The sequence below is a fragment of the Ursus arctos genome, unplaced genomic scaffold (assembly GCF_023065955.2).
Source record: "Ursus arctos isolate Adak ecotype North America unplaced genomic scaffold, UrsArc2.0 scaffold_14, whole genome shotgun sequence".
In the NCBI taxonomy this organism is placed as follows: domain Eukaryota; kingdom Metazoa; phylum Chordata; class Mammalia; order Carnivora; family Ursidae; genus Ursus; species Ursus arctos.
Window position 1 is genome coordinate 19,258,085 of NW_026622808.1, and position 244,075 is coordinate 19,502,159.

The 244,075-nt window shown below is 53.2% G+C and overlaps 10 protein-coding genes, 1 long non-coding RNA gene and 1 pseudogene across 41 annotated transcripts; 7 read left to right on the forward strand and 5 right to left on the reverse strand.

Annotated features, from left to right (window-relative positions):
* Window positions 1-17,307: 17,307 nt before the first annotated feature.
* On the forward strand, window positions 17,308-23,863 carry ATG4D (autophagy related 4D cysteine peptidase). Of its 2 annotated transcripts, none has more exons than XM_057311521.1 (10): window positions 17,308-17,784; window positions 18,310-18,435; window positions 18,512-18,685; window positions 18,976-19,252; window positions 19,327-19,391; window positions 21,237-21,367; window positions 22,294-22,372; window positions 22,453-22,529; window positions 22,612-22,731; window positions 23,283-23,863. In XM_057311521.1, the coding sequence occupies exons 1-10, from the start codon at window positions 17,553-17,555 to the stop codon at window positions 23,463-23,465; spliced, it is 1,464 nt and encodes a 487-aa protein (XP_057167504.1). In that variant the 5' UTR covers window positions 17,308-17,552; the 3' UTR covers window positions 23,466-23,863. The 2 variants fall into 2 exon arrangements, with proteins under 2 accessions (XP_057167504.1, XP_026337175.1); XM_026481390.4 differs by having other exon boundaries at window positions 17,327-17,784; window positions 18,352-18,435; window positions 23,283-23,861.
* Window positions 23,492-32,301, reverse strand: KRI1 (KRI1 homolog). Of its 4 annotated transcripts, none has more exons than XM_026481387.4 (19): window positions 32,020-32,301; window positions 31,834-31,907; window positions 30,945-31,050; window positions 30,497-30,614; window positions 30,193-30,247; window positions 30,066-30,115; window positions 29,454-29,550; window positions 29,299-29,376; window positions 28,906-29,039; window positions 28,479-28,605; window positions 28,276-28,371; window positions 28,016-28,186; window positions 26,881-26,956; window positions 26,699-26,787; window positions 26,487-26,613; window positions 26,271-26,401; window positions 25,250-25,314; window positions 25,036-25,134; window positions 23,492-24,417 (listed from the first exon to the last, which is right to left on the reverse strand). In XM_026481387.4, the coding sequence occupies exons 1-19, from the start codon at window positions 32,111-32,113 to the stop codon at window positions 24,075-24,077; spliced, it is 2,130 nt and encodes a 709-aa protein (XP_026337172.1). In that variant the 5' UTR covers window positions 32,114-32,301; the 3' UTR covers window positions 23,492-24,074. The 4 variants fall into 4 exon arrangements, with proteins under 4 accessions (XP_026337172.1, XP_026337173.1, XP_048083026.1 ...); XM_026481388.4 differs by having other exon boundaries at window positions 30,066-30,112; window positions 32,020-32,148; XM_048227069.2 differs by lacking the exon at window positions 25,036-25,134 and having other exon boundaries at window positions 30,066-30,112; window positions 32,020-32,149.
* A 310-nt stretch (window positions 32,302-32,611) lies between these two features.
* Window positions 32,612-35,104, reverse strand: CDKN2D (cyclin dependent kinase inhibitor 2D). Of its 2 annotated transcripts, none has more exons than XM_026481392.4 (3): window positions 35,054-35,104; window positions 34,620-34,775; window positions 32,612-33,578 (listed from the first exon to the last, which is right to left on the reverse strand). In XM_026481392.4, exons 2-3 carry the CDS (start codon window positions 34,758-34,760, stop codon window positions 33,219-33,221), a joined length of 501 nt encoding a protein of 166 aa, XP_026337177.1. In that variant the 5' UTR covers window positions 34,761-34,775; window positions 35,054-35,104; the 3' UTR covers window positions 32,612-33,218. The 2 variants fall into 2 exon arrangements, with proteins under 2 accessions (XP_026337177.1, XP_057168090.1); XM_057312107.1 differs by lacking the exon at window positions 35,054-35,104 and adding an exon at window positions 34,860-35,004.
* Window positions 35,105-35,602: 498 nt separating this feature from the next.
* On the reverse strand, window positions 35,603-45,521 carry AP1M2 (adaptor related protein complex 1 subunit mu 2). 2 transcript variants are annotated; one of them, XM_026481394.3, is made up of 12 exons: window positions 45,429-45,521; window positions 44,152-44,308; window positions 43,888-43,955; window positions 42,649-42,779; window positions 42,379-42,526; window positions 42,160-42,286; window positions 41,516-41,658; window positions 41,363-41,434; window positions 38,481-38,639; window positions 37,782-37,907; window positions 37,369-37,444; window positions 35,603-36,981 (listed from the first exon to the last, which is right to left on the reverse strand). In XM_026481394.3, exons 1-12 carry the CDS (start codon window positions 45,468-45,470, stop codon window positions 36,959-36,961), a joined length of 1,272 nt encoding a protein of 423 aa, XP_026337179.1. In that variant the 5' UTR covers window positions 45,471-45,521; the 3' UTR covers window positions 35,603-36,958. The 2 variants fall into 2 exon arrangements, with proteins under 2 accessions (XP_026337179.1, XP_026337178.1); XM_026481393.3 differs by having other exon boundaries at window positions 41,516-41,664.
* A 7,034-nt stretch (window positions 45,522-52,555) lies between these two features.
* On the forward strand, window positions 52,556-78,380 carry SLC44A2 (solute carrier family 44 member 2). Of its 5 annotated transcripts, none has more exons than XM_026481402.4 (22): window positions 52,556-52,683; window positions 65,949-65,997; window positions 67,482-67,555; window positions 67,678-67,762; window positions 68,319-68,403; window positions 68,593-68,703; window positions 68,778-68,838; window positions 68,927-69,050; window positions 69,147-69,230; window positions 69,311-69,423; window positions 71,762-71,893; window positions 71,988-72,087; window positions 72,173-72,265; window positions 72,440-72,524; window positions 73,109-73,371; window positions 73,464-73,558; window positions 74,259-74,362; window positions 74,464-74,537; window positions 74,626-74,696; window positions 74,872-74,960; window positions 76,115-76,199; window positions 76,645-78,380. In XM_026481402.4, exons 1-22 carry the CDS (start codon window positions 52,653-52,655, stop codon window positions 76,764-76,766), a joined length of 2,130 nt encoding a protein of 709 aa, XP_026337187.1. In that variant the 5' UTR covers window positions 52,556-52,652; the 3' UTR covers window positions 76,767-78,380. The 5 variants fall into 5 exon arrangements, with proteins under 5 accessions (XP_026337187.1, XP_048082810.1, XP_057167505.1 ...); XM_048226853.2 differs by having other exon boundaries at window positions 77,042-78,380; XM_026481401.4 differs by lacking the exon at window positions 52,556-52,683 and adding an exon at window positions 65,173-65,390.
* Window positions 78,381-78,908: 528 nt separating this feature from the next.
* LOC130543590 (uncharacterized) lies at window positions 78,909-87,472 on the reverse strand. The gene is made up of 2 exons (XR_008959056.1): window positions 86,495-87,472; window positions 78,909-80,081 (listed from the first exon to the last, which is right to left on the reverse strand). It is a non-coding gene; the product is annotated as an uncharacterized LOC130543590 (long non-coding RNA).
* Window positions 87,473-87,825: 353 nt separating this feature from the next.
* On the forward strand, window positions 87,826-114,681 carry ILF3 (interleukin enhancer binding factor 3). 4 transcript variants are annotated; one of them, XM_026481396.4, is made up of 20 exons: window positions 87,826-88,033; window positions 98,696-98,794; window positions 99,165-99,394; window positions 99,551-99,728; window positions 101,734-101,881; window positions 103,356-103,447; window positions 103,839-103,934; window positions 104,653-104,764; window positions 105,185-105,282; window positions 105,851-105,962; window positions 106,071-106,181; window positions 106,503-106,702; window positions 107,108-107,275; window positions 107,708-107,845; window positions 107,928-108,104; window positions 108,201-108,354; window positions 108,497-108,550; window positions 111,995-112,360; window positions 113,250-113,378; window positions 114,005-114,681. In XM_026481396.4, the coding sequence occupies exons 2-20, from the start codon at window positions 98,792-98,794 to the stop codon at window positions 114,139-114,141; spliced, it is 2,703 nt and encodes a 900-aa protein (XP_026337181.1). In that variant the 5' UTR covers window positions 87,826-88,033; window positions 98,696-98,791; the 3' UTR covers window positions 114,142-114,681. The 4 variants fall into 4 exon arrangements, with proteins under 4 accessions (XP_026337181.1, XP_026337182.1, XP_026337184.1 ...); XM_026481397.4 differs by having other exon boundaries at window positions 107,720-107,845; XM_026481399.4 differs by lacking the exons at window positions 111,995-112,360; window positions 113,250-113,378; window positions 114,005-114,681 and adding an exon at window positions 108,998-110,393.
* A 6,578-nt stretch (window positions 114,682-121,259) lies between these two features.
* On the forward strand, window positions 121,260-121,698 carry LOC113242654 (60S ribosomal protein L35-like; annotated as a pseudogene).
* Window positions 121,699-129,706: 8,008 nt separating this feature from the next.
* QTRT1 (queuine tRNA-ribosyltransferase catalytic subunit 1) lies at window positions 129,707-137,660 on the forward strand. Its single transcript, XM_026481404.4, has 10 exons — window positions 129,707-130,002; window positions 130,199-130,267; window positions 130,366-130,504; window positions 133,398-133,476; window positions 133,575-133,690; window positions 135,752-135,890; window positions 136,149-136,224; window positions 136,344-136,453; window positions 136,543-136,630; window positions 136,734-137,660. Exons 1-10 carry the CDS (start codon window positions 129,760-129,762, stop codon window positions 136,884-136,886), a joined length of 1,212 nt encoding a protein of 403 aa, XP_026337189.1. The 5' UTR covers window positions 129,707-129,759; the 3' UTR covers window positions 136,887-137,660.
* Window positions 137,661-139,213: 1,553 nt separating this feature from the next.
* On the forward strand, window positions 139,214-221,730 carry DNM2 (dynamin 2). 17 transcript variants are annotated; one of them, XM_044377937.3, is made up of 22 exons: window positions 139,214-139,508; window positions 168,096-168,169; window positions 179,379-179,528; window positions 180,662-180,865; window positions 183,366-183,464; window positions 187,382-187,542; window positions 190,454-190,596; window positions 192,870-193,005; window positions 194,239-194,306; window positions 196,220-196,358; window positions 197,321-197,407; window positions 199,014-199,084; window positions 200,401-200,430; window positions 202,254-202,305; window positions 203,255-203,266; window positions 207,290-207,403; window positions 212,397-212,506; window positions 215,127-215,238; window positions 215,714-215,878; window positions 218,049-218,281; window positions 219,115-219,366; window positions 219,956-220,873. In XM_044377937.3, the coding sequence occupies exons 1-22, from the start codon at window positions 139,348-139,350 to the stop codon at window positions 220,023-220,025; spliced, it is 2,643 nt and encodes an 880-aa protein (XP_044233872.1). In that variant the 5' UTR covers window positions 139,214-139,347; the 3' UTR covers window positions 220,026-220,873. The 17 variants fall into 17 exon arrangements, with proteins under 17 accessions (XP_044233872.1, XP_048082614.1, XP_026337191.1 ...); XM_044377938.3 differs by lacking the exon at window positions 196,220-196,358 and adding an exon at window positions 194,924-195,062 and having other exon boundaries at window positions 139,220-139,508; window positions 219,959-220,873; XM_044377936.3 differs by lacking the exon at window positions 196,220-196,358 and adding an exon at window positions 194,924-195,062 and having other exon boundaries at window positions 139,221-139,508.
* On the reverse strand, window positions 221,478-224,582 carry TMED1 (transmembrane p24 trafficking protein 1). 2 transcript variants are annotated; one of them, XM_026481413.4, is made up of 4 exons: window positions 224,260-224,582; window positions 223,463-223,560; window positions 223,134-223,317; window positions 221,478-222,532 (listed from the first exon to the last, which is right to left on the reverse strand). In XM_026481413.4, exons 1-4 carry the CDS (start codon window positions 224,440-224,442, stop codon window positions 222,314-222,316), a joined length of 684 nt encoding a protein of 227 aa, XP_026337198.1. In that variant the 5' UTR covers window positions 224,443-224,582; the 3' UTR covers window positions 221,478-222,313. The 2 variants fall into 2 exon arrangements, with proteins under 2 accessions (XP_026337198.1, XP_057167508.1); XM_057311525.1 differs by lacking the exon at window positions 224,260-224,582 and adding an exon at window positions 223,674-223,912.
* Window positions 224,583-230,959: 6,377 nt separating this feature from the next.
* On the forward strand, window positions 230,960-243,023 carry CUNH19orf38 (chromosome unknown C19orf38 homolog). Its single transcript, XM_026481415.4, has 7 exons — window positions 230,960-231,152; window positions 231,989-232,297; window positions 234,337-234,429; window positions 235,443-235,470; window positions 236,229-236,272; window positions 237,564-237,601; window positions 242,399-243,023. The coding sequence occupies exons 1-7, from the start codon at window positions 231,122-231,124 to the stop codon at window positions 242,546-242,548; spliced, it is 693 nt and encodes a 230-aa protein (XP_026337200.1). The 5' UTR covers window positions 230,960-231,121; the 3' UTR covers window positions 242,549-243,023.
* The last annotated feature ends 1,052 nt before the right edge of the window (window positions 243,024-244,075 follow it).

Genomic DNA, 244,075 nt, shown 5'->3' on the forward strand with positions numbered 1-244,075 from the left:
CCCTCCTCCCCAATCTCACATGGCCTTTGGCACCATCTGAAATTACCTTGATTATTTATTTATTCATGTGGCCTATTGTGTCTTTGCCCTAGACCCCCAGATCCAGGAAGGCAGAGACCCTGTCTTTTCCTCTGCCCCAATGTAATTTAAATATAAAGGGTTCAGAGTCTGTTGCCAGGCTCAGCTACTCTGTAGTCTAGGACCATGGGCAAATGATGCCCCCCTCTGAGCCTCAGTGGCCTCATCTGTGAAATGGAGTTATTAACAGTGTCCGGTCTGAGGGATATTGTTGAGGATGAAAGGTATGATTGGAACAGAACCAGAACCAAAAAGAAAAAAAGAAAAAGAACAGAGCCAGGACATACAGTGAGAGCTCAATAAATGTTGGGTAGTATTGGTCACCACTGTATCCCTGAGGAGGAATTAGGAGGGAACTCAGCTCAAGCCCCATGGGCTTCAAGCACCCCCCAACCCGTCCCCCTGCCCCCTCCCCGCCCCCCACCGTCCCCCAGTCAAGCCTGGTCTCTTCCCCAGGGAAGGGCAGCTCCTGCCACAGCCCGCCCACCCGATGCATGCCTGGGCGGGCGCACCCACCAAGCAGGTTCTGCTCCCAGGGCCCTCACACAGGGGCTGCCCCGCCCAGTCTGCACCCGCTCTCAGAGCAGAGTCAGCGCCTGCGAGAGGACTAAACGCCTAACATGGTGTCCTCAGACCCCCCCCCCCAACCACCTAGAGGGTTGAAGGACCACAGCAGGTGTGGGGATGCGGGGGTTCCATTCCACTCTCTCCACCCCCTTTGGACCAACCATGAGGCATGAATGCGGCTGGCAGGGAGGTGCAAACTGACCCCCTTCCCCCTGGCCAGAGACCAGAGCAGTCACGGTTTGGGGGATCTCAAAGTAGAGGCCCAAGGGCCAAGGGTACCCCACAACCCCAGGCCTGTTTGCTTAGCTCAGAGGCCTCCCATTCAAACAACCGGCTGACCTGGCCAGAAACACTGTACTTTAGTTGGTAAATTTGTTGCTCTCAGGGGTACAGGTTAACAACTCTGGGACTATTTATACGCTAGTGTTGAACCAATAAGTACATATGGTAGATATGACAGCCAAGTTTCACGCCCTTGCAGAAGGAAGTTGCAAATGACCAAGGTGGGAGTGCCTGGCTGGCTCAGGCGGTGGAGCGGTGGGGCGTCCCAACCTTTGATCTCTGGGCTGTAGGTTTGAGCCCCACATTGGGTGTAGACATTACTCAAAATAAAATCTTTTTTTTAAAAAAAAGCAATGTGGTGCCGGACTGTGGTTAGCAGTATGATGTCTATTTTAGTAGATATAAGGGATTGCCTGGGTGGCTCAGTTGGTTAAGGGTCTACCCTCGGCTCAGGTCATGATCCTGGGGTCCTGGGATTGAGCCCCACATTGGGCTCCTTGTCAGGAGACGAGCCTGCTTCTCCCACTGCCTGTTGCTCCCCCTGCTTGTACACTCTTTCTCTCTCTCTGACAAATAAATAAAGAAAATCTTTTTTTTTTTTTAAGATTTTATTTAGTTTTTTGACAGAGAGAGAGAGAGACGGCCAGCGAGAGAGGGAACACAAGCAGGGGGAGTGGGAGAGGAAGAAGCAGGCTCATAGCGGAGGAGCCTGACATGGGGCTCAATCCCAGAACGCCGGGATCACGCCCTGAGCCTAAGGCAGATGCTTAACAACTGAGCCACCCAGGCGCCCCAAGAAAATCTTATTTAAAAAGACAGATATGAAAATACCATTTTCCTACACAGGGACCCAGGGCTGGAGAAATGGCTGATTCTAGGGCTATCGCAGAGAAAATACTAAACCAACCTGGAGACTTTTCCAGTGCCAAAAAGTACTTAAAACAAGCCGAAAGGACACAGGAGCCAACCTGAAAGAACTTCCCTTGGCCAAAGCTGAAACAATCTGAGAACAAAGTGAATAACCGTAATATTGGATTATAACCCAAATGATGAAATAAATGTCCACAAGTCCATACTGATTAAAAATACACGATTAAACCCATTTAAAAATGGAGGAGAAGGGACAAATCTCCCTGACAGAAGACTTTCAATTAATAAATGTAGAATGTGGGATGCCCGGGTGGCTCAGTCCGTTAAGCGTCTGACTCTTGGTTTTGGCTCAGGTCGTGATCTCAGGGTCATAAGATGGAGCCCCGCATGGGCTCCATGCTCAGAGTCTGCTGGAGAGTCTCTCTCCCTCTCCTTCCCCCTCTAACCCTCCCCCACTGGGCCCACACTCTCTCTCTCTCTCAAATAAATAAATACTATCTTTAAAAAAATAAATGTAGAACGAACGATAAAAATAGAAACTAGCCATTAGAATACCACGGTAATGACTGCTGCAGGCAGAATCCACTGATGGATGAGAAATTTAATGGATAAAACTTTAAGGAGAAACAGGACATTTGCATAGCCTCAAATTTCTACCCCTAAATATTCTTTAATCACCTTGATGTCTTATGAGGTGCCTGGCTGGCTCAGTCGGTAGAGCATGTGACTCTTGATCTCGGGGTTTCGACGAGCCCCACATTGGTGGCCTTAATCTTTCTCTACAAATTCTTGATACTCCTTTCCATAAAGAGTGGAGCTAAGTTGCCCCCTCCTTGAGGGGGAACGGACTTGGTACCTTGCTTCTCAGGACTAGAGTACAGCAAAAATCTGCACACAGGGGTTCATAGCAGCTTTAGTCATAAATGCTAAAAGTTGGAAGCAACCAAGGTGCCCTTCAGTAGGGGAACGGATAAACCGTGGGACATCCACACCCGGGAATCTTATTCAGCACTAAAAACAAAGGAGCTAGCAAGCCATGAAAAGGCAGGAGGAACCTTAAATGCATATCACTAAGTAAAAGAAGCCAGTCAGACAAGGCTACTTGTGGGGCGCCTGGGTGGCTCCGTCAGTTGAGCACTCGACTCTTGGATTCCGCTCAGGCCATGATCTTAGGGTCGTGGGATCGAGCCCCACATCAGGGCTCTGCGCTCAGTGCAGAGTCTGCTGGAGATTCTCTCTCTCTCCTTCTCCCTCTGCTCCTCCCCCTGCTCTCTCTTTCTCACTCTCTCTCTCTCTCTCTCAAATAAATAAATAAAATCTTTTTTCGTGAGTAAAGTGACAGAAGTTTATGAATCAGGGGCACCTGGGTGGCGCAGTCGTTAAGCGTCTGCCTTCGGCTCAGGGCGTGATCGCAGCGTTCTGGGATCGAGCCCCACATCAGGCTTCTCCGCGGGAAGCCTGCTTCTTCCTCTCCCACTCCCCCTGCTTGTGTTCCCTCTCTCGCTGGCTGTCTCTATCTCTGTCAAGTAAATAAATAAAATCTTTAAAAAAAAAAAGAAGTTTATGAATCAAGAATACAGAAAAAGCTCTCAGGAGTGAGAGGGGTCCCTACAGGGTTGCCCTAAATAAATAAAATCTTTAAAAAAAAAATGGCTACATGCTGTTTGATTGCAGCTCTATGATATTCTGGAAGAGCCCAAAGTGTGGAGACAGTAGAAAGCTCAGGGGTTGTCAGGGGTTAAGGGGTGGAGAAGGACGACTAGGTGGGGCGCACAGGATTTTTATGTCAGTGATGGTGGATACGTGTCATTATACGTTGGTCCAAACCCATAGAATGTACAACCCCAAGAGTGAAGCCTAATGTCAACTGTGGACCCTGGGTGATAATGACGTGTCGTGTCGGTTCACTGGCACTACCCAGTGTGGCACTGTGATGTGGGGTGTTCACGGTGGGGGAAGTTGTGGGGGCAGCAGGGTGTATATGGGGACTCAGTACTTTCCACTTAATTTCAGAGCAATACAACCGCTCTGCAAAATAAGTTTATTAAGTTTTCAAAACACATATGCCATTTTAAGCAGACAGATGCTCCCAGGCCACGCTATCTGGTGACTTTGGACATACAGATGGCCAGCCTGGCCTCTGAAGGTGTTTGAGATTGGGACTCTTGGCTGAGTTGCCAGGGACGTGGACTTGGGGGCAGACCGATGGCAGGGCAATTTCCAGTTTCCTAAACCTCTCTGCACTTTAGTTCCTCACCTGAAAAGAGGGACACACAGTGCCCTCTCCCCGTGAGGGCCTCAGCTTTTGGTGGGGGGACCAAAAAACCCATATACAAGTCAATAAGGGAATTTCACATAGTGATGTGTGCTATTAACCAATAAAACTTCATGGTGTGACAGGAGAGTGACTGGGGACCACTTCAGATCCAGAGAGCCGGGCATCCCTCCTTGAGGAGGTAAAGGGAGCTGAGGTCAACGGAAAGGGGGTTCCTGGCAGAGGAATCATCATGAGCAAAGGCCTAGCATACTCTTTTTATTTTTTAAAACTGAGGGAATATTCACATAACATAAAATTAGCCATTTTAAAGGAAAAATTCAGTGCCTTCGGGTACATTCACAATGGTATGCAACAGCCACCTCTGTCTAGTTTTAAGACAGCTCAAAAAGAAGAGGAAAAAAAAAGACATTTCATCACCGCAGAAGGAAACCACACCCATGAAGCAGCCACTCCTCATTGCCCCCTCCCCGGACACTTCATGTAAATGGCATCAGACAATCCACGACCTGTTGTATCTGACTTCTTTCACTTGGCATCATGTTTTCGGGGTTCATCCAGCTGTTGAAGGCATGGGGGGGTCCATTTCTTTTTATGACTAAATAGTATTTTATTGGACTCCTGGACTTCTTAAAGGTTCTAAAAGTCTCTGAGAAGAGACTTTCGGTTGGCGGGGAAAGGGAGGAGAAGGCAGCCTGGTTGTGGGGCATCACGCTGTCCCAAGGTGATGGGCAGGACTTGGGCGGAGCCACACACCCTCTCCTCACCTGCTCACCCCAGGCCTGGCCACCTGCCCAGGGGGAAAAGCTGACCTCATCCTCCCTGGCCTGTGTCCCCAGTTACAGCTCGGGTTAAACTCAGGCCAAGGACTTTAAAATCTGTTCATGTGGGTGTGGGCCAAGTCCTCAGGGAGACAGGAGGAGGCAGGCCTTGATCTTTTCCCCAGGCTGTCCCTCTAGGTACCCTCCTCCCTACACCTCTCATTTCCCAAGCCCTAGGCTTGGAAACTCAGAGTCAGTACCTCCTCTCTCTCGCCCCCTCACACTTAGACATTCATTTTACAGACTAGGCAGAAGGGAAGAGGAAAGAACAGCTGGGCAGAGGCAGTCGATCAGCACAGGCAAAGAATGTGTGTGCAAAAGAAAAGGAAGTGAGGGGCGCCTGGGTAGCGCAGTCCTTAAAGCGTCTGCCTTCGGCTCAGGGCGTGGTCCTGGCATTCCGGGATCGAGTCCCACATCGGGCTCCTCCGCTGGGAGCCTGCTTAGTTCTCTCCCACTCCACCTGCTGTGTTCCCTCTCTCGCTGGCTGTCTCTCTGTCACATAAATAAATAAAATCTTAAAAAAAAAAAAAGAAAGAAAAGGAAGTGAGGTCAGTTGGGCAGGAGCTTGACTTAGGGGGAGGAAAGAACGGGGGATGGGGGTGGGTTGGGGGTGGGGGAAGGGTCAGATCTGGAGGGGCCTGAAATGCCAAGCCTCTGCTCTCTGACCATCACTTCGCTACAGGACTTGCCAAAACTCTCTGATCTCAGTCTCCCCCTCGGTAAGCTGGGGTCTTTCACGCACTGATCTCGCGAATACGGGTGCAGTCATTGGCGCCGTGTGCTAACACCTCTCCTGACAGAGCAAACCACTCTATAAATGTCAGATACTGTTTTAACCGCCTTATTGAGGCACGATTCGCCTACCATACAATTCACCCACTTAAAGTGTGGATTTTAGATTTCGATGGTTCTTGGTGGATTCACAGACTGTGTCGCCGATCACCATGTCTACTTTTAGAACACTGCATCACTCAGAAGGGAAACTCCATACACTGGCCATCACCCTCATTTCTCCCCTCCTTCCAGCCCCTGGAAACCACTCATCTACTTTCCGTCTCTATGGCTTTGTCTTTTCTTGACGTTTCATAGGCATGGAAGCACGCAGTCCGGCTTCTTTTACTCAGCCAAGCGTTTTCAAGACCCGGCCGTGTCGTAGCATGAATCTTACGTCATTCCTCTTTACGGCGGAATAAGATGTCATGGTGTGGATATGCCACGTTGCGCTTTTCCATCCGTCAGCTCGTGGGCACTTGGGTTGTTTCTCCTTTTTTGGCTAGCTAGCCAAACGCGGCTATGAGCCTTCGTGTGTAGGCTTTTTGTGCGGATATATCTTTTTATTTCTCCTGGGTATATGCCCACGAGTGGAATTGCTGGGTCATACGGTAACTCTTTGTTTAACATTTTGAGGAACTGCCAGACTGTTTTCCAAACCCATTGTGCCATTTTGCGTTCCTAGCTGCAATGTATAAGGGTTCTGATTTCCCCGCGTCCTCGTAGCGCTTGTTATTATCCTTTATTCTGATAGCCGTCCGGATGAGGGTGAAGTGGCATCCGATCGTGGTTTTGATAGTTATTAGTTTTTGTTACTGTTTTTATTGATCCACTCTTTCCACCACAGTCCACCCTTCTGTTCACAGCCCTCCATTACTCCTTGGTGCCCTTTGAAGAAAGTTCAAAGAGTCTTGGCCATTGGCATTGGCTCTCCCCCCGGTCCCCCCTTCACCCCATAACACAGTTCCTGCCTCTGAATCTCCAAATCCGGCAACTGCTCCTCGTGGTCAAAGAGAGGCAGGCTTTGGGGGCAGGCAAATAGGGGTTGGAATCCTGGCTCTGATGATCTTGGGTGGATGGATTCACCTCTGTGAGCCTCAGTTTGCCTCTCAGTTAAATGGGAATCAGATTATTCCCCCCTCATAGGGTTCAATGAGCCAGTTCATGTCAACTCTTTTTTTTTTTTTTTTAAGATTTTATTTTTTTAAGTACTCTACACCCAACATCGAGCTGGGGTCAAGAGTCGCACACTCTACCGCCTGAGCCAGCCAGATGTCCCTCATGTCAACTCTTCAGTGCAATGTCTAGCATTGAGTAGGGGCTGTATCGATCAGGATTTGCTTAGTTGGAAGTTCCAGAAAAACAAAACAAAACTAAGTTCAGCTGAAAAACAATTCAAACTCATGAGAGGAAAAAGGAGAAATGAATTGGCTCCTGTACCCGAAAACCTAGGGGTCTAAGAGTTGCACTGACTTCAGGCATAGCTGGCTCAAGAAACTGTAACAGAGCCACTAGGAATCTAACTTGCTGTCTCCGGGTTCAGCTGGGCTTTCATCTCATCAGGCTCCCCTTCGGGTGGCAGAGATCCTATCTGGCAGTTATAGATCCATGGTTTCCACTCAGCAGCTACTTGGAGAGAGATATTCAACTGGGCCCAAGGTTTCCACGGATGTCCTAGTACTACATTATCATCGGTCCACTAGGATCACATGACACAACCAAACCAATCACAGGGACTAGGGGATGGACTGCTCTGATTGGCCGGGTCGGAGAGGCGGTCATCCCAAATTTGTCTGCCCACCTCCATCTGAGCCAATAGGAGTCCTCAAGCCTTGGTCGGTTGTGTTTCAGGCGTCTGAGATGGGAAGGCATGGAGCGTTGGAAAGGTCAGGAGGTACATTTGTGGAGTTCAGTTTGGGCCAGTTGAGTTTGAGATGCCTCCCAGACATCACATGGGGCCCCTGAGTCATCAACTGGGTAGGAGACACCATCCACGGGGTGTCCTGGTGGCTCACATTCCTTTTATTGCTTTTATGGAAAGGTAATTTCATTTCCCTTTGTGGGATACAATTGGAAAGTGTAATTGTCATGACGTATAATTTTTCCACCTGGAGATATTGCCTCTTTCTTTCTTCCTTCCTTTCTTTCTTTCTTTCTTTCTTTCTTTCTTTCTTTCTTTCTTTCTTTCCTTCTTAGAAGTTCTGGCAGCCCATCTCAATTCAGCTTTCCAAATGATCACATGATCCAGATAATGTATTGGGAGCATTCTGTTTTCTTCCTGCTGGGCAGTTTATCCTGCCACCATCCTGGGAATTATCTTCAATTCCCATATTGGGACACCTGTTTCCTCTATCTCATGTCTTCCTTGTTGTTGTTGTTGTTGTTGTTGTTGTTGTTGTTGTAGGTTCATCCCCTTGTTTTGGTGGGGTGCATCCTGCAATAGCTTTCCAAGAACAGAAGAGCATGGGAGATAACATTTTTGAGCCCCTGCATGTTTTGAAATGTCTTTGCCTGTTCCTCACACTTGATCACTATTTGGCTGAAAATAGCGGTCTGGGTTAAAAGTCCTTTTCTGTCAGAATTTTGAGCCACAGATCCATTGTCTCTTTATTTCCAGTGTCATTGAATTTGCTGTTTGTGCTGCCAGGAATGCACTCCCTTCCTCCTCATCCTTTCAATCCCATGATGGACATTTCGAGGGTAAACCAATAGCTCTTGACTGAAAAACTCATCCAATTCCGTGACTGCCTTGACTAATTCTGGTCGTCGGAATGCAAGTAGAAGTGGAATCACTTCTGTATATACGTCAGTCACTTCTGAGCAGAGGCATTGAAAAGCCCACATGCGCTTCTCCAGTCTCCTTCCTGTCGCTCTGAGGCAGCTGAGGCACTGAGTCCAACATGGCGGCTGCCTCATCACCCTGGGCCTCTGCCTGACTATGTGGAGCTGAGCACCTGCCAGCCCATATAGGGTGAGTAACTCGAGGGAGAAATAAACTTTGGTTGTGTTAAACTACTGTGCTTCGGACTTTTTTGTTCCTGCAGCGAAACTTGACTTACACTAATACAGAGTCCAACTTGAGTGTGGCTTCCTCAGAGACGTCCTCCTGGGTCACAGCCGCTAAACTAAGATTACTTCCCCCTATATCAGCTTGTATTGTCCGAGGTGACCCTTACTGCTATCATAACTGTGAAATTGATTGTGTAATGAGTTCAGCTTCAATCTCCCGCAGCCCGCCTCCAAGACCCCAAGAGGAGAGAGTGGTATTTGGGTCACTTACCCAGTGCTGCAGCCTTGAACCCAGGACAGAGCCTGGCCCACAGCAGATGTTCAGGATACATTTGTCAAATGAAAGAAGAGTTTTACATCCTTTCAGCCGGACAGGCAGCAACGAACAGAGTTTATTTCTGCCATGTTTTCTCACACAACTCTTCATGTAGTAGAGGCGTGAGAGGCGGCACAGGACGGCCTCAAGGAGGCCAGGAAGTTTGACAAGGAGCGTGATTGATGGTGAGAAAGCATCTGTCTGCGAATTCAGTTTTCTTCAAGAGTGTGTCATTTATTCTAAGCAACCGCTCAGCCTGGGAGGGACTTCCAGGCCATGATGTATTTCAGTAAGGGGCATGGGAACAGGGTGGAGGGTCACAGAGGCATTCTTGGAATGCTGAGAGACCCCGGAGGAAATTCATGCAGCGACGGCAAGATGCAGTCACCAGCAGACAATCCTACCTTATCGGATTCCACTCAAGTGCGGTTTTGAGTCTGCGCCCTCACGCTGACATGTTCCTTCACCTTTGCTGAGTTGTCACTGATACACAACAAACCGCTCGTGTAGCCAGTGTTCCCATTCCTCCGCGTCTTCTCCAGCACTCGGTTTGGGCAGTCTCTTTCATTATAGCTGCTCCGGCGGGTTTGCAGTGGGATCTGGTTGTCCCCGCTTCGCATTTCCCGGATGCCTGCTGATGTTGAGAATCTTTCCTGTGCTTATTTGGCACCCGTGTATCTTCTTTCGTGAGGAGTCTGTTCAAAGCTTTTGACAGTCTTTTTATTGGGTTGCTTTCTACGTTTTAAATGCAATGGAGGGGCGCCTGGGTGGCTCAGTAGGTTAAGCATCTGGCTTCGGCTCTGGTCATGATCCCAGGGTCCTAAGATCGAGCCCCGCATTGGGCTCCCTGCTCATGGTGACTCTGAAGATTATCCCTGGGGATAGTAGGAGCGCCCCTGCTGTAAGACCTCTATATCTGAGCCTCTCTTTCCTCATCTGTAAAAGGGGGATAATAAGTGTACCTACCTTATAGGGTAGTGCTGGGTGTTAAGTGCTTAAGACAGGTCAAGTCATGGGGCACCTGGGTGGCTCCATTAGTTAAGTGTCCAACTCTTGATTTTGGCTCAGATTGTGATCTCAGGGTCATGAGATTGAGCCCCAAGGTGGCTCCGTGCTCAGCAGGGAGTCGGCTTTAGATTCTCTCTCTCTCTCCCTCTGCCCACCCTACTCCCACCTCTTGCTTGCTCTCTAAAATAAATAAATAAATAAATCTTAAAAAAAAAAAAAGACAGGTAAAGTCAGTAGGAAACTGATCTGGAGCCCTGGAGAAGCCAACTGTGGAGACTCAGAAACAACTGGGAGGAGTTTTGAGGATGGCTAAATTCTATGATCAGTTAGTCATTCAACAAACAGTTATTGTGCATCAGTCGTGTTCCAACACAAGAGACACAGGGAGTGGGGGTTTTCTCTTGCCATCGCTAGCTCTAGGTGCAGGTGTGTTGCAAGGGATGATGGATGTTTTTGAGAGAATAATGGAGTCAGGAGAGTTGGAGCTCCTGTCTTTGTGGGTTTTGCTCTCACAGGGGCACCAGGATTCACAAGCAATGACACAGTTGATGAGGAATTATTACAGCTGTGGTCAGGGGGAGGCTGAGAACAGATAAAGGGCTTAGCCTGGGGTGCCTGGGTGGCTCAGTGGGTTAAGCATCTGCCTTCAGCTCAGGTCATGATCTCAGGGTCCTGGGATTGAGCCCCGTGTGTGTGTGTGGGGGGGGGGGTCCCTGCTCAGTGGGGAGTCTGCTTGTTCCTTTCCCTCTTTCCTTCCCCACTCCCAGCTCCTGTGCTCACTCTCTCTCTCTCTCTCTCCCTCTCAAATAAATAAATAAAATCTTTAAAAAAATGGGGAGGTCCTAGCCCCGTGGAGGTCAGGACAGGCCTCAGGGCAGATGATGGGCAAGCCGAGGCCTGAAGGGGAGGAGGCGATATGAGTTTCCCACAGCTGCCGGAATAAATTACAACAAAGGGGTGGCTTGAAACGGAAAGGGGTTCTCTTACAGTTCTGGGAGCCAGAAGTCCAAAGTCAAGGTGTCAGCAGGGCCACGCTCTCTCCGAAGGTGTCAGGGGAGAGGAGAGACTCCTTCCTTGCCTCTTTCTAGCATCTGGTGGTAACTGACATCTTTGTTTCGTAGGTGAATAACTCCAGTCTTTGCCTCAGTGGTCACTTGGCTTTCTTCCCGGTCTCTGTGTCTCTCTGCCTTCTTTTCTTACAGGGACACTGGTCACTCGTCGTCTTGGATTCAGGGCCCACCCTAATCCAGTATGACCTCAACTTATTTCATCTGCATAGACCCTTTTTCCAAATAAAGTCACAGCCGCCGGTACCTGGGGTTAGGACGTCAACATATCTTTCTGGGAGAAACAATACAGTCCAAAGGCAGGCTGGCCCGGGACAATACGGGGAGTTGGGACCTAAGGTGGTGGCCACAATCGGCACCAGACAAGTCTGGGGTGCCCAGTGGGGGGTTCCTTGGGGTGGGGGTGCCTGGCCACTGAGACCTTGCAGGAGGAGGAGGGGGAGAGGAAGGGAAGAAGTTGGAAGAGCAGGGTCGGCACAGATGGAGACAGAGCAGGCGCTGAACAGCTCCAAGGGTCAACCCTGATTCAGCCAGAGGTTGTCCAGGGAGGGAAGGACCCAGGGGACCAACTGTATCTGGGATGTCACGTGTCTGTGCGTGTGCCATGGTCATATTTCCTGCACTGTCCAGTACAGTAGCCACGGGCCACGTGGGGCTGGCGAGCACCCGAAATGGGCCAGTCCGAATTGAGACGTGCTATGGGTATGAAGTACCCGTCGGCTTTTGAGGACGGCACCCAAAAACGTAAAACAGCTCAATAATCATTTTTTATACTTAGTACATGCTGAAATGATAATATTTTGTGTATAGTGAGTTAAATAAAAAGTATTATTAATCGTAATTTTACCTGGGGTACCTGGCTGGCTCCGTCAGTGGAGCACATGACTCTCCACCTTGGGGTTGTGAGTTTGAGCCCCACGTTGGGTGTAGAGTTTACTTAAAAATAAAATTTTTAAAAATTAATTTTACCTGTTTTTTAAATTTATTTTTTATTGAGCTATGATTGACATGTAACACTGTATTAGTTTCAAGTGTACAACATGATCTGCTATCTGTATATATTGCAAAATAATTGCCCCACTAAGTTTACTTAATGTCCTCTCACATAGTTACAAACTGCTTTTCTTATGATGAGAACTTTTTAAAAAAAATACTTTATTTGAGAGCGAGTGAGAGAGAGAGCACGAGCAGGAGCAGAGGCGGAGGGAGAAACAGACTCCCTGGTGAGCAGGGAGCCCGATGTGGGACTCGATCCTGGGACCCTGGGATCAAGACCTGAGCCAAAGGCAGACACACAACTGCCTGAGCCACCCAGGGGCCCTGATGAGAACGCTTGAGATCTATTCTCTTAGCAACTTTGAAATACATAACATGGTGTTGTTAAGTATAGTCACCATGCTGTACACTACACCCCCAGGACCTAGTTATCTTTTTTTTTTTTTAAGATTTTTATTTATTTACTTGAGAGAAGAGAGAGCATGAGAATGAGCACGAGGCGGGGACGGGGTGGCAGAGGGAGAGGCAGAAGCAGGCTCCCCGCTGAGCAGGGAGCCTGATTCGGGACTGGATCCCAGGACCCTGGGATCATGACCTGAGTTGAAGGCAGATGCTTCCCCAACCGGCCATGCAGGCTCTCCAATAAAGATTATTTATTATTTTTTTAAGATTTTATTAATTTTTTAAAGTAAACTCTACACCCAACATGGGGCTCAAACTCACGACCCCAAGATCAGGGGCTGTACTTTCTACCAAGTGAGCCAGACACCCCTAAGATCTTTTTATTTTATTTATTTATGTATTTTAAAGTTCTATTTATTTAAGTCATCTCTACACCCCGTGTGGGGCTCGAACTCATGACCATGAGATCAAGAGGCTCGAGCTCCCCCGACTGAGCCAGCCAAGTGCCCTATGTTTGGCCTTTTTCTTAGATTCCACATATAAGCGAGCTCATACACGGTATTTGTGTTTCTCTGTCTGACTTATTTCACTGAGCATAACGCCCTCCAGATCCATCCATGCTGTTGTGAATGGCAGGATTTTCTTCTTTGTTAAGGCTGAGTAATATTCCACTGTATGCATAGACACCACGTTTTCTTTATCCATCCACTAATGGACAGTTAGGTTGTTTCCAGGTGTTGACCACTGTACGTAATGCTGCGGTGAACATGGGAGCGCGTGTATCTACGAGATCCTGTCTTCGTTTCCTTTGGATAAACACTGTTTCCCACAGCGGCTGCACCAACATACACTCCCGCTACCAGTGCACCAGGAATCCCTTCTCTCTACAATCTCACGAACACTGGTCATCTTTTTGATACTAGCCATTCTAACAGGTGTGAGGTGATACCTCATTGTGGTTTTGATTTGCCTTCCTCCTGATGATTAATGACGTTACCCACCTTTTCATATACCTGTTGGCCATTCGTGCGTCTTCTTCGGAAAACTGTCTGTTGAGATCCTCTGCCCATTTTTAATTACATTGCATTTTTCTTTTTTTTTTTTTTTAAAGATTTTATTTATTTATTTGACAGAGATAGAGACAGCCAGTGAGAGAGGGAACACGAGCAGGGGGAGTGGGAGAGGAAGAAGCAGGCTCATAGCAGAGGAGCCTGACGTGGGGCTCGATCCCATAACGCCAGGATCACGCCCTGAGCCGAAGGCAGACGCTCAACCGCTGTGCCACCCAGGCGCCCCTACATTGCATTTTTCTGACACGGCTACTAGAATTTTGAATATTATATCGCATGTTCTGTATCTACTGAGCGGTGCTGCTGCAGATTTGTTTGGTGTGTCGGAACTGTTCATAAGAATAACTTGACAGGGGCGCTTGGGTGGGTCAGTCGGTTAAGTATCTGACTCTTGATTTCGGCTCAGGTCATGATCTCAGGGCCGTGAGATCAAGCCCCGCCTCAGGCTCCGAGCTGGATGTGGAGCCTGCCTGGGATTGTCTCTCTCCCTTGCCCCTCCCCCTTCCTCTCTAAAAATATAAAAATAAATAACTTGGTAAATAGGTTCTTCCAGCCGTTGGGCGGATTAGAGGTATCGGAGTCGGCAGCTGGCCGCTAGTGATGGGGGCCGGGCTGGGAGGGCAGTGCTGAATAAGAATGTCAATAGCAGGGGCACCTGTTAAGCGTCTGCCTTCGACTCAGGTCATGATCTCAGGGTCCTAGGATTGAGCCCTGCATGGGGCTCCTTGCTCAGTGGGGAATCTGCTTGTCTCCCTCTCCCTCTACCCCTCCTACCCCCTGGTTGTGCACTCTCTCTCTCTTTCTCTCTCTCTCATAAATAAAATCTTAAAAAAAAAAAAAAGAATGTCACTTCACGCTGAAGTAGTGGCTGGTGTGAGCCAGGCCCTGTTCTTAGCCTTCTGTGTATTCCTTTCATCCTTCTCCCAAACCCTAGGAATTAGGCACTGTTACTAAGCCCGTTTGGCAGATGAGGAAACTGAGGTGTAGGGAGGCAGGGTCACCTGTCCAAGAGGCCTGACTGCCGCGTCTGCCTAAGTGGCCATGACTATTGTGCTGTTTCAGGAGTATGAGGACAACTGGGGACAGACAGACTCTGGTCAGGGGGGCAAGGGAGGCTGGGGGGTGGGGGTGGGGCAAGGGGGTGGGAGGAAAAGCCGGTGGGGGTGAAATGCAGGATCAGTTAGGGGTACACCGAACCTGGGGAGCCTGGGGGACATTCCAAGGGGGACACATATGGAGGCTGGACCCCGGGCTGGAACCAGAGACCCAGGTGGGGAGATGAGGTGGTTTTACTCCTTGAAAAGGAGGAATGAAGGGCAAGGAATCCAGGGCCCCAACATATCCCCCGAGGAAACAGCTTGACCATGGAAGGGGTGGTCAGCCACTAGATCAAACAGAAGGGGTTACCTGTGGCCCCCACAAACCATCTGCCCCTTGCAACAAGTTCTCCTTTCCATTCCATATGTTATTTGTTGCACTTATTGTATGTTTTTTTTAAGATTTTATTTATTTGTGAGAGAGAGAGAGCACGCACAAGGGGGAACAGCAGGTAGAGCAAGAAGCAGGGTCCCCGCTGAGCAGGGAGCCCAATGCTGGGCTCAATCCCAGGACCCTGGGATCATGACCTGAGCCGAAGGCAGATGCTTCACTGACTGAGCCACCCAGGCGTCACTACTGTGTTGTTGAGCACCTACTGTGTACATGCAGGCCACATGCTGAGTGTTGAGGAGGCAGCAGTGACCAAGATGGACAGAGTCCCCTGGCCTGGTGGTGTGGTGGGGACAGAGGTAATAAACATACTATATATTTATCATATATATATATATGTATATATATATATATATATATATACACACACACACACTCTGGTCTGAATGTTTGTGTCCGCCCCAAAATGCATATACTGAAACCCTAACCCCCAGTGTGACGGTATGGGAGGCAGGGCCTTTGGGAGATGATCAGGGGTTAGGAGATCAGGGAGACCATCATGAGGGTGAAGACTCCATGATGGGTTAACGCCAAGAGGAAGAGACAGGAGATCTTTCTCTCTCTCCCTGTCTCTCTCTCTCTGCCTGCACACACCAGAGAAAGGCTATGTGAGGACATAACCAGGAACAGGGCCCTCACCGAGATCTCGGCTGTCCTGGCACCCTGATCTCACGCTTCCACCCTCCAGGATCATGAGAAAGAAATGTTTGTTGTTTCAGCCACCCAGTCTGCAGTATTTTTACAGCAGCCTGAGCTGACTCAATCAGGTTGTGATAACTGCTCTGGAAAAAAAAAATAGCAGGGAACAGGAAAGGAGTCCAAAGGTGGGGGAGGGGTGGATTTTGAGCATGGTCAGCCGGTGGGGATGACATTTGAATAAATTCCTGACAGAGGTTCAGGAGGAGCCAGCCTTGCAGGTATCTCAAGGATGGGAGGGCCAGGCGGGCAGGGGGAACTGTACGAGCAAAGGTCCTGGGGTGGGCCTGCACATGTTGGGTTTGAGAAAGGAGGTTGGGTTTGAAGGGAGGTGCAGTGAGGGGAGAGCAGAGGGAAAGTCAGCGAAGTGACTCTTTTTTTTTTTTTTAAGATTTTACTTATTTGACAGAGAGAGAGGCAGTGAGAGAAGGAACACAAGCAGGGGGAGTGGGAGAGGGAGAAGCAGGCTTCCCGCCCAACAGGGAGCCCGATGTGGGGCTCGATCCCAGAACGCTGGGATCATGACCTGAGCCGAAGGCAGACGCTTAACGACTGAGCCACCCAGGTGCCCTCGAAGTGACTCTTTTTGCACCCTGTTCACGTCCCACATCCCACACTCTCATCCAAATCCTCATCCTATTTTCTTCAGCTGGCTGAGGACAGTGCCCTCGGGCTGGCCACTAGAGGCCACTCTCTGCCATTCACAGGGTCACAACCACTGTCATCCACCTTTGAGATTGAGTCTTGTTTTTTCTGCCCTGACTCCCTGAAATGCCATGCTAAAGCGCTTTACTCCAATGAGCTCAGCTCCTCCTCCTAACATTCCTGAGTCCAAACGCACTGAAAATTTTTTTACAGCTTTACTGAGTATAACTAACATGCAACAAACCACACACATTTCAAGTGTACAATCTGATGAGTTCTCACATCCTGTAGCCCAGCATCACGATCAAGATACTAAACATCTCCACCATCTCAAGAAGTATATTCTAGCCCTTTTTTGTCCCTCCTTCTAGCCTCTCCCCACCCCATTCCCAGACACTCCGAAATTGATCTGCTTTCTGTTACTAGAGATGAGGCCGCATTTTCTGGAGTTTTAGGCACCTGGGACCGGGGAGTATATACTCCTCTTTTTTATCTGGCTTCTATTCCTCCGCAGAATTATCACGAAGATTCGTCTATGTTGCTGCAGTTGAGCCCCTTTTGCTCATGAGGGAACTGAGGCGCAGAGAGGTGTGGCTTGGGGGCGCGAGGAGGAGGCGGTGTCACACAGGTTTGGCCCCAGAGCGTCGCGCGTCCGGGTGCGCAGGCCACCGAGGGGCGCTCTGGCGGGTGGGACGCGGGCAGGTGCACACACGCGCGGGGCCGCCCCCTGGCCGGCCTTCCCCAGAACGCCGCCGGGGGCGGGGCCGGGGCGGGCCCGGGGCGGGGCTTCCCGGCTCTGGGGCCTCCGATAAGGGCCTGGCGGGGGGGGGGGGACCTCGGGCGCGCCTGGGCGCTGCGATAGGGTGGCCGGGCGTGCTCGTGGGCCGCCGCGGGGAGGCGCCGCGGCCGAAGGTCCCGGCGCGGCCACCCGGAACCGGGGCCGGCGACCCAGGCTGGGGCCGGGCGGGGCGGGGCGTCCGGCCGTGTCGCGCCCGCCTGGCTCCCGGGGCCAGGGCCGCTAAAATGGCGGCGGCGGCGGTGACAGCGTCCCGCGCCGGGCCCGGGGGCCTGGCCGCCGCGTCCGGGGCCGACTAGCGCCTTCCCGGGCGCCGCGGCCCGGCCCCCCTGGGCGCTCGCGCGCGGCCCTCACCCGGTCCCTCGGTCCGTCCCCCCACCCCCTCCGGCGCGCCCATGAACTCCGTGTCGCCGGCCGCCGCGCAGTACCGGAGCGGGAGCCCAGAGGACGCGCGCCGCCCCGAGGGCCGCAGGCCGCGGGGCCCCCGAGTCCCGGACCCCAACGGCCTGAGGCCCTCTGGAGCCAGCGGCCCCGCTCTTGGCTCGCCCGCGGCCGCCCCTGGGGAGCCGGACGAAGTGGACAAGTTTAAGGCGAAGTTCCTGACGGCCTGGAACAACGTCAAGTACGGTGAGGAGGGGGCGGGCCCGGGGCTTGTGTTCTGAGATAGGAGCTAGCCGAGGGTTCGGCGGGGCAGGGGTTCAGAGGCCGGTGGGAGTCGAGGGGAGCCAGCACCCGGCCCTGCCAAGTATTCCACCATTTACTCTCCTCTTGTGAGTCACCTGTGGGTCCCCCGCCCTGCTCTGCCCTGGGCGGACCTGCAGCAGGTCCAAAAAGAAATGTGTTTTCAAGTCTCGGCCATTTCCGTGTGACCTTGGGCAAGGTTTTTTGCTTTTCTGTGCCTTCGTTTCCCCCCTCTGTAAAACGGATACAATAATCATAACTGCTTTATTCATCCTGAAGTGATGGCAAACACTCACGTGGCTGTTACTAGGGTCCCTGCCTCCGAGAGGAATGTGGCATGGATTGCCCAGTGCCAGCCCTGAGATAGAACCTGGGAGGGATGGTCTCCGTTTCACAGAGTGGGGGCGGGGGGCGGGGGAGGGGGTGGAAGCGCTGCTGCTGTCATAACTGTTATGTTACCTATCTGTCAAGCAAGTGCTTCATCTGGCTGGGTGCTGCCCCACGTCTCCCCAGGTTGGGCAGTCAAAAGCCGGACCAGCTTTAGCAAGATCTCCAGCGTCCACCTCTGTGGCCGCCGCTACCGCTTCGAGGGCGAGGGTGAGCTGATGGCCCCAGGCCAGGGTTGAGGGAGGCCTGGTGTTCCTGGTGGCAGCTGACAAGCCTGATTTTGTAGGTGACATCCAGCGTTTCCAGCGGGACTTTGTGTCCCGCCTGTGGCTCACATACCGCCGGGACTTCCCGCCCCTCGCTGGAGGCTGTCTGACCTCGGACTGTGGCTGGGGATGCATGCTGCGCAGTGGGCAGATGATGCTGGCCCAGGGCCTGCTGCTGCATTTCCTGCCCAGAGGTGAGCAGCGCAAGGCCAGGGCAAGGCCAGGGCGCCCTAGGAGTGTCCCGCCAAGCACAGGGCCGCAGGGTCAGAATTGTTTGTAAACTAAGCTTAAAGGTATGTGAGATTGTGTGCAAAGTGCGTTTTTGGGGGGGTGAGAGTTGATAAAATAAGTTGCAGGAATGTGAAAATTGTTGGTAAACCTGGGGTCACAGGAGCATTAGAATTGTACAGGAAGCATGAGCACATGGGAACTGTGCCCCCTTGCCCCACCGGCACCCTTTGACTCTGTACTCCATCCCCACCAGACTGGACATGGGCCGAGGGCTCAGCCCCGGGCCCCTCTGAGCCATCAGGGTTGGCCTCTCCCAACCGATACCATGGGCCTGCACGCTGGATGCCCCCGCGCTGGGCCCAGGGCACCCCTGAGCTGGAGCAGGAACGTCGGCACCGGCAGATAGTGTCCTGGTTCGCCGACCACCCCCAGGCCCCCTTTGGCCTACACCGGCTGGTGGAGCTTGGGCAGAGCTCAGGCAAGAAGGCGGGGGACTGGTATGGGCCATCTCTGGTGGCACACATACTCAGGTGAGGGCCGCTGCAGGGGACACGGGAGCCACTGGGTTCCCCCAGGCGCTCAGGCCTTCCCTGTCATCCCCCAGGAAAGCTGTGGAGAGCTGCTCAGAGGTCACCCGCCTGGTGGTGTATGTGTCTCAGGACTGCACAGGTAAGAGGCTGGAAACCAAGGTCCCAGAGTTCTCGCCCTGAGCCAGTCGCTCCCTCAGCTGCCTCTGAGGACCTGCCTTCCTCGGAGGCTGAAACGAGTTCTGGGGCAGAGGAAGCCTTGGAAAGGATTCGAGGCCCACACAGTGGCCTCTGGAGCCAGTAGAGGAAACTTCAGGGGCTTCTCTGCAAGTGAGAGAATAGAGGACGTAAGGACTTCCCTCTCTTAGGTCCAATTTACTCTTACTCTGTAAACGATTCTGACATGTACAAAAGTCTGCTCTCTGCCTCACAGGATTGTCGTAAGGATTGAGTCAGCAATACAAGTTAAACCCTTAGAGTAGTGCTTGTCACAGTGAGTGTTCACTAAATATTAGCTATTATTATTATTGTGCCCCACTATCCTCCAATTCAGTTTCTTTCTTTTTTTAAATATTTTATTTATTTATTTGACACAGAGAGAGAGAGAGAGAGAGCTCACACAAGCAGGCGGAGCAGCAGGCAGAGGGAGAGGGAGAAGCAGGCTCCCCACTGAGCAGGGAGCCCGATGCAGGACTCGATCCCAGAACCCTGGGATCATGACCTACGTGAGCCGAAGGCAGACACTTAACCAACTGAGCCACCCAGGCGCCCCTCCTCCAAATCAGTTTAAAGGGTCCTCGTTCATAAGAGTCTCAATGGTTTGGTGTCAGAGAATCTACAAAACCTACACATTTTTATATAAAATTGTAGTTGTTTGAGACAATATGTGATTTTCGCAGGTGGCCACTGTCTTAGTCCATTGGGGCTGCTGTACCAAAAACTCCACAGACGGGATGGCCTATAAATAACAGGAACTTGTTTCTCATAGTTCTGGGGGCTGGGAAGTCCAAGGTCAAGGCACCAGCAGATTCGGTGTCTGGCGGGGACCCACTTCCTGGTTCAGTTTGTCGTGTTCTCACATGGTGGAAGGGGCAGGCGAGCTGTCTGGTACTAATTTTTATATAGGTACTAATCCCACTCATGAGGGTTCCACCTTCATGACCTAGTCCCCTCCCAAAGGCCCCACCTTTTAATACCGTCACTTGGGGGATTAGAATTTCAGCATCTGAATGTTGGGGGGACACATGAATTCAGACCATAGCAGCTGTGTTTCCAGAGGGTTGAATACACTTTTTTTTTTTTTTTAAAGATTTTTAATTTATTTATTCGACAGAGATAGAGACAGCCAGCGAGAGAGGGAACACAAGCAGGGGGAGTGGGAGAGGAAGAAGCAGGCTCATAGAGGAGGAGCCTGACGTGGGGCTCGAACCCGGAACGCCGGGATCACGCCCTGAGCCGAAGGCAGACGCTTTAACCGCTGTGCCACCCAGGCGCCCCTGAATACACTTTTCTGGGAGCCAGGAAGGGGCTTACCTAGCAGTAAGGGAGGAGGTGGGGGAATGGAGACCCGCAGATTGGATTTGAGGAGGAGGGACACACAGGGACATTCAGCTAAGGGGCAAACTGCTCGGCGCCCCCGTTTCCATATTGGCAAACTCATGCGCTGAGTAAGTAAAGACTAATCAGGCCTGGAACTGGGGAGGTGCTCTGGGCTACGGGGAAGGCTCTCTGCCTCCTCCTGGTTTTATGTTCTTCATCTAAATCTCAAGGCCTCAGTCACCATCTCTGTAAAGTGGGGATGTCTACACCTGCCTGGAGGCCCTGGAATCATTGGGGGGAGAGTTTGGGGTGAGTGGGGCACCAGAAAGACCACCTTTTCCACTGATGACAGGAGTGGGGCCCTACGAGGTTGCAAAGGCACGTGGAGGGCCACAGTCCGAGGCTGGGAGGGTGGGTAAGAATGTGACCTGCTGTGTTGTCCTTGCAGTGTACAAGGCAGATGTGGCACAGCTGGTGGCCAGGCCGGACCCCACGGCTGAGTGGAAGTCCGTGGTCATCTTGGTGCCAGTGCGGCTGGGTGGCGAGACTCTCAACCCTGTGTACGTGCCCTGTGTGAAGGTAGGTTCGGCCAGGCGCCACCAAGCCTCCCCGGGGACCGCGCAGGCGGCTTGGCTTGGGTCAGGTGTTTCTGCTTCCTTCATCTGTCCGTCTGTCATTCAGTAGTGAGGGAGTACCTCGTATGTGCCAAGCACCGTCCCAGCTGCTGGGTTTCAAAGGCACCGACGTAAATGTTCGTGCCCTCTGGGAGTGGACATTCTGCTGGGGGAAGGACAGACAGTGGATCCGAAACCAAACTGACACCAAACTGACAGCTGCGGCATTACACCTTCAATTCTAGAGGAAGGAAAACTAACACTTTGAAGGGCAGGGGGAGGGGGCGGCTGCAGCCTAGGAAAGCCCCCTCTCCAGCCAGGGCGGATGGGCCAGAGTGCTCCAGGCAAAAGGAATGGCAAGGCTGGAAAAAACCCTGGGGTGTTTTCACTCAGAATAAAGGCCAAAGTTCTCCCTACAGCCTGCAAGGCTTTGTACCACGTCCCTGCCCGTGCCTTGACCTCATCTGTCCCCCCCCCCCCCCCACTTCTCTCTGCCCCGGCCACATGAACCTCCTCACTGTTCTCAGAACACACCGGCCTCAGGGCCTTTGTACTTGCGTTGCAGCTGCTTGGAGTGCTCTTTCCCCAAAGATGCACTTCTGACTCCCTCTCCGACCTCTTCCGGGTCTTCGCTGAAATGTCACCTCTCAGTGAGGCCTGACTCCCCCACTTAAAATTGCAAAGCCCTTTTCCCTTCTTTATTCTTCTCCCAGTGTTACTGCCTACTAACCCGTGGCAGAACTTACTCGTCTTGTTCCCTGTTCATCTCCTACATTGGAATGTCAGCTCCATGAGAAGGGCTGGGTTTACACACATTGGGGGTTTGCTGAGTGCTTCTCAAGGGACTGACAGCACCTGGAATACGCTCCCCACCCACTTTTCTCCCTGCAGGAGCTCCTGCGTTCAGAGCTGTGCCTGGGCATCATGGGGGGCAAGCCGCGGCATTCACTGTACTTCATCGGCTACCAGGGTAGGCCCACCCCATCCCGCTCCATCCCGCTCCCCCCACCCCGCCATTCCTTAGCCCCCCTCATGCCTCCATCCCTGCAGATGACTTCCTGCTATACCTGGACCCCCACTACTGCCAGCCCACTGTGGATGTCAGTCAGGCTGACTTCCCCCTGGAGGTGAGCCGGATGGGACCCCTGGGGTGGGGCTGGAAGGTGGAGGCGGCCAGGGCCCTGAGCTTCCCTCATTCGTATTCCCCAGTCCTTCCATTGCACCTCACCCCGAAAGATGGCCTTCGCTAAGATGGACCCAAGCTGTACGGTGGGGTTCTACGCTGGAAACCAGAAGGAGTTTGAGACACTCTGCTCAGAGCTGACCAGGGTGAGCCAGGAGTGGTGGAGGGTGGAGGGCAAGGGGCAGTGAGGGGGTAGAAGGGGAACAGAGAAACCTCGAGTCCAGCAGACCCTGGGGAATCAAGATTATCCTGCCCACAAGCTATAAAAGCCCAGGTATGACTGATTGGACCAAAAGGGCAGAAAAGGAAAAGTTAGGGACATCATTGCTTGAAGGACAGCTGCATCCGTGAGCTCAATGGTGGAGCCTCTCTCCATCTCATGGCTCTACTGTCCCATCAGGCTTCACCCTTATAGTGGGAAGGGGTACCCACCTCCCTGTTCAGTGGAAAGGGAGCCCTACTTTCCCAGCAAATAAAGCAAAAATCCTAGGGTTGCTGTCCATTGGTCACACTGGGTCACGTGTCCATCACTGGGCCCGGGAATGGGAGGTGCTGATTGGCTGGCCTGGGTCATTGCCCTGGAGGGATGAAAGTTGAACTCAGGAAGTACCTGATAAATATACCTATTAGGATAATTATACCTGTAGGACAATAAATATGGTTTGGAGCTCAGCCACTCTCTCCCTCCTCCCGCCAGGTCCTCAGCTCCTCCTCGGCCACCGAGCGATACCCCATGTTCACCCTGGCTGAGGGCCATGCTCAGGACCACAGCCTGGACGACCTCTGCTCCCAGCTCTCCCAGCCAACACTGCGGCTCCCTCGCACGGGCCGGCTCCTCAAAGCCAAACGCCCAAGCTCTGAGGACTTTGTGTTTTTATAACGGGTGGGATTGGGGGAGAAGATGCGCACTATTTATTTTTTTATTTATGTCATGCTGGGTGTGGGAGCTTGAAATCTGGAGGTGATGGGTCTTCCCCTTCTCACCCCTTTGACAAGTGCAGCTGAGACCAGTCCAGGAAACCTCGAACTGGGGGCCATCCAGTCAGGGGCAGAGCCAGTACGCCTGCCTCCAGCCAGCTGGGCCCTCCGCACAGGGCAGGGAGGGAGGGCTCCCGGACACCCACTCAGGGCCTGACTCAAGTACTGTAGTTTGCACTGGACCACCCGTGCCCCTCACTGGTCCCAAAGCCCCTATCCTGCCGAGGTCTAGGGGTGGTGGGGAGAACTGTGGCCACTGGGGGCTAATAAAGCCGTTTAACTTGACTGTGGCGATGGCTGGCCCAGCATTTGAGGGATGGGGTCCAAGGAGTGTCTCCAGGTGAGACGGTGGGGGAAGCCGGTTAGGTAGGCCTCAGCTTCCACATCTGTGAGACGGAAGACTTCTTTGCCCACGGGCAGATACAGGGTCCACACAGTCCATGAGGGAGATGTATCCAGGAGCTCAACTGGACGGGAGGAAGCCCAGGGGCCCCTGCCTGCTCCCTGGAGCTTAGGGGCCGCTCTTGGGACCCTGGGGCTTCCTCCGCTGCCGGCCCAGCTGGCGGAAGTGCAGCCGTTTGGGGTTGAGGCCAAAGGCCTGCAGTCTCTGGCGGCTAAACTCACGCCCACCGAGTGTCACGGTGGGGCCCAGGAGACGTGCCTTCTTGCCCCTCCTCCGCCTCTGGGGGACCGGCTTCTGGGTGTGTGACATGGGGCCTGCTTCTTCCTGTGCTGGGGGGCGGCTCCCAGGCGGGGGCTGCTTCCCGTCGGCCCCATCGGGTGCCAGCAGCTGCCCCTGCGGGCCATCTTTGTCTCTCTGTGGCTTCCCTGTGGCTTCCTTAAGTGTCTCTGTCCTGAGGAGAAAAGTGGGGGCTCAGCCCAAGCTGGTCACGATTAGGCCTGTTCCTGAGCACACATCCCCCAGTTTATGGAGGAGGAAAGGAGAGGCTCAGAGAGGCAAGGCAACAAATCAGGGGCCTGCCTGGGATTCAAACCCAAGTCTGACACCAAAACTGGGCCTTTTCTACTGAACCTGGGATTTGACTGTATTGCTAATCACTGGCATTTCGAGCCTGGGCCTATATAAGCTGTTCGTGGAAATTGACTTACTGCAGCTTTCAATCAGCTCTGTGGTTCTATCACCCCTGCTTTGTAGATCAGGAAGTAATGGGCATAATAATAATACTAATACCTGTATGGTATTTCCTATGTTTTAGGCACTTTACATGAGTTAATTCACTTAATCCTCAAAAACCCAACAAGAACCAGCCATCTTAACCCCCTACCCCCATTTAAAAAATGAGAAAGCAGGCCCAGAAAGGGCAAGGGCCTTGCCCCAGGCCACACAGCTGTGGCCCAGCCAGAATTTGAACCCAGGGATTGAGAAAGGAAGCCCCATTCCCCGGGGCCACGCAACAAATGGCTGGCGGGACGTGCCTCAAGCCCACCCTCGTCCAGCCAGTGACACTCACTCGTCTGGGCAAAGTGACTTGAAGATCTGCCTCTTTTTCCAGGAGTTCTGGGCCTTCTGGCTGTACGCCCTCTTGTCCTGCAGCTCCTCCTGCTCTGACCTGCGGGGGCCCGGCAGACACGCCTAGTGCCGGGCGCTTTGGGAGGTGTCCACGCTGCTGCCGGCCCGCTCCCCCCCACCCCCCACCCCCAGCACACCTGGCCCTGCCCAGTCACCTGTACATGCAGGTTTTCTTCAGGGAGCACCACCGGTTCAGCTCTTTGTCATCGGCAGCCAGGATCTGCACGGGAAGGGGGGGGTCCAGCCGTGTGAGCTCGGGGTTGGGGGTGCGGGGGCCTGGCTCTCTCAGCTTTAGCCGCCTCACTGGTCAAAGGCGGGTCATGCTACTGCCACTCGGCAGGGATGTCACCATAGCAGGAGAGGACTGATTTCTGTGGGGCCACTGGATGTTTTTGGCAGTGGGCATCAGATGGGGAAACTGAGGCTTGGCAAGGCAATCCTTGCCCTAGGTCACATGATCGGGAAGTGGCTGATTTCAGATTCCAGTTTGGGCGCAGGGGTCCTAGAGCCTCACTCGGATGGTCCCAGCAGCCTCAGGACAGGCAAGGGGCTGTGCGCCCATGGCCAGGTCTGCCAATTACAGATGAGGCCAAGGATCCAAACTGCAGGCCTCAGTTTCCTCATCTAGCAGGTGGGCAAGCCCCTTAGAAACTACTGAAAGGTTGCTGGGAAGACTGAACGCAGAAGGTATAAGCTCCATTAACGTCGGCTTTGCTGGCCACGAACGTGAGGCTCCCACAGCCACCACGGCTAAGGGGTGAGCGCCGCTGCAGGAGCACACCCGCTCACCTCAGCTCCCCAGCCACAACGTGGGGGCTGTTACTAGGCCCATTTTATAGATGGGGAAACGGAGGCACAGCATGCTAGATCACAGTTGAGGAGTGGCCACAGCAGGATTTGAATCCGGGCCATCTGTTTCCAGAGCCCACCCAGTCTTAACGGCCACCCAACTGCGGATATTCGGTAATAGATTAAAAAGTAGTACATAAGGCGTGTTCTACGGGCAAAGCGCTGTGTGAAGCCCCGGCCTCTGAGGCCGTCTGAGGCAGGGAACGTTAGCAGTACGGCTGTTTTCCAGATGAACAAATGGGGGTTGCAGCATCTGCTGGCTGCACACTCCCTCTTGCCCACGGGGCACCCCACACCCCCGGGCTGGGCACCATTCTGGGGCCCCACCTCCTCAGTGCTCAGCCCGAAGTCGCAGGGAACCACGGTGCGGTACTTAAAGCGACAGGGCAGGTCATCAACGATGTCCTCGTAGTCCAGCCGGTAATACTCGTCCAGGTACTCCTCGAACGTCTTGTCTCCTGCGCAGGGCGGGAGCCAGGCTGCCAGGGTGTGCCAGGCCCATCGGAGCCCCTGCCCGCCCCCCGCCACCAGCCCGGGCCTCACCAGGGTCGAACACGGGCTTTTCCTGCCCCACGGCCGCAGCGAAGGGTGACTTGCGCTTCTTCTTGCCCGTTAGGGGGGCCTCACGCAGCTTTTTCCGCGGCTGGCTGGGGTCGTAGTCAGCATCCATCTGCCGAGACGCAAAGGTCAGACCAGCCCCCGGGAGGGGGGCCCCACTTACCCCCCGGGGTCCCCCCTCTGCCTATGGCACCTACATTGAAGTCGGGGTCCTCACAGTGCAGCTCCTGCAGGTTCCAAGCTCCCCCCTGCTCCGGCCCAGCCCATGTGTCCCAGTTCCAGTCATCTGTTTCCAGAGGACACAGAGGTAGGGGGTCAGGGCAGAACTCCAGCCTTCAGACCCAGCAGCTCCCCCAGGCTGGTGGCCCGGTGACCTCACCTTCAAGCCCTTCTTCTTCTTCAAACTGCGGCTTCTCCTCCTCCATGGTACCATAGTACTCGTCCCCAAAACATCTCTGCAGGGTCAGGGCCAGGAGGGTCAGCAAGGCCCACTCCCCCCAGACGGTGTTACTCCTACACCTTACATGGCTCCCAGCACCCTCCAGACCTAGCTGCTGACTGGGGTACACGCCCCAGTACCCACCTGCTGCACTGGTTACCATCCTGTTCCACAGAGCTGTAGTTCTTTCCCACCCCACAGGCCTCTGCCCCCGCGGGACCCCCCACCTGGTACACTCCCTCCCCCCCCTCTGCCCAACTCCTGCTCAGGCCTCAGCTGCCCGCCCTGACCCGCTCACCACCACGCCCGACAAAGTCGATCGAGGACTCCTCTAAGACCCCACCTCCCCCTGCACGTCGCCATCACCACTCGGACCGCTGGGGGCCGTAACTGGACAGTTAAGGGCCTGCCATTAGACCGGGAGCTCTAGGAGGGCACGGACTGCTCTGTGCCCACCAGGCTGGTTCTTGCCATTCCATGAGCTCCAAGACGGCTGAAACGGTTGAGCCCTTGATGGAACCCCAGCACCCAGGGCGCGTCTGGCAAAGGCAGATATTGCAAACTGTCATTTATGAAGCACCTACTATGTGCCCACTGCTGGGCTGTGTCTCACTGCATTCTCGCAAGCACCCCAAGACACAGAAACTACCTCCATTTTACTGAGAAACTGAAGCCTACACAACCTGTCTCCTCCCCTGATCTCGCAGACTTGGTCAGGGGTCTCTTTGGGGTTCCCGGGGTCCCCGCTTTCCCCATACAGCCCTACTGCCTGTTTCCATGGCCCGATGCTATGCCCCCTCAAACCCAACAATAAACATTAATGGCAACAAGTTTCAAGGAAGCACAGCTACCCCCTGTTCCTTGAGCCTTACCAATCTTATGCGTATTTCTCTCAGGCTATCCTTACAACAGCCCTGAGGTAGACAGTATGGCTGAACCCACTTTACAGACAGGGACACATGCCCAGAGACGTCAAGTCACTTCTCTGAGGCCACACAGCTAGGAAACAGCCGCGGATTCCAGAGCCTTGTCCCAAGCAGCACCGGCTGGCTGGGGTGGGGCGCAGGGGCCGCACCTGCATGAGCTGGTCATGCCGGCTGGGGTCGAAGTCGTCCTCGAGGTCCCGCTCCTCAAAGCCCAGCGTCTCATTGCCTGTGACCTGCCGCAGCCTCTCCAGCTTGGCCAGAATCTCCTTCCTTTTCAGGTTCTTCAGCTGCTTGAGCTCTTCCCGCTTCTTCGCCTTCTCCTGCGGGTGGCAGGCCAGGGGGAGAGGGAGGGCATGGGCTCTCCCTGCAGGGTGGGCAGCCCTCCCCAGCCTGGCACCCTCACACTCACCCTCTTCTTTCGCTCCCGAGTCTCCTCTCTCCTCTCCTTCCTGCGCTCATCCTTGCGGCGCACAGAGGACACGATGCTTCGAGGGTAGGTCTTGACCTATGGGCAGCAGGGGAGCCCACAAGGGCCACAGAGATGATTCTGGGCTCTCCCGGCCTGGGCCCCAAGGCCTGGGTCCCCCCCCAGCCCCCGCCCCAGTCCCACACCAAGGCTGAGTCTGGCTCCTCGAAGCGGAAGTTGTACTTGTGCTCAAAGTCCTCCTGCTTCTTCAGAAACAGCTCCCCCTCATCTGAGGAATCGTCCACAGCTAGCTGGACCGGGAGGCTGGGGCCCCTGAGGGACAAAACGGGACAGGGCTGGGGGTCAGCCAAGGCCCTGCCCTCCTGTGTACCAGCTGTGTTAACGCACTGAATCCTCACAAAAGCCCTACTTTGGGGCACCCCCATTTTACAGATAGGGAAATTGAGGCACAAAGTCCAGTGACAGGGCCACCTAGCTCCAGAGCCCACATGCCGCAGGTCTTCCTCACAGAACAGTAACTCTGCTATCATCTGTGTGAAAAAGTAAACGCCTGGTGCCCTTTGCCCTCTGGCTAGCACTCACTCCAGGCCCCTGGGGCACACGGTTGCTCACCCTTCCTCCTCCTCTTCCTCCTCTTCCTCTTCCTCGCCTTCCTCCTCCTCATAGCGTTTGTTGAGGATATAATCCCGCAGGAACCGCTCTCCTTCATCCAGCTCTGGGTCATTCCAATATTCCTTGAGGTGGGTCTGGGGGTGAAGGGGGTACAGGACCCCGGTCAGGGACTTGTGGGCAGGGAAGGAGGGTGGGCTTGGGCTCCATGTGGACTTAAGCAACTGAAACTTCGCAGCCAGACTGTAAAGTAGGGGGATAACCTCCGTCTTACAAAAGTAGAAAACGGCGCCCACAGAGGGGCACACCCCATCTTCAGATTATGGGCTCATGGCTACTCCCTCAAGGACTGGTTTCCAGAAAAAGCCTGGAGATGAACCAGACGTAAGAACTCACCAGTTCTTTCAGCATGTCAGGGTTGTGAATCTCCTTCTGCCCCTTCAGCCACTCCACATAGTCCGCGTCCTCCTGGGCCTGAGGGCGGGCCAGCACTGAGGGTCTGGGGACCCCTTCCTGCCATCAACCCCCAGCCAACCAGCCCTAGCACCCACCTTCTCCTCCCTGGTTTTAGCACGTTTCTGCAGCAACCCAGAGCCACCTTCCCCGGCACTGTCCTCATCGTCGCTGTCCTCCACGAATGCCCGGAAGCTGTCCGTGGGAGAGAATACGGCTCAGGAGACGCAACCTGGTCTCTGCCCCCAGTTCCAAGATGAACCCTGTTTTATTTTTATTTTTTTTAAAGATTTTATTTATTTATTTGACAGAGATAGAGACAGCCAGCAAGAGAGGGAACACAAGCAGGGGGAGTGGGAGAGGAAGAAGCAGGCTCATAACGGAGGAGCCTGATGTGGGGCTCGATCCCGGAACGCCGGGATCACGCCCTGAGCCGAAGGCAGACGCTTAACGACTGTACCACCCAGGCGCCCCAAGATGAACCCTGTTTTAAGTCCTGAGCTCGCCTCAACAAGCTCAGAGCAGTGCTGTGACATAGAGGGCATCATCAACCCCGTTTAACAGATGGGGAAACTAAGGCACAGAAACACTAAGTGACGTGCCCAAGGGCACACAGCCGTGAAGTAACAGAGGTGGACTTGAACTCAGGCCTGTCCAATCCCAGAGCCTCAAAACCGACCCATCTGGCCATTCAGCCGGCCCAGGCTTACCTTTCCTTGAGCTGTTTCTGTTCTTCTACGTAACTTTGCGACGAGATCTGCTGCAGAGAGAGTGACGTGGGCCTCGGACCCAGCCCCAGGCCCCTCAGCCCCCAACCGGGGCCTCCACCCCACCTACCTGGAATCTCTGATCAGAGGTCTCTGCGTCTGAGTTTTCCTCATCGACGTATTTGCTGTGCAAGGATGAATGGGGGCTTCAGAAGAGACTCCCCACGGCTCATCTGTCCCCACAGGGCGGGGAGCTGTTACGAGCAGCAGTCAGGGGGCGGGGCGGTGCTGGTGGATCACGGGCTCCCTCAATCCCGGGACTCACCGGGAGTCACCACCAGCTTTTTCCCACCTCTTCTAAGACCCCCATGCGTCCACCTGCCCTGGGAAGGCTTGGGGGAGGGATGGGGCGGGGAGGCAGGATCTCTCCTCACCCCTCTTTCTCCAAGATAACCTTCCTTTCATAGTCCTTCAGGTACATAGGCTGCATTTTCTTTGGTTTCTCTTTGGCCGCGGGCACTTCCTCAGCTTCCTCGCTCTCCGAGGACGATACTGTCAGGTTACCAGAAGACACCTGCCATCACCCACAACCCCCTTCCTTCCCCAGGCAGAGAATCCCACAGGGCGGGGCCAGGGTCAGACCACGATTTCACATAGCACACTTGTGCTACATGGTGGTAGCTGGCTGTGCTCACTCGGTAACTCACGCTTTGCCCAGTGCCAAGCACACAGTCATTATTAACAAGTAATAACCTAAAACGCTCTGCTAAGCACTTTCCGCATAGAACACAGAACATATATGGTATAAGGGTTCATTAAGTAGTCACAAAAACCAGTAAGGCAATGAGGAAACCCAGGCCTTAGGGAAGAGCAGCCCCAGACCTGTTTTCTGATAGAAGGTGGCATCCTTCTCATAAATGCGGGGGTCCTTCTTCTTCAACAAGGAGAGAGTCCTGTAAAAGTCACGCTCTTGCTGGGGGTCAAATTCCTAAGACATGAAAAGGATGAGGGATTGACTTCAGAAGGGAGATGGTGCGAGCCCTGGTGGAGGCTGGGGGGCACTAAGTAACAAGGGCAGGTGGGCTGCGAGGGTGCGGAAATTAGGGTGGAGGGAGGGGCATACATTAGGAAGAAAGAGAAGGGATCCAGGTGGACAGAGGCAGGTTGGGGGCTGGAGGGTGGGTAAGAGGGGCGATGGGAAGATGTGAAACAGGTGGCGGAGGAAGAGGGGCCCTCATGGGGTGGGCTGGGGCGGGCCACACAGAGGTACTGGAGCTGAGACAGAGGAAGGTAATGGGCAAGGGGACTTCCTGGGGACAAAGGATTGACATGGGGGCTGGTGAGCAGAGACGACATATGTGGGACAGCAGGCAGGGGCTGGGCTGCACAGTGAGGCCCCCAAGAAGAACAGGGCTGATGTGAGAAGGTGAGTGCCCCATGTGGCAGAGGGATGTTCCACTTCAGGGACTGAGTCGCGCCCTGATAAGTAGTTAAGCTCTTGAGGATGAAAGAGTGGACACCGCGGTCGCACCTCAACATCAGGATGGGGAGATGGATGGTGGTGGGAGACGGGAAGTAGGGGGGCACTTGGTCACCCCCTGGGTATGGAGAGGGCGCTATGTGTCCTTCATGGGATTAGGAAGAGGAGGATGAAAACTCCCGCAGGGTGAAATAGGGTTTGGGGCTAGCCGCCGTCTGTATATCGGGGTTGGGAAGCGGTGTGGGGCTTAGATGCTTCCCGAATGTACGGCACCGGGGTGAGAAAGCTCACCACGCGCTCGTCGCTAGAGTCGGACTCAGTGCTGGAGTCGCCGCCGCTGTCCCGGTCCCCGTAGCGATCTTTAACTGCGAAGCACAGATGGGAGCCCCCTAGATCAGCGTGGTGGACCAGATGAACCCCCACTTCCCGACGACCCAGCACGCGCCGCCGCTCCGCGCTCATGCGCCCCGCACTCACGCCGCTGCAGCTCCTCGCGCTCCCGGTAGCGGCCGTACCGCGCAGCAAACGCCGCGTTTACACGAAGGGGCGACGACCCGCGCGGTTCCGGCATGGCGGCTCTGCGGCCCACTGCGCACGCGTGTGGCGAGTGTCCCAAAAGAGGCGGAGCTACTCTCGGCCCCGGCCCCCGCGAGCCTCAGAGGAGGCGGAGCCTCGCAGGCCGCGCCTCATCCCGTCCCCAGGCTTTCCGGGATCCCTTACGCCGTGCGACCACAATCCCCGCCCGCAAGTCACGCCTCTGCGGGTCAGACTGCAGCCACCGCCCACTCCCTCCTTCCCCGCCCCCGCCCGGGGCTCCCGGCACCCAGCTGACATCTGGGGGCCCTTTCTCCACTCGTGGTTTCCTGCCTCCCTTCCGTTCCGACAGCGTAAACCGCTGCCCCACCCAGCTCACTCACCTCTGGCACCCTGGGAATTACCACTCTCTCCCCTCCCCCAAAGCATCCACGATCTGCGATCCCCCCAACCCCGCGACCTCCCCACTCCCCACAAACATACTGAACGCGCGGCTCTCCATCGCAGACTCAAAAATCAGAAGCCACCAGCTCTGTGATCATTCACAAGTCTTAATTTAATGGGTAAAAACATTAAGTTATCACACAACAATTTTTTTCCCACAAAGCTTAATAAATAGAATCTCTTTTTTTAAACGCTGTACAAGAGACTGGAAACCAAGCTTCCAACAAAATATGAATGAACTCATACTACCCTTTTATTGATTTGAAACACTCCCCCCTCCCCCTCCCCGTGCCTGAAAGCAGTGTGCACACTTGAGGTCTCTCTGTGGGTACAGCCAGCCAAGGTCACCAGGTTCCAGGAGCGCTGGAAGCGATGACCTCACTCTGGGGCTGGGGCTTTAAACACTCTGCCCTTGGGCGTCTGCAGCCCCAGCAATCTGAGGTGCAGAGAAAACTGAACCGTTTTGATGGCTGTTGTCTGCAGGAGCCCTTCTCTGCCCAACACATCAAAAGGGGTGAGAAAAACAAATGAGAAATGTCCCTCAAACACACACACCCGGCAAATGAACACCAACAAGCCACAAACTGGTGCCCCTCCCCTTACGACAGTGGGCAGAAGTGAGGGGAGAAAGTGTTTCTTCTCTCCTCTTTTGACACAGAACCCCGCTGGGTCCTGTTGCTGGAGTGGGCGGCCCCAGGTCACAGCAGTACCACCGTGTGCCCCTGCAGTATGTCCATGAGATCCTGAGCCCCTATCCCCTGGGCCAGCTCCAGGGGTGTGAGTCCCCTGGCGTCCCTGTGATGGAGATCAGACTCGGTAGCCAGGAAGCTGACCACAGCCGTGTGGCCCTCTCGCACTGCCAGATGGATGGGGAGCGCCCCAGTGCCATCAGGCACGTTGACATCAGCACCGTGCTCTACCAAAACCTTCAGGGTGTCCAGGAATCCAGTGCGCGCTGCATCATGGGCTGGAGTAGTGCCGGTGGTGTCCTGGACATTGGGGCTGGCACCTTGCTTGAGGAGCTCCAAGGCAATGGTGGGGCTGCCAAACATCATGACCTGTGTGGGGGCCGAAGGTAAGGGGTCCTGAAGGAGAGGTTCCAGGAAAAGGGGGTCACTGAAGAGAGGAGTCATTCAAGAATAGGGAAGATGAGAGGTCTTCTAAAGAATGGGGAAACCCCAGGGAACACAAGCTCTCAGACAGCTGTTTGATACCCCAGAGAAAGACATCTCCTGGGAATAGGGACCCCCAAAAAGTTGGTCACCCCCTAAGGATAAGACAATCGTCTAGGGAATAGCCTGCATGGAAACTTTCAAGGAACCTAAGACCCTCGCCAGGGAAGCAGAGACACACCCCATCCCATAGGGGAAATCATTAGGAAATATGGAACCCCCCCAGGAAATAGGGCTCATAGAATGAAAACTGTCCCCAAAGAACTTGACAGCCGACTGAAGGGAAAAGAGAGGCCCAGGGAATTTGAAACCCCTTCTCCAATTAATAGCTCCTCCTATATAGTGGGGATGCTCTCCAGGGTACTTGACTCCCTTAAGAAACGGGGTTCTCCTGTGAAATGCCCCCCAAGGGAATAAGGACGCCCATGCAATGTGTAACTGTGCCCCCATTAGGACTTCCCTTAATAAACCAGGAATCTGGGGGAACAAATAGACCCAGGAATGGAGATCTCCCCCAAGTAACTGGATACCTCTCAGAGAACCCTCCAGAAATGGGGATTCCCTGGACACATGAATCCTTTCCTCCAGTGATTGGATCCCCCCACAGAAGCTCCAGGAAACAAGAGCCATTCCTATGAAACCAGGATCCAAAGAAACTGAACTCACACCACGGAATAAGAACCTCCCCAGGGAAGCTGAATCCTCTGCACCCAGAGAATAAGAAATTCTCCAGAGAAGATGGAAAGTCCTCCCCTCCCCCAATCTAACCCCATCCACCACCCACCCACGAAAAGGGACATCAGGAAGCAACATCGGCCCAGAGAAAAAGGATGGGATCCGCAGTCAGCCACCACCGCGACCAGGAAACGTAAGGGAAAGGGTCTGGGGTCCCAGCCCCGCACTCGCGCCGCGCCGGCCGGGCCTCACCTGCAGCGCCGTCTTGCCGAAGCGGTTCAGGGCGTCGGGGTGCACCAGCTCGCGGTGCAGAAGGCGGCGCACCTCCTGCACGTCGCCTCGGGCCGCGGCCCCGCTCAGCCGGTCGCCGGCGCGGACCTCCTCCAGCAGCATGTCGACACTGGCAGCCTGCAAAGCCCCCCGCCCCACCCCGGCGCCGTCAGTGCGGGGAAAGCCACCGAAGCCGGCCCGAAGACCCCTTCCGCGGCGCACCTGGCCTGTGCGAGGCTCCCAGCCCGGCTCAGCGGTTGGCTCTCCGGCGCGACCCCCGCCCTCCCAGCGGGCTCCTCCCCCTGTCGGCCAGTGGGTCGCCAGGGGCTGGGAGCCCGGCCCAACCCTCCGCCGCCCGCCCGGCCTGGCCGGGCCCGGCGCCCGCCCCTTGGGGGCCGGGTCACCCCCCAACTCACCCTCCCTCCTCCTAGACGCCTGTTCTGAGGCGGCGTCGGCGCCGCTGCCAAGCTGGCCGTCAGGGGGCGGTGCCAGCGCGCTTGAGGCCCCGCCCCGAACGCCGCGGATTTGTTTTCTTACGAACTCGCTACACTGTAGCCCAGGCGCATTGCCCGGCGCGCGACCCGGCGGCGTCCCGCCCACGCGGCCAGCGCAGCCAATGGCCACGCGTCGCTGGGGGAGTTTTACGCTCCGGCAGGGGCGGTGCCGCCCCTGATTGGCCGAGCCGCGGCGACCGGTGGACCGCCGGCAATGGCGGGGTTTTCGGTTTTCAAACTCGCCAGGCGGGCGGGAAAGGGAGCCGGTTTAACTGACCCGCGGGAGAAAGGTCAGGGGCATGGAAGCGCGGGCTGCCCCGGGACCTCAGCACCTCTGAGAGGAAGGGAGGCAGGGCTGGGGCAGTCCAGTCCGGAGTTTCACCATTCAGTCACGCGATAAGCATTTATTAGCCCTTACTATGTGCAGAGCGCTTTATTTCATTCACTCGCCCACTGTGTGTTGGAACCTGTCCCGGCGCTGGGGAGCGCACATTCAGGCAACTACATAATTTTAGATAGCGTTAAGCACCGTCAAGAAAATAAAACGGGAAAATGGGGTGGGTGAGAAGGAATCACATTCTGGCTCAGATTGAACCAAACCTGGTACAGCAAATGCCACGGTGAGGACAAAACTTCACGCTGCAAGCTGCAGCCGCCACGTGGACGAGCCTGGGAGGCGGGAGTCGAGGTCGGAGGCGGCTGCTACAGATGCCTGTATTCAAACATTTACTGGGCACCCTCTGTGTACTAGGCGTGCAACTGGAAAGCGAGCCAGCCAGGGGTTCCCGCTGCAGGACCCCCACCCTTTAGGTGGGGAGAAGACAGTAATTAAATCTTTTCAGAGTGGTGAACGCTACAGAGGTAATTAAGCAGGTGATAGTTTCTTGGGAAAGGAAGGCCGTTGAAATAGAGAGGTCAGGGAGGGCCACTCCGAGGAGGTGACGTTTGTGACCTGAAAGTGAGGGAAGGAGCCTTGTGAATATCTGGAGGGAAAGCATGCCAGGTGAAGGGCATTACAGATGAGATGGCCGAGGTGGGAGCACCTGTTGTGCACAGGAAGCGTGAGGACTAGAGGGGGAGACGGGAGGAGGTGAGGACAGGTTAAGTGGAGGGAGGAGTAGCGCAGATCAGGCTTGTGGACTGCAGTAAGCACTTGACTTTTTACTTTTCACAAGGGAACCGTGGGACGGTTCTGAGAATCATGATCAGGCTTAGAAGTTAAGAGGCGCCCCCTGGCTGCTACAAGGGAAACTGATGCTGGTGGAACACAGCTGGAGCCAGGGCCCAAGGAGCGAGGGGGGAAACGGCACCGCCCCAGATGTGCCATGCCTAGGTCTGAGAAAAACGGATATTCGTTGCCCATTCCCATCCCAGCACTTCAGGGGTGTTCCTGGCATCCCCAGTCCCCAGCCACGAATATACACAGCAGCTAGATTCATTCTTTTTAATACCATCCTAAAACTCAGGGTGGGCCAGCATGGCCTCTGGGCTCAGTAGCTGTGAAGGAGGGGCCCCAACACCCCTAAGGCAGGTCACTGCAAGAAGGCACTCATGAGGGGGGGGCTTCAAGACCCTCCTCTGTTTCTTCATATAAAATTGGAGGAGGGAGGACCCCAGAGGCAGAAGGAGGTAGGGAGACTGTTCCTTCCAGCCTATGGGTGGAGGGAAAGGCAGGGAGGAAGCCAGGTGCTGGATGCTGGGAGCAAGAAACTGCTAAGTCAGGGGCCTTCCCTGACACATGACCCCCATCTTCCTCCCTCTAAAGTTTACAGTCCCAGCCTGGGGAGAGGGAAGGCCCCATGTCCAAGTCCCCACCTCTTCTCTCTCCTAGCTGGTACGAAGTTGATAATCTGCAGGAAAACAATGAGCAGAGACCATCTCAGAATTTGGGGAAAGGGAACAGAGGGAAAGCCCCCCTCCCTCATTTATCCCCCACCCCAGTGCTCATAATCAACCCCATGGGTATGTAATAAGGCTAAGAAGGGGGTTCAACACAGGGAAGGTAACCATAGCAACAAGCTTGTTTCCAGGTACAGATGGGGGTGCTGTGTGTTCAGTCTCTTGTCCAAACCCTATCAGCACCCTAGAGAGGGCATCTGCCCCCATTTTAAAGATGGGCAAACTGAGGCCAGGCCTGTTGCATTTTGGTGCCCTCTGGGCCAGAGTGTGGTCAAAGCCCCAAGACCATCCTTTGGATCTCCTTGATCCCAGTGTCCCAGGGAGCCGGGCTGCCTTACCGCCACTTTGGGTGATGTAGCGAACCCATGGCAGGGCCTGGTAACCGCTTTTCTCAATGATCTTCATGTATCGGACCTGAAAGGGAATGAATCAAGGTGGAGCAGGTGGTGCAGAGAGCCTGGCTGTGGGGAGAGGACTATATGTAACACAACTCGGGGGGAATGTGGTGACACGGTCTCTGAGTGATGAGGTGACATGGGTTGGGGCAAAGGTGTGGCACCGGCAGTGGGGGGAGAGGAGTGGGCAGACAGTCCAGAACACTGGGAAAGAGATGACAGAGTGTAAGGGAATAGACACAGGGTGGTTTTGGGGGGACGAGATGGCATAGGCCAGGGAACAGATGTGACTTAAGCCAAGGGAATGGAGAGCCCACTGAGGCCAAGGAACGAAGACACCTCCTCACTACACTCACCTGGATCCCGGAGACGGTGAAATAGGGGATCTCAAACTTGACCCCAATGGGGGGCCGGCCCTCTACCTCCTCCTTCTCCACACTGGGGAGGCCAAAGTGGGCACGCATCAGGTACTCCTTGCCCCCCTGAGGGCACATGGGGGTATCAGACACACCAAGAGGCCTCTCTCTGCCCCAGACCATCCTCACGACAGCCCCCAAAGCAGGCTCTGTTCTTTGTCCATTTTAGAGTAGAAAGTGAAGGCTCCTGGCCAAGATATAGCTGAAGCTTCTAACTATGAAGTCTGATCAGAGGGCTTCTAATGACCAGCCCCCATTTTCCAGGCCCTGATGGATTCCCCCCCCCACCCCCCCCACCCCCCCGTTTGCAGGGACCGACCATATCCTCCAACAGCCCAAGGATGAAGGTAACATGATCCTGTCTATGTCACAGATGGGCAAACAGAGGCTCCCTGAGGGGAAGGGGGTTTCCCAAGGCTATGCAGCCCAGAGAGGCAAGAGTGGAGAACTTGAACCCCAGGCTGGTTTCCTCAAGACCTGGGAGGTGGGGAGTTTAACCACCACGCTGGCCTGGTTTCCAGCTTTATTACCCCTAAAGGATAGCCATGTGCATACACACATGGGTTTCTGATTTATTCTGTCTTGCTTGCAAGCCGCAGGGGCAGGTCCCTCAGATCCCACACCCACCCCAGTACTCACCGGGAAAGACTTAATACTCCAAATAACAACATTCTTTTCTGGCACGTACTTGGCGCTGCCTACACTCGTCTTGAAGCGTGGGGAGTCGGCATCACTGGGCACGGGCACGGATATCTCCACGCCGTTGGCCACCGACTGCTTCTTAAACTGCCCCTTGGCCTGTCAGGGGAGAGGGTATGGGGGGTGAAGAATTCACTCCTGAATTCTGCAAATATTCAGCAAGCCCTTTTCCCGCATGACCTCGTAGAGAGCCTCCGCAGTCCTCAAGTGGGAATGACCATCCTGCCCATTTCACAGATGAGAACATGGAGACGCGGAGAAGCTAAGGCATTTGCTTGGAGATGCACAGCCCGCAAGTGGCAGAGCTGGGGGGTCACACCTGCGGGAGACTCCAGAGGTTCTGTTCTTAGTGCCTTCCTTTTGGAAAGTGTCCTGCATCTGTGCCTGGTCCAAAAGGCTAATGATGCCCATCACAGAGGAGTTTTCACTTGAAAACTGATGAGCCCCTAGCATGTGCTGGGCCCCAGCCAACCACTTGGTCCTCTCCCTAACTCCCTAAAGTAGGATCCATCCCTGAGGTCCATTTTACAGATGAGGAGAATGAGGTACTTTGTCCAAGTCAATTAGCTGGTACCTGGCACAGCAGGGACTTGAATGGAGCTTGTGCTGTCAACCATCGCGTGCCTTCCTTACAAATAATGAATCAGTTACATGTGTAGTCGCTAGCATTATGATTACTACCACTGTTGATGAATTCGGGGGAGGGAGGTTTGAGAGATGGGATCAAGGGCAGAGGACCTTGAAGTAAACCAGAGGGGATATTCTTTCCAGGAAGCACCGGCATTAATGGCCCCTTCCCCTTTCCCCGCCTACCGGGATGGGGATATTGAGGGGCGTCAAGACCCTTCCTGGTGACCGTTCATTCACCTTGCAATCCAGCTTCTCTGGCTCCCCGGGACCAGGGAACAAAGTCAAATCTAAAATCACAGACTCTTGAGACAGGCAGACGCAAGTTCAAACTTCTTCCTAGATGGGGGACATCTGCACCCCTCTGAACCTCCGCTTCCCTGTCTGTAAAAGAGGGCTCACTCTAAGCTGTGGAGAAGCTCCCATTGGGACCATGGGAGACATGCACAGAGCTGTTCATGGCAACGAGAACTAGAGTAGCCAAGAATTGGAACAACCCTTGCAAGAGAAGGAACAGATACAAAAGATCCCCATGGTGGAATATTCTACAGCTATAGAAAGAGCCGTACTAAGCTTCAGCTCCTGGGACTCGTGTTCAGATCAGTCTTACACAACCAAAGCAAATCAGTCCACTGATAGGATCAGAAACCTGCAGAACAAAATACTTATGGTTAAAACTGTGGGCGGCAGGGCGCCTGGCGGGCTCAGCCGGTGGAGCGTGCAACTCTTCATCTTGGGACTGTGAGTTTGAGCCCCAGGATGGGTGTGGAGATTACTTAAAAATAAATCTTAAAATAAAAAATTTTAAAAACCTTTTAAAAAATGTGAGTGGCAAAACTATAAAGTGAATATGCTGAGGACTTTCTTTAAACCATGTATATATTACATGTATGGATATATATTGGTTATGAAAGTAAGTAAGTAAAACATGTCAGTTGGTGTTAAGTCATAGGGGAAAAATAGAGCAAAGAGGGAGGTGGGGAAGGATAGGGGGTTGCAAATTTTTTTTTATTTATGTATTTCGTTTTTTAAAGATTTTATTTATTTATTTGAGAGAGAGTGAGAGAGAGCACTTGCTGGGGGAGGGAGGAAGGGCAGTGGGAGAGGGAGAAGCAGACTTCCCACTGAGCAGGGAGTCAGATGTGGGGCTCGATCCCAATACCCTGGGATCATGACCTGAGCCAAAGGCAGACGCTTCACTGACTGAGACACCCAGGCACCCCAGGGGGTTTACAATTTTAAATAGGGAAATCAGGAAAGGCCTCTGAGGAGGTGACATTAAGCAAAAAACTGAAGGAGATGAGGGAAGGAGCCATGTGAATATCTGGGGCAGGGAGGGGGTATGAGCCAAAGGGAACGGCCAGTGCAAAGGCCCTGAGGTATGACCTTATTTGGTGTGAATAAAGAGGAAGCTGATATACCTGGAATGGAGGGAGGGAGGGAGACAGTGGAGGGAGGTAAAGAAGGAAGGTGACAGGGCAGACTGCGGCAGAGCCTTGTGGGCTGCCAGGACTTTGCCTTTTACTCTCGGTGAAGTAGGAGCTTGTCCTGTCTTCTCGCTGTCCAGACACAGCGAGACTGGAGTGCTCCCAGGTGCCCTCTAAGGGAACAGATGGTGGGGGGCGAGGGCAGGAGCTGGGAGACCAGGGCAGATGCAGTGGAGGGACTGTGAAGTGGGCAGATTAGGGATCTATTTTGCCCAGGATTTGCTGATGGTTTGTCTATCTCCCCAGCTGGCCTGCAAGCTCCTTGAGGACAGCGTATCTTTTATTTCTTCTCTCTTGTCCCTTAGTTCCCGCACAAAGTAGAGGCTCAGTTAAAATAATAATATGAACAGCTAATACTTTGTCCATCATTTAGACATTATTGAGAACCTACTACATGCCTGACACTGGGGAAAAGAAATCCACACAGGGGAGAAGTAGATGTGATGGTCAGCAGAGAGGAGACCAGAGGGGGTGGGAGAGGGTGGGAACCGAAACTGTGGGCATGGCTGCTGGAACAGCAGCCTAGGTAGAAGGAACAGCCAATGCAAAGCCCCAGGGAACTGTGCCTGACACGTTTGAGAAGCAGCCAGGAGACCAGTGGGGCTGGAGGGGAGTGAGGAGCCAGGGAGGATGGGAGAGACGGGGTTAGGCCAGTGATTGCAGGGAGGGGCAGATCAAGCACTGTAAGCAATTGCTCCCTGGGCCTACCTTGACCATGATCTCCACTCGGCTGTGGGAGAACTTCTCAATGACGGACTCAATCCAGATCAATGGCTTGACCTGCAGACAGCAGAGGAGGGAGTTCTTGGAGGCTCTGGGGGCAACTCTCACCCCCTGCAGTGAGGCTTTACCCTGCTTCACCTGGGTGCTGAGGCGGTAGGACATGAGCTCAAAGTCGCCGTCGGGTGGGATGAAGGAGATGGTGCGATCATTGTCAAAGCGAGAGAGCCGCACGCACTGGTGGAACTTCACGTCCTCCAGCTCCACGGACTTGTTCTTGCTCCCTGAAACTCGGAGCCGAGCAGGTGGGCAGGTGACCCTGGAGGCCTGGGCTAGAGACCCTATCCCAGGTCTCTAGCCCTGCCTTCCCCACCTACCATTTGCCATTACCTGCCATTTTACAGGTAAGGAAACTGAGGCCCAGAGAAGATGAGTAACTTGCCCGGGGTCACCGAGGTGGCCAGGGGGCAGAGCTAGGATCTGAATCCAGAGAATCTGGGTCTTGCTGTCAGGTTTTTAAATAGGATGCTATTCCGTCCTCCTACTCCCACTGGAATGTCAGCTCCACAGTGATTTGTCTTTTTCACCCTTGTACTTGTGCCCGGCACCCAATAATGAAGCCCTGTTTGCGCCAATGAGCCAGCAGCCGCAGCACCGGCTGTGACCAGCAGAGGGCACTCGAGTGCTTATTTCAGAACTGGCTGCAATTCTCTGGGTGTCCGGATGGGGTAGGGTGGGCTCCCTCCCGGGTGGGCTCCCTCCCGTGCCCCCCTCCAGATGCTTACGGCCAGTGAGCTCAAAGAGCACACGGTCGTTGAGGCCAAGCCGCAGCTCTGGCATTCCCGACAGAAACACCTTGAGCTTGATGGTGCCCACGATCTCGCTCAGCAGGACGCTGCCGTTGGCATTGACCTGAGGATACACATACAGGGGTCAACAAGCATAGGGCCTCCTCTGCTGCCCCCAGCCCGGGGAAGGAGTGGGGGAGAGGGATGGGGGCTCACCAGCAGGTTGACAGACTCTATGACATCGATGAAGACCTCATTCTTCTTGTACTTGATGCCTTCGGAGCGCCAGGACACAGCGTTGGTGACAGTGGGCGGCACCCGTGATTTGCCAGTCTCCAGCTTGTTGCCCTGCTGCGTGATGTACCTGTCGGGAGGGCAGCAGCGACGAGGAGCTGGACCTAGGGCCACTTCCCGGACCCTCCCTGCCTTCCGTCCATGAGTCACTCCCCCCCCCCCCCCCCGTGGCTGCCCCGGTGGCCCACTCACTCCTGCAGGATCTTGCTGTCCGTGGTCTGGGGGAAGCCGAAGTCCATGAGCTCGTCCAGCAGCTCATAGACGATGACAAAGTTGTCTCGGATGCTCTCCTCCTCCAGCTCCTTGAAGTACTCGGAGAACACCTGGGGGCGCGGGAAACAGACGTCAGCAGAGGCGTCGCTGGGACCTCACTCTACCAGCCAGCAACCCAAGAGGCAACTGTCGAGTGCCTACTGTATACTAGCGCTGGGACATTAAGAATTCAGGCAGTCCACAAGCTTGAGGGGTTTGGGACCCCACATTCAGAGCCTCTGGGAAGTTGTAGGCATAACCACAGCAGAGAACCTGTCAGTCATCTGACATTCGAAAAACCCTCCATCCCTCATTCCGCTCCAGCCCCACTGGCCTCCTCTCTGTTCTCACCTCGGAGTCTTTGCATATGCTGTCCCCTCTGCCTGGGATGCTCTTCTCACAGTGGCCTTCTTGTCATTCAGGCCTCAGCTCAAATGTCACCTCCTCAGTGAAGCCACTACCATCCCTCCTCCCCCTTGAGTGTCAAGGTGAGACTAGCACCCCAGTCATGGGTTCTCATAATGGCCTGCTGCACCTTCTTCGTGCCCTTTGGCTCCTCGGGACAGGCAGGGACTGTGCCTGCCTTGTGAACAGCTGTGTCCCCTCTTTGCCTGGCAGGGGACAGATCAATACACGTTCCTTGTTTGTTGAAAAGTATTTACTGAGCACTTTCTCAGTCATCGAGAATGGCATCTAGCAAGCACTCAAATTATTATGTGATTCTATAAACAGTGCTAATGCTCACCATAATACCAAACCGTTATTGAGCACTTACTGTATACTAAGCACTGTCTTAAGCATTCATAAATATGAATTTGACTAAATTGTATAACAACCCCAAAGTAGGACTTGTTGTAACTCCCAGTTTAGAGACACTGAGAGAAGGGACTTGCTCAAGGTCACACAGCCAGGGCGGGGGTGGGGGAGGTGGGCAGGGGGATTTAGATCTGGGATTGGAACCCAGTTTTCTCTGGCTCAGATTTGAGCAGTGCACTGTCTTGGAAACCTCCGTGGTCCTTGCCCCACAGGGAGAGATGATCCCATAGCAGCTAATGAGAACACAGAGATGGGGCTTCAATGGAGGTCAGGGAAAGCTTCCTAGCAGACATGGATCCTGAAAGGGAAGGGCAAACTGAGTGGACAGAGAGACCAGCCGGCCAATGGGAAGCCAGAACCTACCTCCACCGTCTTGTAGAGGAAGGAGTACACGAGGGAGGCGTTGGCATTCTTCAGTGTGGTGGCCACCACTATGGGCAGCAAAGTTAAGGAAAAGGTGCCATTTTGGAGGTCTCAAATGGAGCACAGATCCTAAAACCTCACCCTGCCCACTCCCCCCAACCTGAGCCACTGACGTGCTGTGCAACTTCTGCCCTCGGTCCACCCTCTCTGGGCCCAAGTTGCCACCACCCCAGGCCTCCAGGAACCCCACCAGGGACTGGATACAGTACAGGTTGCTGTGTTTGATCCATAGGAAGTGGACCCGGCCGTGGCTCAGCAGCGGGGCCAGGGCGCCCTCCTCCTCCCGCTGCATGAGCAGAGGCATGAAGTGCTCAATCTCACTCATGGCCACATCACCCTTGTAGTTGCGGCTGATCAGAGGCTAAGGATGAGCAGAGAAGGCCTGGTCACCGCTGGGGTCTGGGCCCCTTCATCCGGGGGCCTCAGAGCGCCTGGTTCTGCCTCTACTTCCTGGGTGCCGAGCAGGGGCAGGACTCTGCCGCTCTGTGCCTCAGTTTCCTCCTCTGTAAAATGGGTGCATGATAACAGCAAACGTGTCCAGAGTCCTCAGTGAGGACCAGGGTGTGTCCTACTTAAGACTGGACGTGTGCTAACTGATTTGGATCTCACTACAGTCTGTGGGGTAGGCAGCGGCATCTTCATTGGAAGAATGGGGACGCTGAGGTGTGAACCGTGTGTCTAACAGGAGGGGAAACCAGGAATTGAACCAAGACACCCGGATCCAGAATCCCTGCTCCTGCCCAGGGCTTCACAGGCACCAAACTAGTGAGGTGGGGATGACAAAAGGGAAGGGAAGGGAAGGGTGGGGAGGAAGGAAGGAAGCGAAGAAGAAAGTAAGTATAGAAAGAGAGACGGATACCCACATAGCGGCTGTCCAGCAGCAGTAAGCACTCAATACGAACGTACCTACTTCCCAAGCTCCTTTAGTCCAGGACAGAGAATCACGACGGCCCAGAGCTGGTCCTCAAACACCCTTAGCTTTCACCACCACCGTTTTTATTGATTTGAAATGACAGGGCGAATGACAGAGGGCTTCAGAAAGGGGCAAAGCAGCCCCAAACGGCAATGAGGGTCTCCTGCCCATGCTGTCTTCTCCAAATATGAATCGTGTGGATGATGAAATAGATGGTGATAGAAATAACTTCAACCGACTGAACGCCTCAAGTCTGCAGCAGGGCTACTGTGCTAAGTAGTTTACACTCATCGAGTTGTAGTCATTCTTCTTGGGTGGGGACCTCTGTTATTCCCATTTTTACGGAAAGGGAGACTGAGGCTCAGAGAGGCCGAGTCCCTGGCCCGCATGCGGTTGGTAAACAGTGGAGGTGGGATTCGACCCGGGACTTCTAGGGATTGGGGGAGGGGTGTTCCCACGCTCCCAGAGCTTTCTGGAGCCTCCACGCCCGCGCGGAGGGGCTGCCCCTGGATCCAGGGGAGCGCAGCCTCACCTGTCCTCCCCCCCTATCCTCCCGCGCCCGGCCCACCTTGCCCTTGACGTCGAGGATGAAGACAGCGGAGGCGGACATGGTGGCGGCCGGCGGACTCGGGAAGCGGGGAGGGAGCGCCGGGAGGCGACGGCGGCGCGGCTTCCTTCTTCCTGCGGAAGCGCCCGCGCGCAGGTGAGCGCCCAGGTGAGAGCGTCTTAAAGGGGAGGCCTCCAGGTGCGCGGCGCTGTTGGCCGACACTAAGACTGCTGCGGGGCGGGGCTTCGGAGGGGACGGCTGCCCCGCCTCACTATCCCTTTGCACTCAGGAGAGCTGATGGGAGGAGTCTCCAGGCCAACCAACCATCCCTCTGTCCACCCAGCCAGCCCGCCAGACGGCCAGCCACCCACTCACCCCCCCACCCATTCACCACCCACCCATCATCCATCCACCCAACCATCCATTCGTCCAACCAGCCGGCCAGCCACCCACCCATCCACCCACCCAACCATCCATTCATCCATCCAGCCAGCCAGGCACCCACTCACCCCCCCCACCCATTCAGCCACCCACTCACCCCCCACCCATTCAGCCACCCACCCCTCCATCCACCCACCATCCATCCATCCATCTCCATCCATCCACCCGTTCATCCATTCATCATGTTTCTCTTCTCTCTCTCCCACATGCACATCAGCCCCAATAGAGCAGAGATTTTGTTCTGTTCGTGTCTGTGTCCCCAGTGCCCCACACTGGGTACTCAATAATATTTGTCCAGGTCCGTGGGGAGGGGAGGAAAAAAAATATTTGTGCAAATCATTCATTCATTCATTCATTCATCCATTCATTCATACAATAACTATTTACTAATTAATTTATTCTTTCACTCAGGTATTTACTGACTAGTAAATTCTTTCACCGTGGAGCTGTGGGTAGCTCTCGGGGCAGGACAAGTGTAACTGCTTTTATTGTTATTCCTTTTTTTTTTTTTAAGATTTTATTTATTTATTTGACAGAGAGAGATAGCCAGCGAGAGAGGGAACACAAGCAGGGGGAGTGGGAGAGGAATAAGCAGGCTTCCAGCAGAGCAGGGAGCCGGATGCGGGGCTTGATCCCAGGACCCTGGGATTGCGCCCTGAGCCGAAGGCAGACGCTTAACAACTGAGCCATAGGCGCCCCTTATTGTTATTCCTAATGTTACTCTTAATCGTTCCAAAAGTATTTATAAGCTCCTGTGATGTGACACTAAGATGCTGATAGAATGTTGAAAAGATCAATGGTCATTATTATTGTGACTATATTATAAAGTTATTCACTCAACAACATTTATTGAGCACCTTCTGTGTGCTGGATGGAACACATGGAAGCCGCTTTCATTATGGTAATGCTGCTGCTGGTGATTCGTGCAGAGAATGAATGTTTGTCAAGCACCCCCTGTGCCACTATGGATGGCAAAGAGACCAAGCCACTCCACTGCTCTCTTCAAGGGAGGGTGACAGGCACACAACATAAAAACCAAAAAACCACGATGACCTCTGATCATGACGGAGATCCTCTTGATCATCTTGACCGAGATCATCTCTGATCAAGAAGGTGAGTGAGCTGGTGCCAAGGTTTTGGGGGGGATGTGAGACGGGGAGATCAGGGAAGGGGCTGCCGTTTGGAAACTTCCTGCCATGACCTTACGAGCAGGGAGAAGACAGAGGAAAGAGACCTCAGGCAGAACCTGGCATAAAGCGGGTACTAATATTGTTTTTGTCGTTGTTGTTTATATGTGCTGGCACAGCACGAGGCCTCAGGAGCCAGCTGCTTGGACTCACGTCCTGGCTCTGCCACCAGCCAGCTGGGTGGCCTCGAGCACCTGCCCTCCCCTCCTGGGACTCCTGTCTGCACATCTGCGAAATAGGGTTAACTGCTCTTTCCTCCTTAGGTTATTCTGCGGGTGCATGAGTTATTACCCCCACCATTACCCATGGAACAGACCTGGGATGTAGCCAACACTCAAGAATGTTATCATCATTATTCGCTATTATTGCTATGATTATTTACTGCGTAGCAGCTAAGAACACAGGTGGCGGCGGGACGCCTGGGTGGCTCAGTCAGTTAAGCGTCTGCCCTCGGCTCGCTCATGATCCCAGGGTCCTGGGATCGAGCCCCAAGTCCAGCTCCCTGCTCAGTGGGCAGTCTGCTTCTCCCTCTCCCTCTGCCCCCTCCCTGCTCATGCTCTCTCTCTCAAATAAATAATTAAAAAAAAAAAAAAAAAAGGACACAGGTGGCCACTTTGAATCCGGACTCCACGATTGGCTCTGAGGCATTCGGCGAGGGATTGCACCTCTTGTGCCTCAGTCTCCCCTTCTGTTAAACAGGCATAAGAGTCTTGGCGCCACCTCCTCAGACTTCGCTAATTGCCTGGCACAGCACCTGAGCTCCCAGCACATCAGCTATTACAGACCTGCCAACCGTCTGCCCGCCTAGTGGGATGAGCGGGAGGAAAGGGAAACTCACTTTCAGCCTGGCTGGAACCGACCTGCTCAATAGAGGGAGGGTCCCGAAGAGCCTGGGGGTGGGGGGGCTGGACACCTAGCTGGCCCAGGCCTCATCCTTCCTTCCTTCCTTCTGCAAACCCAGCCCCACACCTTTATCAGCCTCTGGGGGTGGGGTGAGTGTCCCCACAGGGGACTTGGGGGAGGGAGGCAAGGACAGCAGCTGCTGCTATCAGACTACCCACTCCCCTCCCTGCGGGCCTCTAACGTGGATAATATCACAGCAACGGCAGTCCGGTCGAAGAGCGTGCATTTCTCCTGGTACTTCTGTCTTCTTCGATTTGTTTTTTCAAGTCTGTTTTTGTTTGTTTGTGTGTTTGTTTGTTTGTTTTCTGTTTGGCTCTGGTCTTCCCATCTTTGCTTTCCTTGATAATTCAGGACCCGAGAGGAAGACCTTTCCTGTCTTCTTACATTGCAAGAAGCAGAGGCCCAGAGAGCTCAAGCCACTTGCCCAGGGCTACACAGCTGTGAAGCAGTTGGGTGAGAATTTGAACTTGAGTCGTGGAGATCAAGAGCTCAATCCCAACCCACTCCCAACTGCTCTGCCACATTGCCGGATACAAGTATTCCTATTACTAACAACAGCTCACGCAGGTGGGGTGCTCACCATACCCAGGCCCTGCCCTAAATGTCTCCCCTGTGGGAATCCTTCTAGAAACAATGCCTTGAGTGAGGGAGGCCTATTATCTCCAACTGACAGACAGCATTGCCGAGGGGAGGAGAGCAACGGACTGACTTGGACAAAGTCACCCGGTCAGCAGTGGCAGAGCTGGAATTCCAGCCCCGCAAAGCCCAAGGTTTTATGCTGTCTTTGCTCAAAAGAGAAGGATTGCTGCCGCCCTCCTTTCAATCTACCCTCTGCTCAGAAGGTGACCCAGGAGGATTGCAGATGCTGTCAGACCCTTGCCCCAGCCCATCATTACTGAACCTCTCAAGGGCCCTTCTCCTGGGTCCCTGAGATGTTTTTCAGGCAGTAAATAGAACCCAAAAGCCAGGGCCGAGAGCCCTGGAATCTGAAACTCAAGGTCTGTTTGGCTGAAAAATGCATGAACCCAAAAGCTCCAGTGGGGTCAGAGAACAGAGCAGCTCTGTGTGCCCAACAGCCCGCCTCAGCTGCAACGTCCCCTGTCCCCAGGGGCTGTGGCCTTGCCCCAGTTCCTCCTAGATGCCTGGAGCCTGCCCCAGTCTCGCCTCTGGGACTCCGCCTCTAGGCACCCTCTGCAGTCCCTTCTCCACATTACTAAAGGGAGCGGTCTGAAACTCCAAGCTCCCTCACTCTCATATTCCCCATGGCTCCCACTGCCCTGGAGCTGCTGGGGCCAATACAGTGAGAAACAACCTGAGCTGATCTCTCTCACGACCCACCGCTTGAACCCCTGCCCCAGACACACTGACTTCCTTAATTTCAGTTCCTCTCTCTCTTTCTCTCTTTCCTCCAGCACCTAACGGCACAGCGCTCAACGCCTGCTCCTTTCTGCTTTCTTAGCCCTTTTTCTCAAGCAGCAATAAGGTCTCTTCAGGAACCCTTCTCTGATCTCTCAATCCATGCCTAGGTCACGTTCCTCCTCTGGGCTCTCCCAACTGTCCCATGCTCCCCTGTCCCCGCTGTGTTGCGCCCTGTTTTTAAAAATCTATTTTTTTAAAAAAACTTTATCTAACATAAACTTTGCCATTTTATCCACTTCAAGTGTACAGTCCAGGGCCATGAAGCACGTTCACGGCATTGTGCAACCGTCACCACCATCCCTCTCCAGAACTTCTTTCATCTCGCAAAACTGAAACTCTGGGCCATTAACCCCCCCCCCCCCAGCCCCTGGTGCCCACCATCTATTTTCTGTCTCCATGAATTTGACTCCTCTAGGGAGTTCATATGAGTGGAATTGGACAGCATTTAGCATTTATCCTTTTGTGACTGGCCTGATTAAATAGATTTTTAAAATATATTTTAATTTCATTATTTTTTAAATTGAGGTATCGTTGACAATGTTGTATTGGCATGTCTCTCTCTCTCTCTCTCTCTCTAATAGGAGAAAATACTCATGTAGGTAATTAAAACTCTACTGGAAAAAAAAAAAAGATTTAAGGGCACCTGGGTGGCTCTGTGGGTTGAGTCTTGCTTTCTGCTCAGATCATGATCCCAGGGTCCTGGAATCGAGTCCTGCCTCCAGCTCCCTGCTCAGCGGGGAGCCTGCTTCTCCCTCTGCCTGCCGCTCCCCCTGCTTGTGCTTTCTCTCTCCAAATAAATAAAATATTAAAAAAATAAAATAAAATATTTTAAAAAGAGAGAGAAGGAAAGAGAGAACATTGTAGATCAGAAAACAGGCCCCTTTGCCCCCCACCCCCTCCATCCTGGTCTTTCTGACAACAATTGGCATGTTCAGATCTTTTTCTTCTATTAAGTTACACGCAGATGTGTGTGTGTGCATGTGTGATGTCGGATTTCTCTCTTTTCCTCATACCATACACAACTAACCAACTAAATACAACTTGCTATTTTTCAACTTGCTATTTTTACTCACCACTGGGACCTGGAAATCTACCCGGGCTACTCTGGCAGGGTTATGGAGTTTCTGTGGGTTGTGAAGTCAGGCTCCAAGAGTTCAAATCCATGTATAGCCCCACACTCACTACCTGGGTGACTGTAGGGAAATTACTTACCTTCTCTGTGTCATTTTCTCCAACTGGAAAATGGTTGCAAGAATTTAATAGGAAGCACTTAAGAAATGGCTTAACCTCTTTGTATCACTTTCCCCAACTGGAAGATGATTATAAAGATTGAATGCAAAGCACGTAATCCTTCGTCTGATGTTGAGTAAGCTCCCTATAAACATTCACTCTTGTTATAACCTGCAGGGCCACCCCCTTCTTTCCTATTTACAATTTTTCCATTTTTAAAATGAAGCATGTTAAGAAAGGGCTGAAGTCAAGTGATTGCCACAAACTCAACCCACCTGTGTAACCACAGTCTTGCTTCCTGTCCCTCCCGGAAGCTGCCCCAGAGGCCCTACCACAAAGGCAACCACTGATCCACGTTCAGTTCCCAGTTCCCGTGGGTTGATTAGCTATGCCTGTCCGAAAAACTTCATTCAAAAGTGCCTGGCCTCTGTCCCTCAGTATAATAATTTTTTTTGAGACTCATCAGTGTTATTACACTTAATAGTTGATGTCTTTTTATTGCCGAGGACTATTTTATGGTATGGATGGACCATGGTGTGCTGAGACAGTCACCCATTTCCGGACATCTGGGTTGCTTCCAATTTTTGGCCTTTATGAATAAAGCTGTGATAAAGTGTTTGTTTTGTTTAAAGATTTTATTTATTTATTTAGGAGAGAGAGAGCGGGCACACAGAAGAGAGTAAGAGAGAGAAGCAGGCTCCCCACTGGGCAAGGAGCCCGATGCGGGGCTCTATCCCAGGACCCTGAGATCACGGCCCCAGCGGAAGGCAGACGCTTGACTGACTGAGCCACCCAGATGCCCCAAAGCTGTGATAAAGTTGCTATGAACATTTGTATAGAAGATTTTGCCTTTCTTTCTTTCTTTCTTTCTTTCTTTCTTTCTCTCTCTCTCTCTCTCTCTTTCTTTCCTTCGTTTGTTTTATGGTTTTGTTTTTCTTGGGTAAATACCTAGGAGTAGAATGGTTGGGTCACATGGTAGGCATTTGTCTAACTTTATAAGAAACTAAGAGACCATTTTCCCTTTTTTAAAAAAAATGTTTTGTTTATTTATTTGTCAGAGAGAGAACACAAGCAAGGGGAGCTGCAGGCAGAGGGAGAAGCAGGCTCCCTGTTGAACAGGGAACCCCATGTGAACTTGATCCCAGGACCCTGGGATCATGACCTGAGCTGAAGGCAGATGCTTAACCAACTGAGCCACCCAGGCATCCCTAAGAGACCTTTTCCTAAGTGGTGGTGTCATTTTGCATTCCCACCAGCAGTGTGGGAGAGTCCCATTTACTCCAGATCCTCACCTAATACTTGGTACCATTTAGTTTTAGCTCCTCTGATGAGTGTGGGGTGGTATATCATTGAATTTTAATTTGCATTTCCTTGATGACCTCATTCTTTTTATTCGCTGCATGGTATTCCCTCCCTCTCATCATGTTGCTTGCACTCCTTTGTTGGTGGACATGGAAGCCTCCCCCATTTTTTTTTTTTTTTTACAGTAACTATCAAGGCAGCAGGTAGTAACCTTTGACGGGTAGTTCTCAGGCACAGACACCTACGATGGCTTCTCCAGGGTCAAGGGCAGAGATGAATCGCACAGGCCAAACACGGTCGGATTTAATCTTTTCTGCCAGATAACATTTTGACCCACAGCATGTGCTCACCCCGCTGGTTGTTATCGGACTCTAAAATTCTTGCCGATCTGATGAATGAAAAATGGCATTTTTGGGTCTGTTCACTGGCGCACAGCCAGCGCTCAATATCTATTTGATGAGTGAACGGGTGGGTAGATAAATGAACGGGTGACAACTGCTCCTAGCCCACCAAACACACCGGGAGAGTCTCCCTTGAGCCCAGACGGGAAACAAAGGTTGGGGCCCCACCCTCTCCCGAGTCCGGCCCCGCCCCGCGTCCCGCCCCCGCCTGCTGCGGGCTCCCATTGGAGGCAGCGTGCGGGGCTGGCCAGGCGGGCGGGGCGGGGCCGGGCCCGGGGCGGGGCGCTGCAGCCCGCGGAGCCTCCCGCCCGCGCGGGCTGGGGTCGCTCCGGCTCGGACTCCCCTCCCCGCCCGACGCGGCCATGGAGGACGAGCGGAAGGACGGAGCCTACGGTAGGAGCCGCCTCTGGCCCGCTGTCGCCTCTCTGGGTTGGGGGGCCTTGGGGGAAGGGTACGTCCGAGATCATAAACACCCGAGCTGCAGCTGGGGGCCTTCTCCTGCTGCCCGGCCCAGCATTCCGCTCTGCGCCGAGCTCACGCCCCCCTGCTCCCGCCGGGTCGTCTCGTGTCGCCTCTCCCGGGAGCCCCCGCACCCCCTCCGGCTGATGGGCCGGGAGGCACGGCGCATGCTCCGCCCGGGGAGGTCCCGTTATCTGGGCGGCTCAGATGCCAGGCGGGGGAGGGGAGGCTTGTCGACCGGGGCTCGGAAAAGGGATAGGGCCCGACTTCCCCCAATCCCCCTCCAGTTCTGGTTGCCTTAGTCCACTTCTTTCTCCTGCCCACATCCCCCGAGAAGTAGCCGTCCCGGGCTTCTGGCGAGATGGGGAAACTAAGGCAAGCCTGGGCAGACCGAATGCTGAGGGGGTTGGAAGCCCATCAGTTCTTGCCAGCGGCCTGGAAGGACGGAAAGAAGGGCGCCCTCGCTGAGGGGGCAGTAAAGAAGCAGGAAACCATTGAGCAACTTTCCTGGCCGTGTGCAAGGGAATGGGGGTGCCCGCTACCGTTTCACGAGGTCCCTGCGACGCGGACCCCCCTCCCCGCCAACCTCTGCGGGTGGCCTTCGCCTCCGGGCCCAGGGGTTGGGGCTAAGATGAGGCTCCTCCCTACCCACGCCCTCCAGTGACTTCCTTCCCTGGGTTCCCACGGAGGGGAGTGGCATCATCCTCAGTTTCTCCTTTCTCTTCTCCATTTTGGGTCCCAGGGCTGAGCTGGGCACATGTCCCACGTAGCACTCCCCTGGGGCAAAGGGGCGCCGCTGCCCCTCCTTGTGTGATAGGAACTTCCTGGAAACTGTGAGACAGAAAGCTTTGGGGAGGGCGCAGGAAACCACTCAAAAATAATCAAGAAAAACAAGCTGACTAGAGATGTGCCTCCCTCCCGGCTGCCTCCACCAGGGACTGTCTCCTCCGCAGGTTGCAGAGAGACAGATGGGGGAGGCTGGGACCCTCCCTGCCCAGCCCAGCCCAGAGGGAAACACTGGGACCTGGCCCCCGCCCAGCCACTCCTGTCCCTGCTTGGAGCTGCCGGCCCAGCCTCTGAGGGGCATTTTGCCTTTGGTTTGGTTCAAGCCTCAGATCCCGCACGTGTGGGTGCTGCATCCCTTGGGCGTGGCTGGCTGTCTCTGATCTGGGAATCTCAACCTGGAGTCCTGGCCTGGCCCTGCAGGCAGCACCTGAGGGATCTTGGGTCTCTGTAAGGCAGGGCGGCGGGGGGCAGGGGGGGGGGCAGGAATGGCAGGCAGAGTGCACAATGATGTGATTCACCAAGCCTTGAATTTGGCCAAAGGGAGCCAGCCATGGATGGGCCTGAGCAAACCCTCCCAGGCCCTGCCAGACCCACACTCCTCAGGGGACCTCAGTGCCCAGCAGAGGTTGCGCTGGGTGCCGGAAGCCCATCCCATCAACAAGTGTTTATTGAGCGTCTCACAGGCGGGGTCTGGACACTGAGAACACAGCAGTGAACGAAGCTGAAAAACCCTTGAATAAACGGATGATTTTAGGTGGTTGTAAGTGTTGTGGAGCAGAAAACAGGACAGCATGTGTGTGGGAGAATCATCTGGGTTTATTTTAGGTGACCATGGGCTGGAGTTGGAGCCAGTGGCCACTGGAAGATCTGGGAGAAGTGTGTTCTGGGCAGAAGGAACAGCAAACAAACCACACGGCTACTTAATTATGGTTCTCTAAGGCACAAGGAAGCCTGAGGTGGAGACTTCGGCTAGGTCTTACCACCAGGCCATCACCTCCTCTAGAGGGGCCACCTGGCTTGACTCCTTGAAGTGTGTGTGGGGGGGGGCAGGTTTCACTTAGTTTGTAAATAGTCTGTTCTCATCAGAACCAAAATCCTGAGGCCTTCAGGCTGCGCCCCTAAGTCCCTGCCAGATAATGAGGAGCTTTCCTTTGGGAATGGTGTTGCAAGAGTCGCTCACATATCCCTTGTGTCCCAATGCCTTTCCATCTATCAGTTGCCATGAATTTAGGGGGTGACCTCAGACAGACCGAGGCTCAATCAAAAGTTCTGACACTTACGAGCTGTGTGGCCATGGGAGAGTTGGTGACCTCTCTGAGACTCTGGATCCTTGTCTGCAGGGCTGGGCAGACCACACTTACTGTGGGCAGCATTTTGCACAGTGGCTGGTAGGCTGTACCTGCTCAAGAGGCCTCTGGGGCCCCCTCATACTGGGGACGTGAATTTTCCATGCGCTGATGGAAAAGCAGCACTCCCTGTCTAGGCATAGACTTGGGGCCTGGGCAGGGCAGGAAGCTCCCTCCTCAGCACACAGCATATCTAGAGCAGGTGGCAGCACTGAGCAAAGCAGAGAAATGGCTCCTGGCCCCTATGGGTGACAGCAATGGGTACTGCCATCCTTCCCACCCACCCTAGGCATGATCATGGAAAAAGATTCTAGAACCCAACACAATAGACTCGATGGGGGGGGGAGGTGCTTGTTTACAAAGCAGATTCCCTGGCCCCATTTGCTAGAGAGTCCAATTCAGGTGGCCATGGGGATCTGGCATCTGATTTTTAAAAAAATATTGTTGGGAGGGGATATTTACTTATTAATTGGAAGTTGGGTTTCTGTTGCTGTTGTTGTTTGCTTGCTTGTTTTTCCAAAAGTTGGTGCTTCAAAAGCATTCACGTGCTTCAAAATACAAAGGATACAAAGACAGTGTAGCTTTATCATGAAAAGTCTCCCTCTTGCTCCCTCTCCCAGCATGACACACCCTTCTTGGCACGTATCACTGTTCCAGCATCTTGTGCTTGCTTCCAAATGGAGTCCAGGCCTTAGAACTTCACAGGAAATTATATACATTTTCTTTACCTAGTGGTTGCTTTTTTTTTCCTTTTACAAAAATATCAGCAAATCTCTAGCGTGCTAATTCCAGGCAGGATTGTATGTCTGTGTGTCTGAAGGTATATCTGCGGTGCCTGGCACCTCGCAGGTATTCAACAAACACTTATGAATGAAAAGCTGTTTCACATCTTGCTCTGTTTTTCTGTTTTGTTTTTTCGTTGCTTTCTTTGTTTAATATGTCTTGGAGATATTACTCATGTCAGTGCCTGGAAAGCTTCCTCACTGTTTTCTCACAGTTACATAAAATAGTGCACTTATGGATGGACTGTCTTACGTTGAATCGATCTTACATGTAACCAATCAAGGGGAATATTTTCAACTTTTTATTGAAGCAGACAAGTCATACGTAAAAGGAAACATCCTAAATGTATGAGGCTCCAGAAGTTTTCACAAGGTGAATACACGCATGGAATCAGCACCCAGATCAGGGGGAACAAAAATATTACCAGCACCCCAGAAACCCCTCATGCCCAGGGAGGGGCTAATCTAGTATTATTATTTTAGTTTATTTTTATTTATTTTTTTTGTGGTAAAAAACATCACATAAAATATACCATCTTAATCATTTTTCCTTGTACGTTTCAATAGTGTTTTATTTTTATTTATTTATTTATTTATTTATTTATTTATTTTTTAAAGATTTTATTTATTTATTCGACAGAGATAGAGACAGCCAGCGAGAGAGGGAACACAAGCAGGGGGAGTGGGAGAGGAAGAAGCAGGCTCACAGCGGAGGAGCCTGATGTGGGGCTCGATCCCATAACGCCGGGATCACGCCCTGAACCGAAGGCAGACGCTTAACCGCTGTGCCACCCAGGCGCCCCTCAATAGTGTTTTAAGTATAGGGGCGCCTGGGTGGCTCAGTGGGTTAAGCATCTGACTCTTGACTGCAGCTCAGATCCTGATCTCAGGGTTACCTGAGTTCAAGCCCTGTGCGGGGTTCCATGCTGGGCGGAGCCTACTTAAAAAAAATAGTGTTAAGTATATTCACATTGTTGTGCTGTGGCCTGTTTTTGTAAAGCCAATAGACGAAGAATGGCTCCATTGTTTATAAATTGTTGTTAAAAAAAATTAGAAGGAATATGTGACTGAGATGATATGTGAACCACAAAGCTTAAAATCTTACATATGTGGCCTTTAGCAGAATAACATTTGCAGAGCTTAAGTAAGGACCTTCCCATTACCCCCAGAAAGTTCTCTGTTCCTCCCCAGTCAATCCCCAGAGGGAGAGTTGTTTTTATTTATTAATTTTAATTTTTAAAAAGATTTTATTTATTTGATAGAGAGCAAGCGAGCACAAGCAGAGGCAGAGGGGAAGGGAGAAGCAGACTCCCCACTGAGCAGGGAGCCCGATGTGGGGTTTGAGCCCAGGACCCTGGGATCGTGACCTGAGCCGAAGGCAGGGGCTTCACCGACTGAGCCACCCAGGTGCCCTGGGAGAGTTGTTTTACATAGGATTTTAATCTCTTATGTAATAAAATTAGTATATTCTCTCTATGGGGGCAGGGGGTGCTGAAAATTAAAAAATAAGCCCTTAACCACACGGAATATTTTAGCCTTCCAAGTAAAGGAGCCCTTTACATACCTTTGGCCAGCTGTCCTCATCCCAGAGGTAACACGACCACGAAGTCTCTTGAACGAGCTCAGCCTCTTCATTTCTGTGTGTGTGTGTGTGGCATCCAGACAGTATTTTTAAAAGTTCCTTAGGCTGGTTTAATGGAAAAAAAGGTACTGTTCCCAGAGTAGGATACTATGTTGCCTTGTAAAAAAGTTGAAGTAGGTCTACGGAACCTCCTCGATGGGAAACAAGGACCCATTATGCTAGTATGTGAAATAGCAAAGTTGGGAACAGTGTGTGTAACAAAACAGGGTGTGGGGCCATAAACAGCTACAAGTTTGCTTATGAAGGTATGCTTAGACTAGGTCTGGAAGGAGGAAAGGGAAACCAGGGAGAGGAAGTTGGGCTCTGGGCCAAGGGTGAGAGGGAGAGTGATTTTTTCTTAGTTTGCAGGCTTTTTCTGGTTGAAGTTTTTTTAACCCTAATAAGCATAGAGTTTACCTAATATAAAGGAGTCCGTTCATAACTCCCTTCACACAGTTATTGTGCGGGCACCGTGGGCCAGGTTGTTTCTAGACCCCGGAGATATTCTGGAGAGGGAAACAGACAAGGTATGAAGATAAATGAGGGACATTCTTAGAATGGCAGAGAAGGGCTCAGGAAAAAAAAAATAATAATGCAGGAAAGAGGGGTGGGAGTCATCTGTAGGGCCTGGAGGCAGAGTTGAAAATTTTAACACCATCCTAAGGTGACCAGAGGCAGGAGGGAGGGAGCCATGTAGAATGTTTCAGGCAGAGGGCACGGCCTGTGGACTTGGGTGTTCGCTGGGAGAGAGATGGGAGCCATTGAGAGTTCTGAGCAGAGGAGGGAACTGGCCTGACTCAGGTGCTCACAGGCGCCCTCTGGCCTCTATGAAGTGCAATGGCAGAAGCCAGGAGACCAGGCCAGAGGTGATAGCACTTATCCAGAGGCATGAATCACCTGGTATCAAGGTGCTAAGTAAATAAGCACATCTACAGAAAAGCTTACCGCGGAGTTCTGACTCTCAGCCAGGTTCTAGAACCCAGCATCGCCTCTCCTCCAGTCCAGCTGCATTCTTCCTCGCCCTGTACCACCTGTACCTTTTGTGTCCCTGAACCTTTCATATACCCGAGCCTCGGTTCCTCCATCCATAAAATGGGGTTAACAACAGTATTGGCTCTTTCTGGGGGCCGCCTCCTGGGTTCGGTGAACTGATGCAGGTACAGCACTAAGCCAAGAGCTTGGTCCATGGTAAATGCCTAATGAATGGGGGTTCGTCATGGAGCATAGAGTTCAAGGGCATGGTTGTCAGGAGTGGAGTTCAAATCCCAGCTCCTACTGGCTATGTGATTTGGGGCAAGTCTTGAAGCATCCCTGTGCCGTGGTTTCTGTATTGTGCCCTCTACTCTCAGAGCCTCGTGAGGATGACATGAGCTTCTAGAAATAAATGTCTGGTTTGGTCCCCAGCACATAGTAGGTGCTCTGTCTTTTGCTCTTAGGATTGTGACCAGGAAAGTCACTCTCGGCTTTCCTACCCGGAAGCTATTTCCCACCCCCAAACTCTTCGTCGAAGGACTCATGCGGGTGGCTGGGATCCCCATTCCTGAGGCACAGACTTCCGGGAAGCAGGGGTGAGCCAGCCTGGCTGCATGGGTGAGGCCCTGGGCTGCTGTGGGCCTTGGGCACTTGGCCAATATCTGGAGGCAGTGGGGGCTGGGTGGCACTTGACGCCCTGGCCCCAGCATTGTGACTGAGCGGCCTGGATCGGTTTCCTTATCTTCTACACCCACTGCACCAGCTGGGACGGCCTTTGTGGCCAGCAAGGCCAGGACCCAAGTCTGCCTCCCCCACCCAGCCTCATCTATTGGCCTGGCTTTCCTGCACCTTCTCCCCTCACTGTTCCATCTTGAGTTCTGCCTCCCTCAGTATCTGCCAAAGAAGAGGCCTGGGTTGGAGTCAGAGGGGCCTTGGTTTGATTCACAGAGCTCCATCCCTCACCATCTCTGCGGTCTGAGCACGTGGCCTCATTTTGCCCTCTCTGTCAAATGGGACCACGCCCCTGGTTAGTGTTTATTGAACCCCAGACCTGTGCTAAGTGCTTTTTGAGCATTGAGTCCTGACAACACCCACGAAGCAAATGAAAGTATTAATTCCACCCTCCAGACAGGAAAATGGCAGCTTGGAGAGGGAAAGGGCGTGTCCACCTCCCCAGCCCTTTTGCAGGCAATAATACCACTCCTGGCTGTTACAGAGAGAGTGTGTGGGGGCGCCTGGGTGGCTTGGTGGGTTAAGCGTCTGCCTGCAGCTCAGGTCATGATTTCAGGGTCCTGGGATCGAGCCCCACGTTGGGCTCCTTGCTCAGCGGGGAGCCTGCTTCTCCCTCTGCCTGCCTTTCGCCCTGCTTGTGCGCTCGCTCTCTTGCTCTCTGACAAATAAATAAATAAAATCTTAAACACACACACACACAAAACAAAGAGAGCATGTGAAACCTGTTGGCACAGAATCGGGCTCAACACTTGGTTCATGGGCTCGAGACCAGGGGGCGGCAAGCTGTTTCTGCAGAGGGCCAGAGAGTAAACATTTTCCGCTCTGCAGGCCATGTACGGGCTCTCTGGCTACCCAGCTCTGCTGCTGTGGCCACAAACAATGTGAAAAGGAACCAGCATGGCTGTGTACCAAGAAAAATTGACTTATGGCCGCTGACATTTGAATTTCATGTAATTTTCACATGACAAACAAGTCTTTCTCTTTTGATGCTTTTCCAGCCCTTTAAAAATGTAAAGACCATTCTTAGTTCTGGGTCATCTGAAAAGAGACCGTGGGTGGATTCCTTCTACCTCCCCCGCCCCCATGACCATTTGTCAACCCCTGGTCTACATGGTTACCCAGGGTGATAGGCAGAATAAGGTCCCCTTCCCCCAAAGATGTCCACGTCCTAACTCCTGGAACCTGTGACTGTGTTACCTTACAGGGTAAAAGGCAATTTGCAGATGAGATTAAATGTAGGATCTTATGATGGGGAGATTATCCTGGATTACCCAGGCAGATCCAAGGGCCCGTATAAAGGGAAGAGGGAGGCAATAGGGAGTGAGAGAAGGAGACGTGGCAGGGTCCGTGGACGTGGGCTGGATGGGCGTGCTGGCTTTGAGGGGGGAGGAAGGGGCCACAAGCCAAGGAATACGGGTGTGCAGGCAGCCTCTAGAAGCCAGAACAGGTAAGGAAGCTTTCTCTCCAAAAACCCATAGAAGAAACACAGTCCTGCCAGCGCCTTGATTTTAGCCTAGCGAGATGCACTTTGGATGTCTGACCTCTAGAACCATAAGATAATAAGTTTGTGTGGTTTTTTTAAAAACATTTATTTATTTGAGAGAGAGAGAGAGAGAGAGAGAGAGCATGAGTGGAAGGGGGGAGAATCTCAAGCAGACTCCCCGCTGAGCACAGAGCCTGACGTGGGACTCCATCTCAGGACCCTGAGACCATGATCGGAGCCGAAACCAAGAGTCGGACCTTAACCGACTGAGCGATCCAGGCACCCCAAGATAGTGTTGTTTGAAGCCGCCAAGTGGGTGGGCATTTGTTACGGCAGCCCCGGGCAGCTCATGCCCAGGCTAACTCATGAACTGGGTAGCCCCAGCTCTGCTGCTCACCACGGGCACACGACTCGCTGGGGGCCCCCGTGTCTGTGTCCTTCCAATGGAGGTAGGGACAGGACCCATCTCTCTTAAGCTGCTGTAAGGAGGAAACCATGTGATGTTCTGGAAAGGTGCCTGGCACGTGGTAAAGGGCAGTGCCACGGAGGCGTCGGGGCATCTGTACTGTTACTAGCTTGCGGTGTTCCTGCAGAGACTGGGCAAGTTCTCATCCTGCGGGTCTGGATCGGGCTCAAGGATCAGAATCCAGGAGTATTCAATCTGTGCCGCCCCACCCCCAATCCCCCCCAATCCCGCCCCCCCCCCCCGCCCCCGCCCCGCCGCGCTGCTGCCAAAGTTAACGCGAGCGGTATTTCTTGAGAGATACCAATACCAGTACCAAGCCTCCGGCAGGCGCTACTCTGTACCTTTAGTTCCACCTTACAGAGGGACAGCTCAGGTTCACACAGTGAGGTCATGGCCCCACTGTCCCATCCACAGCCACCGATTTCCCTGAGAGCTGAAACCTCTCTATGCGTCTTCCCCTCCCCATGCTCCTGCTCAAAGACTCTCAGTGGCTCCCACTCACCCATCAGACCCTCTACTTGTTGCTAGGTGGCTGGGCAAGCCACTTCTCCTCCCTGAGCCTTGGTTTCCTCCACTGTAAAATGGGTTGATGATAGGACCTCCAGTATAATGAGGACAGAGGTAGACCCTGAAAAATACTCCTCCGTCAGCAACAGCCACTTTTTCTTTTTTTAAAGATTTTGTTTATTTAAGAGTGAGAGAGAGAGCGCAAGAGAAGGAGCTTGGGCATGAGTCGAGGGGAGGAGCAGAGGGAGAGGGAGAAGCAGACTCCCTGCTGAGGCAGAGCTGGACAGGGGGCTTGATCCCGGGACCCTGGGATCATGACCTGAGCCAAAGGCAGACGCTTAACCGACTGACCTACCCAGGCGCCCCGGGCACCAGCCATTCTTATAGGGTTGCTTCCCCTCTGCCAGTCTGGCTGCCGTTCAGGGGACACAAGAAACTAACCCGTGCTCCCTTATCTCTTCTCCACCCTCACCGGTTTCACCTCCTATCGCATGGTGGAAATATGTTCCTGAGTTTTCCCTTCATACCTGTAATAGTTTTGAGTTTTTATCTATTTTGCATGATTAATGCATGTGGAATTTATTTTGCTCTGTGTTGGGGTGAAGTTAGCTTTTTCCCTTCTTAATGGAATCAAGGCTACTGATGGATTGATGTATCCTTTCCCCACCCGCTGAAAATTCCACATTTATCATGTATTAAGTTCTTTATATATAAAATTCACAAATTAATTTTTTAAATACATGCACCTGGAAAACTCTAAGCTATGTTTTTACTTTCAGTCTTAGCTATCTTTTTTTTTTTTTAAGATATTATGTATTTATGTGAGAGAGAGAGAGAGCGTGCACACACACTCAAGCTGGGCACAAGGGCTGGGGGAAGGGGGGAGCAGAGGGAGAGAGAATCCCAAGCAGACTCCAAGCTGTGCAGAGCCCACAGGGGCCCGATCTCAGGACTCTGAGATCATAGCCTGAGTTGAAATCAAGAGTTGGACACTTAACTGACTGAGCCACCCAGGTGCCCCCAGTCTTAGCTCTCTATAAATGGTTTATGTACTGTGGTTATTCATTCAACAAACACTGAGTGCCAGGTGCTATTTTGGGCCCTGGAAACAGTTGAGAAGAGAACATACATAAACCCCTGCCCTTGTGCTGCAAACAGGCAAGGGGGCAGATGATAAACAAGCAGTACATAAATGTGTGATGTGTCAGGTGCTGATAAAAAAACAAAATAAAATAGTGCGATGGGGTGAGGGGAAAGGGATGCTGTTTTGGATAGGATGGTCAGAGAAAGCCTCTCTGAGGAGGGGATGATTGAACAGAGCCCTGAATGAAGTGGAGCGACATGGACATCTCTGGGAAGAGATTTCTGGGTAGAGGGAACAGCCAGTGCAAAGGTCCTGAGGTAAGACCATGCCTGGTGAGTTTGTGGTTTAGTTAATGATGCCAGTGAAGCTGAAACAAGCAAGTGAAGGGGAGTGAGGGAGGGGACCTGGCAGAGCGAATGGGGCCCTATAGGTCATGGTGAGGAGTTGGGTTTTTCCTCTGAGGGAGGCGGGAACCATGGAAGTTTCTGGGCCGAGGTGTTCACAGACTTCTCTGGCTGCTACGGAAGGAAAGGACAGTGAGGGGAGTGGGAGGGTGGGAGCTGGGAGAGCAGGGTGGAGCTGCCTGCACTGGTCCAGGCAGGAAACCACAGCTGTGTGACAAGGGTGGGGGTGAGAAGTGCTTGGATTCTTGATAGATTCCGAAGGCGGAGCTGGTGTGAAGTAAAGCTAGGCACCCCAGGTTTCTGGTCTGAGCGCTTGGGAAGACAAAGCTGCCTTTCCTGAGTCAGGGCAGTTTGGGGACCATCAGGGGCTTGCATGTGGCTGTGCTGAGTGTGAGACGCCCATGAGACCTCCAGGTGTCACAGGGGTGTACAGCCCAGGGGACCAATGTTTTGGGGGATTGTCGGGGGGAGCTGGTGGCTGAAGTCCTGAGTCTGCAGGAGTGTCCCCAAGGGACCTAGTGTAGCTGGGAAGAGGCCGCAGCCTGTGCCGCTTTTTTTGTCCACTGCTTGGACTGGGTGGGTGGGACCAGCCAGCCTTTGGGTTGGCAGAGACCACGGGAACCACAGGGTTTCTTTGGCAGAACTGGTCACCCAAGGGCATGGCTTGGAGCCTTGAACCTCCCCTGTTTGCTAAAGCCTGTGGGCCACGGGGTCAGGCGGGGCTCCCACAGCTGGAGGCCCCTCGGGGGAGGCGCATTCCTCTAGCAACAAGCTGAGTTAGTGACCAGAGCCCTGTCAGGGAATGCTTGACTTTGAGGTAGCAGCTACACTTATTGAGCACCAACTGTATGTGCCCATACTATAGAACCCCATTGCTGACTATATGCCTCACACTGAATATATATTCCTGCTGACTATGCCACGGCACCAACTGTGTAATCAACTGCACTGTGAAGTATACAGCTGGCCTCAAAGAGTTTTGGGGGGGGGGGTGCAGTGAGAACAGGCGCATGATTGAGGGAGCGTACAGTTGGCTTGGGGAGTGGATGGTTGGTGTGGGGGAACACAGTAAGGGGGTATAACCAGCTGACCGTGTACCCCATGCTGATTGTATACCCTCACACTGGCTATATAACTCTTTGCTGACTGTATACCTTGCACCAGCTATATACCCCCCCCCCCCCCCGCTGTGTACTGATTAAACACCTCCATGGCAACTGTATACCTCTTTGTTGGCTGTATGCCTCCACACCAGCTGTGCCCCATACTGGTGGTCCCTCCATACCTATACCCCCACATCAGTTAAACACCCCTGCACTGACTACAGTATATCCATGCCAGGCATAAATTGCCATGCCAACTGTATACCTCCTGTTATCCTGTGATTGGTCTTTGACCAGTTTTGGTTTGACACTTCAGCCCCATTTCACAGTTGAGGGGGCTCAGGGCAGGCAAGACAGTAGCTGAATTGTCCTCTGGCTTGGATAGGGCCGAAGGAGCATTTGAATCTAGGGCCATGCAGTTAGGGTGTCAGGTTCACAAGAACAGACCCACAACATTGGGTCTCTCATTTGCCACCGTACTTAGTGCGCGGCCCTGGGCCAGCACCCAGTAGGTGCTCAATAAATACTTGCTCTACAAAACAGTGGCTCCAGGATTCACAACTAGGATGTGTGAAGGGATGGTGAGCTCAGGTGTCTAGCCTTGGGGGTCATGAAGGGCAGTGCCAGGCAAGGATGGGGCATGTGGGCTGCCAGGCCCACTTTGCCAGCCTTCAAGAGACTAGCGATGTGGGTTTTTGTAGGGAGTCTCCCAATGTTTCTCTGTTGGCATTTCATTAAAAAAAAAAAAAAAATGCAGACTGAAATAAAACGCGTCCACTGGCCTGAAAGTTTTCAGCGCAGATACTCTATATTCGGGAGTTGGGGTTCAGCCATCTGCCTGTTTTGCGGCGCCTCTATCTAGAGTTACCCGTCTGCGCCTCAGTTTCCATACCTGGAGAATGGGGCAACGTGAGGCGCCCTTCACGGGCTGAGACGTGCGGTAGGCGGCGTCGCCTGGTTGGGACGTAGGGGGAGCGCCGGGGCCGCGGGGTGAAGCCAGAGTTCCCCGGGTGGGGGCTGGGCAGGAGGGGGGGCGGAGAGGGCTAAATCGGGCGCCGGGTGAGTGGCGGGAGCAGCTGCCGCCCCGCCCGGCCCCCTCCGTCCCTCCCTCCCTCCGTCCGTCGGCCAGTCCGTCCCGAGGCTGCAGCGCAGCTAGGTCCGGTCAGACCGGTTTGGGCCGCCCCGCCTGGCTCCGGGCTGGGAGGAGCCGCCGCCCGTCGGTCCGTCCGTCCCTCCCACGGGACGCCCGCGCTTGCAGACCCGGGACCGAGGGGGCTTGGAGCAGGCGGACGGCCGCCGGGGCAGGGCGCCCGCGGGGATGGGGGGCGAACGGCAGCACTACTACGGGAAGCACGGTAGGCAGCGCCCCCCTCCCGCACCCGGGCCTGGCCACTCGGAGGGCGCAGCGGGAAGACCCGGCCGGGAGCAAGAGTGGGGAGCAGAAGTGAGGGTCTCTGCGGGTAGCCCCTCACCCGAGTCCTCTTCCGGAGCTGCCTCTCAGAGCTCCTTCCAGACCCCGTCCACTGAAGGGCCTGTCTTCGTAAGCCCCCTCCCCTGTACTCCTGCAGGAACCTTCTCCAGATCCCACCTTGGACACTCCCCTCCCTCCCCGGCTCTCCGTCCCCAGTCCAGCCCCTTCCTCAGTGGGTGGCCCCCAGTCCTGCCCCCTCCCCAGTGGGTGGCCGTCAGGTGATAACTCGGGGCTGTTCTCCATCAGCGCCTGCTCCCCCTGCTTGGCCTGCCCGCACTGGGGGCTGGGGTGTGGCCGCCTGGAGGTGGGGTGAAGCAGGAAATCCGCTGGGTCTCTGGACTTCACTCTTCTCTGGGCCAGAGATACCCCTAGGGGCTTCTGGGGGGGGGGGGGATCTCGCAGCCCCTTCTTGGTCACCCTGCTCAATCTTGCTGATTTTCAGGAACACCACAGAAGTATGACCCTACCTTCAAAGGACCCATTTACCACAGGTAAGGGCTCTGGGTTCCGGGGGGGGGGGGGGGGGTGTGTCTCTGCTAGCACTACCTCCACCCATTTCTTTACCCCCCCCAACCACCACGTCTGCCCTGCAACAAACTGGTGATCAATATTTGCTACTTGACAATTGAAAAACTAATTTCCTTAATATACAAAGAGTCTTTTTTAAAAAGATATTGATTGATTGACTGATTTGAGATAGAGTGAGAGAGCAGGAGTGGAGGGCAGAGGGAGAGGGAGAAGCAGGTTCTCTGCTGAGCAAGGAGCTGAGCCAGGACTGGGGGCTTGAACCCAGGACCCGGAGATCATGACCTGAGCCAAAGGCAGACGCTTAACCATCTGAGCCACCCAGGCGCCCCCAAAGAGTCTTTACAAACGAATTTTTAAACTCAGGCAAAAGACTGGAAGAGATAATTTCTAGAACAAGAAATACTGTAGACAGTGAAGCTATGGGGAAGTGTGCAAATTGACCGACTGGTGAAGGAATGAGATTTAAAACAATAACCAAATAGAATTTCCCCATCACAGAATAGCAAAGATTAGAAAGATTGGCACATATGCTGCTCTGAATCTAAGTGGCTCAGTGTATTTTGGAGGGAATTTGGAAATACGAAATTTTTAAAAAAGATTTTACTTATTTATTTGAGAGAGAGAACACTCACGCCGGTGAGCATGCCTGTGGGCAGAGGGCAAGGGAGACAGAGTGTCCCAAGCAAACTCTGTGCTGAGCCTGTAGCCAACTTGGGGCTCAATCCCATGATCCTGAGACCGTGACCTGAGCTGAAACCAAGAGCCCAATACTTAACCAACAGAGCCACCCAGGTGCCCCAAAATATGAATTTTTTTAAAACAGATTTTATTTACTTAATTGACAGAGAGAGCACAAGTAGACAGAGCAGTAGACAGAGGGAGAGGGAGAAGCAGACTCCCCACTGAGCAGAGAGCCCAATTCGGGGCTCCATTCCAGGACCCTCGGATCATGACCCGAGCTGAAGCCTACTTCTCTCTCTCCCTCTGCCTCTCCCCCAGCTTGTGCTCTCTCTCTCACTCTCTCTCAAGTAAATAAATAAAATCTCTAAAAAAATAGTTTAAAATTTAAAAACCATTGATCCCCTATTGCTATTAAAGGTGGGGGGAAGTGGGCTCTCTCAGTCAACGGAGAGCTGAACATTGTGGCCAACTGCTTCAAGAATAGTGTAGTGGTAGGTGACAAAATGTAAGGGGCGCCTAGCTGGCTCAGCCCGTAGAGCATGTGACCCCTGATCTCAGGGTTGTGAGTTCCAGCCCGGTGCTGGGCATGGCGCTTGCTTTTTAAGAAAAAAACTAAAATGTATGTGCTCTTTGGTACAGCATTCACACCACTAAGGAACATGTGTCCAAGTAACACATGAATGTGGGTGTGTGTGCAGGGCAGGATGGGGTCCGTGATAAACTGGGCCCCAAGGCTCCCACCCTGATGCTGTTCTCTGTTCCCCAGGGGCTGCACAGACATCATTTGCTGTGTGTTCCTCCTCCTGGCCATTGTGGGCTACGTGGCTGTAGGCATCATAGGTGAGTGGAGGAGGGCACAGGATTGGGGATCCAAGGTGGGAGGATAAGCCACAGCCCTAGGGCCGAAATGGGGTTGGTGCTGAGGAATGGCCGTACCTCAGTATCCCTGGATCCCTCCACAGCCTGGACCCATGGGGACCCTCGAAAGGTGATCTACCCCACTGATAGCCGAGGCGAGTTCTGCGGGCAGAAGGGCACAAAAAATGCGTGAGTCTGGCTCTTTGGGGCCTGGTGGGACTGGAGAGGTGTGGGCAGGACGGCTTCATGAGCACTGGGGAGAAGGTTCTAGGCTTCCCTCACCTCCATCCCTCCGTTATTTAGTCAACAAGTATTTGTAAAGCTCCCGGCCATCCCCAGCCGCTGTTCTAGGCCTTGAGGACACTGCACTGAAGGAGACATTAAGAGTCTTGTCCTCTGGTAGCTCACAGTTTAGGGGAGGGACAGAGAGGAGACAGTCCTGGATCTGATGTCAGGCGGGGTGAGCTAAACAGGTGAGCTAAAAGCGAGTTCAGTCCAGGCTGTGCCACTCCCTGGCTGTGTGAGCTAGGACAAGTGTCCCAACCTCTCTGGGCCGTATTTTCCTCATCTCTGAAATGGGGCTCAGCACAGTCCCACCCTCATGAGGCTGTTGGGATGGTTAGATGAGCCACCAGGCAGAGCTGGAATCGCTCGGGGTTGCTGCTACCGTCGTTGCTTGCATAGATGCCACACGTAGGGACGTTGAGAAATCTTGACAGTTTTCATCTCCCTTCCCCAACCCCAGGAACAAACCCTACCTGTTCTATTTCAACATTGTGAAGTGTGCCAGCCCTCTGGTCCTGCTGGAATTCCAGTGTCCCACCCCCCAGGTAATTCGGCCGCTCTCCTATCTCCTTTGCTACCCCTGCTTTCCATCACCGGGTCCTTTTCTCCCTCTAGGGACAGGTCCTCTCTCAGCCCTTTCTTTTCCCTGGTGCATGGGAGATGGGGCCTCTGTCCTGTGTGGGGACTGGGTGTCTGTCTTGATCCCACCCAACCCCTGCCTCCTGCCCCCCAAGATCTGCGTGGAGAAATGCCCCGACCGTTACCTCACCTACCTGAACGCTCACAGATCACAGGACTTTGAGTACTACAAGCAGTTCTGTGTGCCTGGCTTCCAGACCAACAAGGTGAGGGGAGCCTAGGGAGGGGGCAGGTGGAGGGTGCTGGGCTGGGGCGTGAAACCCTCTCCTTCTCTTGCTAGGGTGTGGCTGAAGTGCTTCGGGATGGCGACTGCCCTGCTGTCCTCATCCCCAGCAAACCCCGTGAGTCTGGGGTTCCGGAAACGGGGGGTGGGGGGTGGAGAGGTTTTAGGGGCTCAGCCTGACTGGTCTCATTCCCTGCTCCCCGCAGTGGCCCGGCGATGCTTTCCAGCCATCCACGCCCACAAGGGGGTCCTCATGGTGGGCAACGAGACGACCTATGAGGATGGGCACGGCTCTCGAAAGAACATCACAGAGCTGGTGGAGGGCGCCAAGTGAGGACCCCGGCCCGCCCCATCGGGGGTCCTACTTTCCGGGGCGGGCCCGGTCAGGGAGGGGCTCAGACACGAGCCTTGTGTGCCTGTCCCCAGGAAGGCCAATGGGGTCCTGGAGGCGCGGCAGCTGGCCATGCGGATTTTTGAAGATTACACGGTCTCCTGGTACTGGATAGTCATGTAAGTGGGGAGCCCCCAGTCTGTGTAGCCCAGGGCTGGCGACAGGATGCCGTCTGCTCATGCCCCCGTTTTGTCCCCAGTGGCCTGGTCATCGCCATGCTGTTGAGCCTTCTCTTCATTGTCCTGCTGCGCTTCCTGGCCGGCGTCATGGTCTGGGTGATGGTCACCATGCTGATTCTGGTGCTGGGCTATGGTACGCCCCCCCCCCCCCAAGTCTGCAAAACGCCTCTGCTCTCTGACCTGACAGTAGCCATCAGGAATCTTGTCCTAAGCCATCTCTCTTTCATCTGGCCTATTTGCGAAGATGTTCATCTCAGCATTGTTTATGGGAGTAGCACTTGGAAACGACTCTGGTGTTTATCGATGGGGTGTGAGTTAAATCACAGCCTTCCAGGTGGGACCTGGATCTGGATTTTATCTACATCAGACAGCATTCTCAAGTAGACTGCCTAGCGCAGGGGTTAAAGATGTCTGCTCTGGCACCGGACAGCTGGGGGTTAAATGCCGACTCTGCCAGTTCCTTCCTCTGTGACCTTGGGCAAGTGACTCAACGTCCCCGTGCCTCAATTTCTTCCTCTATAAAGTGGGGATAATAAGTATTTACTGGTTAGGAGGCTTAATGAGAAAAACTGTATAGACGAGATGGGGGGAGGGCCCTGTAGCTCTCAGGCCTGGGAAACCCAGAGGCAATGCACAAAACCCAGTGCTTCGCGTTCTGATTCTTCAGATAAACATTCCAGGGGGAGAGATGTCTTACAGGCAGCCTGGTGTGAGGACATAGATATTAAAATATTCATGCTAGTGGCGGTTTCTAGCTGGGTGCTGGCATTTTAGGCAAATGGTTTTGTTTGTTTTTAAGATTTTATTTTATTTTTTAAGATTTTATTTGAGAGAGAGTGAGAGAGAAAGAGAGAACATGAGCTGAGGTAGGGGGCGCAGAGGGAGGGAGAAGCAGATTCCATACTGAGCAGGGAGCCCGACGTGGGTCTCAATCCCAGGACCCCAGGGACCTGAGCCGAAGGCAGACACTTAACTGACTGAACAACCCAGGCGGTCCTAAGATTCTATTTTTAAGTCCTCTCTACACCCAGCGTGGGGCTCGAACTCACGACCCTCAGATCAAGAGTCGCATGCTGTACCGACTGAGCCTGCCAGGTGCCCCTGTTTTTTTTACTTAAATTTTTACTTAAAATTACAATTTTATTCTACAAAGAGCTAAGAGGAATATTGAAAATCCCTAATGCCACCCCACTGAATGTTAATACCCACATCCTCCGTCCCCAGCCACAGATCATTGTTACTGGGTGGCAGGGAAAACCTCAGGTCACATAGCATCCTGGCAGCCCATTCAGCCGCTCATTTATGCATGTGTGCATCAAGCCTGGATCGGCGCCTGTGTGCCCAAGCAGTTTTCTAGGTCCCAGGGGTGTGGGGAAGATGGACAAGAAATAATAAACCAGGGGGCGCCTGGCCGGCTAAGTCAGGGGAGCCTGCGACTCTTGATCTCTGGGTCGTGAGTTCAAGCCCCATGTTGGGTGTACGGATTACTTAAAATCTTAAGAAATAGAAATAATAGGGGGCGCCTGGGTGGCGCAGTCGTTAAGTGTCTGCCTTCGGCTCGGGGCATGATCCCGGCGATCTGGGATCGAGCCCCACATCAGGCTCCTCTGCTATGAGCCTGCTTCTTCCTCTCCCACTCCCCCTGCTTGTGTTCCCTCTCTCGCTGGCTGTCTCTGTCCTGTCGAATAAATAAATAAAATCTTTTAAAAAAAAAAAAAAAGAAATAGAAATAATAAACCAGAAAACCCTCTAGAAGTTCCAAGCAGAGAGAAGGGATAAGAGGTTGAGTGTGAGGGGCGGTGATTCCAAACGGGAGAAGTGAATTGGGAAGGTCTCATTAGAAGGTGACCTTTGAGGGATACCTGGTTGGCTCAGTCAGGTAAGCGTTTACCTTCAGCTCGGTTTGTGATGCCTGGGGTCCTGGGATTGAGGCTCGTACGGGGCTCCCTGCTCAGTGGGGAGCCTGCTTCTCTCTCTGCCTCTGCCTGCCGCTCCTCCCTGCTTGTGCTCTTTCTCTGACAAATAAATAAATAAAATCTTAAAAAAAAAAAAAAAAAGAATGTGACATTTGAGTAGAGACAGGAAGGTGTGAGAAATCCAGTACTAAGCAGCCGGGACAGCAAGTACAAAGGCTCAGAGGTGGGGCACCTGGGTGGCTCATTTGGTTAAGCATCTGACTCTTGATTTTCTCTCAGGTCATGATCTCAGGGTCCTGGGATCAAGCCCCGAATCGGGCTCTGTGCTCAGTGGGAAGTCTGTTTGGGATTCTCTCTCTCCCTCTTTCTCTCCCCCTGCTCTCTCTCTCTGTCACACAAATAATAAATAAATCAATCTCTACAAAGCCTCGGAGGCAGGAGCAAGCGACGGCAGCCGTTATCAGCTCTGTTCTTGCTTCTGCTACACGGGGTGCTCCCACCTGCTTTGCAGCGTTGGGGGGGCGTCCGCTGGGCTGAGGTTGGCCCCCTCTGCAGGCATATTTCACTGCTACATGGAGTACATGCGGCTGCGGGGCGAGGCGGGCTCCGACATCTCCCTGGTGGACCTTGGCTTCCAGACAGACCTCCGCGTGTATCTGCACTTGCGGCAGACATGGATGGCCTTCAGTGAGTCCCAGCCCCCCCCATCTTGCCCCCGGTGAGGCCTGGGAGGGAGTGGGGACGGGCGGCTGGCAGACTCGGCCCGCTCTGCCGCCCACAGTGATCATTCTGAGCATCCTCGAGGCCGTTATCATCCTGCTGCTCATCTTTCTGCGGAAGAGAATTCTCATCGCCATTGCGCTCATCAAAGAAGCCAGCAGGTGGGTGCCAGGGTGGCCCGGGGCTGGCCCGGGGCGGTCCCAGGGCTGCTCAGGCCCTGATGCCTGTGTCTCTGCTCTTCCCCAGGGCTGTGGGATACGTGATGTGCTCCCTGCTGTACCCACTGGTCACCTTCTTCCTGCTGTGCCTTTGCATTGCCTACTGGGCTAGCACTGCTGTGTATCCAGCCTCAGACCCGGATCCCTGGCCCCGGGGGTGGACAAGGGCCAGACTGCCCTGGGAGTGACCTGCAACATGGGGGGCAGGGCCAGAACCCGGTGGGGGAATGGATCCTTTCTCACCAGCCACCGGGGTCCCTAATCCCAAACCTCAGCTTCCTTAACGGACCTCCAGCTTCCTGTCCACTTCCAACGAAGCCGTCTATAAGATCTTTGACGATGGCACCTGCCAGTTTGCTGGGAAAACCTGCAACCCTGAGGTGGGGGTCAGCTGTTTCCCTGGCAGTCCACAGACTATCTGAAATCTCTCATCCCCACTTGAGGATCATTCAGCAAACATTCGGTGCCTGCTGTGTGCCTGGTGCTGTATGTGGGAAGCACCGAGGGGAAGAGATCCCATTTGGCAGCCCGCAGCCCACCCTGAATACTGAACCACCCACCTTTCTCCCCTTGACTTCATTTCCTGCCCCATACCCCTCTCTTAACCCAGTGATGGCCAGGTCTTACTTCTAGAACCCCTTTCTGGCCTTTCACAGGCCCCTCTCCTAACCCCTGTGGTCCTCGTACTGATCTATCTCTGCCACTCTTTTCCTGTCCACGTGGCCACTCTCCTGACGCATGACCCCACCCTGATCCCCAGGATAGCTTATTCTGTCTCACCCCCATGGAGTCAACGGTCCTGTCTTTAGGAGCCCCTATACAGAACCCCCAGTCCCTCGACTTACCTCTGATTCCCATGACTCCTGTCCCACCCCATGGTCTGTCTGACCCAGACCTGATGCCCAGAGCCCACTCTGAACCCTCGGCCCCTATGTCGTGACCTGGCTCTGCACCCCTCCCACAGACCTTCGCCTCCTCCAATGAATCCCGCCTGTGTCCTGGTGCCCACTGCCAGTTCGCCTTCTACGGGGGTGAGTCGGGCTACCACCGGGCCCTGCTAGGCCTGCAGATCTTCAACGCCTTCATGTTCTTCTGGCTGGCCAACTTTGTGCTGGCCCTGGGCCAGGTCACGCTAGCTGGGGCCTTCGCCTCCTACTACTGGGCCCTGCACAAGCCAGATGACCTGCCTGCTTTCCCACTCTTCTCTGCCTTCGGTCGGGCGCTCAGGTGGGCCTCCGGGTGGGCTGGGGGTGGGGGGTGGGGGCGAGATGGGGTGGAGGAGCCTTGGTGCGGCCACTGACCCCCCTCTTGGCCCTCAGGTACCACACAGGCTCCCTGGCGTTTGGCGCCCTCATTCTGGCCATTGTGCAGATCATCCGAGTGATGCTCGAGTACTTGGATCAGCGCCTGAAAGGTGCGGCCCGCCGGTGGCTGGCTTTGGCTGGTGGGGTCCGGGCTGAGGGCAGATCTGGAATTGGTTTATTGGCGGGTGAGGGGGGTGTTAAGGCCATGGGACTGTGGTTTCTACTTGGGGTGAGGAGGGCGGAGGTGGGGAGTTTGAGCGATTAGTTCCTGAGGTGGAGGAATGGCTGAGGGAGCCCACTGGGTGGAGTTCTTACTTTTGGGGGGTGGGGGGGGTGGGAACCAAGAGGCCGGGGCCACCGGGGCCCCCGTTGGTTCCTGAAGAGGCTAAGATCTGTCTGTGCAGATAAGGGCGGGGCTGAGGCGTGTTTCATTTTGGCAGCGGTGGGGCTGGGATTGGTTGTTATTTGGGGTGGAGCCAAGGAGGCGGCGAGGATTGGCTTCTGCTTGGGAGGCGGGGCCAGGGCAGTAGTGTGGGCTGTGATTGGTTCCTGCCTGGAGGCTGGGTTGAAAGGCTTCATGATAGGGCCCTTCCTGGGGGTCTGGGCTGAGAGTCCTGGGCCCGGTTGGTTCCTACTTGGGTGAGGGGCAGGACCCCGGGGGTTCTGGATCAAGTTCCTCCCCCTGTCTCTTTGGGTAGGCGGGTTCGGGGAATGCTGGACTGTGTGCGTGTAATGAAGAGGGTGGGGTGGGGTGGGGTGTCCCTACCGGGGAGTCTCCCCTCACCTCTGCATCCCTCCTTTCTCTCTTAGCTGCCGAGAACAAGTTTGCCAAGTTCCTCATGACCTGTCTCAAATGCTGCTTCTGGTGCCTGGAGAAGTTCATCAGATTCCTCAACAGGAATGCCTACATCATGGTGAGGAGGCCTGGGACCCAGAACCAGCCCACCATCTCCTGCTGGGTACGAGGAACCGTCATTCCCAGCCAGTGGGCCTGACCCCCCCTTCCTCCCTCCAGATTGCCATCTATGGCACCAACTTCTGCACCTCAGCCAGGAATGCCTTCTTCCTGCTCATGAGAAACATCATCAGGTCAGGGAAAGCACGGCCCTCGGGCTGCCTCCCTCCTCCCCCAGTCCCTGAGCCCGTCTTCATGCCTGCTCCTCACTGTCCCCTGCAGAGTGGCCGTCCTAGACAAAGTTACCGACTTCCTTTTCCTGTTGGGCAAGCTTCTGATCGTGGGTAGCGTGGGTGAGTGCCGCTGGCCAGCCCGTGGGGCTGTGGGAGCCACTGGGGTGACTTGTGAAGTGCTGTTGGGCCCCCACATCTTCTTCGTGACGGGTGCCATGTTCTCTGAGGTCTTATTGGGGGGGGCACTTCCTTTAGCCAGAACCCTCATCCATCTTGGTTTCCTCCTTCTCCTTAGGGATCCTGGCTTTCTTTTTCTTCACCCACCGGATCAGGATTGTGCAGGACACAGCACCACCCCTCAATTATTACTGGGTCCCTATACTGGTATGGACCTTTGGGGATGGGGTGGGGGTCCAGGGAGAAGGAGGTACTGGGGTCTCCTGGTCTCTTTTTACTAGACAGATGTGGATGGAGGTCAGAGGTGGGGGATTGATGATTTATTCAGTTAGCAAACATGTAGTAAGCATTTACTGTGTAGCAGGCCCCCGGGGGGGTTGGGGCGGTAGAGGAAGGGCTTCCCTCCAGAGGACCTTACCTTTCAGAGGCAAATAGATCTCGAATAATGATGCAGATGGATGTGTGATTACAAACTGATCCCTGATCTGTGCCACAGGGGAGCGTTACAGGGAACCGTCAGAGCCTGTGGGGGAGGATTTGGGCAGGCCTGGAAGGCCAGGTGTCTTCACTGTGGAAGTGATGTCGGATCTAAAATCTGAAGGAGATACAGGGAACCTCCAGGCACAGGGATCAACAAATACGGAGGCCCTGAGGTGGGCCTATGCCAGGAATAGTGAGGAGATTGGTGGCGGGGCCGGGGGGGAGCTGGGGATAAGGGCAGGGACGGAGGTGGTGGGGCCGTGAAGGGGTAATGTCATCACTCTGAGAGCAGTGCAGGCCTTGGAGCCCAATGACCTAGATTTTTATCTGAGTTCTCTATTTGCTCTCTCTGAGATGAGTCAGTTTGGGCAAGTTATTTAATCTCTCTATGGTCCACTTGCTTCAATCATAAATGTTTATCAGATACCTGCCAAGGCCCTGTGAGTCTCCGATTGTTGGGGGTGTGGCCATAAGTGGGACAGATACAGTCTAGTGGGGATGAGGGCATTATGCCTTAATTCCCTAAACATGCATAAAATGGCAGCCAGACGAAGGTTTCAGAGGACAGGCATGCAGGGCTAGGAGAGCGTAAAACTGGTCTAGATGTCAGAAACAGCTTCTTGGAGGAGGTGGTATCTCAGGACTTGATGTCTGAACTGAAAGCAGAAGTATAAGAGGACACAAACTAGACTTAAGTCAGGACAACAGCATGTGCAAAGGCCCTGGGGTTGAAGAAAACAAGGAGTGAATGGTAGGATTTAGGATGTTATTTTAGGAGGGCTTATCAGCAGGGGAATGACAGGATCCGAGCCTGGGAGGGTGTGGTGAGTGGGAGTTGCTGTAAGAGCTGGGATGGAAACAGCTTGGGTCCCCTTGCCTAGACGGTGATCGTCGGCTCCTACCTGATTGCCCATGGCTTCTTCAGTGTCTACGGCATGTGTGTGGACACGTTGTTCCTCTGCTTCTGTGAGTGACCCCTCAACCCAACCCTTGCCGGGCTCTGACTGCCTTCTCCCCTCTGGGCATAACATCTGATGGGGCTATGTATTCAGCGGCCAGGTGCCCCCAGCTTCCCTGGGGACTGGCTGTTCTGCGTCAGAGGGCCCTGGCATGCTGTCTCGGCCTCCTCCCTACGCTTGGAGCTGCTCCATCCTGTTGTCCCCTGGTCCAGGCTGCAGCTAGAAGGCTGTGCCCCTGGGCCCTCGGCTTTGGAGTCTCTGGCTTTGTTGGGGGGGGGGATCTGTGGCTGCTACTAACTCTGGTCTCTCCATCTGTCTTTTTGTTTTTTGTTTTTTTCTTTTCTCTTCCTCTACTCCATGCCTGCTGGCTTCCCTGTTCTTCCCTGCCTCCCTCTTTCCCTCCCTTCCTGACCACCCCATTTTCCCCCTGCCGGTTCCTGGGGGGAGCCCAGGTGAGGACCTGGAAAGGAATGACGGCTCTCAGGAGCGACCCTACTTCATGTCGCCCGAGCTGAGAGACATCCTGTTGAAGGGGAGTGCGGAGGAGGGGAAGCGGGCAGAAGTCGAGGAGTAGAGAGGGAGGGAGGCGTGGGGGCCAGGCAGGCCTCCTCGTTTCCTCCCTGTAGACCGGGGGTGCATGCGGGCCTGGGGCTACCCTGCCTGGGAGTGTGGGGAGTGTGTGCGTGTCCCGTTCCGAGCCCACCACAGCCTGCCCCTCTCTGGTCCCAGTGTGTCTTGCTTCCTAACCCTCTGAGGCTTCTCTGTGGCCCTCGTCCTCCTGCCCTGTCCCCAGAGGCCCCTGCCCATGGGCTCCCCTCATGCCACCGTCTCTGGGGCCTCTCTCCGCAGTGGAGGACCTGGAGAGGAATGATGGCTCAGCCGAGAGGCCTTACTTCATGTCTCCCAACCTCAAGAGGCTCTTGAACAAGACCAACAAGAAGCTGGCCGAGTCCTAAAGGCCCCCGCTCTCCCCCCACCTCTCCAAAAGTCTCACACTGGGTGCTCGGCAGCTGGGTCAGAACCCCTGGCCCCCTGGGCTCACCTGAAGTCCTATCACTGCCGCCTCCCCTCCACCCCCCAACCATCCAGTTACCACTGGATTCCAGGGACCTGGAGGATTTGGGGCCTCTCCTCCCTATGCCAGGGGGCAGTTGGGAGTTTTCATGGCGGCGCCCCAAGACTGCACAGGCCACTCCAGCCCTCACTGGCCCGGATGGAGAGAAGTCCGGTGAGGTATCTTGATGGCTGGCATGCAGGGGGGGCCCGACCTCTGTGGGCCGCCTCGTGCTTCCTGTTCCCCTCTTGCGATGGGGCAGCGTTTGTGTCTGCGAGAGTGATGGCTAAAGTGAGCTCCGGCTCCTGAGGCCCCCCGTTCACTCATGTCTGCTCTGGCCGGGACCCAGCCCCTTCTCCACGCCTGAACAGCTGCCTCGCAGGCTGCCACACGCGTTTCTTTCTTATTTTTTTTTAACCTGGACATGCATTAAAGGGTCTGTTAGCTTTTTTCTGTCTGTCTCCACGGCTGAGATGGGGCCAAGCTGAGGAGTGCCTTCTGTCGTCCCCTCCCTGCCCAGCGTGGCTGGGGTGGGAGTGGTGTGACCAGGTGGGGGTGGCTGCTGGCATGGGAGGCCACAGCAGGGGTGTCATGGAAGGAGAGGGAGTGGGTCTGTCGGGGGAGGGCCGCTGAGAGCACCGGTGTGGACAGACCAGAGCAGGAGGGAGGAGTCCGCTAATAGCTGCTTAATGGAAACCTGCTGGCCTGCTGGAGGAGTTGGGCCCAGTTTCCCCCTTCTTCTGCCAGTTACTGACACAGCTCTCTTTGTAAGAGACAAAGCAGCTGAATCCACGCAAGCGACAATGTCAGGGAAGGGGTGGGGGCAGATGCTGTGGGCGGACCAGGCCATCCTGCCCCCTCACCTCACCTTGAGGATCCTTTTGCCAAATTTGTTAAACTCTGGGGACCTGGTTTCCCAGTTCCCCCTTCGCCATACCCGCCCCCCCCCCCCCCCCGCCCCTGACTTCATGTCTTTGCTCATCAGCACCACGGCAGCATCCGAGAGAGGGAGAAACCCAGCCTGGGGTCCCAGTCTCCCATGCCTGCCCGCCAGCCCTCAGGCCCCCCGTTCTGTCTGCACACTCTTGCGTGTTAACTGCATTCCAACCACTAATAAAGTGCCTATTGTACAGAGCCCGGGCCTGGAGTGTTTGTGGAGGGAGTAGGAAGCTGGTAGGAGGAACCCCAGCTTTGACTGCCCTGGGATTGAGTCTCTGAGCTGGGGTGAGTCTCCCGGAGGAAGGAGGGAGGGCAGGAAGCCCCCTGTCTGCCAGCCCCATCTCTGCCTGAATCCCACCATGCAGGCAGCTCGGGTTTCTCCTGAACAAATGCCCCTTATTAGGTTCTGATCCCTAGGCTCCAGGAGGTGGCGACGGCCTGTCCCCCTCCTGCCCACCTCCTCAGTACCGCGGCCTAGACACATGCCCCCAGGCCTGCTTTGTCCCCAGGCCCCAGCACCTGAGGCACCTGCAGTCTGGTCCAGCCTCTTTGAACCTGCAAAGCTGCCAAGATCTGAGCCCTGCCCTGCTGCCTGGGGGCTCCCTGCTGCCCCCTGCTGCCAGCTATCTGTCACTGTCAGATAGCTGGGCCACTCCCTTTCTCTGTACCCCCACCGTCGGAATTTTTTCTTAAATAGCCACCGTTTCTTGAGTACTTCCTATCTGCATACCATATATATGACTTTTATTACTCTCCTCGATAATTAATTGAGGCCGGGAGGCTGGGTTACATTTCTAAAGGTTGCCCAGTGGCAAAGTGGCTTAGAAGGCATTTGAACCCTGGTGTCCTTGACCCCAAGCCCTATCCTGTACTGACCCCAGAAAGTGTCACCTCGATTCTCTGGATTGTCTGAGTTTGTTCTTTTCCTTATCCTCAGTTCCTGTTAGCCCACCTCCAAAATACCTCCCAAACCTACTCACCTCCCCCCATATCTGTGCCAGCCCCCATTATCATTCACCTGAACCAACGCTGTCCCTTGCCTAGGTCCCTGGCTCCTGCGATCACCTCCCCTTCATGGTTTCCCACACAGGTGCAAAAGGGTGCTTGAGAACACTCTAGTGAGTTCACACCCCTTCTCTGCCCAAGAACCATTCATGGCTCCCACCTTATTCAGCGTTAACAGCCAAAGTCTTCACTGCAGCCCATGAGGCCCTGCCCCATCTGCCTCATCGGCTCCCCCTTATGGACGCGGCCAGCCACCCTGGTGGCAGGACTTGTGCCTGAAATGCTCCCCACCTGGCTCTTGTGTGTGGCTGGCTCCTCACCCTTTGGCTTTCAGCTCAGGGATGACCTCCTCCAGGAAGCCTTCTGCACTCATCAAAGGTTGGCCTCTCTTGTGACCACACACCACCCTCTTTTTTTTTTTTTTTCAGGGCATGTGTCACAATCTGCAAGTATTTATTTCTATTTTCACTTCATAATTCTTAGCCTCCCCACCCAGCATGTCAGCTCAAAGGGGATACAGATCTGGCCTCTCTTTTTACCACCTTATCCCAGAGCAGGGCAGAGTGCGTGGTACAGAGCAGGCACTCCGTATACAGGCACAGAACAGCTGAACGACCATAGAGGGCTTAGCACAGGGTCCGGCCTGGGCGCAGTGCAGTGTGAACCCCTGGTACTAGTATATTAGTATACGCCAGCATTTAAGTTCCCAGTCTTTCATGCGCACCCAAAACTCTCTGGCTGCTGTGTGCAGAGACGGTACCACACAAAAGTAGAAGCAGGAAGACCAACGAGGAGGTTACTGCAGGGGCACCTGGCTGGCTGAGTCAGTAGAGCCTGGGACGCTTGGTTTCAGGGTCATGAGTCCGAGCCCCACGTCGGGTGAGGAGCCTACTTTAAAAAAAGAAAAAAAATTTTTTAAAAGGTTGTGGGGCACCTGGGTGGCTCAGTTAGGCATTTGCCTTCGACTCAGGTCATGGTCTCGGGGTCCTGGGATCAAGCCCCATGTTGCCTCCCTGCTTAGTGGGGAGTTTGCTTCTCCCTCTCCCTCTGCCCCTCCCCCCTGCTTATGCGCGCTCACGTATGCGCTAATGAATAAATGGAATCTTTAAAAAAATTTAAATTACAAAAAAGGAGACTGTGCGAATCTGGGCACATAGCGCTGGCAGACTGGACGCAGGTGGTCTCGGTGAAGATGATGAAAAGCATTCAGACTTTGCATGTATTCTGAAGGTGGAGCTCACCGGATTGTTTGCACGTGCAAGAGAGAGGACTCAAAGCAGCAGGAGGAAACCGGGCTGAGGGGGGCAAGCTCAGGCAGAGTCCTACGGAGAGCACCTGTTGCCTGAGTCCGCAGGGAGCTCGGGAGGGTAAGTGACATCTTAGAGCTGGTCTGAAGGGTAGGTCACGGACTAAAGGTGGCCCAGGAGCTGACGATCACAGGCACATCTGATTCTCCTGGGTGTGGAGGCAGAGTGTCCGGTGTGATCCAGTCTGATCCTCATGAGGGTGTTGGCAATGTGGTCCTGAGCCCAGGGTCATTCTCTGAGGAAGAGCTGGTGGGCAGGCAGTTGTGGCAAAGCCCGCAAAGCCCGGGCAGAGAGACCACACAGCAGAGCGTAAGGGATCCGGGCAGGTCGGTGTATTTTGGACTTGCTTTATACACACTCTCCAAGGGAAGCGGTCACATAGATGGTTGGATGTGTCGGGACTTCACAGGAGAATTCTAGGCTGGAGGCATTTAATCGGGAGTGTCAGTGTTTTGATGGTCTTTGAGGTAGTGGGGCTGGCTGAGATCACCTGGGGAGTTAAGCGTCCAGAGAGGCGAGGTCTGAGTTGCGGAGAGAAGGAAAAAAAGCAGACTCGGGGGAGAGCCAGAGAGTGGTGGCGTCTGGAGCTGAGTGGAAGCAGGAAGTGTGGGCACAAGTGCTCCTGGCTTTACTGTGGGAGCGAATGAATGGAGTGACTATTTTCTAGTGCATTAAGAAAGAAGGATGTCCGCGGAGGGCAGAGCATGTGGAGATGTTGGAAGCCAGCAAGGTGTGAAAAATTGGGACAACACTGCATGAATGAACAATGTCAGGACTGTGGGGTTTTTTTCCTCCCCCAAATTCACCAAGGGGGGAGGTGCAGCCAGAAGGTGAATTTAGTTTGTTTGGGGTTGACAAAGAGGGGCAGGGGCTTGAGGATATGTGCAAGGGGAGATGCAGGAGGGATGCCAGCTTTCCACTGTCCAAAACCCGCCCGTAGCTTTCAAAGCCTAAGTTTCCACGCGGGTCTCTGGGGCCCTGCAGGACCTATCCACCCTTTCTTGGATGGTCCTCCCTCCCGCCTCCCACCCTGGCCCCCTTTCCAGCCCCTCAGGCCTCTTTGCTGCTCCTGCCACAAGCACGGTCAACCTCTGGGACTTTGTACTGGCTGTTCTCACCTGGAATGCTCCTCTCCCAGCAATCTGCTTGGCCTCAGTCCCTGGCTCCTGGTAAGGACTTTTCTGTGCACTGCCCGGCTCAAAACTGCACCTGCCCCAGCCCCGCATCACCGCGTGCTTTTTTCATCCATTGCACTTGCCACTGCTTTGCTTATTGTCTATCACCTGCCTCCCCAGCTAGCTCAGCTCCATGACGGCAGGGCCATGGGATGGTTTGTTCACTGCATCCCCAGCAGCAGCTCCGGGCCGAACGGCGCTATATGCAAACAAGCTCTTTTCTGCTTGGGTTGGCCAGCGTTCATTTCGGTGGTTTGCAACTCTGAGAGGTACCAATCCAGAATACTTTAAGTGGTGTGGCCAGGCCAAGGGGCGGGAGCCCACTGCCCTATTGGAAGGGAGGCCCGCAGGCACAGGTGTGGGGGCCAGTTACCAGCTGGCGGAAAACAAAGTGGCTTGGGCAACTAACAGACACAAAGAGGTCTTCCAATTCTCTAAAATTCTAGGACAGGTAAAGCTAATCCTGGTGATGTAATAGGGCCAGGGATTGGCTAGGGACAGCAGGGAGATTCCTAGGGGCAGTGCCAATGTTCCTTATCTTGATTCGGGTGGTGCTTACACAGATGTATACGTAAACATTTACTAAGATGTACACTTAAATGATTGTATTATACCTTCACTGGAAAACAAAAAAGTGGCTTAAGGGAAATGGGGAGTTCCTCTTTGTCTCCCGTCCATGAGGTTGGACTGACTTGGGCACAGCTGAGGCCAGGTGTGGTGGGTGACCCACTCATGCATTTACTCGTGGTATCGAGTGCTCCAAGCCAGGGTAAACGAGAACCACGTCCTCTGGTCTCAGAGTTTACTCTCTGGCAAGGGAGACAGATAATAACTAAATAAGTAACAAGTGATGATACACACTTCAAAGAAAAATAAAGCAGGATAATCTGACAGTGCTGTTTGAGAAATGGTGGTTAGGGCAGCTGGAGCAGAGAGTTCAGAGAAGGGAGGGAGGGAGCTCTGAATACCTGAGAGAAGAGAGTATTTCAGGTAGAGGGTATGGCCAGTACAAAGGCCCTGAGGTGACAGGATGCTTGAATGAACAGAGGAAGGTGTGAAAGGACACACCAAACTGTATATCCCAGGCTCACACCCTCACAGTCCAGCTGCCCGGGCAGAAAGACCTCTTTCTCAGATGACCGGAGGCAAGTCCCAGAGCGGCCTATTCTTCGGCCAGTTCTGGTGAAACCCGTCTCTGCACCGGTCATTGGACCAGGAAAGAAGTGGGGTTCTGATCAGCCAGATCCAAGGCAGAGGCTGGTGGTGGGAACACAGTGGGGGAGAAGTGGTTCCCCAAGGGAAACCCTGGTTCTCAGAACAAAGGGGGAATGGAGACCCAGCAGGCCAAAGCTACAGGTAGCCAGCTGCTCTGTGGGATGAGAGCAAGAACAAGAGCAAAAACTAGAACAGCAGGAACTTCAGGATGGCCAAGAGGGCCCTGGCAGGTGAAGATGATGAACTCCAGGTGGTTGGGGTCCTACGTATACTTGGCCCACACGTTGGCATCGCTGTGTGGCATGCCAATTATTTCTCCCCATGCCTCAACGTCCTGGAGCTCAAATTGATGTGGCCCTGACATGGCTCCACTTTCACTCCATCTTGTTCTTTTAATGTAAAACATTGCTGGGGTGCCTGGGTGGCTCAGTTGGTTGAGTGTCCGACTCTTGGTTTTGGCTCAGATCATGATCTTGGGGTCATGAGATCGAGCCCCACACTGGGCTCTGCGCTTTGCGTGGGAAGTCTGCTTGGGATTCTCTTTCTTTCCCTCTCTGCCCACACCCCCTGCTCACACATGCATGTGCATGCTCTCTCTCACAAAAGAAATACATTTATGTATAAAATTAAATTTATTTTGAGAGGGACGCTTGAATGGCTTAGTCGGTTGGGCATCTGCCTTCGGCTTGGGTCATGATCCCCGGGTCCTGGGATCGAGTCCCGCATCAGGCTCCTGGCTCTGCAGGGAGCCTGCTTCTCCCTCTGCCTGCTGCTCCCCCTCCTTGTGCGCTCTCTCTGATAAACAAAATCTTTAAAAAAGTTTTTTAAAAATTTGAGAGACGGCACTAGCATGAACGGGGGTGGGGAGCAGAGGGACAGGGAGAAGCAGACTCCCCGCTAAGCAAGGAATCCCAGGACCCCGAGATCAAGACCCAAGCCGAAGGCAGACACTTAACCGTCTGAGCCACCCAGGCGCCCCATAAATAAAATCTTTAAAAAATTTATATATTGCTGTAAAATACACATAAAAATTACCGCCCAAACCATTTTTAAGCGTACAGCTCAGTGACATTAAGTACATTCATGCTTTTGTGCAACCATAACCGCCCTCCACATCCAGAACATTTTGTTCTTCCCAAATGAAAACTCTGTCCCCATTAAACAAACTCGCCCTCCCACAGGCACCCACCATTCTACTTCCTGCCTCTATGAATCTAACTCTTCCAGAGACCTCGTTATGAGTGGAGTCATACGGTACGTAGCCTCTTGTGTCTGGCTACTTTCACTCAACGTAACATCCTCTGGGCTCATCCATGTTGTAGCCTATGTCAGAATTTCCTTCTCTTTTAAGGCTGAATAATTCCCTTGTCTGCATACCTCATAATTTATGCATTCCTCCACTGACAGACACTTGGGTTATTCCTATCTTGTGGCTACTGTGAATCGTGCTGCTATGAACAAGGGTGTGCAAATATCTTGAGTCCCTGCTTTCATTTCTGGTGGGCATATACTCAGAAGCGGAATAGCTGGATGTTAATTGTGCTTAATCTGGGGAGAAAACACCATGTTGTTTTCTTGCTCCCATCTTTTAGCTGAGCTTTCTTCTTGGTTGGTTTCATTCTGTCAAGTTCTTTCACCAAGATCTACTCCCTCCCCCCCCCCCCGATATTTCCCTGGCTTCAAGATTAGAACAAGGGCTTCTCTTGCCCCAGAGTCCCTGGCCTGGGGCTCACTGGCTCTGACTGGCCGGATTTGGGTCCTTTACTCATAAACCAATCACTGTGGCCAAGCCATGGGCCTAGTTTTAGAGTATGACAGCAGGAACTCCATCAACTAAACTCCAGATTGAGCAAGAGGGGAAGTTCCCCAAAGCAGCGTGGTCCACCCATGTCCTCTCCACTGAAAGGGGAGGAAGGCAACAGGCATGGGTCAAAAAGGATTCAGAAGGAAAAGCTCCTCAGTGTGACTGGGGGTGGGGGCTGAAGTGCGAAAAATCTCTGAAGAGGAGGAAGGCAAGCAATGGAGAGCATGTTCATAACACTGAAGTCCCTGATGAAGACAGAACCTGGCTAGACAGAGGGAATGCAAAAGGAGGGGACAGACCTTACTCTTCAACTGTTGAGGGAGAGGCTGCAATGGCAAGAGGGGTTGCATAGCCAGATGACAGGGCATGTCAGGGCAGGGAAGTCAGAGAATGGTTGTGCATACAGAGCTTGTTAACCATGTAGTGGTGGAAACGCAAGGGCAGTAGTGGAAGGCTCGGTCAGTGTGGAAATGAACGGACAAGAGAGGGCAGGTGGCACCCTGGGGCTTCAATCTCGCATGGTGACCAAGGAGAGAACACAGACAAGAAGCAGGATGCACATAGCTTGTCAGAAGATTGGGCTGAAAACCTCTTATCCTGCGACTCCTGGTGGGGCTGGGATGGCTCCAACAGAACACACTTTTTTTTTTTAACTTATTTGAGTGAGAGAGAGAGAGAGAGAGCGCACACACACACATGCATGTGTGAGTTGGGGGAGGCACAGAGGGAGGGAATTTTCAAGCAGACTCCCCATGGAGTGTGGAGCCTGACTCGGGGCTTGATCTCAGGACCCATGAGATCATGACCTGAGCCGAAACCAAAAGTTGGACACCTAACTGACTGCATCATCCAGGCACCCACAGAACATACTTTTTAAGGGAATGTGGTTTCCTTGACACTTTAACTGCTGCCCAGCAGCTCTTACTACAAAATACAGGTTGGACGAGACACCAGTCCAATAGGTAACAATCAGAACCAAACCAGCTTCCCCCGCACTCATTCCATGCATTCTTAGCAAACCCCTGAGATTGAAAAACACTTCAAATCTGTCCTGGGCTCCTCTAGTGAAGACTGCAGTTTGATCTAAAGACTTTGCTTATAACCATGATCCTATCTACCCCTTTCTGTGTTTGGAGCTGCCTTGACCGGGCTGCCTTGAGAGCCTCAAAAGCAAGTTCTTCAGAAATCTAATGTTTGGTCCCTCCTAAGGACCACCTATGGACTCGGGGAGTCAGAAAACTAGAAACCTTCCTTGCTCTGCCACTTGGTAGCGCTGTTAGCTTAGTCAAATCACACCCCGCTGAGCCTGTTCCTTGAAGTGTCTGTAATTGCGGGTCTCTAACTTGTCAAAGCCAGTTATCACCTTGCTTGTCATGATAACCTTAAACAATCTAAATTTACTTCAACCAATTTTACTTGAATACACGGGTCGTTAAATTTGCCAAAACTTTCTTCAGTCTCAAGTTCTATTTAGGAAAGATCTCCAAATAAAAGAAAAAAAAAAAAAAGCAAGACACAGAATGTCTACCATTTGTGTGAAAAACAGCAAAAATAAATAAATAAAAAATAAAGCTAGGCATCTCTATGAATAAAACACCGTTGCAGAGATACACACAAAACTTAACACTGGCTGCTAAGGAGGGGAAGCCCATTGACTTAGTCCTCTCACTCTCTTGAATTATTTGACATTTTGTATCAGATGAATAGATTAGCCGTTCAAAACCCTAAATAAAATGTAAATAGAAAAGAAAAGCAGTAGGTATAGTATTCACTCATTTCTGTAACCACATTTTTACATCTTACCTTTTTAATAATAGTTATCATTTTGAGGCATTTATTCCGCACACAGAATTGTGCCAAATGCTTTAAAGAAAAATCGTCACCATTTTGTAGATAAGGAAACAGAGGCTCAAGAGAAGTGGGCTGTTTTTGGTCACACCGTGGGACTCAAACCTAGAGCAGACACTGGATCTTGCATCCTTAACAACGGAGCTTACATCCCTACAGTTTTGCTAGGAAAATCCGTTACTATGCCGTTAAGTCTTGAACGACTGACTTCTCCTCACTTTCAGGAAGGAAACCTTTTCAATAATTCCTTGTTTCGAGTCTCGGCAGTTTCAGAACAACAGCCTCGCACACGACAACATGCCTAGTAACAACGCCTGTCTAGCGCCAGCTTGATTCCGACACTGGAGGGGAGCGGGGCTTTAGGCACAGACTGTATGTACATCGGGGATCTCACGAAACGCCGGGAGGATGCAACAACAATGGGCTTGAAAAGAGAAGGCGCTCGGTCCCCGGTGTCTTTACTTAACAACCTTGAGCTGTGGTTGGTCGAGCGTGTGACTCGCAGACCCGGCTCTACCACAAGCAGGATGTGAATCCTCCAGCTGGGGCCTCAGTTTCTCCACCTGTGAAAGGGAGACTAGAATATCCCGAGCAGCGCGGCTCTGCCCTTTGGGAGTCGGGCCCGGCAGGGCGGCCGGACGCTACGCGGAGGGGTTTGCAGGACGTCAGAACTGGAGCGCTCACCGGCGCAGGTCTCGGGACAGCAACAAGGAGATCTGTCCGGCCGTTACTGACACCCGCACCTCGGGTCTTCTTGGCTTCTAGCGAGAGATGCAGGGAGAGAGGAGGAAGCTCCGCCAGATAACCTCAGATGGAGATCAAACCTCCCCAACCAAAATCGGGGGGCTAAGAAGACACTCACGTGCCAGACTCTCGGACCCGTTTCCGCCAACGTACACATGAGCAACGGGCGTAAGATGGCAGCCGCGCAGGCGCATAGACGCGCAGCAGAGGAGACTCCGCCCCTCTACCTGCATCACGTGGTAATGCCGCTTAAAACCGCCATTGAAAAAAAAGAGCGGCGACCACATCACATGACGCAGACCTACCAATACAGCAAAGGGAAGCGCCAAAGTCCTTGTCACGTGGCCAAGGAGGCCTCTGCATTGGCCACTGTCACATGATCAAGGTCTCGAAAAGAGGTAAGCGGTTCCATACCACGTGACCAGGAACGCAACGGCTGCACTCCTGCCACGTGACTGAAGCCCACCTTATCTCTTTTCTTCGCTCCCTCCCTCCCCGGCTTGGCCTGCGTCAAGCGGCTACGCGGCGGCAGGGGGCGGGGCTCCAACCGATCACGTGGCCCGCACCTCCCCGGCGCGCGCCCGCCCGCCCGCTCGCCCCCGGCCCCGGCTCCTCCTCCTCCTCTTCTCGCCATTGCAGTTGGACTCAGCAGCCCGGTGCGCACCGCGTGGCTTTTGGGGGGAGACCCCGGTGGGCTGTGGCAGGAGGGCGGCGGCGGCGGTTGCGGTCGGGGAAGGGAACGCCGACAAGGTAAGCGTCAATGTGGCGGCGGCCGGGCCCGCTCCCGCCTCTGCCCCTCCCCCCGCCAGTCCTCCCACTCAGCGCGGGCCGGGCTGAGGGGTCGCGGTGACAAGGCCTCAGGCGCCCCGCGCTCCGCGCCTACGCCCGGTTCTCTCGCCCCAGCGCCTGGCTTATTCCTCCCTCGCCAGTCTCGCTCCCGCGCTCGGCCGTTACTCTCCCCCATTGTGCCGAGGAAACAAAATGGCGGCGGCGGCGGCGGCGAGGGCCCGGTGCGCGCGCATCCGCCCCCCCTCGCGGCCCCTCGGCCGGCGGCGGCGCCTCGCGCGGGGGGTGCGCGCGCACCGGGCCCCCGACCGCCTAGTCCCCCGGGCCCGGCTTTGTCTGTTGCGGCGTCCCGCGCGCACGCGCGCACGTGCCGGGAGCACACACCCCCCTTGGCCGGTAGCATCCTGGCCGGCGCGGCAGGGCGACCCCCCTCCTCGTCCCTTTCTCGTCTTTGTCCCAGCCCCGTCCCGGGTTCCAGGAGAGTCCCAGGTTCCCGAGGCGGGAAATGTCGCCGCCTTTGTCCTTACATGGCGTGGAGACGCGGACCTCTTCCCTGAACCCACGTTCCCACGCTGATTGCACAGGAGGCCTTCGTCGGTGCATGGGGTCCTCAAATCTGTAGTCAGCCAGGCCTCTCCCACATTAGGACCCATGTTTGGCGGAGGGTTTAAGCTTTTCCTTTCTTTAGTTCAGGTGTTTCATTGATGATGAATTTTCTTCAGATTGTTCAGGATTTGCATCCTTCGTCAAAATGGTGATCTGATGCGATTTTGGGGTACGCTGAAACTTGGCAAGATTGTGACACAAGCGAGAGCTTAAAACGGTTTTCTACCTTATTTTCTCAAGTAGTTGAGTGACTGAGTTGAAGTTGGTCCCCAGTTAATTCTGCGCCTGGATGAATTATCTGGGTTGTACAGTAATCAGCATGCTCTCCCCCAGTTCAGAACTTGGGGAGATAAGCCATCTCTTTCCAAAACTGATCCCATTGCTTGAGATTCTGCTCACGGGACATGATGGATCAGTAAGGCAGTGCCAGTTTTCCTGAGAAGCCTTCCTTTTCTGGACTTAGGTATTTCAGTGATTCTGAATCTTCTTCTGATTGTTTAGGATTCTCTCCTCTTTACTGTGAGTGGCCTGTTGGCATATTTGGGTTTCACAGGAAATCCCAAGGTGCCACCCGGAGTTGGGACTCAAATTTAGGGCTTCAAGACTCTTTTTTTTCTCAGGTAGTTGTGGTTGGGAGTCTCTGGGGATTGCTCACACTGCTGCCACTATGCTTTGTGTGTGATGCTTTGTGTGTGGTCTCGTGGGATGTAGGTAACAGCAGCCAGTCAGGCTGTGAATGAAGTGTGGGAACCAGAAACTCATTAACAGCTGGAAAAGGGAAAAACAGGCCCCTGGGCACTGGTAGGTGCCACTGTCCCTAGGCCTGGGGTCTTCACCCCTGAGCTCTCTGTCTGTTGCCCGTTTGAGCAGATCCTGGACCCTGGGATTTGTGAATGGAATCTCTGCAGGCCCTAGTATTCGGAGTTGATTGGAGGCTGGCAGTAACTGCCAGGCTTGGCCTTGCCAGCACTGGGTGCGGGTGTATCAGAGTTTCCCTACTCTCCTAGAGCTTGGGCAAGCCTGGGAATCACACACTTTTCTGGAGCGGAGTGGTACCTAATCGCTTGCAGTTTTTGTTTGTTTTTTTCCTGATTGAACTTGTCTAGTGCCTGTAGGCAAAAATTCCTTTCTTTAGCTTCTTCTAGTGTATTTCAGAGGTTTTTTGTTTTTTGTTTTTTGAGGTCCATATTACGGAGAGTGAGGAACCTAAGGCTGTTTCTTAGTTTTCTTAATTTTTTCTTGTCAAAAAACTACATTGTCAGGAGCGGCTGCTAATATTTTGCTATCACTTACTTGGTGCTCATTTTCATGCTCCCCTGCTTACCTTCTTCGGGTAGGAAAAAGTGGAGTCAGTGATGAGGAAAGGGCTTTCTGTAAGTCTATAAGCCTCTTCTCTTTGAGTAAGCAGTAGGCTTGTCTATAGCAAGATGTGGGGCTTGGAAATGTTATTCTGAAAAAGGCTTTAGAAGTTTTCTTTGTGGGGGATTTGCCTGGGTGGCTCAGTCAGTTGGGTGCCTGGCTTCAGCTCAGGTCATGATCCTGGGACCGTGGGATGGTGGGACCATGCCCCGGTGTCCGGCTCCCTGCTGCGCAGGAAGCCTGCTTCTCCCTCTGCCGCTCTCCCTGCTTGTGCTCTCTCACTCGTGCTCGCTCTCAAATAAATAAAATCTTTAAAAAAGAAAAAAAAATTTTTCTTTGGGCTGAATCAGCTCCCTCTTTATTTACTGCTCTCATTCTCCTCCCCATTTCCTCCTGATTTCACCTTTTATGACTCAGGACTAATTCCTTTCCCCACGAAGCTTGGGTTTATAGCTCCTTTGATTTGTCCTCCTGTTATATTTTGTCAGTAAGTTGATTAACCTTGTGCAGTTTTGAACTGTAAATGTCACTATCTAGAATTAAATGCATGTATGTCTCACGCAGAGGGATGACATTTTATCTGAATATTGCTTTGACTGAAACTTCATGGGAATTAGGATTTTCTAGGCTATGTATATTGGATGCTTTTTATCTTAGCCAAGTCCTGGGAGAAAAAGATTTGATTTCTGTTTCCAGCGAAGGGGTTTGAAATTAAAGGCAGATAGTGGTTTGACAAGAGTTTACACACAGTGAAGCAGGTTGGGGGCCCTGAAGGGATGAGATTCCTTCAGTTCCTGCTGTAGCACTGGACAGTTTTGTTTGAAACAACTAGCTTCCCTCTCTGCTCTGTTATTTAGGGTAAGTCGGTGCTGACTTTTTGTGGTGCTAGCAGCATTACAGAAATAATACCAAAAGCAGGGTGGACGGGTGTTTGTGAGGGAGCCTTGTCAGCGTACTGACTTTTAAAAATTGTTTCTTGCCATTTTATGCTCTATTAAATCCCCGTGATATTTCCCCAAGGTTGCACTTTATAGGTGATCCCATTTAAATTGTGATTGGAAATTTAGAAGTGACTTTTAACACCTATTTTCACATGTCTCGAGAAATCGATGTCCAGTTGAAATTTAAGTTTTTTTCTTACTGAATGTTCATGGGATGAAGAAATTGAAAATGTAGTCACTAATTTTAACAAGGAAATGAGTTTATTGTCCACAGGCCATTTTCTTATGTGCCGTATATGATCACTAAGGATCATTTAGTTAACAAAACTGAGCATGCATCCTTTTATGATAGTAAGTTTGCTCCAAATTATTTTTATAATCTTAGGTGATAAGTGAGACGTGATGGTGTTGGCAGTTTGAGATCTATTGTAATTTTCCTTGAACGTTTCAAACAGCCATTCTTTTCATTAGGATTGTGGTTCAGGTTCAGTCTTACTGGGATAATCTTTTAGGCTACTTGCTTTGCTGCTGCTTCCTTTGGACTGCTTTTCCTATCTGACTGAGTCTGTGTGTTTAAAGAATAAAATGTTGCAAGTTAGGTTTGCTTCTCTGCGTACATTTTTTTGCAGGTTAATAATCCTTGCTATGTACTCATAATTCAGAAAAGCAGTCCAAATGTCAACAGTGTGGAAATAACCAGCCCAGCCCCATGGCTCATAGCAGCCCTTAATAAACATTTGTCCTGTGGGTGACCTGTGCAGAATCCCTGCAGAAAGGAAGAATGGCTGCCCAGTGAGGGCTCGCTAATTACCGCAGCATCACAGGGCAGATGGGCGAGCTGACAGGAGTGGAGAGAAGGTGAACTGAGTTGATTTGGTGAAGTTAACTTGGGCTTGTGTTTTAAAATCTCGGCTCTGGAAAAACACTTCGGCGGTTTCTTAGAAAACTAAATAGGCAACCACCATATGACCCAGCAGTTTCACTCTTGGGCATTTATCCCAAAGAAATGAATGTTTATGTTCATATAAAAATCTATACACAAATGTTCAGAGTAGCTTTATTCCTGATAGCCAGGAACCCGAAGCCATGCAGGTGTCCTTCAGCGGGTGAATGGTTAAACAATGGTGCCTCCATACTGTGGAATACTACTTAGCAACCAAAAGGAGCAAGCTGTTGATACAAAACTGGGATGAATCTTGAGACAGTTATGTTGCATGAAACAAGCCAATACTGAAAGGTTGCATACACCACAATTCCATTTATATAACATTCTTGGAGTGCCAAAATTATAGGAATGGTGAATGGATTAGTGGTTTTTAGGGTTAGGCATATGGGGAGTGGTGGAAGGGGAGTGTGGCTAATTACGTGCAACAGGAGGGATCCTTGTGGTGCTGGCAGTGGTCTGTGTCTGACTGTATCCATGTCTGTGTTGTGGTTATGATATTGTACTATGCAGTTTGCAAGATGTTACCATTGGGGGAAACTGGTTAAAGAGTACGTGATCTCTGTTATTTCTTACAACTGCATATGAGGCTACAGTTACTTGAAAATAAAAAGTTTTATTTAAAAGAGGGCCACATGTGGGTGTTGGGCATTTATGAGGGTACATGATGTACTGAACACTGGGTATTCCATGCAACTGATGAATTACTGAACTCTGTCTCTGAAACTAGTAATACACTATATGTTAGTTGACTTTAAATAAAATACAATTTTAAAAAACCTAAGACTGTCACCCTTACCCACTAAAATAATTCATGTTTGTGAATTTGCATACATATTTCACATCTTTTTTTTTTTTAAGATTTTATTTATCTATTTGACAGAGAGATAGATAGCACAAGTAGGTAGAGTGGCAGGCAGAGGGTGAGGGAGAAGCAGGCTCTCCGCTGAGCAGAGAGCCCAACACAGGGCTCGATCCCAGGACTCTGGGATCATGACCCAAGCCGAAGGCGGACGCTTAACCGGCTGAGTCACCCAGGTGCCCCCATACTTTGAGAGGTGGTCTTTTTTTTTTGTAACTGGCAGTGGGGGGGTGCTTTTGGGAGAAGTAAACAAATTTCGTGGCAGGTTAAAAAAAAAAAAAATCTGGGGCACCTGGGTGGCTCAGGTGATTAAGCATCTGACTCTTGATTTCTGCTCAGGTTTTGATCTCCGGGTCGTGAGTTCAAGTCCCACATTGGACTCCACGCTGGGTGTGGAGCCTACTTAAAAAAAAGAAAAAAGAAATCCAACATGGGGGGCGCCTGGGTAGCGCAGTCGTTAAAGCGTCTGCCTTCGGCTCAGGGCGTGATCCCGGCGTTCCGGGATCGAGTCCCACATCGGGCTCCTCCTCTGGGAGCCTGCTTCTTCCTCTCACTCGCCTGCTGTGTTCCCTCTCTCGCTGGCTGTCTCTCTGTTACATAAATAAATAAAATCTTTAAAAAAAAAAAAAAAAAGAAATCCAACATGGGAGGGTTGCCTCGGGGGGTCCTCTCTCCCCAGCCAGGTGTGGAAGATTTCCTAAACTTACTTCCTTTGCCCCCTTGGTGCTTGAAGAGGATGTTGGAAAGGAGATTTGGTAATTCCCTCTTGGAGTCATGGTACACACTTTGCTGTCAGGTCTTCTCACAGGCAGACTCGAACAAGCTTTCTGTTGGTTCATCCAAGAGTTGTTGAAATTTCTCCTTTAATATATTGCATTTGCAGTTTTACGGTTGATGAAGCATCTTCCCACAAAGTCACCTTTATCCTTTCTATTTGCAACTCATAGGCATAGCTAAGCTAGTGTTTTCCATCTCATGTTTGACCCAGCTCTGAACAGGTAGATAATTGCTGGAAGGTCCCACAGCTGCTAGGTTGGAGAGCCCTGGTGGGTGCAAACCTGGGGCTTCTGTCTCCCTAGACCTGTGAATGCGCTACAATAGCAGTGGGCCTAGAGTCCTGGGTATCACAGACCAGTGGAGTTCCAGAAACATTGTGGGGGGGAAAACCTGTATTTGTCAACTTTTTTATTTAGTCAAGAAAAATATTTTTAATTACTGTACCCGGTCTCCATCTTTTCATGAGAAGAAAAGACATGTTTTTTAAAATGGAAAGTATTTGTGAAAATCTTTATTCCTAACTTTATCCATCCCTGTGGACCAGTAAAAATACTGTTGCAGACAGAATTGGGAACCACTGCACTAGACTTCAGATCTGTGCTGGATATTTAAATTTCTCAGAGTGGCATCCATAACCGGATTTTAGATTGGCATCTTCCGACTGGATTGCTTTGGTAGAACTATTTTTCATTTGTCCTTGATGACATCAATCTGTGAAAGTTGGTAGAGTCACTGAAGAGTAGCACGTGTCTATCACTTCACACTTCAAGATAGGATAGCTCCAGAGATGGGGAAATCAGGAGTGGGGTTTGGATCCTTGTACGTTTCAAAGCCTAATTCCTTCAGTCTCTTAGATGAGCACCTGCTTCAGGACAGTTCTCCAGAGTTGCTGGAAGAGCGGTAGGATTATGTGAAATATCTTGGAAAGGGCAGTGTCTACTCTGCAAGATAGGCGGGGCCATACCTGTCAGGATATTGCCACTACACCTGTTCATTCATTCTGTAGACGGTTGTTGATCCACCCGTTAACTTGGGCATGTTTCTTTTCCAACAGCAAGTGCCACATATGTTATATTGTAATTAGCAAGAGGTCAGAAAGGTCGTTATCACACTGCAAGGAAAGGGTTTTGTGTTTTAAACTTCTGCAACTCTGCGTGCTGTGAGTGGGCTGGATTCGAGAAGAAAGAAACCTGATCCCTGTTAGAACATCCCCTGCCACACAAAGTTCATGTTTAAAATCCTGATTCTTCATTCTGCAGCCGTTCCTTGCTTTGGTTTCTTTTCAGAGAAGCTGGGCTGGTAAAAATCAGGCTTCCTTGTGCCCCATTTTTGAATCATAAAGGTGTTTGCAGGAACAGCTTCTGTTTAAAGTTTGTTTGGCGGGGTCCAGTGGAGTGTTGCCTATAGGTAGGTGGGTGTTGTGGGCTTCTGACCAACAGTGTTCTTTGCTAAAAATCTTGAAAAGGAAGCTTTCTGCTTGCCCAGAAGACTCCTGTGTCTGTTAATGAGATGGATTCCCTGGTATTCAAAACCAGAGCAGCTGGCTTCTGAAAAGCTGGCTTGGATGACAGATCTGGGTTCACATAGAGACAACGAGGCCAGATTTGTTGGCCTGCAAAGGAGCATTGTCCCCAGTTTTTCAGCATTTGTTTTAGCTCAGATGATTCGTGCTCATACTCATTTTGTGCCCCTGAATCAGGAGGCATCACCGCCAAGACCTGGTCTAAAGGAGGAAGGCTCCGGGGGTGAATGTTCCACAGATGGGGTCAGGTGTGGTGTTCAGGGCCAGCCACAGTCCAGTGAGTCTCTTCAGGGGTTCCTTCTGGGGCCTGCCTCTTGGAGCAGAAGAGGACAGGTGCTGCAGCTGGCCGCAGCAAAGGCACACCCACGGTCGGAGTTTTAATGGTGAAGGCAGCAGATGGAAGCCTACACGCAGGACAGTTGCTGAAAGCAGGTGCATTTGGGGGTGTGTGCATGTCCTTGATGTACTTTTGATGGGCTCATTTCTTTTGACGCAATATCTTTTTACCCATTGGTAGAAGAGTGAGTTTCTACTCCCAGTTTCTCTTTGTCAGACGGCATTTGTTCTTAGTTAAGATGCCCCGCCTCAACTGTGGGCGGACTTCAGTCCCTCTTCACCGTTTTCAGAGTAGGAAGTTGGGATATAGACCCCTCCAGTAGTGGCAAATTAGGATTTGGGGTTTTTAAGTGTCATTATGGACTCAAGCTTTTATGTACATTTAATGTGCTGGATCAGTTTTGGTTATATATTTATAACATTTTATTATGAAATTTTTTAAACATACACGGAAGGTGACACAATTTTACAGTGAACAGCTGCCTATAGACATAGCCTAGCTTCTGCCATTGACATTTGACTATGGTTTTGCCTCAAACATCTCTCCTTCTATTCTGGTCATCCTTCAGTCCACATTTATTTATTTATGCATTTACTGGGTATCTTTGACATATAATCCACTTTATTCTTACGATGCATTTCAAAGTAGAAAATTGCTGTCTTCTATCTAAATATCAACTAGAGTCCAGTATTTATTTACAGTTTTGTTTTTTTTTTTTAAGTAATGCACACATCTTGAGTATACCATTCAGTTAGTTTTGACCACTGCATACATTCAGCCCCTACCAAGATGTAGACCGTGGCCATCACCCTGAAAACATCCTTCCCAGGTGTCCAAGGCAACTGCTGAGCAGTTTTGGCTGTCTACAACTTCAGACATACAGCAGCATTTTATGTTTGTTTTGGTTTTTTTGTATTCTGTTGCTTCAAATGTAGCTGGCGGGAGCCTTTACGAGTCACCTCCTTGTCCTCTGGACTTGCATTAGTGTCCGAGCGCTTCCTTGCTTTCGGATCTGCAAATGGCCAGGCTCACACAGTTCCAGGGTGAGGTGGCGACTCGCCATTTCTCTGGGGCTCTCCTTTTAGTTAGACAATATTAGGTCTATAAAACCCGGAATGAAAAGGTCTTAGCCTTCTGAAACCTTGATTTAAGCTCTGTTGTCTTTAAAGTCTCTACCTTTGACGTTTGGGGGGGGGGGGTGTAGCATGAACAGCTGGTGAGCGTAAGGTGAAACACCGCTCCCACACCTTGTTGGAAGGAGGGAGTTTTCTTCTTCCCGTGCTAGCCAGCCAGGTCCGCGGGGGCCAGGCCCTTGTCCAACATGTCTGTCACCGTCCCAGCAGCCAGCCTTGGGGCCTCACGTGGAGGAGGTACATGCTGAATATGTGTTGAGTCAGTAAATACGGGTTTAAACATCAGCCTTCGTTATCAGACTGATGCGGTTCCGGCACAGATGTGGCCAGGAACGGGGGCTGTTTAACGTGGCCATCTCACCAGTAGGCCGGGATTTCTCATAGTCTGCTTCTCGGTTTAGAACTGGGTATCTGAGCATTGGTTGAATTTTTAGATGACCTGCCGTGACTGCACTTTTGTCAGGAGTACGTAAGTCCGTTCTGAAGTTGAAGAAAAAAACTGGAATGGCAGTTTTCAGATATCCCAGGTGAATCCCAGCATACCCGTCTCCCAGCTTCAACAGCCAGCAGCACTTCATCCTGTTTTATCTTCATCCGCATCTCCACTGCCTGCCTCCCTGGAGTGTTTTAGAGCAAACACCAGGCGTGTACTTTCAGCTGTAAATTTTTCTTAAATATGTACCTAACAGGCAAAGCATGCTTTTTGAACACAACTTTGATGTCTTGTGTTCCTGACTGAGCGAATGGGAACTTCTTCATAGAGGATTCACTTTGTCTGTATGTCACTCATCGCTTAGTCCCCAGGGCAGCCTGGCAGTTGGAGATCTTGTTGGTAGAAGTTGGTGCCATTGTGAAGGGTTCACGGGGTTTGTTGCTGCCTGCTTTCCGTAGGTTAACTTGTTTAATTTCCACTCCTCCTGCAAAGGTAGAGGGGCTGCGTCCATGTCACAGGTGTAGAAGGAAGCGGCAAGGAAACTTCAGGGCCATGTGGCTAATGGCTGGGCAGGCAGGGTTTCAAGCCCAGGTCTGTGTGGAAGCTCCCACTTGGTGGGGACCGAGTGGTCCATCGAGGGTATAGTGAACACTGAGCCCAGAGATTGACCTCCGCTCCTCTCCCCACTGCCCCACAGCATAGCCTTTGACCCCTGCTTGTGTGTAGCTCTGCAAGAATATCACCTCTCATTCCACCTTTCAGTTTCATAGTTCTACTTTGAAACCTACAAACTTGCAGTTAGACTGTTCGGTAGTCCTGAAGCATTGTGGGAAATTCTTGTTTTGGCCCGTCATGTCCAAGTCTGTCCTTGAAGCATATGCCTTTCCAGATGGGGCCTGCTGCCCTGGCTGGTAACTAACCAGGATCGAAGGGGCTGGCTGTTGTGTGGTTGGATGGGATGGGTGGATTCATGTGTTGTGTATTACTGTGATGGAGTTTTTTGTTGTTGTTTACTCATTTGGGAGATTTCAGTGTGGACCAGACTGTTTGTACAGAGTGGGAATTGAGTAGGTTGTAGTCAGCATGTTATTTAGAGCCTAAGATGGTAATTACAGCTATGCTTGTCCTGAAGACTTCTGTTGCACACTTGAGTTCGCTCGGCTATCCAAAATGGAACCCACCAGTGTGGCCACGTGCTGCCGTGGTCACACCCACCTGATGTTTCAGAACATTTTTGCCTTTAAGGTTTACAGAAGCCTTTTAGGGCTGTCTCCTGCTTTCCTTCCATTTTGTTCATTACCTTCAAAGACCAGAGCTCCTTCGCTCTCTTTTGCTTCTCTAAATTCCAAGAGTTTGTTGAACATTTGTATTGTTACCTTTTATTGGAGGTTCACTGATTTTTAGTTTTTTTTTAATATTTGTAAAAACTGGCGTACCTTACATTAAAAAGATGAAGCAGAAATCTGGCGAATGTGGGTTGGAAGTCAGAGTTGGCTTCTGAAACCAGCTGTTTTGATTTTTAGGGGATTTTATAATTAGTTGTTTGTACCTCAGCTTAGCAGTGGTTACTTGGAAATAAAGATGTGTCCTGCTGTGTTAACAGGGCCCCTTCATGTGGCTGCACCACTGTCTTTCGTCTTATTCAGTATCTGGCTGCTAAAATTCATCCATCTATGAAATATTTGAAACTAAAAAGATTTTCTGATCTTATAGATAGTTGAAGTATTGATAACACCAAGGAAATCTGTCACAATTTGAAAAGATAAGCAAACATTTGATTTCCAGACACTACAGAAAAAAGAAGTAAAAATGGTAAGTTTTTTAAATCGTACTTCTTTATTCATATTCGAAGATATAGCATTTCCCCGAGGCATTTGATTCTTCTGTTTTTTTATTAGACTTCTTGAATTATTAAATACTACTAGATAGTGTGAGAGTTCACATATGTGTGTGTGTGTATAGGCGTATGAAGTTGAGCATGCCCCCTTTCTCTCAACTGCCTCGAGAATGGACAGCTGTTCCATCTGGTTGTCCTGCCTCTCAGACCTTCAGTAGTGGTCATGTAGGTGGCCTACTTTGTCACAAATGATAAGGCATAATTCTGAGTTGGGCAGCTTGAGAGATAAGTGGAGGGTTGCTCAGTGTCTCTGAAAGGTTTTTAACCGAGTGTTCACATTTCCAGCGTCCGATGCGAATTTTTGTGAATGACGATCGCCACGTGATGGCAAAGCATTCTTCTGTTTATCCGACCCAAGAGGAACTGGAGGCGGTCCAGAACATGGTGTCCCACACAGAGAGGGCTCTCAAAGCTGTGTCTGACTGGATAGATGAACAGGAGAAAGGCAGCGGTGAGCACGCGGAGTCTGAGAACGTGGATGTGCCCCCGGAGGATGAGACCAAAGAAGGGGCTGGGTACGTTTGACGTTTTGCGGGTGGGGATCCTTCCTAGAGAGCCTGGCCAGCATAGGCGTGAGCATCTCCTTTTCTGAGAAACTCCAGCCTTTCCAGGGCCTCTGGGTTCTGGCTGCACTGAATCTCTCACTGAGCGTACTTTGGTGTGTCCCTCAGGGAGCAGAAGACGGAGCACATGACCAGAACCCTGCGGGGCGTAATGCGCGTTGGCCTCGTGGCAAAGGGCCTGCTGCTCAAGGGGGACTTGGATTTAGAGCTGGTGCTGCTGTGTAAGGAGAAGCCCACGACCGCCCTCCTGGACAAGGTGGCTGACAACCTGGCCATCCAGCTCGCTGTGAGTGTGACTGCCTCCTCTGGGTGGGGCCAGGTCATGCTTGTTGAGGATGGTGGGACAGAGGAAGAGAGGCCCATTTGTGCTGTGCACCAGGAGGCACGCCACAGACCCCCCTCGCACGTGCTTGCTCATGCCTTACCCATAGGTGATGGGCAGGATGCCGCAGAGCTGCTAAGGTTCTGAGATGGTGCCTGACCAGCCGGCAAAGACTCGGTGCCTACCGTGTGCCAGGCTGCACTGTTCTGGGGCCACGCTGGGCTAGAGCTGTAAATCCACGCTCAATTAGGTGGATAGGTGGGTGTGTGGATGCTTGGATAGAAGGTACAATGATTAATTCTTCCTCCCTGATCCAAAACTGAATATAAGGAGTTTTTAAAAACCAGCTTATTTGTTTCATTACAAGAAAGTGTTTCATAAATAACAGCCTCTGACATTTCTCAAGAATTTACTACATCAGACCCTAGGCCAGGTATGCTGTTCATATGTTTATCATTTCCTCCTCCTAACGACCCTTTGAGATAGGATTTTATCGTCCAAGTATTTTAGGAGATGTGACTAGGGTGCAAGGAGCTGAGTAGTTGATCCCAGGACCCCTGGTTGTGAGTCCGGGGTTTTAGGACCTCTGTGTGTTGCCACTATATGCTGCCTCCTTGGGACACATTCACCCTCCATTCAGCAACAGGATTAGCAGAAGAATAAAGTAACAAAACAAAACTAAGAAATTACATTCCTTAGGGAAACAGGCTGTTCATTTTCATATGTAAACATGGATTTTTGTTTTCACATGTGACTGATAATTTGGGATTTAAGATAGAGGTCAGAATTAAAAATGTGGAGCTAATACAGTGTGGTAGATACTTTTGGAGAGCTGTCTTTCAGGTGAATGAAGCCCTAAAACTTTTCTGTTTTGGTGGTAATTTTTATGTTAATTTTAATTCCTGTCTATAAAAAGTATATTCGTTGATGAAAGTTATGTTGTTGTAAATGTTTCTAAAGGAAACACCTCTTTTGTAAAAAGTCTTTAAAGAAAGATACAAATAAAGTGTATTTTTACCGATTCAGATTAGTGGTTTTTGCCTGGGGCGATTTTTGCCCCCCATAGAGGACATTTGGTGAGTTGGGAGACAGTTTTGGTGTCACAGCAGGAGGAGTGGGGTGCTGCCGATCTCCGCCCAGCGGGGGCCGGAGATGGCTGCTCAGTGCCCTGCAGGGCAGAGGCTGGCCCCCCAGCCCAGAAGGTCCCTAGTGCTGAGGCGGAGAAAAATTCCATTTTAGATTTTTCACTGTGCCTTTGTCCTTCTCTCAACGTGATATTTCCTTTATGTTTTCCCTAACAAAAAGCATAAGAGCTTGAATTTTCTTTATCGGGACACGTTTAAACTGGTATAAAGGAGAGAGTGGAAGTCAGGTGAACATCCTTTTCTAGACACGTGCGTTTGCAGCAAGTACATGCTTCTCTGTGTGTGCGTCATGTGACACAAATTAGCTTACTGCACTGTTTTCTTTCCTTGTCGATGGCTGCTCAGCCCAGTGTGGAAACACCCGTGGTGATGCCCGCTCTCCTGGGTGTCGTATTTGCACGTGGTTTCCGTGTAAGCCTCCTGCAATCTGATGTAGGTCTTGTCACGAAGTCCATTTTACACATTAGAAACCAGCATCTGAATGAGATGAAGTGGCTTGCCCAAAGTTACGCAACTACCACGCGACAGAATGAAGATTCACACCCTCGTCTCCTTCTAGACCCTGAAGTCTTACCCATTGCATTGTAAAGCCCCCCACGAAAAAATGACTTCTCTGTGTAGTTAGAGACCTCCGCTCTGGAGTTACCCAGAAAATGGCCAAAGACCTGGTGGGCAAGAGGGAGGTCCTGATCCACTAGGTGATGGTGCTGCTGTCCTATCGCAGCCCCAGAAGTTGACATGTGTGCTGTGGTAACCAGCGAGACAGAGCTGTTGATTGTCCGCCTTAAGGAGGAAGTGTTTGAAAGTTGCGTTTTCTTTTGTAGGCTGTCACAGAAGACAAGTACGAAATACTCCAGTCTGTTGATGATGCTGCGATTGTGATAAAAAACACAAAAGAGCCTCCATTGTCCCTGACCATCCACCTGACATCCCCCGTTGTCAGAGAAGAAATGGAGAAAGTATTAGCCGGAGGTAGGGAGGCTGAGAAGGGCCAGCAGGACTCTGAAAACTTGGTGTTCCCTCGCCAGGCAAATGTGCTATTCAGTTTTAGACTGCTTGGTAAAAGGCTGTCGGTGTAGCTTTGACCACCTGTACTCTGAGATCGCATCTCCCGTTCAGTTTCAGTACTTGGGAGTTTGACAAAACGGTTGCACTAAAAGTGAGTAGCACTTTTCATAGAGGACTGCACCATTTTTTGTTTATCTGAATCCTTGAATGTTCTCGTCAGTGTTAAACTTGGTTTTTCTGTTGAGCGTTCTCTGGCCTTGGAAAAGTGTGTCCCTGGTGATTTTATGGCTTTTAAATTCTGGAAGACAACCAGATGGTTTCTGCATGAACATCACGTTGGAGTCGTGCAAACAGCTTGTGTTGCAGCAGAACCGAGGGCTGCTTCGCTCGTCCTCTTCCAGGGGCCGCTTTTCTCAGCTGGCATGATTGACATGCAAAGAGCTGGTACAGAGTTTTGGATAAAGTTGTAAACAGTTTTGTGATTTGCAAACCAAAACCTCAGAGGCTCATAATGCTTTCGTAATTCAGAGGCCACCAAAGGCCCCTCATGTGTCTCTTCTGCGCGGACGGTTTTTAATCCGAGCTCTCACGCCGCAGAGCGGAGGTCGCAGGCCTTATCCAAACCCCTGACACGCAGGTGGTGGCGGTGACAGCGCCCCAGTTCTGCTGCAGCAGAGGCTCACACTTGCGCCCTTGTTGCTATTCTTTGATTACCTTTGGTTCTGATACCTGATTCCAATGATCGATTTAGGGACGCTGGACCTTTGACCAACAGGACTCTCTCTGTCAAGGGCTGGGGCTAGGGCAGTCCCGCCTGGTGGGCGGAAGTGGTCCCCTTTGCTGCAGATGCCTCAGGGGATGGCCGTTGTGGGAAGCAGAGAGGGAGTTCATTTCCACTCCCCCCACCTATTTTGGTGTTTTTGTTTTTTTGGGGGGGGTTGTTTTGTTTTGTTTTTATTTTTTTTATTTTTGGGTTTTTTTTTTTTATTTTTTCAGGTTTTTTTTGGTTTTTTTCTTTGTTTTTTTCTTTGGGTTTTTTGGGGGGTTTTTTGTGGTTTTTTTTGTTTTTGTTTTTTTGCTATTGAAATTTTTAGCATAGATTATTTATTGGGAGATCATGGGGAGGAAGCAAGGTAATTGTCTATTAGAAGATAGGATCCACCTATCTGTCCCCCTCCCCCCCCATGGGATTATTCCTTTTAGAGTAACTTCCCACTTTTGTTTTTGATTGTTTTTTTTGGAGGGGCCTCCAATTTTTACGATGATCTCAGGGCAGAGTTAAACGCACTCTAGCTTCTCCTTCCCTGGTCTAGGGTGGAGATGACTTGAGATTCTGGGAGCCTCAGCTGCCCTTTAGGAAGCTGCCACATCCCCTTTCCACCTGACAGAAACCCCTTGGTCAAACTGTACCTTGTCTTCTTATTCCATCCATGAATAGAAACGCTATCAGTCAACGATCCCCCGGACGTTCTGGACAGGCAGAAATGCCTTGCTGCCTTGGCGTCCCTCCGACACGCCAAGTGGTTCCAGGTTTGCATTTTGTTCTTCTATTTGTCTTTTGGTAGAGAATTCCTAAGTTTTAACTTGGCTAACTTTCACCATAAAGTTTCGGTAACATTGAAGATCGCCGTGCCGTACTTAGCATCTGCAGGCGTGCAGTTGCTAACGGAGCGCACATAGACAAATTTGACGTCCCCAAAGGAGGCTTGTGACTGAGTAGGTGGGCTGCTGCTGCTTTGTGCCAAGAGTAACATTGTTCTCGTCCACACGGTGAAACCGCTGCTGACCACACACTTGATGGTCTTGAACGTTCACCATTTACCCTTGACAAAGTAGCACCCTGAGACTTGTGTTTTTCATGTTTTTGCCTTGTGTTTAAGGGAGATTCCCTGGTGTAAAGAGCCTGTGCTTTGTTCTCTAGGCCAGAGCCAACGGGCTGAAGTCGTGTGTCATTGTCATCCGGGTCCTGAGGGACCTGTGTACTCGCGTGCCCACCTGGGGTCCCCTCAGAGGATGGGTAAGGCACCTTGTAGCTGTGGCCACTTGGGGGTCATGTGTGCAGAGACTTGTTCCCATATCCCAGGCATATATTAGATAAGTGGGCTGGAGTGGCCCTGTGGGGTGTGGCCGATGCACCCCCGTACTAGCCGTTTATTGAGCAACTACTTTGTGCCGCACCCTGGGATGGGGGGTGAGAACTAGACCAGGACGTCCATCGCCCCCCCCCACCCTCCCATGGTGGACACAGAGCTCAGCCAAGGGAGGGGGCTGGCCAGGTAGCACATTTACTGTGACACTCACTGTTCTCCGTGAAGAAGCATTTTTGTAGCTGTTCTCGGACAGGGGTCAGCAAAGTGGGACCGATAGGCCAATTCTGGCCAGCTGCCTGTCTGTCTATAGCTCATAGTTAAGAATAGTTTTTATATTTTTTAGTGGCTATATAATAATTTTAAGTACCTAGGTAATAGCCTCAGCTTTGCCTCTTGGCTCACACAGTCTGACAGATTTAATATTTATCCTTTTAAGGAAAAGTCACCAAGCCGGGCTCTAGTTGGCCTGACTTCGGTTTAGTCTCAACTTGGGAACTTGGAGGGCTTTAACACCCCCACCAACTTGTGAAATTGGAGGGCTTTGACACCCCTCCCCCCCCAAAACACACACACACAGTGACAGCTCCTCAGTGTCGGCTCACCACCTCCTAGATAGTGGAGCTAACTGTCCCTCTTGCCTTTCAGCCCCTTGAGCTTCTCTGTGAGAAGTCCATCGGCACAGCCAACAGACCAATGGGTGCCGGCGAGGCCCTGCGGAGAGTGCTGGAGTGTTTGGCGTCGGGGATCGTGATGCCAGGTTGGGGCCTTGCGCTTTGCAAGTTGCAGGGAAAGGACAGGGATTGAGGCCCTGAGGCCACTTCCTGGCGGGTCCCCTGACCGGGTTAGGGCAGCAGCAGCCCCGTGTCCCCCTAGGCCTGAAGCATGTGACTACCCTCTTGCACCATCATATCCAGCCCTGTGCCGGCTCCGCAGCTGTGACTCAGGGCGGATCCGGGGCAGTGGTGACCCACTCCCACGCGAGCTCCTTGCTCTGAGACACGTGGATTATTTCTCTCACGGGCTGGACGCCGAGTGGGTCACCGAGCTCAGCGTGTTTTCCAGAGCTGGGTGTGGATGGGGCGTGGGGGGTAACGCACCTGGTTCCCTCAGCCAGCACAACTCTTCCGAGATGCTAAAAGATAATCCTCTGCATATCTTCCTTGTTTCCTGCCTTCAGATGGTTCTGGCATTTATGACCCTTGTGAAAAAGAAGCCACTGATGCTATTGGGCATCTAGACAGACAGCAACGGGAAGATATCACACAGAGTGCGCAGGTATAGTCATCGCCATTGCCAACGTGAGCCCTTACCCAGTCTGTAATCACTGGCTTCCAGTTCCATTACTGGGTATTCTCAGGGTAGCCACTGGACTCGTAGGCTCAGGTTGGGGACCGAAGGTGAAGGGATTGTGCCTGATACAGGGCGCCCCAATCTGGGCTGCTTCTTTCCCTTGGCGCCACGCGTGGTTGTCGCCTGTCCCCTCAGCCTGCTCGAGTGCTATTTTTGGACACCGAGTTCAGTGGGGAGATGTATTTGCTGTGTGCACTGCTCCAGGGTCCTTCCCTTGCAGTCCCACCACGTGGCTCCGTGTGGCAACCAGTCCCCAGGTTGGGGTCTCCTGTATTCCTCTCGAGGGGGGTGGTCACAGGCTGGCCTTCCCCCACAGCAGGGTTGGGCCCTGGCAGTCAGGCCCTTCCCTGGCTGTTGGGGGACCCCTTGCTGTTGTAGGGGAGACCGTTAGCAACCCCCTCAGCTCCCACCCCTTCCAGAAGGCATTAGCAAGCGCACACACCTTGGCGGGGAGCACAGGGCGGCTGAGTCAGGTCCTCTTCCCCTTCTCCAGCATGCTCTGCGACTTGCTGCGTTTGGCCAGCTCCATAAAGTTCTGGGTATGGACCCTCTGCCTTCTAAGATGCCCAAGAAACCAAAGAATGAAAACCCAGTGGACTACACAGGTAAGCGTGCCACGGGGGCCTGGCCCCGGGCTGGTGCTGTCAGCGTGGACTCCTAGCAAGAGTGCAGGAGGGATTCTCAGCCTTTTCTGTTGTGATCTCTTCCTTCAGTTCAAATCCCCCCCAGCACCACCTATGCCATTACGCCCATGAAACGCCCGATGGAGGAAGATGGGGAGGAAAAATCTCCTAGCAAAAAGAAGAAGAAGATTCAGAAGAAAGGTACTAGTATTTTGTTTTAGTCTTTAGTGTGTCTTTTTTCTGGCTCAGTTAAGAGACATCCCAAAGTGGTGTGAGATGCTTGCTTTTGCCTTAATTTTCTCAGACAGGATGTTGCAGCCCATTTTTAAATGACTGGTTATGGCGTGGGTCTGGAATACAAATGGGGTGGATGTGCCCGGGAGCAGCATGGATGAGGCCTTGGCCAGCTGGGGCTTCCACGCCACCGTGCCGCGCGGCAGGAGGCCGTCCGGGGAGACTCTGCCCCACCCTGTTGAGCACTGACTGACAGTCTAGAATGGTGTTGGTGTTCTCTCTCTGTAGAGGAGAAGGCAGAGCCTCCTCAAGCCATGAACGCCCTCATGAGACTAAACCAGTTGAAGCCGGGGCTGCAGTATAAGCTGGTTTCCCAGACGGGCCCGGTCCACGCCCCCATCTTTACCATGTCTGTGGAGGTGGATGGCAACTCCTTCGAGGCCTCTGGACCATCTAAAAAGACAGCCAAGCTGCACGTGGCTGTCAAGGTAAATGTGGTCAGTGTCAGGTACCGTGTGCTTGTTCTCTGAGCAACAGAAGTGCCTCTGCGTCCTGGGCTCCCAGAGAGCCGTCCTAGGCTATCGAAACCCTCAGCATGGACACCACGAGGCTTAGGGAGGGCGTGTGAACACTGAGATGAGTAGATTTCTAAATGTCTGCCAAGTCACACATGGAAGAATGGCTTCATCGTTGTGGTTGACAGAGAGTCCCCAAACGTAGCTGGGCATCAGGGTTTCTGGAGAGCGGTGGCGGGGGGGCAGCCTCTGATTGCTAGCTGCCACCCTAGGAACCTCTGATTCAGGATCCTGGGGATGGGGGCAGATCTGTGTAGATGACCCTTGTGCTAAGACCCCCTCCCTAACTGGGGAGCCTTGTGGGTGTCCATCCCGCAGGTGTTACAGGACATGGGCCTGCCTACTGGCGCTGAAGGCAGAGACTCCAGCAAGGGGGAGGATTCCGCTGAGGAAACGGAAGCAAAGCCAGCCGTGGTGGCCCCTCCGCCTGTGGTGGAAGCTGCTTCAACCCCCAGTGCTACCTTCCCCTCTGATCCCACCGCCGAGGTGAGCACATGGTGGGGGCCAGCGTGCCCGATTGGGTGCCGCAGGCAGCTCTGTGTCCTGTGAGCCAGCATGGTTACTGGTTCTCGTTATTTCCCTGGCTCCCAAAAGAGTAGCTTCCAGTCTAGGGGTCTGCACAGGGAGCTGGGTGTGAGCCTTTGAGCCACCACCAAGAGGGCCCTGCTGTTGTGGACCCAGCGTGGGATGGCCCCAGGTGGAAGTCAGGCCATTCCCCAGAGACAGGGTGCAGGTTGGAGGCAGTCCTGTTGCTGGGAGGCCCTCAGATGACTTCCGGAGGCAGGGAGACGAGGGTGGTGAGGGACAGCAGGGAAAGTGGAGTGGAGGGCCTCTGTCATGTTTGGGGGTGCAGCTGCCCTCCACATGCTGGAAAGCCCTTAGCTGAGTTTTTTGGTTTTCTTTTCTGTTTTCCCTGAGAACGTAAAACAGCAGGGGCCGATCCTGACCAAGCATGGCAAGAACCCTGTTATGGAACTTAATGAAAAGAGGCGTGGCCTCAAATACGAGCTCATTTCTGAGACCGGGGGCAGCCACGACAAGCGTTTCGTCATGGAGGTGAGCAGTCAGCTCCCCAGGAGAATACTCCTGCCCCGGAGGGAGGCTCCAGGCCACCCTGACACACACCTGTTCTTCCCAGGTCGAGGTGGATGGACAGAAATTTCAGGGTGCTGGCTCAAACAAAAAGGTGGCCAAAGCCTATGCTGCTCTTGCCGCACTAGAAAAGCTGTTCCCTGATGCTCCTCTCGCCCTGGAAGCCAACAAGAAGAAGAGAGCCCCCGTGCCCGTCAGAGGTGGACCGAAATTTGCTGCTAAGGTAAGCAGTTGCCTCTGCTGTCTCTGGCCTTAGCACGAGTTCTCCTGTGTCGGAGCGTGAGGTGAACGCCACTTGTCTCTGTTCTCTCCCCTGCAGCCACATAACCCTGGGTTTGGCATGGGAGGCCCCATGCACAATGAAGTGCCCCCGCCCCCGAACCTTCGAGGGCGGGGAAGAGGAGGGAACATCCGAGGGAGAGGGAGAGGGAGAGGATTTGGTGGCGCCAACCATGGAGGCTACATGAACGCTGGTGAGGACCCTTGTCCCCGTGGACCCTGCTTGCTCCCTGGAGCGGGTGGGGCCCCCAGAGTCTGGCTGAGACGGCGGGAGAGGCAGGGGCAGGGCAGGTAGATGCGCCTTACATGCCCGTGACCCTGTGTGTTCCTTTCTAGGCGCTGGATATGGCAGCTATGGGTATGGAGGCAACTCGGCAACAGCAGGCTACAGTAAGTGCGCGTTTCTCTTTGTCTGAGGTTGGGGAGAAGCTACAGCTTAGCTCCCACGCCTGAGTTAGAACAGGGCGGCCCACCAGCAGCAGCCTCCCTGAGATTAAGGGTGGCACGCACCTTTTCTCAGTGATGAGGGCAGACAATCCTCCAGCCCCATCCTGCAAAAGTGTAATTTGTTCTTTAAATGTTAACACACATGTTTGTGTGATTTGAAATTTTCTTAAGAGTCAGAATTTTAAATTTCTCTGCTTTAAGCCATGCGAAGCACCAGTCCTGTGATGATGCTTTTCCTGACAGTGCACAGCTCTTGTCTTGAGAAGGAGCCTTCATTGGGGGGTTACAGGAGCAGAGAAATCTAAAACATGAATTTCAAATGTGGCGCTCTGTGCCATTTTTCAAAAGAATTCTAATTTTTTTTCTCTGCTCTGTCTCCCCCTTTTGTAGGTGACTTTTTCACAGACTGCTACGGCTATCATGATTTTGGGTCTTCCTAGAGCATCTAAAAGTATTGCACACAAAATCAACTTTTTACTCCAATTTTCTCGAACTCCAAAACCCAAAGTGTCCGTGCTGTGCCCCTGTGCTTCACTGGGTTTCTCAACCGTGGCTTGTCACCGCAGCTTGTCTGAAACTCTTAGCCTGCAGAATTTAAGACAATGGCAGTTTTTATCGTGATTTGCCTTTGAACTTGGTCATATTGAAGTTCACAATAAGTGGAAAACAATTTTCAGAGAATGCATTTTTGTGCAGAATTGCACAGAATTCTAGAGCCAGCGTTGGTCAGCATCAAGGCAAAAGCCCACCTTTGCTTTTTATGGAAAGCATTACTTTATTTAAGAGACAGATAATGATGCATTTTAATCTACCTTTGTCTTAATTTACAGCAGGTTTTGTATGAATTTTTAACCTTTTAACAAATTCCCACATCTGGTTGATGCCTTTGACAGTAATGAAAACGATTTTATCACATCTGAATCCAGAGCAACTGGCTTTTTCTTCTTCTTCTTCTTTTTTTTTTTAAATAAGCTTGTAAAACATTGGGAACATTGGGAATTGTACATTGTGCTAAGTTAACCTCTCCCGCCTTTTGTAAATGCTCTGGTGGGTTCTTGTTTGGGGGTGTGGTATTTTGTGGCTGGTTTAGTTAGAGGTGAACTCTCAAAGGTATCAAAACTGTGCTTCCATTATTAGTGCAGGAAACAGACAGGCTTTAAGGGAGAGAGAACGTGGAATTTTGCAAGTCCTAATCATAGCTGCAAATGCATGGGATTCTAGAGTGAGTTTGTTTTAGTGGGGCTTTAATATAATTAAGTAGAAAGTCTTAATATGTAGCCCAATTCTCCAGCAAGGAGCCAGCCTCACAGGGCCTGTACTGCTGGGTATGCGCCATGATGGATTCCAGAAGGCCTGGAATCTTCTGCCCTCTCACCTTAACGGTGCAGGCTGGAGTTTCTGACTTCTCCTTGTGCTCAGAGGCACATAGAGGCAATAGGGTTTTTTACTGAGACCCCCGTTTCCCAGTGGCAGTCCCTTTTGGAAAGAGTACAGTTGGGCTCGGGTCAGCAGTCCTTTGTGGCAAAGCCTGCCTTTGCGTTGACTTGCAAGATTTTGCGTTTCTTCAGGCAAAAAGTGGTCAAAACGGTTACTATATAATTTGTTCCCAGAGGTTTGAAACATTCAGTGAAACTTTTTAAAACTTTGCATGATGTATTTTTTTTTTTAGAAAGTTATTGTTTGAGAATAATGTCTTTTTATACCAGGAAATAGTTATCCTGAAATGACGTTGAAAACTTCTCCTTCCCTTTATTTTTTTTTTAATCAATACATGTTAAAGTAACAAGTCCTCGGTACTTGGCGTCTTCATTCATTCCTGTGCTTTGAGGAGGGGCGCTGAGGTGCTCAGTGCAGGCCGTGGGGCTGCTGAGGCGGCGGGGTTCTGAGGGGGGGTTCTGAAGAGGACCTCCCGTCCTCCAGCCTCTTTGCCAGGCCCTCGCATGTGTGCTCTCTCGCATTGTGGACCGTGTCCTTCTCCTTGGTGTTTTGGCTTTGTGATGGGGGTGGGTGGAGGGATGGAGGAGGCCACCTGAAGAAAATAAACTGATGTCACAGATCAGTTTTATCCAAATTATTGTTCCAACAACCCAAGACTTAGCAGTGTGGGGTGCACATCTCCAGTGGGTGGGAGGCCTGTGATGACTCCCAAATTAATTCTACCCAAAAGGCGGGGGAACCCGTGGTGCTAAATATGGGAAGGAAGGATAGGCTGTGTGGGAGTGTCCCCTCCCCCTCGTACACCCCACACACACACACCCCGCCCCGGGCACAATCAGGGTAGCTCCAGGCTGTCTGTAGACAGAGGCAGCGCCAACCAGCAAAGGCATGCCCACAGGCCCACCTACCTGCCCCGGGAGCCAGGAGCTCCACTGCCACCCTGTGAGCGCTGGGGATTGCTCTGCTGGGCTTGAGAGCCACACACACAGCCTGGCCTCCCCTTCCTCCCACCTCACCTTAGCGCACCTATCCTCCATCGGCCCACCTGAGTGTCTGGTGGGGGGGGCAGGGCGTGGACATACCTGTCTTGTGGGATGGGATCTACGTGTAGGACCAGAGGAGGGTCTTACTGTGACATTCTCAGCCTCAGGGTCTGAGAATGTGGCGGCCTCCCTGCACGCTTGTCAATCCACACTCGGTCTGCCTGCCCCTGGCAGCTGTGCTGGGAACAAAGATGGCCCTCTGGGGGGCCATCTGAGGCTGTAACTGGAGGCCTGGCCTGGATGTTAGGATCCCAACTTTTTACCCAACCTCCTTTCCCCCATGAGAATCACTCCTTAAGTCCTACGTTTGCACAAGTCACACCTGGGCGACGTCCCAGGTCATTTGACTAACTCTCCGTTTACCCTTCCAAGAGCCATGTCGGACCAGTTGTTCATCCAGGAATGACACCAGTTTTGGGGGCCTTGTTAAAGAGCATCTCTTGGGGTCCCCCAGGCCTATGACTGCAGAGCCTCTTCCCAGCACAGCAGGGGGAAGGTGGGGGTGGCCGGCTGCTTCTCTGGGGCTTTGCTTTCCCTGTCACCGTTGGGGACATCTGGGTAACAGTCAGCTAGTCATGAATGTCATCTCGCGCTCGGAGCTCATCTCATTGTAATGTTGACATCCGCTGCAAAAGCTGCTGTTGGCGCGCTGTCCTGCCGCTGCTTGGCAAAGATCCATTGTTGTCATCAGCTGATGGGTGAGTGGCGCTGAAGGCTGGACCAGTCCAAACCAGGCTGCTTTAAGGACCGGAGCCACTGCTCCTCGCTCTACTGCCTCTGTCCCTCTGCCCTGGCCCAGGCCGCGGGCTTGTGGGTCAGCCTTCAGGACCCACAGCTGCGACCTTCCCTGTCTTTCCCCTCCCCCGTCTCCCCCATCCTCCGCCTGACCCGCTGCCTTCCTGTTTAGGTCAGTTCTACAGCAACGGAGGGCATTCTGGGAATGCCGGTGGTGGCGGCGGCGGGGGCGGTGGTGGCTCCTCCGGCTACGGCTCCTACTACCAAGGCGACAACTACAACTCACCAGTGCCCCCGAAACACGCTGGAAAGAAGCAGCCACACGGGGGCCAGCAGAAGCCCTCCTACGGCTCTGGCTACCAGTCCCACCAAGGCCAGCAGCAGTCCTACAACCAGGGCCAGTACAGCAACTATGGCCCCCCGCAGGGCAAGCAGAAGGGCTATAATCATGGACAAGGCAACTACTCCTCCTACTCAAACTCCTACAGCTCCCCCGGGGGCGGGGGCGGATCAGACTACAGCTACGAGAGCAAATTCAGTGAGTTGGCTTCCAGGGCCCCGAGGCCTGGCCGGGGTCCAGGCCAGCGGCGCATCCCATGGAGTGGCGGAAGCTCGGCCTTGCCCTGACCTCTTGCTGAGGGACTGGAAGGAAGCCGGGCGGGCTTTAGGAAAATCCTGGAGGCAGAGTTCCCCTGGCCCAGGTCCTTGCCGTTCCCTTCCTGTCGCTTTCTCCAAAGGCGGGTCGAGTGGAGACCTCTGTGCCAAGGAAGCCTGTAGGTTGAGGCTGGGGCACAAGGGTGGGGTCCGTGAGTCTGGGCCAGCTGCTGTGAGGTGATCTCCAGGGATGGGCTCTGGAGACAGCGTTGCATCCAGCCCCCAAAGAGCCCGAGTCACTTTTCTGCTCCGCGCTCCCTCCACCTCATGCACACACACGGCAGGCTGCAGCTGAGCTGGTGGCCGAGCTAGGAAAGCGTAGGCGTGCGCTTGTTCTCTGCGATGGGGTGCTGGCCTGCAGGCGGGCCAGGGACTTTAAAAGAAGTCATGCTCTCTGTGTGTGGGCCAGGGGATGCTGGGTGCCTGGTGACAGCTTGCGGGGGGAGGAGAGGAAAAGCTGCCGTGTGGTTCCTGAATTGCTGGGAAGCTTGGGTTGGAGGAGTAGATGGGAAGGCAGGATGCAGCTGGGCCTCTGAGCTTGGTGAGCAGGCTGACCCAGGGCACGGTGCCCTTGCAGGGCTGCAGCCGGCTCCTGGCAGTTCTCGCTCGAACGGATGTGTGCCAGATTTAAGCAGATGGGACAGGGAGATGTGCAAAGGCCCGTGGTCTCAACCTGGGGCCTGCCACTTCCAGGGCCATAGCATGAGGATCCTGGACCACCCCAGCTGTGTCTTTGCCAAGGCCCCTTAACCACGCTATCTTTTCTCCCCCAGACTACAGTGGTAGTGGAGGCCGGAGCGGCGGGAACAGCTACGGCTCAGGCGGGTCGTCCTACAACCCAGGGTCACACGGGGGCTACGGCGGCGGTTCTGGGGGCGGCTCCTCATACCAAGGCAAACAAGGTGGGCCTGGATCGGCAGGTGGCACAGTACGGGGGAGGGGGGTGTCCGGTGGTGACGAGGGGCATCGCCTGGTGTGGGCAGGCGGGTAGTGTAGGCAGGGCTGCGGTGGCTCCTGCCATCTGGCTTCCATGTAGGAAGAGAACAGGAAGAGGGAGACACGGGCACAGGCTCAGGCATACCCTCCAGCTTCTCGGCTTTTCAGAAGCCAGATGTCCAGATGTTGCCCTGGTCTTAAATTGTTGGCACCTGTCTTGGAAAAATGCTGACAACACTGAGGCCCAGACAGCCTGCTGTGTGGCCTCTGGTTCGGGGGCTTCAAGCTCAGCCTTGTGCTGGGGCGGCCCCCAGATACAGCCCCCACTGCCACTGTCTGTACTGGACAGATCCCTGTCACTTACAAACCAGGGTCCGGTGGTTCCGCCTCACAGGGTGTTGGTGACCACCAGCCCCGATGACCCAGGAAAGGCACTGAGCGAGAGGCCGTGCCTGTATTGCTCCCCTGCTGTGGTCTCACCAGTGGACACGATGTGAACACAACACAGCTCGGGTGCTGGCCATGGTCCTGAGCTCTGATCACAGGGTGGGCCCTGTGCCCCTCACCTCTAACCCACCCCTCTCTTCCCTAGGAGGCTACTCGTCACAATCAAACTACAACTCCCCGGGGTCCGGCCAGAATTACAGCGGCCCTCCCAGCTCCTACCAGTCCTCACAGGGAGGCTACGGCAGAAACGCAGACCACAGCATGAACTACCAGTATAGATAAAGCCCCCCGGGGGGTGAAGATTTGTACCTTCTGCACTTACCCCTTGTTGTAAGGTTCAGTTTTATGCATCACAGTTAACATGTCAGCTGGCCCCTCCAGGCCCCTTCCGCCCCAACCTGTCCACGTTGCTGTGTTGTGCGGTGCAGCTGGTCACTCCCGTGGCCCTCCTGTGACCCATATTTAGCTGTGTTTGGGACTTCATGTCTTCAGTGGTTTGTTAGTTGCCATCACAACTTTGTCCAAGTAGAGTTTTTTGAGTTCTTGCAGTTACGTATCCCTCTGTCTATTTACAATTGGTGTTAGTGTTAACTCAGTTTGTCTTTAAATAGCTACAGAAGGGATACATCATCTGTTAATGCTTTTGTGAAGTGAGTTAAACGAGCTTTCTGTATTTTAATGCTTTAGTGTTTCAGTTTTATAAGTGAAGATTTTATTTTAAAAACCAGTGGGAAAGAGTGGGGTTTTTTTTGTATGTCTGGATCATTCAGGCAGTACATCTGAATTAAGCTGAATGTAGACAAATAAAGAAAAAGAAAACTCTGCCTGTCGTAGGCCTGGGTGTCTGACCCACCAGCAGTGTGATGGGCAGGTTCCTCCACTGTTCCAGCACCTGATGCAGGGTGGGGGGTGGCAGGACAGTCCCCTGTCACCAAGGGTCCAGCTCCAGGCCTGTAGATGCCTATACTCCAAGGTTGGCTAAGGCCAGCAAGCCGGTTACGTGGGACCTCATATTCTTGGTGTCCCGGGGGCTCCTGGTGGTGTGCAGAGTGGCTTACAAGCGGCCCACACTGCTGTTCGGGGATTTGCTCACACTGTTCTGCATGCTTGCTTTTCTGCTCCGTGAATTTTGGTGTCGTTTTAAGTGCAGTTTCACGTCACCATGGAGTAAAGTGTTCTAGGTTTGGTACATGTAACCTGACTTGAAAAAGGCTGATTGAATTTGGCTAAAGCACCCCGAGCAGAATCTGGGAAACCGAGTCACAGAGCCTTCTGTGTTGCAATGGTGTGGTTTTGTGTCTCCAGCAGCACAGCCTTCCTCCCTGGTGCCGCCCTCGTCCAGACGGAGTGCCCAGTTGGTTGGGGTTCTTTGTCGCGGCCCAGCCCCGTTCTAGGAGGTTTCCCTGGAGCGGTGCTTCTCAGTCCCAGGCAGTTTTGCATTGTTTGGAGGACACTGGGGGACTAGGTAGTGGGCAGAGGCCAAGGATGCTGTTGACTGTTTCTCGTGTTCAAGTGTCAGCTGTGTGGAGGTGGAGGAACCTGCCCTGAGAGCAGTGCTTTCCAGCTCTGGCCCTGCCCCGGGGGGGAGGGGGCACCAGGGGCGCCCCTGACGGCCTTTGCCCGGGCTTCACCTCTGTCTCGGAAGAGCCTCTTGGGTGAGGCCTGGGGCTGCACCTCTGCAGGGACCCTTCTCTTGGCGTCTCTCTGCCGTCTCTCTGACCAGGCACCGTTTGAATTCTGACCCCCGGGAAGTCCCTGGCCTCCTTTGCTTGGTTAACCATAGCCTTTGGAAGATCAAACTATTCTTGACTCAGAACTCTTCAGCTGAGGGAGAAAATCCAGTGTGCCTTCAAAGGAGGGAGCTTTGCTTTGGAGAGGTGAAAGAAAGGTGTTCTGCGCTAGATAAAAAAGTTTTTTTTAATTTTGCCTTTTGCCGGAGCAGAGGAGGAGCCAAGTGGTCCAACTCGGGGAGAGGGAGGGGTGGTGTGATGTCCACCTGAGAGGCGGTCCACGGTGTGAGCATTGAGGTCGGCCTGCCGTGCGCTGGGATCCCTTGAGTGTATGTGCGCGCTAGTGGAGACAAGACAGACCTGAGTGCTGGCTCCCAATGTGACACGTCCATGACCCATCGTCTCTCTTAGACACGTCCAGGGGGCTGGGACAAAGAACCCCTCGAGATCATTAGGACCTTGTGTTAAAATGAGAAGACACGGGCTGTGGATGGATTCTGTGCCACTCAGAAGCCCATGGGGAAGAAGGCCCCGCCTGCCAGATTTCAAACTGTGGGCCTGCGGTCTCGGCACAGGTCTCCGCGCCACCAGTTTCCAAAGCAGTGACCACCACCACGTTGAAGTTTCTAAATGCAGGCCCTTCACAAGGGCAGGAATCTTGAAGAAGATTCTGGAAGAAACTCCTAGGCCATCTTGAGGCGGAGGCCTCAGGGAGCTGTGACTTGGTGCCACATTCCAATTCTTGTGAAAAAGGGCAGATCCCTGGATGGTTTCTGTCAGATGGACGCCTGTCTCTGCCCCTGGGCCTGGCCTGAGTGCTCCCAAAGCCAGGGCAAGTTGTATTGAGCTGCGAGACCTTCATTGCCAAGAACAGAGCAATATCAGAGATGTAGGCTCTTTCCTTGTTTCTTCCAGCTTCTGGTGACTTCAGGCATTCCTTGGCTCCTGAAAGCATCACTCCAGGCTCCACCTCCTTCACAGGACCTCCCCGTGATCCTCTGTGTCTCAGATCTTCTCTTTTCTTACGAGGTCACCGGTTTCTGGATTTCAGCTCCACCCTAGTCCGGGGTGAGCCCATCCTGAGATCCTTCACATTCACGGGTATCAGCAGTTAGGACTTGGATGTACGTTTTGGGGGGAACACTATTCAACCCACTAAAGGGTTGGGTGAAGGCTTTATCCCATGCTGCTGGCACAGCCCTGGGAGGTTGTTGACCACTGCCAGGATCACGTGGTCAGCATGGTGGGGATCTGTCCCAAGGCAACAGCTCACGAGCACACATCCCTTGGCACCCTAACTGCTCGGGGACATCGTTGGTGCCAGTGGCACTGTGATGCAGCTGGCCAGCAACAGTATCATACGCAGCCTGCAGGACCTGCCATCCCAGGAAGCTGGGTTCGGGAAGAGGTGGCCAACCCCGTGAGCATGGAGAAGACCTGGTGCTGGCGTGTCTCTCATTCAGAGCTCACCGCGGCCTTTCCAGGCATGTTGCTTTCCAAGCGCAGGAAGCCAGCCTGGAGGAGGTTCTCACTGAGATGCTTCTCCAGGTCTTCCTCAGCCAGGGACACAGTGGGCAATGGAGAGATGCCTCAGCCCACGTGCTGCCAGAGGAGTGTGTCCTGCGTCTTTCAGTCACCAGCAGAGATGACCAGGAGCATCAGCGGGAAGAGCCAGTGGCCCACATGCCTCCTCCGCAAGTTGATCAGGGCCGGGTACTTACGTGGGGTATAGACCGCGAGGGTCAGTGACCCAGGACTGGACACCACCCCAGAGGGCTCAGGATGCCTTTGGAGGGAGGAAGGGAGAAAGACCTCCTGACTGACGGAACAGCTGGACACGTGTGTGTGGTGGGCTGAGATGATGTCAGAGGGACAGAGCCTGCCGGGGAATGTCAGCTGATCCCATGGGGGAGAGGTGGGATGGTTGAGACCTAGGACCGAAGGGGGCCTCTAAGCAGTAATGGGACACAAATGCAGGATTTCCACCTTCCTACGTTGAGCAGAGTCACCAGGGTCCTGGTTATCCCTGTAGACGGGGTCCGGTCTGACCTGGAAGTCGACACCCAGGTGCTTCCACTCTGGCAGGGAAATGTACACTGTCCCTCCGACCGCTGACCATTCTTGTGTGGTCAGCAAGGCCTGGCCCACGCGGAGGGACTGACCTGGTCCCCCAGGCCTGGCCTTCTGCAGCTGGGCTCCGCCTCAGGATTCAGTCTGCAGGGGTGAGCCCCACACTGTCTGTGCCCTTTGCACGCCTATCCTGAGACTTCTGGACGCAGTTACGGGCCACACACCAGCAGGCCTTCTTGGCCTGGATGCTCATCCTAACCCATCCAAGAATAAATGGAGACTTAATGTGTTCATTGTTTCATTCACTCCACATGTATTTATCGGGTGTTGCTTCCGTATCAGTCCTGAACAGGGTGCTGGGAGTACGAACCTGGGTCCTGCTCTCATGGAGCAGGAGGGCCCTGTTCCAGCTGGTGCAGGGAGTGTCTGGGAAGGCTTTCTGTGTTTCAAGACAGACAGGAAAGTTAAATTGGAACCAGAAAATGTGTCAGGGAGGGTGAGCACAGGTTACTCCATGCAGAGGAACAGCATGCACAGAAGTTCAGCCGTGTTGGGAATGGACTTCAGGGAGCTCAAGTCAGGTGGGTGAAGCTTTCTGGTTGCAAGATGGGAAGTGTGGCTGGATGTCAGTGGGCGCCAACCACTACAGGACCTTGACAGCCAAGCAGTGGAGTTCTAACCTTTATCCTGAGGGCGGTGGAGAGCCATGGGAGGATTCTGAGCTTTGGAGAACCCAGGCTCAGTTGTGCCTCAGAACAGTCTTTTTGGCCGTTGGGCAGAGAATGGGTGTGTGGGAGAGGATAGATGTATGCAGGCCAGGTGATCAGCAAAGAGACTCGAGTTCTGGAGTTTGAACTGAGGTTCAGGGTGATTTAGGCCATAGAGTCCATTGGGCTGGGTGAGGAAACCGCTCCCAGACCTAAGAGGGGTAACACCTACATGCCCCAGATAGGGCAGATAGGCCCAGAGAGGGGCACTGCATTGCCTCAGGCCACAAGAAGTAGAGGGCCCCTGCTTGCAGGCACTGTGCTCTGTGGTTGGTGTACAAGCAGAAAAGTCTAAAACGCCATGGAAGTCATTTTCCCTGAGATCGCAAGTCCTGGTCCCACGCCCTTCCCAACGTTTCCCAAGAAGCTGACAGCTAAGCTCAGCCTACTTGGCACTGGGCTTTGGGGGGTGAGAATATCATGGAATGATAACCTTCATCCCTGGCGGGATAAACTGGAGAAAACATACTCTCCAGCCTCCCGGGACACCCGCCATCACGGGGCTCCAAGTACTCTATTTCAACGTCAGAGGTATTCGAAACCCCCATCTCCTCTTCCAGAGGTTCTGGATTCCCAATCCGTGCCCAGAAATCCGACTCCTGCTCTTCTGGGTCCCGAGACCTCAGTACCAGCTTCTTCGGGCCAATCACCTAGTCCCCGGGTTTGGGGGCTTCCCTGGGCGACTGTGGCATTGCCAGTGAAGGGGAGGTTGGGAGATGTGGTTGGAACCCCCTCCAGCCGCGTCTCGAACCTGTGTGCGGGCCTCCACACGGGGGGCGCAGAAACCGGCCCAGGCCCCTCTGCCAAAACCTCCCTTAGCAATCCACGTCCTATTCGCCCTTAGGTCGGCCGGTGCACACAGCCCGCCCCTTTTAAGCCCAATCGACAGACCCCGAATGCTACAGGCGCCGCTCCCACCAGTCCCCGCCTCGAGACGCCACGCCCTTGTGCCGTCAGCACACCTCCAATTGGGCGCTCTTGCAGGCTCCGCCCACAGCCGGGCTCCCATAGGTGTCTCCCGCCTGGTGCTCACAGCCAATCGCTTGGGAAAGGACGCTTTCCCAAGGCTCCGCCCTCAGAGCCGCCGCTTCCCTGGTCTCCGGGCAACGTGCGCGGCGCTGTCCAGCGTTCTGAAGACGCGCTCCCAGCGTCTCTCGAATAGTGGCGGCCTTCTGGCGCCCCCAGCCCTCCCTGCTGAGCAGCGCCGAAACCCCTAAAGCAGACGTCAGTGAATATCAGCTGCACCCCACCTCCACACCCCAGTTTACCTCTTGGTAATAAAAAGAGCGTGCCCAGAAACCCCCACCCTCCCATCTGGCTCAGGGGAAAGCTGAAGTCCTTGTTGCAAACCAGAGGCCCTGCAGAACCTCACGCTGTGACCCTCTCACCCTCATCTTCCGGTTCCTTCCCTCACTCCTTTCAGCCACACTGACCTCCCCGAAGCACTGCAAACAATCCAGACACATTCCACCTCAGGACCTTTGCTCTCACTGTTCCCACTGCCTGAAATGCTCTCTCTGAGAGGGTTTTTTTTTTTTTTTTCAGATTTTATTTTTAAGTAATTACACCCAGTGTGGGGCTCGAACTCACAACCCAGAGATCAAGAGTCACAATCTCCACCAACTGAGCCATCCAGGCGTCCCTCTCTCTAAGATCTTATATGATCTCCTTCAGGTCTTAACGCACATCTCACCTTCTGGGTGATTCTGGTCCTGACCAGCCTACTTAAAATAGTCACCTCCCAGGGGCGCCTGGCTGGTTCAGCTGGTAGAGCATACGACTTTTGATGTTGGGGTCGTGAGTTCGAGCCACACATTGGGTGTAGAAATGACTTAAAAAATAATAGTAATTTTCCAACTCTTTCTCCCCTCCCCTGCCCTCTGTATTCCCCAGCACTCATCACTACCTGAGATATGGTATGTTTTACTTATTTTTCTTGTTTGCTCATCCAGGGCATGGATTTTTGTTCCCTTGTTCACTGCTGCACTGGCAGCAGTGAGAACAGAGCCTGACACAGAGTGGACGCTTTTATGTTTATTACATGTATATTCATGTGCATATGTGAGCACTTAAAGTGCGCTAGACCCTGTATACCATCATGATGACCCTCTGCCCCAATTTAAAGATGAAGAAAGTGACACTCAGAGAGTGACATTACCTGACCAAAATCCCCTGGCTTCTGAGTGGTGTTCCCTGAGTGCCCCCCATTCCTCTGTTGGTAACCTTTTCACCCCTATTCTATGCCGCAATCCCTAATACTGCCTTCTACTTCAGGAAAAGAAACTGTATGAGAGGGTGGCTTCACAGAGCTCAGACAGGACTAAATTTCAATTTCTGTTCCTTGATTAGGAGCAGGTGAATATCTCTGCCTTAGTTTCTTCATTCATAAAATGGGAATGATAGTAGTACCCATCTCAGTATCCTGTGAGAAGTGATGACACTGTAGGGCTTCCCAGACAACTAGCACATCTGGGCACCTGCTCCAATAGTGTTGGCTCTTAATCATCATATTATTGTTATTTGAATGAACTAAACAAACAAACAAAACCAAAACACATTTAAAAACATCAGGAGAAACAAACTGAGGGCCTCAGAGGGGAGGGGGGTGGGGGAATGGGATAGACCGATGATGGGTAGTAAGGAGGGCATGTATTGCATGGTGCACTGGGTGTTATACACAACTAATGAATCATCGAGCCTTACATCGGAAACCGGGGATGTACTGTATGGTGACTAACATAATATAATAAAAAATCATTTAAAAAAATAAAATAAAATAAAAACTTCAGGAGGATGGCTCTCTCCCTCTGCGGTGGCGGCGGATTGTGCAGACATGGCCAAGATTAAGGCTTGCAACCTTCCTGGCAAGAAGGAAGAGCTGCTTAAACCGCTGGAAGACCTGATGGTGCAGCTGTCCCAGCTGCGTCACCGAAGTGACAGGTGGCGCGGCTTCCCAGCTCTCCAAGATCTGAATTGTTCGAATCTCCATTGCCTGTGTTCTCACCCTTGTCAACCGCACTCAGAAAGAGAACCTCAGGAAATTCTACAGGGGTAAGAAGTACAAGCCCTTGGATCTGTGGCCTAAGAAGACGCGTGCCAGGTGCCACTGACTGAAGAAGCATGAGGAAAACCTGAAGACCAAGAATCAGCAGTGGAAGGCCCGGCTGCACCTGGTGCGGGAGTTCACGGTCAAGGCCCTAGGACTCGCATCTATAAAACACAAACTGACAATAACAACAACAATAATAATACTAAATCAGGAGGATGACTAGACTAGTATTCTGTGTTGCAAAACACATAGAGGGGCACCTGGCGGGCTCAGTTGGTAAAGCATGTAACTCTTCATGTTGGGGTAGTGAGTTCGAGCCCCACATTGGGGGTAAAGTTTACTTAAGAAAAAGCATATATCTATTATATAAATATAGACATATAAATATACATTCAAAACACTAAATTTTATTTATTATTATTATTTTTAAAGATTTTATTTATTTATTTATTTGACAAAGAGAGAGACAGCCAGCAAGAGAGGGAACACAGGCACGGGGAGTGGGAGAGGAAGAAGCAGGCTCCTAGCGGAAGAGCCTGATGCGGGCCTCGATCCCGGCTTGAGCGGAAGGCAGACACTTAACGACTGAGCCACCCAGGCGCCCCTCAAAACACTAAATTTTAAAAAGAAAATGCTCAGCAGCTCAACCATGTTGAATTCTGCTGCCAAATTACTGAAACTGAATAATGAATGATGTCGGCAAATGGCTCCAACATCTGAAAAAATGTCCAACCTCAGTAAGAATAACAGACATGCCAACTAAAACCCCAATGAGACGCTGTTTCACACATACCTGATTGTCAGAATTGAAGAGTTCTGAAAATGGAAGAGTAGACAAAGATTCCTTATTTATTTATTTATTTATTTGTTTGTTTGTTTGTTTATTTATTTATTTAAAGTAATCTTGGGAGCCTTGGGTGGCTCAGTCGGTTAAGCGCCTGCCTTTGGCTCAGGTCATGATCCCAGGGTCCTGGAATCGAGTTCCGCATCAGGCTCCTTGCTCAGTGGGGAGCCTGCTTCTCCCTCTTCCCCTCACTCCTGCTTGTGCCCTCTCTCTCTCTGACAAATAAATGGATAAAGTCTTTTTAAAAATTAAAAATAATCTCTACACTCACATGGGGCTCAAACTCAGGACCCTGAGATCAAGAGTTGCACGCCAGGGCTCCTGGGTGGCACAGCTGGTTAAGCGTCTGACACAAGGACGCTTTCTTACACTGCTATTGTAGGGGTCAATTTCTGTAATCGCCTGGAAAAAAGTTGGTGCTGCCTAGTAAAGTTGAATATCCATCCGGTCTAGGGTCTTGCGAGTCCATTCCTAGGATTCTTGCACAGGTGTACAAGGAGATGTGTACACAGATGGTCAAGCAGAGCTGTTTATAACAGCAAAAATGAACAAAAACACTGAAACGTTCACAGGTTCATTGGCTAGAGAATGAATAAGTATCCTGTGATATATTTATACCAATACCTGACGATACGCTGATTTACAGAAGAAAAGAATGGATCACAACTAAATACGACACAAATAAATCTTAGGCACATAATCGTATGAAACATAAAGTAAACCACAGGGACTAGGTGTGGTATAATGATTTTTAAAAAGATTTTGTGTATTTATTTGGCAGAGAGCCCAAGCAGGGGGAGCAGGAGGCAGAGAGAGAGGAAGAAGCAGACTTCCCGCTGAGCAGTGAGCCCCACTTGGGGCTCTACCCCAGGACCCCAGGATCGTGACCTGAGCTGAAGGCAGATGCTTAACGGACTGAGCCACCCAGGCGCCCCTATAATGATTTTATTAGAATAGATGGGATAGGCACTGAGGGCCAACAGGCAGTTTCTCTCATGCCTCCTTTTTGCTATTGAATTATTTTTTTTCAAAGATTTTATTTATTTATTTGACAGAGATAGAGACAGCCAGCGAGAGAGGGAACACAAGCAGGGGGAGTGGGAGAGGAAGAAGCAGGCTCCTAGCGGAGGAGCCTGATGTGGGGCTCGATCCCACAACGCCGGGATCACGCCCTGAGCCGAAGGCAGACGCTTAACTGCTGTGCCACCCAGGCGCCCCTGCTATTGAATTATAAAATAACTATTATGAAACTTACATTTGGAGTAAATCATAATGTTGGGAATGTTGCTGAGACAATTCCATGAGAGAATGATCTATGACTAGTGGAAAATGGCAGTTCAAAGACTCCATTTATAAAAAGTATTAAAGTATGAAATCTTGTAGAAAATGAAAAAACCCATAGTATATCTAAATGAATCAATCAAAAACAACAACAGCAACAGGAAGAAAATACATATTTGCTAATATATGCTGACAAATGTCTGTGAGTATAGACAAGAATGAATACTAACCATTATTTAATATTAAGGGCTGAGAACTGTTTTGACAGGGGACACGAGTGGGAAAGATAATTCACAGCATACATTCTATCCACATTTTAAAAAGCATATGGTTCTATATTATCAATATTAGTTATTATTTTTTAAAGTAATTTCTACATCCAATGTGAGGCTCGAACCCATGACCCTGAGATGAAGAGTCGTATGCTCTTGTGACTGAGACAGCCAGGTTCCCCATATATTATCTATTTTAAAACCATAAATAAGATTATTTAATGAAAACTGAATCCTCAGTAAAGCTTATTACACTCCTCTGTTTTCAAAATTTTCATTGTATTTGATGTATTTTTTCATGTGTACATGTTTTCATTTCTTTATATAAATTTTTACTGTGATAAAAAATTTTACTGTGGAAAAATGTATAAAATATAAAGTTTACCATTTTAACCTTTTTTCATATGTGCTAAGAGATTCCCCCCAGTTTTATTGAGACATAATTGATATATAACATTGTATAAGTTTTATTTGCTTGGTTATTTGTTTGTTTATTTAAAGTAAAATCTATGTCAACGTGGGGCTCGAATTCTCAACCCTGAGATCAAGAGTTGCACACTGAGGCTCCTGGATGGCGCAGTTGGTTAAGTGTCTGACTCTTGGTTTCGCCTCTGGTCCTGATCTCAGGGTCATGGGACCCAGCCCCACTTGGGCTCTGCACTCAGCAAAGAATCTTCTTTTTTTTTTTTTTTTAAGATTTTATTTATTTCTGTGACAGAGAGAGAGGGAACACAGCAGGGGGAGTGGGAGAGGAAGAAACAGACTCCCAGCGGAGGAGCCCGATGTGGGACTCGATCCCGGAACACTGGGATCACGCCCTGAGCCAAAGGCAGCCGCTTAACGACTGCGCCACCCGGGCGCCCCCAGCAAAGAATCTTCTTGAGATTCTCCCCCCCCCCCTCTGCCCCTCCTGCTCGTGCTCTGTGCCTCTCTTTCTCTGAAATAAATTTAAAAATCTTAAAAAAAAGAGTTGAACGCTCTACCAAGAGAGCCAGCCAAGCACCCCTGTATTAGTTTTACGTATACAACATAATGATTTGATATATGTATATATTTCAAATGTATTTAAGATTTGTCATCACTAGGGGTGCCTGAGTGGCTCAGTCGTTGAGCGTCTGCCTTTGGCTCAGGGTGTGATCCCGGGGTCCTGGGATCGAGCCCCACATCGGGCTCCATGCTGCTCATTGGGAGCCTGCTTCTTCCTCTCCCAGTCCCCCTGCTTGTGTTCCCTCTCTCGCTGGCTGTCTCTCTCTCTCAAATAAATAAATAAAATCTTAAAAAAAAAAAAAAAAGATTTGTCATCACTACACCCAATGTGGGACTTGAACTCACGACTCAGAGATCAAGAGTTGCGTGTTCTACTGACTGCGCCGGCCAGGAGCCCCTCACATGTATTTGATGTTTGAATGGGAAACACAAACATCAAAAAATATTAAAGGGAATCATTTTCCTGCATGCTAGCATGAGGGTCCTCGCATATCCCCTCCCCAGAGACACTGGTGAAAAGTGGTAAAATAACAGCCATTAACTGTCCCTGGAAGTGGTCCTAAGGGCACACAGTAAATGAGGAAACAACTATTCTAGAAAATCTGTGAGAAAATTCAGTTAGAATAGTGAGTGTTTCTGGTATTTGATATCTTTTACCTCCCTTCCTTCCACCCGTTGGGTGCGGTGGAAACTCCACTCCAGACCGGGGCAAGCAGAGGTGTAAGGTTTGCCCGCCCTTCGTCCGCAGTTGGGCGATCGTCCTCTCAGGAGGGCCAGCAGCTCAGCATTTCTTGCCCTGCTCTCAGCCACCTGTGCTGAGGCTGTTTGAGGCAAGGGCAACTCTTCAAAGAGAGAATAACAGAATTTCCAGAATTATGGAAAGGCTCCAATCACCAGATCCAAGAATTTGAGGGAATCTCAAATAGGATAAAAGAAATCCACACTGAGACACATCATATAAAATTGCAAAATGGCAAATAAAAAAGAATGATTTTTTAAGGGCGCCTGGGTGGCTCAGTTGTTAGGCATCTGCCTTCGGCTCGGGGCGTGATCCCGGTGTTCTGGGATCGAGCCCCGCATCAGGCTCCTCCACTGGGAGCCTGCTTCTTCCTCTCCCACTCCCCCTGCTTGTGTTCCCTCTCTCGCTGGCTGTCTCTCTCTCTCTCTGTCGAATAAATAAATAAAATCTCTAAAAAAAAAAAAAAGATTTAAAAAAAAGATTTTATTTATTTATTTATTTGAGAGAGAGAGAGATGGAGCACAGACATGGGGAGGGTCTGAGGGAGAAGCAAACTGCTCCTGAGCAGGGAGTCCGATGTGGGGCTCAATTTGGGGCTTGGTCCCAGGACACTGGGATCATGACTTGAGCCGAAGACATACTCAACCGATTGAGCCACCCGGGTGCCCCCAAAAGAATGATTTTTTTAAAGAAACCAGAAAGACCACATCACAAGAAATAGCGTTTTGATTGAGATCCTACTTCTGTTTTTGTTTTCCTTTTCCTTCCTTTTTTCCCCTCCTAGAATTTTAAACATACCTTTTAATTTGCTGCTGGGGCTAAGAGGCACGAAGGGTGCTAGAGCCGAGTCTGGGATTAGAAGAAGAAATGGAAGTGGGGTTAAGTCAGGCGGTTGGCGCGGGGAGGCAGCCACCTCCTAGGGAGGGTCAGCCTCAGAGTATCCGTCCAGTGTGACCTCCACCTGTCCCTCTTCATAGTCTGACGCCTGGAACCTCGAGCCGTCCGCCGCTCCCGGGATCATGACTGGAAGCCCTCAGCCAGACCGCGGATGGAATAGACACAGGATTCGCTTATGTGCTCCGTCCGGCCCAGCTCATAGCCTACACCCAACGATGGCTGGGTCACTTCTGCCACCACCACGTGTGTCTGCTGCAGCCGGGCCAGGTCCCCGCTCGTGGATGAGCCTGCGTCACCCTCAGCCTCAGCAGCCTCTTCCTGACCCGCGCCCAGCTCTGGGGCCGCCACGTGCTCCGTGAGCACCGCCCTGCAGCCCCGCAGCCGGGACACAATCCCCCTGCTCGGCTCCTGGCGGATGTTCCCGCGGAAGAAGAGGGCAAGGTGGCCCGGTTTGCCCGGCTGGCCACATTCCCGCCGCCGCCCAAGACCCTACTTCTTAATAGTAATAATGGATAACAGAAGCCACAGCAGAATATGTTTGGTGGGCTAAGAGAAAATAATTGTCAACTTATTAAGTATATACCCAGTGAAACTTCTTCTTCTTCTTCTTTTTTTTTTAAGTGGGCTGGACGCTGGGCGTGGAGCCCAACACCGGGCTGGAACTCACTACCCCGAGATCAAAGAGGGGAGCTGAGTGAGATCAAGAGTCCGACGCTTAACCCAGTGAACCACCCAGGTGCCCTGAGACTATCAAGAATCAGGGTAGGGCACCTGGCTGGCTCAGTCGGTAGAGCACGCGACTCTTGATCACTCTTAGGGTCCTGAGTTGGAGGCCCATGTTGCGCATAGAGTGTTTTTAAACCAACAAACAAATAAAAACCTTAGCTCAGTAGCTACAAATAATTCTTCAAGGAAAACAACATAACCAGACGGATATACAAGTGAGGCCAATAAAATATTCCAGAAAGAGATAATTCCAATCTCGCATAATTTCTTCCATCAAATAGATATTTGAACACCAAACTCAGGCAAAGACAGTACAAGAAAGGAAAACTATAGACCAATATAATTTATAACAGATGGGGTGCAAAAATTTTACACAAAAAATTAATTAAAATTAATGTAAAATGCCATAGTGTATAAAAGATACCATGACCAAGGTGAGCTTATACAGAAACGGAAATAAATGTGTTAATAATAAGAAAATAAATTCATGTCCTTGGGCATTTTAAATTAAATGAGCCAAATAATATGGCTACTTCAGATACTGGAAAAGCATACAATAAATATTTATTTATGACAAAAATCTGTTCGTGAACTATGAATTGAAAGGACCTTTCTTTACTTGATACGGTGCATCTTCCAAAAACTTACAGTAGGTATCATACATAATGGGGAAATGTTGAAAGCATTTCCTTTAAAATATCTTCAGGTATATTGTATGGCGAGTAGAGAACAGAAGCCACAAGACCAGTGAGGTATCTACTGTAATAATCCAGGCAGGAGATGCTGGTGGCTACAGAGGGGGTGTAAACTAGTCGATTCTGTATAGATTTTGAAAGCAGAGTGGCTAGAATTTGCTGATAAATCAGATGTAGGGAGTAAGACAGTGAGAGGCCAAGAACCACCCGTAAGTTTCTGGTCTGAGTTCCTGGAAGGATTGAGCTGCTATTACTGAGAAGGGGAAGATGGAAGGATGTAGGCCAGCTTGGGGAGACAATCAGGAGCTCTGCTTTAGACATCTAGAGTTTCAGTGCCTATAGACACCCGGTGGAGATGTGAAGGAGGCGTCTGCAAAGAGAAGATGGGAGTTCAATGAGAGAGGACTACACTGGAAATAAAAATTTGGGCATTGTCAATGTATAGAGGTCTTTTTTTTTTTTTTTAAAGAAAGATTTTATTTATTTATTTGACAGAGAGAGAGACAGCCAGCAAGAGAGGGAACACAAGCAGGGGGAGGGGGAGAGGAAGAAGCAGGCTCATAGCGGAGGAGCCTGACGTGGGGCTTAATCCCAGAACGCCAGGATCATGCCCTGAGCCGAAGGCAGACGCTTAACGACTGAGCCACCCAGGCACCCCAATGTATAGAGGTTTTAAAAGCACAATATGAGTTATAAGGGACATGATACAGAGTGATAGGGGTGGAGCATTAAGATTGGGGGAGCCAGGAACAACTGATAAAATATGAGCCAGCCATGGGAAAATCAGAAGGGAAGAGTATTGCAGATAAAGGCAAGAGCAAGTGCAAAGGCCCTGAGGTGGACCTCATGGTTGGGCGTTTTCCTGACTTGGCCTCAGTGAAGACTCTCCACCACCCCAAAAAGCTGGCATTATTAGTCCCCAAGGCTCCTTGAAGGTCAGAGTCTTGCTCAAATCAGCACAATTTAGGCCAGTGGGCCACTGAGAGGAAGGATTCTGGGGCAATGCTGCCCTCTGCTGACCGGGACAGATATCAGCTCCATTTTCAATAATAACAGTTATTATATATTATATAATATTTTGTTATTAGTGAACACAGTGCTCAATAAATCCATGACCCAGCCTCTCTCATTCCTGTGCGGCATGAAGGCTGGCACTCGTAGGTATGTATGTAGGTCTACACTGAATAAATGAACGAATAAATGTGGCTAGGTTCTGAGTCTCAGTCTTCTCTTCCGTAAATCTGGGATTCTTTCTCTCATTGTATAAACCAATGTATATTGAGCACGTACTGTGTGCTAAGGTGCTGTTCTACGTTTTTGGGACAAATCAATGGGCAAGATAGACAAAAGCCTGTGCAAGGCAGCTTATTAAGATCTCTATATATCCATACCTCTCAGTCTTTACAAAGTTTATTTTATTTGTTAAAAGATTTTTAAGTACCCTCTACACCCAATGTGGGGCTTGAACCTAAAACCGAGAGATCAAGAGTGGCACGTTCTACCGACTGAGCCAGCCAGGCGCCCCTTTTACAACGTTTTTAATGCCGAAAGACACTTATTCGCCCCATTTTACAGAGGAGAAAATTAACGCTTACGGGCTTTGACTGTAAAGCAGGTAATTCACTGGGGTGGGATTCGAACCCATAACACTATTTGTTTTTCCCGACCACATGCCGGGAGTGGGAACAAACTGGGCGCTCCGCGGGAACGAGCAAGCCGGCGTCCGTTGCCATGGTTCCCGCACGCACTTCCAGAGCGACAGCCCGAGTCCCGCCTCACGTGACCTCGGTCAACATGGCGCCGCCCAAGGTTTTGCAGTGTCCACGTGGTTCCGTTAGCTAAGATGGCGGCAGCAGTCAGCCCGACGTCTCTTGAGTCGGCCCCGCGGATCATGCGGCTGGTGGCCGAGTGCAGCCGATCCAGGGCCCGGGCAGGGGAGCTGCGGCTGCCGCACGGGCCGGTAGCCACTCCCGTGTTCATGCCCGTGGGCACGCAGGCCACTATGAAGGGTATCACGGCCGAGCAGCTGGACGCCCTGGGCTGCCGCATCTGCCTGGGCAACACCTACCATCTGGGTCTGAGGCCGGTGGGTGGGTTCTGCCTTGGTGGGGCGGCGGCCGAGAGTGGGGAGTACGGGCACCTCCGAGGCAGGGGCATACTCAAAGTCAGTCGACAAACGTGTATTGAGCTCCCCCGGTGGCCTGGGCCTTGTGCTGGGCGTGAGGGATGAGCCCTCAGGGTAGCGCTCACCCCTAACCTGATCCTTTCTTCCTCTAACCCAGGGCCCCGAGCTGATCCAGAAAGCCCACGGTCTCCACGGCTTCATGAACTGGCCCCACAATCTGCTGACGGTGAGGTGGAGTCGGGGCCGGGATCTCAGGGCACTTCTCAGAAAAGGAGATTCTCCAATCCCACCCCCCTGACAGGCCTGCGGTGCGATTTCCCCCAGGACAGCGGCGGCTTCCAGATGGTGTCTCTCGTGTCCCTGTCCGAGGTGACGGAGGAGGGCGTCCGCTTCCGCTCCCCCTACGATGGCGACGAGACCCTTCTGAGCCCAGAGAAGTCCGTGGAGATCCAGAACGCTTTAGGTGAGCGAATCCCGGGCCCCCTGCTCTTGCCTCGCCTCTAGAGGGTGGAGGTGAGGCCGGCCCGTTCCTTAAGCGCTGCTCGGCGTTGGGTAAGTCACTCCCGCTGCCTGAGCTTCAGACGAGCCAACTCAAGTGAGGATAGTTCGCAGAAGTAATGACGTAATGTTTGTAAATCTCTTAACACAGTGCCTGACATGTAGGAGCTTTTATTATTATCTTTAATGCTATTCTTTCTCTTAAATGGCAAATTGGCGGGGCAAAGATAATATTGAAATAATGAGAGCAAAAGAGGGGGATGGGGGAAGCTTTCGATCCCTCCTATTTCCATCACTATCCCTCATTCCTTGATAAAAACAATGAACGTTTCTTTTTTAATATATATTATATATAGTGCACATTATGTAGTTTCTAGCTCTACCTCCTTCCTTTCTTCCTTTTTAAAATGATTTTATTTATTTATTTATTTATTTATTTATTTATTTATTTATCTGAGGGGGGAGGGGCAAAGGGAGAGGTAAACAATCCCTAGTTGACTCCCTACTGAGGCAGGAGCTGAAGGTGGGATTCAAGGTGGGGCTAGATCTCACCACCTAGGAGATGATGACCTGAGCCAAAGTCAGGAGTCAGAGGCTTTACTGACTGAGCCACACAGGCACCTCTTTTTTCTTTTTTCTTTCTTTCTTTCTTTCCTTCTTTCCTTCTTTCCTTCTTTCCCTCCTCTCTCCCCACACCCTCCCCTCTCCCTCCCTCCCTTCCTTCCTTCCTCTCTCTTTCTCTCCCTTCCTCCCTCTCTCTTTCTTTCTCTCTCTCCCTTTCCTCCCTCCCTTTCCTCCCTTTCCTTCCTTCCCCCCCCCTCGTTGAAGAAGCGAGTTCCTTTCTCCCATGGTGCGTCACAGGATCTGAATTTTGCTGATCACACCCCCATAGCTCTGTGTAACAGTTTTCTCTTGCCTTCTGGATTTACCGTAGGTGGTAGTCAGATCTTGAGGTTTGCGCCAGAGTCAGGTTCAGGTTTCCTTTGGCAAGAGGGCTTCACAGTGTGTATCTTTCCATCAGGGAGCGCCTAGTGTCTGCTGGGGTCTCCCAGGGCACCATCAGTGCTCTTTGCCTGGGACTCTCAGGCCATTAGGAGTTCCAAAGTGGTAATATTCTTTCTTCATTTATCAGCCAGATTATTTCTGTAAAGAGAAACATCCCTCACCTACTCCTGGGAGACCAAGTAGTTCAATTCATACAGGAAAAGTGGGATTCATTCTTTCCCTTATTTACTAGTTTTCATGGATTGATTACTTAGCATCCTCGAGCAGTGATTAAGCTTTAGTGTTTTTAGGGTCACCATGAAATCATGGGCTTATTGATTTATTTATTAAATCCTGGGTTTAAATGTATTTGCTGTGTCTCAGTCTTTTCCAGTTGAATCGATCCCTGTTGATTCTCAGCTTGCCCCATCTTTGGTTTGTGTGCTGTGCTGTGCTTTTTTCCTGTAATGATGTATCTTGGCAATATTCCGCTGAGCTTTTTTTTTTTTTTTAAGATTGTTTTTATTCATTTGAGAGAGAGAGAGACAGAGAGAGCACAAGCAGGGGGAGAGGCAGAGGGAGAGTGATAAGCAGAGTCCCCCACTGAGTTGGGAGCCTGACGTGAGGCTCGATCCCAGGACCTGGAGATCATGACCTGAGCCGAAGGCAGATGCCGACTGAGCCACCCGGGTGCCCCTCCCCTGAGCTTTTCTAACATGTATAAATCCACAGCCCCTCATCTGAAATTCTTCGGGTCAATTCAGAAGTGTACTATTTTATAAAGATAATTCAGTATACATAGCATCCTGGTAGGTCTGGGGCAGCACCCTGTTGAACTTTCCTTTTTCCTTTTTCCACTTAAAAAAAACTGTGGCAAAATATGTATAACATAAAATTTACCATTAAAAAAATTTGCCACTCTAACCCTTTTTATTTATTTATTTTTAAAATTTACTTATTTTTTTAAGTAGGCTCCATGCCCAACGTGGGGCTTGAATGCATGACCGTGAGACCGAGAGCGGCGCGCTCTACTGACCGAGCCAGCCAGCCAGGCGCCCCCGCTATAACCGTGTTTAAGTGTCTGATTTAGTGGCTCTGAGCACTTTCGCTTTATTGTGCACCCGTCACCAGCATCCGTCTCCAGAACTCTTCGTCTTGCGAAACTGAAACTCCGTTCCCATTAAACACTAACTCTCCCTCCCCCTCCGCCAGTCTCTAGCTCCCACCATCTACTTCCTGTCTCTATGAATTTGACTTCTCTAGGGACCTCATATACATGGAATCCTACAGTATTTGTCATTTTTGTGTCTGGCTTATTTCACTGAGCATAATGGCCACAAAGTTGTAGTATGTGTCAGAATTTTCTTCCTTTTTTTAAGACTGAATAAGTCACCTGCTAAATCGGATTTTATTAAAGATTATAACTGTCTTGGGTTTTGCTGCCAACTTAGTTATGCCATAAGTGTAATATAAAGTCTTTGGTTTTGAGAAGTTTCTAGATTTTGGAATTGTGGGAAAGGAACATTCTGTTAAGGGCTGGACCATGATTTATTTAGTCAGACACCTGTTGATGGTCACTTGGGCTCCCAGTATGCTCTTGCCCGCCGCATCATGGCGGGTCACTTTGTAGCGACAACATTTCGCTCTTGAAGGGTAACTTGGCAGGAGTGGGATTTTATCCTGTGTGCCTGGGCAGGGTTTTAGCTGGGGTGAGGCAAGGTCCAATGGGTATTTTAAAGAGCTCCCTCTGGTTGTTGTATAAACAGACTTGGGGGCTACGTGGGAGTTAGCAAGACCCGAGGGACTTGCAGGGCCCAGCTGGTCCCCAACAGGAAGCGAATTTCCCAATGATGGTGCTTCTGTCTCACCCCCAGGCTCAGACATCATCATGCAACTGGATGACGTGGTCAGCAGCACTGTGACGGGGCCACGCGTGGAGGAGGCCATGTACAGGTGTGTGTGTGTGTGTGTGTGTGTATCAGGGGGAGAGGATCCTAGTCCTGTAGCCTTGTCGCCTTACCCTGGGGCTCATGACTGGGGCCCTCTTACAGGTCAATCCGCTGGCTGGACCGGTGCATTGCAGCCCATCGGCGGCCAGACAAGCAGAACCTCTTTGCCATCATCCAGGGGGGGCTAGACGCGGATCTGCGGGCCACCTGCCTCGAAGGTAGAGCCATGTGCTGGTCCGTCCGGGGCTTGTCCATCACTGAGGGCCCCACAACGGGCCTGGCGTGTGATGGTGCTGATGGTGGTTGTTAATGGGTGGCAGGAGTAGCTGAAGCAAAGGCCCGGAGGCAGAACAGACTAGAATGTTGGCGGGATGATAGTAATTCCGATAGCTAGCAGTTTTGGGGTGTTCACCAGATGCTATGCCATATGCCGGTCACAGATTGACCCACTGAGTTTTCATACCCATCCTGTAAGGTGGAGACTACCAGGTTTCCGAGTTACAGAAGAGGAGCCTGACCCACAGAGCTGTACAGTCACTTACCCAAACCACCCAGCTTGGATGTTGCAGAGCTGGGATTTGGACCCATTTCTTCGGCTCTAGAACCTGTAGCATTGCAGTACAGGTGGTGCCTCCTCCCCCGGGTCAGGAGTGAGGGGTGGGTCCCGGGGCATTGTGCTGACATCCGAGGCCCTGGGATACAACGCTGAGGTACTGGGGAGCCATGGAGGGCTGTTGAGTGGGAGAGTGACAGGGACAAAGGGGCATCATGGAAAAATCCATGTGGGATAGGAAGCAGAAGGCCCATGAAAAGGTTGGGGTATTTGCCCAGGGGAAGAGCGACAGGCCTATATGAAGGCCGTGGCCAAGGAGACAAAGGGAGGCAGAGATGGGGGCTCAAAGGCAATGAAGTGTCATAGGCAAGACTCTGGGTCCTACAGTTTGTCTGGCTGGATCCAGACCTCTGATCTGCCGCCTCATGGCTGTGCACCCTTGGGCTAGTGGCTTGGCCTCTCTGAACCTCCCTTTTTTCCTTTGGGCACATATTCCCAATGTCATGGGGTCGAAGTGAGGATAAACGGGAAAGTCTGTTCCAGGTCTTGTGCCCGTACCTGGCATCAGTGTGTACTGTTGTGCACACTGCCCTTGTTGTAATTCCTTTTGTGATCAAGCTGTGCCAGCTCCCGGCCCAGTAAGCCTTTTTAACGGAGACCCCCAGGCAGAGACACATTTCACGTCACAGCTCAGTATGTGTGGACACAGTTGAAAGCAGTAACCAAGACTTCACAAAATGTTACCCTTACACGTGAAACGTTTTCTGGCATCCTCTGTTCTCTCATTTAAAAAAAAAACCTACCCCACCGGTCTTGCCCTAGCAAATTCAGTTCTCAGCCACGCTGGTCATGCTTCTCAAAGTGTTCCAAGCTTACCTGCACCAGCACCACCTGGGTTCTCCCCCACGACTGGATCAGAGTCCACGGTGAGCAGGGAGGGGGCGAGGGGGCTGGGAGGCCACATTTGAACAACTTGTCCCCAGTGGATTCTGCTGCTCGTTCCAGCTTCGAAACCTGACGCTTGGACCGGGTCCATCTTGTCGATGCTGTGGCCTCCCGTGGTTGAACTAGGCAACGGGGGCCCAAGACACAGCTGGGCTCGGACGCTAGACCTGGGTTCAAATCTAGCCTCTGGCATATGCGGCCTCGGGCTAGTGTCAAGCCCCAAACACCCCAAAAATGTGCAGAGCTGCCGCCCCTTCTCTGCGATTCCGGAGCCTAGTAGCCCACTTCTGAAATGCAGCACACTCAGGAATTTCCAACCAACTTCTTTGCTGGCCAGGCCAGACCTATGGGGTTATTTACCACCGTTGTTGGGCGTCTCTTCATGCGTTGCCGCTGACACGTTTCAGTGTTTGAGGACAGGCTGCTGTCCAGCATGTGGGATGTTTGCTGTTCTAAAATCTGGGAAATGCTCAGTTTTGAAACATACCTGGCATCATCTTTGGTGGCCATTAAGGGAGCACAGGCTGTGGGCCTCGCCTGAGGATGGAGGGAGGGGAGGGAACTCACACGCGGCAGGCACTCAACATATGGTAGCTGAGATCACCAGCAGCCTTTAGACAGACGGATGGAAAGACAGACAGACACCCCCCCTTCCCCCTGTCTCTCTCTCTCTTCCTGAGGGACTGTGGTGGTCTGGGCAGGGTCTTCCCCCCAGGGGCTGCAGAGGAACAGGTATATTTTCTTCTGCCTGGTGGCCCCTCACCTTGCCCTGTCCCCCCAGAGATGACCAAGAGGGATGTGCCGGGCTTCGCCATCGGGGGCCTGAGCGGGGGCGAGAGCAAGGGCCAGTTCTGGAGAATGGTGGCTCTGAGCACCTCAAGGCTGCCTAAGGACAAGCCACGATACCTGATGGGGGTCGGGTATGTGGAGGGGAGGGGAGACAGCCCTACCTGTGGGGAGCGGGTTCCTGGGGACTCCTGCCTGCGCTGGCGCGTTGGTGGAAGGACACAGCCCTGCCTGGGAGGGGACTAAAGGAGGACATGGCTTTCCTCTGGGGGTGGTTCAGAGGGAATGTGGCCCAGTCCCTGGGGAGTCGGAGTGTATGTGTGGGGGGAGACCTGGGTGTGTGACCAGGGCATGAGGTTCTCTGCTCCCTCCCCCCGTGGCCCTCCTCCCAGCTATGCCACTGATCTGGTGGTCTGCGTGGCTCTTGGATGTGACATGTTCGACTGTGTCTTCCCCACGCGGACAGCGGTGAGGCCCTGGGCAAGGGGCAGACGGGGGTTGGGGGTTGGGGAGGCTGAGGTGGGGGCGGGGCCGGTGAGGATGAAGACCTGGTTGACCTCCCTTCCCCTCCTCCACCCCTCCCCCAGCGCTTTGGCTCCGCTTTGGTGCCCACCGGGAACCTGCAGCTGAAGAAGAAGCAGTATGAGAAGGACTTCCTGCCCATAGACTCTGACTGTGCCTGTCCCACTTGCCAGAAGTAGGGGAGGATGGGCCTGGGGGCTGGGGGCGGGTGTGCGGGGGGGGGGCAGGACTCCGCGGGGCTGAGCCCCAACCTCCTGTCCACAGGCACAGCCGGGCCTTCCTGCACGCACTGCTCCACAGTGACAACACGGCCGCCCTGCACCACCTCACTGTCCACAATATCGCCTACCAGGTGGGCCTGCAACAGGGCGGGCCAGGCATGGGGTCAGTGGGGGCGGGGGGGAGGGCCCGAGGGCCCCTTGGCTCACACCTTGGCTGCCCCCTGCCCCCTGCAGCTGCAGCTGATGAGCGCCATGCGTGCCAGCATTGTGGAGAAGCGCTTCCCTGACTTCGTACGGGACTTCATGGGCACCATGTATGGGGACCCCACCCTGTGTCCCACCTGGGCCACTGAAGCCCTGGCCTCGGTGGGGATCACACTGAGTTGATCTGGCTTGGAGGAGGAGGGAATGGGAGGTATCGAAGGATTTTTTTAAATTATTATTCTAATTTAGAGTGTATCTGTGCCTTCTTGGGAAGGTGGCCTGTCTTGGTCTGCTTCTTCCTCTGAGTGTCACTGTGGCCAATGTGTCGTTGCCGTGTTGTGTCTCCCCCCCCCGCCCCCCACCCTCTGTTGATAATAATAAGTAACCGTAGCAGCAGCTGATCCCTGGAAACCACCTGGTGCGGTCCAGCATGGACGATGCACCCCAGCACGGGAGTTGCATCCTGTTTCCTGTGGCTCAGGCCCCCCAGCCACCCTGAGGATCGGCACTTGTTCCCCCACTTTTCACAGGTGAGGAAACAGGTTTAGAGGGAAAGTAGCTTGCCCAGGGTCACCACTGAGAAGTAGCTCCCGCCGGCTCCAGAGCTCATGCTCTGAGCCTTGACTCCTTAATTTTCCTGTCAGTAAACAGCGATGGTGACAGTAGGTGTGACCTAGCAGGTGCTTACACTGTGCCTGGTACTGTTCTAAGTGGTTGTCGTGTGTATTTACTTCTTACAACTTTATGATGCATGTGTAGCTGCATTCCCTGTCTTACAGATGAGGACACAGGTTCAGAGGAATGAAGTGAGCAAATAAATAGGCGCATGATCTAACCTAGATGGGGCCAATTACGGGCTAGTGTTCTTAGAAGATAAGGGTTTTTATATTGAAAAAGTAATCCATGTGTACAATGTGTAGGATCCACTATTCTAATCGCATAAAAATGCAACTATTTGATCAGTTTGTGTATTCTTCCAGAGATTTTCCATGTGTATATGTTTTTCATGAATGTGGGCGCCCTTTATGTGCGGTTTGGTACCTTTTTTTCCCCCTCTTAGTATATTTCAAATTGTTTACACGTCAGAACATGAAGACTTCCTGTCTTACAGCTGTTGCACAATATTTATTTAACCAGCTCAATGAAGGGGGTGTAGGGTGTTTTCCCCACTGTGGTCAGGGCTCCAGTGCCAAGCCTTGTCCGTTGACTTTGCCCACCTCTCTAGAGACTGGGGTTTTAGGTCTTAGAGCAGGGCATGTACCATTGGCCACTCCTCCATTCCCCTGTTACTGCCTCATCAGCCCACTTCTCAACATCCATTGCATCTGACTCCTTATTGGGCTTCTCTCTGGCAATTTATGCCCAGGGGAATCAAATAACTTCTTTTCGTAAAATCCTTCCACCTGTCCCCTGCTTTTTTCCCACGAGGTCAAGATTCCTAGTTCCCAGAACCTCCAACACCGACTGCAGAATAATAATCTTTCCATGGGGAGAGGATCCGTTGACTTTCATTGGGTACTCAAAGAGGTCACGATGCGCTCAAGTTGAACGACAGGGGAACAACGTTGCAGGCGTTAGCCAAATCAAGTCGGGGCGTGAGCAAAGGTATTCCTAGGAAAGGGCACAGCATTTGCAAAAGTGTGGAGGTGAGGCTTTATACGGATGAAAATGAGAGCCAACAATGCAGCGCTAGTCCGCCTCTCCCTAGGAATTATCAACACCAGACTCCTCTTCAAAGCGCTTTGAAACCCCGCGCGAAAAGTTGGTTTGCAAGCCCCGGGCCGAGATGCATTCTGGGACATGTAGTTTTCTCTAGAGGCCGGAAATTCAGAAGCGGCGATCACTACCGGGTCCCACCACGAGGTGTCGCCCTTCGGCGAGTACGATGGGCCTTATCCTTTACTCCAGAAGACTCTATTAGACCTACAGCAATCACAAGAACGGGAGATTCTTTGATTGACAGAAAAGTTCTCAAAGTCAGGATTCGGAGGTCAAAGCCCGTTCTCTTCGGCTTTGTTGGCTGGAGGAACGGAGTGATATTTATATAAACCAATGGGGAATTCTTAGGGAACTAAGTAGTGCCAAGTGACAAACCACAGTCTATGAATCGATCCCTAACGTCATTGGCCAGCACTGTTGACTGGCGGGTCTTCCAGCCAATAAGACTTTGCATTATCTTGCCGCCGGGACCTCCCGCAATAGGCGGAGCCAACATTGCCTTTTCCTGAGGCACCGCCTCCTGGCCTTGACAACTCGCTGCCCCCACGCTATTGGCTCTCGCACAAAAACGACAGTTCTGGAGTCCAATGAGCCCACCGGGAGGTCCTCTGGGGGAAGGTTCACTCAACCATAGGCCTATGCCTCTCTTTCACTGGCTTGTGTGTACGAGTGGCAGAGCGACCGGCCAATCGGGGGCGGCGTGAGGGCTTTGGGCGCAGCCCCGGGGCCCGGGCGGGAGGTCGCTCGGGTCGGGTGTCGTCTGAGAACCGGATGAGGCGGCGACTGTGAGGCCGAGCCGGGAGCGGGCGTCGCGCCGAGGCCCGGGCGGGCGGGGAGCAACGGCCGCGGACGCCGCGGGACCGCGTCGTTAAGGGCCGGGGGCAGGCGGGGAGCGCGGGGCGCTCGGGCCGGGGCCGCCGGCGCCATGGGCAACCGCGGGATGGAAGAGCTGATCCCGCTGGTCAACAAGCTGCAGGACGCTTTCAGCTCCATCGGCCAGAGCTGCCACCTGGACCTGCCGCAGATCGCCGTGGTGGGCGGCCAGAGCGCCGGCAAGAGCTCGGTGCTCGAGAACTTCGTCGGCCGGTGAGCGAGCGCGGCGGCGACTGCGAGCGGGCGGCGGCCTAGGGCGCGGAGGGCGGACCGGGAATGGCGCGCCCTGCGCAGCCGGCGTAACTGCGGCGCTTGCGTGCCCGCGACGGGGACGGGGACAGGGAGGCGGGCTCTGTGGGACGCCCTGGGCGGAGGGCTTCCTGCAGGGGCTGGGGAGCCTGCTCAGGCCCTTGGGGCGCCTCACCGACTGGGGGGCGTGGGCCAGGAAGTGCGGTGGACCGTCGCCGACTCTTCTGGTCCCCAGCTTTCGTGGCCGAATTCTACCATCTGGTTGCTTGTGGATCAGGGTTAGGGCCCTCTTCTCGGTCTGTCCGAAACCTGCCAGTTAGATACCTATTAGTTCGACCCCTGTGGTCTGGCTGGCTGTTCATTTATCTGGAGCAGCCCCTGCCGTCTAGTTGGCTCTCTCTCTGTCCTGGATAGAACTCCTTGCCACCACCATTTGGCTCTCCATCTGTCCAGTCCCTCAGGGCGGCCCCCTGCTGCCTGGCTAGCTGTCTGGGGTGACCTGTGCTGTCTGGCCGCCCGTCCGTGCCCCTCTCAGACTACACTTAGTCGTGCCTCTGACTAGCCTCCGCAGTCTGACGGGCTGGCCAGACCCTAGGGGACTCTGCTGTCTGGTTCTCCTAGGCTGACTCTAAAGCCTGGTCCCAGGCAAATGCTGGCTTCTCTCCCGAATGGATCCTTTTGTCTGTCTGTACAGGTGTCTGGCCTTATCTTAGTCTGCCCATCAGTGCCCTGGCAGGCTGTCTGGCCCCACGTCTGCAGTAGGGAGGGGGTGGAGGGAGCATGCAGAGGACAAGGGAGCTGAAGGATGAAACCTGAATTTCCCTATCAGTTGTAAGTAGGACCCTGGGGAGAGGGGGGATTTTCTGCAGGATTCTTTTCCGGCCCTTGTCAGGGTGCTCTGGGGCCCCAGAACACAGAGGCTGCTTCCAGGCGAAAGCCTGCAGATTGGGGGTCCTCTTTGGAGCCTGATCAGGCTTTTGGGCAGTCCTGAGAAGCCTCAGTTTGCCCATCTGTCCAGTGGACAAACTCCACTCGCTGGGCTGTTTCCAGGATTCAGGAAGCTGATGAATGAGAGCTGGACGTGTGGCCTCCAGGGGTGTTTGGTTCTTTCCTCTCCCTTCCCCCGCCTCTTGCCCTTCTCTGCCTCCCAGATGGGCTGTCACTTCTCCATTCTGGGAAGGACTCCATTTGTGCCTGTGGCTGCCAAGTGATAACATCACAGTTATCGGTATTATTCCTGTGGTTGTTATCGGTGTTGAGGGGTAATGTTCATTGGGCAGGCCCCAGGCTGAGTTTTTTTGTCAGCATCTTGAACCCCACAGCGAGTGAGGTGGAGGTTCTCTTATCCCCACCTTAGACATGAGCAGGGAGGCTCAGAAAAGACTCATCCTTGGCCCAAGGGCACCAGGCTAGGGCTCACTGGAACCCAGCTGGGTGCCCAGCCCCGCCCTGCCTTCCCGGAGGCCTGGAGTTTTGCTCGCAGCGGCATGAATTTCCTCCTTTGCTGCTTTGTCTCTGGCGCCTTGCCTGTTGTCCACTGTGGCGGAAAGGTGTGGACTTGGGGTCAGCTGGGCCTGGGCTGAGCCTTGGGCTGGGCTGTGGGCTCCTTTGCATGGTTATCTTCCTCCCTGCCCAGGCTTTCAGTGGGCGCACAGCAAAGTCCTGTCCATTTCATTTGCCTTGTGACCTAGCACAGGTGGTTTGGCCTCTCTGAGCCTCAGTTTCCCTTCCTAAAAACGGGGTGATGGTCCATCGACAAGACTGTTGCCGTGATGCAGGGACATGATGTGTTGAAAGTACTTGCTTAACACAGTGCCTGGCACACAGTAGGTCGACATGGACAGGCTGTTACTCACCATGCTGCTTCCTTTCGAATCAGCAACAAAAACTAATCAGAGTGAAAGTGCTTTCAGGTTACACACTGGACTGTATTTAAGCCTGACGAGGCTGACACTATGATCCCATTTTACAGAGCAGAAAACTGAGGCTCAGCAGAGCACTCTTGTTCAAGGCCCTTCAGTGAGGAATTGGGGCCTGGGGTATCTCTCCCTGGCCCACCTCCCCTCAGTCTCTCTGCCCCTTGCCTTTCTCTCTTACTCACCCACCCAGGCATCTACAGCTGAGCTGGCTCCTGTGGCAGCCTCCTCCCAGAAGCCTGCAATGTGACCTTGATCGTTAAGAGCATTAGTTCGGGGCCTGAGAACCAGAGTTGTAAAAAAGCTTCTTGGGTATGGGTTGCTCAACAGAGCTAACTTCTTTTTATTTCTGGAGCGTGGGTAAGGTCTCTTAGCTACCAAGCCCTGCCGTAGGGGGACGGCAGGCAGGCCTCATTTTGAATGAGAACCTGTTTGCTTCTTTGCACCATGGACCTTTACCGTGGACATCTTGGCTGGTTTCAAGGCACAAACGAGAGAGTATGTCAAGGGCCTGTGCCTGGGGATCAGCACGGGCTGCTCCGTTTCACTGCCTTCTCCTTGTTGGTTTTCTAAGAATGTGGTCCAAGGGAGAATGGCCCAGGTAGCCTGTCGCAGTGGTGGCAGGTCGGCAGCTGGGGGCTGAGGCCTGCTTGCTGGTCTTCTGTTTCACCTGCATAGTGTTTAAAATCTCTTTGTTTTTAATTAGCTGCCAATATTTAAAATTTGCATCCAAATTTGGGTGGTTTCAGTGCTTAGCAAACACCCACAGATCTTAAGAGTTTACTGGTGCTATACAGGGGCTCGGGGCCTTTGGCCTGGCTCCAGTGTGTTTGGGTGTGTGACTTTGGCCATGTGGACTCTGGTTTCTTTTCTGTAAAATGGGGTGATAACTAGACCCTCCCCAGGGGGACTGTATGAGTTAATGGGTGTGGAATGCATTGACCCTATGCCCACGGCAGCTGTTGTTATAATCACCATATTCTGGCCTCCCTACACCCAAGTGTTGCTTGGCATCAGGTGCCTGGGTCAGACTAGGCGTGGTCACATGAGCTGCCACACTCCTTACTGCTCCCTAATACTCACCCAGGCTTATTTTACGTTTGCCTGGAGACTCTTGGCCGAGTTTAAGACCCTTGGCTTTTCTGCCCTGACAAGCCTTGGCTTGTCAGCATGTGGCCCTAAGGAGGGGGAAGGATGTGGCTTTCCAGTGACCCTGGTCTTTTAGCCTCAGCAGCCAAATGGAGGGAGGAGCTTGGGAAAGTTTTTCCTTGGGAGAAGAGGAAGAAGCTGAGGTTGAGGCCTCTAGCTCAGAATCTCCCAGTGCTGGCCTTGATCCCATGAGCCTTTCCCCTCTGAGCCTCGGTATCCCCAGCTAGAAAATTGGGCTGTTAACAGTATCCACTCATGGGCCCCTTTCAGGTGACCAGATGGGTGTGTTTCACCGCTTGGGGAAGATAAAGTCACCTGGTGCCTGTCATTGAGGGTGGAGCGAGGACTAAATGCTCGCCAGAGTGTCTAGCACAGGAAAAGTACTTAAAACGCTGTGCAGTTTTCATTTGTTCAGTGAAAAATGTTTTCTGAGCATGTGTATTCTGTGTCCGGCCCTGTTCTGGGGTTGCAGACACAGCCCTGAGCAAGATACCAAACCCCCTGCCCTGGGGGCAGATAAGGACGGGGGCAGATAAGGAAGAAACAGGGTGGAAATTGATAACTGTTAAGGAGAAGAAGAGCGGGCTCCTGGAGAGGGCAGGGGAAAGTTAGGGTTTTAAATAGGAGATGGGGGGGTGTCAGGGAAGGCCTCCTTGGGAAAGTGACATTTGAGCCAAGACTTAAGCAGGTGTGGGAGGAGCCACCAGTGGAGATTTGCTGGGGGAGCATCCCAGGCTGTGGGAACCGCCAGTGCAAAGGCCCTGAGGTGGGCCTGCCTGCAGGCCAGTATAGCAGGAAAGTGGGGGGAGATGAGGTTAGCAGGTGCTGGGGTCGGGTGGGGGCCCAGGAGGGCTCTGAGCAGAGGGAAGGCTGTGGTGGTGCCATTCCAGTCCTTCCGGACCTGGTTCTGGGCAAGCTGAGGGCTCTCACCTTCGATTTTCAGCTTTACCTTGATTTTCTCAGTGAGTGGTACTCGCCAAGTCACAGAGGAGCCCAGTGCCATTTTTCTTTTGACAAGAATCAGCTGCCCATGGGTCTCTATCATCTCCAGCTCCATTTCCATTTGGTCTTCGGTGCTGTGTCCCTCCAGGAGACATGGCCACACCAGGCTGCTGCCTGGCACACAGTGGGTGCTGGATGGATACCTGTCAGATGACTGGTGGCCGCTCCCGTCCCTGCCAGACTGAGGGGCAGGCACATGGCTTGCCACTTGGGCTGGTTTGTACCTTCGTGGAGCATAGGTGTTCAGAGCTGCTTGGAGATGACAGCTGTTTCCATTGTTTTTCCTTTTGGTGCAAAACTGAAGTTCCTTTGCCTGTGTGGTCGGTAGTACCCGGGCCAGCCTGAATGGGGAGCGTCCAGGGGCACCTGTGGGAATGTGGCTGTCCCTGTCACATGTCGGCTGAATGACCTCCCTTCTCTGGGCCTCACTTCATGGGTCTGGAAAATGGGGATCAGGATGTTCCTTCGCCCCTGCGGGTGGGCTGAGGATCAAATGAGCTAATCCTTGTGAAATAGGAGAGCCCTGCCTTTTGCAAAATCCCGGGGTGAGGACTCACCTTAAGTTAATTTCTTTTTCCGCAAAGAAAAGGAATTCCTAATTCCTTTGTTAATATAAAAACCACCTTATTTTAGCGCAAACATGACTTGCTTGAGTGCCTCTCGGCAGGCGGGCCTCATTCTGGCTTCAGCCTGGGGGATGTAACCCGACCAGCCAGTGAGCTGGCTCCTGAAATGCTAGTGGGAGCCCATTGCTGGTGCGTTTCTAAGTGGAAATGGTGGCTGGGATCAAATACTTGGTGCGAGAGTCATTTATGCTCACTTAGCGTCTGGTGGTGGGAAATGGGGAGCAAAAGTGCCCCACAGTAGCGAATTGGCGGGACAGTGTGTCCAACACCCAGCATGAAGCAGCTACTCAGGGATCGAGAAGAGGACTTAATGACCCAGAAGGCTGCCTAAGACCTGTTCATTTCCAGACCCAGTGGAGGTGTGCTCTCATCTTGTTCAAAGCAATTGTAATTTTGGAGTAAAAAGCTGGGAAGGTATATGCCTCCTGAACCCCCCATGTGGGTGGTCTCCCTATATGAGTCTTGGTTTGGTTTTGCTTGTTCGGGTTACGTTTATGGCCAGGTAGACAGATTTCTCCAGAGCTCAGCTCCAGGCGGCCGAGTGCTTTTTCAGAGTTATTTGTCCGGGGATAATGGCCCTCGCTAGGTGCACAGACGAAAATCCCCTGGTGGTAAGCTGGTCGTTTCTGGGCGAGGGCAGAGGATGAGCTTGTGGACAGTTCTAGATTTAGGGCTTTCAGAGGTAGCGCTGACGGAAGGCAACCATGTGGCTCTCCAGGTGTTTGCATTTGGGTCAGAGCCACATCTGTCAAGCTTTTGCCGGATTTGAGTGGAAATGCCGAAATTACAGGGCCCTCAATTGCAAGAAAAAATGGGAACATCAGCTAACCCTTAATTTACTGGAGTTGCTAACCACATGCTGTAATTAAGCCCTTATTGTGTGAAAGCTTTGGGAAAATGCAAGCCAATAATGAGATATTTATAGGGCATTAGCTCCTATCCGAATAAAAGACAAAGATTGCCTTGCCTCTGAAGCAAGATGGCCCAGGAGAGAAAAGACTCTGCTTTTGGGTGCCTTTTGGGTTCCTGTTAGTATTGGCAGTGAGGCTGCTGCTGGGTGCTGGGGATTTTCCCTCCTGGAGTCACCCTCAGCTGGAACAGGGAGCTGGGCGACTCTTCGTTTCACCTGCTGCTGGCTGTTTGTGACACAGTAGGAGGTGATGTTTGTGTTTGTGGAGGGTCCCTCTGTGCTGTCCCCTGGGGACTTCTGTCTAAAATTTGACCATGTGGTCCCAGCAGCCCTGGGCTGCTGCTCTTGCATCCTTGCTTTACAGGTGAAGAAACTGAGGCCAGAGAGGGGAACAGACTTGAAGTCTCCCAGGGAGGAGTGCAGCAGCTGGGCCTTGAACTGGGCCCGTGTCCTCCAGCCGGGTTCTCGGGGACATCAGGGATGGGAAGGCGTGGAGTGAACAGTGGACGCCATGGTGCTTGTGTCCGAGGAGAGGGCTCAGGTGACGGATGGAGCAGCCTCTGGCTTTCGGCATCCTTCGAGGCGGGTAGCTGCGGGTGCAGCTGGCGTGCTCTAAGGAGCACGTCCTCTGCTGGGCGCTGGGAACCCAGCGGGGACCAAGATGGGCAGAGATAGGTGAACAGTTCTATGAACAACTTTCTGGACACGAAGTATGGCGAGAATGGTGGAGGGAAGGAGAGAGTGGCTGGGCAGGGCTGCTTCAGACGGGTACTGGGTACGTGGTGCGTGCCCCACAATGCAACCAGCCGCTTGAAGGCCCCTGGGGCAGAGTGTCCCCTGCAGAGGGAAGGGCAGGCATGGAGGGCCCCACATCCCAGCCTGCCAGGTTGCTGCTGCACCCTTGGAGATGGAGGCCTGAGCCAGCAGGCACGTGAGGGTCAGGAAAGTGCCCGTGGGAGGCCTACTTGCCCTCAATTTTCATTACGCAAGTAGGATCCCGAAGGCCAAGTTCTCGTGAAAAGGGAAAACATGCTTCAGCCCCATCCCGTCCTCCCAGCTCCATGGGGACCACCATCATCGGGTTGGGGTGGATCCTGCCAGACCCCTCTTGCGTGCTTTTGTCCATAAATCCTTGCCGGTAGCTACAGAAAATCTGTCGCACTGCCAGCAGTCAGTTCTTTTTCAGCGTGTCTGTTTTCTAGAACTGGGACCACCCCAGTTATACAGCATGGCAACTTGCTTTCCAACCACTTAACACGTCCCAGAGGCCTTTCCGTGTTGGAGCGTCTGCTACTGCTGCTTGGAATTTCCTGACGGCCCCAGAGGGGTAAGGAATGGAGGAAGGGGGCCAGCGGGAGTTGCCGTGACTGTCCCCATGAGAAGTGGCAGCACCCTCTGTGTGCCGTCATCCACACTGGGGCCTCGGCACCAGGCGTCTTACTTGCTTTGAGTCTGTTGCTCGGTCCCTGTTTACTGGTGAGGAGACTGAGTCAGAGAGGCTTGCCCAAGGATATTGGGGCTGCAGGCTGCCAAACTTGAACCCAGAGCCTTGACCTTCATGGGAGGCCTCCTGGGGCCTGCTGGCCTGGACCTGGTGTGGCTGCCTCAACCCTGGCCCAGCTTCCTAGGGTCAAGTTTTTACTCCTCCTGCTCTCTTTGTCCCGCAGAGTAGCCGCAGAGATTTCTGGAACAAGGCCAGGTGTCGAGGAACAATCTAAACCCTCCTTGGGTCCTTGCAGTGCCGATTGAAGTGCCTAGTACCACACCTCAGTTGCTTGATTGGCCTCCTTCAGTGGCTGTCGGGGGGTGGCACTGGTCTTCCTCCCACACCGAATAGACTTTCCACATCTTTGATGTGCTCACCATGTGCCAGGCACTGAGCACCGTCTGTGTGTCCTTTTGGGTCAGCCCCATCTTACAGACAAGACAGCCGAGGGGCAGGGGAGAGGCAGGCAGGTGGGGGCCTCCAAGTCCCCGCACTTGCCCACTGCTTCACTCAGCCGGTATTTGTTTCCGGTGGAGAATGGTTGCCACCGTAGCGAGCAGCAGAGGCTGGCCTTGAATGGGGATGTTGCCATGAGTGAGCCCCAAGAGCTCCTTGTCCTCCCAGAGGCACAGTGAGAAGGGGTGGAAGCATGTGGAAGACACAGGTTCTGATAGGGAGTCTTGGGGCGGGAATGGTGGTCAGGGAGTGCTTCCTGGAGGAGGTGTAGGTCTTTCCGTTCATAGGAGCTTTCTTTTCTGTCCTTTTCTTTCTTTTTTTTCTTTTTCTTCTTCTTCTTCTTCTCCTTCTCCTTCTTCTTCTTCTTCCTCTTCCTCTTCTTCTTCTTCTTCTTCTTCTTCTTCTTCTCCTTCTTCTTCTTCTTCTTCGACTTTTTAAGTTTTTATGGTAATTCCAGTTGGTTAGCATACAGTGTTATGTTGGTTTCAGGCAGAGCGAGTCAGCACTTCCGTACAACACCCAGTGCTCATCACGCCGCATCACGTCGTGTCTGCCTTCATCCCCTCTCTTCATTTTCGCGGCTGTGTAGTACGCATGGTGCAGAGGCACCGTGGTTTATTTACCAGCCTCCTGGGGGTGGATGTTGAGGCTCCTTCTAGGCATCTAGTCCCAGGATTTGCACGTGGGCGGGGCACTGCGCAGAGTGTGGTGAGGAGCCCGATGGCCAGCGCTGTGTGTGTGGGTCTCACCTTCCTGGGCGTGGTGGCTGAGAGGCCGGCACGGAGCCGCTTCCCTGGGGTTGGTTTGGAGCTGGTCACAGTGTCCTCCCCGACGGCCCCACGTCAGCAGATCCTCACCACCCTTCACCCTGCTCTTCACCTCTGACTCGGCCTGACCGAGAGCTGCTGCCTCCACCCTGGTTCCCTGGCTCCTGCCTTTATCCCCCACCCCCACTGGGTGCCCGTGGACCCCTGAGGCGGGGCACGTCCCTCCTCTGTGCACAACCCTTCCCGGCTCCCACCTCACTTGGGGTCAAACCCCAACTTCTGTGCCCCCCCTGCCCCCCTACCTCCTGCCCTCACCTCCTCCCATTCTCCCCTTCCTCATCCCTCCAGCCACACAGCCTGCTCCCAGAACCTCCCAGGCTCACTCTCACCTGAGGCCTCTCTCTTCCCTCCTTTGCATGTCCTCTTTGTCCAAAGTGCTGTGTGACCTGTCCCGCCCCTCTCTTCTTGGGTCCCTGCTGAAAGCTCACCTCCCTGTGAGGCTGTCCCTTACCTACCGTGGCTCACACTGGGCCTGGCACTCTCTCAGACCCCCTGCCCTGCCGTGTTTTCTTTTGAGCTCTTACCAGTACCTGAAATTATTTTCATTATTTGTTTGTCTCTCTGTCTGCCCTCCCCCGACCCCCAGCAGAATGGCAGGTTCTCACGGCAGGGATTTTTGTCTGTGTGTTCCTTGCCGTCCTGGTACATAGTAGGAGCAGGCGTATTTGTTGAATGAATGTACCTAGAAACTAGAATTGGATTGAGTTCACTGCTCAGACGTTCATTGAGAAGGGGGGCTGGAGGACAGTGCTGGGACTCCCTGTTGGGGGCTCACGGTGATGAGGTGGGGCGTGAGGCTCCAAGGGGGACAGAAGCACGTGCATCTTCTTCACGGGGAGGGCTGTGATTTGTCCTGTGGACACTGAGTCATAACAGTATTGTGTTGAGACCCCAGGGCCAGCCAAGCTTGGATGTCTGCGCTGACTTCCCCAGCTGTAAGAGGGGCCCCCACCCTGGGCGGGGCAACCGAGGCCCCACAGAGCTACCAGTGAGCTGCCCCCTTCACTCTTGCTTTGTACCTGGTGCCAGGCAGCCCTGGCAGGAGTGGGGACCACTTTGCTCAGGTGCTTGAGCATGATCGTCACGGGCCCCGAGGTTCGAAGGCAAGATGCCCAAGTGCCCACTCGGACCAGAGCAGAACCATGGAAAGGAAGCCACTGGGGGTCGTCCTCCCGTGGGGAGCTGCGGGGAGAGGTCATAAAATACCAGCGTGCCTCCCTAGACCAACTTAAAACTCCTGGGGGATTCTGGTCATGAGCCGTAGCATGGCAAACCAGTGCTCTGTAACGGGAGACTTCTTTTGGCTAAACTTGAACCCGCTCAGCCCGCAGACCCACAGGGTATGGGCAAGCGGCCGGCAGAGCTGTCCAGGCCCCCCGGTGACACCCCCGTGCCCAGACGGAGGAGGCGTCCTGGAGACTCTGCTGTATGATACATTTTCCCAGCGATAAGCGTCTTCAGGGACTGGCAGATTGGCTGGCGAGCGGAGCAGGCAGGAACAGTCCCAGCTGGGGTGACAGCCGCCTGCCGGGTGATACACCCTGGCACGGCCAGGCCAGCCCTGGAGGAAGCCCCTGTAGTGGGTCTGGGACACAGCCCCGTCTGTCTCAGGCCATCGGGCCTCTGTGTTCTCTGCTGATGGATAGGGGCCTTCTGGAGGGTCACAGCCTCCTTGTCGAGGAGGCTCCCAGCTGGCCCTGTAGCCAAGGAGCCAGAGGTTCTGAGGATGAGGCCTTCAGACGTTGTTCTTTTTCTACTTGGTGGGGTGTCGGAGTGTCAGGGATCTCTAAATCAGGAATGGGGGATTGCGACCAGAGACGAGGAGCCACCCCCCCCCCCCCCAGCTTGAGGGAGCCTTCCTGTGGTTTAAGTTGGCACGTCTTGTCTTGCAACACTGAGTTCCCCTCCTCTGGGTGGAAGCCGTTCTGACGGAAGTCCAGCCTCTGTGGTGTCCGTCCTGCCGGCTCAGGGCGCCCTGCTCTCCGGGGGCCGGAGGCTCCACGTGCAACACGCGCCCAGCACCGGGCAGAAAATGACATGTTGCCTGGAGTTTTCAGTTCTTTTCTTTTTTAATTTTAAGATTTATTTGTTCGGGGGCGCCTGGGTGGCTCAGCCGTTGGGCGTCTGCCTTCGGCTCAGGGCGTGATCCTGGAGTTCTGGGATCGAGCCCCATGTCAGGCTTCTCCACTGGAGGCCTGCTTCTCCCTCTCCCACTCCCCCTGCTTGTGTTCCCTCTCTCGCTGGCTGTCTCTCTCTCTGTCAAATGAATAAATAAAATCTTAAAAAAAAAAAAGATTTGTTCATTATAAGATAAAATTCATTCATTTAGGACGCACACAGAGTAAGGCAGAGGCTCCATCAGCCATGGCTCTTGCCAGATCCTTTTTCTGTATCTCCATGTGCGAATGTTCCCTGTTCCCCCCAGTGCCATTAGAAGCCCATGTTTGACAGTCCGGAGTCCTGCCATAATGTGGTCCACCTCTTGCCAAGTCCCCGCTCTTCAGTGTCTGGAGGACTTTTTGCCTTTGTTTTGTTTGTAATACATTTTTTATATTGGAACAGTTTTAGATTGACAAAATTAAAAAAACAAGTTTGTTTTTTTTTTTAGGATTTTATTTACTTATTAGAGAGAGAGAGAGAGAGAGACCAAGAACGAGTGGGGGGAGGGGCAGAGGGAGGCTCAGACTGAGTGCTGAGCAGGGACTGATGAAGGGCTCCATCCCAGGATCCCTGAAATCATGACCTGAGCCGATGTCAGACGCTTAGCCAACTGAGCCACCTGAGCGCCTGAAAATAAACAAGTTTTAAGTTTACAGTAAGGTAGCAAAGACAGTACGGAGAGCTCCCATGAACCCTTCACCCGTCCTTTCCTGATGTTAACGTCTTACCGTACCATGGTACGTACGTTCCTCACAATGAAGAAACGAACCTTGGTAGGTTGTTACCATTAAGGAAAGCCAGACTTTCTGCAGATTTCCCCAGTTTTCCCCACTGTGTGCTTTTTCTGTCCCAGGACCCCATCCAGGATGCCACATTCCGGGCCAGTCGTCCCTCCTCAATCTCCGCTGGTCTGTGACAGCACCACCCGCTTTGCTTGCTTTTCATGCCCTTGGTATTTAAGAGGATATCCTTCAGTTTGGGTTTATCTGGTTATTGCCATGATTAGACTGGGGCTCCAGGTTTGGGGAGAAGAACACAGAGGTGAGGAGCCCTTCCCTCCTCATCCTGTCAAGGGGTCCATGATAGCAACAAGTCTTCTCATGGGTGATGCTGACCTTGATCTCTTGGAGAAGGCGGTGTCTGTCAGCTTTCCTTATGGTAGTTCACTCTTTTTCTCCTTTTCATACACCATCCTTTGGAAGCCTCAAAGGTTCTTCTTAATTGCTTAAACCAGTAATATGTTCAGTATGGCACCAAGTTCCAAAATACCAGAAAGGATGGAGAGAGAGGCCTTGCTACACGGCTGCCCCTGCAGCCCCGCCGGCACAGTTAACCCCCCTCCCTGGTTGCTGTGTGCCCGCCCAGTCTCCGGACAAACAGAAGCAGACTCGGACGTGTTTATTCTCCCCTCCTCCCCCACACAGCTCTACACCCTGTTCGGAGCAGTGAGACTGTTACTGGACAGTGTTTCTTGGAGAGCTTCCTGTCTCAGCACAGAGAGAGCTTGCTTGCCCCTTGGGTTTGTTTTCCACCCTCCAGGTGTGATTTACATAGAGTAAACGCGGCGCGTTTGTAGCGTAGAGTTCTATTTGGACACACAAGCAGAGTTGTGTCACCACCGCCACGATCGACACACAGAACGCTTGCAGTCCCCCCAGAGGTCCCCCTGTGCCCCTTCGTGGTCACCCCCTCTCCACCCTGTGCACCTGGCACCTGCGGATGGGTTCTCCACCCTATGGTTTTGCCTCTTCCAGAATCTTACGTAAATGAGCCCACGCGGCTTCTGAGTCGGCAGCGTTTCACTCTGCATACCACACTGGGCAACCGTTCAGGCCGAATGCAGCTGCCCTTCGGTCCTTTTTATTGCTGAGGGGTATTTCATGGTATGGCCGGGCCACCATCCGTTGAACTGTTCACCAGCTGAAGGGCAGTGAATTGTCTCCAGTTCTTGGTGATCATGAATGATGCTGATAGAAACATTTATGTGCCTGTCTCTGTGTGGCTTGTGAATAGGATACATTTTGAGTTAACTTATGTATGACTTAGGAGGTGTAGATTGAGGTTATGATTTTTTTTGCATATGAATGTCCAATTGTGTCAGTACTGTTTATTTATTTAGTTGGTTAGTTAGTTAATTAGTAGGCTCCCCACCCAGCATGGAGGTTGAGCTCAACGACTCTGAACTCAACGATCCTGAGCTTGAGATCTGAGTCAAGATCGAGCCAGGTGTTAACTGACTGAGCCACCCAGGTGCCCATGTCAGTACTATTTATTGACAAGACCTTATTTTTGGGGCATCAGGGTGCGTCAGTCGGTTAAGTGTCTGCCTTTAGCTCAGGTCATGATCCCAGGGTCACGGGATTGAGTTCTGCATCGGGTTCCCTGCTCATGGGGAGTCTGCTTCTTTTTCCCCCTCTTTCCCCGCTGGTTCTCTCTCTCTCCCAAATAAATGAACAAAATCTAAAAAAAAAAAAGAAAGAAAGAAAAGACTTTCTTTTCTCCATTGAGGTGCCTGTGTCAGAAACCAATGGGCCGTGTTTGTGTGGGTTCATTCTGGACTCTGTTTTCTACAAACATTGATCTGTTATGTCCTGACCTTTGGCCAAAACCACATTTCTTTATTACTTTATAATAAGTCTTGAATTCAGGCCGGGTGAGTCTTCTTTGTTACTCATTTTCAAATTGTTTTGGCTACTGTAGTTCCTTTGCCTTTACATATAAATTTTAGAATCAGCTTGTTGATTTCTTTCTTTTTTTTTTTTTAAAGATTTTATTTATTTATTCGACAGGATAGAGACAGCCAGCGAGAGAGGGAACACAAGCAGAGGAGTGGGAGAGGAAGAAGCAGGCTCTCAGCAGAGGAGCCTGATGTGGGGCTCAATCCCATAATGCCGGGATCACGCCCTGAGCCGAAAGCAGACGCTTAACCGCTGTGCCACCCAGGCGCCCCAGCTTGTTGATTTCTTAAAGAAAAAGAAATTTCTCCATCTTGGTACATGGAGAGTTTTGCTGTTAGTTTTTCTGTCTCTGTGATTCCATGAAACATCAGTGCTTACCTGGCTCAGTGCAGTTATCCCTCCTGGGTTTTGTACCTTCTGCCCACACTCCTTGCCCACCCCAGGCTGTTCTCCCTATAGTGGCTAGAGGGGGCCTGTTAAGAACCTATTCCCTCTCTGCTCAGACCCCAGTATGGCTCCTAGCTCCCTCAGGGTGAAAACTGAAGTCTTTACTGCCACCAGAAGGTCCTGCATGATCTCCTTGTCCCCTCTCCCTCACTGTCCCATCACTTCTCTCCCCTCATCTCCCTCATCTGCCCCTATTTCTCCCTTGTTCTGTTCTGCCTGTACTGGGCTCCTCACTGTTCCTCGAAGATGTGAAACACGGTCCCCCCCCTCCCACCGGGCCTTTGCATATGCTCTTCCTCTGCCTGGAAAGCTCTTTCCTTTAGATAACCTGGATCATTTGTCACCTCCATCCGGCCTGTGGTCACATGTCTCCTCAACAGGCCCTGCCTGGCCCCACTGCTAGAATGCCTCCACCCTGTTACTCCATCCTCTTGCCGTGCTTAATTTTTTTTGGAAGCACTCGTCACTCCCTGTCATTGTTTTACCTGTTTATTTGGTTTATTGTCCATCTCCACCCAGTAGAAGGTCAGTACCTTGCTCGTGGGGCCCTGCTCTTGGGTGTCCCCAGCCCTTTGTTTGGTGCTGATGCTCTAGGAACCCCTCCCCCCCATGTAAACGAACCCTGCGTCTGAGTCACTAACTGGTACTCACTCAGCAAAGGCAGCCGAGCTTGCTGTGTGCCCTGCTGCAACCTGGGCCGCCATGCCACCAGTTGCCACTTGGAGTCAGGCTGGGTGGGGGAGGCACGCACTAGTCAGCACACCACAGAGAGATGGAGGCTGTGACTAAGATCAGGGTCATGCAGGGGATGAGGCTGTAGGAGGACTGGATGAGGGCAGGCCATAGTCAGGGCCCCGGGCCCTTCTGGGAGGATTTGTGTGGGTTGGTGGTGGTTTTTATCTTTTTTTTTTATTAAAGATTTATTTATTTATTTGAGAGAGAGAGAGCAGGGAGGGGGCAGAGGGAGGGAAGAGGGCTCCCTGCTGAGTGGGGGGCCCGACATGGGTCTGGATCTCATCACGACCCTGAGACCGTGACCTGAGCCGAAATCAGGAGTCAGCCACTCAACCGACTGAGCCACCCAGGCGCCCCCCGGCAATGGTTTTTTATCTTAAAGGTAGATGATGGACTTTCTCCCTTCTTGGTACATGGGTTGTTCTTGTGCTTTTTGTTTTGTTTTATTTATTTATTTATTTATTTATTTATTTATTTATTTATTTATTTTTAAGATTTTATTTATTTATTCGACAGAGATAGAGACAGCCAGCAAGAGAGGGAACACAAGCAGGGGGAGTGGGAGAGGAAGAAGCAGGCTCATAGCAGAGGAGCCTGATGTGGGGCTCGATCCCATAACGCCGGGATCACGCCCTGAGCCGAAGGCAGACATTTAACCGCTGTGCCACCCAGGCGCCCCTTGTGCTTTTTGTTTTAAAACAGCATCTTCACTGAAATATAATTCACATACCATAAAATTCATCCTTTTAAAGTACTATGGGGGGTGCCTGGCTGGCTCAGTCCATAGAACATGCAATACTTGATCTTGGGGTTGCAAGTTCGAGCCCCACGTTGGGTGTAGAGACGACTGAAAAATAAAATCTTAAAAAAGAATTAAGTGTGCTGCGTCTTCACAGAGTTGTTCAGTGGTCACCACTGTCTGATTTCAGAGCCTTTTCATGCCCCCAAAGGAACTCTGTCCTCATCAGCAGTCACTCCCCACCCCCAGCAACTTCCAGCCACTAATCTACTTTCTGTCTATGAATTTGCCTGCTCTGGAATCCTGCACAGCGTGGATTTTGTGTCTGGCTCCTCGCACTTTGTACAGCGTGTTCAAGGTTCGTCCTCGCTACTGTGCGAATCACAACTCCATTCTTTTCATGGCTGGATAATAATCCACGGTACAGATATGCCCCCTTGTGTTTATCCGCTCCTCAGTTGACCAACGTTTGGGTCATTTCTACTTTTTGGCCGTCGGGAATAGCGCTGCTGTGAACATTTGTGTACAGATTTTTGTGTGCACGTGTTTTCATTTCTTCTGAGTCTCTATGTAGGACTGGAATTGCTGAACCATGTGGTAATTCTTATGTTTAACCTTGAGAAATTCCCAGACAGTTTTCCACTGTGGCTGCTCCATTTTATGGCGGACCAGCACTGTAGGAAGGTTCCAGTTTCGCCACATCTTTGCCAACACTTGTTATTATCTGTCTTTTTGAATTTAGCTTCCTAGTGGCTATGAAGTGGTATTTTGCTCCTTTTAAATTTTCATTTCCCTAATGACTGATGAGCTTTTCATGTGCTTAGTGACCATTTTTCTATCTTTGAAGACATGTCTATTCAAATCCTTTGTTTTTAAATTGGGGTATTTATCTATTGTTTTTGTAAAAGTTCTTTATATCTGGTATCAAGACCAATCCCTTATGAGATATATGATTTGCAGATACCATCTCCCATTATGTGAGTTGTCTTTTTACTTCCTTCCTTCCTTTTTTTTTTTTTTTTTTAAAGATCTTATTTATTTGACTGAGAAAGATAGGGAGAGAGAGAGAGAGCACAAGCAGAGGGAGCAGCAGGGAGAGGGAGAAGCAGACTCCCTGCTGAGCAAGGAGCCTGATGCAGGACTTGATCCCAGGGCCCCAAGATCATGACACTAGACAAAGGCAGCCACTCAGCCGACCGAGCCACCCAGGTGCCCCATCTTTTTACTTTCTTGATAGTGTCCTTAGAAGAAGACAATTCTTATTTTGATGAAATTCCATTTCTGTATTTTTCTTTTGTCACTTATGGTTTTGGTGTCATATCAAAGAAACTGTTGTCTCACCCATGAAGGTCATGAAGATTTACTCCTGTATTTTTTTTTAATAAAATTTTTTCCTATGTTTTTTGCCACCTCAATCTAATACTCCTGTATTTTTTTTTAATAAATTTTTTTCCTATGTTTTTTGCCACCTCAATCTAAGACTCCCATGCTCCCTAAATTGGTCGTGGAACAGGTTAGATTGACACTAGGGCACCTACCAACCTCAAGAAAAGTTCCATGCAATAAGATATACTGTAAAAACACCACAAAATCCCAATCTAGTGGCACATCCCTCTTAGGTATTAATTTGACTCTGAGAGACCCAAGGCTTATCTGAAGAAATGGTATCTTTAAGTTTCAGATAATTGAGCACTCCACCTTTTAGTATAACCACTTATTTTATGTCTAAGAACTGTGGTCCCTGAAGCTGTAGATCTTAAAAAAAAAAAAAAAAAAAAGTCAAAATCTTACTAAGACAACCTAGAATTACATTGGTCATTATGGGGAATGTTAGAGAAAGTTAGACAAAGTCATTTTAAGAAGTACGTTTGAAGGCAAGGGTTCCCAAATCAAACGAACAGAATTGGGTGCCTATTTTTTTTCACCACCTGTTCCCCCCACCCTCACCTCTGGCAGCAACTGGTCTGTTCTCTGTATCTGAGTTTGGCGTTTTTTTTTTTTGTCTGTGTAAGATTTCACATACAAGACAGATCATATAGCAATTTTCTCTGTCGTATTTCACTTAGCATAATGCCCTCAGGATCCATCCATGTTGTCAAAAATAGCAAGATTTCATTCTTTTTTATGGCTTAATAGTATTCCAGGTGTGTGTGTGTGTGTGTGTGTGTGTGTGTGTGTGTGTGTATGTGTACACCACAATTCACAATTTCTTTATCCATTCATCTATTGATGGACACATAGGTTACTTCTTTATCTTAGTTATTGTAAGTACTCTTATTATATTTTCTTTTAAATATGTTATAGTTTTAGGTCTTACATTTAGGTCTCTGATCCATTTTGAGTCAATTTTTATGCATCTTGTGAGGTAGGAGTCCGACTTAATTCTTTTGCATTTGTCTGTCCAGTTGTCCTAGTACTATTTGTTGAAAAGAATTACTCATTTGTTTGTTTACTTTTCGAGATTTTATTTATTTATTTGAGAGAGAGAGAGAGAGGGAGAAGTAGGCTCCCAGGGAGCCTGACACGGGGCTTGATCCCAGGGCCCTGAGAACATGACCTGAGCCACCCAGGCACCCCTGTTGAAAAGATTTAGATCAGTTTGGGGAGTATTGCCATCTTAACAATATTAAGTTTTCCAGTCTATAAACACAAGATGTCTTTTCATTTATTTAGGTCTTTGTGGTGTTGTTGTTGTTGTTGTTGTTTTTGGTGGATTCTGTAACAGTTTCTATAGACATGATCATGTCATCTTTGAATAGTTTGCTTCTTCTTTTGGATGCATTTATTTCTTTTTCTTGCCTTATTGCCTTGGCTAGAACCTCCAGACAAGAGAGAGAATGGGGGGAGAGGCAGAGGGAGAGAGAGAATCTCAAGCAGACTCCCCACGGAGGGAACCCAGTGTGGGACTCCATGTCACAACCCATGAGATCATGACCTGAGCCTAAACCAAGAGTCGGACATCCAATGATTGAGCTACCCAGGTGTTCCCCTCTCCTTTTTTTTTTTTTTTTAAACATAGGTGCCTAAGGATGCCTATAGGTGCTCTTGGGTCCCAGGGTCTTGGGATTGAGTCCCCCATTGGCTCCTTGCTCAGCGGGGAGCCTGCTTCTCCCTCTGCCTACTCTGCCTGCTGCTCCCTCTGCTTGTGCTCGCTCTCTTTCTTTGTCTGACAAATAAATAAATAAGATCTTTTAAAAAATATATAGGTGCCTGGATCTATAAATTTGCCTCTGCATACTGCTTTTACTGAAGCCTGTAAGTTTTGGCCTATGTGTTGTGCTTTCATTTTCATTCATCTCAGAGTATTTTCTAATTTCCCTTACGTTTCCTTCTTTGACTCACTGGTTATTTAGGACTGTGTTGTTATTAATTTCCATGTACTTGTAAGTTTCCCCAAATTCCCTTTTGTTACTGATTTCTCACTCCATTCCATTGTGGCCAGAGAACATACTTTTTTTTTTTTTTTTAAAGATTTTATTTATTTATTTGAAAGAGATAGAGACAGCCAGCGAGAGAGGGAACACAAGCAGGGGGAGTGGGAGAGGAAGAAGCAGGCTCACAGCAGAGGAGCCTGACGTGGGGCTCGATCCCATAACGCCGGGATCACGCCCTGAGCCGAAGGCAGACGCTCAACCGCTGTGCCACCCAGGCGCCCCCAGAGAACATACTTTGTGTGGTTTCAGTCCTTTGACATTTATGAGTCTTGTTTTATGGCCTGACCTTAATACAGCTTAACCTGGAGAATGTTCCGTGTGCCCTGGATAAGAGTGTGTATTCTGCTGTTGTTGGGTGGAGTATTCTGTGCAGGTTTGATAGATCTCATTGGTTTGTGGTGGTGGTCATGTGTTCTGTTTCTTGTTGATCATTTGTCTGGTGTTCTGTCCATTATTGAGGATGGGGTATTGACGTCTCCCCACGACTGCTGTTGACTTGCCTCTGTTCCCTTGTCTTGTGCTCTCTGTACGATTGCTTGCTAGTCCTCAGTCCAGCCCAGCCCAACTAAGTCCGCTCTCTCCTGCATGAGCTTTCCATTTCCCCCTCCAGACAGGGCCTTGGGGTAAGGCGACAGGCCTGAGCATCTGTTGTGCCCAGGGCTGATCCCTAGGCGGGGATTGCTGTTTGGAGTGGAGCAGATTTAGAAACATCTTGCCAGGTCTGCCAGGAGAGACTGTGCCAGGGTCCTTCTTGAGGTGCCAAGGAAGGTCTCCCTTCCTGCCATCACCCTATCAACCCATCTTGTGGGATAGGGCCCTCTGTGTGCCGGGCAGTGGGCTTCCTCTGTCTTGTCCTTCTAAGCCTGCTGATAGCCTGACGGGGTGAGCACGGTTACTATCCCCATCTTATAGATGGAGAAACTGAGATCCGGGCAAGTGAGGGCCCTTGTTCAGGTCTCACAGCGAGGCTGTGGCTGAGCTGTCCAGCTACAGCCTCTGTGCTCTCCACTGTCATGATCTGCCGGTCAATTTATCCCTACAGGGAGCTGTGTCTGGCCGTCCTGTCGTCAGAGCTCGTCTTTGTTTCCGGTGTGGTGACCAGGATGGTACCGGCAGATGGGGACAGGAATGAGGCCAGTTGGGTTGGTGCCTCACTGGTTGTTGGTGGTGGGGAGGGGTTGCTGTTAGCCTAGGTGGCTTTGGTCTAGGTGACCAAACCTCTCTAGTTTCAGTTTCCCCATCTGAGAAGTGGGGTTGGTGAGAGGCCCTTGAAGGCAGAACGAAGACTCGTATGCAGGGAGCTCAGCTCAGTGCCGCATTGTGCGGACCCTGGAGATGCCGGCCCCTCCTGCAGTACACTCCTCAGCACCTGTCGTGTGCCAGGCTCGGTACACGGTGCTGGGAATGGGGCAGCAGGCCATGAACAAAGCAGACAGTTCAACATGGGGACCAGTATGCAGGAAGGAAGCATGGAGAGGGGACAGAACCCGGCCTGGGGAAGCACTCAGGGGACCTCTCCCAGCAGGTGCCGTCCAGCCAGTGTCCAAAGGAAGAGTGGAGGGCTCTGTGGGGACATCTGGAGGCAAAGGAGCCCAGAAGAAGGCTGATGTCAGATGTCAGCGGGGCCCGGAGGCGGGAGCCGGGGCAGCCAGCGGAGAATGGCAGGGAGGTGATGGGGCACTGGCGCTGGGCCTTGTGGGCTGCGGCGAGGACACTGGTTTTGTCCCAAGTTTTCTGGAAGCCACAGGTGGGTTTTATGTGGGCAGCATGATCTGACTTGTGGTTTACAAAGCTCTCCCTGGCTGCCAGGCTGGGAACACATGGGGCAGGGCAAGAGTGGGGCATGGAGGGTTGGGGAGGATGGCTGTGACCCAGGGGACTCAGCCTAAGCGGCGTGGGACCAAGCAGAGGGCCGGGGGATGTGTTCGGCTATGTTGAAGGCAGGATTTGCTGAGAGATCGGCTGTCGGGGGTGTGGAAGGCATGGCTCGAGAAAGGTCAGTAAGGCCATCCTGTCTTGTGTGACACTGTCTGGACATTTCCTCACCCCGTCATCTGGGAGGGGCTCTGGGAAGGGGACTGGGGAGGACACACACCCATTCTCCTACTTGAAGAAGGAGCCTGCAAGGAGGATGGTTCTGGAATGCTGGGAGTGTGGGCAGGGCAGTGCCTGGCTTTCTTTCCTGCCTATTTACCAACATCCTGCCTCTGGGCTCAGTTGGGTCCCTCGCACGGTGACATGCACAGAACTAGGGATCCCTAAGTGGCCAAGCAGGCCATAGAGATGCAGCAGGGACTCACGCCCTGGCACCCGCACTGTCTTCCCCTGTCCCCACCACACCCCATTTTATAGGTGAGGAGACTGGGCCCAGGATGTGAGTGACCTTGCTGCCAAGGTCACACAGCTGGCATGCAGCTGGGGTGGCTGTGTGACACAGGCTGTGTGCTGCAGGGTAGAGCAGTGAGGATGCTCAGGTGACCCCCAGGAGGGCAGACTCAAGAGCTTGGGTCCCCGACTGCCAGCGTTTTTTCTGTCAACTATGAAAATGCTGCTTGGCTGACTGGTTGCTTTGGTGCTTCTCAGTACAACTGAAAAGTTAAAAATTACTGTATATATATATATTTTTTAAAGATTTTATTTATTTATTAGAGAGAGAGAGAGAGCACAAGCAGGGGGGAGCAGCAGAGGGAGAAGGAGAAGCAGGCTCCCCGCCGAGCAGGGAGCCTGACGCAGCGCTCAATCCCAGGACCCTGGGACCACGACCTGAGCCAAAGGCAGACGCTTAACCGACTGAGCCACCCAGGTGCCCCCCAAATTAATATTTACCTGTTATAAAAGTTATAAAAAAGTGGGGCGCCTGGGTGGCGCAGTCGTTAAGCATCTGCCTTTGGCTCAGGGCGTGATCCCGGCATTCTGGGATCGAGTCCCACATCAGGCTCCTCCGCTGGGAGCCTGCTTCTTCCTCTCCCACTCCCCTGCTGTGTTCCCTCTCTCGCTGGCCGTCTCTCTGTCACATAAATAAATAAAATTTAAAAAAATAATAATAAAAGTTATAAAAAAGTTACAGAAGACCAAAATTCAAGTCGTGTTGGAAACTGAGAACAGAAAGTTTTTCCATTTGCCTTCTTTTTTTTTTTTTTTTTAAGATTTTATTTTATTTATTCAACAGAGATAGAGACAGCCAGTGAGAGGGAACACAGCAGGGGAGTGGGAGAGGAAGAAGCAGGCCCATAGCGGATGAGCCTGATGTGGGGCTCAATCCCATAACGCCGGGATCACGCCCTGAGCCGAAGGCAGACGCTTAACCGCTGTGCCACCCAGGCGCCCCTCCATTTGCCTTCTATACATGACTTCCGTCAAGGGCTCAGCTGTCCCCTCCAGGTTTGTTGTCCCCACACAGGCAGGAAATGTGCACAGGCATTAAAAACATTTTTTTTTGGAGGACGCAGTCTGTTCTATGCATCACACTTTGCTTTCAGCACTGTGGCCTGGATTGCCTCCTGGGCCAGTTCCAAGATTGATTTAGCCAGTTCCATGCTGATGGACATCTAGGTGGTTAAAGATTGCATTCTGGAAAGCACTGCTGCAGGGAGAGGCCATCCTTGCAGACCCACTGAGGAGAGTGAAAACAGGGTGACGTGGGGTGGGGTTGTCAATAGGGGACAGTTAAGCCTCTCAAAAGAGTTGACATCTGAATTGAGTCCTGAGTGACCAGAGGAAGCCAGGATTGTGGAAAGGCTCAGAGGTCCGGGCAGACGATCAGCAGGTGCAAAGGCCCTGCAGCAGAAGTAGGTTTGGCCTGTTTGCTGTACCTTGACCAGCCGTGTGGGTGAGGGAGTGAGTGAGGGTGGGGACGAGGGTAGGGAGGTGGCAGGGCAATTGGAGGCCATTGGGAGCCCTTTGGAGCAGAGGAGAGTCATGGTCTGATTCATATCGTGTCCAGTTTTCCCTTGATTGTATAGGGCAAATAGTCTCTTTTGGGCACCGTAGTAAGAACTTTGCAAATCCTTCCAACTACCATCTGAGGCAGGTGACATTATCCCCACTTTACAAATGAGGAAACCGAGGCCACCAGAAAGGTACCAGACCTGCACAGATAGTCCAGAAAAGAATTGGCAGTGCCTGGATTCCAGCTGGGGTCTGAGAGGCCCAAGAGCCATGGCTGCTTGACTCCACGGGCCACTTCCTGCTTCTGCTCCTGGCCTGGCCTCCATATGAGACCTTGGAGCAGGTGACCCTGTGGCGGAAAGCCAAGGGTGGGGCCAGTTCTGGAAGCTGCAGGACTGCTGAGCAGGGAGGAGCCTACTGGAGACTGTGAAGGGTGGCACCTGGAGCGGGTTGTGAAAGTCAACAAGACCGCCCACGCCCATCTGAGCCCCAGTCTCATTGGACGGTGGCAGGTTTGGTCCTTCATCCCACAAACATTGGTCACCTGCCTCGTACCTGGTTCGCTGTTGAGAGCTGAGGAGAGACCAGAGAACATGCCAGCGAGGGGACCCTGCTCCCATGAGGCTGCCACTGTAATGGGTGGGTAGGAGAGAAGGGACAGACCATAGCCATATGAACAAAGCAGTAAATTGGAAGATGCCAGTTATGAGAAGAATTGAGAATCAGGCCAGATGGCCTATAACAGAGTGGGACCTGCTTTATATTTGGGAGGTGCTGAGCAGCGGTACAGAAGAGGTAGTTTGGCTGGGAGTTGCTAGTTGGCCCTGTGGATGTTGCAGGGAGAGAGTTTTAGGCTGACAGAGTAGCCAGTGCAAAGGCCCTGAGGCAGGACCATTCTTGTTCTGGGGGAACATGGCAGAGAACAGTATAGCAGGAGCTAAGCCAGTGAGGGGGAGGGCCAGGAGGTGACTGGGCAGGTTGTGCAGGGCCTTGAGAGGACTTGGGGTTTTACCCCAAGGGAGGTGGGAGCCTTGGGAAGCCTCTGAACAGAGGGGGGACATGCTTTGACGTGGCATCCACAAGTGCCCTGCGGTCACTCTGGGGGTGAGGGTGGGTAGCCTGAGAGGCAGCAGCTGCACTGGTCCAGGCAAGCACGGATGGCCTGCGTGATGGCTTTGGATGTGCAAAGAAGTAGGCCAATTCATTCTCCATCTGGAGGTGGAGTCAGCAGGGCTTGCTGCAGGGTGGGGTGGGCAGTGAAGGGTGGGAGGAGCCCTGGGTCTGCAGTCTGAGTCAGCCTGCCTGGCCCTTGGGTTGACTACAAGGACACAGTGGCACCTGCCTGGGGCCACTGAATGTGGGCTGGGTTCTGGGTGACCAGTGGTTACTGTTGGATGGCATCCAGATGGTGGTAATGAGGCAGGGATTGGGTGGGGACCAGTGGGGCACGTGGACTGGGTGGTAAGGCTCCGGAGGCCCAGCGATGAACTCTGCCTCTGCCCTAGCAAGATCACAAACGAGGCACTGGGAGGTGCGGGGATGATTGGGCGGGGGGGTCTGCCTCATTGACATCTCACGTGTGTTCCCATCACAGCTCTGCTCCTTTCTTGCTGAGTTGCCTGGGCACGCCCTGAAACTCTGAGCCTTAGTTTGCTTATCTGGAAAATGGGAGTATTGTCCCTGGTGTCATTCTTTTGGTGTTGCTAGAGGGTTTGCTGAGATGTTGCCAAAGATGGGGTTAGAGAAGAGCTAGGGGGCAGCCAGTGCTTCCTATCTGGGCTCTTATCAGCCTGAAAGAGTGAGGGTTCCTGGAGCGTGGGCCTCCTGCTGAGGGCTCTTCCCATGGCTGGTGTTGTGCTGAGGTCTCCTGGTCACTCTGAAGCTTTGAGTGACCCCAGTGAGGATATGGTGATGAGGAAGGGATCCCAGCCTAGGGCACTTGCTGGGCCTCCTGCTATCATGCTGCCCAAGTGAGGGGTCACCTGGGCGCTTACCAGCTCTGACTCATCCTCTGCTGGCTTATCTGTTTGTTTTCCCTCCCCTGGGAAGGCCTCCACCTGCTCACTTGTCAGCCTGGGTTTTGAGGCTCCATCGTTCCCTCAGGCAGGCATCCCCACCCATGCGGGGGGCTGGAAGCCAAAGGGTCCTGGTGGGATCTTATGCTGTGTTCAAAGAACAGTAAATAAACAGCTGGGGCTTCTGATCTGCCCCTGGTGCCACCTCCTGTTGTGCCTTTCCCTCCCTGCTCCCTACCACCTGTGCCCTGGGAGCCCTCATTACTTTCTAGGGAGAGGTGGTTCATTTTAGGGCTTGGAAAGTGAGGCTCCAAGAGGGTGAAGTGACTTGTGCAGGTCAGGCGGCCAGCGAGATCTTTCCTGAAGGATGAGTGGCATCCTTTCATCCCACAGATGGCTGTGCCAGTGCCCAGAGAAGGTGGAGAGCTGCCTAGGACCACACAGCTCAGGGGGTCAGGGCTGGGCTTTGAACCCAGGCTCTCTGGCTCCAGAGTCTGTATTCTGCCTGGCCACTCACCAAACATTTAATGAGCACCTGCTGTATGCCAAGCACTGTTCTAGGTGCTGGAGCTTCAATAGTGACCAGGCCAGGTGAAGTCGTATGCTGTCACAGGACCTGATTTCTGTTGAAGTCCATGTTGTGGGAGTAAGAAGGGTTATGCGTTTGGGAGGGAGGGGTGCAGTCCACTACATCTGCCCACGGGTGGGTGGGCAGTGCCTATGCGGAGGAGTTTTCTGGCAGACAGAACAGTCCCTGCAAAGGCTGGAAGCCAGAAGTACAGAAATCCCAGAGGTGGAGGATGCAGGGGTGATATGGGGGTGGTGGGATGGGCAGGTAGAAGACCCTGTCAAATGTGGGATGGATCATGTGACTTTTCAGGAGGGAGGCTTGGATCCCTGGTTTTTGCTTTAGAGAGATAACCGTAGGTAACCCGGGAGGAGGATCCTGGGACCAGATCCGGGCCTGGTGCAGAAATGATCATGGTTAACACTTACTGAACCCCGACTCTGTGCCAGGGAACGGAATAGACCCGAGATCCTGTCCTGGGGAGCTGCGTGGCGGAGAGGGGTGGGTTAGCAGATGAGTGGCTTGGAGTGTTAGTGATGAGGGAAAAGATGAAGGTGGAAAGGACATGGGGTGGGGGTTGGAGCTGTGAGCGAGGGTGGGAAGTCTCCCTAGGGAGGTGGCATTGGAGCCAGAGCTGTTGGGGGGGGGTGAGTCATGGGGTGCCTGTTTAGTACCCAGGTGACCTTGGGTGGGCAGAATTACTCCATCTTACTGACCAGGAAACCAAGACGAGAGAGACAGGGAAGCTGGCCCGAGTCACACTGTGTGCAGGGCAGGCTGGGTATACAGGGGCCCTTGTAGCAGGTGTGGTGGGGTGGGTGAGGGCAGAGGAAGCAGATAACTGAGGCTTGAGAGTTGATTCCAGATAAGGGGACAGTGTCCTGGGCAGAGCTACTTGGGGAGGTGGTTTCCTTCCCAGGGGAAGGAAGGCCCCACCCGAGAGGTGCTCCCGCTGCTTAGGAAGGCCCAAGAGTGCTCCTGCTGCCTTGTGTCAGAAAACCCTGGGGGACCTGGGGGCACAGCTGGGCAGGCCCTTCCTCACCGAACCTCCTGGGGATTTCTGGGGAGTTGCTTTTGGGGGGCGCTGTCCAGGCTGCGGGTGGGTATTGCTGCTCTTTCCACTGAGAACTTCTGGAAGCACAATTGAAGGAATCCCAGGGCTCCTGGTGCGTGAGGCCGTGTGCGCCTGCCCAGCCTCGTCCTTCAGCCTTCTCCCACTCTGGCCGTGCCTCCTTTGCCCAGGCCGCACCTTCCAGTCATCCTTCCCACCTCCCACCAAGTCCTGGCCCCAGAAAGCCGTCTTCCCTGCATGTGCCCAGAGCTCTTGGGGTTCTCTTGGACAGCGTGCTGGTCCTTCTCGTGTTCTGCTGAGGCTCTCATTGTCTGTTGTCTGTGGTGTTACCATTGTGCTCCTGGTGCCTGGCCCCCCAGCCATGCCCTGAACAGTCACAGGACAGCATCTGCCAATACCAGTGGCCGAAGGCTTGGCCCTGGCTGGGGAGATGCCAGCAGCCTTTGAGTCAGATGTGCGGGCCCAGAGGCTGGGTAACCTGGGGTCAGAGGCCAGACCCCATGAATTTCAGTCCACATTCCCACCACTCCCTGACGCCTAGTGACCTTGGGTTTTTTTTTGTTTTTTGTTTTTTTAAATAAATGCATACACTCAGGAAACCACCAGACAGATCAAGATAGAGGATGTTGTCATCCCAGAAAGTTCCTCGTGCCCCTTCTAATCAGTTCTCCAAAGGGAACCAACTGCTCTGATTTCTATCTCCAGAGACTAGTTTTGCCTGTTCAGGTCTACCCTCTGACTCAGCAGGAGAAGCAGGGGCGTGTGTCTACAAGATGCATGTGTGCAAATGTTCATAGCAGCTGTATTTGCTAATGACCCCGAACTGGAAAGACCCCAAATGTCCCATCAACGAGAGAACAGATGAGCAAACTGTGGCCCGTCCATGCCACCAAACGGGTCAGCGGTGAAAAGGAACCTGTGTCAGTCTCACACGCAGCATAGCAGGGGGCACATAGACGGTGTGAGGGATGCATTCCCATGCTTCTGTATTGTTCCGTCACGGACCCATTCCGTTGCGTTTAAGAGGTGGAGTGGGAGATTCTGGCGAAAGACACACACACTGTCACTGCTGCTGTCATTGATTCTGTGTTGGAGGGCTGGCGCTGATGGTTTCCAGGGTGCCATGTCTCTGATGTGCGAGGGTCCTTCTGTCCCTGCCTCTCAGGTCTTTGTCTCTGAGCTAGGGGGCCTGGGGCTCTGGGAGGGCCAGGGCCAAGGCCATATGTGGTGCTTGAGAGGTTAACAGCTATCAGCAGGCCTGCCCTGTCCCTGGGAGAGCCTGGCATCTGGCTTGAAGTGGTTTTGCTCTCCTGGAGACACTGGGATGCCCCCTCTGGTGAGGGCCATGGTGAGAACTGACTTTAGAGCCTGGGGAGCTGGGGGCCTCCTCGCTGTTTCCCCGCCCTGCCCGCCCTGCATGTAGCTCACTTCTTGTTTCCCCTTCTCAAGAGGGGCCTTCTCTGACCATCCCAGCTGGGATGCCCCGTACCACTTGTCCTGTGTCCTGCACAAATTGCAGGTGATCTAAACATTTATCTAGGTGCAAACCTTGTTTGAAATTCTCTGAACCTAGAACCTTTCTCCATTTTATATGAGACAACACAAGAATCCTTTGCACGGCTTTGATGATCTCTGAAAATGCCCCTTCTACTTCAGTGCCCACCTGGACCCCTGCTCTTTGGCTTTCCTTTCCCGCTGGTCCAGAGTGCCTTCTGGTGGTCCCACTCTGCATGGATCCACAGGTGTTAGTGTAAGCCGGTCGGGTGGTGCCTGAGTATTTCCGTAGTGAAAGACACAGGCTATATTTTTTATTTAACAGCTTTATCAAGGGATTGTTTATGTATTAGGAAATCTACCCATTTCAAATGCAGTGATATTTTTAGTAAATTTACAGTAAATATTAAGTAAGCACCATCACGGTCAAGTTTTAGAATGTGTCCAGCACTCCAGAAATCTCCCTCCTTGTTTCCCACCCCTGAGCGAGCACTGATCCACTTCCTACCTGTATAGCTTTGTCCTTTTGGGGCATGAAACACATCATATTTTGTCATCAACTACTTTATAATTTCATCTTTATATCATACATATGGCATTATATTAATTTGTAACATGTAGGTAGGACACATACTGATCTCTTTGAGGTGTGGGGGAGATTGTTCAAATATCTGTCCATGAAAGGGCTCTTTGGGCAGGCTGGGGCTGGAGCACAGCCAGCCAGAGGGAAACGGTACCGTTCATCGGCAACCTTCATTCCAGTCCCTCCTCTGCCCCTTGTGGCCTCAGGACCCTCCAAGGTCAGAGCATTCCCCAGTGCCTGGCTGGGACTGGTGTCTCTGCTGACATTGCCCCATTTGCAAGACGGGATTGCTCCACATGTGTGGTCACACTTCCTGCCCTGCAAGCCAGCCGCGTGAGTAACTTCTGTCCTTTTCCCCTCCCACAGGGACTTCCTTCCCCGAGGTTCAGGAATCGTCACCCGGCGGCCTCTCATTCTGCAGCTCATCTTCTCAAAAACAGGTACAGTGGGACAGCTCGCTGCTGCAGCAGGAAATGAGCATGGACGCAGCGCCCAGCAGGAGTGAGGGGGCCGATGGCGGTGTCTGGGGTCTTGGGCTGCCATTTGGGCTTGAATTCATGGTCTCCACCTGTGTAGCATAGTTGAAGCTCAGTTCGGTGAACACCCACCCCTCGTGTCCTCCATTGTGACCAGGCTGCTAGGCGCCATGTTTGCTTGCTGTTACGGATAACACATTTTTGCTGAACGCTTTCAAAATCAGTAGCAGACACTGTGGCACGTCAACCCAGAATGCTTCAATGAGCCTCCCCTTGCACTAAGGACACCTTCCTACAGTCACAGAGCCACACCCAAGAAAAGTAATTGTTCCTGCATGGTATCTGATGCCCAGTTGTTCCCCCCCGGATATCTTCCCTGGCTAGTTTTCCAGCTGCTCTGATCAATCCCCTCCTACGCTCGGTTGTCCTGTCTCGTATTTTTGATAGAGCAGCATCACCACCATGTCTGTTTCGATGACGACATTGGCTTTGGGAAGAGGCCCACCCATTGAATATAGAATGGCCCACGTTTAAATTTTTTTCTGTCGTACCTTCAGTGGCCTCGGTTTATTTCTGTTCCTTCTATACAAGTCTGGCATGAGGTGGGCATGTCTCCCAGCATAAAACCCACCTGGTCCTCCTTGGAAAGCATCTTGGGTCAGAAGCTGGAAGAGGACAGGGGAGCTCTGGGAGCATGGCCTCTCCTCCTTCCAGAGCCCGGAGCCCCACCTCTGCCCTGGTGGGTCGGCCCTGTGCACTAAGACTGCCTGGGTTCAGATTGTGACTGTGCAGCTTACTGGCCTCTGCGTCTTCCCCACTGACCGGGAATATCAGCCTTGGTCGGTTTGTTATTCAGAGGGCGCCAGGCTCACTGCACCGCCCGGTTAGACACACCGCCCGGTTAGACACACTCGTGCTAGGTAGGCAGCTGACACACCCCCATTTTACGGGCAAATTGAAGCTTAGCCAGGCCATCTTCTTTTGTGCCGGGCACTCAGGCCATCTGCCTTTACTCTGGCTACCCGATCCGGGATGGGCACCAGGATGGTCAGACGTCAGCCCCTGCCCTATGCTGTGTCCCAGTCAAGCGCTCCCGTTTTCATCTTCTGACTCCGCCCAGCCCACCTGCGAGAGGGCGTGGCTCGTGGCCCGCGCCTCCTCTTTGTGAGCTCTGCCATGTCATAGGCCACAGGCGAGCCAATGGGCTGCTTCCTGTGGATTTAGGTGTCCAATCAGCTGGGCCAAGACTGGCAGCAGCAGAGCCGCGGGTTTCATATGACAGCTCAGAGAGTCAAGTAAGGCTTGGCCCAGTGGATTTCCGCTTTCCACTCAGCAGGTTGGTGGAGGGTGGGGACTGAGGATCTGCATTTTTAATGAGTTCCCAGCTGATGCTGATGTGCCTGCTTCTGGCCCCTGGCCACACAGGGAAAGCCTCTGCCGTGGTGGGTGGGCCCTGCGAACTAAGACTGCCTGCGTTCAGATCGTGACTCTGCAGCTTACTGGCCTTATGGCCTCTGGGGAGGGACTGCTGCTCCCGATGTGTTTCCTGTCTGGACACTGAAGATAATAATAGCGCTGACTTTGTTAGTTGCCATGAAGACTACGTTATTCAATACGTCCAACCCGCAGCCTGGTGCCTGGCACACTCCTGGTCCTCCCTGTGTGGTGCTGACTGAAGGGCTGCAGTTTTGTGCTTTCTGCTGGCCTGTTCCGGATGGCCCGCTGGGAGAACAGGTCTGCTGGCTTTCTGCACTGGAAAGTGGCAGGCTGTGTCATGGTGGGAGAGTTCCCCCATCATCTCCATGGTGACCGTCACCAGCTGTGGTCCACTGAGCACTTAGTGTATGCCACAGGCTGGTCCAGGCCCAGGGCACAGCAGTCATGGGACCGGGGTTGCTGCCACCACCCTCCACATGCCCACCTGGCATTTCCATTGGTGTCAGGGGACAGAAGCAGGAGACCGGGGCGGGGGGCGGGGGGAAGACAGGAAGGCCTGGCCCCCAGCAGATTGGAGTGTGTGTGGAGAGGGGAGAGGGACTAACTTCATCCTAGAGAGTGGGGCATCCTAGGGCTTCTCTGAAGAAGTGATGTTTTAACCAAGGCTGACAGGTGTGTTGGGGTATCAGGGAAGGGGGAGCTCTCCTTCCGGAGAGTGGCAGATGCGAAGAGCACTGAAGGCAGAAACTCTGAGGGTGCACATCAGCCTAGTGCCTGACCTGAACCAATGCTGGGGTCTCCGTTCCCATCATCCCCGCTTTACAGAGGAGGGAACTGGGGCTTCCAGAGATGAAGCCACTTGCCCAAGAGCACACAGGAGCGTCATTGTGAGAGCCCAGCCCTAAACCTACTTGGTGGGGTGCATCCTTAGGCCCAGGTGTTACCTGACCAGGTCCTGTGGCTGCTGGTGAGAGAGACCACAGGAGCCCGCCCAGGGCAGGGGACCGGAAGAGGTGGGAGTGGTGCCTGGGGGCAGGTGGGGACAGGGTGGCAGCCATGGAGATAGAATTGTGGTGGGGGGGGGGCGCCTGGGGGGCGCAGTCGTTAAGCGTCTGCCTTCGGCTCAGGGCGTGATCCCAGCATTCTGGGATCGAGCCCCACATCGGGGTCCTCCGCTGGGAGCCTGCTTCTTCCTCTCCCACTCCCCCTGCTTGTGTTCCCTCTCTCGCCGGCTGTCTCTGTTAAATAAATAAAATCTTTAAAAAAAAAAAAAAAAAAGAATTGCGGTCGGATCCTGTTGGGCTGGTGGTGGAGGTGGGAAGTGAGGCCCAGGTGTCCCATATGGGTGGTGGCCCTTGCCGTGTCCCAGCACATACTCCTCCTTCTCCACCTGACTGTGGCATCTCCAGTCTCTTACTGCTGCCAGCAGATGTGTGCCCATTTCCTACTGGACCTCAGCCAGCTGCCAGGGAGGCAGCGTGGGGGCGGCAGACGGGGGATGCCGTGGTCAGGCTGAGAGGGGGAAGGACTGGGGGTGTGGGCGAGTATACTGGCCGTTGGATTTACTTTGGGCCAGGGGCCCAGGGAGAACATTCTGGGGCAGGGACAACAGCATGTGTGGAGCTATGAAGTGGGGCTGGGGGTGGGGGGTGGTCAGGAGGCAGGTGACATGGCCCGACAGTCTGGTGAGGGATTAGGCAGTGAGAGCCCAAAGAGCATATGGGTGGGGGGAGACCTGCTCAGTCCACTGGCTGCCTTGTGGAAGAAAGATAGGCAGGGAGGCCAGGGAGAGGTTAGCCTCGAACCAGGCAAGAGGTGATGAGGCCTGGCCCGGGGCAGTGCTGTGGGGGAGAAGGGCAGTCTAGAGTGACCTAGAGGTGGGGGGTCCAGGGCGATGAACAGTGGAGGTGCTCGAGCTGGGTGGGAGGTGGGACATCCCATTAGTAAGAGGGAGGAGGCTAAGTGTAGTGAGGGACATGGTGATTGGTGGAGGGCCCTCTAGGGGCTGCATGGGGCTGCACTGCTTCTAGAGTGCAGTCTTCTGTCCAGCTGACTCTGAAGAACAGGACTCTGGAGCCAGACAGCTACCCCTATTGTCTGGGGCCTGGGGCAAGCAGCCTCCCTCTCTGTGTCTCAGCTTCCTCATCTGTAAAATGGGGGTGATGGTGGTACTTCCCTTGTGGCCCTGGCACCCCGTGTGGCTTTGGTGTGGCTGCCGCCTCCTGTGGGGTCTGGAGTCCCACGATGTCGCTCTGTGGCTGGGCCTCAGTCCTCCTCTCTGATGCCTCTGACACCGAGTGATGCCTGGCTTCTGGTCCAGACTGTTCTTGGTGAGCCATTACTTTTAATCTGCTTAGTTTAAAAATTACCTAAGACCACATGGAGTGCCTGGCTGGCTTAGTCAGTAGAGCTTGCTGTTCTTGATCTTGGGGTTGTAAGTTCGAGCCCCACATTGGGTGTAGAGATTACTTAAAAATAAAATCTTAAAAAAAACAATTACCTAAAACCGCAACCACCAGGAAGTTTGATGGCTCATGGATCAGCCCTGCTCCTCCTTGGGAACCACCCCTTGGCCTCGTAAACCCTGGGTGCTGGGGACTGTTCTTGTGTGGAATGTGGCCTGAGAGCCTCCCTTCCCTTGACCTCGGGTGGTGTTCTCGGGGGCCAGAGAGGGGATGGCCGGGCTTGGCTCTCAGCTTCCTTTTCAAAGCCTTGTGACCCCAACAGGGCCTTGCTGGCCTCTGGGACCTCAACTCCTCCTGGTCCCTAGCTGCAGCCACAGTCTTCCCTCCTCGCTCATCCTCAAGGTCAGCTCGTTCATTCACGCCTCCGGGCTCTTGCCCTCACTGTGCTCCTTCCCTGGAACACCTTGCCCGCCTTCCTCGTCCTCGTCCTCCTCCTCTCCCGAGTGTGAGTCCCCCCCCAATCATTGCTGCCTTAGTTCCTCCACAGCACGTATTTCGTAACCTCCTCTTGTTCTTATATTTTCTTAATGGTTTCTCTCCCCCCGGATGTCAGTGCCAGAAGGCAGGGTGTGCTTTGTCCACAGCTCTCTCCGGCGCCCAGCACAGCGCCTGGCCCCCAGTGCGTGCTCCGTCAGCATTAGCCAGGTACCTGAACGTGCTGTGGGGGCTGCTGCTGCTTCTCTTCTCTCCCGGTGGGAGGCAGCGGGATTATCAACAGCTCCTTCTGCGGCCCCTTTCCCCGTGAGCCTGGCACTGGCAGGGCCTTTTCTATAAAGGTGGTAGACTCTGCAGCATTTGGGGCATGGGCCTTGTGTCTTGATGAGGAAACAGAGCCAGGAGCTGGTGCGAGTCAGGTCGGGGGCTGTCACTTTCTCCGGTTTCGTGGGTTTTTTTTCCCACACTACCAAGCAGTTCTCCAATTCTTAGTGGACGTTGACTGGGTGGCCTACAGTCACCTCCATTCCGACACTGCCTGCCCGTCTGAAGATAGTGTCAGACCCCCTAGAATAAGCGCTCGGCCCCACCAGACTGTCGCCCTCCACCCCCACAGCCAGCATGAGTCTAGGATGTCCCCTGTGCTCCTTGCCCCCGGCTATAGATCTGAGGTTCCCAGGCCCTCCTCAGGCTCAGTGAACTTGCTGGAGGGCTCACAGAGCTCAGGGAAACCGTTTACGTCCTAGATCAGTGGTTAATGTAAAAAGGATAGAACTCAGGAGCAGCCAGAGGGAAGAGAGGTGTACGCAGGGTGTGAGGAAGGGGTGCCCCTCTCTCAGCACCTCGTCCTGCTCACCAGCCAGGAAGCTCTCTGAGCCCCGTCCTTTAGGGATTTTTATGGGGCCTCATCACATGGGCATGATTGATTAAAGCACTAGCCATTGGCGATCGAGTCAACCTCTGGCCCTCTCCGAGGTGGGGGTGGGTAGGGATGGGCTAAAAGTTCCAGCCCTCTAATCACATAAATTGGTCCCCCTGGCAAGCAGCTCCTGTCCTTAAGTGCTTTCCAGAAGTCTCCTCATTAGCATAAACTGATGTGTGGTTGGAAGGGGCTTATTAGGAATGTTAAGACACCTTTATTGCTCTTATCACTTAGGGCTTTCCAAGGATTTTAGGAACTCTGTGTCAGAAATGGAGGGAAGAAATACAAATAGGTATTTCTTACTATAAATCACAATAGCACACCTTCCCAGTGGCGGTGTGTCCTAGAATGGGAGGTCTGCATGATTTGTCTCAAATCAGAGGGAGCCTGACGAAGCAAGCTCGGGGGTGCCACGGCTTTGCCTCTTCTTGGTTGGCTAAAGCCTCTGCAAAGCCCCTCTTTTTTTTTTTTTTTTTTTTTAAGATTTTATTTATTTGACAGAGACAGCCAGCGAGAGAGGGAACACAAGCAGGGGGAGTGGGAGAGGAAGAAGCAGGCTCATAGCAGAGGAGCCTGATGTGGGGCTTGATCCCAGAACGCCGGGATCACGCCCTGAGCCGAAGGCAGACGCTTAACTGCTGTGCCACCCAGGCGCCCCTTGCAAAGCCCCTCTTGATCAGACCCATTTGATCATGTACTCAGGGTCTCCTGGGTGTATTTGAACCCCCAAGTCTGTTCTCCCGTCCCAGGCCAGCATACCTGTCATGCCAGGTTTAGAGAAGGTAGACCCCATCTTCCGCTGCCAGGAGTCAGGCTGGTTTCCACTCCTTGCTGGGTTGAGAATGGGGAAAGGATGGGAAATGTCCATGAAGACCAGGGCAGGGCTCCTCCATGCGAAGCCCTGAGACTCCAGAGCGCCTGGGTGGCTTAGTTGGTGAAGTGTTCGACTCTTGATTTAGGCTCAAGTTGTGATCTCGGGGTCATGGGATCAAGCCCCGAGTCAGGCTCCGCACTGAGCATGGAGTCTGCTTGGGGTTCTCTCTCTCCCTCGCCCTCTGCCCTTACCCCCACCCTGCTCACTCGTGCATGCACGTGCTCGCTCGCTCTCTCTCTCAAAAAAAAAAAAAAAAAAAAAAAAAGCCCTGATACCCTAAGGCCAGCCTTGTGCATTTCCCTGGCTGGCAGCGAAGCTATCTGTGTGCTTCCTGTGGGCCCAGCACGTTGGAATTTGATTTCCTAGCAGCCCCGCAGCTGTGTTCTGTGTTGTCCCATTTCCTTGTAGGGGAACTGAGGCACCGAGAGGGGTTGGAACTCCGAGCTGGGTGTGGCTAGGCATGCCCACCTCTCTCTCTTCTTCCTGTCACCTCCCCACGTGATGATGTGGCACCTGACTCACCCTTTCCAGGCCGGAGAGGCTAGGCCGGGTTGGTCACCTGCTCTGCCTGCGGGTTAGGGAGGGTGCCTTCCGGCCTGTGGGCCTCCTCCAGCTCCTTTGAAACAGGAGGAAGCCGGGTCTGAGGGAACCCGGCCACTGTCTTGGGGCTGTTTCCTTGTGCCCTGGGTGGCCCAGTACCCGGAAGGTGGTGTGGCGGCACGCACTTGTCATCTCCCTTCTGAGGACACCTTCCCGAAGGGCCTGGGAGATGTCCAAAGTGGGGATTGGCTGCTTAGCACAGCAGGGACCCACTTGGGACTTGGCATGGTGTTGTCCTAGGCTGCGGCACCTAATGACTTTGAATAGGTCACTCAGTAATTTTTATCAAGCACCTACTAGCTACCAGGCACTGGAGAGACCAAAACTAAGTCTGCTCTCTAGCAGCTCCGCCTTAGCAGGGGGGACACCTGGGCACATGGCCTGTCAGGGTGGGTAGTGCCGTGGAGGGAGGGGCCGGGCGGCAGGGCATCTGCTGTTTAGAGCTGAGACCTGAAGATGAGGGAAGCGGGAACAAATCCTGGAAGGAGGGCAGAACGGCTTTCTAGAAAAAAACTCTGAGTGCGTTCACTGCCCCATGGTTAGGATGCAGGTGGGAAGCCCAGTGGTGGGAGAGGGTGGCTGGCGCCTCTGGGTTAGCAGCACGAGTGCTGGACAAGGGCCCAGTCTATTGCTTCATTCCTGGTGTGCTCCAGGCCCTGGGCCGGGTCCCGTGGAAACCCTGGGGCTGCCCTTCCTCCCAGGGAAGGGCCTGGCTCGGAGGGCAGTGTGGCAGTGGGGTGGGGGTGGGGCTGTCCGTGCTGCATCAGGGGTCAGGGACTGGTGAGACTGGCCTTGTTCTCTGCATACCAACAAGGGAGAGTTAGGAAACACGGCAGCTAGGCAGGGGACAGCGGTGCGGTTCTGCTGCGGGGACCTCAACTTTGGCTGCTGGGAGCGAGTTGAGAGGGAGGCATCACAGACTCTGAGCTTAGCCTTCAGGCCTCTGACTTACTTTTTGAGACAGGGGATCATTACAAAATCACCGACATTCCAGCACGTACAAGGCTGTGGAGCCCCGTGCAAAGCTCCTCCCGTCTGTTTCTCAGGATTCTGTTCTCTTCAGAGGGAGACCATAGCACAGAGGCAGACCTGACCCATAGGAGACATCCCTCCTTCCCCAGACCCCCTTGGCCCAGAGCGACCTCAGGCAATGGGGGGAAAGTCACCACCTCGGAGAGATGGTGCAGGCACGGGCTCTCTGCCCACCCCTGCTCTGGCCTGCCTCACTTGTCCTGGGGTGGGCTGGGGCTGAACTCGGGCAGGTTAGGCCCTCCAGGAGGTCCCTGTCCCCTGGCTTCTGCTGTGTTGGGTCTCTTTGGTGTGTCTGTGGCACCTGCTGTGACAGTGTCCACTTGGACAGTGTCCATCTTCCCACCAGACCAGGAGCCCAGCTCAGGCCTTTGTTGTCAAGATCTTGGGAAGGAAGGGCGGTGGGGAGAGAGAGAGAGAGAGGAAAAAACAGCAGGTGGCCTTGCCAGACTCCGTCCTGTCCAGTCTCCCATATATTCAGCTTGGTGGCCTTGGAGTTGGGCGTCCTTACAGAAGCTGAAGCAGGGACCATATTATCTTTCTGATAGTCATTCAGTCACACAGACGATTATTGAGCCGGTCAGTAGGTATACCCAGAGGGAGCCCCAGGGACAGAGTGACAGTGCAGCTTCCAATACCTGCCCTATAGGGTGAACCCGGAAAATAACACAGGGTGAGAAGGTCAGCATTGTTAGAAGGCGGCCAGTGCTTGGAGGGTCATAAGGCAGGGAAGGAAGAAAAACTCAAGAGGTTCATCATCTTGGATGGGGGCCAGAGTAGGCCTCGTGGAGAAGGTGACGAACAAACCTGAAGGAGGTTAGGGAGAGAGCCTGTAGACAGAAGAACCAGTGCAAAGGCCCTGAGGCAGAAGACCTGAATGGCTGGAGGAGAGTGAGTTGAAGTCTAGAAGCTGGGGAGAAGGAGATTTTGTAGGGCTCTGGGGAGGGTGGTGAGTTGGGAGCCGTGGACGGTTCTGAGGAAAGGAGGGCCAAGGTCTGGCTTTAAGAGGGTCGGTGCTGTGGGGGGAAAGCAGGCTTGGTCAGGAAGCTTTTGAATGTTAGAATCAACCCTGGAATCCGGCACATGGTTCCAAAGTGACAAGGAGCCCAGTAAGTGGGCAGCGAGGGATGGGCCTGGCAGGCTTCTGAACCTTCCTCTTGGGCACAGAGGGTGTGGTTTCTGCTGCCCACCGCTCCCGGGGGAAGAAGCTGTGGCTTTCCGGCACCATCTGCACAGCCTGCAGATGAAGGAGTTGGCAGAAGGGGACTGCCAGTGCACACTGGACTCTAGGGGTCACAGCCAGCAGGTCCTGGTCCCATTAACACCATCCCAGGGTGACCTGGCTCTGATGGGGGAGGAGGCCCAAGATGCAGGATGAGGTGTCAGGTGGCATGGAGTTTAGGAAGGCTCCCTGGGAGAGGCAACAGGCAAGCAGGCCCTGGAGGAGGAGCGGGGGGGTGGGCCTTCCAGGTACCAGACCTGGCAGGGCCCGGTCTACAAGGGAGAGGGCTTGTGTCCTGTGGCTGTGCTCCTGGAAGGGGGATGGTGTCTTGTGGGTGCTGAGCCCAGGGCCTTGAGCCGGATGAGAACTGAGGTATGCTGTGGGGGGTTGGGGAACTGTTCCATTTTTGGAGGCTGCTGCCGGAAGAGCAGCCAAGCGTTTCCTCTTGTCCCTGTGGAGGGCTCAAGCGTGACTGTCCTTGGGAACTGGGTCAGCTGATGGGGGTGGGGTGGGGGTGCCCATGCTAGTGGTGTCCTTGTTGCCCCTGTCCCCCGGCAACCAGTGCCCACGGTAGAGGTGGTTCTCAGTGATCTGAGCCCACAGAGTCCCCTGGGTCCCCGAAGCAGAGGTTCAGAGAGGTTAAGAGGCTGCTGGTGGCCTCACAAAGGCCACGTGACCTGAGAGCCACTACCTGGAGACAGATGATCTGAACTCGGAGTCCCAGCTCCACCACTGAGCTGGGGCCAAGTCACTTCCCCTGTCTGGGCCTCCTCAGGTTCCTCATCTGTGGCACAGATGCCTACTGCTGAGGCGCTCGCCCCGGAGGGGCATGTGGGGCCACCCACAGGCCTTGGCTGGAGCCAGCAGGGGCTGAATGTTGGCCACGGGTGGTTAGGTCACGGTGATGGGATGGCGAACCTCTTCGCACTCACTTCCTTCTGCCTCGCTCTGCGTCGGGGTGGCGATTCTAGAGCGGCCTGCCGCCTCTGTCGGGCTCCATCTCCATCCTCTTTTTTGAGGCAGCTCATGATGTGTCTGTGCTGGGATTTGTGTAGCCAGGTCTCCTCCTGGTGGACATTGAGGAGGTTTCTAGTTTTGTCCTCTTAGAGATGACGCAGTTGGACGCATCTCGGCCTCTCTGTAGTGGTCCAGTCCTTTGGGCTGTTTGCCAGCGTGTCTGACTTCCGTCTTCTTTTTAGCATCACTGCAGAGCCGTGGTCTCTGAGCTTATGGGGTTCCCCCCCCCAACATTTTACCACAAAAATTGGAACATATGGAAAAGTTGAAGAATTATACAGAAAACACCTATAAACTCAGTCCCCACATCTGAGGACGAACATATTTGATTTTTGCTTTATCCCATATCTGATGGGCCTGGCACTGATTGTTGGTCACGTGGCTCAGGAGGCATCAAGACACCCCCTCTGTTATCGTCCACTTGAGGCCCTGCCCAGAAAGCAGTTCTCCTGAGGGGTTCGTGTCTAGGTGGGGGGCCCTGCGAACAGCCAGGAGGTGAGGAGAGACAAAAAGAAGGGCTTTGGTGAGGCCAGTAGTGGCGCCCTGTTCCCCGTACCGTGCAGGCGCCTTGGGGAGGGACAGACAGGTCGCAGGGACATGCGTCTGGGATCTTGGCAAGCCGGCAGCTCAGGATCCTACTAGGACAGCGGCTTGCACCTCCTGTGACTGACCCAGCAAGGGAGCTTCTTCATCACGACTCCGGACTCGGTCTCACCAACAACACCAAGGGAGCAGCTTCCTCACACTCGCACCACCTGCTGTCTGGTGACGCATGCCAGTATTTCCCCTTCTGTCCTGTTCATCCAAAAGTGACAACTGCTGGTTACACCCACCTGTTGGTTTTTCTGTTTTTTTTTCTCATAGCTCGTCATGACGTGTCATTTCACAAAATACTTCACGAGAGTTTCCGTTCCCCTGGGGACAGGATCTTGGCTGGTTTTGTTCTCTGAGGAATTCCCTGAGGTCTGGAAGGGGGCTCGGCTGTAGGAACGCCCCCTGCAGATATTTTCTCTGAGAATGAATCTGTTGCACCCCAAATTCCTGGAGCCACTGTGACTGATTCTTTGCTTTCTCTGCTTGACAAGGCACCTGTCCCAGAAGGCCATCGGCTCCCTACCCACAAACGAGACTGCTTCTCTTTCTCATTTTGAACATCTTTCTTCGTTTTTCAGAATATGCTGAGTTTTTGCACTGTAAGTCCAAAAAGTTTACAGACTTTGATGAAGTCCGGCAGGAGATCGAAGCGGAGACTGACAGGGTCACGGGGACCAACAAAGGCATCTCCCCAGTGCCCATCAACCTGCGGGTCTACTCGCCCCACGGTAGGCAGCACAGGCACAGACCCTTTGGGTGTCGGGGCAGAGGGGAGCTGACTCTGTGCCACTCGTGGGTGGGGTCAGCCACTCTCTCACAAAAAATATGACCCCATTTTTCTTCACGTGCACATAGCCCTCTTGATCTCTGTCTTCCCATTTTTTGATAGGACCCTGGCACTGAGAAATCAGTCTCAGCTCTCAGGAAACACAGCATGCTGGGAAGACTGTTGGGAGTGGCGGGGACTGGGGCAAATCACAGCTGTATGCCCCTGTGTAAAGGGGTGGCCACAGTGTGGCTCCCGGGTCATGGCGGCCACCTAATGACACCAGCCCAGGGTAACCAGGTCTTCCAGGTCTCGCAGAGGAGCCAGAAAGCCAGTCTTGTCTGCAAAATGCTCTGATTTTAAAACTCCATCATTTACCTTGAGCAGCCTGCCACCATGTACAACTTGTGGCCCCAGGGTGCTAACTCAGATGGCATTTGGGGAATATTCCAGCAGACTCTGAACTCCTCAGCATGAGTTCTTGGAGGTGAAGTTTTAAATTGGCTTATTTTTTAATAAATGATGCCTGTACACGGCGTAAAAATTATGAAAGGGTGTAGAGCAAAAGCCTCCCCTGCCCTCAGTATCACGAACATACTTTGTATTTTGACGCCTGAGTCAGTAGTTACTCACGTGTGTGTATATCACGCATGTGTGTTTCATCACTTTTACTCAGATCGTAGCATAATATAAAATACCTCTTCTTTGTATGAATACATCTCAGAGTGTATCTGTTATCGGAGTATCATCTTTTTGTTTTTATGGTAAACATTGGTAAACAGCAGCCTTTGGTCTTGGCTGAATTGATGGGCCGAAATTTATTTAGCCACTGAGAGCAATTCCAGCGTGCCGATGCAAATGTCCCGATTTAAAACTGTATCACCGCAATAGAGAGAGGCTGTCTGTAGGAGGGGGCCCTCGAAGAGGAGCTACTGGATCGAAAGGTGTGATCCGGTTGGAGGGCAGGAGTCCTCCAGTCCTCAGTCCTGCGGCCTGACCCCCCCAGCACTTGGGGAAGTGGGCTGGGTAGCTGTGGGGCCGTGCCTGCCTCCCCTCCTCTGTCTCTGATGACCTTTCCCTCTGGTTTCCCCTCAGTGTTGAACCTGACCCTCATCGACCTCCCGGGTATCACCAAGGTGCCTGTGGGGGACCAGCCCCCAGATATCGAGTACCAGATCAAGGACATGATCGTGCAGTTCATCAGCCGGGAGAGCAGCCTCATCCTCGCCGTCACCCCCGCCAACATGGACCTGGCCAACTCGGACGCCCTCAAGCTGGCCAAGGAGGTCGACCCACAAGGTAACTGCTGAGCCCTGCAGTAGGCGTTCCCCTTCTGAGGGCCTGGGAGCATGGCAGCTTGCCCAGCATCCTTGATTCCAGGTCACTGGGGTTCTCTTTGGCATATGACCCCTAGGAAAAGGCCCTCCTGGGATACAGCATCTCCCGTGAGGACCCGCAGTGCCGGAGGGCTGCCCCGGGAGGCTGTCCTGTGGCAGTTGGGCATTTCTCCTCAGCTGGGTCCCCCTCTGTCAGAATGGCAACAGCAGTCCTAGCCTGTAGAGCTGCTGAGAGGACTGGAGATGTTCCCGTAACTGCTCAGGGGTCAGGCAGAACAGGTAAAAGGATGATGAGTTAATGAAGCCAGATGGGGTGAATAGGGATCAGTGGGGACTGTGGCATGTCTGGCTCGGGGCGTTCCGGGTCAAACTTTTCCTTGGGCCATTAAGTAAGTGCATGTCAGTTACATACCTGCTATATGCCAGGCTCTGTTTTGGCCTTAGGGACCCTGCAGGGGACAAAATTGACAGGACCCCTGCCACTGGTGAGTTGATGTTCCAGGGAGGGAGACAGAAAAAGAAAAGAAAATAAGCAGATGGGCCAGTTTCAGCCAGAAGTCAGCACTGGAGGAAAATCCGACCCTTTGAGAGTGGCTGGGGTGGGAGGGGGGTCAGAGGCCTCTGAAGATGTGAGGTTTCAGGCAAGACCAGAATGATGAATGATGAAAAGAGGCAAAATCCTGGAAAATGGCTGGTGATGCTAGATAGGCTGGGCTTGATTTGAGCCCCGGGTGCCCAGGGCATGGTGAGGAGGCCGTTGTGGCTGGGGCAGAGCGAGCCGAAGGGAGAGCAGAGGAGGTGAGGGAGGGGTAGGGCCGTCCAAGGGGCTTTGGTGGCTGCCGTGGGGAGCTGGGTGGGTCCTGCATATGTAGTCTGTTGTGGAGTGGGACACATACTGAAACACGGTTTGCAAAATGCCCTCCAACTGCCTGAGTCCAAGGTGATTTGGAGGGAGTCGGGAACCAGGGAGAAGCTGGGGAAAGATGGGCTCTGGTGCTCCACTCCCTGGCTTCCGGTCCCGAGTCCAGCCCGAAGGGTGGAGGGGTGGAAGGGTAGGAGCTGACGATCCTTTCTCATACAGACTGCAAGCTTTTCAGAGTCGAGGGCTGTGCTCTGAATATCTTTGTCCTGCGAAGGACACACTGTGTCCCCATGGTCATCCCAGGCATGGTCTCCCAGGAGAGGCCGCCCCTACCCGCGGGCCCCCCACAGCCTCCCTGTGCCCCCCGGTCGAGTCTCAGGGATGGAGCGTGATTGTGACAGAGATGCCACGGAGGCTCGATCAGGTGGTGAGGAAATGGGCACGGGTTCAGTTACACTTGTGAACTTGATGCTCGCTTTTGTTCTGGCTTTGAAAGTTTGTAATTATTACCCCCAAAATGTCACTGTTGTAAAACACAGAACCTAAATAGTCACCGCTCCCCTTCCCCCGCGGAGGTACCAGTGGCCACACCTGGTAAATAGCCTCTCATAGTTTGTTCTCCCGTGTAAACTCATATTTTAAAGAATGCGGTGATCTGTGTGCGTGTTTCCCTGTTAACATCGGGACACGTATACGCAGCATCCACGGAGCTGGCCGCTATCGGCCTCTTCTTTGTTCTTGAACATTTGGGTTGTTTCTGGTCTTTCATAAATAACGCTGTGAAATCCAGTGTTTCCAGTAGAGTCCGGGCGTCCAGGCCCCCACCCAGTCCCATCCCCTCCCTCCCTCTGCCTCTTCCCCTTCCTGCCTGGTGCGAGCTTTGTGGGTATTCACAGCTGTGCCCCTTTGCCCTTCAAAAAGGTGATGGCAGCTCACAGGCTCACTGCAGAATGTGAACAGGCAGGGGTGCCAGGGAGAGCACAACTGTCAGCCCCTGGAAGCCACCCCTTAGCACCCTCTGGAGATCTCCTTGGGCTTCCTGTATCACACATACGCACACGTCCACCAACATACATGGGTGCTGTCACAGAGGGGATCTGTAGGCAAGGAGCTTTGCTAGTAGGGTTCCCTTGATTCGAGATGTGCTGGGGACAGGAGGAATCCGATGAGGTGGCTTCCAGAGTGGAATTTTGGCCATTCAGGTGCAAGGTAACCCTAGAAACAGTCACCGTGGATTTGCGTGTGATGATGGGACCTTGCAGGTAACTCAGTGCAGCATGGAGACTGAGCCGGGATTTGAGTTTCCATGAGGTCTCCCCCTGACACCGCGGCAGCAAGACACTGTCGCAGGTCACAGGAATGACAATGATGGTGGCCAGTGTTTCCTGATCGCACGTTTGTCACAAGCCAGTTTATCTTCATGGACAACCCTCTGAGATTGGTGTGGCTGTTGTCTTCACTTGACATGACGAAAACTGGGGTCCAGGCTGGTGATGTTATGGCTTGTCCCAGGTCTCACAGCCTGGAAGTGGGGACCCCTGCAGGCTGCCGGCCCAGGCCCCTCCCTCACGGCAATCTTCTGACCTCTGGGCTCTTTCAGGCCTGCGGACCATTGGCGTCATCACCAAGCTCGACCTGATGGACGAAGGCACTGACGCCAGGGACATCCTGGAGAACAAGCTGCTCCCCTTGAGAAGAGGTGCGGTTGGGCGGGGAGCTGGGAGCCACGGGGCGCAGTGGCTGGGAGGATGTTCCAACGATAACGTTGTTGTCCTTATCATTACCGAAACCTGGACCGATGCCAGGAAGTGTGCACAGATAAGCACCCACCACTGCCTGTTTCCCCACTGCCCCGAGTAACTGCTTTATCATATATGTCTTTTTCTTCTGATTTGTACACATTGACTTTCCAGTTACACAGTTAACACCTGCTTACTTGGGGAACATAAACAAGCCTACAGAAAAAGGAAGCCAGAGTCATCCACAGCATAGCCTCTCCATTAGTTCATACTTTGTGGCTCTCCTCCGAAAACGTTCCGTGGGATGCATAATTAATTAATGAATTTTTTTTTCCTTTCCTTTCCCTTTCTCTTCCCTTTCCTTCCTTCCTTCCTCTTTTTCTTTCTTTCTTTCTTTCTTTCTTTCTTTCTTTCTTTCTTTCTTTCTTTCTTTCTCTCTCTCTCTCCCCCCCTCCCTCTTTCTCTCTTTCGCTATTTCTTTCTTAAGATTTATTTATTTGAGAGAGGGGGGGTGGTGGGTGGAGGGAGTGAGAGTCTTAAGTAGACTCTGCATTGAGGTTGGAGCCCAGTGCACGGCTGGATCTCACAACCCTGAAATCATGACCTAAGCTGAAACCAAGAGTCGGGTGCTTAACTGACTGCACCACCCAGGTGCCCCAGGATTCATAATTTCTTTCTTTTTTTTTTTAAGATTTTACTTATTTATTTGAGAGAGAGAGTGAATGAGTGGGAGGAGCAGAGGAAGAGAGAATCCCAAGTAGACTCCCCTCTGAGCGTGGAGCCCGATATGAGGCTCGAGCCCATGACCCTGAGATCATGACCTGAGCTGAAATCAAGAGTGGCACACTTAACCGACTGAGCCACCCAGGCCGCCCAGGATTCATAATTTTTATTAATGTTCATGCTTACTTTCTACTGTGAACTTTTAAAAAAACATTCTTGAAGGTAGAGAGAGAACTCTGTACGAGGAGCCCCCACAGACCCAGCCTTAGTGGTTATCAACACACAGCTAATCTCGAATCCCCCAATGTCCTCCCCTTATTGCTTCCTGGGAGATTACAAAGCCATATCGTTTTACACATAAATACCTAAGTTTCTGGTTGAACAGCTTCCCCACCAGCCCCTTTTTTTCTCCTATACCATTTTTTTGTGGAAGAAACCAGATCATGTCCCACACTTGGGATTGGGCCAGTTGTTCCCTATAAATGGGTAATTAAATCTAGATGGAGAACTTGATATGGTTCAGGTTTAGGCTCAAGTTTAGATCTTCTGACAGGAGTAGCCTAAATATTTGTCTTTTCAAAAAATTAGAATAGCAAATACTTACTAAGTCTGTAATATACTAGGGGCACTGCTCTGCACTCTGTGTGCGAGCTTATTGAATCCTGCTAACGATCCAGATTACGTGGTGACTCTATTCCTATCCCCATTTTATGGATGAAGAAACTGAGGCACAGAGAAGCTGAGTACCTTGCCCCAGCTCACAAAACTAGGATGTGACAGAGCTGGTTTGGAATGCCAGCTCTCCTGTGTCCTGCCACCTTGCGACCTACTTTTCCATTTCATTTAGCAGAACAGCAGAGTTTTTCCCCATGACAGGCAAATGTTCTTCAAGGTGACTTCCAGAGGTCCTGTGGAATCCCTTGTATGAGATTTGTGGGCCACTACTCAAGCCCAATCTGTTGGACACTTCGGTCATTGCTGTTTGTCGCTGTGGCATGGTGTTGAGTGTCCATCTAGGCTTTAATTTTGTAATTTTTTAAAGCCATTTTCTTACTTCCCTTTCCTGCCCCATTCCTTCCCTCGGGGGATCTGCTGTCCGCTGTAGGAACCCTCTGGCACGCTGGTGTTGCCAGCACCATTTAGATCTTCTCTTTTGCCCCCAGGGATTCCCTCCTCCGTGTGTGGGATGGGCATGGGACAACATTCGGACCTTGGTTTCCACCTTGCCCCAGCCGTGCTGAGACATTGAGTAAGGAGAGCCGGCTGCCAGGATCAGGGGCTAAAGAGTGTGTCTGTGTCACAGGTTTAGGAAGGAAGGGTTGGTGCCGAAGAGGGAAGCAGAGCCCACATGTCCCCATCCCCTCCGCCAGCTACCCCGACCCCACGTGTATTGGGCCTAAATGTTAATCCCCAAAGAATTCTTCCTGGGCTCAGCATCGGTGCTGGGTGGCTGGATGACACAGACCTCCTCAGCTTCCTTCCTCTCCCCTCACTGTTGTCTGCGTCTGCCCTCCTCTGCCTTCCTGTCTGTTTCCAAGAAAGTCAGCCCTTCCTCTCCCCGCTATCTGCCGGCTCCTGACTTGTGCCCTCACACCTCCTACCCTCATTGTTTTCCTCTTGTCCTGTGGCTTTTAGAATCTCTCCAGCTGCATCCTTTTTCTTGGCTTACAGAAGACTCAGAACTCCTGTACTTTCCGGAACCAGAATCCCAGCCAGACCACCGTCTCTGCTCCCCGCTATTTCCTCCTGCTAACTGTTGTGTGGGTGATAGTGAGTTTGGGCTTCTCACCGGTCCGGGTTCACATCTGGGTTCTCCTGTGGCCCTTCTCTGTGACCTCACCTTGGTCTCTTCCCCTCATCTGTAAAATGGACATAAAGGCAAAGATGGGGGGGATGAAAGGGAATCAGTCCTGCGCAAGACTTAGCAGGATAAAGGGCGGGCAGGCACCACTCCCCTCCTCCCCACGGGAAACCTTGAGCGCCCCCCACTGAGAGCAGCCTATATCTGTGCGTATGCATCCCTTTGGGCCTTTGGCCACCTCTCCCCAGTCCACCTCTCCAACTTTCATTATGTCAGCCGGGATGAATAACAGTCACCATGTCTGTTTACTGAGCACCTACCATGGTCAGCCACTTGGCTGAGTTCTTGGTGTCCCATGACACCCACCCACGCACCCGTACTCCTGGGCGCCTTGCATCCACACTCAGGGGCCCATGACTATTCCGGCTTTTTTTTTTTTTTAAGTAGACTCCATGCTCAGTACGGAGCCCTAAAAACGGGGCTTGAACCCACGACCCTGAGATCAAGACCTGAACTGAGATCAAGAGTCGGATGCTCAACCGATTGAGCCACCCAGGTGCCCCTGTTCTGGCTTTTTGAACACCATCCCCCTTCGCTTTTCTTCCAATTGCTTCATGTTCAAAGAGGGCATTTTTTTCCTTCCCATTAGCATTTTTATCTTAAATCCTGTTTTCTATGATTAAAGAATTCCAAGATGATTGCAAAGGGTCTGCGAAGAAGGTCGTCCAGCCCCGCCCACAAGTCCTATTTCTCACATAGTCACAGCTACCATTTTCTTGTGTCTGATTCAGAAAATTTTAACCCACATACAATCATCTTTAAAAAGCTTCCCTCCTGTTGGCCCCGAAGCCTTAGCCATCAGTTCCCGCCTGCCCATTGTGTGTGGTTTTAGACTTTGTTCTGTTCTGTTCCATTCATTTCTCTGGACATACCTGCCCCGATATATCCAACCTTCACAAATGGAACAGCTGTAGAACAGGTTTTAATACTTGGCAGGATGAGCTGGTCCCTCTTGCCCTTCTTTTTTGAGGTGGTTTTCTTTCTTGTCTCTAAAGCTCAGTTTGGAGGTTTCATCTTTTCCAGAGCTTTCCTCTGTTCCCTGCCTCGCACTGGGCTGGGCGTGACCCCTTCTTCCTCCAGACACTTCTGTTGCTTTTCAGGATCGCTCTGTGTGTTCATGTTCTCCGCGTTTCTGAGGAACGGGCCTGGCTTGTGGCGCAATCTATGAGTGACCTGGGAGAGGGTCCGTGTCTGTGCCTGCACCTCTCCCAGCCCTGTGCCTGGTCCACAGTGGGCATTTAGGCACCTTGGCCCACCTGGCACTGCCCCTGCCCTGACCGTCTCTCCCCGCAGGCTACATCGGTGTGGTGAACCGCAGCCAGAAGGACATCGAGGGCAAGAAGGACATCCGTGCGGCGCTGGCGGCCGAGAGGAAGTTCTTCCTCTCCCACCCGGCGTACCGGCACATGGCTGACCGCATGGGCACGCCGCACCTGCAGAAGACCCTGAATCAGGTACGGTCCGCCTCGCTGCTGGTCTTGGTATAATGCAATATGCTTCCACCCACATTGGATCTGGGGCCTGAGGAAAGGTGGGTGTTCCGTGAGTCACTAGCGGCACTATTAATCACCATTGCTGTTATTGTTGCTATTATTTTAATTATAATTAAATATTTGGAATAATCAGCGTACCTAGAAGTTTGCATATGGTTGGTGGCATTGGTGACCTGGGGGACAACGGCCTGGCCCACACCAAGGCAGAGTGGCTGGGAGCGCTGGACAGGACCTCAGTGGGAGGACTGTGGGGCCTGAGCTCTGCGGGTCCAAAGTCCAGCCCAGCCTCTGACCGAGTGGCCCAGCCTGTCCGAGACCCTGTACCCTGGGTGCCAGCTGGGAACCGTCACCGTCCTGGCCCCCTGGGGCTGTGGCATCCATGCCGCACACATTTGCCGTGTGAAGTACAGGGGCATCTAGCAGCAGCCACTCGCTGTAGCATTGTTTTCCGCCCCTCTGTCTGTACAGGGAATGTAAACAACAAGTGTGTCGTGAGGCCCCCCCACCCGCAGGGTGCCACTGTTAACCCTGCCTGCGTTTCTTTCTCTCCATAGAAGCAAAAAGGACTTTCGAGAATCACAGTTCTCCCTTTCTTACCATAAAGGATGACGTAGTGGTGGATGCCTCTTCCCTGTGCCCCCCTCCCCACCACCGGCCCTTGCTTTTGGGTTTTTCTGCTCAGCGCTATCTCTGGAGTGCTGGCCGTGCCAAAAAGCACCCTTCCTCGTTCTTTCTCATGGTTGCGTCATAGCCTCTAAATGCACCGGTCGCAGGCTGTCTAGCCAGTGTCTCTTTGGAGAGCGACTGAGATGGTTTCTCATCTTCCTGGTCCAGAAAGGTGGCCGTTAATGTGAATACCATCGTATTGCTCATGTGCAGATTTCTCTGGAGAGTAAACTCCCTGATGTGGGATTCCGTAGGCATGCTGTAACAGGCGTGTCTGGCCTCAGGGTCGGTCCTGGTTTGCCCACCCAGGGTTGCAGGATGTGCCCTCTGGATACTCGACGGCAGCTTCCCGGAAGGGAGGAAGAGCTTAGAGCCACAGTGAGAGTTGTTCCTTCAGGCAGGCCGTGGGGGCCCAGTGGCAACGCCAGAGCGGGGTTCTGTCCTTGGGGAAGGGCTATTTCTAATGTGGGGGCACAGACTCAGAGCAAGTCCCCACGTAGAGGCGCGATCAAGGGTGAGGGAGTGATGGGGGCCGGGCAGAGCTGGTGCAGAGCAGCAAGGCAGAGAGGGCAGCTGAGGGGAGCAAAGGGGACGGCATGTGTCCAGTGGGAGGAAGCGGTTGGCCTGGGCAGAGGGGCGGAGGGGGAGGAAGGGAAGTAAAACTGCCCCGCAGGTGGCAGGGGCCTCCTCTGAGGGCTGGCACGCGCACGCAAGAGGCCGAGCTGGCCCCCCGGGGCCTGGCTCTGCATCGTGGCACTTCCTGGAGCTGTACGCCCACCCCCCGCCCCACATTTCCCCGTGCGCAAAATGGGCTGCTCTCGTGCTCTAGCATGCTGTCGGGGTGAAGGTGTGCAGAGCGTGTAGCCTCGATGCCCCCCCACCCAGGCCTGCAGCTCCCACAGAGGGCTCTGGGGGCCAGCCGCTGGGGCAGGGCCCCCGCCACGGAGGACTTAAGCGGGGCCATCAGAGTCACAAGCAGAGTGTGGTGAGCTGGGGCGTGAGGCTCCCTCACACTTTTTTACTAGCTTGAGGATGGATGCTTCGTAAATTCTTGTCTGTTGTAGGAGAGATGGCGGCAAGTGCTGCTTTTCACTTGTAGGGTATTAGCTGCTTTTATGGCTTTTGTTTTGTTCCCTCCCTCCCTCTCTCTCTCTCCCTCTCTGCCTTTCTTTCTCTCTATTATAGTAAAAAATAAAGTCATACAGCCCAAATATAGTGAATATCCCATTTCCTCCCATCTGGTGGTGGGTCCTTTCCCCAGCGGTGGCCCGTGTCACCACTAACTGGGCTGCCTTCTAGTGACACTCAGGGCCTGGAGAGGCCACTGTGTCTGTATCACCCCCCACTCACTACCTCCCTCTCCCTCCTCCCCACTTCCTCCCTCTCCGTCCTCCCCTGCCCCTTCTTTCTCTTGCCTTCCCTTAGTTCTTTCTCTACCCTGACAGGACTATATCTACCGTTCTCTCTCAGTTTTCTGTCACCACCATCCCGAGGTTTACTCTCTAACCTTTTCTACAGTGCTGCTTCCGCTTACAACTTGTGAACAATGAACAAATCCATGTGATTCCGAAGCAGAAGAGGAGGGGAGAAGGGGCCACAGTGAGAGGTCCCCTTCCCACCCGCCTGTCCCGCTCTGGCCTTTCTTCCGCATTTGTTTCCTGTGGAGCTTCCTCTCTCTGTTCAGGCAACTAAAAATACGTTCCTCCTTTCTCCCTGTCTTTCACAGAAGGGAGCACATGCTATGTACATTCCTTTCGTTGGGGAGCTGTTTCCATCTTCATTTATAGGGCCCGTCCCCGTGTCTCTCCATTTGCCTGTTGTTCCGTGGCCCACGTACACCGTCATCCACCAGCCAGTCCTTCAGTGCGTGGGTCCTTTGGTGGCCTCCTGGGCCTCTCACTGGAGCACTTGGTGGGGGGCTGTTGTGGGTCGGCACATGTGTCCTGTGTACCCCGCGGCATGGACAGCCTAGTTAGCTGCCCTGCGGAGGAGAAGTGGGCCGTTCACAGCATCTTGCTGCTGTGGTCGGCACATGCCACCCCTCCTTGTCCCATCCGCTAGTGTGACTCCAGGCGGATAGTTGCCTTGCTTTCTCCTGAGGCTGGGGGCTGTGCTGGGCTTGGGGGCATCTTGGCAGGCCCCTTCCCGGCATCCCTACCTGTGCTAACCTGTGACCTCTGGCCTCTGGCCTCTCTCCCTCCCCCAGCAACTGACCAACCACATCAGGGAGTCACTGCCAGCCCTGCGGAGCAAGCTGCAGAGCCAGCTGCTGTCCCTGGAGAAGGAGGTGGAGGAGTACAAGAACTTCCGGCCCGATGACCCCACACGCAAAACCAAAGCCTTGCTGCAGTACGTGTTTCCCCCTAGCCCCCCAGCCTGGCTCGCCAGGGCCTCTGCCCAGCTGCAGGGTCCCGGGACCAGGCTGGGTGCCGATCCTCATTCATCCATCTGTTCACTTAGCATAACATTTGTGGAGAGCCTCCTGTGTGCCAGGCCCTGTCCTGAGCACTGCAGTCGCCACGGTAAATGGGGCAGACAGCCATCCCTGCCCCATGTGCTTAGAAAGGGGAGTGGGGAGGGATGGAACAGAAAATAAGTAAATAAGAAAACATGTAGTACGTTAAATGGTGAAATATTAATGTGGGGAAGGGGCTAGGGTGCCGGGATGGGCCTAGGGGTGCCATCTAAAACAGAGTGATCAAGAAGGCTGCCCTGAGACAGAGTCAGGCAAAGACCGGAAGAGGTCAGGGATGGGGGCCCAGCCAGTGCAAAGGCCCTGAGGCAGGACTGTGCCCTGCAGTGTTGGAGGAGGCTGTACGACAGAACAGAATGAGTGAGGGGCAGAGTGGAGGATGGGAGAGCAGAGCTGAAGGGGACAGGGCAGAGCATTCAGGTCTTTGCCAGCCACAGGGAGGAATTAGGCTTTTGCCCTGAGTAAGGTGGGAGCCATGGAGGGTTCTGAGCAAAGGAGGAATGGCAATTCGGGTAGCACAGGCGCCCTCTGGTGGCCGTGGGAAGGACAGACATGGGGGATGAGTGGGAGTTTGGTCCTGTGTCAGCTCTTTCTGCTCTGTCTCTTGGGATTCTCACCCTGACCCTGCGTCGGTGCTTGCTGTCCCATCTCAGAGTGTGGGGGACTCTTCACAGCCACCCTGAGGTCAGGCAGGGGAGTAGGTGTGCCCCACAATCCCAGGCTTGCTCTCTCAAGGCTTCTCCTGCCTCTGTACTCCTGGTTTCTGGACTGCCAGGAACCCTGGGCGCTTGGTGAGAGTGGGATCCAGAAACTCCCTGGCAGCTCATAAGGCATATGGTGCCACACATGTGGCTTCTCTCCTGGACACACCAGAGGGACACCATCCGCAATGGCCATCATAGCCATGCTGTCCCCCCACCCTCTCCACTCTCAGCACTGTATGGTGGAGTGTTCTGGGGTGAGAATGCTTTTACGCTCAAACTAAACACTGTTTACTTCTAGTGGGCCAAGAGTTTCTTGGGATCTGAGACACCCTGCGTCTGTCCTCCCGCCAGGTGTTCAGGGAGAACCCCATTCAGTGGCAGCCAGGCCTGGCTGCCACGGCACCTTGCAGGCATCGGCCATGTTTGCCCGCGAGAGCTGGACATCTCTTCACTTGCAAACTGTGCTTCGTGCTGCTGGCCCAACAGGGGCTGGTCCCTCGATTGCAGCAGCTCCCCTTCGGGGCAGACTGCACACAGAACCTGAGGAGATCAAGAATTGGGGGGGGCGGAGATACAGAAATGATTAAGGCAGACTTTGCAAGAGGCTGGGGAAGCAACTAGAAATGCTAAGGAAGACTGAACGCTAGTAAATACTTTAGTTCTCGGCTGCTCGCGTGGTCGCAGTACTAATCAGCAACACTTGGAGACCTTTTTAAGGGCTGGGCTGGGTTCCCAGGGCCCATGTGTGGTATGAACATATTTCATCAATTACATGAGCACTTTTTAAAAAGAAAAACATTTAAATTTCTCTGAATTCAGCAGTTGTAGGTGAATTACCATGAGTTCGCTGCATTTTTTCCCTTTTACGGGGGTACAGACTAATAGTGCTTCTTAGGATTGGTGGTGATTTCTTGGAGTTGATAAAATCTAGAAATTCCTTCAGTCCTCACAATGACCCCATGTGGGGACACTGTTAAGATCAACTCACAATGCCGATGAGGAAACTGAGGCTCAGAGGGGCAAAGCCACTTGTCCAAGGAATCACGGCAGTCATTGGTGGAATGCTGGGAGGTGGCGGGAAGCCACCTGAATTGTGTGGAAGGGCTACCTTTTCACGCACAGTTCACCTGGTCAGGGCAGAGGTTGCTCAGCTGTGACCCCACCCCCCACTCTTGCCATCTGCAAAATGGGAGTAAGAACTGATACCACCGCCCCCCCCCCCCAACCAATGAATGAATCACTGTAACGGGCCTGTAGAGTGGGCCGGGCGTGTAGTGACTGTGAGCCTTAGGCAGCCCTGTGATTTATTTGTTTTGGTCTACGGATACATTTTGGGGCTAAAAAAATGAAAAGGAGCATGTAAGCCACGGCTTGACTCAGAATGTGATTCTGGAGCTATGTCAGAACCTTCCTTTCTGATGCTCAGGTTCTCTTTTTCCTGGTAGGATGGTCCAGCAGTTTGGGGTGGACTTTGAAAAGAGGATTGAAGGCTCTGGAGACCAAGTGGACACGCTGGAGCTCTCCGGGGGCGCCCGAATCAACCGCATCTTCCACGAGCGTTTTCCCTTTGAGCTGGTGAAGGTAGCGCCGCTGTGCTGGGCCCTCTGGACTCTGGTCAGGCACCCGTCTACACGGCCTTGAGCCAGGCTGCCTCCCAGGCCACGGGGTCTTGAGCTCCTGCCTGTGGGCTTCTGCCTACTTTGGGCAGAGGTGGTGGAGGTGGGGGTGCTGACGGAGGTGTCACCTTCGGGCTTCCTTCCCTGAGCAGGCAGCTTAGAGGTGTCCAGCAGACCCATAGGAACGTTCCATTTTTGCCCTCTGACATTACACATTCTTTGCAAAATACATAGAAGTCATGGGTCAGTTCTCGTGGGAAAATGTCCTCATTGTGGTGGAGGGGGAAGGAGCCAGCATGTACAGCATAGCGTATAGATAATATTTACAACACCCTTCCACGTGAAGGCTCTGTCTCCACGTGTGTCTGCAAAGACAGATCTATAAGAATAGTCATAAAAATGTCAGTTCTGGGATTTGAGATTTTGTTGTTAATTTGCTTGAAGTTTCACACTTTTCACCGTGAACACACATCATTTTTATAAAAAGCAGTAAAATTACTTTCAATTAAAAAACAAAAGCTTAAAGGGATGAAAAACACTCAGAATCCTAGCACCCACAGATAACTACTATTAGCATCTCAGAGTTTGCCCTCTCAGGATTATTTCTGTGCAGATGGGTAAGTCCCCAGCATACACATAACACAGCACATCTGCTCATCCATACTTGAAAAACAATTTATGTGTCTCTGTACCCTGCTTTTTTCATATGGTGGCCATCTTTCTAAACCAGTCATTAACATTTCATGCATTATTAATGCAAGATAATGTCTTATCTTATGGATGTCCCATCATACATTGAACCAGTCTCCCATTATTAGACATTTAAGTTGTTTTCACAGTTTTTAGCAGTTACGAATAATTCTGTGAGCATAAGTAATTCTCATGAATTCCACGAGGTAGGTTTCTAGAACATTTAAAACTCCCTGAAAGTATAGTTATGTGTTTGGAGACCCTTGATTGGTACGGCCACATGGCCCATAAAAAAGTTCATGTGAATTCATGTTCCCTCTGAGAGAGAGTGTTTGTTTCAAACCATCTTCGCTGAAATTGGGTTCTAATATTTTTAAAAATTTAGACCAGTGAAATAGTGTTACATGTGAAAACAGCCACACAAAGGACATAATGTTCCCCAAATACGCACCCGTTACGGGGGTGCGGCAGGTACCTCTTTGCATGTGGGTGATTTGTCTGCTCTCAGATGGAGTTTGACGAGAAGGATTTACGGCGCGAGATCAGCTACGCCATTAAGAACATCCATGGAGTCAGGCAAGTTCCAGGGGGAGAGCTGCCATGTTCCCTTCACCTCCGTGGCGCCACTGTCCAGCCAGTTGGTCCCCCATCCCTCTGGGTCCCCTGAGTGTGAGGCCTGGCGAGGGCTCCTGGGTGGTTTTCAGTAGCTTTAAGTCTCTCCCTTTGGGTGTCCAAGGGCACTCGAGGGCGGGTGTGCTGTCTTGTGTGGATCTGTTACAGGCCACGGGGCTGCTTGCTGCCCTTGGATTAAATGTAGGTTAAACCGCCCAGTTGGCATGAGCCCAGCTGAGAAAGCTCACTGTAGATTTGCCCCGGGGGGTTGCGGGGAGGCAGAGCTGAGTCATGATTACAGGAACCCAGCATGCGTCCCCATCACGGGTTCCCCGTGAGACTCCGAGGTCCTCTCCCGTTATCCGACAAAAGTAGTCACTCTGGTTGTCCAGTCTTACATCAACCATGGTGTCCTCGGGTTATCCTGTGGGTTTCCAGGCAGTGGATGCAGGCATCCGACCCCCAGACTTGCCGTGACCTTGGCTCATTCTCGGGGACCTGGCCCATGCCTATGAAATTGCTGACCGTGCTTTGTTTCTCTCTGACTTATCTCCCCTACCCCCGGGTACGGATGGTTTTAGGACCGGGCTCTTCACCCCGGACTTGGCATTCGAGGCCATTGTGAAAAAGCAGGTCGTCAAGCTGAAAGAGCCCTGTCTGAAATGTGTCGACCTGGTTATCCAGGAGCTAATCAATACAGTTAGGCAGTGTACCAGTAAGGTATTGGGCCCTCGGCAGGGTGACTCCTGGCCTTGTGGAAGCGGGGGTATGGGGGTTTGGTATCAGGCTCCCAGTGCTGCTACAGCCTTTGCCCTGCTGGTGCCTTTTCCCCCCCAGATTGCCTCAGTTTCCAAGAATGTGGCCTTCTCCCTGGGGCTGGGGCGGGGGTGTGTTGGCCTGGGCGTGATGTCTGTGTGGGGGTGTGTGCCAAGCCTCCAGAACTGGCCCGATTGGTGGGCAGGGCTCCCTGGGACCCTGATACCAAGCCTTAGCATGTGTCTGATGGAATTGGGGGTTTCGTTGGGCTGTCGCTTTGCTGCCTTCTGGGAAGCAGAGAGGGACCCCGTGTCAGCTGTTGGAGGCCAAGCTCCCTGAACCCCCCTGGCCGTCACCCCTTCTTGACAAATACCTGGCACCCTTGGACTTTCCTGGAGCCAGCCACTTCTCTGTCCCCAAGGCACTAAGAAAGGCCCGGATGCCAACAGCAGAATGAGTGCTCGGGTGCCCGGCCTAGCAAAGCTGGCTCGGCTCCTTGCTGTCTCCACCAGTACCCCTGACTCCCTCCAGGAGAGGAGCTGTCCCCCAGGCAGCACGTCCCCCCCAGCCACTAGGTCCCAGGGACCTGTGTGCTGGTGTTCATGGGCCACCGTCTCCAGCTGGCGGGACACGCTGGGCTCCTCACAGGCCTGGTTCCCGGGACAGCGCGCTCTGGCCAGACAGCTGAAGTGCTTCCCAGCGGGCGGTTTGTGCTCGCACGTCCGCAGAAGCCCTAGAGCCCTGGGTCGGTCTCCTAAGGCAGGGAAACTCTGCTTGAGCCTTCTGTCTCAGTCTGGAAAAGCCCACATTTGCTTCTTAAGCTTCTTCGATTAGAAAAGGGAGAGGGAGAAAAGATGTGAAAATTCAAGGCCTCCACGTTCCCTTCGCCGTCCCAACGGTGATGCTGACCCCCTAGCCCCGCCCCGGCCCCGCCTCCCCTCCGACCCAGGACTCCTCCTTGATCCGAAGCAGCTTCGGGGCAAATGCGGGCACAGGCTCCTACTTGCATGTCACTAACCAGCTGACTCTCCTTTCTTCTCTTTCTGTCTCCCATCCCGCGTGTGTGGCCTGCACTGTCCCTGGGTGTCTTTCTACCTCGTCCCGCCCTCCGCATGACCCAGGACGGGGCTCTTCACCCCCGACATGGCCTTTGAAGCCATTGTGAAAAAACAGATTGTAAAGCTCAAAGAGCCGAGTTTGAAGTGTGTTGATCTCGTGGTCTCAGAACTGGCCACAGTCATTAAAAAGTGTGCCGAGAAGGTAACCGAAGGTTTTGTTGTCACCTGCGCATTTGTCCCGCATCTGTCCTCCCCCATGTTCATCTCCACCTGTGCATCTGGAAACTCTGCCTCAGCAGGCACCCCCTTCCGTGGGCCACCTGTCGCCGAGCGACATCTCAGCTTTGCTGGGCAGACAGCGGGGGGAGGGGGGGCGGCACACAGTGCACGGGTGTTCCGCATTCCCAGTTTGGGCTCTGACAGGGATGGGAGGCCTGGGGTGTTGCCAGGGACTCACCAAGCGGCAGTGCCTGTTCCCGGAACCATTGGAGAAGGAGGGTCTCCACCCCATCACCCAGCGTGAACCGTGACCAGCACGCAGACCTGCGTGTTTGCATGTCACGGGCCATCTCAGAGGCTTTCCACTAGTGATTTTGACTGTCTGCTCAGTTGTCCCCAACACGTGGACTTAACCCAAACCCTGGAAGGTGGGCTTCTCTGTGCGTTTGGTTTGGTTACGATTGGGCAAGAGTTTTCTGTAAGGGGGTCCCTCTGAGGTAGATGGCCCAGATGCCGCCCCCATCATCCTGGAACAGGTGCTACTCACTCACGAGCTGGGCAAGAGTACCCACCCCACTGGGGTGGCCTTGATTAGAGTCGGTGTCCTTGCTCTCACCAGTGCTGGGCGGAGGGGGTGGCTGTCACTGTTGGGCAGCAGACACACACCACCCACTTTCTCTTGCCACTTTCCACTTTCAAATCCATTCTCGAAAAGCATCTCTGCTCGTGCGTGGGCGCCCTGTCACTCTCTTTGGCACACCGTCACCCCACCATCCCCTTCTCATCTCTCAGCTGGAGCAGCTGTGAGACAGAAGTGGGGTGGGGACTCGGTAGGCCCACCCCTGGTCACTCCTCTTCCCCCATGTTCTCTGTGTGGTTCATGTTGTTTCCTGTGCCATGACGAACTCAGCCAATGCTGCCACTGTACCCGCCCCCCCCCCCCAGCTCAGCTCCTACCCCCGCTTGCGAGAAGAGACGGAGCGAATTGTCACTACCTACATCCGGGAACGGGAGGGGAGAACCAAGGACCAGGTAATTGGCTTTTTGTATTATTTTTCAGGTATGATTTATGTGCATATGTCTTTTTTTTTTTTAATGTGCTTAAATCTTGAGCATACATTGCCTTGAATAATGACAAACGCATAAAGCAAGGTGACCCCCACCTCTGTCAAAGTACAGAACCCTTCTGTGACCCTCAAAATTCCTGTCCTTTGCCCCCCCCAACCCCTGAGGCCCTGGCAACCAGTCTGCTCCCTTGTCCAGAATGTCACTCAAAGGGACCCCTGTAGTACGTAGCCTCTTGATTCGCCCTCCCTCACCCAGCACAGAGCATTCGGTACTCAACCCCGTTGTTCGTGGTGTTGGTGAAGGTTGTTGCTGTTTCCCTCTGCGGTGGCCATGGTGTGTGTGGACCACAGCTTATTTATGCATTCTCCCAGCAGACGATGTTTGAGTGCTTTTTAGGTTTTAACAGTTTCCATGTGGAGACTGTCCAGGTGCACACAAGGATGGTCCCCACACCACTGCGGCAAGGGTCTCACCTGTCACATGCCAAGTGAGCCCGTGGCTGTCCTTTTGTCTCCGTAGGGCCTATGTCTAGTCTCAGTCTCTACCCCTAGTCGTCCGCCACGGTCTCTTGGCGGGTGTGCGTTCAAACCAGAACCAGAAAAGGCCTCCGTGTTGTATTCAGTTGTGATGCCATCTCGTGTTGCCCATCAGTGGAGGAGAACCTGGCTCATTTGTCCTTCAGAGGGTCCCCCAGTCAACCTGCGCCCCAGCCCATGTGGCTTCTGTAGCCCAGAAGTTGTATCAAAAGCTTAAAAGATTGCAGTTCATTTTGTTGTCATTGTTGTCAAGAACGTGGCTGTCCCTTCCCCACACCATACTGCCTGGTTGTCCCACCACCAGCACTTCTGGGCTCCGGCCCGTGGTGCTCAGGCCTTATAAAACCAGCAACAGTGGCTCCCATGAACAGAGCACCCCAGCATTTTCCAGCAACCCCACAAGATCCAAGTGCCTGGCATGTTTCATGCTTGAGTGCTCAGAGGCACGGTGAAATGACAGGAAGGGGCAGGGTGTTGTGTAAAGGCCTGTCCCTTAGCTGAGATGGCATCCTGACCGGCTCCTAGGTGCCTGTGTTTGTGTGTACTGTTCTCATGCCCTCGCCTGGCAAAATTGCCTTTGCTGTTTTAATGCGGCACTTGCAACATGCCAGGTGCTGTTCTAAACACTTTACGTGCTGTGAATTATTTAACCCTATGCAGTGCCCCTTTCCACTGTTTGGTAACCTGAGGGCAAGGGTCACTCCGCCAGGCGGGGGCCGAGTGAGACTGCAGCGCGGATGGTCAGCCCCAGAGGCCGTGCCTGCATCCGCCACACGACTGCCTCACTCCGCTCTGTTGGCCCAGTCTTTCTTGTGAGGCCTTGAAGGTTCAAAGTACCCATGCCCCCTTCCCCCTGCAGATGGACCCCAAGGTGTGTGTTGGAGGGATGTATATGTATGTGTGTTCCCAGGTCTGCCGCCTGGGAAGCAGTATGGTTCCAGCCCCCCCTGCTGGCGGGTGTGGGAAGGGCTCTGGCCACTGCCATCCTGGCCAAGCTCAGCTCTATGCTCATAGTTAACCCTGCTTTCTTCCAGATTCTTCTTCTGATTGACATCGAGCAGTCCTATATCAACACAAACCATGAGGACTTTATTGGATTTGCCAAGTATGTACTTTTCAGGACAGCGGCTGGTGGGTGATACCAGTGCCTGCCCTCAGAGCCAGGCCCCGAGGGAAGTGGTCGAGTTGGCTTCCCTCAGCTGACTGGGGCAAGAGGGTCTTTCTGTCAGGGCCTGGGGTGAAGCATGGAGCCACCTGAGAGTATCTGGAAGCTTTCCTGGGCTAACAGTAGCCCCCATCCTTACTGTCCTCAATGTGCCTCCTTTGGGGCAGACCTGTGCTCAGCCACCTCGGGAAGGGGGGAGGCTGGGAGCATGCAGTGCTTTCCTTTCTGCGTGACTTCTCAGAGCCTTTCATGAACTGTGCAGCTTTCCCCAGATACCCCCCATCTGCACTTGGCCCTTTCACAGAGTGTCTCATGGGCTCGGGGCTCTGGGGGCTACTCTCTGGGAAGTACTATCCAGGCCCTCCGTGGCTTCCATCCATGCACCATAGATTAAAAACCAGAACCTTCCATGGCACCTGGCCAAGGGGCCAGAGCAAGGATCTCTGATTTTGGCATGATGTGGATGTAAATGCTGGCGGCCTCAAGCATCGCTCAGTGATTCCCTCAGCCCGTGAGGCCACCCTCAGCCAGCTTGGACATCACACGGATTGTTCTGGTGGCCCCGGAAGGTCTTCTTGCCCGAGCCCAACAGAATCCCAAAATCATCAGTAGGCAGCTTCCTTGCATTCACTTAGCAGGTATTCCTGGTGTGTGTTCTCTGTGCCAGGCTCTGTGATACAGCAGTGAGCAAGCACAGACCCAGGTCCCCACCCTCAAAGGAAGGTCCCGTGCCAGAGACAGACCTGCACCAAACCAGTTAAGACACAGCGTCTTCACTGCTGGGGTCAGGGCTGTGTGAGGCTTGTGTTGAGTACGGAGGGCCGCCTTCTGGCCTGGCCGTGGGGTTGCAGGGAGGCTTTCTTGTGACGTGTCTGTTAGAGCCCAGGGTTGGGCTAGCAGGCTGGACGAGAGGGTCTTTCGCTCAGGGGTCTCTGTGCCAGGCTGAGCACTTACTGGGTGGGACATTCACAGTTGCTCTCACCGCAGTTGGTCAGCTGATCTTTGCTGGGCGTGTGGTAGGTGAGTGGAAGGAAGGAATGAATGAACAAGTGAGAGCATGATCAGAAGCCGCTCCCCACGCCGGGTGTGTGTGGGCTGAAATGCTGGTCCCCCTCTTTGGTTTGCTGCTGTTTTCCTCACTTTGATGTCTCTGCTTCTCACACTTCATCCACAGTTCCTTCTCACAATCTCTCCTGTTTTTCCTTTGACCACTCCACTCTTTCCTCTGGATTCCTGGGCCTTCCCACTTCCCCCAGCTGTTATTATACTGAGCAGCTGGTGACCGGGTGGGTATTGCCTGCTGTGTGCCTTTTTCCTGGTGTGTGAACGGGGTCGCCCTGGCTGGGGGCGGGGCCCAGGGTGCCAGGCTCCGCCCAGCCCAGGCACAAGCCAGGGCCCAGCCTTAGGGGGGATGTCCCCGGGGGCCCACTGGATAGCCATGGAGCACTGTCTCAAAGCCAGGCCTGGTGCTGGGCCTTTGGAGCAGGACGGTGAACAAGCCAGATTTGGGCCTTGCCCTTTCAGACCCCACAGGCTGGACATGTGTTATTGAGCACGTTGTCACAAGGCAGACAAGAGTTGGAAAGGAGAGTAGGTGAGGGGCTGTAGGAAAGTGGAGCAAGGGATGTGGCCTGGAGAGACCACCAGGTGACAGGCAGGGAACCCAAACACTGTTGGAGATGGGGAAGGAAGGCCAGGAAGCAGGGAGGCTTGGGGAGACCAAAGCAAGGTGGAAGTAAGAGACCAGACCCCATTGCCAGGAGGGCTCTGCAGGCTGAGGGGAGGACTTTGGACTCCTTCCCCCCACCATTCCCCCCTCCCTCCCACACCCCCATTCCCAACAGCAAGACATTCCTGAGTGGGTAGAGGCAAGGGAAAGGGGCAGCTACTCAGGCTGCCGGGGGAAGGTGGGAGCCAGGAAGCCCCTCGGAAGCAGCACATCCGGAACCTCACTAGCATCCAGCCATCACTGTGTGTGGCTTAATCAGTCCTGTCTCCTTCAGACCCTGTTGACCGAACTCCTTCCTGTGCTTAGATATTCTGGGGTACTTTCTCACTGCCCTCTAAACACGAAAACCAGGGCCCAGAGAAAAAGCTCTATGATGAACTCATTGAATGTTAGGAAAATTGTTGGATAATGTTCTTAATGTTCCAACCTTTAATGATCTAGGAATAGAAGCCTATTTCCTTAACTGTTTCTCCCCTCTCTCCTTCTCTCTCTCTCTCTTTCTCTCTCTCTCTTCTTTCCTTTATACCAACAGCCAGCTTGAACTTTAAGGTACAGCCCCAGAGGCAGCGAGTAAAGGAATGAAACAAGGTGGTTTGCCTTGTCATATTCTGAAAGTTTCAAAAGCAATACGACAGGAAAAGAAAATAGGATGTCTACGTTATAGGAGATATCAGTTGTATGCAGGTGGCGCTGTGATTGTCCCAGTGGAAAACAGGATGAACAACGGAGCTGAATAGGTTCCCCCATACAAGATATGTGACCGTCTTCTGCGTGGCACAGACTAGCCAGGAAAAAGGATAGCTGAAGAAGAAAAGAGATCAGGGACTGTAGACGAGTAAGGGACCGTATAGAAACACGCCCTGTGGACCTTATCTCTCCTCTGGAATGGGCCAGGAGCCATCCAAGATGTTTTCATGGTGGGCAGCCGTCCCATGTCTGATCTCCCAGGCTGGCCAGCTCTGTGGTTAGAGCCATTGAAGACCTGGTGCTGGGATCAGGGATGGGAAGAGAGAGTGGGAAGAAGCCTCAAGTTTGACCCCCAGGCAGCCTGGTGCTCAGGTTACTCTGAAGCCACTGTGGCTTCTTCCCAGCAACCTGGGAGTCCAGCTTCTCAGGCCTTGGAGGCTCTGGGGCCCTTGACTCCTGGAAATAGCTGGTGCTGTTAGGAGTGGCTGAGGTCAGGGCCTCAAAGCCTCAGTTTAACTAAATCCATTTTCTCATTGCATGAGCCCAACTCTTTGCCTTGGGCAGCCCCTTGTGTGTAAGGGGCTTCTCTCTGCCTCTGCCCTTAGCTGGCCACTTGGCCCCACCAAGGGAGAGAACCCCACCACGTCTCTCCTGCATGTCGCCACATGAGTCCTCTCTCTGCTTTGTTTTCAGCGCCCAGCAGAGGAGCACACAGCTGAACAAGAAGAGAGCCATCCCCAACCAGGTAGCCCACCCCTCCGCAACCCATAGCTCTACCCTTGGGGGTGGATGGGCACTTAGGGACCACTGAGCCCAATGATGGTGCCTGGCTTGTGGCATGTCCCACCGGACCCTTTACCCCACTCCCCAGCCTCTTGAGTCTGTCCAGGTTTTGATGTTTCAGGAAACCTGTCTTTGAGCTGAAGCTCTGACACAGGCTGGGGGGCAAATTTGTACACCCACAAGCCCTGTCTGACATCCAAGGCTATGCTTAGAACTTGACCCTTGAAAGAGGGGCAGCCCAGTCACCCATGGGTGTCTGCAGCCAAATTGGTTTCCCAGCCTAGCCACAGAGATTCAGAATCCGTGGGAGGGCCTGGGTGGGAGGCTGCATTGTGATAAGCAGTTCTGGGGAGCCTGAGGGTGCTTTGAGCCCCATACCCAGAGAAGCCCAGAGCCACGGGAAGGATTTTCTACCTCGATGTCATGCCCCAGCCAGAGGCCTTGGGCATGAACAATATGAACAGCTTCATATATGCCAGTATCAGGTGCCTCTTTTTTCTTTAAGAAAACACATCATCTTCACAAAAATTTCTGCCAGTGCCCACCCTGCTTCTCCCCATTAGATGGGGTGGGGGTGGGGGCGGGGTGGGGGCTCTGCTATCCTGCACGATTACAGAGCCCTCTGGAAAAGAAGGATGTAACCACTGCATGATGTTTTTGCGCTTGCCGTAGGTAATACATATGTTGTGCTTTTTTGTTTCGGGAGATGATAATGAATTAAATATTAACACCATGAATATAATTAATAGCATGTAATTTTTTTTCTTTTGCTGTTTTTTTTCCCTGCTCTTCTCTCCTCCCATTTTTGTGCTTTTCCTGCTTTTTCTCTGTCCCCTCATGTCCCTTACGTTTCTTTTCTTCTGCCTGCTCCTCTTTGATTTACCCACAATCCTAACTTTGCATTTTCAAAGGGGGAGATCTTGGTAAGTACCCACTTAGTGTGGTAGCAAACATTAGAGAACCTAAGAGTGGTGGAGACCCCGCCACCCCGTAATGTCCCTTCCCCCCAGAATAACAGAACAACTAAAAATCAAGCTAACCTAAAAACCGCCTGCCATGGCCAACGCCCGCCGGACTCCGTGTTGCCCTGGGCATAAGCCGACTCACACAGACACTAACCTGACCACCATCCTTGGAGGAGGCCCACCCCTCCAGCCTGTTCCTGACACATTTAGCTAGTTTCCTATAGGTCAGGGATGGCAAATACTCAGCTAACAACCCCCACGCTTGCCTCCCCTCACATCCCTGGCCAGGGAAGAGTTTGCTTAAGGGCTGCTGGAACTCTTTCTTGCTGCTGCCACCACTCCAGTGCAGACATCATCATGCTGGAATTTCCTCCTCCTGCACTCATGGCAGACATTACTAATGGATCCAGCACTCTTTCCTTTGTGTCTCTCCCCAGCCCTATGCCAGGGACAGGCATAGCTAATCAATCCTGGCATTCTTTCCTGAGCATGCCACCACTCCCCATTCTGTGGCAGATGTGACTAACTGGTCAAAGAATTTTTTTTCCTGTATGATAACTTTGCACATGACATCCCTCTGACACCCATGAGAGACATGACTGATTGATCAGGGAACTCTCTCCTGGATGCTGCCACTATCCTTCTGTCCCCATGGCAGATACGATGATTGATCAGACTGTTCTGTTCCACTTGCTCCCTTCCTTGTATTTTGCCTGCGGCAGTCATCACTAATTGATCCTAGCACCCTTTCCGGCTGCGCCCTGAATGCTCACTTGGAATTCTCACTAAGGTGGCAGCTGCTGCCCACTGATCAGTGTGGCCTCCCACGATGAATGGTATTTGCCATCCCTGTTATAGGGAACACCTCCTCTCCATGTGTGGCCCAGCCCAGGCCAGCCCAGTGGGGAGCAGGTGCTGCTCCCATCTGAGAGGTGAGCTGTTTTCAAGGTGCTCACCTCCAGGCAGCTGGCTCCAGCCCCAGCTCTCCACCTCAGAGAGCAAGGCCTGGGCCTCCTTCTCCAGGATGTTCTCCCACTGCCGGCACCTGAGGCGCCGGGCGGCCCAGCCGCTGCCCTCTGGCAGGGAACTTCTGGTGAGCCCCGGGGGACTTCACAGTAGCTGAGGCGATCCTGTGCCAGGGCTGTGCTGCACCTGGGGTCTGGAAGGTGCAGAGAGAACCAATGTTCGGCAGGGTCGGGTGGGGGCAGTGGCAGGAGGAATGGCTGGTCCTTAGGCCTGTAGTTCCCGCTTTTCCCCATGTCACCCCTCCCCCCCCCCCCCGGTCCTCTTTGAACTCAGAACCGTTTCTTCCCTCCAGACAGCCCTGGGGCCTGCTTCTCCTCGCACCCCAAGAGGTTTAGTCATTCTTTTCCTGCCAGATTCCCTGGCCCCAGCCACAAAGCCCAGCCCTGCCACGTCAGTCAAGGCCGTGGGCCCCTGGGTCTCCGAGCCATGGTTTCCATTCCTGCCCCAGGCGACTCAGGCCGAGACCATCACCCAGGAGTAGGCTGACCCACCCTGCCAGCGGGCCCCAGCTTGCTGCTTCCTGCCTGCCGCCCATGCTGCCCCTGGCGGCCCTTCCTCCTGTCCCTGGCGGGCCTGCATGCCTGTCGCTGTGCACCCTGGAGCGTGGGAGCCTGCCTGCCTCTTCTGTCCCCCCATGCCCTCCTTCTAAGCCAGGTCCCTGGGGCACAAGTCTGGCTTTTGGATGAGGAGGCTAAACTCCCTCTCCTCTAGACTCCGCACGTGTGTCTGCAGCCCACGGCTTGCACCTCCCCGGGGTGGGATTGTGTCTCTGACCCCACTTGGCTCCCACACGGACAGCTCTCTGGGCAGCTCGAGGGAAAGGGGACCTTGGAGGCTTCTCCAAGTCTACCCAGCAGCCTCCTGCCTCGAGGCTCAGATGTGCCGTTCCGGGCACGGCCCCGGCAGTGCCTCTGCTCCGAGGTCCCCTCCACCCCGAGGCCACACACCCCACAGCATGGCCGGGGCCCTGTTTGCCAACTCAGCCTGCTTCTCACTGAGGGTGGAGGCAGGTGAGCCAGGCCCCTGAGGAGCAGGTGGGGGAACGTCTGCCCCCTTGGGAGCTGGACTGGGCCCCAGAGTAGAGAGAGCCCACCGTGTAAACATTTCTCTCCTGGGGAGCACCAATCACCGGCGTTCTCCACCTCCTCCCCCTCCCCTGGTGGTTATTGACTTAAGTTTAGGAGTACCTACTCTGCCTGGCCTGGGCTAGGACTAGGCAGGCCCTGCCCTGCCCCCCCTGGGGTAGGGAAGGGAGGAGCTGGTCTGAACACAGAGCGCGGCACCACTCTGGGGCGGGGTGTGGTTGCTGGAGCCAGGGACTCCTTCCCCAGGTCATAGGCAGGATGGCCTCGGGCCTGAGTCTGAAGACCAGCCTTGCCCCCAGGGTGACCAGACATCCCCCTTTGCCTGGGCCTGGGGGGTGTTCCCAGGACTCCAGATTCTCAGTGGTAAATCAGGGTGCCTTGGGAGGATGACCTTATTGGGGCTGGTGGCCACAGGTCTCCCCAGTGCTCTCATCATCACTAGGAAACCTTGAGAAGGGCTGCCTGGTGGGATCCCATGCTGTCCCCAGCCTGGGCAAAGGCTTCTGGGTAGTGCAGAGGTGCTTGGATATACTCTGGTCACCTCCAACCTTCATGGCCTCTGAGGCTTATTCCAGCCATCGGGGGCAGGTGGCCCTGTGAAGATTTAACAGGCTTGGGGGCAGGTCAGAGGGCAGGGGATGAAGTCTCTCTTGAGACCCACCCATTAGGAAGACATGTAGGCCCCAGAGTCATCCCTGGAGCCCCATCTCTGGTGCTTTTGCGACACTCCACCGTGGGGGGGGCTCCACACCAGTCCATCGCAGCTGTCGTTGGCCGCACCTCTGTAGCTTGGCCCAGTCTGTTGCTGCCTGGGCCCCAGGTGGCCCTGCCTGTGCCTCCATGTGCTTCCCGCTGCCCTGGGTTCCCCAGTCCAGAGTGATGGGTAGCTCCGGCCCACACATGCCTCCATGACCCAGGGAGCATAGGACCCTGGCCCCCCAGGCTGCCTACATGTAGCTGTCAGGTGAGTCCTCTGCGTAGGTCTGGGTTCTGGCTCCTACTCAGATGATCTCTGCAGCCAGACGATCCCCATCTGGGGATCTTCCAGCCAGAACTTTAACGTGTCAGAGAAAAGTAGGTCTGCCTCCAGGTTTGAAGCCAGCGTGGGGCGTGATGCCCTGCAGGTTGCCCAGGCCCAGACCTTTGGCCCCAGCCCCCTGGGTGGAAGCATCCCTTCCTCCTATACTCTGGAAGGAGCCTGTGGGGAACGGAGCCTCAGGACAGAGACTGGCCACGATTCCTGTTCAGAGCAGGTCCCTTTGCCCACCGAGTGTTCCCCCGAGTGAGCTGGGCAGGTGAGCCACCAGAAGGGGCAGCAGAGTTGACGCTGCGCATTGAGCCTCTGCTGGTCAGCCATGAAAGGAGAGAAAGAAGCACTCTTTTGCGGCAGTTCCTCAGCCTTCCAACAGCCGTTTTCCTGAGGGTGCAAGGGGCAGGGTCTGAAGGCGTCATGGTACCTGCGTCTTGCAGGTGTGGTTCCTCCGATGTCACATCCCATGTGACACACATACAGGCCTGGGACCTTCCCTTCTAGCTGGGCATACCCTGCCTGTTCTTGCCTGCACGAACTGAACCTAACCCCGTGTGCAGGGGGTCTCCTGCAGGGGGTCTCCCGGGGACCCGGTTCCCTGACAGCCCTGGGCCTGCGAGTGAGTGTGCGTGCCCTGTGTCTGTCTGCCTGGGTGTCCCATGTTGGTTGCCAGTGGGAAATGCTTAGGGGCAAGGTGGAGTTGGGTCGCCTGGCTTCGGGCTGGAGGTGTCCCTGCCCTGGTCCCTCTTCCTTCCTGGGGACAAGGGCACTGGCCGCTGCACAGGGGTGGGCCGGGCGGGGCGGCAGGCTTTGTCCTCTGAGCAGCACCCTCCCCCCCAGGTGATCCGCAGGGGCTGGCTGACCATCAACAACATCAGCCTGATGAAGGGCGGCTCCAAGGAGTACTGGTTTGTGCTGACTGCGGAGTCTCTATCCTGGTACAAGGATGAGGAGGTGAGTGGCTGGGGGGCAAGACAGTGCGACTAGGATGGGGGGTGCTTACTTTGGTTCATCAAGAAAGGCTCCCTGAGCGCCACCAGTATCCCGGAGCTCCCGCAGAGAACGGTAATGGCCAGGCTGCATATCCTGACTCTCAAGGCCCCCTAGGGGTCCCGGATGGCAGCTTCTCCTCCAGGCAGGAAGGAAGATGGGGGAGTGGAGCCCTCAGCAGGCTAGGAACTGACCCCAGCCTCCAAAGTCACAGTGAGGCATCCCTGGCTCTCAGAGGGGGCAGGGCCCGAGGTCAGGGACTCAGGCTCACAGCCGGGCTGCTGAGGTGCTGGGGTTCCAACATCTACAACCTGCAAGGGCTCAGCCAGGCCCTTAGCCTCTTTAGGCCTCCGTTTCCCCATCTGTGAAGTGGGGCTGAATGGCCCCTGTGACGGGCCTAGCTATAGTGTCTGTCTTTCGAGTGGTCCACATGTGCTTGTCCTTATCCAAAGGCCGTGTGGAGGCCTCTGGGAACAGCGCCGGGAGCACTGACCACGGGGAGTGGCCTGCATGCCGCCTCACACTGCGTCATACTGCAGTCTCCATGACCTCGTGGGCAAGGTCTGCGAGTCCGGGGGTAGCCTCCAGCAGCGCCACTGTCTGGGTCCCTTTGCCTCTGCACAGGCCCATCCTCCCGTCCTGAGTGGCCCATCGCTTTGCTTCCTTCCCTTAACAACATGGTCGCGGCTTAGTGGCCCTGGAATGATGTCGCCCCAGGGTGACTGCCTGTTGCTGCTCTGTTGTGGGCTGGCTTTGCTTCTGAGGGTCACCAGCGAGGGTCACTGTGTTTCTCTCATTTTCCTGGGCCTACTGGCTCTCCCCATTGGCTGGGGTGATGTTAGGTGTCTGTGACAAGAGGCCCAAAGCGAAGACAGTGACGAAGACAGCAGTCTGTTTCTTTCCCGTGTCCGGGTGAGCTTGTCAGGCTTGTGCTGTGAGGCTGTCCCGGGCCCAAGCTCTGCCTTCCCCATTGTCACCTTAACATGTGGCTCCCCATCGAGGTCCCAGATCCCCTGTGCCCATCACATGTGGCCTCTAGCAGCTTGAAGAGGGAAAGAAGGGCCTGACGAGGAAGGTACATGCATCGCTCTGCTCACAGCCCTGACCAGAATCTAGTCACGTGGCCACTGTGTGTCCTGCCCACCAGGGATGGCACAGCTCATGTGCCTTGTGCCAGGCTTGCAGGCTTGGAGAGCCCACCATGGCCACATTTTGCTTAGGAAATCCTTGTACTCCATTTGTGGGTGAGGAATCGGGTCCCAAGCAGTGACTTGCCCTGTGTCACAGAGCGGGGAAGGGTCCCTGTCCTGAGAGACGCCTCAGCCCTGGCCTGGACCACTCCCTCAGGGCCCAGGCCAGACACGCTTCCTCTGAGAGGAGGGTGTTTAGGGGTGAGATGGCATCATCCCACTCAACACCAGGTCAGAGATTCATCCTGGAACCTTCCAGGAGCGTCGGGAACCCCGAGACTCCTGAAGGACCCTGTGTGGCCGCCATTTCTAAACCGGGGGAGGGCGTGTCCAGGGCCACAGAACGTCACGGGGTTGGGACATAGAGGGAGGGCGCCCCTGAAGGAACCCTCGTGGTCGGAGCAGGGAGCAGCTTCTCAAAATGGCCGGGGCGAGGGCGGGTGGGGATGACGCTTTCGCATTTTCTCCCTCCTTCCACCCCCGTGGTCTGAAACCCAGTCTGCTGTGGTACATCAGCTGCCAGGCTGGCCAAGGGCGGTCTCCACCTTGGGCCCCGGCCTCTCCGCCCAGGGTGGGAGTGCCGGGCTTGGCCACAGCCTTGGGCAGCTGTAGAGGGACTTGTGGGCCCAAACCCCGTCCTCGCAGTCCCCCGCCAGTCCAGTTTTCAGAGCTGCTCCTCGCAGTGTGGGAGAGGCTGCTTGGTTTTGCCCTCGTGCGGGGGTCGAGAGCGGGAGCCGCAGACCCTCCGGTGGGCCCAGAGCAGAGGCACGGAAGCGCCGGGCGGGAGGAGGGGGAGCGGCCGCCGGCAGTGACGAGAACCAGCAGGCCCGGGAGAGGGGCCCTGTGTGCACCCCAGACACAAAGCAGGCTCAGGTCGGGAAAGGCAGGGGCTGGATCCCCGCGGAGCCGGGACCCGCAGAGTCGCACACGTGGCAGCTTCCCCCTGAACTTGAGGCCACCTTGTCAGAGACTCCTCAGAGAGGCAACGCGTATTCCTTTATTTTGAAAAACCTCCGAGAGGAAGCAGTTACAGTGCAGGGTAGGAACGGGGGACCGATCCGCCAGAGCCCCCCACCCCTCCATGGACGGCAGGCTCCCTCTGCCTCTCCCTGGCACCTCATCTCCCACCCAGGCCCTTCTCGACTTCCCAGTCTTTTGTCCAAGTCCCCACCGCGGTGGGAAGCAGGGCGCTGGGCGACCACACTCACCTCCGGGTCCGCCTCGCGGTGGAGATGGCAGCGGGTGTGGGGGTGCCGGTCCTGACGCGCCGCTCGCCCGAGCCCAGCCTAACCAATGTGCAGACTACTGTACACATTCAGAGCCCCCTGAACAGGTAGTCTGAACACTGGGTTGGCGGGGCCGGCTGTCCATCCTGCAGCCCCCCCCCCGCCCCCGGGGCGAGTAGGGCCGCCGCGCCCTGGCCCCTCCGAGCAGGCGAGGAGGCCCCTGCCTGCGCCGATCCGCTTTGTCTCTTCTGACGTGGCACGACTGGGGCCGGCTCGCATCTGGAGAAAGTTGTGGGTTTGCAGGAAATCCTAAGGAGGGGGTTGGGGAGCGGGTGGGCGTGGGCGGGAGGGAGGGTTTGGGTCCGTGGCCTCTGTGTGCCGGCGGAGGTCTCTTTGGGGGTCGGGTGGGGGCGGGGTGCACGCACGCCTCCGTGTCTCTGTGTGTGTTTGTGTTCTGTGTGTGCGTGTCAGCAGCATCAGGAAGGCAGCCGCCGCGCTCTGGGCGGAATCACACTATAAACAGTTCCAGATGTGGCGTCTCGCTCCGGGCCCAGAAGGACTGTGACTCAGTTACTTGGCCTGGCTGGCTGGCTGGAAGCTTCCTGCCTCCTAACACAGCAGGGTGGGGGCAGCCAAGGCCCTTCCACCATCTTCCGGGCGGGGAACCCCTGCCCGGGCCCCTTCTAAAGCCCCCAAGACTTTAGCAGGTTGGTGGGGCCCTGGGCCTTACCTGGAGCCTTTCTTTGCCACGCTCCGCCCTTGGACTCCCAGAATGCAGCATGAACGGAGGTTTCCCACCTCCGTGGCCCCCGGCCCTCTTTTCTGCCCCTCACTGCAGCTCGGCCGGAAGGAGCACTCTGCCCTGCTTCCTCCTCTGCCAGAGCCCAGTGAATGGACTCTAGAGCCGTTAAGAGTGAGAGACAGACGCACAGAAGAAAACCCTAGTGCCTCATCCACTCGCCTTAATCCTCACCTCGCACAAGGAGCGCAGGACTCCTGTCTGCCTTTGATGGATGAGGAAACTGAGGCAGAAAGGGACAGTGGCTTGCTCAAGAGCACATGGCCAGTGAGGGGCAGAGCCCATCTGAGCTCCTAGGGCTGCAGGGCCGAGCCCATGCGCCAAGGCTGCTGCTCACACCTGCCTCTGTTTCTGTCCTGAAATTTGGAGCCAGCCCCCACCTGCCAGGGAGCCCCTGGCCCCCTTCCCCTTGAGCACTGTAGCTGCTCTGGAATTTGGAGGCAGCAGCCATGTTGGGCTTTTTCTGGGGTCTTCTGGTACATAGGGACAAAACAGGTGAAAAAAAGTGAACTCTCCCTGGTGAGGGGGAAGGGGTCACCTCTCCCAAGATGCCCGGATGTAAAAGGAAGGGTAGTGGGCAAAACCTGGCTTTGGGGCACATGGACCTGGCTTCTGAAGTCCCATTATGGCCCACTCCCCCTGGTATGTGCCCTGAGCAGCTACCTTCCCTCTCTGAGCGCAGTGCTTCCTGGGCAGGGACAGGGAAGGTCTGGAGCAGCTGTGGGTCATGTGGGCATGGGAGCCAGGGCATCCTGATAGACCCTGATGCTGTTCTCTGGTTTCCTGATGTAGAAAACTCATTAATGGACCCCCCCAGGTTACCCCATGGGGAGGTCTAAGATGATGCCCATGCAGGGGCCCAGCCCCACACTGGGGGTACAGTAGGTGCTTAGCCACCGTCGCTGAGTAAACATTGGCTTCTGTGACACACATCCGCTCTGAGCTGCTTCCCCAGCAGTCATCAGGACTGAGTGCCGGGCACTCAGTGGGCACTTCCTGAACAGGGCTGCCCTTAGGAAGTGAATGACACTTCTCTGGCTTTGGAACTCAAGTATCACCTCGAGGGGGCTCACTTTCCAGCTCCCGGGAACATCTGAAGCTGGTGAATTTTAAATCCCAGCCCCACCCCTGAATCGTTGCCTGCCCCGCTTTGCCTCAGTCTCCCCTCTCTGTAAAATGGGATCACAGTGGTGAGGATACAGGTTCAGTTATAGGCTCATTGTGAAGATGTAGTAGTTAACAGTTTCGTTCATGCAAGCTGGTGGAGAAGGGGTTGGATTCTGGGTAGACTGAAAACTGGCCAATGTTGAGTATCCGCGGTGTGTCAGCAGTGAACCAAAGCAACAGGAGTGCCCGGCCTTGAGGAACTGACAGATCAGGCCGGGTGACAGACGGTAGCCTAAGTCCATGAGCAAGATACTGTGATGTGTCCTGTTACATGAGGGGAAGTACCAAGAGGAGGAGGAGGATGGGGCGGGGGCGAGAGAGAGAGTGTGAGAGTGTGTGCGTGTGTGTGTGTGTGTGTGTGTGTGTGTGTGTGCACGCGTGCACGTGCAGGGTAGGGACAGGGCAGGCCTCTCCAGGAGAGTCCCCTTTGCCCAGAAACCTGAAGGGCGCACGTGGGAGCCATGTGGTCATTGGGAGGAAGAGCATTCCAGCAAAGGCCCTGGGGTGACATCCAGCCCAGGGCATCCTCAGATCCTCAGTACAGTCCATGGTGACCCCTCCCCTTCCACCCTCAGGAGAAGGAGAAGAAGTACATGCTGCCTCTGGACAACCTTAAAATCCGCGATGTGGAGAAAGGCTTCATGTCCAACAAGCACGTCTTCGCCATCTTCAACACGGAGCAGAGGTGAGGGCCCACTGGGCTGAGGTCACTAGCCTCGTTCGGTCATTCAGCATCCACTGAGCGCTTTCTGCATAAAGTCCCTGCCCTGGAGTCTCATGTTCTAGAAAGGGAATCAAGTAAAAAGCAGAAACCTGCCATGGGGGTGCTTCCAGCGTGTGGTCAGGGAAGATCTCTCTGGGCAGAGACATGAAGTGATGCGGGAGCCATAGCAGGTTCTGAGCAGAAGAGGGACCGGCCCTGGCTCGGGTGCTCACGGGCTCCCCCTGGTGGCTATGGGGGGAACAGGGGTCAGGGCCAGATCTGGGAGACCAGGGCTGATTGAATGGCATCCGTCCAGGGGGAACGGATATTGGGGTGCGGGGCCCAGGCCGGGTGGGGCTGAGGACTTAGAGGAGGAGGCAGCCTCTTCTGAGAGTCAGAGCTGAGCAAACCCCTGGATGCAGGTGCAAGAGAAGAAGGCGTTTCCTGGGGACCCTGAGCACCCACAGGGACCGAGCTGCCCTCGCCGAGATGGGGAAGGCAGAGGCAGAGTAGGCTTGGTGACGGTCAGGGACTGGGTTTGGGCCACACGGAGGGAGAGGGACGTGTGAGACACCACACTGGGGAGTCAGGGAGGCAGCTGTGCAGATATAAGAATCTGGTGTTCTGGAACGAGCTCCAGTCGGTGTGAACTGGGGCGTTGTTACTGCATGGCAGTGTTCAAAGTCCTAGATGGGGTGAGACCCCTGGGTGAGTGTAGACAGAGAAGAGAAGGGCCCAGGAGGCCCTTGGTGAATCGACCCATTGGGGGGAGACATTAGCAAAAACAAAGATGCTTTTCTCAGCGTGAGAAGAGGCCCAGCTCTGGCAGGAGGTCCGAGAGCAGGAGGAAGGGCTGAGTGTGGACACAGGACTCCCACATGCCCTCACCCAGGAACCAGGGAGCACCTAAGTCAGGGGCTGGCTGTCAGCCAAGGTCTGGTGGTTTTTCATGACTGACCAGGAGGCACCGACATCCTCCCTGCTGCCCCAGGACCACCTTTCCTGCTGCCCATCACTCCCACACTCCCAACGGTTCGAGGCAAGCCTCATGTCACATTTGGTGTAAGAATAGCTCAGTCCCGGTTTGTTCTGGGCTGGCCTAAAGCTTTGGGGCCCACTTTGGCCATCAGCTGGCTCCAAAAACCTTTGTATCCCTTCGGCTCCTCCCTCTGCACCCCCCACCTCCCCTGCCTAAGAAGCCTGTGGGAGAACCTGGCTTTTGTCCTGGGACAGGCCTGCTGGGAGGCTCTTCCTTTCTGCGCACAGGGCAGCTGTCCTGCCTCCCTGGCCCCTGATCCCCTGTGCAAGGCGGTGAAGATCATACCTAATGTAGCATTTAGGAGTGAGCTCAGGAAAGCCAGAATAATAGTCATGGAAACAAGACAGAAGTTTGGGTTTTCTATGGCTTTACTATCCAGGGCAGGTGGGGCAACTCCACAGGCATCCAGGCTCAGGTGCTCCTACTCCTAAGCCTTCCTCCTTCTCTTCCAAGATGGCTGCCCAGGGTCCAGCATCACGATGTTCCAGGCAGTACTAGGGAGGAGGAGAAGGAGCAACAAAGGCGTGCCTCCCACTCGCTAAAATTCCTTCCTGAAGTCCGAGGGCAGCCCTCACAGACGGCTAGCCAGCTGTGGCTCCGTCACGAGGCCGTGACTAACCTCAGACTCACACAGAAGCTCTGGGATGACTTGGCCGTTTTGAGTGCACCTGCTTGTGGGACAGGATGGCGTGTGTGCGGCACAGATCCTGGCCTACGGAACACCGTCCGTAAATGCCATCCATAAATAGTGTCCATCCGCTTTTCCCCCAGCCTGTGGCTCTGCGCCTGCCTTCTGCTCGCAGACCCCCATTTGCCCAGCAGCTCACGTGCCTTGGCGGGGAGTCTCAGTCCTGTCCTTGGACAGCTGCATAGCCCTCCATCCCCCCAGCCCAGCCCCCAGGAATCGGGGCACATTCTAGACCTTCACTATCCAATGCAGTAGCCAGCGGCTGGTCTCACTTAGCGATTTAAATGTAAATTGACTGAAATAAAATGCAACCTAAATTAACTTCCTTCGTGACCCTAGCCCTATTCGCGCTGCTCACAGAGAACCCTCCTTTGCTCTTTGCTACCACGGCCAACAGCAGCAGTTGAGAACGATTCTGCCATCATGGAATGTTCTCGGGGACAACTTTGCTATAGCCTCCCTGAGAACACCTTGATGGGAGCTGCCCAACCAGGGGTGTTGAGGGACACCTGCCCGCTTCTGAGAGTATCTTTGGCAGCCTTTGGCCCCCACAGGAGAACATAAGAGAGGAGCAGTTCCCAGAGAAAAGAGAGGTGTCTACTGAACCCACAAAAACCAAACCCCACGGATGCTGCTAGATGCAGATGCTCGCTGAGCATGTGCTCTGCCCTTGGCACGGTTCTGGGTGCTGTAGGCATGGACTTGGTCCTCCATCAGCCCAGCAGGGTGTAGGTGCTACTGCCATCCCGGGGCCTCAGTTGTGCCTGGGTCAGGTGTGAGTCCCCGCCTGTCAGACCGCAGAGCCCACGCTACGGCTCCTGCGCTCGCCAGGCCCGTGGGCAGAGTCAAGAACGTGCCTCTTCCTCTCACTGTAGGAATGTCTACAAGGACCTTCGGCAGATCGAGCTGGCCTGTGACTCCCAGGAGGATGTGGACAGCTGGAAGGCCTCGTTCCTCCGAGCCGGGGTCTACCCCGAGAAGGACCAGGTGAGGAGCTGCCCTGCCCGGCCGACGCATCTTGGACTGAGCTGACTCCTCCTGGGAGAGGAAGGGGTCTAGCGTCTTGCTGGGTGGGTCATTTCTAGGCACGTAGCCTGTACTCTCTTGAGCAAACAAAGGAGAAAGGGGGAGAGGGTTTTGCCATCAGGGCACAGAAGGTTTTCCAACCAAAGCCAAGGCCAGGGAGATACATGGCTTGAGATCTCATCTTTCTTGTTCCCTCTGCTCCTCCTGTCCTTGAGGTGGAGTGAACGTGGCTGCCCTCGGCCCCCAAATTAACATGTTCCAGTCCCTAGGTGAGAGGGTCAAATCACCTTGGGCCGTGGTCACCCCAGGTCCAGGCAGCTGAGGCCAGGGGCAGGCAGGGGCATCCCCAGAAAGCCAGTGGTAGGCAGGAAGGGGGGCTCCCCACGCTCGCCTCAGGTCACGGTCACCCCTCACCGTCTGCTGTCTCCCCCTGCAGGCAGAAAACGAGGATGGAGTCCAGGAGAACACCTTCTCCATGGACCCGCAGCTCGAGCGGCAGGTGGAGACCATTCGCAACCTGGTGGACTCCTATGTGGCCATCATCAACAAGTCCATCCGCGACCTCATGCCAAAGACCATCATGCACCTCATGATCAACAACGTGAGTGCCCGGCCCGCTAGGGGCTGCCCGTCTCTGGGGGAAGGGGCCGGGGCAGCCACACCCAGATTTGGCCTGGACACAGTTTGGTTTGTTTTTTAAAGCTTTTATGTTTTTATTTGAAAGAGTGTGAGAGAGGGAGGGAGAGCATGAGTGGGGGGGGGCAGAGGGAGAAGCAGACTCCCCACTGAGCAACTAGCGCGATGCAGGACTTGATATCAGCACCCTGGGATCATGACCTGAGCCGAAGGCAGACGCCCAACCGACTGAGCCAGCCAGGCGCCCCCACACAGTATAAAATGTAAAATTAGAGTGAGTCACTACCTTTTTAACATCAGAATCAGGATTCTCAGCCTCTCTTGGGAAATTGGAAGGTGCAGGCCACATGCGGCTCACTCCATTTACTTAGGTACTTGAAGCTAGGAGAGGGACCGCTGTCATCTCCATTTTATAGACAGGACGAGGCCCAGCAAGGTCAACAAACCTGCCCTGAGTCACTCAGGGGAGGTGGAATTAAAACCCAGACTGAGTATGTCCCTAACCGTGGCCTCCTGTTGGCCTGCAGCCCAGCCCACCTTCCCTCGGGGGCATTACCTGCCTCCCCCAGGGCTCCCGAGACGCTTGGGGCTTTGGGCTCCTCTTTGCCGAAATGCAGCTGTGCTAACGTCTCTGGCTCTAGGTTGCTGGGAGGGTGCGGGGACTCCTGCCTCAGGCCTTGAGCTCAGCTAGGCACTCAGGAATCTGTGTAGACCGGGTTTGGTTTATGTCGTGCCTATAAAAGCTCTCCGTGTAACAAGCAAAAATCCCAAACCCCTTCTTCCTCGCTGTTCTTCTCGAGCTCCTTGGGGCGAGAACTGTTTCGTGGTGTGCTGCTGTGTTCTTCGCATATAAATGGGGTTTCTCATATACTTGCTGCTGCCGCTCTGAAATTTAAAATGCATATGTGGTTTGGCCTCAAAGTTCTGTTGGCAGGAATTTTCCCCACAGAGACCTTTGCCCATATTCCAGTTGAGCACATACGTGCTTAGTTTTTTAGCATTGTTGTGTAGTGGCCAAAGATTGGAAATCTGTATCCCCTTAGGAGAATCCATGTAATTTATAGGCATTCTAGCAAAAAGCAGCAGCAGCGGGGGTCTCCAGGTTGATAATAACTCTCACTCACAAAGTGGAAAACAATGGAGCATAACAGAATGTAAGGAGGGCTCCATTTGTCTGAAAGGGGAGGGAAAAGAAACTCTCAAGCATGGTCATTTTTGCAGATGCTGAAAGTTCGTCTGGGAAAAGTCAACATCTGTTCTTAAAAAAGACAATGGTAGAAGGAGTGTTCTGTTATGAGCCTGCATGTTTCAGTCTCAGAACCACTCTTGCCCTGAATGGGGAAGCTCCAGAGGCATCCCCTCCAAAATGAAGAACAAGTTGGCCATCTCCACTTGTGTTTAAAATTTTCCTGAGGGGCGCCTGGGTGGCTCAGTCGGTTGAGTGTCCGACTCTTGATTTCAACTCAGGTCATGATCTCAGGGTCCTGGGATCTAGTCCCACATCAGTCTCCGTGCTTAGCGGGGAGTCTGCGGGATCTCTCTCCCTCTTCCTCTGCTCCTCCCCCTGCTTGCACGCAGTCTCTTTCCCTCTCTAAAATGAATAAATAAAAATCTTAAAACAAACAAGCAAACAAACTTTCTTGCAGAGCTACTAGCCAGTGCAGTTTGATCGGAAAAATCATTTAGAGGTGTGAAACACTGACAAAAAGTAGGAAAACTGGATCCTAGTTGGAGAAGCTCCTGGACACACGAACACGTACCTAGAAACTCCATAAAAGTAACTGGAAAAACTCCTGTATCCTGTTAGAGGTTTTAGGAAGGAACAAAGTATAAAATTAACAGAAACTATAATGAAAGTTAGTTTGAAGACAACAAATAAGAGGAAAAACAACAGTAAAAGAGGCAGGATTCAAGTTTAATAAGCGTCTTGTGGAATAGGCTGGAAGGACACGTGACGGGGCCCCCGACAGACGCGGCAGACAGCTGGGTAGAACGCTCACCCGCGTTTCCAACATCGTACACGTCGTACAGTAAAGCTAAAGACCAGACAGCCCACCGAGTGTGGCGGGTGCTTTTGCGCCAGTCGTTACGGCAGGTGTGGGGGACGCCCTGACCTCTCTGCCCCTTGCCCCCAGACAAAGGCCTTCATCCACCACGAGCTGCTGGCCTACCTGTACTCCTCAGCGGACCAGAGCAGCCTCATGGAGGAGTCGGCCGACCAGGCCCAGCGGCGGGACGACATGCTGCGCATGTACCATGCGCTCAAGGAGGCCCTCAACATCATCGGGGACATTAGCACCAGCACCGTGTCCACGCCTGTTCCCCCGCCCGTCGATGACACCTGGCTCCAGAGCACCACCAGCCACAGGTCCGAGCAGCCTGGGCACCTGTAGTGTGCGGAGGCTGCCGCCTGTGGGTCCCCGGTCCCCCACCACCACCGCCGTGTGTCCTGTCAGGGCCCGGCCCAGGGGCGAGTAGGGGGAAGGGGCCTGGTCACAGTGGGAGCTGCTACCTGGCCCGGGCCTGAAGCGACAAGTAGAAGGGTTGGGTGGAAGGCCCATCTGACTCCTGATGTTTTCCATTGGTTAAGCCCCAGTGGAAGCCCGAGAGGCCAGGGCAGGCAGGGGCCATGGGATCATCATCCTGGAGCACGGAGCACAGGCAAGAATGGCAGGTTGGGGAGGGTCTGCAGGAACAGCCGGAGGCCATGACTGGCCTATCCCTGGCCCCCCCCAACCACCTCAGAGCTGTTGGATGCAAATAAGATGCTGGCGTGGGCAATGCAGAGCATCAGACAGGGACACGCAACCAGTGACAGGGCAGGTATCCGGAGGAGAGAGGGTTGGTCAAGGGAATCTCCTAGAAGGTGCCGGCCCTGCTGAGGCCTCAAGGAGCCATGGAGTTCCTTAGGGAGAGGGCATAGTGGGTGCTCCGGCTCAGGGGAGCCTGTGGGGTGCCCAGGGCAGGGGCTTCAAGGCCCTGTAGCCTCTGGAGGCACTGGACTTGAGTCAGGGCTGGGTTCTGGAAGGATCTTTGGCTAATGAGGGTGGATTGGAGGAGGCAGGGAAGCGGCACCTCCCAGGGTGGTAGCCACTGCCAGCCTGCGCCACACCCTGGCCACCTTGGGTTTCCACAGCTATCCTGGCAAGGCTGGTGCTCCCCACCCCCTTCTCCGGCTCACACCCTCTCTTTCCTCCACAGCCCCACTCCACAGCGCCGACCCATGTCCAGCGTGCATCCCCCAGGCCGGCCCCCAGCAGTGAGAGGCCCGACCCCAGGGCCCCCTCTGATTCCGGTGCCAGTGGGGGCAGCAGCTTCCTTTGCCGCGCCCCCCATCCCGTCCAGGCCAGGACCCCAGAGCGTGTTTGCCAACAGTGACCCCTTCTCGGCCCCGCCTCAGATCCCGTCTCGGCCGGCTCGGATTCCACCCGGTATCCCGCCTGGAGTGCCCAGGTAAGGCTGGACTCCCCCTCACTGCCCACCACTAGAGCCACCAGCCCGCGCCCTGGGGCCTCTCCTTGAATCTATGGACTTTCCTTGTGCCCTGAGGGGAATAGAGTATTCACCCCTTTTGGGTGGTGTGAAGACTAAGGCCCAGAGCGGCCAACTTGCTTGCCCAAAGTCACAGAGTGGTGGGGAGTCAGGGTCACTCCAGGGCTCCCAGGCCTGTCCTCTGCCTGAGCGGGTGGCCCACCACACAGATTGGGACTCCTCACACGGGGCCCTTTCTGGTTTTGGCCTTTGTTTCCTTACTGAGGACACACACATGAGCCATCGCACACCCCTGCCCTGCCTCACTCCAGCCTGCAGGCCAGGCTGTTCTCCACACTTCTCCTGTGAGGAACCCAAGGTCTGGGGTGGGTGGGGACTCACCCGGAGTCACACAGCAAGCTCCTTCGTGGCACTCCGGCAGCCTTCAGAGCGTCGGGCATCTGGCAGCACCCTGGGGCGGGGGTCGTGGGGCCTGGGTGCCCTCCCTGGTCCTACTTATGGCCTCACTGCCATCCCCCCCCCCCCCCGTCTGTCTTTATTCTCTTTGCAGCAGAAGACCCCCTGCTGCGCCCAGCCGGCCCACCATTATCCGCCCAGCCGAGCCATCCCTGCTCGACTAGGCCGCCGGGGGCGTGTTCTCAGGGGGTCTTCGCACACCCGCTGTGCAGGAGCTTCGGTGGTCTGGGCCCCTCCGCTGCCCCTGACCCTGTCATCCACGTGCCAGGACCAGGCTCCCTGTGGGCAGCCCCCTGACTCCTCCCTAACCTTGGCCCCCATCCCCAGCTGGACACAGCACTGAACAAGGGGCCCTGGAGCCCTGGGGCAGGGGTGGGAGCTGGGCCGTTGCACTTTGGGGGATGGAGCCACAGGGTAGCAGAGGAGGGAATGCGCTCTGGGCGCCATCTCGAATGAGGATTCAGGCTGGGGCCGGGCTGGGCGGGGGACTCACCCAGGGCTTCTCTGGCCAGGAAAGCCTGAGAAGACCAGGCCTTCTGGAAACTGGGGCACCAGGAGTGCCTGTACCCCCCAGCCCTTCCTGGGGCCCAAGGAGCATGTCCATTTCTCAGCAGCGGGAGCTCCAGGCAGTGAGCCAGGCCCAGCAGGCCCCACGCTGCCCGCCCTGCGAGTTGTAAATATTCCTTCCTTGGCCGTATTAACCACACGGCCGAGCCTCGGCTGCCAGAGGTGCCTTCGCCGGGTCTGGAAGCCTCTGTCCTGCCGGCCTTGCTCTCTCCTCCCTGGGTCCCCTCCTCCTCCTAGGTCCCCAGGGTGGCTCCGGCTCAGGGCTGAGTGAGTGGGGAGGCTTTGAGGGGCTCCTGACTCCCACCCAGGCCTCCCCGACGGGGTGGGCCCCAGGTGGCCCGTCGCTGAGCAGACCCTGCTCGCTCCTTGCTCAGTTTGACCACTGTAAGTGCCTGCACTCTGTATCCTATTAATAAACTAAAATAAAGGGAAGAAGCTTCTGGTGGCTGCTGTGTGGGCCTTTTGTGTTGGCGTTCAGGCTGAGAACGTGGACTGATCACCTTCCCCTGGCAGGCCTCCGACAAGGACCCCATCTCCCCTCCACCATGGGCGCGCTCACACCCTGCTCCTGGGACTCTCCTCTTAGGGAGAGTTCACTTCTTCCAGAGGCAGCCGTGCTCTAGAGGGAAAATCTCTTGCTTTTCTTAACATGTCAGGCGTGGGGACAAATGTTCGCCACTCCCCTTCCACACATACTAACCCAGAGGCCTGGCTGCAGCCCCTGACACAGGCCTGGGGTGGGCGGCAGAATCCCACAGGGGAGAGGGAATCCCGGCCCTCCACCCCAGATTGCCGTGGTCAGGGCCCCCTCCCCACCACTGTAGTCCTAAGGACTCTGCCCAGGTGCAAGGCCTTCTGGCCCAGCCCGGGTCACAGTTAAACTTTGCTTTCTGATTTTTCTCTTGTGCCCAGGCGACCACCTCCATCGGCTCCCGCCCGGCCTTTCTTCTGAGCTTCGTGGGAGACCCCTCCCGCCTGCCTGGTTTGCCCCCTTGGGGGCAGGTCTGTCCCGGCTGGTGTCCCTGAGCCCCAGTCACCAGGCTCTGTGATTTTCTGACCATAATTTATTGACTCCAGTGCCCAGGCCAGACCGCCCTTTGTTCCGTGAGGCTCCTGCACAAGCTTTGGCTGGGTCACCCCTCAGCCCTGCCCGGGGCCTCTGCAGAGAGAGCAGGAGGGGCGGGTGGTCATGCAGCCCGCCACTCCTAGAGTTCTGTTACCAGACCTCGCATCGAGCCCACCCCGCGCTGGGCTGAGGGGCTGAGCTCCTTCCTCTCAATAAAGTGACTGTCCTCGCAAGAACACTGCAGCCGTGTCTCCTTCCCGGCCCCTGGCATAAGCAGGCCACCCCCAGCCTGGGAGCCGCCCCCAGCAGCAGCAACAGGCCTCTGGTGGGGTGACAAGGAGACAAAAGCATGGGGTCCCACAAGCAGCAAGCCCCCTCCCACTGGACCCTGGCTCAGAAGGCCAGGAGGGAAGGGGAAAGAGAGTTTGCTTCCTGGGCCCCATCCCACACCAAGCAGTGCCAGTGCAGGCTGGGACTTGGGCTAAGGCACACACATTTACAGGAGGGGACACGGAAAAGGGCCAGAATATCCAAGGGTCTCGTTCAAATGCTGCAGTGCCCTCCCCCCCCAATGCACAATTTCCAGGAAAGCAGGTGCAGTCTCTGAGCTGTCCCTCCTGGAGGGCCCAGGCCTACCAGCCAAGCCAACAAATGTTTCCAGCCTGGCCCCTGGCAGGGAGGAGATACACGAGGGCCATACCTCGGGCCGTGACTGCGTGGTCTCCCCTCCCATAAGAAACTTAAGTTTGGGGAAACGACCCCCATATCTCACACACATGTGCCCTGCTGCCCCTCCTTTCCGTGTTCTTCCTTCTGGGGCTACGTAGGCACAGGGCGCTTGTCCTGGAAGAAGCGCTTGAGCGTGCAGACCTGGAGCACGGCCACCAGCAGCAGCACGGCCACGTTCACAGCAGACCAGAAGTTGACCCGCTCCAGGTTGCCCTCCTGCAGGTTGCGGTCACGTGCGTCAAAGGCCCGCAGTAGCGTCAGCATCTGGATGCTGCGCTCCAGCCTGGTCTTCATGGTCTCAATGGACTCCTGCGGAGCAGAGAGGGGGGCAGGGTCAGGCCTCCACCCTTCAGGGAGCAGGGACCCATAAAACTGGGGGAATGGGGTGAGCCTATGTTTTGGGAGGAGATTGCTGAGAGGAGACTCTGTGGCCAGGCTGCCTGAGTCTAAATTCCTCTGTGCTGACTGGCTGGGTGGCCTTGGGCAAGTTAATTAACCTCTCTGGGCCTCAGTTTCCTCCGGATTGCAGTGAGAATTGAATGCCTAAATAAGTATAAAAAATGTACTTACTAGTAGTTAACAGCACAGTTGCTAATATTGGATCTGTCAGTTACTGTGTGGCCTTAGGAAAGTTACTTAGGCATCCTATGCCTCAGTTAAAATGGGGCATTGGGAGCACAGTCCCTACCTCATATGGAGATTTCATGAGTTAGTTAAGCCCTGGAAATTCCTACACCTAGAAATGTGCTATTATTTTAACTGTGAGTGGCTACTTTTCTAACTAAGGTGGGGGTACCTGGCCGGCTGGGTCAGGCAGATGAGGACCCCAGTCAGGGTGCAAGAATAGGGGAGCACTGTTGCCCAAAGCCAGAGATTTGGGACGAGTGGCCCCAGCTCAGCCTGGGCGTACCTTGATGTCCTCCATCTTGACATCCAGCATCTCCTCGGGCTCCACAGCCTCTGCCCAGCCCTCGACCTCCTCGTCATCCTGCAGGCTGTCGAAAATGAGTTCGAAGAACACCAGCTTCTCAGAGATTGTGCTGAAGGAGTTGTCAAAGCACAGCTTGTAGTCCCCAGCCTCCGTGGGCTCCACCCTGGGAGGAAGACACAGACATACATGACCCAGAATGGCCCACTGGCCGGACTTCGAGAGGCAGGGAAGGTGGTTAGGTAACCTGAGGCCACTGGGGAGGGGCAGGGCTGAAACTAAACCCAGGCAGACAGTGGGACTTAACTCACGTGTGCACCCCATCTGCCTTGCGGGATTCGCTGACCAGCAGCACGCCCTGAGGGCTCTCCAGCGTGAAATCCACATCCAGTCCAGCACCTCCGATCACCTGGGGGTACAGGTAAGAGGGTGGAGGGCTAGGGGTAGGCGAAGGGCACCTGCCAGGGAAAGCCAGGGCTGGACCAACCCGCACAGACCCATCCAGGACGACCAGGGGCCTACCTGAGCGCTGACACCTACACCTGCAACCTGGTCCTGCCCCAACTGTCCCCCTGACCGCGCCCCTTGCCTTGGCTCAGTCTTCATTGATAGGACAGCTTTGGGTTTGTCTCTTTCGTCTGGTCATGCCCCAGTCGTAAGTCCCTGATCAACGTTTACCTGGCCACACCCCAAGTGAGGCGACAGGGCCCTGCTTTCCTTAACCCAGGCCCCGAAAAAGCCTCATGTTGACCACGCCCTTTCCAGTGGCGCATCTTGGCCACGCCCACCAGATCCCCCAGTCGGGCCGACTTTTGGCCACGCCCACTCGCGAGGTTCCTGCCCTGTGAGGGGAGCCCTCTTATAAACGATGGCCCCGCCCCCTCTGGCAGTCTCGCTCTAACCCCGCCTCCTGCCATTATTCCCACCCCCTCCGCTCCCACGCACCGCCCCGACCAGCTCCTGCACGCTCCTCCTAGCTCCGCCCCCGCGCTCATACGCACCGGCTCCTCCCCCTCCCTCTTTAACCCTGCCTCGTTTCAGCTGCTTGGCCACGCCCCCTCGCCCTGGCTCCGCTTGCTTGCGTGCTGCCCGACTCGGGACCCTCTACCTGGTACTCGGTCTCGAGGCTTGCGTTGGCCGGTGCAGACTGGTAGAAACACTGCTTCCTCCCCGCAGGCAGCAGGAACGTGAACTCGCCGTCCTGGATCGGCGGGGGCCCTGCCCCCTCCACCCCCACCGGCGGCAGTAGTAGCCACAGTGCCAAGGCTAGGGCCGCTCCGGCCGCCATCATCCGGGTCACCCTCCGGTCTGCTAAGAGGTCGCGGTTCCTTTAAGAGCTGGCCCTGCCCCCTCTGCTACTCGGCGGAGCTCATTGGCAGCCGCTTGTGTCGGTGGTGTGAAGCGAACCGAGAGGAAAAGTGAAGGGCCCCCTGAGAGCTTAGCTGCCCGAATGAATGCCTGCTACGTCTTAAAACACTCAACCTTCTGGAGACTTTTTTTCTGAGTAGCCACTAGCTCTAGTCTCAACAGATGGTGAGGAAAAGTTCAAAAATAAGCACTATGATGGTGCGTGTTTCTCAGGCAAAAGTTAAGACAACTAAGTCATAGGCGGGCCGGGACCTTCTAAGGCACCTCCCTGCGGTCTTCCCAGAGTACGCTGCGCGGTACGAACGTCTAGCGATCCAGTCTGGGTGAAGTGGTTGTAAGATAAATGCTGGGCGTGGACCCGTGCGCGACCCGTAGGGTTCACGCATAAAAAGATTCACTGGGGCGAGAAAGACTCGTGTTGATGTGGGTTTCGTGTTTCTTGTGCGTGGCTCCAGTTTCGTGGCCTCACCCTTTATTCCCTTTCCTCCTTAGAACCATCACTTTGGCAGTTTCGTTTGTAGTTGGTGATGGAACGACCACCCCATAGGGCGGCTGTGGGAATCGAGACGAAGCGTTGCCCGTGGCGCTCCGTTTTCTTTGCGTAGAGTCCGCAGAGGGGCATAGCCCACTCTGCAACCCAAAGGTCTCAGCCTCGGGGGGCCAGAAGATAAACAGAGTAATTGACGTGACCCAAGGTAGGAAGAATGACAGCCAAGTGCTAAAAGTCAGGAGAGCGTGGGCCTGGGAGCCACGAAGCCTAGTTCAAGCCACCCACGCCCACCCCACCACCGACCTTTGGGTTGAAATCATTTCGTTGGGCCTCCAGTGCCTCATCCGTAGGTTGGGGTGTTGCTTGTCCTACCTCATTGGGCTGTTGCGAAGATTGAGATAATGCTTGTTCAGCACTTGGCACATGTGGGCCCTCAGTATGTATTAATCTGCTATTTTCCAGGCTGATCGCCCACCACTAGGCAGCCCACCATGTAACCTCTTCTCCCTCAGTCTGGAGTATTTGGAGGCGACCACCCTCTGGGAAGATAGCTGGCAGATAAGCAAAGAAGTCACTGGAGAAATGGTCTCTTCTTGGTGATTCTGTCTAAACATAAGAAAAAATGTTTAGGTGGAAATTTTGAGTCTTTAAAGATAGGCCCTGGAGTGGTTGGCAGTTGGTGACAATTACTCTTCGAATACAGCTGGTGGCTGTCAGCTCTTTCCTGCTTTTGGAGAGCTTGGGGAAGTCACACCACCTTGTTATGTCAAAGTTTATGTGCAGTCACTGTTAGTGTTCCTTTTCACTCCCAAAGTTTTCTGACTGATTCAGACTCGCTGCTTGGATATTTTGAAGTGTGGAGAATGTGGATCTTTTTATTTATTTTTAATTAAAAAAAAAGAAATATATATATTTTAAAGATCCTTAAAAATATTTTATTTTGAGATTTTATTTATTTGTCAGAAAGAGAGCGCAAGCAGGAGGAGCAGCAGGCAGAGGGAGAAGTAGGCTTCCCGCTGAGCAAGCAGCGGGTCGTGGGACTCCATCCCAGGGCCCTAAGATCATGACCTGAGCCAAAGGCAGACACTTAACTGACTGAGCCACCCAGGCATCTCTATTTTAAGATTTTACTTATTTATTTTAGAGAGAGCCTGCGGGGGTGGGGGGAATGGAAAGAATTTCCAGCAGACTCCTTGGTGAGCATGGAGCTGCACCGTTTTGTACTCCACCAATCATGTATGAGGGCTCCAATTTCTCCAAATCCTTATCCACACCTGCTGTTTTCTATTTTATTTCTATTATAGCCATCCTAATGGTTGTGAAGTAGTCTCGTTGTGGTTTTGATTTGTATTTCCCTGATGATGTTGAGCATCTTTTCAGGTGCTTGTTAGACGTTAGTAGATTTTTGGGTTTTTTGTTTTGTGTGTGTGTGTGTTTTTGTTTTGTTTTTAGAAATGTCTGTTCACGACTTTTGCCCATTTTAAAATTGGGTTGTCTTTTTGTCGTTGAGTTATAAGAGTTATTTATATGTTATAGAGAGCAAGCAGAAGAAAGAAAAAAGAAACAAAAAACTTCCCCCAGATTTTTTCTGTGGACTCCCTCAATGCTTTTCCAGGTCATTTACAGTTTTGCCTTAGCCTTCACTTCCTGTTTGTGCTGAGCCTAGAGATAAGCCTGAGATGAAAGCTTAGGGTCTTCTCAGGTGTTTTCTGAGCATTTGTCCTGCCCTGGGCATGCACTTTGCTTTCTAAATCCCCCATTATATATGGGTGCTTCTGAATGCCCTTCTCACCCCAGCTCTCGCTCCCGACTTTTGGCATGTCCATTGTTGTGAAAATTAATAAATGGAAACCTCCTTTAGAATGGAATCAGGAGGTAGAAGGGGAAGCTCTCACACCCTACCACTCACTGTCAATTGCAGACCCCACAGGAAGAGATGTACCTTGCAGCAGGAGGAAGAAAGGTTTTCTCCTCCTGGTAACAGCCCAGCCAACCAGAGACTGACACCACTCAACCAATGAAACATCACTACATTCCCAACTCCCAGTTTAATCCAATGGATTTCTTATTCATAACAGCCTTCCAGACTTCCCCTTTCTTCTATAAAAGAGTGTTCCTCTTTGTTCTCCAGACCTGCTTATGCTTTTGCTGGACCTAGCTTGTCCTCAGTTGCATTTCTTTGCTATTCCTGAATAAAGCCATGTTTGCTAGTAAAATCACTGGTTAATGTTGTCCTCGATTATAATATTTTGCCCCAGGTGGCTGTGAATTTTTCCCTTTGCCTTAACAGTGTTTTCCAGGAATGCATTCTGAGTTCAACAGACAAGCACCTTGAGTCAGTCCCACGGGTAGCCCCCAGATGTGTTAAAACAGACAAACACCATACTGCCAACCTCAGCAACAGGGTACAGGAGCCCCATACTGGGGACACAGGCTGCTGTCTTCAAGACCTCCACCGCACTGGGAGGGAGATGAGGAAAGGGGAAAATAAGACAGAGCTTCCCTGCCATGTTCGATTTTCCTTTTCATTTTGATTCAGGGTTCACTTGGTTAGCACAAACCTTTCCCTGTCTTCCAGAGTTCAGATAAACTTGATTCTGACTATGTTTGCTCAGTTTGTTGAACTTTCTGTTTCTTGTTTCCTTCAATTAAACAAAAACTACCCCCGTCCAAGTATTCAAGTATTTACTGAGTGTCTGACACTGTGAATAAAACAGATTCTGTCTGTGTCCTCATGGAGTTGCCATCCCAGCAGAGGAGCCGGATTGTACACTAGCCAAGTTCAGCACGAAGATGATTTCAGGTAGTTATGGGCACTACAGAGTAAATGTTAGGTGGTAGGTAGGTGGCTCGTTTCACCTGGGTGGAGTCAGGGAAGGCTTCCCTGAGGAGGTGGCATTGAATCCCAAACTTGAAGTAGAAGGAAGAGGAGGCAAGCAGAGAGAACCACTCTCTGAGGTCAGAAGGCACTCAGAAGGCTCAAGGGGCAGAAAGGAAATAGAACGGAGGGAGGGGAGTAGCCAGAGAAGAGATGGAGCAGTTAGTTACATGGGCCACATCCTGTAGTGTCCATCTTTGCTTTGTAGCGTTGGCCTACAGTCGGCCTGGGGTTCTTAAAACCATGCAGAGTTTGCCCGACTAGCTTCTTGGGGCCAGGAATCCCCTGAAATTATAACCAAACAATTCTGAGATGCGTGCTAGGCAGTCTCTGTGCGCCCTACCAGAGCCCTTCTCCACCCTTTCCCGCACTGCTCTGTGCCCCTGGGGGCTGATCGCTACACGGCGGGTCAACTTAGCTGCCTTTTCCTCACATCCAGTTGAGTTTGGCCCTGGTAGGGAGATCTGAGGGCTGGAGGAAAGGAGGGTGTAGGGATATATACTCTGGCTCCCCCACCCTGGTGGTCTGCATGTCTCTACCAGAGCCTGCAACTCCAGCTCTCCCCAGGTTCCACAACAGCTTCCTCCCTAGCAACTTTAGGCCTGGGCTGGTAACAGTGTCCTGACCCCGGGGAGTCACCATCCCTTGCTGATTTCCCTTCACCCTGCCCATGACTCCTAGTTGTACCTCTTCTTGGTGCTATCTCTATGATAGCTGACTAATACAGGGAAGTGTGTCTGTTTTTCTGAATTCAGAATTCCAGGTTCACGATTCCTGCACCATGTTAAATGCTCCCAGGATGAAGTCCTCACATTCATCCAAGGTCTTTCACACATATTATTATGTCTCCCTAGAATGTCCTTCCCTTGTCAACTTCTCAGGCTTTTGGAGTCAGATATCTAACACCTCCTCCCAGAAACCCTCCCTGAACATGCAGAAGAAGCTAGGTTAAGAGCTCCCCTTGGTGACTGCTGCCATTATAGCTCTTCACCAACTGGACTTTCATTATCTGCTTGTCTGACTCTCTAATCAAACTCTGGGCATCCTGAGGGCAGGAGTTTTTTATTCCTCATGGTGTTCCTGGCACTCAGCACAGTTCTGAACCCTTCATGGCATTCGGTAAACAGTTGGTGGAATAAATAAGCCAGGAATCTCTCTTAACTCTGTATCTTACACAGCCAGGATAGAGCAAAAAAATAGACTGAATGACTATTTTTCGACTTTCAGGTCAGACAATCAAGAAGTAGTTGTGGTTCACTGTGTGCCAAGCACTGTGGTAGGCATTGGGAAACTACAGGAGGCACCACAGACCCACCCCTGCACCCTGGAAGGAAGAGAGCTGGATGATTTCAATAAATTCAAGCATGTTCTGTAAATCACCATGACATAATTTAATGGATATTTACAGATTATTATACCAAGCAACTGCAGAGTGTACTTTCATTTCAAGTGCATACAGAATGTGGATCAAGATATGCTGGGCCATTAAACAAAGTATCAATAAATCTCAAGGGATTGAAATTATATGGAGTGCATTATCTGGCCACAAAGGAATTAAATTTAAAAATCACTAACAGTAAGCTATCAAAAAATCCCAAATGTTTGGAAATTGACACATTTCTAAATAACGTATGAGTCAGAGAAAAAATTCACAAGGGAAATAAGAAAATATTTCTAACTTAGGCACAATATGTCAGAATGTGTGAGATGCAGTTAAAGCAGTACTTAGAGGAAAATATATAGCTTAAAATGCTTATATTTGGAGATAAATTTTTAAAATCAATTATCTAAGTTTCCATCTTGAGCCCCTAAGAAAAGAAGAGCCAATGAAACAAGGTAAATAGAAGAAAGAAAAAATAAAGATAAGACAAAAAGCAATAAAATCGAAAGCAGAAAATAGAGAAAAATAGCAAAGCCAAAAGCTAGTACTTTGAAAAGATTAAGAAAACGGATTAACACCTAGCAAGACTATTCAAGAAAAGGGAGAAAAAAACACGTTACCATTGAAAGAAGGGACATCACTACAGACCCTACAGACATTAAAAGGATTATAAGGGAATATGAAGAGTTTAATACTGATAAGTTCTACAACTTAGATGAAATAGACAAATTCTTTGAAAATATAAGCATGCTAATTTCAATAAAGGAAAATTACAAGGCACTCTAGTATAATGCAACAAGGAAGTTTTTCTAAGTCCAGAGGGATCTGGAAAGATTTCCCAGAAGTGATATTTAAGCTGACACCTGAAAGAGAAGTGGAATATTATCAGGTTAATAGAATTATGTCCCAGGCAGCAGAGACAGCATGTGCAAAGTTCCTGACGTTGGAATGAGTCTCATGTATCCAAATAAAAAAGTCCACCGTAATGGCCCTTTTTTGTTGTTTAGTGACCACACACTTACATCCTTCCCTGGTGAACCTGCTAGACTTGAACAGAAATGTTGAGAGAGACCAAAGCAAACTTGCTGGTAAGACAGACTTTGGGAAGCTTCTGGGCTCTGAACAGGAGGCAATTTATTCTGTAAACTACATCATTCCCTCAGTTCTGGAGCTCGAGTTCCCTTTCACCTGGGTGGTGATGCTCCTATGGCCTCACCCTGGGAGCACTCACATCTCTCTAGGCATTGCACTTTGTATGTATCATGAGTTCCATGGATCTAATACCTGCAACTCTTAGCCCCATTCTACAGAGCAGCAAACTGAGGCTTCAAAGACGGACCATCTTTTGCCTGAGGTGACAGAGGCCAAGCACTAACCCTTGTGCTCTGTCAACCTCTGCCCAACATATGTCTCAACTTTGGAACTGGTTGGACTGAGGTTTGTGTCCTGGGCATGGGTTTCCCAAACAGCTCATGGTCCCTTCCTCATGCCAGCCAGAAATTCTCTAATTTCTCTAATTCACAGGGAGAACACACACACACACACACACACACACACACACACACACACCGGACCATCTTAGCCATGTGTCCTTCCTTCCATCTCTGCAGAACTGTGGCTACCAAGGTGCAGTGAGGTCCCAGGATCTGCTGTACGTCCGTGGAAGGGGTGGGGAAAGGAGAGAGTCCCTTTCGGCAGCTGAGCGTGTGTGTGCAACTTCCTGCCAGTGAGGAAACATTCGTTCAAATCAGCCCTGGTTCTCCTTTCCCTGCTCTGGCCTCAGGAGGAGTTGGCGGTGAGCCGTGGGCCGCACTGGCCTCAGCCAGATTTCCTGGCCAAACTCAGGAGGAGAGATGCCCTGGACCGTCCTGCTCTTTGCAGCCGGTGAGCCTGATGTCCCCCCTGCACCAGCCCCACCCCACTCCCACCACCCCTGCCCACCTGGCCTCTGCTCTGGGGGCAGAAAGCAGCACAGGGCTGCCTTCCCCAGGTCTGGAGGAGGCTGAACGCTGACAGATTTGCCCCAGAGCTTTGGAAATGCCCCCGGAGCATGGCTTTCTCTTAGTGAGCTCCTCATCACCCCCACATCAAAGATATTAGAAATCCCACCCCACTGGGGACAGCAGTGCCCACGCCCCATGACTCAGCCCTGCTTGGTTTCTACAGGCTGTTACCTCCAGGGCTGGGGTAACAGGAGGATCTGCTGGGGGGCCGGGGGTGGGGGGAAGAGGGGCAAAGTGCTGGAGGCCAGACAAGGAAAGGCTTGTGTAGACCTCACATGAGCTAGACACTTTGCTCAGGAGCCTGGGGGCAGCTGGGGAGACACTGGTACCTCCTATAGGAAACTGTACCCCAAAATCCCAATTTCTCACCACAGCCTGGGAAACAGGAGAACCCCTTTTGCTCTCTGCTCCTCCTGTTTGTTTGGTTTTTTTCAAGATTTTATTTATTTATTTAACAGAGAGAGAGCAAGCACAAGTAGGGGGAGCAGCAGGCAGAGGGAGAGGGGAGAAGCATGCAGGGCTCGATCCCAGGACCCTGGGATCACAACCCAAGCCGAAGGCAGACGCTTAACGACTGAGCCACCCAGGCACCCCTGACGACCTACTTGTAAAGAAAAACCAAGGCCCAGAAGGGGTCAGCCGCTTGCCCAGGACCACACAGCCAGAAAACGCCTCTGCTCTAACCATTCAGCTTGCCTCCCCTTTTCTGTATTGCAGGCTCCTTGGCAATCCCGGCACCGTCCATCCTGCTGGTGCCCCCACACCCCAGCAGCCAAGAAGACCCCATCCACATTGCTTGCGTAGCCCCTGGGGGCTTCCCAGGGGCAAATTTCACGCTGTACCGTGGTGGGCAGGTGGTCCAGCTCCTGCAGGCACCCGCGGACCAGCTCAGGGTCACCTTCAACCTGAGTGGCGGTGGCACGGAGGCTCCAGGGGGCCCATTTTCCTGCCAGTATGGTGTGCTAGGTGAGCACAAGCAGCCGCAGCTGTCGGACCTCAGCGAGTCCATGAGCGTCTCCTTCCCAGGTAAGACCCTCCCACAGGCCTTCGCAGCCCAAGGCTCCATTTGCTTACCGCTGAGCCTTTGCTTGTGCTGTTCCCTCTGCTCGGAAGCCTTTGTGGGATGAACCAGTCCTCCAACTGGCCAGGGCTCACTCATCTTTCCTTGCCGAATTCTCAGTCATCCCACGCCATGCGTTCAGTGATGCTCCCCATTTTGCAGATAAGGAAACTGAGGCGCAAGAGGTGAGGGGACTTGGCCAAGTCATACAGCTAGCAGGGCAGCACAGCTGGGATTCCGTTGGCTCCAATATCTAGGCGTTAACCCCCCACACTCCGCTGCACCCTCCCCTCCAGGCCATGTAACATTTTTGAGCACCTCTCTGCACCAGGCACTGTTCCTGGCCCTGCAGTTTCCGCAGTGAGTGAAACAATGTCCCTCCCCTGCCGCAGCTGACATTCTGAGGGGAGGCAGACAGTCAGGAAGCAGAGAGTCCAATAAATACTAGTGTGCCAGCAGGGGACAAATAAAGGGGCAGGGATGAAGTACCACCGGGTGAAGGGTGTCGTTTTAAATACAGAGGAGAGCGGCCAGGGGAAGCCTCTCTGAGGGAGTGACATTTGAGCAAAGACCTGACTGAGGAGGAGGCAGCCATGTGGGTATCTGCAGCGAAAGGATCCCAGGCAGAGGGGGCTGGCCATGCAAAGGCCCTGAGGCTGGCACGTGTCTGGTGTGTTTGAGGAACATGGGGGCCCTCTGTAGGGCTGAAGCACAATGGGCAAGGAAAAAAGTTGGGGGAGAAGAAGGCACGGAGGTGGCAAGGACAATCACGCAGGGCCTTTGGCAGCATCAGGGACTTTGGCTCTTCGTCGAAGTGAGAAAGAAGGCCTGGAAGGCTGGTATTTTCCTGTGGTCTTTTCAGGACAGGAGGCTGGATGTGGGCTCGGGATCAAGGAGCAGGAGGGAGGGAGGAGCCTCCAGGTAGAGGCTCTGCATCACCATCCATCAGAACTTCCCGGCTGCAAAGATAACTTTGTTGCCAGCGGAGGCCCCACTTAAAGAGAACTCTGTTGCTCGCAGAAGCCCCAGTGCCTTGAGGCAACAGAACAGTCTACGTCTTTGAGCTCTACGGTCAAAGGCCCCCTTCTCTCACCTTGGGCCTGTGGTCTCAGAGTGGGGAGGGGACATCGTCCCTCCTGCCCCAGATGAATGAATGAACAAGGGCTAACAGTGTGAGAATATCAAGTATGTGTCTGTTCCTTCCCCTTCCTGGCTTAGCTCCTGATCTCCATGGGGATCAGGTCATCTCCTCCTGTCTCCCCTGAGAGATCCACTCTCTGCAGGGAAGGGGAGCGAAATCCCTTGCAGAGAAGTAAATTCTGAAGCGGGAGTTTCATGCTTTTGTGGCTGACCTCTGCATGGATTTCAGGGTCCACCATGGGGCTGGCGGTGGATGTCATCTGACCCCCTGGAACCAGGCTGAAGCCAGCAGGACTCTCAGGCTGCAAGTAACTGGGAACTTGACTCAAACTAGCTTCAGCAACAAAACAGAATGAGTTGGTTTGCCAAACTGAAGTCAGTTTGCAGGGCTGACTTTGGGCATGGCTGGGTCCAGGTGTTCAAAGATGTCAGGAATCATTTGCCAGCTCTCAGCTCTGCTTTCTTGTGTCTTATTCTTAGGCAAGACCTCCTCTTCATGGTGTCAAAATTGTGCCTAGCAGTTTCAGATAAATATCTTACCAGTTTTGTAGTTCTGGGCAGGGGAGTAACCCTCTCTTCCCAGTAGTCCAGCCAAGTCTCAGAATTAGTTCTCATTAGCTCAGCTTTGGCCACATGCCATCCCTGAACCAATCACCATGACTGGGGGGTGGGGATTATGCTAACTGACCGGTCACAAGGTTTTCCAGATCCCCGGGGTCCAGCTACACCCGAGTCAAATGGTTGGGCAGTATGGGGGGATAACTGGCTCCCCCAAGGTAATCTGGAGGAATGACAGGTGTTCCACCTTCACCCTGCACCCCACAACTCCATAACCTGCCCCCCTCTTTTTCTCATGTTCCTCTAGTGCCCACTTGGATACTGGCACTCTGCTTGAGCCTGGCTGGAGCCCTCCTTCTCCTTGCTGGGCTGGTGGCCGTTGCCGTGGTGGTCAGGAAAGGTAACAGCAGGCAGAGACAGCATAGCCCAGAGGCTGCCAGTGTGCGACCGCTGGGAAGTGTAAATGAACCCCCAATGGCACCCATTTTTTAGGAGCACAGAGGCACACAGCTGGGGAGGTCTTAGCCCAAAACTTAGTAGTAAAGAATCTTCCAGAAGCAATATTGGTGGTGGGGCAGGGGAAGTTGATATATATTTTTAAATTATAAAATACATATAAAGTTTCACATTTTAACCCTTAATTTTTAAGTGTCCTGCTTGGCAGCATTGAGTACATCCACTTGGTTATGCAGCCATCTCCGCCACCCATCTCCAGAACTTTGTTATCCTCCCCAACTGAAACTCTGTCCCCTTTAAACACTAACTCTCCAGGCCTCCTCCCCCAGCTCCTGTCAATCCCTGAAATTGACAATTAAAAAAAAATACAATATTAGGGGGCACCTGGTTGACTCCGTGGGTAGAGCATGCCGTGCTTGATCTCGGGGTTGTGAGTTCGAGCCCCACGTTGGGCACGGAGATGACTTAAAAATAAAATCTTTTTTTTTCTTTTTTTTTTTAAAGATTTTATTTATTTATCCGACAGAGATAGAGACAGCCAGCGAGAGAGGGAACACAAGCAGGGGGAGTGGGAGAGGAAGAAGCAGGCTCCCAGCAGAGGAGCCTGATGTGGGGCTCGATCCCATAACGCCGGGATCACGCCCTGAGCCGAAGGCAGACGCTTAACCGCTGTGCCACCCAGGCGCCCCGAAAAATAAAATCTTTAACAAAGAAAAAAAAATTTTTTTACGTGCTTGTTCGAAGCCTTTTTACCAACACACATTATTTGTGTAATCGGGGGTGGGGAGGACTTTGCAGCAGTTCTCCTGTTCAGTGGCACATTTGCCAGAGGAGAAGGCAAGGGTGGGAGACAAATGTATGACGGAGCTTTGGAGTCTTTTTTTGGTTTTGTTTTTGCAACTAAGATGCAATCACGACCAAAATCTAATAAATGCTTATTTATTTTTTTATTCCCAGTTAAAGTAAAAAATTTGCAGAAGAAAAGGTGAGACCGTCTAGAGAGATCCTCAGAGGGTGGTTTGGGGGAAAGAAATACCAGATGGTTGGGGGGGGGTATGGGCCAGAAGCTCCTGAGGGGTGGGGGTTGGTTTTGGGGACAGAAGGGCACTTCCCGTGCTGGGGGGGAGGGGGGCCTCAGTTCCAAACGGCGCCCTCTGGTGGGAGGGCTGCTTAAGAGGAACAGGTGCCATTTATAAAGCACCTAGAGACGCCAAGCGAGGTGCCAGGAGACACCGCAGCTGGAGCCCGCAGCAGCTCACAGCTGTCGTGGAAGCTGGCATTATGTGTAACCCCATTTTATAGACAAAGGGACTGAGGCTCAGCACTTAGCCACACAGGGAGCAAGTGGCTGAGTCGTCCTCACATCCCTTAACCACTGACTGCCCAAAATGGTTGTAATAGTCTAGAAAGTCACAGTCACAGGAGAAGTGGGTGGCACCCTCTGGGGCGGTGTGGTGCCCAACTTGTAGCCTGTAGGCAGTGGCCCCAGCCTCAGTTTCTCCCCTACGAGGGAGGGGTGGACACCCCACTGCCTGGTGGCATCAGGCTAGCAGTGGCCCCAGGGATCGAATCCCGACTTCCCCTGGAGGTGGGGCTCCTGCAAGAGAATTTCCATCTGAGGGGACTCAGGGAGGATGCAAAGGCAGGTGGGGAGTGATGGCCAAGTTTGGAGCCAGGGTTTCCCGGAACAACCCTCCAGCCTGAGAGGAGCAAGTTGTCACTCTCTCCCAAATCCCTTTGCAGAGAGCGAGAATCCTGCTGGGCTCAGATCAACTTCGCCACCACAGGTGCGTACCGTGCTAGGGCAGGCTCACCCCCTCAAAACTCAAGCGGGTCTCGTTGCTTGCTATGGAACCTCTTCTGCAGCCGCTCGCTTCCCTTAGGGTCAAGAACACACCCTCCCTTCCCCCCACGCCCAGGTTTCACCTCTCACCTTCTCTCTTTGCCTCATCCTCGGGCCTTTCGCTCACTCTGACCTCCGCCTACAACATTCTTCCTCCCTTTAGTCTTGGTCTAAAGGCTGCCTTCTCCAGGAAGCCTTCCCTGACTCCCCTAGACAGGGGGTGTGTTTCTATTTACTTACCTCCAGCACCTTACCGTTCTTTTTACACCTCGGGAGAAAAACACAAATGTGTATGTAATACTCGCCTCCAGCGCTGGACCCTCAGTTCCACGGGGGACAGACTGCCCGGCGCTGTCCTTAAATGGAGCCCCCCTTTGTGATCCAGACGTGTCATCTTGAAGGCTTCCACCAGGGAGCGAGGGGCAGCCAGTCTGTGCTGTGCGATGCTCAGGAAGGGGGCCCCAAGCAGAGAAATTCCGACCTCTGTACTTCTTTCACTGTTCCACACTTTTTAAAATTATTTATTTATTTGAGAGAGAGAGAGAGACCACAAGCAGGGGGAGCAGCAGGCAGAGGGAGAAGCAGGCTCCCCACTGAACAAGGAGCCCCACTCAGGCTCCATCCCAGGACGCTGGGATCATGACCTGAGCGGAAGGCAGACGCTTAACCAACTGAGTCACCCAGGCACCCCACTGTTCCACACTTCTATTGAGCACCTACTATGTGCTAACATTTGGGGGCATCCCTCAATGACCAAGACAGGTGCTCTTTGCCCCCAAGCCCATACTGGAGTGGGGGAACAGCCCGAGGCCGGCGGGACCTTGTCAGGGGTGAGGAGGGCGGTCCTGGGAGGAAGTGGTGTTTAAGCAGAGACCGGCAGGAACAGAATAGTGGGGCGAAGAGCAGGCGATTGGGGAAGAGCCTGGGGCGGTGGAGGAGCTGAGAGGCGCTCCTGAAAGTGGGAGTTGAGAGGAGAAACCCATTTATCAGAGGGCCGTGAGAGGCCCCTGGGGGAGGGCTCTGAACAGAAAAAGGAAACTGTTCAGTTTACAGCTGGGAATGGTTCAGCCTGCAGAATGGGCTGGAAGGAAGTGAAGCATGCTGGGAGATGGGTCCCAAGCCCTTCCTCACCATTGATTTGAGGCCTGTGGGTCTGGGGCGGGGGAGGGCCCCCGGAGGACAGTGAGCACGGATTTTATACTGGCACTTGGCTTTCCTTTCTCTTTCTATTTCAGACATGACCTTTGATAACTCTCTGTTCGCCATCTCCATGGTAAGTCATTGCATTTCTTGGTCCTGGTTTTCTGCTGACTGTCCTAACCTCCTGAAGACCACCATCGGGCTGGGCCAACCTGATGTCTCTGAGCTTCAGGGGGTCTGGAAAAAGCCCAGAATCACCGAGCAGGGATTTGTTTGTGAGCTGAGAGTTGGCTCTGGAAAATCCCAGGGGATGGAGCCAGCCATGTCCGGGCCATCCAGTGGCAATGGGCAGGATCCCCGGGCCGCCTTTGCACTCAGTGGGGCCAACCCTAGAGAATGGTGGCAGGGGACTCAGGGTGACCTGCTGGGGTCATGTGCTTTGTAACAGTCCGATGCACACTGTGGTCCCCTCCCGGTAAAGAAAAGCCTGTTTTTATGTTCAGTTTCAGGGACTTCAGCTCCAAATTGTGTGTTTCTCTTGCAGTGGGGAGGGTCTCATTGCATTCTGTCCCTTTGCAAGAGGTTTTGCTCCCACAGATCACACCGTGTTGGGGCTGAGATTTGAACCCAGGTCTATGGGACTCCTCTGCACAGCTGTATCTTGGGGTGGCCTTACTGTTTGTACTATTATTATTATCATTATTATTTTATTAAGTTAGAGGTAGACGAGCCTTGGAAACCATGGATCAAGGAAATGTTCGTCCAGCTCTCTCCAGAGTAGGGGACAGGTCGGGGGTGCAGGTGGCCCCCCTCGAGGTGGCCTCGAGTGTCCCATTTGGACAAGTGGGCACCTTGGGACTGCAGTCAGGGAGCCTGGGTGGGGAGTTGGTGTGCCTAGGGCACCATAATGGGGGAGGATTGGGCTGGTTCAACACACCCTTCCTGGGCGTTGGGACAAGAACAGGACAAGGCCTTTTATTCTTCAGAGCTTTCTAATCTCTACGAGGGGGGCGGAGACAGAGGATGCCACGTGGGGGGGGAGTGAGAGGGAAGCTCACTTCTCCCTTAGATGGGAGATCCAAGAAGTCTCAGAGATGGGCAACAAGCAGGGGGATAGCTACGGAAGATTGCCCCAGGCTCGGGACACGTTCTTGGCACCGTCCAGTATAACTGGAGTGGAGCCGAATGGAGAGTCGAGGGGAGCCCCGCAGAGAGCTTTGATTGTTGTCCCAAGTGTGATGGGAGCCACGGAGGATTCGGTGCAGGGGGTGGGGGTGGGGGAGGTGATCGATTCAGGTGCTCACCCGCGCCCTCTGGCGGCTGCGAGGAGGACAGACTTGGGGGGCGTGGAGCGAGCGGAATGCGAGTGTGTATTCCGGGGGTGGGGGGGTGGGGGGGTGGTTACCAGGACAGAGACGACTGTGCTGGTCCAAGCAAGCGAAGTGGTAGTGGTTTGGCCCAGCGTGTTAGCAGCGGCGGTGGAAGAAGCGAACAGATGCAGGTCAGATCGATTCTGGGAACAGGCAACACGGCACTGATTTTGGATTGGATGATGGGCGGAGGGAGAAGGCGGAGGGAGGCGTGTGGGAGTCCTGGGGAGCAGCAGGCTTGGAGGGACCAGACACCCGCAAGCCTCACCCCGCGAAGCCCAAGGGCAGGTGCAGACACGAATCTGGAGTTCTGGACAGAGGAGTAAGGACATTTAAACTGTACATGAATGTGGGAAGGAAGGGGCTTGGCCCCGCCGGCCAGTTCAGCCCTGTGAGGTCTCAGTTCCGGGAACAAATCCTATGCTGTTAAGAAAAACCGCCAAATCCGGCAGGCAGGGCAAATTCTAAAACTTTCTGTGAGAAGACATGCTGCTCAAGGCACCACCCTGGTGATTTTTCCTTTATCCTTTTTTTAAAAAAGAGACATTTCAAATGAAACAAATGGAAACAAAGACAAGGAGAAAGATTTAAAAAGTATCCTAGTCCTTGCAACTAGATATATTTACTTTTTAATTAAAAAACTTGGTGGTGGTGGGGACACCTGGCTGGCTCATTGCATAGAGCACGCGACTCTTAAATCTCGGGGTCGTGAGTTCAATCCCCACCTTGGGCATGGAGCCTATTTAAAAAAAATTTTTTTTAAATATGAAATACATCCATATGTCAAAATCATATATCCAGTAAAACATCCTTCTGTCACTAACCCCTGTCCATTCCCTGGTCTCCTCCTCCACACACACAGATAGCCACCACCCTTAGGAGCTCCTTGGAAATGCAAGCAAAGGGGGAAATGGGGAGTGTATATCCTCACCCTTTCTAACACAAATGATAGCAGGCTATCCACACTACCATGCTTCCTTTCCTTCGCAGTAAATTCTAGTGGGATCTCTTCTAGGTATTTTTTTTTCATCATAGTAAAATATACGTAACATAAAATTGATCATTTTAACCATGTTTAAGTGTCCAGTTCAGTGGTATTAAGTACATTCACCTTGTGCAACCATCACCACCATCCAGCTCCAGAACTTCGTCTTGCAAAGTCCCCGCTGTACGCTGGCTTCTCATTCTTAACAAACCCCAGCCCCTGGCACCCACCATGCTCCTTTCTGTCTCTGTGGATTTGTGTATTCTGGACATTTTATGTAGAAATGATGCCATATGATGTTCATCCCTTTGTGTCTGGCTTTTTAAAAAATATTTTATTTATTTGAGAGAGAGAGCGCGCGCGAGTGTGAGAGAGCACAAGCAGGGGGGAGGGGCAGAGGGAGAGGGAGAAGCAGGTTCCCCCTGAGCAGGGAGCCCGACACAGAGCTCGATCCCAGGATGCTGGGATCATGAGCTGAGCCGAAGGCAGACGCTTAACCAGCTGAGCCACCCAGGGTCCCATGTGTCTGGCTTATTTCATTTAGCATCATGTCTTCAAGGGTTGCTCATGTTGTAGCAGGGGTCAGAATTTTATTCTTGTTGAGGGCTGAATAGTATTCCATTGCATTTTTATTTATTTATTTATTTTTATTTTTTAAAAAATATTTTTATTTATTTATTTGACAGAGAGAGACAGCCAGCGAGAGAGGGAACACAAGCAGGGGGAGTGGGAGAGGAAGAAGTAGGCTCCTAGCGGAGAAGCCTGATGTGGGGCTCGATCCCAGAACGCCGGGATCACTCCCTGAGCGAAGGCAGATACTTAACGACTGCGCCACAGAGGCGCCCCTCCATTGCATTTTTTAAAAAAAGATTTTATTTAATTATTTGAGAGAGAGAGAGAGGGCACAAGCAGGGGGAGCAGCAGGCAGAGAGAGAGGGAGAAGCAGACTTCCCACTGAGTAGGGAGCCCGTCATGGAGCCTGATGCCAGGACCCCGAGATCATGACCTGAGCCAAAGGCAGACACCCAACCGACTGAGCCACCCAGGCACCCCTCCATTGCATTTATAAAGCACATTTTGTTTATTTGTTCATCTGTTGATGGACACTTGGGTTGTTTCCACCTTTCGGTTACTATGAATAGTGCTGCTATGAACATGGGTGTGCAAATATCTGTTTGAGTCCCTGCTTTCAATTCTAGTTTCTTTTTGAAGCATCCGAAGCTGTGCTGTTGGCTGATGTAAAGGTGAAGCAACTCATCATTCTCCAGCTTGTATTGTGTTACCATACTGAGGGTCTGATATTCACTTTCTAATGCCCTATGAAGTGGGCTTGACTTTTTTAAAATTTTAATTTATTAATTTGAGAGAGAGTGCGTGAGCAGGGGAAGGGGCAGAGGCAGAGGGAGAGAGACTCTCAAGCAGACTCCCTGCTGAGCAGGGAGCCAGATGCAGGGCTGGATCCTAGGACCCAGAGATCATGACCTGAGCCAAAATCAAGAGTCAGATGCCCAAGTGACTAAGCCACCCAGGTGCCCTGACATATTTTTTTTTTAATAGACAAGGACACTGAAGGTAATGATGGACCTTACTGGGATCATCCAGCTAGGGAGGTGCAGGACTGGGCTGGGACCCCAGGCTGCTCTCACCCCCTAAACTTCAGTTTTAGTAAGTTCATCTCTTTTTTTTTTTTTTTAAAGATTTTATTTATTTGAGAGAGAAAGCACGAACGGCAGGGAGGAGCAGAGGGAGAGGGAGAAGCAGACTCCCCACTGAGCAGGGAACCCTATGTGGGGGCTTTATCCCAGGACCCTGGGATCATGACCTGAGCCAAAGGCAGACGCTTAACCCACTGAGCCATCCAGGTGCCCTAAGTTCATCTCTTCTTGATTGGCATTTGGGGCAGGAGCGTCCATGGTGGAGAGGGTAGACTTTTTTTTTTTTTTTTTTAAGATTTTATTTATTTGTCAGAGAGAGAGCACAAGCAGGGGGAGCAGCAGAGGGAGAGGAAGAAGCAGGCTCCCCACTGAGCATGGAGCCCGATGCAGAACTCGATCCTAGGACCCTGGGATCATGACCTGAGCCAAAGGCAGTCGCTTAACCAACTAAGCCACCCAGGCGTCCTAAGGGTAGACTTCTGAGGCAGGTTTTGTGGGAGCCCAGAACAGGGCGACAAGGGGGGGGGGATAATGGTAATAGCTTTGTTCACTTAAGGATTAGTGCTTGCTATGTGCCAGACTCTTTATCTATTTAATTCCTTTATGTTTTGTAGCAACTTTAGGAGTATATGAGCATTCTCCCCACTGCACAAAAGGAAAAAGTGAGGCTCAGAGGGGTTGAGTTACTCGGCTGGACAAGATGGAGCTGGGATTTGAACCCACGCTGTCTGTTTCCCTTCTCAGCATACAGAAAGGCAGGAAGATAGAGGGCAGGATCTGGGCCCTGAAGCTGTGGGGTGATGTGTGGGGGTGAAATGAGACCTGATGGACTGGGGGAGTCTCAGACTCAGCATGTAGGGAGACGCTAGATACTGAAACCTCAAATCACCCTGTTTTCTGTTTTTCCTCCATGGACAAAGAAAATGAATCCAGAAGAAGGTGCAGCCGCTCTGGATGCTTGCTCTGGCTCCCTGGAGACACCTGGCAGCTCTGGGGCCCGGAAAAGGCCCACCTCCACATCATCTTCGCCTGAGCCCCCTGAATTCAGCACTTTCCGGGCCTGCCAGTGAGGCTGAGGATTGGGGGCCCTTCCACGTCTGTGCACTCTCCATTCAGCCCCCTCTCTTGAGGGCCTGAAGTCCCTCCAGCTACTTTGGGGTTTCTGGCTGCTGCTTTCTCAGGGAATTGACAGAGGAGATGAAGGGAATCCTTGCCTTGGGACCTTCCTCACAGAGGAGTGGGAGTGGCAGAGGGGGCACAGACATTGTCCTGGAGGCTGGACAGAAAGCAGGAAGACTCTCTTTGGATTCCCAGCTTCTCAGACCACCCGGGAAGGGGATGTTAGGATTCCCGTGGCCCCCAGCTGGGCCCTAAGAGGTCTGAGCCCTCCACATACCCCTCCGATTTCCTCCTCCCCTTGCCACATCTGACTTGACCAACTCAACTGGGTTTTTGGAGGATAGGGTACCTGGGGGTATATGTTCTGTAAGTTCTGTCCTGCTGGCAAGCCTAAGTTATTAATTATAACACGTGTTGAGCTGTTCCCAAGGTCTCTGTGGAGTGTAATCCTTCAAGCCCAGGATCTCTGGGGTCTAATCACGATGCCCAGGGGGAGAGGGCAGTACCCCTTAAGTGCATGCAGTCAAGGTATTTTATGGGGAACCTCTTGGGCGTACGGTGAGGGGACAGTGTCACACAGGGTCTTTGCTAAAGTCCTTGCATTGTTGAGTATAGTAAGTGGAATGATGGGGGAATCAATGAGGAGGTCCAGAGAAGAGTGGGAGCTAGAGAAGGTGGGAACCGCCGCAATACTTCTTGGACCCTTCAAGAGAATGATGCCCGGGAGCAGTGCAGTGACAGGGAGACTTGGAAGACTTGGGGGGGGGGGGGTGCGCGCGCGCGCGCCCCTGTGGAAGGGGGCACTTGACCCTGCTCTGCAGGATTCATTGGCCAGTCTTCGCTGGGGGAAGGGAGGGTCTAAGGGAGGGGCCCAGAAAGAAGGATCCAAGAATTTTTTGTACGGGAGTAGATGGCCAGGGATGGAGCAGGAGGGCAAGGGGGTAAGGGGGCGGAGACGATGGGGAAGACATAAGGAGCGGCTGAGTGGTGGGAGAGGGGGCCTTCCCACGGATTCAGGTCGAGTGCAAAGGCTGGGTCCCTCCTCAAATTGATTTTCCCTTCTGGAGGGCTGGGGTGGGGCCACAGGCTGGGGGCGTGTCCCAGGATCTGGCCCCGCCCCTCGCGCAGGCCCTCCCTGAGAGCCCGGCGCCTCACAAAGCGACATCCAGTGGGAGGGAGCGGGACTGATACAGGGGCGGGGCCTCGTCGTAGCTGGACCCCGCCCCCCGCGTGCCTCCTCACAAAGCCGGGCAGGGCCAAGGGGCGGAGCTCAGCCGCGGAGGCGTGTCGGAGCCTTCGGGCGTCAGACCCGCCTCTACCTTTCCCGGCAGGGGAGCCGCCTCACAAAGCGCAACCGTTTGCGCGGGGCGTGGCCCAGGGCGTCTCCACGCGGCCTAGCCCCGCCCCCTGGGCGCGCCCCTGTCCCCGCCTCCCCGCGTCTTCGCTCCGGCACCGCGGTACAAAGCGCGGCCTTTCGA

Bases quoted from the DNA above. Each gene is read 5' to 3' on its own strand.
- ATG4D (XM_057311521.1), top strand. From the start codon at position 17,553: ATGAACTCCGTGTCGCCGGCCGCCGCGCAGTACCGGAGCGGGAGCCCA. The intron at 17,785-18,309 runs GTGAGGAGGGGG...CTATCTGTCAAG, and splicing joins CTGGAACAACGTCAAGTACG to CAAGTGCTTCATCTGGCTGG. The intron at 21,368-22,293 runs GTAGGTTCGGCC...TTCTCCCTGCAG, and splicing joins TGTACGTGCCCTGTGTGAAG to GAGCTCCTGCGTTCAGAGCT.
- KRI1 (XM_026481387.4), bottom strand. From the start codon at position 32,113: ATGCCGGAACCGCGCGGGTCGTCGCCCCTTCGTGTAAACGCGGCGTTT. The intron at 31,051-31,833 runs GTGAGCTTTCTC...TTCATGTCTTAG, and splicing joins ACTCTAGCGACGAGCGCGTG to GAATTTGACCCCCAGCAAGA. The intron at 28,187-28,275 runs GTGAGTGTGAGG...TGCCACCCGCAG, and splicing joins CTCGGGAGCGAAAGAAGAGG to GAGAAGGCGAAGAAGCGGGA.
- CDKN2D (XM_026481392.4), bottom strand. From the start codon at position 34,760: ATGCTGCTGGAGGAGGTCCGCGCCGGCGACCGGCTGAGCGGGGCCGCG. The intron at 33,579-34,619 runs GTGAGGCCCGGC...GCCCCCACACAG, and splicing joins TCGGCAAGACGGCGCTGCAG to GTCATGATGTTTGGCAGCCC.
- AP1M2 (XM_026481393.3), bottom strand. From the start codon at position 45,470: ATGTCCGCCTCCGCTGTCTTCATCCTCGACGTCAAGGGCAAG. The intron at 42,287-42,378 runs GTGAGCCCCCAT...GTGTATCCTCAG, and splicing joins TAGAGTCTGTCAACCTGCTG to GTCAATGCCAACGGCAGCGT. The intron at 41,435-41,515 runs GTGAAGCAGGGT...TGCTGTCTGCAG, and splicing joins CCTACCGCCTCAGCACCCAG to GTCAAGCCATTGATCTGGAT.
- SLC44A2 (XM_057311522.1), top strand. From the start codon at position 52,653: ATGGAGGACGAGCGGAAGGACGGAGCCTACG. The intron at 69,051-69,146 runs GTGAGGACCCCG...GCCTGTCCCCAG, and splicing joins GAGCTGGTGGAGGGCGCCAA to GAAGGCCAATGGGGTCCTGG. The intron at 72,525-73,108 runs GTGGGGGTCAGC...CCCCTCCCACAG, and splicing joins GGAAAACCTGCAACCCTGAG to ACCTTCGCCTCCTCCAATGA.
- ILF3 (XM_026481396.4), top strand. The intron at 99,729-101,733 runs GTGAGTGTGACT...TTTCTTTTGTAG, and splicing joins ACCTGGCCATCCAGCTCGCT to GCTGTCACAGAAGACAAGTA. The intron at 106,703-107,107 runs GTAAATGTGGTC...TCCATCCCGCAG, and splicing joins AGCTGCACGTGGCTGTCAAG to GTGTTACAGGACATGGGCCT.
- QTRT1 (XM_026481404.4), top strand. From the start codon at position 129,760: ATGGCGGCAGCAGTCAGCCCGACGTCTCTTGAGTCGGCCCCGCGGATC. The intron at 130,505-133,397 runs GTGAGCGAATCC...TCTCACCCCCAG, and splicing joins GGAGATCCAGAACGCTTTAG to GCTCAGACATCATCATGCAA. The intron at 136,454-136,542 runs GTAGGGGAGGAT...TCCTGTCCACAG, and splicing joins GCCTGTCCCACTTGCCAGAA to GCACAGCCGGGCCTTCCTGC.
- DNM2 (XM_044377937.3), top strand. From the start codon at position 139,348: ATGGGCAACCGCGGGATGGAAGAGCTGATCCCGCTGGTCAACAAGCTG. The intron at 168,170-179,378 runs GTACAGTGGGAC...TTCGTTTTTCAG, and splicing joins GCTCATCTTCTCAAAAACAG to AATATGCTGAGTTTTTGCAC. The intron at 207,404-212,396 runs GTGAGTGGCTGG...TTCCACCCTCAG, and splicing joins CCTGGTACAAGGATGAGGAG to GAGAAGGAGAAGAAGTACAT.
- TMED1 (XM_026481413.4), bottom strand. From the start codon at position 224,442: ATGATGGCGGCCGGAGCGGCCCTAGCCTTGGCACTGTGGCTACTACTG. The intron at 223,561-224,259 runs GTAGAGGGTCCC...CTGTACCCCCAG, and splicing joins GCCTCGAGACCGAGTACCAG to GTGATCGGAGGTGCTGGACT. The intron at 223,318-223,462 runs GTGAGTTAAGTC...TCTTCCTCCCAG, and splicing joins AAGGCAGATGGGGTGCACAC to GGTGGAGCCCACGGAGGCTG.
- CUNH19orf38 (XM_026481415.4), top strand. From the start codon at position 231,122: ATGCCCTGGACCGTCCTGCTCTTTGCAGCCG. The intron at 235,471-236,228 runs GTGAGACCGTCT...ATCCCTTTGCAG, and splicing joins AAAAATTTGCAGAAGAAAAG to AGAGCGAGAATCCTGCTGGG. The intron at 237,602-242,398 runs GTAAGTCATTGC...CCATGGACAAAG, and splicing joins CTCTGTTCGCCATCTCCATG to AAAATGAATCCAGAAGAAGG.